Source organism: Rhamphochromis longiceps, linkage group LG7 (assembly GCF_057381845.1).
Source record: "Rhamphochromis longiceps isolate RC_006_pf linkage group LG7, R_longiceps_female_GT1.1, whole genome shotgun sequence".
NCBI lineage: Eukaryota > Metazoa > Chordata > Actinopteri > Cichliformes > Cichlidae > Rhamphochromis > Rhamphochromis longiceps.
In genome coordinates, this window is record NC_140563.1 from 36,535,396 (window position 1) to 36,823,753 (window position 288,358).

Below are 288,358 nucleotides of genomic sequence, written 5' to 3' on the forward strand. Positions count from 1 at the left end.
ACATGACAGTGAGTTTACAATACTTGAATGGCCTTCATAGTCATCAGACCTCAGTCCAGGAGAGCACCTTTGGGATGTGGCGCAATAGAAAAAAAGTGTAGCAACTGTGTGATAGTAACAATAAAATATGGATTGTGTTTCCTGCACATTGTTGAATCTATACCACAAAAATACACATAAGGTGTAACTCGTGAAGTGGACAGGTGACTGCATATATTCTAATAACCACTAGTTTATGTTGTCTATTACCAGTTCTGTGCTGTTTTGATACACATGTTTGCCCCAGTGTAGCCAAATTTAACACTGCAAACTGTCTGAAAGAAATGTCAATTGTTGTGTGTGTTTCCATCTGCTTCTGTTATCCAGATATTCTTAGGAAGGTGAAATGTAGCAGTCTGGCTGATTGCGTGCTGGGTGGACTTGAATCGATAAAAAATGAAGAAGACAAAATAATTTAAAAAAGCAGCATTAAGTGGTGCTTGTCCCAGATATTTGTTTGTGGAACACCATGTGCTTTTTTTGGCTTGTTTTCACGTCTTTATCACATACCATATTGTTTTTTAAATATATTTGCCAACTTTTTCTACCTTAGCCAAGTGTTAATAACTTACACTATTTCTTTCTTTGTTCTTTTTTCTTTTACATTTTTTTCCCGACATTCCAAACTCAGTTTTCTGTGCAAAATTGAAAATGCATATTTACATAATTGTGTGTGTATGTGTGTGTTTTATTGTTTCTGTAAGTAAAAAAACAGGGCAATCGACCGTTCATATTGGAATGGAGGAGTAATAGATTGCGGAGAGGTTTTACCTCAGTTCAGGTGAGACAGAGCTGAGCTAAGACTGGTTTGGAGAGAGGTGCCAACTGGAGTAACTGGTATACCAGTTGTGCATCTACTAATTAGCTTTTCATTCAGTGGTGGGCTGCAAGCTAGGAGACACGTAGAGAAGCACTCAGCTGCTGGTCCCTGCCAGTCTGCACAGGGAGCCTGGGATATTGTTTAGAGAGAGCTGTGCATGTTCAGTGGGCATTTATTTCATGTTACCTAAAGTGTGTGTCTTGGAAAATATAAAGTATGTGTACTGCCAAAGTTATGTACCGAGAGTGTTGAGGTGGACCCACGGAGAGTGGAATCTCGGACCTCATAAGTACTTTCTAACACAGAGCGATGGAAACAGACCTCTGTTATGAACATCTGTAGAACTGTTCTACCGATATTTCAGGAAACCTCTATGGGTTTTGAGTTGGGACACAACAATGTCCATCTCTGATGTACTGAGGCAGACAGCAACTATGTCCCAGAGCTATTGCTGACCTTAGTTTGTCGCAGCGTTTAAGGCCACCACCTCAAGCCTGCAAATCGAATCACATGAGTAGACCAAAAAGTAACGGCATAATCCATTTGAAAAGCGCAAGCACAGGATTTAGAAAAAAATACAGCATAGGTAGAAAACATAACAACAGAACGAGAGAGCCTCAGTAGTCTGAAATGCAGGCTCCACGTGTCTCCAGGGAGGCACTAAAAACTGATGCATACTGATATTGGCAAAGTGAATTGTTCGGTTCCTAACATCAAGCATAAATCAGTAGTTCTGGAGAATGAGCCTGCAGCCAGATGACATATTAAAGGAAAAACCTAAACAATTACGGGAAAAAGCACAACAAATCCGGTCGCTTTATCATCAGGCACACCGAGCTGCACAGCGAGGCAGTCAACATCCAACATGCTATGTGGCATTTATTAAAATTCTGAGCACGCCCAGCTGTTTCTGTGTCAAAATGGCAAGAGGGAAACGATCTAAGTGACTCTGAAAGGGAGTTCATTGTTGGGGCATGGATGATTGCTCAACTGACAGATGCAAGGAACAGTGACTAAAGTGACATCTGTGGTTATCGCTAACTGAAAAAGATCAGTGGCGGGGCTTGGAAATTGTGGTTGACAGCCCTTATTTGAGGGCTGTGATGCTTGTGCATTAGTGTGATAGGTAAGAAACGAGTCGTCCTCAGGTGCCTGAGAATGTCAGAGCAGGACGTGATGTGACTGTCAGTAAGAGCAGTCCACTGGTGAATACCTAGAGTGGGATATTATACTAGGGTTGCAGTGCATGAACCTGTTACAGGGATGAAAGCAGGGTGGAAGCTATAAATACTAATCTAGAGATAAAAAGGACATATATCAATATCAAAAGACCAGAAGAAAGGCTTAAGACTTGAACCCTACAGTGAGGGGCTCAGTGGACACATCTTTACCAATAAATGTGCAATATTTACCACAACAGCGTATCTTAAGTAAAATTAATAAATAGCTGTGTGCTGAAAATATCTCGATCTCAAAGTCTCCACTTTTTAGTTTACCTCTCCTAACCATCAACTGCATTACTTGACATGCAGCCAGAGCAGCAATCCTCTTTCTGACATATTGACATCCACTTGCTGTCATAAAATTCTTATGATGGATATGCATTTTCTGAACGCGCTGGGTGGTATGTGCTATCCACATGAGCCAGTGTGATTTGAGATGTCTCCACATGATTTCACATGCACCTCTGAAACATTTTGTGTGCTTTCAGCTGAGATTTGGATGTGATTTCTGTAAACAAGTCCTCCTTCTCCCATCTCCACCTGACCCGCCACTTAATGGGTCATAGTGCCTCTCCAAAGAAATGGAAATTACGACATGCACCAGTGTTTCTGCTGCTGGTACGAAAACCCAAAGGAAGCACATTACTCAACAGACAGTTTAATGAAAAGATGATTTTGAAGTGAACTCTACAGAGGGGCTGGTGTTTGGCATTAAACTTTACTTACTGTGCATGGGAAATAAGGGTGTCTGGCAGCTCATACCAACTCCTTTCACCAGCAAAAGAGAGGAAAATAGGTTAAATTATACATCATTAGCCTTCAATGAATATACAAAGAATCAAAATTACCAGTATTAGAAGAATAAAGAGAGAACAAGGAGTTTTCTGTACCACATTCTCATCATTTAGAGAAATATTTCAGCTGCCATTTGCTGCTCCCAACTTCTGGCTTCACAGAAACAGAAAGTTAATTTACGTATGAACCCCCAGCCCGAAAAAAAAAAAAAAATATATGGTTGTTCTTCACTGTAGGATTATCTTTTCATGCAACTCCTGATTGCTCCTTTCACTACTTGCACTTGCACATCTGTATCAAGCTCTAAACTCCTCCAGTGAGTCAAAAAAGTGAACCTTGGACCCTTATTTTCATTTTGAAGGTGAGGACTGAGTCACTGAGAGCTAAATGTAGCAAGCAGAGCATGCGGAAAGTGAATATTTTACTTGGTGTGACCAAAAATGTGTGCTGTGAGCAACTAAACAAGAGAACAATGGCAATGCTTCAATGCTTTGGCATCTTTTCTTTTTCTGCCAATTTATGGTGCATGTTTGAATGTCAGCAAATGATGAGCATGCACTTGGACACACTCCTGACTTTATGGACGATTTTCAGGCTTGTGTACTGTGGTGGTGATCCTTGACATGTGGCTTGGATCAGTTTAACACAGAAGTTCATGTTTGTTCCTACTTTGGCACAACAAAATTAGTTAAAATCAGTTAAAAAGAAGTCATGCATGAAGATTAGATGTGTTTCTGTTTGGATTAAGTTTGAAGGTTGGTGCGAGCACAGACAAGTTGAAATACTTCTTTTATGTTTAAAAGGAGAGGTCAGGATCATGAAGATTTTTAATATACCTATAATAACCCTTAAGCTACCTTTGTTTACTCTAAAAGAAAGAGAGTGAGAGACCACCTCAATTATCTGGCCAGCTGCTATGCAATCCTCCAACTCCAAGAAAAACATTAGCATCTGCTACAGGAAGAAACTTTAGCATAAGATTTGACTTTTGGCCAAAACCTAATAACATATAATTCAGGGAGCCATAAAATAAAACAACTTTGTCCAATTTAATATACCTTTAATAACCCTTACGCTACCTTTCTTTACTCTAAAAGAAAGAGAGTGAGAGACCACCTCACATACAGGCAACTTAAAACTTGATATTTCATTTGCTTCAGCATGAGTTTACATCCCATTAAATCACATTTTCTTTACATTTCAGCAAAATGGATCAGATGGCTGCTTGTTAAGGAATGCCCCGGTTGGGGGCTTGTTGGCTCTCAGGTGACTGTTTCCTCGCGGCTGCGTGCAGCGGGGCTAGGGGAGGGTCTGTGCTGACAGACGTGGGTTACTGACCTGGCAACCTGGCTGCCCCTGGGTGGGTCCGGGATGGGCGTGAGGTTCTGGGGGCGCTCCGTCTCTGGGCTGGGGCCCGGGCCGGGCCTCGGGGGCTTGGGTCCTGGTTGGTGTGTTGCCGGGGTTGTGGGTGGGTGGGTGCATGGGGGCCCGGCCCTGGAGCAGGGTGCCGCCGGTGCGTCGAGCCGCCTGGGGGGCTCTTCAACTGGTGGGGGGGATGGTCACATCCTGCAGGAGCTTTCTTCTCTTCAGGAACTCTCTGCAGGAGGGGGAGATACAGGAGAGGTGGAGGAAGATCTCAGCCTGGGCGTTTACCGTCTTATGTAGTCTGGAAGATGTGTGGATGGTGGGGTGGGTGCAGTTTTCTCTGTGGTGGGGTTGGGTGGACTGTCCAGGGCTCTGTGGAGCCGGGGGGCGCTACTGCACTGGGCCCCGGTCTGATGGGCCTGGGCCCCCCTTCCCTGGCGGGTCGCGGAGGGTGGGAGTGCCTACTGGGGTCAGCGGGGGAGCTGGCCCCAGGGAGGGGTTACCTGCCCCTCCCTTCCTTCCCTCCCCATCTCCAGCTGCCTCCCTCTTCCCGCTCCTCCACAACCACCCACACATGCAGGGCCTTGGAGTGGGGGTATGTCACCAGGGTGCAGAGGAGGCTACCCCCCCCCCCCCCCCCCCCCCCGTCCCCTTCTGGCTGCCTCTGCCTCAATTTTATCCCACAACTTAGACATTCACATTATTCACACTCTCATTACACATACATATAGGATCTTGGGGGTGGGCACAATCACGGAGTCCAAATCACCATCAGGGTGTATACCTCACCCCTGACGTCGTTGCCCACCTCTCAATTTTAAATACACGTAGACATTGAGGGCTAGCAGGAGGGACTATGCGCTTACCTGCTGCTCCTTGGCAGGTAGCTCCATGCCCTCCTGGGTTTTAATTGCACCTTAGAACACACATGCATCAACACTACAATGAGCGGGCGGAGGGAGGTTTGGAGTCTTCTCCCACCCCCATTCTCTGCGGCCTGCTGGAGCGGGAGGGCTAGTAGGAGGAGTTGGCCGTCCGACTGCGGTCTGGGGTGTGGGGCCTCCCTGCTGCTGCGGAGTCGGGGTGGTCTGCCTCTCCCCACCGCAGGGAAAAGGGTAACACCACCTGGGTCTGGGTGCAGTTCCCTCCTCCAGGAGCAAGGGTACCTAGACCCGGTTTGTAGAGTACGCTTGGGGAGTGTGATTGTGTGTACAGCGTCTCTTTATGTCTGTCTCCACGTTGGTTGAGTGTGGAGTGAGTGCATATGAGAGCATGAGGGTGGGAATGGATGTTTGTGTCTGTGTGTGCCTGTATGTCTGTGTCTATATGTCAGGTTGGGTATCAGACGCCACCTCTCTGGGGACACCTCAGGCCCTCCAAGGTTTGGAGGCCTATCTCCACCCACCACCACTTCCCCTGCCGGTGGCGGACTCCCTCAGGTGTCGGTGTGTTGGTGGTTCTTTGTGTCTGGGGGTGGGCGTCCGGGTACACACCGGCTCACTCCTTGGCGGCCGCTTGTCGGGGCCTGGGGCCTGGGGCTCGCTCGGGCCCCTTTGGAGGTATGGTGCCCCCGGCCTCTCGGCCTGGGGCTCGGTCACTCAGGCACAGCTGGGGGCCGGCGGAGCTCACGGGCGCGTCACTGCAACTCCCCCTGACTTCTGCTCCGCGGCTGCTGGGCGAGCCCTCATCTGGGACTCTCCTCGGCTCTTACTGGAACAGTGGCGCGGCTGCCCCTCTGTTGGTCTTCCATGGTCTCTTGTGTTCTGGGGGCCTCTGGATGTCTGGAGTTTTGATCTCCTCCATACCCGCTTCACACCCTGGAGGACGGGGCTGTGGCCCCCCCACACTCCCTAGCAGATCATTACATGGAGAAACCTTTGGAATGCAAGCGTGCTGATCCACACAGGTATGCACACATGGGTATTCACAGACGCGGACTAAAGCTTTCTTGGCTGCTGCCTCAAAGCACACTGTGCGCTGTCTATCTTGCGTGCTGCACAATATCGTTTATTATTTAGTAAATATTGATATCTATGACTAGCTAGTTTATTGTGATGGTGCTTTGTTTTCTCTATTATTATGTTGCTCTTTGTTGTTTGCTGTCTCCTCTGTTTGTTTTTTTTGTTTGTTTTTTTTTTTCTCCATACAGGTGACCCAGGAGTTCTTTTTTTTTTTCTCTCTCTTCCCCCCCCTTCTCACCGTCTCTTCTCCCCTTTGGTTTTCTTTCTTTCTCTCCCCCTCTTTCTCTCATTCATTCCCCCTGTCCTATTTATTAAAAAAAAAAAAAAAAAAAAAAAAAAATGACAAAGGATGAACTGAAGCTCTGCCATCACGTAATGTCGCATACTGCTGTTTCTGATGTCATTTAGGAAGAAAAAAAAAAAAAAAAAAAGGAATGCAAAGAGCACACAGACTGACAGACAGACGGGAGAATACATACAGAGATTCCATTATTATGATTATTATGATTGTGATGATGATTGTGATTATTATATGTTTCTGTAACTTTAAAAATCAAGAGATTAAATGATGTTACACAATATTCAGCAGGTGTTAGGTCCTTCATGCGCAGGTTGTCTGTAGAGCTTACAGTAAATCACACATTTGATGTAAAACTTTCTTCAGATCAACAATATTTATGTGGATTTTCAGCTATGTGTTGCTTGTTGATGTTCTCTCTGCATATACGTTAGTAACACTGTTAATAGGGTTAGGGTCACTCTGATGTGCTCACTTCTAATCAGTCCCTGTGAAAATCTTATCATCAGCTCTGCCTGCTGTGTTTTTGCCACCGCCAACATATCCAAAACATACATAGCAGGTCTAATTCCTATCTTTTAAACCTTCCCTTTCACTCTTGCTGCTATCCTTCTGTCACAAATCACCCCTGACACTCATCTCCACCTGCTCCACCCTCTTGTTCCCTGTCTGTTGGTTTTGATTGCTGACTTCAGATATTTAAACTCATCCACTTTCATTACGTCTCCTTCTTTCTTCACTGCTACACATGTCTCCCTCTCATTCATACACATGTATTCCATCTTGCTTCCACTGACTTTTTTTCCTCCCCAGAGCATACCTCCATCTCTCCCGGCTCTCTTCCACCTGCTCCCTACTCTCACTACAGATCACACTGTCATCTTGCAAACATATACTAGCAGAAAGTCCATGGAGACTTGTGACTGATCTCATTTGTGTACCACTGCAAACAAGAAGGGGCTCAGAGTCAGTCCCTGATGTAATCCCACATCCACTCTGAATCCATCTGCCCTTCCTATCATCCTTATACATGTCCCGCTCCACCCTCAAACACATACACATACACTCCTGACTTCCTCATGCAGTACCACAATAATATACTTTCTCTAGATCCACAAAGACACAATGCAGCGTCTTCTGAACTTCTTTGTACTTCTACATCAACACCCTCAAAGCAAACATTGCATCTGCAGTGCTCTTTCTCAGCAGGAAGCCATGCTGCTGCTCACTGATCGTCACCTCTCTTCTAACCTAGCTTCAACAGTTCTTTCCCAGAGCTTCATGGTATGGCTCATCTGCTTTATTCCTCCGTAGTTGCTATAGCTCTGGACATCAATGTCCTTCCTGATGCAACCCTCCCCATTTATCTGGGCTTGGGACCAATCATAGTTGTGATTTTGCTTTTGACAACAGGGGTGGCAATATATGTGCTAATGGTCAACTGGCTCTCAGGGCCTGTTCCTTTTGCAGTGTGTGCAAGTTTCCACTTCTACTGCAATGCTAGATAAATGATGAAAACACTCACTGACACATCTAGTTACTTTTTACACTGCAATTATTGAGTTTGGACTAATAGAGAAACTCCAAAACAAACTCACTGATGCATGGAAACAATGAGATATTAGCATTTATTTGGAGTTGCGCATGTGTTTACCTGATGAATGTATAATGTACAGCTGGTGACATCGTCTGGGCTCATGTGTCAAGTTTCCCTCACATCCACTTTGATTAATATTTTTCATGCTCTTAATTTTAATACTTGAACTAGAAAAAGTCTCTCGAAAATTGGATAGGATGGAAGGACATTACATTCCTTATGGCACAACAAATGAAGCTGCAGAGCAGTTCTCGTTCAATTATCTGGCCAGCTGCTATGCAATCCTCCAACTCCAAGAAAAACATTAGCATCTGCTACAGGAAGAAAATTTAGCATACGATTTGACTTTTGGCCAAAACCTAATAACATATAATTCAGGGAGCCATAAAATAAAACAACTCTGTCCAATTTAATTTCTGCTGGCAGGCAGAATTCGTCACCTCTCGTGTTGCAGAGTATCATCTAAGCGTTCAATGAGACAGAAAATGATTCAACTAAACAACACAGTGGGGAATTCTGGCAACTATAACAGCAAAACTTGTGCCAGTTATTGCATTTTTCAAGTAAGCTACTCATTTCCGCCCGCTTGCAGAGATATCAGTCTTGCACCTGAGTATATTTTGAATATGAGAGTTTCCATTTACTTGGATTTGGAGTTGTGCAAACTTTTCGCTCATGCTTTATAAGCTATGTATTCCATGGGAATGCTTTTGATATTCTAATGAAAATTACACATTTATGCTTGGTGACTTGGTGGAACCCCAGCTCGTGAACAGTTGCCTTTCAGAAGAAGTTTTTGCGAAGTCTTCTAACACAAACGACACTTTCCTCATTGAATTGAGGCTTCTTTAACTTCTCGAAGTTACAATTCTTGTCACCTGCTGTGCTTCACCGCTCAACATTATTAATCATGATCACACGGTGTAATGAAACATCACTTTGCTAAGTCAACTGATTAGGTTAAAGCTTGTCTTTTCCCCAATGGAAGCCTGGATCCATTTATCACAACACTGTTTGCTTAAATATGACAGCTGCTGCAACACTCTTTGAATCCTTTGCTCCTTTTTTGAAAACGAGAGGTGAATGCTTAATAGGAATCTGATGCATTTATTTCCATAAATAACATTGGAACCGATGGAAGCAGACGCAACACCACTCAGCTGCTCCTCGCACACACACACACACACACACACACACACACACACACACACACACACACACACACACACACACACACACACACACACACGCACATAAAAAACTGGTAGACACACACATGGATGGGCACAAATCACTTGGGCGTGGATGTGCGTTCACCCAGAAAGGAGCTGTGTGATGATTCTCCCTCTCCATGTACCCTGTCTTGCAGTGATATTGTGTTATGAGTATTAGATTATTCTGTTATTATATGTTACCTTATATATGTAATCAAAGTAGTTGAATTAGAATACTGCTGTAGATCACATTATACCCTTTAATATAGAGTGTGTGAGCTGTATGTAGTTTAGTTCTCATTATACTTTTGAGTTAACAGAACATATTCACATATTAGTTCATTAGATAAATGTGCATCACTCTGTATCCTTGATCTGCTGGGAATGTGTTACACTGTTTTCTTGACATGCTTAATTGTTGAATCATGAAGAGAAGGTTGTAAGCAGGAGACTCTGTGTCTAAAGACAGGGGAGATAGACAGACCACATTCCACACCCCCACCTTACAGAAAGCAGAGAAACAACTGCCGAGGTCATAACTTAGGCGCTGTAACAGAGAAAAAATGTGATGTTTTGGCTTTTACGACTAGCTGGGGGCCACTAGAGACTATAAAAAGCTGAGCAACCCGTCACCATTTTGAGACATGTGCCTGACCCTCTGGTAGCATCTCTCCCGTCCGGACGTTGTAATGCTCTTATTGTTGAATTGTATGGAAATAAATGATTGTTGATTGAGCATTTATACACCGAGTATTGTCCTTCCTTCAGCCCAAAGATTCAAAGAATTGGGAGAATTGAACAACTTGGTGCCGTGTGACCCGGATCTTTGGGGTGCTGAGGAGGTGTAGATTTGGCCTTTGGTGAGATCGTGGGGCAAAGTGAACAGAAGGCCGGCCTAAAACAGAAAGGTAAGCACAGCCTGTTGTATTATAAATACCAAATGTGCATATTGGGCTTTCCAAATTAATCTGTTCACTGAGTCACATGTATTTTCACAGTAAATTTGTCGGTGTCTGGTTTTTGGCGCAAGATACTAACAACATAAGTTGAGGCTGAATTCCAGTGTGTTAAATAAACTGCTTCTACCGAGAAACTAATAAGACACTACGTTGAGCTAGTTGCAGTAAACTGCTTCTACCGAGAAACTAATAAGATACTACGTTGAGCTAGTTGCAGCCACTTTACCTTCCACATTTAATTTTGTCTAATACTGGCTTCTGTAGCAATAATACGTTAGAATTTCTTCTGAAGACGCGGCCATTAGTCCAGTACATTGAAGTCGAGGTTTGTTTATTTTGTTTATGGTGTCAGTGACGTCCTGGCTTTTGCCGGCTATGAAATAGAAGTTGATTTAAGGAAAAGCAGATGCTGGCTTCACGGTGCAGTTGAACGCTGGCAACGCGAGAGCGAAACACGTCCGTAGGTTTGGTTTATGATACGGCGTGTTCCGGTGGTGCGGCCGTGAAGTGCAGTAGTGGTTGGTGCTAATTTTAGTACATTGGATAGAGGTTTTGACGGTGGTTTGTGGCGTCAGTCGAGTATAAAGGGCTGCGGTCATAATACAAAGTAAAAATTTAGTACATAGCAACACCTGGTTTATGATGTCAGGTATAACTTCGGGGATGCAAGCATCACTTTTATGATGCGACTTTGCCCCGTGGTGGCGGTCATAAGCGCAGAGAAAGGGGTATTTTGGTCTATGGTGCAGTGTGCTTTAAGAAGATCTAATAGTTGAGCTCAGAGGTTTCTGTGCAAATTTCTGCTGATGAGAGGCGCTCTCTGTGTGTCACACTGATGGTGTAACGCGCTGTGTGTGTAAGGCGCGCTCTGGCCGTGGGTGAGGCGCGCTCTGAGTGTGCTTTTTGTGTGTGTGAAGTCTGAACACAGTGACAGTGACGGTTGATGTGTTTGATTAGGAGGACATTAGAGCAAATACACATTTTAGGATCAAAGGTTGATGCCTAGTGTACCTGTGGAACATTTTGCCCTAGGAGTGGCGACCCTCCTGTCCGTGGACGCGTGGCCAGGACCGGCGTCGTCCGGGTGCCGAGGTGGTGACTTGGGGAGGTGAGGGCCCCCGCATAGCTACGGAAATAACACTGGAACGGCCGTGTAATCACGGGTTCACATTTATTCCGGACTAGAACAAGACACATTTTGCGAACAAACGTTGAGTCTAGATTAGTAAAGAAATATAAAAAGGTTGAATTCCTCGTTTCAGTGGTTGAAATTGTTGTGTGCCTGTCCCCTGACGAGTGTGAAATTAAAATAAAGAGGGAATTTGGAGCCACATGGAGATAGACGGGCATAATTGGGTGTATTACTCTGTGGTGTAATAAAAATAAAAAGGAGAGACAGTAAGAGGTGTGCAGTGGAGAATTATGGAGGAGTACAGAGAGGAATGTGTTGGGAGACTGGCGTACAGTTTACGCTGTCAAGGTAGGCGGGTTGCCTGCTTATCGGTTTAACAGTGATGAAAATGAAATTAAATAAATCTCTTAGTGTGTTAATACAGGAAGCTGCGGACCTGGACCAACTGCCCCCACAAGCACAGCGGCCGAAGCAAAATTATAGGTAATGGGAACCACACCCAGCACGAATCAGCAGCTGTGAAAAAGACAGCAGCGAGGAGAGAATTAGAGGAGAAATTAAGAGAAGTTTTAACACATAAAATTGGGGCCAACGGACTTGTGGAGGTTGGGAAGGCGTCCGGAGCATCACAACAAAAAGGTGAAACAAAAACACACACAAGCAGAGAAATCTGAGAGAAAGGCTCCTTTTAAGGTAACGCCTAGTTTGAGAAAAGATAAAATTAACCTGCTTTTATACAAATGCACATACACGCAATGAAGAAACAGCTTACACTCATGAACACGTGAAGATTTTCCAGCAAGGTTAAAGAAAAATTAACATACTTAAATGATGAAGTCTATACATTACTGACAAAGAAACCCTCTGGGTTGCAGGACAACAATTTAACTAAAAAAAAAAAAAAAAAAAAAAAAAAAAAAAGGAACACTGGTCTAACCAACCAGGCAAGACACAACAAATTTAGTGGTAAAAAGATTCAAATTGTGACATGTTTTCTGTTGATTGATTAATAAAAGTGATTACTGAATGAAAGAAAATTCCTTTTTTGGGTTTTTAAACATGATCTTAAGAATTTTAATATGTACTTGTGTTGTCCTGTCAACTTGGTGGGTTAGGAGTTGATTATATCGGGAGAGAAAAAACAAAAAAAAAAAAAGGGGGAGAGAAGGCTGACACAGGGCCTGGTCCCGGTGTGTCTCCCCTCTGAATAACACAGCGAACACAACATCATTTTCCTGTTCGTTTGTTTTTGTTTTGTTTTTGTTTTTTCTATACATATTTAATTACAGGCTGCTTTGCCGGCCCTGAAAGCCGAGGCTGACTGGACTCCTGCTCTCCCCCATACGTGACACTGACCAAATGCTGCAACAGCTGGACCCACAACAACGACCTGAGAATGTCAACAGACCTGCAGGAATGTGATCTCATGCAGCCGAGACGGAGAGCACTAAACCTAAGGCCCGTTTCACTACACGGGGGAAAATTCCCAGACTGCGTCAGCTGACAGAGCTGTGACGAGACGCCCGCCAAGCCCGAATGAAAAGTAAGGCCGAGCGAAAGAATGCTGACCTTGATAACTTTGCATTCACACTGTGCAGGACAGTGATGGACCAACACGGATGATCGGGTGGCGAAAAAGGGCGTGACCGAGACAAGAGGAGTAACTGAGGACAGAAGGCACCTCAGAATGGACAAAAACACAGAAGAAGATGCAGGTTTCACCTGCGGTGAACATCGACACTGGAGAAAGGACTGCCCCAATTGGGGTCAGAACCAGGACGGACTGAATTTTGAGCAGCAGCAGCAGCAATGGTCGCCAACAAACTGAAAAGGAGGGGGGGCAGGACCCCAGGGCATGCTTCAGGCCGTGGTTTACCCAGAACACCAGAACAGGAAAGTGATGAACACACACACACACACACACACACACACACACACACACACACACACACACACACACACACACACACACACGTCTCCAAACACACAGATTCAGAATGAAGTGAAATACACACATGAACACGTGCACTCGTTGAGTGAGTGAGAAATGACACACACACACACACACACACACACACACACACACACACACACACACACACACACACACACACACACACGGGAATGTTGATTCACTGAGAAGTGATGCACACACATACACATGCACACGCTTGTGCAATGAAGAGTGATCCACATACACACACACACACACACACACACACACACACACACACACACACACTGATGCAATGAAGAATGCTTTGCTTATGCTGATATGCAAAATGCTGCACACAAACATCCCAATGCATAATTTTTATGAGGAGCCATTGATTACCATTGATTACTTAGAATGTGTTATATGTCACCTAGAAGGCATTTATGTAGATTTTAGGAATAAGCTCTAAAATGGTTTGGTTATGAAAACAATGTCTGTGCGTGATGTCTGTTTATGGCTCAAGGCCTTGACTGAATTCTTTGCTGTGCTTCACACAGCCCTGATGAGGAACAGTGGCACAGAGTGAAATTGATGAATTAATAGTGTAAGTTTAGGTCGGAGTACGGCATTTTCTGTGATTGAGTTTTAATTCAAGGAGGAACAAAAGGTGTTACGGCACCTGAGGTTCTCATTCCCACACAATATTGTCCCAGCAGGAAGCAAAATGTTCCTGTGAATTTCTGGTTGATTGTTTGGTTTTGTTTAGCGCTAGCTTGATTTTATCAGTGAGCTTTGGCTTGTGTTCTTTCTCGTAAGCGAGAGAGGGATAGTTTTATGCTTGGACATGTCTGCAACGGGCCCTAGTTTGTGTTATTTTAGTAGTATTTTGTTGGTTATGTCTGTTTTCGTTTTGTTACAGTGCACTGGAGAAAAAACATCTGAGAGGTGTGATCCACCGGTGGTGATATGTTGATATTTTGTGAGTTCATGATTTAACAATCAGCTCTTTAAACAAGGCCTGAAAGATTGAAATTTAAAGCGCTATAAAATATTATTACTGTAAACAGTTGCAAAGTGTGCTTCTCCATGATTGTAATTGGCTTGGGAGAAATTCACTTATAGGGAACACTGATCTAAAAGGATTGCACCGAGTCAATCCGGCCCAAAAAACAACAAGGAATTGTTTTCCTTTAAAATGATGACGTCATCTTGCTGGTGATGAAGGCTCGAATAGGTTGCGCGGGAGACTCCATTATCAGCAACATCTGGTATGAATGTGTATGGAGGTATGCATGTGAATGGACTGTGATGGACTGACGACTAAAAGCTTTGACTGACTTGATACTGAGACAATGACTGCACCCACTTTAGGATTAGTAAATGCCAATAAACAATTCATAAACAATTCACCCAGCCGACAAGAGAAGGGTGGATGCTTCGCTTTGTTTTGTTTTGTTTTTTCAGGAGCAGGAGGATAAGAGAGACTGGAGGAGGAGACTCTAGCTTCACATAAGTATGAACTGCAGACTTAACACTGTGGTTGCTGATTTTGAGTTACTGATGTTTGCATTAAGAAAACTGTGCTATATTAGCTGTGTTTTGAGTAAGGTATCATGTTATATTATTGGGAATGCCAAATGCTACAGTGGAGAAGACTTTTGATACCACTCATGACTGGAATATGTTACTATTAACCACAGCAGGCCACTGTAAAAAGTCAATTAAATTTTATAGAGGAAAATCGCAAAAATTGAACAATACCTATGAATGACTGGCCACATTCAGAATAGAGATATGCAAGAATAAACATTGGTCCACATGATTTAGGTTCTCACTTGAAATAGTAAGTTATTAAATGTAGAATATAATCGACAGGGACATTTGATAGGATGTGGTACTGCAAAAGAACAAGAGCAAAGTAAATAAAGAAAATATTGTGTTTAGTTTGGATAAATTCAAATTAAAATGTACCATTACACTCAGAGGATCAATATGGAATAAAACATATGCAAAACTTGTAGGAAGTACATGACTGATAACTGTTCTGTCCTGAGCGTTTGTTTCCAGAGCACCCACTTGACCACATCAACAGTTTCTCGCCACCGAGGAGGGGTACTTGCAAAAAGAATAAAATAAAAATCTGAGTTTAACAAAACATTTTAAATGTAAATATCAAGCTTACCTTTCTTTTTCCATGAAATGTGCTTGTGGGCACGCCAGCCATTTTGAAAAGGTGGGCAAAGCAATTGGCAAGGCCACACCCCCACACATGTGATATAATTTTAAAGGTACTGTTGCCCTCTCTAAGAAACATCAGGAATTAGAGGAGTGGCAAGTAGAGTATGCGAGCTACAAGCAAAAACTAAAATGTGTACTACAGTGTGCAAAAATGAAATACTGGGTCATCAGGGGGACATGAGGGACATTTATAAAACTAAAAGTCCCACTAACCTTAAAGTGCACTTGAAAAGCTCACACAAGAAGGTTAACCTAGCTTACCTAGAAGACCTCATCAGGGGGAGCACACTCCCCCTCCTTGAAGAGCTCACCCACTCAACCCGCATCCCCAGAAAACAGCTAACCCCAGATAAGGCAGCGTGATGCATCCCGAGACAACAGGACTGGGACATCTAAATAAAGGTGTGAAACAATCGCCTTCAAAAGGTTATCAATTCACTTCAACCAAAATTAGGACCACACGGTGCGGCAAGAGTTAATAGTTATTAGTCTCAACACCCAAGGATAACCAGAAGAGCATGACTGATATGATGGAACTGGGATTTTGTTACACTTAATTTTTGCAAAACACAAATAAAACTAAATTGAAACTAAGGATTTTCAGAAAATAAAAACTACACTAAACTAGCAAAGAATTGGTAAAAACTGATTACAACTGGTAAAAATTGAAAATCTGGAGTCGAAACTAAATAAAAATAACAACTAATGGAAATGGCGAAAAGTTTAAAACCCTGGTGCAGAGATTGGCAAATCTGACCAGGAAACGTTATAAAATGGATTGTCAGGATAGTCAGCGTTAAAGCCACTTTTGACAGTCCATACTAGGATGGCATTGGACATCTTCGGGGCAGAAAAGGGTTGGTGTGACCAAGGTGTGGTTTGGCTTGTTGTATGTACATTTCAAAATGTTACAGCTCTGGATGGACCAGTTACCAGATATGATGTCACTAACCTTCTCTTTTAAGTGTCTAGCTCCAATGAATTGACACATGGGAGTGTGTCAAAAAGGGGGAGTTGAGTCCGAACATCAAACAATGGTGTTATGAACATTTTATGACTTTATTTGTGTGTTTAATAATTTAGCTATGGTAAAACTTAAGCTTATAATGTGTTAGACTTAGAAAGGGTTCACTAATTTTTGATTTCTTTTACACACACATAGATTATGATTAGAATAAGTCCTGAACATAATATTTTAAACCAAATTTGAATCATTAGAAGAACAATGGATAACAATATTAGATTATCAAGGCTAGGGAGAGAGGTGTTTTGGTTTTCTGTCTCTTGCAGAGAAAGGAACAGACACCAGACGGGGACCCGGAGATGTTAGGACCCTTCACAGCAGGGACAGATGTAGGGACTGCCGAGACAGCAACTGGGGTCAAGTGTCATGACGTTTGGGCTCCTGGAGAAGATGGATCCCACAAACACAGCAATAACCATGAAGGGGTTGGCGAAAACCAGGAACACCAGACCAACGAGGTTCAAGAGGCTCTTGGCAAAAAGGGGGACACGGCGGTGAACCCAAAACACACAGATCCTTGTTTGAAATCGGGGCAGAATAATCCCCAGAACTGTGCAATGACTAAAGGGTGGTCTAACCCCGGAGGTCGAAGAAAGAAGCTGAGAATCACCCAACTGGAAGACACTGGTAGCTGCAGCAATAAAAATAAAGGTTAAAAGCTCCTTAGACAGAGGTTCTAGTCTAAGTACATTTGAAAGGTATAAGGTGGCATTAAAATGGGAGTGGAAAACTGGAGCACCAAAATAAAGCTGTGGGAGAATTGGGGAGTGATGGGAGAGTCATCTGTAACTGCTGTTATGGTTGTAAATCTAACTTTGCTTGCATCTGAACTGCGTGAACACAGAGGTCATCCCACATATGGTCCACCCGTTAAAAGGGGACAGAGGGCCTCAGGATCAAGAAAACCTGGACCTTGCAACCCTGGAGTGCATGTTGTAAGTGATCTCTTTCAGAGATCAAAAGGGGGAATTATTAGATTATTCTGTTATTATATGTTACCTTATATATGTAATCAAAGTAGTTGAATTAGAATACTGCTGTAGATCACATTATACCCTTTAATATAGAGTGTGTGAGCTGTATGTAGTTTAGTTCTCATTATACTTTTGAGTTAACAGAACATATTCACATATTAGTTCATTAGATAAATGTGCATCACTCTGTATCCTTGATCTGCTGGGAATGTGTTACACTGTTTTCTTGACATGCTTAATTGTTGAATCATGAAGAGAAGGTTGTAAGCAGGAGACTCTGTGTCTAAAGACAGGGGAGATAGACAGACCACATTCCACACCCCCACCTTACAGAAAGCAGAGAAACAACTGCCGAGGTCATAACTTAGGCGCTGTAACAGAGAAAAAATGTGATGTTTTGGCTTTTACGACTAGCTGGGGGCCACTAGAGACTATAAAAAGCTGAGCAACCCGTCACCATTTTGAGACATGTGCCTGACCCTCTGGTAGCATCTCTCCCGTCCGGACGTTGTAATGCTCTTATTGTTGAATTGTATGGAAATAAATGATTGTTGATTGAGCATTTATACACAGAGTATTGTCCTTCCTTCAGCCCAAAGATTCAAAGAATTGGGAGAATTCAACTTCTCGAAGTTACAATTCTTGTCACCTGCTGTGCTTCACCGCTCAACATTATTAATCATGATCACACGGTGTAATGAAACATCACTTTGCTAAGTCAACTGATTAGGTTAAAGCTTGTCTTTTCCCCAATGGAAGCCTGGATCCATTTATCACAACACTGTTTGCTTAAATATGACAGCTGCTGCAACACTCTTTGAATCCTTTGCTCCTTTTTTGAAAACGAGAGGTGAATGCTTAATAGGAATCTGATGCATTTATTTCCATAAATAACATTGGAACCGATGGAAGCAGACGCAACACCACTCAGCTGCTCCTCGCACACACACACACACACACACACACACACACACACACACACACACACACACACACACACACACACACACACACACACACACACACGCACATAAAAAACTGGTAGACACACACATGGATGGGCACAAATCACTTGGGCGTGGATGTGCGTTCACCCAGAAAGGAGCTGTGTGATGATTCTCCCTCTCCATGTACCCTGTCTTGCAGTGATATTGTGTTATGAGTCATTAGTTTTCGAGGCTGTGCCCGCAGTCCAAAGATGTGAATTTAAACAAAACAGAGAAATGTGAGGACGGACTCTGTAGTTTGATTTCACAATGAAACATGAGTGAAGCCATGGAGATAAGAATACGTGTTCTATATTTATGCTGCTATTGAAAATTAGAGCTACTGGACAATAAACAAGAGACGTTACAGCAGAAATCCTTGAGAGCAAAGCAGGATGAAAGAAATTCCTCTTACAGACCTTAGGTTATTGTTAAATGACAAATCGCTTGTTTTCTGGGAATTCTTTCTACAGTCTGCGTTTTGCAGATAAGCTCATCTCAGGTATTCATCACTGCTACGATGTCTGTAGGGTAGAAGAACGCTTTTTAATCCGAATGCTGTGAAGAAAAACAACTTATAACTCAAGGAAGCAAAGGATTTATAGTTTAAAAAAAGACAAAAAAACATAACTTTTTAGAGAAGATAAGACACCCAAAGCACATTTTAAAGGTATGAATCAATGCTCACAACATGTTCTTTTTTGTTTTGTTTTTTTGAATGAAGAATTCAGCTTATCTTGACACAGGAATGTATTTTGTTTGTTTATAAACTGGTTTTTAGTTAATGAACAGATTTAAACTCAATTTCAATATAGACACAGAATGCTCATTTCAGAGCATTCATTTTTTTAGACTGTTATTTATTTCTGTATTTGTTTTCTGCTGCTTTTTACTTTCATGCAATGTAATTTAATTAAACTGCAGTACCGCTGTAAAGTTTTCAGTTATTGATGTGATACAAAATAATTCATTAACAGTTTCAAGTACTGATGACAGGATAATGTTGGCATTTCATAAACTTACAACATTAAAAAAGCATTTAATTGCAGAAGTGATTAAAGTAAACACTAGAGATGCACCGATCATTTGGCCAGGGTCACAAAATCACTTAAATCACCTTCACTGAGCTGAACTTAAAATGGACAGTCTGAAAAAGCCGAGAGAGGCAAAGTGGAAAAAGTTAAAGCCATACAGTCCCCAGAGCCAGCCACAAACCAAAAGCCTCAGTATGAGCAAAGGATCAAAGCTGTTACAAGAGAAATGAAAGAGAGGAAAAGGGTTGTTAGCTGCTGAATTTACAGTTGTGGTCAGAGGTTTAGATACACATGTCATAGACATCAATGCCATGATATTTCTATTTGTAATCATTTCTGAACTGTTCTCTTTTGACAGCACTCATTAGATTTATCAATAATCAGAACAAGTATGAGTTATTTTGTTGTGTCACCACTTATCTGAGGGCTGGAAGATGACCTAAACTGTCACTCTTAGAACCAACCCAGGAAGCACCAAGGCTCAGGAACCCCATCAGTTTAAATACACTCTACCAACTCTGCCAAGAAGATCAAATATCCAGCACAAATTATCCCAGACATTTGTTGATAGCTACCAAATGTGTCTGGCAGAGGTGCAACTTGCTAAGGGACAATTAACTAAACATTAGCAGGCATGGATGCATAATTTTGAGCCTGTGTGGATTAGAGAAAATCCACAACCGATTTTTGAAAGTCTTTAAAGATGTGTGCTGTACCATCATTTTACCCTGGAAAGAGAACAGCTTAAAGAAAGAGTTAAAAACAACTCAAATTACCATGGTACTCATCATGGTATTCATGCCCATGATGAGTATATTTAAACCTCTGATCACAATAAATAAGCCAGACAATTATATACGTACCTGACATTTGTTTTGTCATATAAATATAATGGTCATGTTTCTATTTCTTAAGGTAAAATGTGCCATACAACAGGGGCACAATTAATGATGCATACATTTTAAAAAGAGAAAATCATGAAACTTACTGTTCGATAAGCTACAACATTGGAATGCTCCAGGAGAATTTCAATCGGTGCATCTCTAGTAAAGGCCATGGGGGGTCATTCCAGGTAAACTGAATATTGACAGTCCTGAGTCAAACAAATGGAAATTCAGTGATAAGATTTTTCTGTCACAGGGTATTTTTAGGGGTGGGGTTAATTCACATAGAGATCTGGTATCCTGTCCTCTGACATTACCAGTTTAGAATTTTGTAAGTCGATTAATTAAAATGTGAAACCATTATGGCAGTGTCACTGGCAAACAGTGCATCTATAAGAGGGTCATTTTGGATTTAATGATAACAGCTTTCCTCCACTGCTGGAGATATAACATAGGTAATTTGATCAGTAAATAGCACATTCATTTGATTTGATTAGATTTTTTTTTACACAAGGAGTAAACTCTCCAATGTGTCCAAATGATTCCAGGCACATTGTTAAAGCACACTTCACAGCTGTGTTCTCCCACACACTTTTTCTTTGTATTTTCATACTCTGTCACACAGCTAACTTAATCACGACTGGTAACGTAACTGCCACTTATGTCTCAAATTACATCTGAGTTGAAGAAAATTGATTTCACTTAATTGTTGCACTAGGAACTGGAATGTAATTGGCTCACAAAGATTCAGTCTTCTTTTGGCTCATTGTTTTTGTTCTGGCCCTGCACCAAAGGCCAGGCTGATGGTATCTATTAAACAGGCATTTTAATTAGGATTTGTTAGACAGCAAAACGCAGCTAAAATGAGAGTTACTGTTAGACTTTCACTCATCAGGTGGACAGTAAAACACATTGTTAGAGGATGGTAAGGTTGCTCTGCTGGATGTGTAAGCAGAGAAATGCCTCTTATGTTAGCCATAGCTTCTTTTTAATGAGGTAATAATGCACATCAAGCCTGAGTTTTTGTCAGCTCATTTTAGAGTCCTTCTGCACAAAAAACCTTATGGATGCATCTTACAGATGAGAAGAACCATTGCAGTTTTGAATGCGCGTGCATCAGTTTTAATAACCAGAATAAAGCACAAGTCGTACACCAGCAGGAAGCCAGTATTCACACAAGCAATGCTGTAAAACACTGAAAGCTGATTTTTAACACAATTTCCAAAGAACCCAAACAAACAGCAAAGCAAAACTCTTCCACTTTAAATCTGTAAACTGTGCTGTGCTGTAAAAATGTCCTTTTTTTTTTACCCAGTACTCACCAAGGAATGCAATTTTCAACTTTTTCTTTTAGGAAATTGTTTCATCTCTTTAAAGCAAAGGTCACACATGCAACACACACCCTCCTCTATCTTACGCTTTCTCAAAGCTTTTGCTGAATACTAATTATTTCCATGACTTTTGAGTATCTCACCCTTAAGGGTTTTTGTGCAATCTGAAGAAATACCACTAATATTCAAAAAATATCATGTCTCCAGAGTTCTCTTACAATAGCGTTTCTATAAGTTTCTGTTATCTCGTTTATTCCTTGGCATTCAGGGATGGTTATACTTTCTATCCTAGACACTTGCCAAAAGGGCTTTTAACTTGCATTCTCAAACCAAAAGAGCTTTGCATCTGTTCCAAAATTCACTTGCTGGACAGTCACAGGCTCCTACTTGCTGGCAGCTGAAAAGCTCCTCTCGAAAATTTTGACATTTAATGCCCCGTTCAAGTGAAGCTCAGTAGTGGCTGTTGTGAGAATACAAGTATTACTTACTAGCTCTCCAAATGACGTGTCATGCGACGAGGCACCATCAAAAGCTCAAGCCATTATTGGCTAGACCTGCACTCTAATGTCTCTGTGAAATATAATTATATGTAAAAGTTTTACATAGATGTCGAAGTGAAAGCTGTCAAACAGCCTCTCCTGTAATGCCGAGGGAAAGGTGTAAGACCTTAGCAGATCTGTTGGAGGCCTTCTCTGGCACTGGAGTTTGACTTGCTGAGAAACACCATGCCTTCAGAAGACTCTTACTCTGGCCTTGTGCACTCTGAGATTGGTCTACACCATCAGCAGATGAGGATGAGGTCGACAGCACTCTACAGCAAGTCAGTGAAGAAAGGGTGACAGGTTCTTGCACTGGGCCTGGGTCGGAGGAGTGGGTGGTGATGTGTCCTAGGGTTTGAGAAGTAGTCGGCACAGCAGTTCTCAGGCACTGGCCACGCAGCACGCTGTGGAAGGCTTTCTTGAACTCCTGGCTAAAGCACGGGTAGATAATGGGGTTAATGCAGCTGTTGAGGTAACCCAGCCAGAAGGTTATTTTAAAGATGGTTTCAGGAGGCTTACAGGATGGGAAGATGGATCCTAGCAAAGATGCAGAAAGAACCTCAAATCAGAAAATGAATAAAAAAGCACACCAATGAGAGCAATAATACCTCAAGGTCCTAGATAAAGGCAGATATCGAAAGCCCATGGATCTGACAAGATTAAACCATTCTCTAATTTCACGTGGTTTCAATTTATTCATGTTTTTGTATAATTACAACTTTCTGGAAACAGATATTTTTATTTGTCAGCATGACAACGTCCCCGCACATTTCCAGCTTTATAAATAAAACATTTCCCAAGTGGATGATCTTGACTCGTCCCTTAACAAAAAAACAAAAAACAAATAATGAATAATTTAAAATGGCATCTTGGAAGAAAAAGGGCAAGTGTAATAACTGTACTGGCACTAAAAAGGCAGTAAATCTGTGAAATGGTTAGGCTTTTTTCCCTATTAATTTATTCTGGCATTTGCCAACATCGGGTGACTGAAAAAATTAGCATGCATGAGGGGAGCATACATTACAGCGGTGTAATCCTGCAGAGTAGATTCATTCTTTACCTGCTCCTTTAAGGCTTACATTTATTATACCATTTATTTATATTATTTTAAGTTGCTTTTTAGTTTCATTTTGTTGTGTGGTGCTATGTTTTTCTCTCAGTTATATTTAGGCCAAGTTCTGGAGCTCAAAAATGAAGCCAATGCCAATTTACCAAAAATTGCAGTGGCCACTTGAGGCTGGCTCCAAGAGCAAATCAATCCCCACAGAATCCCATTTTAAAAACATCAAACTTCAGAGCACATTACTCTATTATTGGATTTTGTTAATACCTTAATTTAGGAGCGTGGATGTTAGGCCTTACCTCGATGTAGCTGAATCATTAAACCTTGACCCTATTTGTACTGCTGGTGCCTTTTGGAGCATTTTTTAAACGAACTTATCTGACAAATACTGCGGTTTGCTGTGTGGTACACCCTGTCCACAAAGCTTTTGCTTGAGTTTTGTTGTGTTAAATTCCAGTTATTAACTTAGCAGTAACGAGGCATCTGTGATTTGTGTGCTTTGGGTCCACAGTTTCTTTTTTATAGATGTAGCTTTGAAACCAAGTGTTCTAGAAACTTCTGGCCAAAGAGTCTAGAGAGTAAATATTTATGCCCAGAACACTGACTTTGAGCATTTCAATTACATGTTAATTTACCATGTGTTTTTATTAGAGAAATACAGTTTAAATGGTTACATTTCATGGAATGTGGCCAAATCAAATTTACTTGACATCGACATAACTTTTGGTTGCAATCAGGCATCATTCAGGTTTAGAAACCAAAACTAATCTGTTAAGTTTTGGGAAACATCTTGGTTTCTCTCACAGTGTTCATGTAATTTTTCAGCTTTAATTGTAAAAATTCTAATGTACCTGTTACACAGACTGGGCTGGAAAAGGAAAGCAGCTGTCATAATGTGAACGTGCAAGTTTATATTTGATGTTGCCCCTCTGGTGTTGTATCACTCTGACCTTTGTGTTTGTATGATGTATGTTTGTATTACAAAAAATCCGACTATTGGCCTTAGCAAAGGTGAATGCTCCCCGAGTGCCCTTATAGTTGCTATTGAAGCAGCTGCTGTGAAAGGCTGGTGACCAAATGGTTTAGAAAAAAAAACCAAGCATTTGATCTGAGGGGCTCAGGACAATTCAAAATAAATAAAAAATATACTTGTGGTTTTTCAAACCCTCAGTCTGTGAATCTCAGAGCTTGAATGAACACTGTGCCTTGACGGACCGTCTCAGTTGAAATGCATAACTATCCTCCTGTGACTGGCTGCCTCAGGTGGGTACAGGGTGACTGAGGATGCCTCCTGGCATTACAGCCCATTAAGCCTCATGCTAGTTATTATCTATAATAGCTTTCATTGGGGAGGGAGTAGTAGTTTGCTTCTTTCCATTTCAGCTCACAGCTGAAGCCTTTTCTGCTCCAATATGGTGCTTTATTTGGTCTGTGTTGTTGCTTATAATTGAATTTCTTGATGTTCCTTTAAAGAAACTTGGCCAGTAGAATCAAGGCAGAGTAGAGAAGGAGAAAGAGCTTGCTTGACGTTGTTTTCATAGACCAAAACACCAACCAATTTTATGCAAACTATGGGTACTTTTACATTTTTTCACGTTGTATTTAGCAGTGACTCGAACAAAATTCAAACCTGGATACAAATTTTATGGACCGTGTACAATAAACGTGACACAAACGTAAATATAAAACATAACATGAAATGAACATAATATATATGAAAATTAAAAGAGCTGTAACAAATGTTTTTGAAAAACATGCAGTATAGATATTAATAATCGCTGTATGTTTGATGATGTGCAAAGTTTTGTTAAGATTAGCACACCGTTCAAGGATGCGATAAATATGCATGTGATCTTTATAATATGATGATTCAGCTGCTTTTTATGCAGACTTAATTATTGCATTGGAGTGGGACTGTGATGCACAGATTGCCGTTCCCAAAAGACTGTTGCTATTGTATCTAAAGGTAATATATTGGCAAATGTGAAAGAGCCACCATGAAAATTCCTACTGTCCCCCTGAAAATGACTGTCATAACTTCAGTGGACCTGAATTGACACCTTGCAGGGTTACCACACTACCACACAGACAAACTCCAAAGAGATTTTAACACCTGCCAAAGTATTTGTGGTAGTTCCCACTGCAGCAAGTGTCACGGGGATCACATTTTGCCATGTTGGCATGCATGCATGCACTTACACAAGATAAAAACAACATCAGTTGCAGCTGTTAAAGCTGCCCATCACAGTTTTATGGTCTTTTTTTGTTTGTTTAATCCAATAGTGCAGAGCCCTTTAATGTTACGTTCCCCCTATTATAAGCAGATGGGCAATAGCACTGTGCAAAAATCTGTCACAGTTTATTAGCTTTGAGAAACAAATGACTCATTAATAGCTGTTATTTCCTAACAGACATTTAACATAACAGACAGTCACTGCAGGAGCACACGTGTTCGTACTAACATTAATAGCTCTATTTTCGAACACCAGTAAGCCATAATAGCAAGTGCCTGAAAAGAAAACAGGTGAATGGAACTCAGCCATCATTATTTATTATTGATCATTTGCTTTTGTGAGAAAAGGCCTACTGACTAAATGTTTCAACATTAATGTTACAGGGCCCTAGAGTGCGGCACTCTAAAAATAAATATTTGGTCGCACCTGTGCGACCAGATGATCCGGTAACAAAAAAAAAATCTCTGCAACTCTCCGTGTGGTCAACAACAGACACACATTATGCCCCTATCGTGGACTAAACCAATCAGAGGTAGTCAGGGGCGGGACCTCTCTGATTGGCCGTGGTCCAGTTGAAAGTGCAGGTGGAAGAGAGAGGTGAGTAGCTTGAATAAAGCGATATCAATTCATTAACGGATTCCACACAAAGACCTAAACACAGAGCGGACCCGACGCATCAGAATCAGCTTCGTCTTTCTCGTCTTTCTCACCCGACGGCCCGAACACGGACACGCTGTCGGAGCTTAGCGATTCTGATGTGTCGGGTCCGCTCTGTGTTTACGTCTTTTTGCGCTGATTCTGAGCTGCAGGTTTTGTCTCTCTCCAACCAAAATTCGCCGAGCCAGCAGCAAAAGAAGCAGCAAACTGCGCTTCACATTTGATCAATGTCGTCATGAATTCCCTCTGACTTTTGCTGTTTTGCTTCCACCACAATAAAAATCACACTTCCTGCACAGCTCTCTCTCTCTCTGTACTTCAGGAACAGTTTCCCGTCTCAAATCTGTTTTCTGCATTATTCATTCGCTTATTACCCACCAGTCTACCATTGTTTACAGCGCTTTTTCTTTTTTCACTTAAATGACCTCGGACAAGAAAGCCTAATTTCTGCTGTTCAATACTGAAGAAATTTAAACTTCTTAAAATTATGCAAAATTGCAGAATATTTTTAAGGTTATCTGCTATAAAAAGCCAGACCAGGAAAATCTCCTTCATGTTTTCCTGTGTTTTATTCTCAGTTACTTTCACACAAAGGCATCTGCTGTGATGTTCACAATTCTGATGAAGTCAGTACTGATAAATGATCAGAATTATAATATTTCTGACTGTCTGAGGCTAAATTGAATCAAATCAGGGGCCCGTTCTTCGTACCTCGCTAAGTAGGTTAGCCGGATTAGATTGTTGACGATTTCGCGTGATCCTGGATCAGTCGGTTCCCCGAAGCTCATCCGGGACTTGCTGTCATAGCAACAGAGCCGTAAGCGTAAACCTGCTCGGGAGCAGGTTTACTTTATGTAAACAGGATTAGATCGCGGCCACGCAGGTATGTCCGCTTCATTTATACGAAAGCAACAGCGATAAATAAATAACATCAATGTAACTGAAGATAATGCAGCACTTGATCCTTTTATTGATGTCACATAGATACATACAGGTCATTTCCTAAAAAAGGGAAATGTACTATTAACATTCTATTACATGTATGTGATTATTACAGATGTAATTCATATTTCAGAGTAGTAATTGTAAATTACTTCGTGTAATCAAGATGAGAGACCACGGCTATAAAAGCCAAGGTGGATTTGGGAAGTCTGTCGCAGCCATGTCCTGTCCGTTTACGCGAGCAACCCATTGCGGAAGGTGCAAGATTGATAAGGAGAGTCCTCAGAATTCAGCGTATATTGCGGGACAGACAGGATCCTTTAGCTCAGCGCGACAGTGTGCTCATTGAGAGATATCGATTTTCCCGTGAGGATATTATTTACTTAACCAACTTGTTGACGAGGGGGTGCAGGACCACCACCTGTCTTTTTGTGCTCTGCCCTTTTCTTGGTTGCTGTTATAAACAAACAAACAGATTATTTCAGGCTCTCTTTCCAAGAGACGAAAAGCAATATAAGTGATAAATATTACCATTCTGTAGAATATTCTTATATTTCACTTTTACTTGTTCCCATGTTCTAGTGAATCAGAATCAGAATCAGAATCAGTGGGTCCTGTTGTGGCTCTAATGTGAAAGAGGATATAATATAACAATATAATATAATGTAATATAATATTGGATAATATAGTGTAATATAATAAATCTACCCTACCGCCTACTGGTGTTGGCCAGAGGGGCCGATGGCGCAATATGGCAGCCTCGCTTCTGTCAGTCTGCCCCAGGGCAGCTGTGGCTACAACCGTAGCTGCCTCCACCAGTGTGTGAATGTGAGAGTGAATGAATAGTGGCATTGTAAAGCGCTTTGGGTGCCTTGAAAAGCGCTATATAAATCCAATATATTATTATTATTATTATTAAATTACTTACGAGTTTAATTTGTCAGCAACTTCCTGCCAGCCCTCGCTCCTTGCTTTTGCAGCCTTTGCAGTGTTCCCTTGCGTTCTGATTAAACTCTGAAACTCCTGAAATCCCTCACTCAGGAGTTCTTGCTCTGCTGCCGAAAAATACCGAGCCGAGCGCGCTCCTTCGACATTTTCGCCGACCAATCAGAGGGTTGCCGATCAATGTTTCTACTATCGATGCGTAGCCCCTTTTATGACACCCAGTGATGTCACATTACTGCGTCCAGCTGTACTAATCGTCAACAGCAGGTGTGTTTGGGGAACCGGATTAGCGAGCTCACGGTTAGCGCGATGATTTGATCTTGGATGTGTCATTTGATCTTGGATGTAGTAAGCGACGTACGAAGAACGGGCCCCAGGACTTTGAGAACCGGAATCGAATGGATTATAGAAATCAGTGATGATACCCAGCCCTAGTGAGCAGCCTAGGCCTGAGAGAAGTGGATGTAGCTGTGGGTAATAAGAAAAGATGAAAAGAACTATTGACAACTTTTTTGTTAAGGCCTGATCTGCCTGAAATTCATAGCCAGTGCTCTGACACGGTGTCATCAACCTTTGAATGCTGAAAAAGCACAGTGTATCCAGAAAACACATTATATGCTGCAATAAATGCACTGCCCAAGTGTCCCCTCTCCCCACGGCCTTTCAGCAGCAGACAGCAGCAAACAGGTCGTCAGAGGAGGCCAAGATGATGATTAAGTTTAACATTTTCTACAATATTGACAAAGCACTTTAAGCACAAGTTTGTTAGTTAATAATTTAGAAATTAATATTGTCTGTATGGACTCCCCCCCCCCAAAGAAAGTGCACATGTAAAACTGCGGTGTTAAGCGATGCGGTTGAAAAATTTGAGTGCGCCTAACTTTTGTGCCGGTACGCCCAAGTTTTTAAAGTTAGGCGTACCGGTGCGCCCATGTCAAAAAGTTAGTCTAGAGCCCTGTGTTAAACAACAATGGCATAGAAATGATCATAAAAGTTGGAAAATAAGGGCAGTGAAAATAGTAAATCTTTGATATCATCTCTATCAACATGGAAAAACTAACTACGGTAGTTGACCTTGGCTTGGTATTGTTTTGTCATATTATGATAACTGGGGTACAGTTATTGTGATGTGTTAATCCCAGTATATAAAGACTTGATTGTTGACTAAACCGAGACATGAACATCTAGTCTTTAGAATAAAAGGCCTTTTGTTTGCACTTGGATTATACCTTGTGTCTGTTATATGGATAGTTATGAAAGTACACACTGCAAAGAAAAAACTGAAAACGATAACACGTATATTATTTGTCCAGATGATGTGTTTCATCCACGTCTCCTACGTCTCTTATCGTAGCTGGGTTCCGCCTTCAATAAGATTAGTATTTATGTAACCAAATAGATTTTTCAGCGTGAATCTCACCATCTGTGACCTGGGAGGTAAATACTGACTGACTGGTATTCTTAAAAACATGCCGGTCCACTCCAACGATCACTTATCTCAGTCAAGCTGTAAGAGTTATTTCAGAAGCAATTAAGATTTCTAGATAGAGCCTCACAACGGTTGGTCTCTGTCCTCTCTTACATCTGTGATAGCATCACTGCTGTCACCATCATTGACGAGAATGTAGGAAAAATTTCTTACACATAAAGCTGAGGATATCTGACTGAATGGACATTCACCTTTTATTGAGCTTCTTCACATTATCCTCAGCCCATATCTACAGATGGACACCAGCAGAATAATTCATGCTTGACAGATCTTTTCCATTCAATGGGGCTTCTGTGAAAATGCTAAAATTACAGTTATAGTCTTCTAAAAGGAAAAAAAAAATCAACATTGTTTGAATCACATTAAGTCTCCTGCTTGGAAATGTCAAGTTTTTCATTATCTTTGCAATCAAAATATTCCAAGAAACCTGCCAATCAAAAAAAAAAAAAAAAGTAATGCACTTACTGTCAGACTAAGGGAACTGAGGTGTAACTCTATTACAAGCAAATTAATTCCAAAAATAATTAATGATAAGCAGACTTTAGATTCTCCAAAACAAGTTATACTATATTTTTCCTCTTCTTTAAACCTGCCTTAAACCAACGTTACAAGTGTGGCATATAGGAGTAGGTTTCATTCTATTGCTACATTTACTAGTCTATTCTAGGGTTAACTATCTTCTGGGTAATAGGTGGATACTGCTAAAGTGTTATTTATTGAAGTGGGAGGGGTTATGAAGCCGCATGCTGCAGTGGCTGTACCCAAATACTAAATGGTGTGCATCCCCATTTAGCATAACCACTGCTGTAATGAAGTTTTCTCCAGTTCGATTATTTTATCTTTAGTCTGATTTCTTTTTCCTTTGTTGTACTAAAACCTTTAGCAGCAAAGAAAAAGAACACAGACTGTTGAACATTTTCAAGGCTCTTTCTTTGTGTTTTCACCACCCAGCCATCTGACACAGGTACATCCATACAAAACTTGTTTTACAAAGACAATTTCAACTCATCTGCATTTTTAACCTTCAGTGAGGTTGAAAATGCCGTGATAATATTATATAAATATTTGTGTATTTTTTTCATTTCAAAATACCATGTTTTCTCTTGTGTATATATTGATAAATAACTATTTTCTGCTCTCCAACTTTTTGATGCTATATGGAACATTTTTAGTAGCTAAAACAGCAGTAAATGTCCTTCAGTATGCAACAAAAGATGAATTTCTCTTTGAGAATAGCAGATGCTTAGGTGTGTGCCTTGAACCTAAAGAAGAACACGAGTGTTACAAAGTGAGGCTTTGTCAGCTTCAGTGCAGAGGAGGTAAGAAGGTACCTACCGATGGGCAAAACCAGGAAAAAAGGCAGCCAGCACATAATAAAGCATCCAACGACAATGCCAAGAGTCTTGGCTGCTTTTTCTTCTCTTGAGAACTTCAGCAGCCTTGGTAGGGAAAAGGAGGAGCGTTTATGCATTGCGGTCCCCTCGTCACCCTCCTGCTTCCCTATCTGAGCAGCGTTCCCTCTGTGTATCCTCAGCATCACCCCCTCCATCTCTACCCCCTTTCCTTTCCTCCCTTTCCTCAGGGTTTTGGTCTCTCTCTTCGCCACGGTATATACACGACAGTACATGGCCAGGATGATGACCAGTGGTATATAGAAAGATCCTAAGGCTGAGAACAAGGCGTAGCCAGGCTCCTCTGTAATTCGGCACACTGTCTCGTCCTCTGGGTCGGGCTCTTTCCAGCCGAATAGAGGGCCAACAGATATAGCTGCTGAGAGTCCCCAGAGAGCAGCCACCGCGGTCAGGCCTCGCCGTCCGGTAGCTATAGCGGGGTAACGCAGGGGGTAGCTGACAGCCAGGTAGCGGTCAATAGAAATCACACACAGGCTGAGGATAGAGGCAGTGCAGCAGAGGACATCCAGGGCGGCCCATACGCTGCAGAAGGACCGGCCAAACACCCACCTGCCGAGAGCCTCTGAGGTGGCGGAGAAGGGCAGGACAGCAGAGCTGAGCAGCAGGTCTGCTGCTGCCAGGTTGGCAATGAAGTAATGTGTCACAGAGCGCCAGTGGTGGTGGAACAGCACAGACAGGATGACCAAGATGTTTCCGAGGACCCCAAACACTACAAAGACCACCAGCACCATCCCCAGGACGACTGCCTTGGCTACATCCACCTCTGGGTGGGCGGAGGAGCTGCAGTTTGGACAAAGACCTGCTGCAGAATAAACACTCATGTTCTCTGCAGGAAACATTGTAATCTGCTGGTTGCATTAAGATGTAAAGTGTCTTGCAAATTGAGGACACTCATGCCACATCTGTTCTTTAATTACTTCAGCTCCAACCCTCTGCCGTCTTCCGCTCCTCCCAGCGCAGAGGATAAAAGCTTTTACAGCTGCATAAACTGCTCTTCCAGTTAATTTGTAGGTACAGTGGCTCTTGCCAGCACTCCAGTGATCATGTGGCCAGGGTTGCTTGGCAGAACGTCTTATGCTGGAAGAGTAACACTGCCACAGTTTGCCATATTTAGTCTGGAAAAGCTTAATAAAAATGACAAATGCTCAAGTGGCAGTCACAGATGGATTTGGGGTGTCATGTCTTGCCATAACGAAAAGGCTTTACCTGTTAAAACAAGAAAAGAGATAAAGGAAATTTATCAACACATTCATAATCCTAGACTTTTATAAATACCCAAAACGAGCTCATTACTGCTTTAAGTGCTATTCTTTCTCTGACAGCGTAGGAGCAAATCAAAACAGAGGATGCAAGACAGAGCACATTAAATGTAAAAAGTATAATCACCCGGCCATGATTAAAGGGTAAAAACATCATTTAATGGCCTCTTTCAGCCTCTTTGTGTGCAAATTCTTCTCCCTTTATTACAGCTGCAGTAGAGAAAAGAGAGCATGCTCCTGAGCCCAGCATTCCCAGTTTTCTTTTTCATTCAAAAAAAACCAAAACAAAAATCCCCCCCCCCCCCCAAGTGCGGTTTTCTTGTTTTGTTGGCTCTGCAAGAAAATACTGGTAAGATTAAAACATCCCATTATTTATACCTGATATTTGTTTAACCTTCATTTAAGCTGTCAGACTGATTAAAGCTAAACATGTCTTTACACAGGCGGTGTTCTTGAAAAGTAACTGTGGTAAGGATTATAATAGAAAAGAAAATATAAAGAAACAAGATATCATCCATTAAGAAAGAGGCAAACACAAGGACAACACAGCAGGAATATTATCCTTGGGGGGTGGGAATCATTTGTGGCATCATGAGAAATCCAGCCAAACATTCAGAGAGCTTAAAGATAAATTAAGACAGAGATCATTTTTTAAAGTCCCTCCCTCAGAGGTCTTGTGTCATTAATCAGGGTTTTAACTCATCTACCAGATGACAAGCCAAGAATTGAACCTTGAGGAGGGCACTATATTACCCCAGTGAAGGCTTCAGCCATCGATAGTCCCGCTCAGTACCACTCGCAGTGAGCGTGTTTTAGATCAGGGATGTCACTGAGCGCGATAAGCACCAGCGAAGCATAGAATAAAAGAAAGTGGCCATGATAAAGCCTTCAGAGAGAAGAGTCATGCTTGTCACATGTTCGTGCGGGATCAAAGGATTTCACTCGCCGCACGTCCCACTGCCAGGCGGAACGAAATTCACCCAAATAAACACTTGATGCTGGGATTTCCACATCAGTGGCCGGAGGGGGAATTGATAGGTGGTGAAAACATATCTTGGTCATATCTTAACATTTTTGGTTGTAATAAGATTTCTCAGTGTGGTGTCGCGCCTGCACGGAGAGATTGCTTTTTTTTGTTTTGTTTTCCTCAGCCCACCAGTGTTACTATGGAAGGATGTCAAACATATTTACATTGACCTGAGGCAGCAGTTGCAATTCTACATAGGTGAAACAAGATTACCAATATCTACAATGTGATGCAGTACTCCTACAACCACGCACAATGTTTTGTGTGCCTCAAGGCCACACAGTTGTCTTGATGTTAGCTGATAATGTAAAGCATGTATCAATAATAATAACAACGAGAAAAAGAATACTTTAATCATTGTTTTGGGAGCATTCATATTCATTTGATTATATCTAGTAAAAGGACTTTCTGCATCTCTCAATTTTATATTATTGCCAGTCGAATATCCTTTTTCCATTTAATAAACCACGAAAATATTGTAGAGATTAATAGACAGCGATAACCACAGCCTCAGCCCCCAAGGGCATTTTCCTTCAGTTGTCCAGCAGCAAGCAAAAACAAAGACTGAGACTGCACACGTCCATCATTCTCTGCAGATAAGATTTGATTAAAAGCTATCAGTGAACATCATTACAATCTAATTTACATCTGAATCCAAAGATGGCTCACTCAGGTTATTGCATTAGCAGAGCTCCTGGAAAGATTGTATGTTGTCCTTGAAGAAACTTTTTTGTTCCCCCTCCAGCTGGGCGGCCTTTGCCGAATGGAAACAAGTCAGCCAATTAAACCTAGAATTGGAATTATAATTAGGGTTTTGTTTTTTAAACAGATAGGATATTAGTGAGCATATTAACTGACTTAATGTAGCCTGACCATGGGTATATTAAATCAGAACAGCAGTTCCTAGCATGGGATGGTCTCATTATCACAAGGGTAACACAGACAATATCAACTTACTATTAACTGTCCTGATATTGTTTTGTGAATGCAGCAGATGAAGTCCCGTGAAAGCAATTGAGTTTGCTACACTTTGTAAAGTGCAAACATCTCTGCATCATGTCAAACACATTCCTACAGACTTATTAGATTTTGTTAGGCACTAATCATCAAGGATGCACTTTTTTCAACCTGCTTGCCTGTAACTAATTTATTGCTTTTCGGTGCATGATTTGCAGACTGATGAGAGTGTATTCAATGAACTTAATTTGGAAAATTTGTTACCACAAGCTCCCACAAGGACACATGAAAAAAATCACTTATGATGAAGTGAGAAAATGCTCACATTTGCACAAAGATCTAATTACTTTAGATCTGTTCTATGTCCAACAAACAAAGAAATGTAATATTTCTCCAGAACATCAGCTCTGAGAAAAGGGAGAAAAGAAAAATCAAGGATGTTAAATGCTTATCTTGAACATGTTTCCTCCAGGTCACCATATCACATAAAAGAAAAATGGAATTTATGACTGATTCAGATGCCTGTGAATGCCTCGGTAGAGTTCATATATCATTTCTGCAAACACTGTAACATAACTGCTTGTGTCAGGTCTCTGAAGGAGAGAGCACTACCGTGATGAATCACTGCACATTTGAAGTCAGTTTCTAAATTGCTATTTATTCTCTTGGGGGGGGGGGTTTCATAATTCAGTCCCCGATCATTACATTCCACTAGTCTTGAACATACACAGCCTTTCAGGGCGGATAATGTGAGTGCATCTCCTTTTCATCCACCTGAAGAAGTGATTTTTGTTAGTGTTTGTCATCATTTAATGGAAGATACATCCCTGAGGACCAAAGCTTTGAATTCTCCTAAGCTTTAAAGCACGTTCCTTATGCAGCTACAACCATTCATCATTTTCTTTGCATTATTAATATTCACTTCAATATTCCACATATTCTGAATGAATATGGCCTGTGCATGCCTTTTATTTGCGTTCATTTCTAATAATAAACCTTCGTTACATATTTTAAATGCACAGAAAACATAAACTCTCTAAAAGGTTGCCTGGATTATCATTACTAAACGGAAATAAAGCAGTTTTCTCAGTGTGCTTATATGTGGCCTGCCAGACAATAACCGCCTCCTTCACATGGTTAAAAATAATCACAAACAAGCACAATGATCCATTCTGATGACTGGAAGCCACTCAGTTTGTGAAGTACAGTAAGCAGGAGTATGGACAAGAAAAAGGAAGGGAGGGGGTGAAAGTCTTACCTTCATCCATGTGCGCAGATCTCACCGGAATTCAGCTAATTTTCTCTGAAAGCATGTCATTTGTCACAGTGTCAGCCGCAGACAGCACGGAAAGCAAAGTCAAGTGCTTCTCTCCCTCCTGCTGTCCTCCTGCTCTCTCTGGTGAAAAATAAAGTCACAGTGGACTACCCCACCTGATCCTCCCAGACCCCGCCCCCTCACCGAGCGGCTCACACCTTTTAATTGCCGTTCAATTTAAATTTAACGCTTATTCAGGTAACCGCGTTCACGTGCGTGTGGCCCGGTAAAAGCGAGCTAACTGAGCTGTGAAACTAATTACACGTCGTTTCAAAAGGTTCATTAGGCTTCAGAAAGCAAGATTTATAACTCTGTTATTTTTTACTGCATTTTTCTACTGTTAACAAGTAAAGTGATCCTAACAAAGACTATTTTGATATGTCTTATTCCGCTGTGCTTATAGCTATGCTGCTGTACAAACGCTACAGTACTGTGCAAAAGTCTTGAGCTTTTTAAATATTTATTTCACTGGATCTAAGAAAAATGCTAAAGAAAAGAGAGTTCAACAGACATAAGATAGCCTTGCTCTGGTGATTACCAGAGAGCCAAAACTTGCATTTTATATTTTATATCCCAGGATATAAAACAGGGAGAAAAGGACTTGTGTAACCAAGTTACACAAGGGCTGCACTGAACATCAGTGGCAACAGGTTTCATGAAGTGACGAGTCCACATTTGAATTTTTGTTTGTTTAAATCGGCATTAATTTATACCGAGAGGCGAAGCGGACCCCCCCCCCCCCCCCCCGGCCAAAAGCTTACAAAAGTTTGATAAAGGTGTCTGCATACTTTGTTTTTCTTATAGCTGCCTGAAACATTTGTGAAGGACTTTTGCCAGTGAGAAGATGATGGATTTCTGGTTCTCCAGAGACTGAAGGGACCGGCTTGATCCTGGTGGTGCTTGTCTTTTGCTTTGCAGAGATATACTAGATGTAGTGAGGCAGAATCCTTAGTGGGGGCAGGAGAGGTCCAGTGCATCAATAATACCTCAAGGATGACAAATAGGCTATTTCTTCTCTCAGATTATTGTTTCGGGTTGAGTTATTTATGGATTCTCCAATGGCTGAGCAGCTTGACCGCAGGTGTCTCAGATGTTGTTGAGGGCATAGGCAGCTCTGTTCACTTAGAGATTTTTTTTTCACAATCCTGTCCTGAATGCTGGGATGATGCATTCATCTTCACATGACAGAGTTGTCTCATATGTCTGTTGCCACTGTGTGTATTGATCTAGTGTATGGATCTTTCTTGCGTATGGGCTCGTTGCAGCTTTCAGCACACATTTGTTTTTGTTTTTTTTACACTGTCCTTAGACTGACCTCCATGGCTTGTTCCCTGCTCAATGACAACAAGTGATTTGTTGTTTGGAATTAGTGGGGTCTGTGCTGATTGAGCTCATCCAAAAACAACAGCAGTTGAAAGCCTTAAAAATGAGAACTTCTTCTTTTATTAGTCATTTAGTGTTATCCAAATTAAAAACAGAGAGTGTGGTTTTAGCAGCTACAATGTGTTGAGCTCCAGAGATTTAACTGTTCTTTGGCTCTGCAGTTATTTACACTATTTGTCCAAGTAAAAGATTGAAAATCTCTTTTTCAAAGGACACCTCAACATTTACATCGTAACCTGGTCTCATGCCGTAAGTGCTGGTCAATTAGTCCCACAAATTCAGTCTCTTTTATTGTGTACACAAAGTTGACCATCATTCTACAGGAGAAATTGGGAGAATACTTCATGATCCTGTTACTGTATATTTTTGAGTGCTCACCGAGTGCAGACCCAGCTAACCAAGAAAACAGAGCCTTGAACAAAGTGAAACCCACTTTACTTCAGTCTGATTAGTTTAGGTGCCTAAATATAACCGAGCATCAAATTAAAATGAAGAAAATGGACTTGAAACAAAACTTAAGTGAAAAAGTAACGGTTCTGCTGTAGGGCTTAAACAATGACTTTGGCCTCTGCCATTCCTTCAGCATCCAAACATGGACTTTTTCCATCCTCAAAACCTCTGTGTTGAAGGACACAATGCAACAGATCAGCAGAGGCCATGCTGATAAATAACTCATATTCCTGTAAAAAAAAAGAAAAGAAAAAGTTAGGGGTTGTATCGAGGGAAATGAATAATAGATTCAATTTTGTGAGCATTTCACGTACTGCTGTGAGATTGTGTTGCATGTGGAACCTAACAATCAGTAGATGAATATTGCAACCTGCTGTTAAAAAACTTTGATTGACCATAAAGCTATTTAATGGTTGTGTGATGACAAACTTCGTTTTACTAAATCAGGGCTCTGCACAGGCTTAAAATGAGCTTCAAATTTGCTGAGCACAGCACAACATGTTTTAATAATGAAACTAGGCTTGCAGTTGTTTCAGATCTTCTCAAAAAATTAGTTTCACTCAGCAGAGGTGTTGATGCCATCTGTGGGTTTAATATATAAATGTTAAAAGAGTGTCTTTAGGAATACAAAACCCATCTAAAGTATTAAAGATAGATAGACGTGGTTAGAGGCAGATTTTCCTGTGCAAACGTTATGGAAAAATGTGACTAGAAGTGAATTTTCCTTTCAAAAGACCATTGCTGACACAAATTATGTGCTTTAATGGAATGACTAGAGAATCAGCTAAACAACACTGAAAATGGAAAGGTTTTTTCACCTACACAAACCCAGATGAAATGCATGGACACTGAGTCCAGCTATAAAGCCTCTTCTGGTACAAGCATCTCTCAGTATAATACAAAATAGTTCAATGTCAAGATTTTGCTGTAGTACACAAAATGCAGGACACAGTCGAAAAGTAGTTTTCATAAACAGAATCTTCATGAAAACAGAGCAGACCATTATTAAGTATTAAAATGTTATTTTACAAAAGAATGACAACAATAAAAGAATGTAAACAAACATTTTTCATAAACAATGATAATCATATCTCATTTGAACTATTAAGGAACAATATAGGATCCATAAGCTTAATGCATGATTATAAATGAAATTTAGATATGTTTATTTTATATAATATTGCAAGAGCTTTGGGCATTTTATTTTTACATTGCTTATGCAGCAGTGGACATCACAGGCAGGTAACAGAAATTTTGATCAGGCAAGTATCTTTGGATTAGTCTCTTATTTCATTCACAGGCAGGAGCCGTACTAGGAAAGGCAACTTGAGCAGTCCGAACAGCTTGTCTCTGTCTCTGGGGCAGGGGGCTATATTCAGATAACTTTATTTGGGAGGAGAAACAGAGCTTCTCCTCTTTTTCTGCCAGTCTGAGCACCAATGCTCCGAGCAGGCAAGTAGTTATTGTGGGCAGGATGAGAGTGGGTCAGGGAGGTTAGAAAGAAAGTATTTTCTGCAGGCTCTTCAACAGGTTTCCTTGGCGGAGACAGACATGTAAGTACAAAGCAAATGTAGACTGAGTATAAATACTGCCTTGATTTGAGATGGAAGACAAGTGTGCCTGCCCTGGGTTAGACAGCACCCACCACTGAAAGAGTCTGATAAGTTTTCATTGACACATACATTCACACAGTCAGGGGAGAGATGAAGAGAAAGGCTGATGCCATCAGGACCTTCAATATCACTTTACCTCATTCTCTGTGTAGAAACTGTTGAATTAAACTGAAGTATTTGCTGTGTGTACCTGTCTGTAATAATGGGATGCAAACGAGAAAACGTTCCAGCTGAGACCTGGCCAGTCCATCCTTCTAGCTGCTCAGTGGATAACAGTTACACTGAACTTGCGGAGCTTTTGCACAGCTGAGCCACATGAAAGCATTTAATGCTGTGTTTCTACACTATGTTCAGGCACAAACACAATAAAACAGCTACTTTAAAGCTGAAAACTTGTTCCAGCTTTTTCATACAGGAAACGAATCAACAATCAATAAGGGAATCAATGAAGGACTCAACCAAAGCAAAAATAATAAAGCATATAAATAAATAATCATGTAACTTCTGACAAAGTCAGGGTTTCAGACAGTGTTTGGAAAATGTTGGCTGAATGATTGAGTGAAAAAAAGCAACAAACATATGGGCCCCTCCTGAAAAACCTTCTTAACACGTCTAAACCAGGATTGTCAAACTCAGTTTGGTTTATGGATCATATACACTGCTCAAAAAGAGATAAAGGAACACTTTGAAAACAAATCAGGAAAAAAACAAAACAAATAAACATGGCAGATATTTATCCTTATATGGACTGGGTAATGTGTTAGGAACTAACGGACAGATATGGGCTGTAACTGTTACTTGGAATGCGTTACTGTTATCCGATTACTTTTTTCAGGTAATGATAAAAGTAAGAGATTACTATTGCAAAAAAGTAATTCGATTACTGTTACTTTCCTGTAAGCACACAGCGTTATGGCGTTACTGTGTTACTAAACTGTGATTTTGTTTTTGAGAGTGTCTCATGACAATGACGTACGAGCGTGCGATGTCCGTGGCACCCTAACCTCCACCCACCCCACTCCTGCTAAACAGGTGAAAATAGATTTAAGAATCACAGAATCTTTGATTTTATTTATTTTTGCTGTGTTTTACTTGCCTCTTTTTGAAAGAGTGAGTGCAAACACAAAAAAATATTTTATTTAATATGCTGGAATATGCAGAAAATAGATTTACATGTTAAACAAATTTCTTCCACTTAAAGACTGTTGCATAGGATTTAATTTTTGCTTGATGTAATGTGCATAAAGTTAAAAGATTAAAACAAATAAAACTATTTTTAAAAGAGACTTTTTCATTTGATTACATTTTATATGATGGATTATACAATAAAAGTCCAATTGGGCTGAAAGGTCTATTGCTTTATAACGTGTTCAGGTTGTGTGTCATGTTTTTAAAAAGTAACTAAGTAATAAAGTAACTAATTGCTTTTGAAAATAAGTAATCAGTAAAGTAACAGTATTGCTTTCTTGGAGAAGTAATCAGTAATTAGTAAATAATTACTTTTTTCAAGTAAGTTGACCAACACTGCTAACGGATGCCACATTATTAGACAGAGATGAAAATGACCAACTCAAAATGAGACTCAGCAGTTTGTATAGCCCCCACCTACCTGACAGTGTTGAGGCATGCTTCTAACAGGACAAGGGGATCTCCTCCCAGATCTGTACCAGGGCACCGCTGAGCTTCTGGACAGTATATGGTTCATCCTGATCCTTGGTTGGACTCAATCATAATGTCCCAGAGATGGAATTAGATCAGGTGAGTATGGGGCCCAGTTAATGGTATCAATTTCTTCATTCTCCAACAACTGCTTGCATACTCTTAACACAGGGGGCCAAGCTTTGTTATGGCGCAGGAGGAACCCAGGGCCCCCTGCAGCAGCATAGGGTGTGACAGTGGATTCAGCAATTTTTATCCTGATATCCAATGGTAGTCAGGGTGCTGTTGCCTAGCCTACAGAGGTCTATGTGTTCCTCCATAGACATGCCTCCCCAGACCATCACTAAACCACCACCAAACTGGTCATGCTGAACAATGCTACAGGCAGTATAATATTCTTCACAGCTTCCTGAGACCCATTCATATCTGTCACATGTGCTCAGGGTAAACCTGCTCTCATTTGTTAAAAGCACAAGGCACCAGTGGTGGACCTCCCAATCGTGGTATTCTATGGTGCCGAGCAGTAAACACAGGACCCACTAGAGGACATCGGGACCCTCAGTTTCAGTCTGAGGCAAGTCTGTGTCTGATTGTTTGGTCAGAAACATTCACACTAGTGTCCCGCCAGTGCTCATCCTGTTTCTCCTTGCACAAAGGAGGAGATACTAGTCCCACTGATGGGTTAAGAACCATCTATGGCACTGTCCAGCTCTCCTAGAGTAGCTGCATGTCTGCTGTAATCTCTTGAGACTGTGTTGGGATACACAGCAAACCTTCTGGCATAGTATGTATTGATGTGCCATCCTGGAGGAGTTGGACTACCCTACCTGTCTGTAGGGTCCAGGTATTGCCTCATGCTTTCAGTGGCGACTCTGACAATTTGACTATTTCACTCTTAAATATCTTTATATCTTTAATCTAGAAAAGCATTTTGTACTTTTTCACTCCTGCATACTAATTCTGGCATCATCTTACCAGGAACAGCTCTGTACTTTGAACCTTTATTGACAAGTTGAAAATATTTGACTGCGGTTCAAACTATTTGTAGAGGGGGGCCAAACTGGACCCTTTGATAGGCTGGTTCTTGCTACACTTTTAAGACAAGATATTAACATCTGCATTTGCTCAAGCGATATTGTATGACTGCACAGGTGCCACTATATATGAAAACACACTTGATCTTAGGCTGCATGTCTTTAAAGTGTCAAGGTGCTTTGTGTGAAGATCTGAAAAGTGTAAACAATGAAAGGCCCAAGGCAGTTTTTTGGGAAGAAAAGTTTTTCTTAAGCTCTCTTTCTGACTACTTATTTTATATGTCATGCAGGTCTATCAGATGTTGACTATGACTTGTGTTGACAAATCCTGTGTTCCTGCCATGAAATGTCAACTTGAAGTTTTATTTTTCAAAGTTTAGAATGACTCAAGAGCTCCAGACGCTCTTTAGACATCAATCAGAAAAGTGTTTCTTCTTGTTCTTGTTGTTTCATTTTTTTTTTTTTTTATCTCTGCAGTTGTTGAAGTTTAGCTAGTCTACAAACTGGTATGGTTTTTTTCTGTTGGAAAAGGAATCTCAAGCTTGTTTAAAAAGAAAAGATTATTTGCTGCCCTGTCACGGATAAAACATTTACTCTCTGGTCAGTCGTTTTTGCTATGAGCTGGATATTTGTTGTATTCAGCTCCTGTCTGGAGATTTCTCGCTAAGGAAGAAATACTGAACTCCTTTACTTTAAAGGTCAGGTTCCTCATCTTCAGGCAGACAGACATCTTGGAGAGCCATTTCTGCACCGTAGTGCTCATAGCACCCTCTCACAGCTGATGTTCTCCCACATTCGCCACCTTTAGACATTTAAAGTGATTGCATTTGTAGGAAAAAACTCACTCCTTTTACTGCCAGGGGAATGCAAACACACACGGCGCCAGCCTCTGCTTGGCAGAGAGAAATACATTTTGTTGTTATCAGTTTCAGTTGGTTAAATGCTAAATTATTCATAGGAAGGTAAAGGCTTGCCCTCATGAGATTAGTGGGCCTAATTGTTCATCCAGTTTGCTGCTTGAATGCAACTTCGCTGGCTGAACACCAGCATCCTGGATGAATCTTTTTTTTTTTTTTTTGTAATGAGAAAAAGACATGGCAGTCACTATTTACAGAACCCCTCAAACTTTTAATATAACCAGCAAAGTAATAATGGGTATATACAAGTTTGCAGGATGTAAAAATTAAAAGGAAATTATATATTAAGTTTGGAAAAGGTGGATAATATTTAGTTTTGAGAGCATTTTACAAAGACAAAATCACAGAGTATGTTCACCCTAACGGCACTTTAATGACATTTAAGAAATTTAGAGAAAATTTAAGTAAATTGTTTTTAATTCTTATGAGATCTGTTCAGTTACTAATGAAACTTTCCCAGACCTGAAACCACACATCAGATGAGAATCTGGTTTCTTCTTTAGTGTCAAAAATCTGCATTATTTATACTGCTCAAGCTTTGTAAGTGATTGTTTAGTTACAGAATCATTCTTTTGTTTGTTTTACTTTATTGTTGCAAGAAGTGATGATGTGAAAAAAATGTGTTTTAGTTCTACACTTCCTGCTGTGCCTGGCAGGAGCTTTTATTTTGAAGATCCACAGGAAGTTGTGCGTTAACATGGCGTATTGTTACCAGTTACTCAATGAAAAAGAGAAAACCCAGAGCTATCTTGATTAGCAGCAGAAACTGCCTCGGTTACTGAAGCAAAGCTTCATAAAAGTTGTTTTTAAAGTGTTTCAAAAGTTATTGGCTAATATCTCAGTAGTGAGATGAATGTTGGGCAGAGCTGAGGTGGCAGCTAAGTTAATGGTGTTCCACGTGTCTCGGTCAGGTCTTTTATTGAGCTTTGAGCTCCACGAGGAAAGACCAGTGATTCCAATTGATCCAGATCTGCACAACCAGTCAGACGGCCAAAGATTGATCTGGTTTCTGGTAGGTCATCCCGACTGGCAACAGTCGACAGACAAAAAGAGTATAAATACACCACGCGTGAAAGTTCTCTAGACTTATGAGTTGCTGACTGACAGATGATTAAAGATCATTCCCTCACCTGATCTGTGTTTTGACTTGACTGACCCATGACTCTATAAAACTCTGAGGAACAACTGAAAGATAAGTTTGCAACCTAACAAAATACCTTTTAAAGGGACAGTTTAAATAATTGAGGACAACGCATTTTACTTTTATTTTATTTTGTAAAAGGCCCAGGTTGTAATCTCTGTTATGAAGCTGTTGCCTGTTGAAAACTAAAGTCACTGTTAACGAAAATTCCTGTGTGTACGATTATTCACACTCATATCCAGCTCCTCCCCGATTCATGGATTCATTTTCCAGTGTTCGTCTGTGAATCTAAAAGATATGCCACTGTAAACTTTACAGGGTGGATATTTTAAAGTCAACTGTCTTTACTTGCCCCCAAAAATCTCACTCACACACATAAGGTTGTTTTATGAATACAAAACTGGCTGCAACTGATGTTAAGCCCTCACATGCTTATTCATATTATAATTAGTTTGAACTAGTGGAAATAATGAGTTTATGGGTAATTTAAATACTGCTCACAGGAGCCTCATTCATTCAAAAAGAGAAGAAAAAAAACTACTTTTCAACACCTTTAAGTTATTTGCTTCGGTTTTTAAGACATGTACTGTTTGGTTCAGCAACTGTTTTTAACAAGCGGGCCAAGAACACTATTTTCTACTGCCTCAGATCCAAACATCAGGCAGACAAAGTTAGCAATTAACTGTGATAACAGAGTGGAACATCTGGCAGCTAAACAGCTACAGTGCTATGAAAAAGTATTTGCCCACTTCCTGATTTTTCGTTTGTTTTTTGCACATTTATCACATTGACATGTTTCAGATCATCAAACACAGTTTTATTTTAGACAAACATAACTGAAATAAATACAAAATAGAATTTTTAAATGACGATTTCATTTTTGTTTGGAAAAAAAACCTGTCCAGACCTGCCCGACCCTATGTGGTTGTGCTATCTTTCGCAACATGAAATGTATTCAAGCGTCTTTCGCATTACTGTGGAGGAGCTCTGGCCAAATCTTCTTTGCAAAATTGAACAGCTGCACATTGGAGGGTTTTCGAGTGAAAATGACCTGTTTAAAGTCATGCCAAAGCATGTCAATCGGATTTAAGTCTGGACTTTGATGAGACCTAAGAAACACCAAATTTTTTTTTCTTTTTCAGAGGTGGAAGAGCTTGTTCTTTTTGGTCAACGATGGTTTTCTCCTTTGAACTCTCCCGTGGATGCCATTTTTGTCGTCTGTTTCTTTTTGCCTTATTGTTGAATCATGAACTCTGATCTTAACTGAAGTAAGTGAGGCCTGCAGTTCTTTGAATGTTGCTCTGGGTTCTTTTGTGACTGTCATGGTCCCTGGGTCTTGGACCCAGGAATGACTTTAGAATTATAATTACAGCAGTTTCCCTTTTTGTATTTCCATCCTGTTCCCTCTCTGTTCCTTCCATCAGTCTTGTTTCTGTGCTGTTTTTTTCTTTCAATGTCCCCCTGTGTCAAGTTAGTCTTCTTCATTTTTTCAGCTCTATTCTGCTCCCTGATTTATTTATTTGACTGTTGTTCCTTATGTATTATGATGAGTGTAACTTCTCTCCTTTCGTATTATGCTGATTATCTTCAGCATGTTCCCCACTTTTTCCCTCTTCCCTCATTACCTCTTAACCCTACCTATACTGTCTCAGTGTCCTTTGTCCCCATCACATCAGCCATATTGCTGTGTGTTTGGCTTGCTCTGCTTTCTCTGCATTTGTTGACTTGGTTCCCTGTTATCTTTTGGATTTTGGACATGTGGTTTTTGATTTATCCAAGAAATATTAAAACATTGTTTAAAGTTTATTTTTGTCTCAAGAGTCTTGCATTTAGGTCCATAATAGCTGAATGAGTCACTGATGCACTATCTGATGACTTTTTGGCTGGTTGGCTACTCCTGGGAAGTTTCACTATTATACGAGTTCTCTCCATGTGTGGATCTCAGCATGTTTGGCTGGAGTCTCAAAGCCTTAGAAATGACTTTGTAAACCTTTCCAAACTGATAGATGTCAGAGACTTTGTTCCTCTTTCTTTGGTATAAAGTGGTGCTTTCTTGTTTTCTGAAATATTTTAGTCCATTTTATTTAGTCTGACAGGTTTTATTTAAATGATTTTTGATTTCAGATGATATTCTTGATTTAACAGGTCTGGCAGTAATCCAGCCTGTGTGCAGCTATAGTGAAACTGAACATGGCTTTTTAGATGGATTTAATAAGGAAGTGCAATTACTATTTCAGGTAGGTTTAGATATCCTTTTTTCATAAATAACACATTTAACAAAGACACATTTAAAAATGGTATTTGAATTAATTTGGTTATCTTTGTCTAATATTAAAATTTGATTTGGAACATAGGTGTGGTGACTATGAGAAAAACAAAGAAAATACTTCACACAGCTGTAGACATATCATTCAGCGCTTGGCACAAACCAAAGGAGAGTGCCCCCTAGTGAGCAAAACTCAATGCAGTTATAATATTTCATGTATTGAACTGCAAAAAGCTTTATATGAATATATGCAGTTTTCCACAAATGGTCTGACAGACAAAAAATCCACACTGTGGACCTGACATCATCATTTTCCCAGCAGCAGCCTGCTTAGTGTTCTGACTTGCTATCATATATGCAACAGATGCTGAGAGCAATGGAAGCTGCAGAAGGAAGTCTTCTCATACAGTTATTTATTTATTTATTTAGACTAATAGTATACTTAAAGCCAGCAGTGTGAGACATAGATAGCAAGGTATGTTTCAAAGAAACGGTGTGAACGCTAATTGCATTTCCAGGGCTGGGCAGAGTTCAGCAGAGATGCTAGTGGATTTTTACAACACCAAGGGACTTGTTGGGAGAAATTAGTGAATTGAGTTAATTGTGGAATGTGCTTAGAGATAGGCAAATGGAATTTGCCTATCACTTTTGTTTCATTAATGTGCAAAGCCTCTGGGGTCGACAATAGAACAGGATGTCTATATCAACATTTGTGGCAAAAGAAGGAAAAAAAAATAGTTGAATGAATGGGAAACCGTTCTGGGAGCCGACCTTGCGGACGGCGATGATGTCCAGCTGGTGGCCGGCGATTCCGAGGTGCAGAATGTGGATTGGGCAGAAGCAGGACCAGGCGAGGCAGCCGCGGAAGCTGAAGCTGGACCAGGCGAGGCAGAAGCTGAAGATGAAGTGGCATGAGGCTGGACGGGCTCCTCGGGCCCCCCAGCTGGAGCAGATGCAGGACCAGTAGGTGCAGAGACCACTTGCTGAACAGAAGGCTGAGCAGGTGGTGGAGCAGACGACTGAGCTGAACACTGGGGAGATGGCTGAGCTGCCCAGTGGGCTAAGGGCTGAGCTAACAGAACTATTGACTGGGCTGCTAACAGAGCTAATGACTGAGCTATAGACTGAAATGCATGCAGAAGCGATGGTGGTGATGATGGTTGTGGACTTAACTCTCCTGAGCCTCTGGAACACAGGGAGAACTGCTGGGCAGGCTTGCCTGAGCCTTCAGCAGAAACAAGAACGGGTGCAGGCACCTGCCGGACACAAGCTGCTCCCACCCGAGGAGTAGGTACGGGTGCGGAGACGGGCTGTATCCTGGCTGGCCTCACCCTGGGGACCGGCATGGGTGCAGGGATGGACTGGTTCACAGCCCCCGCTCACCCTGGAAGCTGGGACAGGCACCGGCAACGGCTGGGCAGCTGTTCTCACCTGAGGAGCTGGTATGGGTGCAGAAACTGACAGAGCCTCAGCCGGCCTGGAAACCAGAGCAGGGACCAACTGGGCCCCAGCCTCCCTCACCCAAGGAACTGATATGGGTGCAGGGGTACGCTGGGCCCGAGCTGCCCTGGGAGCAGGAACACAAGGAGGCAAAGCAGCGGGCTCAGAAAAAACAGTCTTAGAATGGGCAGGCTCAGGGTTAAAATGTACCGGGTCAACAAAAACAGACTTATCAAAAATGAATGAAATGATGATGTGAGTTTATTACTTTTAACGTCAGATGGGACGTGAGAATAAAAGTCATTGTCACTCACCACTGTGAGTTGCTCAGCAATGTCCAGTGTATGGCGGCGGGTGCGCCGCTTCCTTTGAACAGAGGAAGCTGGCGGAGCGAGCAACTGAGTCTCTGGTGCACAGAACGGTGACACTGAGGCTGGAGCGTGAGCACCTGAAGCCACACGGAGGACTCCCACTTGAAGCGGGCAAGGCTTGGATGCAGGCGGAGCAACAGGTGGGGACTTTCGGCAGCTCTTGGGACCTCCGAGAACCAGCCGAGTCCCACGGAAAATGCGCTCGTAGTCGGGAGCACGCCACGGCTTCCAGCGGAGCTCGCTCGTTGAGCTCGCGGTCTGCTGAGTCCATAATATGGTCAGGTCGCATACAGTCTGGCTGAGGCAGACTGTATGCGTTTGCAAGAGAGGACTCAAACGCAGACCAAAAACTGAACGTGATGTGGATTTAACAAAAAAACCAAGCCGTTTATTGAAGCTAGGAAACAAGGTACAAACAAAGGGCAGAGGTGAAACTAAATAATAACCTAAACTGGGTGACCTAAAACTAAACATGAAAAAACCTTAAGCATGGTGAACTGAAATGGATACCTGAAGTTGTGACGTGGATGAGCAGACGACCTGACAAATAATGACTGAAGACACACGGACTAAGTACACACAGGAGGATATATTATTAATCCTTTATTTATCCAGGTAAAAATCTCATTGAGATTAAAAATCTCATTTCCAAGAGAGACCTGGCATCATGGCAACAAAAGTCACATACCACATAGGTATATAACATTTAAAACAAATACAATATTCCATACAAACGTGTAAAATATACAATAACAGATCAAATTAAGAGTACATTAAAAACAATCACACTGAGTAAAAGAGCTGTTCTCTCGTTCCTTTAAGACAGACTTAAACTCTCCCAAGGTAACCAATTCTGATAATTTCAGTTCCTTCTGCAGATTATTCCAGGAAGCAGGGGCAGCGTATTTAAAAGCCCTTTTCCCCAATTCTGTTCTGATTTTTGGGACAATCAATTGTATGATTTTGTTCGAACGAAGGTTGTATTGGTTGTGGTTTTTACACATATAAACACATAAATAAGATGGAACCAGCCCAAGGAGAGATTTATAGATAAAGATCAACCAATGGGAGAGTCTACGAATATGCAAAGATAGACATTTAGCAGCAGCATACAAAGAACAATGATGTACATGATTTCCATAGCCAGTAATAAAACGTAAAGCACAATGGTACACAGTATCCAACCTCTTTAGGTAGTGGGCAGGTGCATTCATAAAAAGCAGGTCACCATAATCTAATAAAGGTAAAAAGGTTGCACGAATCAAATGTTTTCTCACTTGGAGGGAGAAACAGGATTGGTTTCTAAAAAAGTAACCTAGTTTTAGTTTTAACTTCGACACAAGCCTTTGAATGTGAGTCTTAAATGACAAATTCTGATCTATAATGATCCCTAGATACTTGTAAGATGTGACCATTTCAATTTCAGATCCTTGAATTGTTTTAATCTTAGGAGACGTAGCTAACAACTCTTTGCCATTTGAGAATAACATGAACTTGGATTTCTCTGGATATAACACCAACTTAAGTTGAATTAAATGGGACTGAACGACATCAAAGGCAGACTGCAGAAATTGCAGGGTTTGTGCTACTGAAGGGGATGAACAATAAATAATTGTATCATCTGCATAAAGATGAAATGCTGCATTTGACAAATTATCACAAAGGTTGTTTATGTAAAGAGAAAATAGCAATGGCCCTAATATGGAGCCCTGCGGAACTCCTTTGGATACTGGGAGAAAAGAAGAAGAAGACCCAGCAGCACGGACATAATAATGAGGGAAATGGAAACACATGGGGAAACAGCTGACACACATGAACATAATGAATTCACAAGGGGAGAGTAAAACTAAAAACATTGAACATAGGAACTGTAACGTCGGGTTGTGTTTAGTGGTTGAGAGGAGGGGGTAAAAACACTTAGTAGGATAGTCGAAAGAATACACACTCACACTGGCATTGGGAATTCCACAGCGTGTTCTTTAATATACCTTCTCTTCATCAACCATATAAGCCCAGTTGAACGGCTGCAGCTTAACAAACATAGCGCACAGTGTTTGTACAACCCATAACATTGCAAACAAAGGTGTCTGGAGAGGTAAAATATGAAATCCGTCCCTCCTCCTGCACTAGCGTGCAAGCACATGTCCACACAATCACAGAGAGGGCAGTGGCGCATACTGATGACAACATTAACCCTCGACTTGGGTTGTCTTAAAGACACACCACACCATTGTGACTGTTACAGAACACAGGACCCCTTCAAAATAAAACAGGAAACATAATGAGATGCAGACATGACAACCTGAACTTGACAACATAAGACACAGACATGAAGGGCAAGGGAGACTTAACAGGGGTTGGAAGACACAAGGGGAATCTAATAACAAATGAACTAGAAAAACTAATGAGCGTAACCATATACTATAAACATCAAAATAACTAAAACTCAAAACACTGGGTAATAAGACCCAGGATCGTGACATTTATTTACTTGATTCCTGTCATAATCAGGTTATAGCCAAGTAATAAACTGTGATTTTACATCTGCATGCTGGGACAGAAACACCAATATACAATGTGTAAACACATGTATTCATAAATTCACCAACTGAAACAGTACACATAGATTATTTACATTGTGAGTAATAATGCAACCAGCATTTTTGTATGAGCAGAGCAATGAATAAAGATACACATGACTCTATATACACACACAGTGCACATAGCTGTGGACACACTGATATACAATATAAACACATCGGCTCAGTTTAGCTGAAACTATCTAATTTAACAGCCATGCAACCATGCCTTTAGGTTTTTGCTCTTTAGACACGTGATGATTTAAATTCTTCAGTCAGTTTAGAAACTTCATTTGTATTATGCTGAGATTAGTTTTTACTATTTAATCTGCCATGTTTGCTATGAATAGGGTGGATTGCACAACTATATGCATGTCTTTACTTCTCTTTCTAGCCTTGCTAGAAGGGGAAAAATAAAACACTAAAGTCAGGGGATCAAACATCATCTCTAAAGTTATGGACTGTAACACTATATAAGCATAATACTGGAAAAAATGTGCTCAAATGTCATGGCTAAAAAACATACTATTACAAAAATGTAGGATATTTCCCATAGTCTGACTATTTCATAAGCGGTCCTTGCCTTTTATGGTAAATGTAGAAAACAAGCTCAAAGAGGCAGGACAAATGAGGAGTAGGCTAGTACACAGTTGGTGCATTATGGGCTTTCCCATGTGAACAAGGCGTCCTGCCAGCATCGCCAGGCGAGACACTGTGTTTTTCTTTATGATCCCTGTAGCAGCAGCAGGCGTCAACATCATGCTACAAGCCATGTAATATTTTCCATGGTACCAGGCTCACTTTGGCTTCAATAGTAATTTTCAGCAGCAACCTTTCACCACTTTCTGAAGACCAGCCTGAAACAAGTGTTTGTGCAATTAAAGTGCCCCAAGGTCTTTGCTAAACAGAGTACTGCACAAGCACTGTGTACCTCCAGACTATTTCTCATTTGATCGTATCTTTTTGATTAAATGAAAACACTCTGGTTAATAAATAATGGACACAAAAAAGTTTGTGACTTCCCTAAATTGGCTAGAAGCACAAGCCCAAAGAAAAGTGTTGTCCCTGAATTTAGCTTTACCTCAGACTTTAATACTGTTCGTAAATTCCTCAGTACTGCAGGGGTCTGGTGTGCCTTTTGATTTAACGCAGTAAGAAAGGAATGCTGCTGATATGCCCTTTTGAGTCTATAGTATTTCATAGAGTAATTGCTTAGATGATGGCAATAATATAACACTTTCAACATTGTTTCTTTCCTTGACACGCCAAGTTCTTTTCGTAGTTCTCACAACGATTGAAGTGGTGTATTCTTAACAGTGGTATCTTATTTATGATAGTAGGGAGTTCATGCTTGAGCACAATAAGTTCTCAGTGAAGGTCCCTGGTTTCCTGCCATCAGTAGAAAAAGGCAGCTGACTTCAGGCTCACACAGTTTGTTCCCTCCAGTTATATCCAGGTTCTCTGAATACTGCCTGCAGCTTCCCCAAATGGTGTTGCTGTTGTCTTTTGAAGTGGCATTTGGAGTTTTTCATGTAAATGAATGATGTTAATATTTAACTGAATTCATTGTCTGCACTGACCTGTTGCTGTGTTGTGGATTTTTGTGAAGCGGGATGACATACATGCAGTATTTCATTATTATTTTCAAAGGATACAGGTATTAAAGGGATATTAAAAGGATCTGTCACCTTATTCTTTTTAAATTATGAATGGATGGCAGCCTTTACCTCCTTTTCACCTATGAGGTGCTGGTGCCATTACAGGTGGGGAATCATCTTTGTCTTGGTGCCATTTGAGAAACAAGCACAGGTATGAGGAAGGGAACAATCCACAGTGTTACTTAGCACATTTGAGGTAAATGTTTTGGGAAGGGAAATGGAATGGATGTAATCTGTGGGCTACATCTGCAATCATCAGTTAATTTTCCTTTTGGTGACTCCTCATAAGCCCCTGGCATTAATAGTTCCAGCTTTCAGCACTGTAATTTTGTTCTGGTGTGCTGATGGTAACTTTTGGTACTGGCATCAGTATTTATTTATTTATTTATTTTTTGTGGTAATGTATGGAATAGGTTGGTAGAAAAGAAGTGTCTTTCTGTCAACCAGTTGATCCACAAGTTGGTCCAGACTCTCCATCAAACTATTGCCACTGCCATGAAATTCCATAGAAATGCTCATGGCCAGCAAAAGATAAATTCTAATGAATATGGATAAGCATTCATGGTTTCCAGTGGATGAACCCAACTAATTGCCTTAGCTGTCAGTTGGTTGAAGATTTTACCTATGCAAGGAAATCAGATTATTCCATATAAAATCAGCTAAACATGAGAAGAGTTCCCACTTGCCAAAGTAAATGTGTGAAATAAATGTTTCAGTGGCATACACTGAAATCTTTGAACGTTTTTTTGAAGCCATAAAAAAATGACCTTCAAGCAATGAAAACTGTCTAAAAAGACTTTTGGGTAAAGATTTTTTTATGCCCATGTGTGATCAGGTGACTGTTTGAAACTAGTTAGTGTATATGAAAGGTCTCCTGTTGATCTAAAATTTAATCCCAGGGTCATCTTCTAGTCATGATTCATGTGCCTAGCTCCTACTGAAGAACATCTGAGGGATCAAATTTCAAACTACCCTTATGTGCTTTGAGCACCTCGCCCTTCGTCCGTTTTCATAGTCTAAAGGTACAATTTTCTATCACTTCAATTGATATGCAGACATTATTGTACAAATATAGAAATAAATAAATACATTCTTAGGGGGTTGTTGGGAGGCACACACTGATTTTCCATGGAAAGACCCAGTATCTATTGGATGGATTAGTACAAAATTCAGCAGAGACATTCATGGACAAGCATAACAATAGAGTGTATAGTTTTGACCCAGTTTTTTTTAAACTAAAGTCTGCATGCAAAGTTCATCTTTGCTCTAAGGCCATATATGAAGGCATCTTCATCTTATATAATACATAAGTACCCAATATATGAGTGGAGCTAAGATGCTGAAGCTGGAGCTTAATATCTTGCCTTTAAAAGATAAATTCTATATAATTGCATCAGGAAATCCCAAACTGTGTGAACTCTCTTCCGCTTGTTATCTGATTCTGACTCCCACTGAGTGAAGAAATGCTGCCTGAAGGAAGGTGGCTGATGCTATTGATAGTCAGCAAGGGCAGTTAGGATTAGTTTAGCAGTGAAGTAATCATTAGTGATATATTTCAGTAGTAGAAAGTAGGTTGCATTTCTTCAGACTACACTGATAAATATTTATGAGCATGGTTGTATCTAAATTTCTATATCTAGCAATACAGATGACACACTATCAAGCAAGTGATGGCTGTTGTTTTGTGGAAACGTGGGGAAATATGGGTCTTAATCTTCTGGCTGTAATGGTAGGGACTTGTATGCAGCTCAAGAAGGATCTTATCCTTAAGCAGAGTGACATTTACTTTCAGCTTAACCAAAAGGACCCGTCCCATCCCGGCAACAAACGGCAGGTGGAATTGAGTTTACTGTGAAAGTGTGAGTATAAATCACAAATACAGTGACATAGAAATGTAACAAAAAGAGAAATAGCAGAGAGAAACTCAAGGATGATGTCTTTCTGAGGACTGCATGCCTGAAATTTTGAGAGGAAGGGGAAAATACCAACAGTTAGCCTTTCTTCAGATAGTCCGTATTTATATGCTTACATAAATCTTAACAGCAAAAAAATAGAATCATAAAAAGATAGTTCACAATCAATAGTTTCTAGATAGGGTATTATGAAAAAGCTGTAGTATATCCCAGGAAAAGGAGTAAAGGACCAAGGAGTGGACTGTTGCCAAAGTAAATGTATAAAAAGAAATGTTATGCAACTCAAATCTTTAGATATAGGTCCAAAGAAATCTTTGGAGATTGGTCCAAAGATTTATGGGTGACACATGGGGCCATACGCATGCATGCTATGGCTAAGGAGCTAGAGCAGGTTGTCAGCTAATCGAAAGGTTAGGTTTGATCCCTTGCTCCTCCAACCTGCATGTTGAAGAATTTGTGGGCTGGATGACAAACCCTGATCTGTCCCCAATGCAACCATGTGAGTGTTAGATTAAAAATGTACGAATGGGTGAATGAGGGTTTTAGTACGATATACAGTGATGTGAAAAAGTATTTGCTCTCTTCCTGATTCCATTTTTGTTTTGTATTTTTGTCATGGTTAAATGTGACAAATTTCAATATTAGACAAAATAACACAAGTCAAGACCAAATGCAGTTTCTAAGTGAAGGTATTTATTATTAAGGGGGAAGATAATTCAAACGTACACGGCCCTGCATGAAAAAATTAAATGGTAAAATGGTAAATGGTCTGTATTTGTATAGCGCTTTACTTGGTCCTAAGGACCCCAAAGCGCTTTACACTACACACAATCATCCACCCATTCACACACACATTCACACACTGGTGATGGCAAGCTACAAATTACAAATTTGTAAATTACTGCCCACATAAACAATAATAACTGGTTGGGCCATACTTAGCAGCAACAACTGCAATCAAGTGTTTGCTATAACTAGCAATGAGTCTGTTGCAGCCCTGTGGAGGAATTTTGGTCCTCTCATCTTTGCAGAATAGGGTTTTTCTAGCTTGAACCGTCTTTTTAAGGTAATATCACAGCATCTCAACCGGATTTAGGTCAGGACTTTGATTGACCCACTCCAAAGTCTTCCTTTTTTCCCCTTAAGTCATTCAGAGGTGGGTTTCCTCGTGTGTTTTCGATCATTGTCCTGTGGTAGAACCCAAGTCCGCGTCAGGACAGGTCATGAACAGATTACCCACAATTTTGGTAAATTGCGGTAAATTGATGCTTCCATTTTCTTCCAGGTCCTGAAACAGCAAAACAGCCCAAGACCATCACACTACCCCATCATATTTTACTGTTAGTATGATGTTCCAAACACTTTTTCACACCCTTAAAATAAACACCTTCATTTACAAACTGCATTTTGTTTCAGTTGTGTCATTGTCTTCTAATATTTAAATTTGTTTGATGATGTTTAACAACTAAGTGGGACAAGCATACAAAAAAATAGGAATGGGGAAACACTTTTTCACACCACTGTAATTACCAATCCATTTACATTACAGTGATCGCTTACAGGAAAGGGCTATTTATGCATTACTTTTGTAGTTTGTATGCAGCTAATTCACGGATTTACCTTGGAATCATTTGCAAAGGTATGCCCATTATAACCATATTTTTACTTACACTACAATTTGGAGAAAAACCTTTTAGCTCTGACTCGTCAGGGTATGGGCAGGATATCTGGTTCTCAGATTTTTAGTAACCTTTGTGTTTCATGATGGGGTCTCCATAGGTCAGGCTTGTTCTGATGACGATCCATCCAGAAAATTGAGCTCTGGGGAAGTGTTTGGGAAGAATTGAAGGCTTCAAGCCCTTTGAGTCGTGTTGTCCAATACACTGCCGAGCATGTTTTGTTGTGTTATGTGGTGGGGAGCGACAGCTAACATCAGTTTGTGCTGACTGCTCAAATAGAAAAGCGGTATATAAGCCATGTTACATGCTACGTCCATATGATCTTCTGCAGTCTTGATGTGGGTGGCATGGATACCAGGAACCAAGGTTTCCAAGCAAAACATTGTACACTAAAAAGGTGCCTAAAGTTACCCTTTATCTTTCAGTCATTTTAATCTTGTGGTTTTTTTATAGATCATAAAAAACACCATGACTTGCTTCACCTTTTAAATTGCTACTTATATAATAACGTATTCTCTTTTTACAACAATATTTCAATAATTATAACGCACCAACATAATAGGTAGTTTCAACACTTTAGCTGAGAAGGCTCTTTACTTTTATGGAGGTGGAATATCGAATGAAGGACTTTCTAAGTGCTGGTGCACTTTCTGTGTGGAGTTTACATGTTCTCTCTGTGCCTGAGTGGGCTTTCACTGATTTCCTCCCACAGTCCAAAGACATCCATATTAGGGTGATTCTAAATTGTCTGTAGGTTTGGATTTAAGTGGTAATTGTAGTCTGTCTGTGCGTACTGGCAGCCTGCAATACAACATGTCTATCTAGCAGACAATCATTGTCTCTCATGTTAACTGTTTATGCAGAGCCACTGTATTGTACTGTCCACTACATTTTATACTCTGTAATACTGAGACACTTTGTGGACATCTGATATCTGCTGCTCATTTATTTATTTTGACTGTATTTAGTAAATCATTTTTGCTCAGTTTTATTGTGAATTTTAGCTATTTTACTTAATAAATCCACTTTCTCCTTCTTTTGGTTGATCCCTTTGGGGGTCATCACAGATCATCTGCCTCCATTTTACCCTCTAACAGCCTTTTCTGTCACACTAAGTTCTGTATATCCTCCTTCACAATATCTTCTCTTGTACTCCTGCCTGGGAGCTTCATATTTCATATTGTTTGGCCAGTATATCCACTATCCCTCCTCTGCACATGTCCAAACCATCTGAGCCTCATCTGTCTAACTTTGTCTCTAAATATCACCTAAGCTATCTCTCTGATATGGTCATTTCTAATCCTGTTCATCCTGGTCACTCTCAACAAAAATAACCATCACTAGAAATACACTGAGTGAATTTATGAAGCCAGCTTTTAAAATAGTTTTTTAAAATACTGATGCATTGTATTTTATTATTTTCATTTATATTTTTACATATTGAGCACCTTTAATTAGCTTTTAGCATAACATTCTGTTGGATTTTATTAAGAATTTTGCATTTGGGCCACCTTCATTTTTTAAATGTTATTTTATGTGATTAATTGAGCTCATTTCTTTCTTGCATTTTATTGTTTCCACTTTATTGAAATATTTGTTTTGCTTTGTATTTCTTAGATATGTATTCATTCTGCCTTATTAAAGGTATTTTGTTTTAGGTTATGTTTAATGTCATGCTGACATTGCTCTTTGCTCATATGCTTTTAGTGCTATTTTTTGTTTTGGTTTTTTTTCTGTTCCTTTCTTTTCTCATTTCTTTTCATATTTCTCACCGTGTTCATTATCTAATAGTTTGCGTGTTGTTTAAATTAACTGATTAGAAAGTTAAAACGAGACATTTGTGTGCGCATGCGCCATGACGAAACCAAAAATAAGGAAGTTGATGTAGTTTATAATAGGTGTAAACAATGCTGTGTTTGTGGCGCCGCTGAGAGCATTCCGAGCTACATGGACACAAGTGTGCTGTTTGTACATACCTCAGATAATGGTGAGAGAAGGAAACGCGCATTATGTGTTCGCGACTGTCTGTTAATGTTTGCTAGCTTTTGATAGCATAACTTCTAAATGGCTAATGTTCTAGCTAATTAGGTAACCAAAGTTCGCTAGCATTAATGCGCACTGGTACACAGTAAAATAATGGCGATTTGCTACGGTAAGTCAGGGTTTGTGAATTTAAGTGATGCTAGTAACTCTGCTTTATGTCGTATTATCGTAGTTCAGTGAATAAGGGAAGTCAATATTGCACACGCACCCCTACCGTCTTATTAGTTACATATGTGTATATTATATTTCCTTTAATTTCTCACAGTGTTTTTTTTTAAAATCATTCCCCAAATTACTAAAGTTAATTTTTCTTCATTTAAAAAATAAATGAAGAAAAAAAAAGTCATCAAGATAAGTCCCCCTGAAAATAATTTTGTGATTCAATACGACATTATTGACATAACCCTGAGCTTTCCTGATCACAAATGGCTCTGTGTCGAATCGATGTGACAGCTGTCAGCAAAATAACAAGATGTTTCTGATTGCTCCTGTATACTGTGTTGATATAGCGTCCACAGTTTTTATTCACTGACTTAGTCTTCCTTTTTGGGATCCAAATTAAACACAACACAGGCCTTAAGAGAAATCAGATCACAGGAGTACTCAGATTTCTCTGAGTTCTTCTGGGGTAGGTCAGTGTTGCTGTATTTATTTTGGTTTTTATATTTTCTTTATTTTCTTGAATGGATGCTGCGTCATGTGAAGCAGAATAATCGGTTAAATTGTTTTTATTAACACTGACTTGCTTATTCGCGATGCATACGAGAAACTGTGTGTGGAATAGAAGCAGTGACCCTCACAAAATTCTCTTGAGTTGTTATCTGCAAGGATTTGTTACTGAAAAGATGGGGGCGGGGGAGTTCCCCTATTCCTTTTCACAAAATCTCTCTTCTATAATAAATACTTTAAATCAAGCTATTCCATGACCTTGCCTGATTTGAATGTTAACCGGTTTATCTGAGGAAGTTATCTGTTCACTGTTTACATGTTCAAGCAGAAGTGGAAATGAAAAGAGCAGATGAGTGTATCCCGGTCACTGGCCTCTCTGTCTTTTTACTGGGATTGCCATTTCAGCGGCATTTCATGGTTCCTATAAAACGTATCTGTGTTGAGAGCATGTATAAGTTTGACGACTGTGATGGATGTTGAGTAATCTTTTCTATTTCTAAATGCTTTGGGCAGTTTTATAAATCAGTGAGCAGAATCCTTTTTTTTTTCTTTCCCTATCAATGTTGAGCTTTAGTTGTCAGGTTGTTTTTCTCTGGATAGATCAAAAATAGACGGCTCTCCTTCAGCTCACGACACCGAACGAGATAAATGTAGCCATCTTGGATGATTACCTGTCTGTGCTTCTCTCTCCAAACAGCTTCTATGCCATAATGATGACAACTAGAAGCAACATGCTCACTGCTGGAATATCTAACAATAAGGTCAAATACTCACGGCTGGCTGCTGCTGATGATGGTTACATAGACTTACAGGTGAGAGACTTTGTAGATTGATGACAGAATGTTACTAAAACATTTCTCCACCACCAGCAGTGATTTGTTATGAATCGTTAAGTAATGATTCTGTGTAAAAGCTGAGGCCCTCTGTAATTAAAATGACTTTGCAAAAGTTTTAGGCATGATAAATGAAGCTGCTTTCAACAGTAATATCATGAGTAGGTCGTACATAGTTAACTTACAAACAAAGTGGAGTAAACGTGGAAGACAAATAATGAAATTACTGGGTAGTGTGATCACTGTTTGCATTTAAAAGAGTGCCAGTTCTCTTTGTTATATTGGCATTATTTCTAAATTACTTGCCAGGTAGGTTGTTCCAAGTATCTTGGAAAATGTTCACAGTACTTTGGATTTAGGCAATCCCAGCATCTTTCCATGTAATCTTAGGAAGAATTCATGATTTTGAGATTAGTACTATACAGAGGAGCTTTCCAATTGTCATGGGGCAAGAGATATTTCTTGTTGCTAAACATGGAAGCAAGCTGATCTGGAGATGGGGAAATTCTAATTGCATTAAAGTAGATTAGATTGAGTAGCTGCCTCATGAAATCATATGATATCAATATATTCTGATGTACAAAATTGAAAAGTAACTATATTTTTCCACAATTTCACTTTTCACAGTTCAAGAAACCCCCTCCAAAGATCCCATACAAGGCGATTGCACTGGCAATATTCCTGTTTCTGATTGGCTCTTTACTAATTATCTTTGGGGCCCTTCTTCTGGCAGAAATCATACCGGTTGAGGTGAGTTTGGTTAGTGTGTTTAATATCTGTTCAAAAAAATTTACATTGATGGAGCCTTTACACCAAAAATAATTTTACTGTAAAGAAATGAAGGACTTTGTCCTTAAACAGAAATGATGTGTGAATTCACAGAAAATGTCATATTGTGCACTTTGTGGAAAAAAAAGAAAAGAAAAAGAAACGTTGAATAAAAAAAATAGATACTAAAAATTGAAAAATAAAAGTGTATTTGTTACTTGCTCTGGTGAAATGCCATAGGTTATATATTTTGTTATTAAGAAGAGTAAAACTTATGAAAATACAGTTTCAAAGTTTAAGCCTTTAAAATGATCCGCATTTTCCAAAGCCATCCTGTGGGCCAGATTGGGACCCTCTGGTGGGCTTTTCCTGGCCCATGGGCCATACACTGACTTTTCAGTGAAACATGTCTACAGCCTTTAGGTTGAAAAACAATTTCCTTGTCTGCTGCCAAAAAACGGTTAGTGTTTACCAAGTCATTTTCTTTTGTTCCTCTTTTCTGAAATCCAACGGTAAGGCTTGTGTCAGGAATACAAGCCCCCAGAAATTCATTTGTGAAGGAACTCCTATCTGAGCCGCTCCTGTCTTCTTCTGTTTAAAACGTATTTAGAGCTACAGATGGGTGACAAATCAAAGGGAAAACAAAGATAAATGTTTAGCTTCCAAGACTTGGATTATGTCTCATCCTGGACTAACTACTATTTCTAATGGGGATTGTGATTAAATGTTCTTTTTAGTCTAGGACTATGCTCAAAATGATTATGAAGCAGGCTGAAAGTTAGGTTTTTCACTGCCACATGCTGCCAGAGCAGCTTCAGTGTGCTGTCATGTTATCACTGATATAACAACGCTATGCCTTATTTAGCATGTACAACAAAGACACAAGCCAAACATTTGTGAGAGCGCGAGCAGTGTGTCGGCCTGTGCTAAAAGGGTACTACTTCAGTAGTATTGGCTATAAGAGATCAGACCTTCAGATAAGCACAATACTTTATAAATATGCAAGAAAACATTTCCTGCTAAAATGTGGAAACAACAAGCTTGTTTCACCATTTCAGGAAAAAATGCAGTCGAGTGCACCCAGGCTATGAAAGCACGTGAGGAGGTGATGTGCAATCCAAAATTAAACAAATGACTCACCTGAGCATCACTGGAGCAATTAACTGCACTCATATGACTGGAAGAGTAATCACAATACAACACGACAGATAATAAAACTGAAAGATATTTTATATGTGACAACAATATACAGTTCCTTACAGAGTTGGACTGACAATCTGGTGTTATCTATACTTTTGTTGTTAAAATGTTATGTCTCAAACAAGTACTGAATGCTTTTTATATTTTTAGTAGTGTGTCACACAAACAGTAAATATTGTCAAAAAAATTAAGACGTCTTTGGGGGTGCTATGATTCATTTTGAGGTATACTTTTACCTCAAATTTCCAGGGAAAACTTTGCCAAAGCTACTTTTGTGATTACATTTGATTCATGCTGTGTCACTATTGTTGCAAAATAATGCTGCTGCTCCTGCTGGCACCTTGTGGCAAAAGATTCACACTTCAAATTAGGCAGTCTGTCAACATTGACCGGAACTCATTGGAAAAGAAGGCTGGAATATTCCCTTTACTTTGTATTCACTAATAAATGTTGCTGCCTGCGAGCTGCAATCACAGATACAATGTTCAGTACTTCTTCTATATCAAAAAAATGTAATTATTGCATAATTTCCATTGTGATATATTGCGTGTAATTGTAAGACTATGTTGCCCACCCCAAGATGGAATGCAAGTCAAATAGATATTGTCCTATTTGGGACTTTGATTAGTGTGGTGGGCACCTCTGTCTAACACAAGTTCAGTTTCTCAGAGGAATTCATTAAACCATGAATCGACCCCTTGTGCCCTGTGGATGGGGGCTTTGTTATACTTAAAGATGAGAGTAGGATAGAAATGTTTCTTCAAAGAATAACCATGATTACTGAGACCAGCTTTGTATCGATCCTTTGCGTGGAAATGCTAGAGAAATGCAACCGCATGCCCTCGCTGTAAGGGTCAAATCATCACCTCTCTCTGCATGTTACTTTATGTTCGTGTTTCTTCTGCAGCTTCCCTAAGATTTATGTATCCAGAAAATGTTTTCTACATCATTTGAAGGGCATCATCTATAATGCATTTCGGTGTTTGAAGAATAGTTTGTAGCAGTTTTGGAAATATGTGTTTCCTTTCTTACTGACAGTTGAAAAACTACCCCAATCTCATTTGAAGGTGGAGTCACCAGCTGGTTAGCTTTGTTTACCTGCTTAGTTGAACGATAACAGGGTGTGCTTGCCAAGATATGAAACTGATTAATGAGCATCTTAAATCCACACATAATCTGAAATGAATCAAAACCTAAAATGACAAGTTAGGATTTAATTGGGACTCACGTGCCACAGTATTTCTGTCTGTTTCTATGTTGTCTTTGGACAGAGCAAGAATCACTATTTGCCTGTTTTTTTTTTCTTTTTTTTTTTTATATAGCTGCTGTCTGTATTTATATGCTTAGCATACAGCCATTTGTGTGATATTATTCTAAAGATGTAACTCTGACAAAAGAGAACAAATAGTCTTAAACCACTCCTCATTTCTTTGTGTTTTGAGGGCAAAATGGGAAATGAGTATAGCGATTTATGGAAACGTACAGTATATAGGGCAGAAACAGTTGGTAGAATTGTATTGAGCTTGTAAGTCACTGTTTGGTATGACCACCTTTATTCTTCAACACAGCCCAAACCCTCTGAGGCAAGCTTTCTTGCAATTTCTTTAAGTAGTCTTCAGGAACAGTTCTTTAAGGACATTCAGAGCTCTTCTTTGGATGTTTGCTGCCTTTTGTTCCATTCTCTGTCAAGATGATCCCACACTGCAATGTTGAGGTGCAGGCTTTAGGGAGGCCAGTCAATGACTTTCAGTGTCACATTATGTGTTTTTCTGCCTCAGCCTTTTCTTCCTGTTTCCCTTCCTCAAGAATGGCTTCTTGACAGCTACCCTTGTACAGAGACCATTTCTGATGAAGCTTTGGTGAACAGGTGATGGATCAACTGAAAGGCCAGATGCATCTCTCAGGCCATGTGCCAGGTCTTTGCTGGACCCCCCCTATTTCTTAAGGACATAACGTTCAGAGACCGATCATCTGTTGTAGATGTTCTTTTGTTTGTTTGTTTTTGTCAGGCCTGTGCTGCTTTTGTCCTCGTCCTTGTCTAGTTTCTTCAAATGCCTTTATTAAGCACACACTGCATAGCATGTGGAGATACCCCAAGTTATTGGCTAGCTCTTTGGGAATAATATAAAATACTATTATACACTTTTAAAATGTGTTATCTTTGATATTTTTGACTCATATGAAGTAAGTTGCTAGGTACTAGTAACAAAGGACCTAAAGATACAGTTTGACTGGTTGTTTACGAAGTTGTCTGTTATGTGTAGCCTTTCCATTCCTTGAGTTAGATGTTATCTGCCTGACTACTTGTTAACAGAAATATCTCAAATATCTAATCAACTCAGTATATCTAAAGCAACTCAGTGCACTTAGCCTTCAACTTAGAGAATGGTCCAAAAAAGAGAGCATATCCAGTGAGCATCAGCTGATAAATTTGCAGCAACTGTGTGATGCTGGCATTGTCAGTATGGACCAAAATCTCTAGAAGTGTTCTAGAGACTAGACCACAGACTCCTGTACCTTGATGAATCCATGCCAAAAATAGATAAGACAGTTCTGAAGGCATAAAGGGTTCCAGCCTGATTTGCTGACAAGAATAAGTAAACAAGACGGTCAACAGGGGCGATTTTAGCCCATTTTGGGGGTGCTGAAGCACCCCCAAAATGGGTACAAGGTCAGGAAGAACCAGGTAAAAAAACAGACAGGGAATAGTGACAGGCAAAACAGAAACTGTTAAACTGCTTGAGAGAGTTGATCACCAAAAAGTGATAGACAGATTTGCCAACCTCAAGGTGAGGCGACATAGTTTAAAATAAAATAAAAAATCTGCAGAGCCATATTAGTGCAGTAAAGATCTTTTCATACATTGTATACATTGTACCATAGGCAAAGTTGCCTCCATTTTTATAATTTTATTTATCAATATTTTGTACATTTCAAGGACTCTATTTTTGGAGTGTATTTTTATATATCTGTATTATATTATACATACACATTAAAAGTGAATCTCTGTCCAAAAAATGCACTCGGTTAACTTCTTACTCACTATGATCATAATCATCATTTTCCCCCAGTAATTAAGGTTAGGATATGTATTTTTTTTTTATTCCAATCCATTCTTCATTTGCAGCATTTAAATAACCTTTATCTGATTTGATGGTTTTGTTACTGACTTTTCAAAATATGTGTTTTGCTTTTCTTTCACAAATGTGGGGATTAAATTGTTTTAAAATGTACAAAGCAGTAATGTCATGTTTTGTGACGAGGACCCAGGCACAGAGAGACTTAATGAATTTAAAAATCTTATGATTTAATAAAGAAATTTGCAGACTTACTCAGAGATGGTAAAATTATGATGACTGATAACGGAGACGAAGACAACAGACTATGAGGACAGGGAGGAACAGGGGTTTAAATGCACCAAGGAAACAGTCAGAGGGAACTTGGGACAACTGGAGACATTTAAGGATGCAGGAACTGACAGACATGGGGAGACGTCTCATCGTGACAAGTAAAGTTTATCTTGCCTGGCTGGGCAGCTCTCTGGGTGCTCAGCACCCCCAAAGCTCTGATCCTAGAATCGCCCCTGACGGTCAATCTGCCAGATATTCTTGTTATACATGACTGTTTTTGGTACTATAAAGACACTTCTGTCTGCACTAATAAAGCACTGTTGGTATTACCCAGCCCTACTTTTGACACACAGTTGGAGAGCCAACAAAAAATCCAAACTTTCATCCTGAGCAGCAATTAAAACACCCCTGCTGCTGTTACTCTTGTTCTTAAATAGCTATAATTGAACAGCTGTCCTGAGATTTTATAGTCCTGCTGTCAGATTTGTGCTATGCTCTTGCTTTTACTGGTCTCAGTGCTTTTATGTGTTTCTGAATATAACTAATGATTTTGATATTTTATAGCTTGGAGTTTAAACTTCAGTGGAACCCCTCCTTTGGGGTTTTTGCTTCCTAAATTCATGACACTGAGGAGATAACTCAGCCTACACATATTCGCATTATCAGTGGGAGGGTAATGTGAATTTTTTTTAACCTACTCTGCAGATGGTATTTGCAGAAAATTTGATCTGACGTGAAGGCAGCATCAGAGTATATGAGTCTGTTGTACTTGCCAGTTATCCCACACAAGTTAAAATGGCATATCTAATACTAGGAGATTATCCAAGGTTCAAGCGATAGATACTACAGCAATAGAAATCAGACAGGTTTGTTTGCAAGAGGCTGCATGGGTTTGGGGCTAAAATAATGTTTGATCTTTGTGTGTGTGTGTGTGTGTGTGTGTGTGTATTAGATAACAGTTGTTATACAACTGGAACCATGTCAAGGGCTTCAGTGAACATTGTGTTGGGAACCTTTGACTCAGCCTAGTCAACCATTGTAGTGGCAAAAACAAAGAAATTAACCAAGGGAAAAGAGGTTGAAGGAACGCAGCCAATTTAGGCAATAAATTCCTATTTATTTATTTTTGAAGAGTCAAGGGTCAGTTCACCCAAATTAATGCAAAGAGACTGAAATTAAAGATCTTTTTTTCACTTCCTGATCTTCTGGGACTTTTGTATTCTTTGCCTGTTCTTCCTTAATGATTGGAGCTTGCTCACTTCTCATGGTGGTGGCTCAGTTATCATGTGGCCTAAATATAGGGCCACTGTCATGCCAACTGAGCCATCTCGTTTGGCAGGTGAGGAGAAGTCGCCTGCTGACATCCATCAGAAAAGGTGCTGTAAGTGGACACTTTACAAGACAGATAAATAGAACATTTCAGAAGCTTAATACAGACAAATGATCGACATTACCGCAGCCCAGTCCCTGTCTTTAAAAAAAAAAAAAAAAAAAAAAAAAAAAGAAGAAGAAGAAAAAACTGGTTGAGGGTTACAGTGACTCTGAGCACAAGACTGCCATCTGGTGGTAAAATTAAACAAATTAAACACATGTCTTTGGTGTTGATGGCCTTTGCCTCCTGGTTGTTAGATGCCATGCATATGAAATGACTTATCATTTACATGAAATCTGATGTCAGACTATGAAGTCATTATGGCTGCATGCCTCATCAGCGTAGAGTGTGTTCATGTAATGCTGACAGGCAGTGTTGAGGTAAGTATGTTAAAGCATGATGGAGAACATTAGTCTTTAATGACTTCCTCTTGCATTCTACTACTAAATGCAATATTTGGTATTCAGTATGTATGAAGTCTATCTAAACTTGGTTACAGAATGTAATAATGTGAGCATTAACGAGTATTTATTTAGGTAACTAACTGAAATCATAGTGTGTAAATTCCTTCTGATTACCAGATTTTCTTTATTTTTTTCTTGATGTTTTTAGCATCCCGACCGCACTATTCCTGTCATCATCATAGGGATACTCGTTTTTCTTCCGGGATTTTACCATTTGAGAATCGCCTACTATGCTGCAAAGGGTTACCGGGGTTACTCCTATGATGACATCCCAGACTTTGGCGACTGAACCAAATACCATCCAATCATCCCCTATTTTTCCTCATTGTGTATCTTGGTGCCTGCTGTTTTCTGACTGAATGTATGTATCAAAGAGTAAAACCATATAATTTTAGGATAGATATCTGTATTTGTCTGGGTGGGCTTACTGAAAGATTTATGGTGTGTGTGTGTGTGTGTGTTTGTTTTGTTTTTTTTTTCTTCTCCTAACTTTCTTCCTAAAATGTGGCTTGTGTGTTCACATATCTGCCAAAGCTTTACAGAAGTTAGAGACTTTACATATATATGCAGCTTTATTAATATTAAAACACTCAGTGACTGGTGGATATCAGTCCATCTGCTTACCTGAAACAGCACATCAATGTTTTTGCTGTTACGCACCTCACTACATACATTAAGAAATGATCAGTGAGTATAGATTTTGACAGATGCCTTTAATTTACTATTCCTAGAGTGCACGACTGAGAATCGGTGTGATTATTGTATAGTACTTTAATGATGTACAAATAGGCATCTTGTATTTTAAATTTGTGGCTTCATAATGTGTTACATCGTAAAAGACGATGGGAACTTGCATGTCTCCTAAAGATTGTATTTGTATTGCTATCAAGATTTATTACTTTAATGATGTTAAGTATATTTTTTAACCAAAAAGTATCACTTCCCTTAAAAAGTATTGCCTTTTGTCTACATTTGCTTGGTTTTGAATATTTACCAAAATGTTATTTTGCATACACTTGCTGGAGTTAAAAATATTAACAACAATAAAAATGAGACTACAAATCTACAAAAAAGTTTGATGTTTTTTGTTTTTTTTTATCCTTTGTGATTGTTGGGTACAGCTGGATTACATCCTCTGCAAAGTCTTTTTTTTTTTTTTTTTTTATGCTTTTGATGTCAGACTGCATGAATCAAAACTTGAGTGTTTAGCAAAGAATCATGACTCACTTTAATAAATAATCTGTGTTAACATGTGTCTATATCAAAAAGCGAAAGACGGGGATCAAAAAAGCAATTTTAGGAAAAACTTTCACTAAGTTAAAAAAAAAAACAACCCCCAAACATCTGTCCTTTGTCTAAGAAGTACATCTGTTCTCCCCGTTTGGCCACCAACATCAGGTAAAGGACACCCTCTTGTGGTTACCGCTAAGCTGGATGCCATCAAGGGATTAAGGGCTAAAAAAAAATCTCCTTTCATCCTCTGCCTGCACAAACAAACACAGTTATTAAATCAGCATTGGCTCAAACATCCAGGGGCTTATAGGACTATGGTCTGTCAGTTTACTTTGTTTTGCTTTGAGCCATTTGAACATAACAAGGAAACAGGAGCAAGCAGCGGAGGGAGGAAGGAAAGAAGGGAGGGGGGAGGTTGGACTCGGGCAGGAAGAGCACAGTACGTCGATCCCTCGCTGTCACCTGTAAGTGAAATGAACACCTGTTGCCGGTGGGCTTTTAAAAGGAAAACGCTCAAATTTCAGGTAGTTTGCAACGCTACAAAGGAATAAGGCCCGTTTTTAATTTTTCAGCCACTGACCCGGTGTCTACAAACTCGGGCACAAGTTGGACTAATACTCGAGAAGGATGTGTTTTTAAAAGCAAAATCTGCCAGCGGCTAAAACGGAGCTACAGGTAAGAGAAGTAAGAAAAAATAGAAGATGTTAATGATTTTGAAAGTGTGTCCGACTTCCAGCAGCTTTAAAAGGATGAGAAATTAATGCTCGGAGCTCAAACTGTGGAGTGCCAAGTTCCCTCTCAATCCTCTGAACTGTGGCATGCATTTAAACGTCAGTAATGAAGTTTCTATGGGGGGATTTTCATTCTAATGCGCAATATGAAACTGACAGAAACTCAGGAACAGCCATTTGCCATGAGTAATTTAAACGTCCCAATGCAAACTTAAGTCTGTTTTCTATTGTTTACATTATTTATTTGTATGTTGTTTTTCCTTTATGGCTGTTGCTTTAATTGAGAATGACAACCTTTAGATTATTAAAGAATTTGGAGTCACGTTATTAGAGAAAAACAGGGCTAAGATATTGGCTGTTAGAGCGTGAGTAGATAAACACCGTACATTCACAAGGAGGGGATTTTATGCCGCATATGGATACAACTTTCACAAGCAGCAGTGCAATATGTAGAGCCAGAACCAGCATATAAGAGCTCATATTTTTCTGCTATTGTCTTTGTATTGAACCCACCGTCTATCTTTATTTCACCACTTATGGAAGAAATGGTCTCATAACTTTCCGAGACAAGCATCATTTAATGGTTTGAAATTCTATTCTTGGTTTGAATTGAGGTTGCTGATGTGCCAGATGGGTGCAGTTTCCCGTTATATATTATTTTCCATAAAGTTTATATCATCAGAGGGAGCAGAGTGGCAATTAATTCAGCAGGACTTGGTGGCACCTGAATAGTACATATGCAATAAACACTTCAGATCTGACACCTAAAGTGGATTGAAGTAGATCATTATCTACAAAACTATTTCATTCCCAGTGGGGTTTTTTTTTTTTTTAGCTTCTGCGTTCCAGTGAGCCCAGTACTGATACTGGAGAAAAACCGACAACAGTGTAAATAAAAAAAAGTCATTCTTTAGGTTGAATAACATACAAAACATCTATGCAAGGTGGTTTCTTCAGTGTAATACACCTGTGGAAACCATCAACTGCTCAGTGTTTGAAATTCTAGTTAAAAGTGCAATGCACCACAATACAATGGTCCTTTAAAAAAGGAAAACGTAATGTATTAGTGTATCCCTTTACAAAACAGACAGCTGGGACTACATGAACAAAAATCTAATCTACTATGTGTTTATGCATTTAAATTTTGTAAATACAATAGTGTTATGATTCAAATGTTGCTAAGTCATGATTGGTCCCTTATTGTCACCTGTTAACAAACTCAGCCCCTCCCACTTTAAACCACAGAGAAGAGCAAAGGCAGACAGAAAGAAAGGAAACGTACAAGCCCCTACTATGGTGAAATACCCAAAACGTGTGTAACTTTGGATGAAAATTGTGTACAATGTTTAGGATAAAGCTGAATTTAAAAAGAAAAAAAAGTGTTTCAGGAATTTAAAGCAGAGCTGTTGTGATCATTTCCAACTTGATATTTTTATTCTTGAGTCTGCTGAGTTTCTTTGCACGATTCTTGCTTCAAAGTACTAATTCACTGTGGGAAACAAGCAGTTTCAGTTCCTCTCCCTTTAAGGCCACTCTCCCTTAAAGCAAACAGTAGATTTTGAACAGAAGCATTTAGAGCAGTCTGAATCCTTAGATTTGGACTTACAAACATTTGTACATATGCTCACCTCATTTGAAACATTTGGCCTTGTATATTATGAGCAAACACTGCCCTAATGTTTGAATTTCATCTGATTTTAAACCTTGAGTTGAATGAAAGCAATGCTTTCATGTCTCTTTTTTTAGACATGAAGACCTTAACTTGACACCAATGATTTAGACTTTCATGCAGAGTTTATCCCTTTCATTTGGAATGACAACAGCCTCTCCAAGCCCAAAGATTAAACACTTTGTCATAAAATCTTTTCCCTAACAACCACAGAGCTTTGAATGATTTCAGCAGTGGCCAGTCATGTTGCACGAGCTTTGGAGAAAGGTGCATTTGACAGTGCAGAGCAGCAGACAGACAGCAGATGATACCTTGTGTTATTTGATTCAGATGTCAAGACTCTGTGGTTATCAACAAAACACAGACAGTAGCATGGATAACAGCAGAGAAATGACAAATACTTGCTCAAAATTGGACCATTAGTTTACAGAGAACTGCATTATCTGAAATGTTTGGTAGCATTGTTAATATAGATGGTAGTTGACAGTGAATTTGGATTTATAACAATTTATTTATGGCTTGAAAGACAACATTTATGACTTCAGCTTAACCTGGAACTTGCGGCTCTTGATTTGGGACTCAGCTCTGTAACCTTTATATGATGGATTAAATGAAGTAAAGATTGTGGCATTCACCTGGATTCACAAAACGGCTTCTGAGCAGAGAGATGCAATACCCACACTGCAAAAAAAAAACAAAAACTCTTTATTTTTCCAGTTTTCTCTCTCAATTCGAATGCCCTATTTTTGCTTAAGTGCACATCAAACCAAGCTACACAGAGAGGTTCCTATTGTGATGGAAAGTGTGTGTTTGACTTTGAAAATAGGCTTTTTCTAACCCATGTGCAAGCCATGAAAAAATACAATGTAGACTTACAGGGTGGGTTAGAGCAGGTTGATTGCCAATGCGCAGTATTTATGAACTCTGAGAGGGAGCTGACAGTCAGCACTCATGACATGACAGCTCACATTTGCAAAATTGTCAGTAATGAGATCAGCACATGGTCTTGGGATGGGTCCACGAGTCATGGGAGCTTCCTGTGGTGCCTGGCACCAGTGGATTGGCCGGAGTTCCCTAGGGCTTTTGTTGTCTGGCCACATCTGTGCTTAAGCCATGGGACCTTTGGGGCTAGTGGAGGGCACTGCTACCTGGGAAGCTGCGGAGACAAGGGTGTGTGGTTGGCTTGCATTAATGTTTTGGTGCATGCTACGTGTCAAAGAAGTATCCATGTGAATGCCAGTGCACAGGAATACCACTGCAGAATATTGCACTGTAACAAGATGATGTCATTTTAATGTTGTGGCTGATTTGTGTATATGCAAACTCAGTAGGAAGCCAGAACTGTGGGACTTCAAAAACCTACTTATTTTAGATCAAATGTTAAAAAGTACTTTTAACGTAAATCCGAACTCTTTTGGGAATAATTAAAGTTATATAGCTTTTTTAAAAGTTGTGTGAATACTATATATTTTTTTCAACTAGTTTGAGACCAAACCACGCAAAGTACTAAAAAAGAAATACTCTAGAGAGTTGGAAAATTTCGAGTCAGCGTTTCTTATTTCAGCCCACAAGTCTTTAAGGAGGGAAGTAAAAAATCTGGTTTTATAGTAGTCCACTACAAAGCAGGACCATCGGTTGACATTTTTGGCTTTTTAGTTTATTAAGCTAAGCTGCTATTGAATTGATGACTTTGGCAAAGTATGACTTTTCCTGTTCTGCCACCATATCAGGTTATCATAGTAGTACAGTACTTTGGTATAGGGGATGGCGTGTATGTATGTGTGTATATATATATATATACGTACGTACGTGTGTGTGTATATATGTATATATATATATATATATATATATATATATACATATATACATACATATATATATATATATATATATATATATATATATATATATATATATATGTGTGTATGTGTATGTGTGTATGTGTATATATATATATAATATATATGTATGTATATGTATATATATATATATATATATATATATATATATATATATATATATATATATATATATAAAACACCCAGCACGCCCCTGCGGGCGGTTTATCCTTCAAGCTCGGGTCCTCTACCAGAGGCCTGGGAGCTTGAGGGTCCTGCGCAGTATCTTAGCTGTTCCCAGGACTGCGCTCTTCTGGACAGAGATCTCCGATGTTATTCCCGGGATCTGCTGGAGCCACTCGCCTAGCTTGGGAGTCACCGCACCTAGTGCTCCGATTACCACGGGGACCACCGTTACCTTCACCCTCCACATACTCTCGAGCTCTTCTCTGAGCCCTTGGTATTTCTCCAGCTTCTCGTGTTCCTTCTTCCTGATATTGCTGTCATTCGGAACTGCTACATCGATCACTACGGCCGTCTTCTTCTGTTTGTCTACCACCACTATGTCCGGTTGGTTAGCCACCACCATTTTGTCCGTCTGTATCTGGAAGTCCCACAGGATCTTAGCTCGGTCATTCTCCACCACCCTTGGGGGCATCTCCCATTTTGACCTCGGGACTTCCAGGTTATACTCGGCACAGATGTTCCTGTACACTATGCCGGCCACTTGGTTATGGCGTTCCATGTATGCCTTGCCTGCTAGCATCTTGCACCCTGCTGTTATGTGCTGGATTGTTTCTGGGGCATCTTTACACAGCCTGCACCTGGGGTCTTGCCTGGTGTGATAGACCCCAGCCTCTATGGATCTTGTACTCAGAGCTTGTTCTTGTGCTGCCATGATTAGTGCCTCTGTGCTGTCTTTCAGTCCAGCTTTGTCCAGCCACTGGTAGGATTTCTGGATATCAGCCACCTCCTCTATCTGCCGGTGGTACATACCGTGCAGGGGCCTGTCCTTCCATGATGGTTCCTCGTCTCCCTCCTCTTTCTTGGGTTTCTGCTGCCTGAGGTATTCACTGAGCACTCGGTCAGTTGGGGCCATCTTCCCAATGTATTCTTGGATGTTCCTTGTCTCATCCTGGACTGTGGTGCTGACACTCACCAGTCCCCGGCCCCCTTCCTTCCGCTTAGCGTACAGCCTCAGGGTGCTGGACTTGGGGTGAAACCCTCCATGCATGGTAAGGAGCTTTCTTGTCTTTATGTCAGTGGCTTCTATCTCCTCCTTTGGCCAGCCTATTACCCCAGCAGGGTACCTGATCACGGGCAGGGCGTACGTGTTGATGGCCCGGATCTTGTTCTTACCATTCAGCTGACTCCTCAGGACTTGCCTGACCCTCTGCAGGTACTTGGTGGTTGCAGCTTTTCTAGCGGCCTCTTCATGGTTCCCATTTGCCTGCGGGATCCCCAGGTACTTGTAACTGTCCTCTATGTCTGCAATGTTGCCTTCTGGTAGTTCAATCCCCTCAGTTCTGACTACCTTCCCTCTCTTTGATACCATCCGACTACACTTCTCCAGTCCGAACGACATTCCAATGTCATTGCTGTATAGCCTGGTAGTATGGATCAGCGAATCGATGTCTCGTTCACTCTTGGCATACAGCTTGATGTCATCCATGTACAGGAGGTGGCTGACAACTGCTCCGTTCCGTAGTCGGTATCCGTAGCCAGTCTTGTTAATGATCACTGAGGGGGGTTCAGGCCTATGCAGAACAGCAGTGGGGACAGAGCATCTCCTTGGTAGATCCCGCACTTGATGGTGACTTGTGCTATGGGCTTGGAGTTGGCCTCTAGTGTTGTACGCCACATCCCCATTGAGTTCCTGATGAAGGCTCTTAGGGTCCCATTGATCTTGTACAATTCTAGGCATTCCAGTATCCAGCTGTGGGGCATTGAGTCATAGGCCTTCTTGTAATCAATCCAGGCAGTGCACAGGTTGGTCAGTCTGGTCTTGCAGTCTCGGCTGATTGTTCTGTCTACCAGTAGCTGGTGTTTTGCGCCTCTGGTATTCTTGCCAATTCCTTTCTGTGTCCCGCTCATGTATTGACCCATGTGCCTGTTCATCTTAGCCGATATGATGCCTGACAGGAGCTTCCATGTAGTACTGAGGCAGGTTATTGGTCGGTAGTTGGAGGGGACCGGTCCCTTCTTGGGGTCCTTGGGGATCAGGACCGTCCGGCCTTCAGTTAGCCATTCCGGGTGTCTCTCGTTAACTAGCAGCTGGTTCATTTGTGCTGCCAGACGCTCGTGGAGTGCAGTTAGCTTCTTCAGCCAGTAGGCGTGAACCATGTCGGGCCCTGGTGCTGTCCAACTCTTCATACTGGAGACCCTTTCTTGGATATCTGCCACTGTGATGGTTACTGGACCCTGTTCAGGGAGGTCGCTGTGGTCTGCCCTCAGATCCTCTAGCCACTGAGCATTGCCGTTATGGGTTGCATCCTTCTCCCATATGCTCTTCCAGTATTGCTCCGTCTCCAGCCTTGGTGGTGCTGTTCTCTTATTGTTCCCTTGCCACTGAGAGTACACCTTTGCTGGTTCTGTGGAGAACAGCTGGTTTATTCTCCTGCCTTCTATCTCTCTGGTGTACCTCCTCAAGCGGCTGGCCAAGGCTGTGAGTCTTTGCTTGGCAGTTTCCAAGGCCTCAGGTATGGACAGCTTGCTGTATTTCTTAGGCACCTTATTTGTCGCACCTTGCTGCAACTCCGTTAGTTGGCTAACCTCCCTCCGTGCTACTTTGATGTTGCCCTCTAGCCTCCTTCTCCATGGAGGGTTCTGCCCCTTGTCGCTGTTCAACTTGTAGCCAAGCATCTCACTGATCACTGCTGCCGTATTGTAGATCAGCTGGATGTTGGGTATCGAAGAATCCATAGGTCCCTCATCCTATTCATGTAGCCCCTTCCGCCGGGGTTACTTGCGTAGTAGCATTCCAACAACGCCCTGTTTTCGTCTCTTGCCCACCGATGCCTTCTTGTTCCAGTAGCCCACTTTTCGTCAGGGTGCCCTGGTTCCTCAACACCTGACGCGGACCTTGTTGATCCGGGCGACGTCCGAGCCGGCATGCCTTCATATTTATCTGTCTCGCTCATGTCTGCGGTAGGCTTGCTTAGCATAGGGGGTCTAGCCTTAGGACCCTTACTGGATACAGACGCCCCCAGGCAGGAATCGAACTTGCGATCCTCTGTTCCAAAGGTGTGTAGTCTAACCACTACGCCATCCAGCTGCTTTTATTTTTATTTTTTTATATATATATATATATATATATATATATATATATATATATATATATATATATATATATATATATATATATATATATATATATATATATATATATATATATATATATATATATATATATATATATATATATATATATATATATATATATATATATATATATATATATATATACACACACACACACACACACACACACACACATATTAGGGGTGCAACGATACACAAAATTCACGGTTCCATTTGGTTCGATACTTTGGTGTCACGGTTCGATATTTTTTTCGATACAAAAAAAATGTTCATGCTTTTTTAATTTGTCATTTATTAAAATCACAAATAAATATTTTAACTCAAAAGTGCAGTTTTTAAATTTAATCAACAAATGCTGAAGTAATAAAAAATAAATAAATCTATCTGATCGAGGAATCACTCATCTTTGGAAAAGAGAGTTTATTACAGAGAAATGGCTCTTTCCAAAATAAAAGCTATACTATACGCTTCTTCTGGGCTATATTCTCAGCAGCATATTAAACATATATAAGGAGAATCATGTGCTAACAGCTGTTTAAATGACTCGGGTAAAGTTTGTAGCATGCATGCTTGTTGTTTTTGTCTGCTTCCACTTGTCTTTGCACTAGGATGATGTCGGAGTAAATGTGCAGTCATATTCGTTGTGTTCCCACTAGTGCTGTCAGCGTTAATCTGAAATGACGTTAAGGCCACAACACGGCAAATCTCCGTTAACGAGCTACCGTGGATCTCCCAGTGCATGGGGCTGGACGGCCAACACCTTAACGAGCTAACTGCGCTAACACAGTAATTCCCACCCATGTAATTGAGCATTGCGTGGCACATCCGAGATACTGTTTTACTTTTGTCCATGACGCGCCTACCTTCAGGGTCATACTTCACATAAAGACCAAAATAGTTCCAAAGGCCAGATCTGAATGAGGGTGGGGGAGGTTCAATTTGCCATGTTGCAACGAGCTTAGCTTCTGTCTTGCTAGCTTGTGCTGCGCTCAGTGAATCTGCGCTAGACAGTGCAGTCTAGGCGGAGTAGTCGAACGCAGATCCACTGAGCTCTCAACACAGACAGCATCGTCAGAAGAAAAGTTGATAAAATAAATTAAAATTTTAGTATTGTTCGATACATATGCGTACCGAACTGAAAGCACTGTATCGACCGGTTCAATATCAATACCAGTATCGTATATATGTATGTATGTATGTATGTGTATGTGTATGATAGCTTTGCCATTGTGAGACTATGCCATCATGCTATTATTAATTAATGAACCGATGTACCTAACTGTTAGTATTACGATGACTACACATTCTTGGGCTTGCTCAGATTTAAATCCACATACACTCTACCATAACAGCAACCTTGGAAATTCTCTGCGTGTCACGCTGTGTGAGCACACTTTGAAAACTCTTCAAATATGTGATGAATACCTGATGTTAAAGTATGTGTTGTATTCATCTCAGTTGGAGGCTGTTCGGTGCCCTGAGCTTTAAAGTGTTGATGGACGTGTATCACATGTGATTCACAGCGCAAGCTTTGCTTTGGATTACTGTCTTCACTGTGTTTCCCTCACAGTTGCACTATAATCTGTTTAAATCCAAATCCAACCCCTATGGAGGCCTTTTAGTGTGATTCGGGACCATGCCTGAAGTTTGAGTTCTGCAGCGCTATAGGAATTTAATATTTATAGTCATGCCTTTGGATTAATGATTTTGTTTGTCCAAAGCTGAAGCACCATTTTCTGTTAAACGCTGTTGTTTACCTCTTTAGGTCACAGCAAATGAGCAATTTGACTTCTTTCCCCTTTCTACTTGCACTCTGGTCAGAGGCTAATGTCCAATTTACTGTAGCTTGCTGGCAGATACAAACAGCCTTGAACAGTTCTAACCCACAAAACAAATACCCTTGGTTTCATATTCTCTAACGGATGCAGCACCTGTTGTTTTCCAAATCGATACCAGTGCTATTGTAACAGACATATTTTGAAAATAGGCCCAAACAAGCAGGGACCACAGCAAAATGCATGGATGAGAAACAGAATGAAAACATTTATGCAAGAGGAGCTCCTTTATCTTTAAGTTTTAATTGTGGTAGGTAAAAGGAGAGCTGGCTGCTGATAAATCTGTGACTGTGCCCTCTGTGATGATTAATCAGCTGCTCCCCATTTCTTTCCTTATGTAGATTAAAATGGCAACAACGCAGAATTTCAGCAGCAGCATGCCTGTCACTGACTTTTCTATTTCTGCCAGCTGATAAATCTATGCGAGACAGGGCGCTTTCTTTTGTGAGCTACTGGCTCATTTAGTATAGCTTTATACATTTTCCAGAGTGCTGTGCTGTCACTGTGCTTGTGTTTATGTGCATCCTTTCAGTGTCAGAGGAAGGGATAATACGTCTGTGGGAAATGTCTAGAGACCATCTGTGTTACCATGGCTGAGAGCTTCACCTGTGCGGGCCGCTTTGTTTGGCATCTCTCTGAATTTTTGGTTCAAATTTAATGATGGAAAATGTCCTGCAGTTGATTTTTTGCCCCCCCCTCTTCTTGCTGTAGCCTCCCTTTCTTTTCCCTCTCTTTCAAAAATAATCTTTCTTTTAACTCATGTGGATCCACTTTATTGCCTTGCTATTTCACCATTCACATAAATAAGCCTTACCTTGTCAAGCAGTAAAACTATAAACATTTTTATTCAGCTGAAGCTTGCACGTATTTGCCAGATGCGGGGCAGAGGTCTGGTTATAATTCTTTAATCAGTGACTTGATGACTATCTGTACTCTGTGTTGAATCCTTATCATCTCCATTCTTATTAGTTAACAAGAGGCAAATAAGGGTGATAAATAATAAGTAGATGATGCTGAGCATCTGTTCATTAAGAGCCAAATGGGGAAGCTGAGTCATGGCAACAGGGAGTCTTCATTTGTATGTGTGTGCATGTTCTCACACTGTGTGAGGGAGAGAAGCAACAGATTCATAATGTTGAAGCTTTACCTTGGCTTGTCATACTCAGTCTCAGCAAACATGCAAGGCCTAAATCCAGCATAATAAGTTCAGGATAGACTCTGTTGTGTTGCTTTGCATGAAGCCATCTGGATGAAGGGCAGGAGCAGGGGAGTGTTCACTGTCAAACACTTTGCGATCAAATTTTTTATTTTTTTGCCTGACTTTCACTTTGATTTTGTGGAAAATCTGTGTGTGTTGTTCTGTTGCTGAAGTATGTGAATATGTTGGAACAAGCGCAGCAGCTATTGACAGCCTGTGTAATTATTTGTCTTGAGTTCAGACTTTGTCCTGGTCGTGAAATGAACAATCCAATAAAAGCCTTATGGTTATAGAGAGCTGATAAGGCCTTTGCTGCTCCTGCTACTGGGTCAAGGATAATAACATTGCTAATTATCAGGAAGTACAGAGATCACTCAAGATGAAATCATCTTCATGAATCTGTTACCTTTTAAAGTCAACACTGTGCTTACACCCAGTTTGTACAAACTACATAGTCATTATACATTAGAAACAACAAAGTTTCCATATATATTTGATAATATTCAGGTGATGTGATTCTATACTGATCATTTATTGTTGATACCTACAATTTTTAAAACTTTTGAAATGTGAAAAACAGATTTCCATCACAGGGGGTATTTGGGTCAGTACTGTATATCGGCAAGAAGAAATACAGTCTGAAAACTGTCAACGAAATGGTAATAAATTTGAAATCCTGTGAGTTTTTGACTCTCGTTTAGTCAAGAATTTCAAAAAAGAACAGGTTTAAAGTATATTTGGATTTCCATTTTATGCTTTTTCATAAATCACCTGTGACATTATGAGAGAAAGGACATTATTTTTTTTTTCACGTTTATCACTTTTGTCCCTTGCTCGGATGTTAAATAAGAGTTTAAATTTAGCCATTTACTGGTGTTATAATTAGATACTTTGATTCATCTTTGTAGTTTTCCCTCTGTACACCACAACAGTCGAACCACAATCAAACAATTGAGATGTGATTGAAATGCAAAGTTTCAGTTTTAGTTCAAGGGGTTTAACAAAAGCATAATAATAATAAATAAAGCAGATAAATATCTGAAGTTCATTCCAAAGTGTTGAACTTTTTGTTTTGTTTCACTGAAACACTCATTATATGATCCAAAGAGATTTTGATGCAAGCAAAGGAGGTCATCATCAGGCTGAAAACCAAAATAGATCTATCGAAGAAAAAGCAACAACTTTAAAGGTGGCCAACTCAACGTTCTGGTACTGTGTATGTTCTTAAAAATGAAAACTTCACTGGCCGGCTCAGCAACACCAAAAGGCCAGACCAGAGAAGATAAGTCAAGTTGATGATAGCAGAATTCTTTCTTTGGTTAGGGAAAGCCCTTTCACAACATTCAGCCAAGTCAAGAACTCTCTAAAGATTGTAGGTGTCCAAACTACTGGTTATACTTAAAAACAGGAAGGACATTCTTCCTAATACATTCTATCACTAACAGATGATTATAGTAAGAGGAAAAAGTATGAAGAAGGAAAGGAACAGCTCACAATCTGAAGCATGCCACATCATTTCTCAATGGCATGGGAATGGATGACTGCCAATGGACTCGGGTCACTGGTGTTTATGGATGAAGTATAAGGATGAATTCTGAAATGTACAGGGCTGTACTCTCTGCTCAGATTCAGCGAAATGCTGCAGAACTGCAAAAATGATTAGATGGAGCTTCACAAGGTGATGGATAGTCACCTGAAGTATACTGCAAAAGCAACACAAGAGAGTACATGGAAGGGAAACGAGGTCAGTTGGCGACCCTGTGTGTAGAAGCAGAGCAGAGAAAAGGCCCGGACATGACACAGGAGTTCAGAGCTTTGTCTTTCATCAGTTGATGGCATTGTTTTGCAATCTGCAACTAAGGAAATCAAAGGAATTGAAAAGCTTGGCAGAAAGCAATTCCAATTGATTGGACATTTTAACCTGAATCTTAGATCTGAATTGGGACAGTTCCAATGCCCTAGTCAGTAATGTGCTGTTGAATAATTTAGGCAGAGTTTTCATTGAGCAGCTTCCATGAAACTGAACTGACCTGAAAATGACCCATCATCTTGATTTCCTCACTCCTGTGTACATATTTGATCACATCTGAGCAGGGATTACTTTGACTGGATTGAATCAGCTGCTGCCTTTTGGCATTAAGTTGCACTCCGTAATGCTTAACTGTAGCCTGCGCTCCATCAGCTCAGCTCATCTCTGTCCTTGAGTGCTGAGTCTCCTGGCTGCTTCAGCCAAATGTCTTCATTGATGTGCTCTAAATAAAACACTTAGATGTCACTTTGCACGTGACTTGCAAAAGATTTATTTGACATTTATGACATTTACTTTCAGAAAACGATATAAGGCCGGGGAGCTTTCTGGCTGCAGAGGCCGCTCTGCCCATTTGTGTAATGATATGGGATGAATTCCAGTTATTGGAAAGCTGTATAAAAATCTGAATGCTCCTTTCCTCGTGTCTGTAAAATTATGACAGAAGTGGCAGCTCTGGTGTAGACTTTTTAGTTTGGAAATCTGTCACAGATGGCTGTCTTCTTGTGTGCAGCCAAGCAAGTAATTGTGATTGTGACAATTGTGTCTCTTTTGCCTACAGATTGAACATGCTGCAGGTTGTATGAGTGACAGATATGGGGTCGGCAAGATCTTATTTGCAGACTTTCACTGTGGCGGTGGTTATTTGCCAATTTCGTAAGTTTTTTTTCAAATATCATTTTGCATTCCAGTGTACTTTCTCCATTTGCTCACTGTTATCCTTTGCTTTGTGAACTAACTGAAGCATATTCTCTGATTTTGCTTACAACAAACCCAACAGTAACCACTGAAGGTTTGACCTCTGAGGTGCAGGCAAAGGCTGGAAGCTCCGTGGAGCTCGAGTGCAGACTTCCGTCATCAGACCCAGCAGTTGTGTCCTCTGCATCCCAGCACGTGGTTGAATGGATTCGACAGGGATTTGACATTCCTGTTCTGATTAAATTTGGATCTTATGCACCTCGGGTACATCCACAGTATGAGGGTAAGCATCTGTTACTACATGCATACACTGTTTGCTGTAGTTGATGCCATTGTCTCAAGTAGCTTATCTTCATACTGTACATACATGCTACTGATGTAAAGTATAATTATTGTATTTTTATTTTAGGATTTACTCTAGATATTGTATTGTAAGAATATTAGCTTAGCTGAATTAGCTTAAGAAGCTATTGGACAGACTGTAAGTGAATCACGTAGAGAAAGTTTGTTTCTCCTGTTAATGATGGCTGCTAAATTTGATGATCCCCTGCATGTTGGTACTGCTCTTATTTTTTTTTTTTTTACAGGTGTTATAGTTGTTTCTGTATGTGAATATGCTTTAGTAAGGAACTTAAAACAGTGAAGGATTCTTATTTGTTGCCATTGTCAGTACAAAAGACACTCAGTGAATTTAAGTTGAAAATATTAGAATGATGGCTGAATATGACATGGTTTGGTCCAAGTTTCTTTTAACTGAAAGAATGTAACCAATATCAGGTTCTCAGAATACACTCAGTACCACACCTTGATGTCCTTTTCAGACCAATGTTATATTTGGAGCTACTGTTAAAGGAGGTGAAACATTGCATCATCGCCTATTGTGCGCACTCTGCACACAGCACAGAGAACAAAGAGTCTACAGGGGGAAAGAGCCTCTATAGTCCAAGGATACCTTTGTGTGGCTCCTGTTATCCTTTAAAGTTGCAAACAATGGAACAAATGTGGAGAAAAAGAAGGCATGTCTGGGTTAGTCAGATCTTTCTTTTGTCAGGGGCATTGTTTTTCTTTTCTGCTGTGCTGCCTGAAGAAAAGTTCAACCTATGGACCTCTTCGGTGTTTTTGAATTTCTGCTTGAGAACAATGTCGTCATAGAAAGAAAAATGCCAAAGGAGGCATGATGATCCCACTTCAAAGAGTAAAATTAATTTAAACAGTTCAGCTGGTAGCACAAAGCAGACAGCTAACTAACACTGAGTTGTTACCTTGTCATTTATTTTCAGTGATGAGAATACCGATAGGGGGTAGATAGCAGCAATCAACATTTCATTTGTATAATTACTGCTATAGCAATCCTCTTCTGCAATATTCTTCAAAACCCTTCTTACCCACTGTTGCATCAGTCTCTATAAACTCATTCGATGTGACTAAAAACTGTTCATACCGACACGAATCATTTTAAAATTCTGGCAGAGCTTCCAAAGCCACCAGATATATCAGATTTTTTTTCTGAGGAATGTGTATTAAAGATGAGGAACAAAAAATGTAGACTGTTTTGATCCGGTGCAGTTTCAAATATTGCACTGACTTTAAAGGTGCATGCGAGGAACTAAAAGAAGAAGTGGAATCAGAACTAAATGAAGTATGCGAAAATATAGATCACTATCACTAAAACTTAATTACCGATCATTTTAAGTTTCTTTTTGTGTCATTTTCAATATGTGATATTCAATTCAATTTCAATTCAATTTAATTCAATTTTATTTATATAGCGCCAAATCACAACAACAGTCGCCTCAAGGTGCTTTATATTGTACAGTACATTGTACAATAATAGATACAGAGAAAAACCCAACAATCATATGACCCCCTATGAGCAAGCACTTTGGCGACAGTGGGAAGGAAAAACTCCCTTTTAACAGGAAGAAACCTCCAGCAGAACCAGGCTCAGGGAGGGGCGGGGCCATCTGCTGCGACCGGTTGGGGTGAGAGAAAGAAGACAGGATAAAGACATGCTGTGGAAGAGAGACAGAGGTTAATAACAGATATGATTCAATGCAGAGAGGTCTATTAACACATAGTGAATGAGAAAGGTGACTGAAAAGGAAAAACTCAATGCATCATGGGAATCCCCCAGCAGCCTATGTCTATTGCAGCATAACTACAGTAAGGGAGGATTCAGGGTCACCTGGTCCAGCCCTAACTATATGCTTTAGCAAAAAGGAAAGTTTTAAGCCTAATCTTGAAAGTAGAGATAGTGTCTGTCTCCCGAATCCAAACTGGAAGCTGGTTCCACAGAAGAGGGGCCTGAAAACTGAAGACTCTCCCTCCCATTCTACTTTTAAATACTCTAGGAACAACAAGTAGGCCTGCAGAGCGAGAGCGAAGTGCTCTAATAGGGTGATATGGTACTACAAGGTCATTAAGATAAGATGGGGCCTGATTATTTAAGACCTTGTGTGTAAGGAGCAGGATTTTGAATTCAATTCTGGATTTAACAGGAAGCCAATGAAGGGAAGCCAATACAGGAGAAATATGTTCTCTCTTTCTAGTCCCTGTCAGGACTCTTGCTGCAGCATTTTGGATTAACTGAAGGTTTTTCCGGGGGGTTTTAGGACATCCTGATAATAATGAATTACAGTAGTCCAGCCTGGTTGTCACAAAATTATAGATGTTAAAATGCATCTACAATTCCTGCTCCCTAAGGACTTTTCATTTATGTCAGTCTGTCAGTTTAGATTTCTTGCTTGAGCTCAGGGCAGTTAAAGAAATCAATGGATTAAAACGGGGCTGTCTGTTAGTCACAAACACAACAATGCTATTGGATACAGGTAATTGCTGATTCCTAAATGATTATTGCCTACAAATCCCATAAAAGATTAAAAACAACAATTTGTTGCCGAACTCACTAAATCAATACTTTTAGAAAAGTTGCTGGACACTGTAGTACCTTGCCAGGGGTAAATGGTGATTTGTTGAGGACTATTTTCACCTGTGGATTACACATTGTGTGCTGTGTTTGCACTTACAGCACCAGGGATGCTGTAATGCATTAAGAATTTACTCAAAATAAAATGCAGGGCTTGTGATCAGAACAAAAGGCCACCCAGTGCAATGCAAATACACGGTCGGATGATGAAACTCTATCACCCAGAGGAATGAGATAAACCAGTTTTTGGATGAATAAACAGTAACAGGCAGTTACATCAATTCATTGTTGGTGTCGGACTATTCATTTTTTAATATAGAATAATTCCAGCTTCATTTTTGAAGTCACTTTCCGTGTACAGTGTACCAATCTCTTTAGTGTCATGTCCATTGATTGCTCTAGGATACGGTAATGAGCTGCAAACACCGGCATTACGTGTTTCTTTGTCAAAGGATCAGAACCTACTTTCAGCTGAGTTAAGGCCTTTGTCATGCGAGCTGGATGCCACTCCCTTGCCCAACCCAGGCAGGAAATATGACACATACATTTACATAGTAATAAAGTCGGGGCAAACGTTAGCTGATGAATTATCGTAAGTGGGAGTGGGGCAGACTTTAATTCCAGCCCCGGCTCATAAAAAGCAGTAGCCTTTTGTCACTTACTCTCAAGACAATCCGTCAACGTGCAGCTCATTACACTGCATGTTAGTTTTCAGATGAAGGCTTCTAGTAAAAAGCCCAATAAAAATATGCCTGCCCTTCAACCCATAAATTACACTATTTGTACTCAACTCGACTCAACTACAAAGCTCTCTTCAAGGAAAAGCAGCAGCTTTAATAGACGGGTTTGCTAATCACATGCCTCTCAGGCGACAAACAAAAAGCTGCAGTTTTATACAGGTTTGAAAAAGATGCTTTGTCCCATCTGAGGCAAAGCTTTCTCACAGGTACCAGCCGGTGTGGGAGTAACAGGTGCAGCATGGGAAACCAACGCTTTAGAGATGGAACGACTGGTGTGTATTTCACCCCCTCGGGCCATGAATGTTCTCGGGTGTCTCAATAGTTTGGCTTCAGGACTCAGTCTCCAACTGTTGTTTAGCTGTTGTGATTCTAATGGAAGTTATCCAAGTGATTCACTCTGCTGAGGCTCATTTTTTTTCGTTCCATCATTCCTCCCTTTTCATCACCTTAAACTGATTAAACTTCTCTACATGTAGTCCACCTCTCCCATCAACATTCCTTGTCTTTTGGCCGTGTTTGTAGCTTTGCAAAGTGTGAGTTACTTTAGATTTTCATCTGATTGCTCCCCTGAGAGGGTTAAGGGCTAAAAAGGGCTTAAATAAATTTGTGTAATAGAGCTGTAAAGATCAAAGGATTAGCATCTTCTCTGTGGAAAGGACAGAAAGTCCCTCAACACCCATACAGCTGCTGACTATAAAAAAAGTAAATACAGCTGTATAAATGCACTGTTCGCAAGCTCTTCCTATTCAAATCCCATCATAATCAGCCTGTGTGCAGGAGCAACACATTACGCACAGCTGAAATGGCTAATACTTCCTTTTTCACATGGAAAAACATTAGAGCCTTCACTGGGATTACTCATGTTCGTTACAGCAGTGAGTAGACCTCAGCGTCTGACAGGGACAGAGACCTTCAATACCAAATTTAAAACCATGACACAGAAGAGCTTAACACACACAAAAAAAACAAAAAAACAAAAACGAGGAGTGAAACCTTATCGTTTTCTTTTCTCTAACCGAAACCAGAGTGCCTCTGCGAAGCTTGCCAAGAGCTGACGACATCTTATAGAGATGATGTGGGCTTGCTGCCCATGAGTATCACATTCTCAGGGTCATAAATGTCTGGGCTGCGCAAAATGGTATTGAATTTAAATAATTTTTCATACAAGCCCCTGTCACAGAAAACAAGACACTTTCCCCCTGAGATACGTCCCACCCAACCGAAGCCTTTCTTTAGAATTTGAAAACGTCATCTCCAAAATGTTACATATCCATTTTGGAAGAAAGAAAATCAATATCTCTGGTGCATCCTTCACTCTGAATAAAACTGGTAAAAATAAAAAGCACACTCCGCAGTCCTCCAAATGTCCCTTTTGTCAGTAAAGTGCCTGTTTTTTATTGAGCTCTATTAAGGACCTCAAACCTGTGGTCTTTTCATAAGAGTAGGTGTTTTTGTTTGGAATTTTAAAGCATTTTGGTACTGTGATCCCTGCCCTGATTTTCCTTTTTTTTTTAAAACATAAAATGTATAAAAAATTACGTGGTACTGTGGCTAAAATACAATAATGATGAGGCATAAACTCTTTAAGGTTCAATGTAAAAAAAAAAAGGTCTTGAGCTGATGTGATTTTTGTAAAAGATCTTACTTCGTCTTAGTCCATCTGAAATAAAACGATGCCTTTTAATTATCTCTACTGAAGGAAAAGAGGCTCCTTTCCCCCTCATAGAGTTACTGTCTTGAGAAAGACGATGACCATCACTTTTAATAATGTATTCTAGTAGACTTTTCATTTCAGACTTAATTCCTTCATTTGTAGAGAGTTGTATTTCTTCACAGCACTGAATGGTTTCATGTTTCCCTGTCACCTGAGAATGTATTCAGGAATAATGCCTTTAGGCGGCTTCACTTGGAGACACTATATTCACTATATTCAGCCATGTTTTTGTGTGTGGAGTATGTTGAATTGAGCTGAAAGGAGGATAGCTGAATGAGTCTCAGACCTGCAAAGCTGCTCTTTGGCTAATTTATAATGTTTTTAGTGTGTGGAGCAGTGAACATGACAAGGAAAAGTATTGAGTCTTGTTGGTGCAGGCTGGGTGTCTGTTTTTCCAATTTAGGTTCATCATCACATTTTTTTCCCGGTGAACACTGTTTCAAAGCAAGTTTTTTAGGGCAAGCTTTCAACAGTTTTTCTAAGGTACCTGTAAAGATCTGCTGCTATGCAGCCACACACTATTGGAGACTGCTGCATTTGAAAGTAGAATATGAATGCAAGAAAAAGAGGAGAACTTAAAATTCACTGCCTGTAATATAGACATCAGCATAGTCTGAGCATCAGAATCGGCAAAACAAACGAAAAATCTGTTAAAATCTCAATTATTCTATATGACTACAATTTTCCATTAAAAGCAGATACGCAATATCTGTTTTAAATTTGGATGATATCCTCTTTACCTCCTTATGAAACTCTGCGTTACTTCCAGCACTGCTGCTACGTGTGGCTCCTGTCTGGTCCTGTTCTGACCAGTTTTACGTGTGCATTTGCAATATGTGGATCTCTTCTCCTGTGTGAAATCAGCCGACCATCAGTTTGGATTTTCCTTATTTGATTTTGCGTAGATGGAAGGGGGGCAGGATTGCAGAGAGATAGTAGCACAGGTGGTAATGATTGCAAGATTCCATCATCTTCAGTGGTTGAAGCAGATCCTCATACAGTTCAGGTTGTTTGCACCTGATTTGTTCCTCAAACACTGAAGGATGTTACAGTGTATCTCTATATTTGCACAATTTTCATAGTACACAATCCAGTCACTAAAGACTGCTGTTTATTTTATGGGTCATAGGAGACCCAGCTCTCATCACCAGGGATGATCCTCAACATGCCAGTTTGACACTGAAGTTGATATTTGCGCTCTACCCAAACATCAGCATCCCAGCAGGGATGAGAGCACTGCAGCACTTTACAAGTAAACAACCTTCAATGAGATAGCGGCCAAATTTAAATCAGGTACGGTTTCTGCTTTTTATAGGCCGATTAGCAGATCCTTTTGATCCCACCTCGTATTTAACAGTTTATGGGTATAAATTATTCCATTAGATAGCCACTTATTATTTAACAATATAGTATCATAAATTATTCTGACTGATTAACACCCTATATTTAATAGTTGGTGTTATTTTTGATGGTCAGGAGTGAGTTTGGCTGAAGGACAAAAATGGAAATGCTGTTGTTATATTTACATCAACAATGCAAAGCCAGACTGCCTTCATTTTACTACACTCCTGATTTGTTGGCACACTTTACCTTTCGTTAAAACTTGATTCTCATGCATGCACACATTTTCAGACAGTGCCTCTCAGCACAAATAATCTATGTCTGACAGTCTGAGTCGTGCACACTGTCTAAAGTCTAAATTTCCTCTGTCTCTGCCTCTGTGTTGTATTGTTTCTGTGGCCTCACACTTAATTTACCTTGCATTCAAATCCTTTGCTATCACGCATTTTTCAAACAGCAGCAGTGATGGCAGTAGGCCATGCTCTTGTTTCCCCTCCACCCCTCTCTTCACTTTTATCTCATCACTCCCAGTTATGTTTCCTCAACATCCCTGCAGCACTACAACCCTTCCTCTTAAGGTGCAATAGTGACCCATATCAAACTGATCTAGTAAACAGGCAAGCAGTAGAAAAGGTGCCAGAGGTCAAAGGGTGGGATTTTAAAAAGTGTTAATCCCCTGAGTGTATGCTCATGTGTACTTTACTCTACCTTAACCCCCACCTCACTTTTCCCCTGTGGATTTTGTCCCCTTTGGCGGCTTGGAAAAGTAAATACACTGTGTTATCAGTGTCAGCATACCTAACTCCAACTTCCTGGTTCTTTTTGACTGTCAGGGCTTTCCCTCCCTGTCATAGTAAACAGAAATCAGAGCCTCTGTTAATAATTACCATCATAGCACAGGGATCCCAGTGGGTCTCAGGCTTCCACGGGGCAGTCTGCTTTCTGTTTACATGTCTTCATTTTGAGATGGTGCAGTGAGAGGCTGTGTGTTCTAACACAGTGCGTTCATTGACAGTTTCTCTTCGGCCATGCTTTCCCATGCTATTGGGTCACCGGACAATTGCGTGTCTGTTAAAGTGTGAAAAACTAGATGGACATGGAAAGATGTGGGCTGCAGACTGGAAAAGATAAAGGCTTGATGTTGCAAGCTACACTGGCTCCAGGGAGCCGTCACCTGGCAACAGGGAGATCAGATTTCTAAGTTTGTGCGTGCATGTGTGCTGCAGTTTGCGTGTTTGCTTGTGCATATGTTGCTGTGTGGTCATTTTAAGGCACCATTTGAGGACACTATTCATTTCCTGTGTGACAAAGCATCACAGACCAACAGATGCACACACCTGAGACCTGACAAGTGAAGTCACAATTGTCTGCGCTATTCCTCTGTCACGTTCCATGCACCTACCTTCTCACTTTTTTCCTGCACTCTGTTTCCGCAGGGCGAGTATCTCTGGTACGAATCACCACCCTCAGGCTGGAGGGCCTGCTGCTCGCTGACCAGGGCTTGTATGAGTGTCGAATCCTCTCACTGGATAAGCCAACAGATGAGCTGCAAAATGGCACCTGGACTGTACTTTCTGTTACTGGTGAGGTTAATGGAACAGCTTGTGTGTGTCATCATGGCTGCTCTCAAAGAAGAATTTAGTTGGCTTTTTTACAGTAAGCCAGAGATCAAAATGTAAATAAACGACAGGATTGAACCAGATTCGAACAGTAATTTCCATCTCAGCCCCCTGGACCAGTTTGTCACTCAAACCACTGAAAATGAGAAACGCTAACTTTTACTACAGCACAGGAAAGCCTGCCTGAGGCCTTGGTACTATTTTGTTACTAGCTGAAATGTTGCTCTTATGTCTTGTTTGCAATTTATTTGATGAGATTGATTTATTGCTATCATTACAACAGAAGCACACATCCAGCTTAGAAGTTATATTTTGGTCATGTTATACCAACAACTTTAGATTCTTTAGCAGCTCAATGGTGTATTTACCACATATACTGTATATAAAAGATGGACATAACGTCAGCCACTCAGCCATCCATTTGTTGTTTTATGTCTGCTTCTTCAACAGTAGTCTTTTTCGTTCCTCCTTGTTTAGTGAGGGTTTGATTTGACTAAAAAGACAAAAGGACACTGCTGATGCATATATTTGACTTAATAATCCTGGTCTAAATCCTGCCCTTTTTGTCATTTATTTTACTTTAAATAGGTTCTTAATTCACAAAATTACCATGTTCTATTAAATAAAAGAACATGTCTTTAAATTTGTTTTATCCTGTCTTATGTTTGCAGCCAGTGGAGTTGCCCCTTTCTGAGATTTCAAGGAATGCAGTTTTTAGGCACATTTTCTTTATGGCTTTACTTTTAAGACCCCTTTTTAAATCATTCACATGCATTTATTTATATATTATACAAATCAAGAAACAAAATGTAACATGAGCTATATGCCTCTATTATAGGCTCAGTTGTGATGTTAGCAAATAACCACGCTGATAAAACGTAAAACAAAGTAGTCAGTCCTGAAGTGCTGCTAGCAACATTGACCACACCACAGTTATTAGAGGAAATTAAAAAAGATAAATTGGTAAGAAAAACTCTTTTTAGGCAAGTGAAGTAAAAAGAAATGCTTGAGTATAGAAAAAAAATTACTAAATGAAGCAATATTATGTACTAACAATGCTAAAATAAAAATACTAATCTAATTTAGGCCTGTAGAGTCTGAGTTTAACCTCTTGGGTATTTTGTAATTTCTCTGAGCAATACACGATCTGACCTTTGGGTTAATTAGCTAGAATAGTCACTCCTGGGAACATTGTGGCATTTTGTCTACACACAAGTGAGGGTAGACTTTCTTTTTCACATGACTAAATGCGTGTTTTAAACTGAAAATATTTTGAGTGCTTCAAGCATAAAAATGGAAATGACTAGAAATGGAACCAAAAATGAGCATGCAGATAGATGTGTGTCATACAGCTTTTTTATCTACATTCAATTTTAAACCAATTACCAGGCAACAGCTAACCCCTCATGCTAGCAACAAATGAAACTATAATGCACTAATGCAGACTGCTCACTCTGCATTCCTGTAGCTTGGGATGTGGCAGTATTACATTCAGTGATGGGAGAAGGCGGGAGGAAAGGCGGTGCAGTCAGAATGGAAAGCAAGACCTGGGGTGTGGTTGAATAGTCAAATTTGCTTGGGAAGGTTCCCAACTAAGCCGAGTAAGCTGGGACTATCTGCGCGGCAACCATGATAAGAGCTTTTTTGCGTTCTCCACATACTAAGGAAAGGTGCTTCAGTGCTTCCTTTATTGCCACTTTTAGCCCAGGACCCACACGACCATCCTCAAGGAAAAGAGAAAAAGGTCATTCTATCCCAGAGTTCTGACCAGTTATGAAAACAACCAAGAAAAAGTGCTAAAGTGTGCAGATCATGTAAATGTTAATTATCAACATGTTTTCCATTTACAAAACTTGCTGATATGTTTTGATTTTTAAAGTAAAGATTATGAGTTATTTAGTTGTTAAATTGTATTGGTTTCCAAAGGAAGAAACATAGAAAACATGACTTAATTCCTTTATTTTTTTTAGGCTACATTCTATATAATATATATTAATACAGTATAAAGAAGTTTATATTATTCAAATGTGATCTTTTAGCTTACAGTCTACCGTATGAACTTCCACTCATCAGGTAACTGCTGTATATACTACATAAAAAATCACCTCTTAAACTGAAAGAAAACGAACATGATGTTAAAATAAGTTTTTTTTTTAATAGTGTCTAAACTTTTTTAACAGATCAGGTAATTTGGATAACTTCTGACTTCTTTTACCTGGATTTTGGAAAGAATAGTCATTGACTAGAGTTAGCGTCATACTTCTTGATAGGTGTAAATAATAAATCGTAATATGAAATATGCATCATTATTTTTGCCCTTTGAAGTTTATCTATATTTTCGAAAACCTTTGCTATGATTCCACACACAAACATACAGAACAAAGTAGGAGTGCGCCTCAGATCAAAGCGGCAGAAACAGTTTCACCGAGCTGGTCTGTGTGAGCATCAGGATAGGGGTGAGAATAGTAATAGATGATGACTGTGTACTTGAGGGCTTGGATGTTACTTTGCTGGCATGCCCTGCAAGTATGGGCTTTACCTATTGTTTGCACTCCCCTTCAATAATAATCTGTGCGACTGTCATGGGTTTGAATTGGCGAGATAAAAGAACATGCTTCTTTTTCTGTTTTATTAGTCAATAATATACTAAAGTTTATTTTCAGAGAGTAAGTAAAAAAAACTTAAATATTCTTCATATACAGCTACAGTAAGGATATAAGTTATGGTGGCTTTTTAACTCTGAAGTGTTTGCAGACAAAAAAGGAAGGCCTGATTGTCCTTTGATAAGATCTGAGATTTAAAGTGTCAGCAAGATGTTCTAAAGGCACATTTAAAAGGCTGCATTTGCAACTGACATTTTCAGTTAGGTATGTGAAATAATAATGTGTCTTTCAGGCTGCTGCTGTAACAAAGCAGGCTGTACTGCTGTCATGTTGTATATAAATGTATTGTCTGCTAATCCAGTTTTTCCTCTTTTGTATTTTTTCCCTTAATACTTCTGCTTTGAAGACAGAGCTTTCTTGCTTTTTACAGAAGGCTAAACAGCTCGAACAGCTTTAATGCTCCTTACCATTGACTCACCAAGTCTGTTGAAATGTACTGGGTGGATGAAACGCCATTCTTCCAAATGAATTTCCCCACATTTGGTGTTTTGATAGTGATATTGGAGATTGCTGTTTAACACATCGGTCCAAAATTTCCCACAGGTGTTCAGTTGTTGGAGCATGACATGTGATTCACATCATTTCAAAACTTATCAAACCAATCAGTGGCACCTTTATCCCTATGGAGACCATTTCCATCAGTAAAGAAATATTTCATCATATGAAAAAGTTGAAAATCTTTATATTAATTTGTTACACTTCCCACTCAGGGGACACAAACTATACCATCAGAATGTATGAACATGTATATTTGTTTATGGATGGTGTGAATAAGTATTCAATCGGAATTTGTTTTTCCATAAATGGCGGAATCTGTTTTTAAGTTTTTTAAATTTAGATGGTTTATGAGCATCTTCTTAAAGCTGTTTTTATATCCATAGCCCCACCCGCCTTCACTGAACCCCCACCTCCTGTCCTCGAGGCTTTGGTTGGAAGTCACATTTCTCTTTCCTGCATGACTAATGGCAACCCTACTCCAGCCATCACTTGGTTTAAAGACGGCATTGCCATTCAAAAAAATATTTCTGAGGTATGTATTTTTTAAGGGGTTTTAAACCTGCAATACAAGTATAGCGCTATAGTTGTTACATGCATGGGGTGAAATAAATAAACAAAATTTTCCTCGAAAATAATATATAGTAGTACTCTCTCTCTTTTTTTTTTCAACCCTCAGCAGTTGGCTGCACCTTTCTGAGCCTGGTTCTACTGGAGGTTTCTTCCTTTTTAAAAGGGAGTTTTTAAAAGGGAGCCATCTGATTATTCGGATTTTCTCTATATTATTGTAGGGTCTTTACCTTACTAGTGACTTGAGTTGATTGTTGTTGTGATAAATAAAAGTGCATTGAACTGTATAGTGTTCATGCACTGCAATACATACAAAGTTTGGGTAACACTGAGCAAATGTATCCAAGATACTTTAAAATCAGCCTCAGTTCAAATGCCCATCCATCCATCCATCCATCCAAGTTGACACAGTAGTGTTGATGCAAAGTGGCACACGAATAGGTTCTAGAAAAGTCCTTGGAAGGAAAACAAAGGTGCTTTGGACACAAGCACCAAATCTGTTATTACTCCTACCTGTTGAAATATTGTGGCACAGGAACCATTGTGTGGATACATGTGAAGTATGCACGTAGGAAGTGAAGATTCTACTATATTACTATTCTACTATCAGCTGGATGCAAATGTCATACAGTACTAAATACTGACATTATACTGTAGGATGCCAATGCTTTTGCACAGGCTACAATTGCTGCTACCTATTGTACTTTCTGTGTGTTTACCTGCCTGCTGCATTCAGCCACCTCTCCGTTTTTTTACTATGTCATATTTATCAGGATGGAGTTTTATCTCTGCGAGCAGTGAGTATACATTCAGCAGGACAGTACACTTGCCACGCCTCCAACTCTGAGGGGAACGTGACTTGCGTGACAAAAGTGAAGATCAAAGGTCAGTTGTTGCCTAACAGTCTGTCTGTCTGTCTTTCTGCCTGCCAATTCCTTTAGTTTCTGTGATGTCTGTGTGCCCAACTGGCTTGAAGCCACCATAATTTACATTTCTGTTTCTTGCCCTTGCATCATGCAACAGAGCAGTAAAAGAAGTTCAAACTGAACTTGACTGGTATTTAGCCACGCAGTGACTAAATAAGAGTCAATATCATGATGTGAGACAAGATATCATCTGGGACTTGCCGATGTTGCTTTATCGTGATAAAGCTTTGTGTTTTGCTCAGTGTGAAGGCTTCATTTTAGAGAAGTTGACGTAACTTAGTGAAAAGTTTATTGTCTGTGGTCATGAATATATATATATATATATATATATATATATATATATATATATATATATATATATATATATAAACACCCAGCACGCCCCTGCGGGCGGTTTATCCTTCAAGCTCGGGTCCTCTACCAGAGGCCTGGGAGCTTGAGGGTCCTGCGCAGTATCTTAGCTGTTCCCAGGACTGCGCTCTTCTGGACAGAGATCTCCGATGTTGTTCCCGGGATCTGCTGGAGCCACTCGCCTAGCTTGGGAGTCACCGAACCTAGTGCTCCGATTACCACGTGGACCGCCGTTACCTTTACCCTCCACATCCTCTCGAGCTCTTCTCTGAGCCCTTGGTATTTCTCCAGCTTCTCGTGTTCCTTCTTCCTGTTTTTTTGCTGTCATTCGGAACCGCTACATCGATCACTACGGCCGTCTTCTTCTGTTTGTCTACCACCACTATGTCCGGTTGGTTAGCCACCACCATTTTGTCCGTCTGTATCTGGAAGTCCCACAGGATCTTAGCTCGGTCATTCTCCACCACCCTTGGGGGCATCTCCCATTTTGATCTCGGGACTTCCAGCTTATACTCGGCACAGATGTTCCTGTACACTATGCCGGCCACTTGGTTATGGCGTTCCATGTATGCCTTGCCTGCTAGCATCTTGCACCCTGCTGTTATGTGCTGGATTGTCTCTGGGGCATCTTTACACAGCCTGCACCTGGGGTCTTGCCTGTTGTGATAGACCCCAGCCTCTATGGATCTTGTACTCAGAGCTTGTTCTTGTGCTGCCATGATTAGTGCCTCTGTGCTGTCTTTCAGTCCAGCTTTGTCCAGCCACTGGTAGGATTTCTGGATATCAGCCACCTCCTCTATCTGCCGGTGGTACATACCGTGCAGGGGCCTGTCCTTCCATGATGGTTCCTCGTCTCCCTCCTCTTTCTTGGGTTTCTGCTGCCTGAGGTATTCACTGAGCACTCGGTCAGTTGGGGCCATCTTCCCAATGTATTCTTGGATGTTCCTTGTCTCATCCTGGACTGTGGTGCTGACACTCACCAGTCCCCGGCCCCCTTCCTTCCGCTTAGCGTGCAGCCTCAGGGTGCTGGACTTGGGGTGAAACCCTCCATGCATGGTAAGGAGCTTTCTTGTCTTTATGTCAGTGGCTTCTATCTCCTCCTTTGGCTAACTTATTATACCAGCTGGGTACCTGATCGCAGGCAGGGTGTAGGTGTTGATAGCTCGGATCTTGTTCTTACCATTCAGCTGACTCCTCAGGACTTGCATGACACTCTGCAGGTACTTGGTGGTTGCAGCTTTCCTAGCGGCCTCTTCATGGTTCCCATTCGCCTACGGGATCCCCAGGTACTTGTAACTGTCCTCTATGTCTGGTTACTGGACCCTGTTCAGGGAGGTTGCTATGGTCTGCCCTCAGATCCACTAGCCACTGAGCATTGCCGTTATGGGTTACGTCCTTCTCCCATATGCTTTTCCAGTATTGCTCCGTCTCCAGCCTTGGTGGTGCTGTTCTCTTATTTTTCCCTTGCCACTGAGAGTACACCTTTGCTGGTTTCTGCGGAGAACAGCTGGTTTATTCTCCTGCCTTCTATCTCTCTGGTGTACCTCCTCAAGCAGCAGGCCAAGGCTGTGAGTCTTTGCTTGGCAGTTTCCATGGCCTCAGGTATGGACAGCTTGCTGTATTTTTTATGCACCTTCTTTGTCGCACCTTTCTGCAACTCCGTTAGTTGGCTAACCTCCCTCCGTGCTACTTTGATGTTGCCCTCTAGCCTGATTCTCCATGGAGGGTACTGCCCCTTGTGGCTGTTCTACTTATAGCCAAGCATCTCACTGATGCTGTATTGTAGATCAGCTTGTTAGTGTTGGTAATCGTGGTTGTAGGTATTGTCCGTAGTGCTGCATTAACATCATCTAGCAGCATCTAGCAGACCTTCTGCGGGTACTTCACGTAATCTTGGTAACCGGCTACGGGGGATCCAGGTTTCAAGCTTGGCCATGATCCTATTTTTCAGGTCAGTTCCTCTCGCACTCAACGATCCTTCTCCTATCGCACTTGGGGCTATGTACCCAATCTCGGGGGGTGATGATATCTCCCCCCTGACCTGGCGTCCTGACTCCCCCTTGCCGTAGCATTTGTGTTGTGTGTATATATATGTATATATATATATATATATATATATATATATATATATATATATATATATATATATATATATATATATATATATATATATATATATATATATATGTGTGTGTATATATATATATATATATGTGTGTGTATATATATATATATATATGTGTGTATATATATATATATATATATATATATATATATATATATATATATATATATATATATATATATATGTGTATATATATATATATGTGTATATATATATATATATATATATATATATATATATATATATATGTATATGTATTTTAATTTCTCTTTCTTTTATGAATAAAATGCATAATTAGTTCTTATTTTGAAAAAGAAACTTTTCTTTTGATAATAATTGTTTCTAATTGCTTGTAATACATGCAGGTGTTCACACACGTGAAAATTACAAAGATGTTTTCAAATCATAGCTCTACCGTCCAGTTTAGGGAGAAATGCATGTAAAATATGCAAATAGGTTACTGTATATCATTGGATTACACCAACACACCACTGCGTAATACACTGTGGAATATATTTCTGACTTCTTCTGTACTCCTACTCCAACTCCTACTGCTGATTTTCCTCTGGAGGACCAGGATTCATCTGTAGCATGGTGTATGGGGAAATAATTTTTGTTTTGGCAAAAAGTCTTGTTGAGGCTTCACTTAATTTTGGAATCTCACAGATGCAGTGGCCACATTTAAAATAATAATCATGAGCACGTACGGCTCTAAGTCACATTATCTGAGCTTTGGCTGCATTCCTCTGAAGCATTGCCACATGGATGGATTACTGACTAATAGCTGATCTGGATGGAATCAAACTAAAAGCCTTAAGTAACCTCTAAACACTCACTCTTGCATATATGTCATGCATTTATGATTATAAACTTGTTCAGTAATGAGCGCTGTAATGATTATGATCTTGTTTATATATGTATATAAGACATGTGGTGTTAGAACTTTTTTATTAGCTCTGTGCAAAGAGCACACATGTTAATACAAGTTTGGAGTGGCTCAGGGAAGAGATAAATGTAACATTGTAATGGTACTAAAATAGCTGCGTTTGACAAATTCCTTTCAGTTTCTTTGGTGTACACACTGTTTTTCTTTTTGACTTTTGGTTTGGTTTGTATTAGCACATTTGTCACCACAACTAAAGGCTTCAAAAGAGTCATTGTAGAAACCCTCATGTGTTAAAAGATCCAGTCAACCATTATAACCTTAGGAAGCTAGAGACTGACTGATTTATTGGTGTATATGGTGTCAGGTCACAGACTACAGATAAGTGATGGATGCAGCCTCTGTGAGGTCTCCCATTAGTTTGGAAAGTCACTCTTGAAGCTTTGAGTTAAACATTTAAGACATAAGATAGCTCAGATTTTTGAGGGCACTCTGTGCTCATACTTGTCAATCAAAACATAGACCTGCTCTAAAGTATACCAAACCTCATCTTCCTTTTACCACAAGTGGAACCATACTTTATATACTAAACAGCATTCACTCATCAGTGAAGTTACAGATTTAGTCAAATGTTGGCTAATTTTGTCATATATGAATTGCATATGATATATATATATACTGTATGACATCCTATTTATAAATTCTTTCTCCAGACAGAGGAGTCACTTCCTCCTTAGAAAGAACACTGGTTAAGGCAGTTTTGCATTGGCTCCACTTTTCAGAACCAGAAACGTTATGTATAGTTAATGTTTCCAGTGTGCAATGGCATGAAAACAGAACAAAACATATTACATATACATTAAAAGATGCTTGGGGTAACTCTGCAAAGATTTTTTTACATAGTTTGTCTAGTAGAGTGGTTCTGATTCATTCTTAAATAGTAAAGTAATGATACCTTAATTGTCTTTTGTCAGTAAAATTTTAATGTACTGCACTTACATACAGTGACTAACACTACCTATCATTAAAAACAAAAAAAAATGCAAATGTTTCAGAAAGCTGTAAAAAGCTCATTTAAAATTAAGAAACATATATATATTTTTATTTACTATACAAATAACAAACCAATTAAATCATGTTCTTAAACCCACATTTGAGCCAGCACACTGGACTTCTCTGACAAGTATATCATTCAACCACTAAAACTAATTTATCTATTCAGGAATGCAAGTAAATATCTGTAGTTTGCCATCTTAATCAAAAAATAATAATGTCCTTAACAATTTTTTTCTGCTTCTTTTGTAAAACAGTAAATTTGAAAATTAAGAGATAACAACAGTAATTAATTAAAATTATATTTTTAATGCTAAAATATGAAGTGCTTATGCATACTGATACATTAACCATCACAGAAAATATTCTAGTAATTGCCTATACTCTTAGTTTAGGGCATCTGTGCATCTATAGAGCACCCTTGTACTCTATATACTGTATATACTCTGCATGTATGGATTTTTGTCAGATATATTGATGTCATAATTTTTTACTTCACTAAAAATGTTTAAGCACTGGCCTCACATATGCACAATCTGAGCTGTGTTTACTATTTCTACAAAATAGTGTCTTGACAAATTAGTTACTAATAACAGGTGAAGTCTATACTCCAACTTATCACCTGTACGGCACATATTGAGAATATTAATTTTTAAGTAAGTACGTACTTTGGCTTCTGAACAAGGACCCAGCAGACCTTGGAGAGAGACAAAGGGCTGCTCATAAAGAATGTAAAAGATGTATAAATACAGTGTATGTGACATGTCTGGTCAAGCAAAGACATGATGGGGACCGCTGCAACATCGCAGAATGTTTTGTATATTTTAGTGTTACGGTTAAAAGAAATGTTTGAAAAGCCAATGGGGTATTAGGTTGGATTTTATTTTCATTTCTCAGTAAACATCTACTTCTTACAATTCAACTTTTGCTGTGTTGTATTTTGTTTCTTTTATTAGGTTTTAGCATCTATTTTTGTTGTTATTACGTTTCACCAATATACAACCTATTTAACCATTAAATATCCAGTTGTTTCCCACTTTATCTGTGGTTGTGTCTTTCGCTACCATGCATTTCATGAATAATTCATTCTGATATTTATTAGATTGATATTTTGCATCACAGACTATTTCATTTTTTTCTCTCCTATGAATAATACGATTTTTAAGGGAATGTAAGAAATTAGTAGATGTCTCAAGGAGGGTAAAACAGGTTTTGCTCTGAGACCAGCTAAAACAAAAGGAATACAACATACTATACTCCTCTACAAGAAGAATACTGTAGTCCAGCGTAATGTTAAAGGATAATACTGAGCTACTGATGTATTTATGTTGTACTGAAACATATAAGGCATCTTTTATATCACGCTTAAGTATTTTTTAATACTTGAGCAATATACTGTCTTTTGTTGCATCATAAAAAAGGTGTAAGATAGTGAAGGTTACAGTAAGTATAATTTAATTAAAAGAGAATGCAATATACTAGAATAGATGCAACAATCTATTTGAGTCTTTTATCATTATTTGATTATATTGCAGCTCTTTCCTAAGAGGTCCTTCCAATTCAGTTTTTTTTTGGCAAAATAGTCATTAAAGTAAAAGGAGAATACGACACCTAGTGTAGATAAGGGACATATTGTGAGGATGAGTATTGAGAAAGAGAAATCTGTTAAAACTGTTATTTGTATGAGGTGAATTTATTCATCTAGATACAAAGGAATTGTACTTGTGTAATTTATTAATTTTTTGTGTCCTCTGCCAAACTGACACTGTTTCTTAGATTTTTAGGTTATTTATTTAATAACTATAGAGACAAAAAAAAAGGAAATCTTTATTATTATACCCTGCACTCAGCCTTTTTGTATCCTGCATCTCCAGGTCCGCCTGTCATTGTCATACCTCCCAAAAACACCTCTCTGAATATGTCCCAAGATGCACATCTCCAGTGCCAGGCAGTGGCAGATCCCCCCAACATGACATACGTGTGGGAAAAAGGTGGAGAAAATGTCTATCACATAGAGTGAGTGAACTACCATTTTGATTATTATCCTTTTTTCTTTTCTTTTTTTTCCGAGAATGTTGGAAAAGCTTAGTGGTTGTTACGTAAATCGAATTTTGTGCTTTTTGTTCAAGATTGCCTTCATTATCTTTTGCATCATAAAAAAAGGAAAATCACAAAAAGCGGATTACTGAGATTTGTCACATTAAATCTTTAATTTAAATTTTTTTTAAAAAAGGAAAAAGAACCCAACATGTTGGGCAGGTTGTACAAGAGATGAGATTTACTTTATAGTGACTGTATTGAAAATTTACCAGAAGCTTAACCTCACCTCCTCCTATAGTATATCTTAGTAATAGGCATTATAGCACACAAAAGCCCAATTCTGTGGGTTTAACAAATCCAGAACATTCCTTAAAAGTATGTCTGACATCTACTTGTGTCAGTTCATTGAATACTTTCATGACAATAACTAACATGCAGTCTGCAGAGTGTCTTTATTAAACAGGCGCAGATCTTGTACGTGTTGGTATATACTGACATTTTGGTGAATGAGGGCGAGTCTTCAGACTCTGCATTAAATAAAGGGATACATGAGATCACAAAATGTGCTCATGAAATTTACAGCAAGATGTCATCAATTTTATATGTTTTATCATTCAATTATTTATAAGGCACTCAAACCCCCTGTCACTCAAGTTCAAAAATGTCAGGTAAACGTGGATCCATACGTTCTGTTGATCTGGAAACATGGATACATTCATGCAAAGATCACTTTATTATGAAACCCTCATTGATGCTGCATATAATGCATAGTAAATGCAATACATAGTATGGTTTCTTTGAGTTTAATAGCTAATGTTTGCATGCACTAAAATAGCAACAAATTTCCCAGGCAAATGTAAAATTGTTATAAAACTGCAACAGCACCAAGGAAAAATACACCCAATACAGCCTGTAGGGTTTTTTTTGTTATTCATAAAAACTGAGTATTTAGTGTCCCGTGGGAGTGTCTAAGGTGATCTGTGGTTTGTCTGCCAGAATATGCACATCACTGTGCTCAAGCTTTTTAGTGCCAAAAATAAGAAATGCTTTTAAAAATAACACCATGAATTGCTTTTATTTGTCAAGTTACTTCAGGGCACCTTTTCTAGCTGGAGATAGTCTTTCAGGCTATGCATTTGCAGTTGTTGTCATGCTTCAGAATTCATCATGGACCAATCACATGTCCCCACATACTGTTGAATAAGTATATAAGCACCTGACTTGACTTGTTGTTTTCTAGATACAAGTGAAACATCTAGACAGACCTGAATTAACGAAAATGAGCACTGAGTGATTTCTTTTCACTCTGAGGTAACATTGACTGCACAAACTGTTTTTACAGTCCTGTGGTGATCTAAGGGCCACGTTAAAGAACTCACAACTAAAAGGTTTCTTTGCTGGCCCAGAATTGAAAGCGCTTTGCAGTAATCAAGTCTGCTAGTGATGAAAGAATGCTTTATTCCTTCGGTATATGCCTAGGAGAGAGGGTGAGCTGTGCACCAGAAATATTCCTGAGATGATAGAAGGTGGATTTTTTTTTTTTTTGCTACTTCAGATGTGAAATTTAAATAAGGAAAAAAAGAAACACACACACACGCTGAGGTTACTTGTTTGGGGCTTGACATTTTGTGCGAAGGATTTTAAGTCAGAGACGAGCCTCTGTTTTCATATTTTACCTGCAGTTCTTCTTAACTAGTGTGGCTTGTCTATGTTTGTCCAGGTGTAGACAACAGGGTAACACCCATTAGCTGATATGAAAAACAACATTGTATCACATTGAAGTTTTCTAAATCAGTGTTTATTTTCTTATGAATTAATGCCTCATATGCACTGGGCATTAAATATTAATGAGCACAGTGATTAAAAGTAGGGAAAAAACATATATTGCACTGCACTGTCCTCAGTCTCCAATTCTCTTTCTAGTATCAGCTGGTCAAAAGGTATGAAGTTAAAAGTTAGCTGATAGATAATGAATCAGTGGAATCAGAAATGTATCTCGGCAGGTGTTAGATGCAGAAGGTTATTAGTTTGTAAATACTGGAAACAGCATATTTTGTGTGTTTGTAAATGTGCAATTTCACCACAATGTTATAAGACAAAAAATAGGCCAAAATACTTCATTTATCTCATGGTTTTTAACTTATTTTTTTACCCCCAAATTATGTAAAGGACAATAAAAGATAACATTATGTTGTAGTCTCCAAACACAAAGAAAAATACAGAAATAAAATAAAAATAGAAAAGAGAAGAAATTCTGATGTTGCAGTAGCATCAGTCGTGTCACTTTAAAAGAAGAAAAAAGATATTGCCCTGAAAACTGCAAAGCGCCAAATGAGCTTTTCTCTATGAGAGGTTTCATAAAAGCTCTGTTTTGTGCCAGAGAGAAGATGGAGTGAGCAGGGAATGGCTCATGATTGCCAGCATATCATGCACCAGACAATTGAACAGTCTCTTAAAAAACAGTGGCTGGGATAGGGTCAGTTGAGCAGGTTGGGGGCTTAATTTGCATTACTTCTCCCCTTGAGCATTTCTCTAAAACAGGTATTACTGTTCATTATACTCAGGTTAATACTCAACCAGATCTCGATTGGTGGGGGGGAGATTCAGAGAGGCTTTTTGGACCTGATATATATTGCTGTTAACAGCTGAGTAGAGCGTATGAGGATTATTCTGATTATCTATGACTAATGGTGGGAAATAAGCCTTTTTTTTCATTTCTTTGTTAAAAATAGTGAGGTGCTTTTTGACAGTGCCAAAATAGATTTCCTATATTCATTTCTCCATTTACACTCAGATTTCATGCTGTTGTTTGGGTTTAAGATGCAATCATGGCAAAAAAAAAATAAAAAAAATCAACACATCCCTTTGAATTTGTCATATTTTCAGTGTATTTTGACCTTTGTACCTTTTAAGAAAGACACTATTCTCAAACTAATTATTTCATGTTCACAGCATTAATTACAAAAAGTAAAGTCATTCATGTGGAAACAGTAAGTAAAGTAAAGTCGTACAGCTGTAACACCTTCAGATCCATAAATTTCGGATCAGGTGTTCCAGATTGGGTGCCAATGATTGGACACTCTTTAGAAGTGAGAGCTGGAACCTGTCTTATTTAAAAAGTATGACATCAAGAGTCTGGTGTTTTCTTTGCTATTGAAGTGTGTCCTCTCATGTCAAGATCTAAAGAACTCTGTAAGGGAATCAGAAAAAAAGTTTTGGGTGCCTATGAGTCTGGCAAGGGACTTAAAAAGATTTTGTACAAGAATGGCTGCCCCAGCAAATTTAGCCCAAGAGTAAAGTGTTTGATGGAAAAAGAAGTCTCCAAGAACCCCCTGGACTTTATTCCAGGACCTACAGGAAACTCTTGCTACTGTTCGTCTCAAAGTACATGTGCTGACCTGCAGATGAGATGTGCAAGGAAAAGACTTGGCTGCCTAAAAGTAACATTAGGCCAAAACCAAGACTCTTATGCCTGGCTTTTTGGGTTGCTGTGTTCCAGACTGGTAACTCAAATGTCGATTTGTCAAGTCACAAATGCTGTGACCATCACAAATGTGATGTGATGAGCATGTCACTTATGGACATTTGTGTGTAGTGTCATGATTTGGGGTCGCTGTGGACTGGGGAGTCTCTGAGTCCCAGTTATGAGCAGTTATTATCTTTGCTGTGTAAGATATTATGAATTTATTAAGTAGTTTAAAACTGAACCTGAAGGGTACCCTTTGATGGTATAATGGTTCCCATCAAATAAGCAAATCAGCCAAGGAATGGCTGCAAGAGAAGTGATGAAGAGTTATGAAAAGGCCTAGTCAGGTTAAAAGCTACGTTATCATCTTGTTGCCGTTCAGCAGAAATGATGTCACAAATAGAGCTGGCTATGTTTGTTTTACATTGTAGGAGGATTTAAATGGGCTGTACATGAAAAAAGCCCTCTATCATAATACAGTTGACTGAAATCTACATGTGGCAGTGGCAGAAAATTTTACAAGAGCCTGGTGGATAATTGTGCAAAAATACCTACAAGTTATTGATGCCAAACAGGGCAGTATTAGCTTAAGAGAGCAAGAGTAACGTGGATATTAAATGTGTTTGTTGAGTTATTAGAATAGAAACTGCTAATTAAAAATGCTAATTATTCCATGTATGAAAAAACAAACAAACAAAAAGCAAACAATTTATTTTTTTGAATGAGCCCTGTACATCTATCATTTTTCATAAGTAAATCACCTTAGGAAAACCTTTTTGTTTTTTTGTTTTTTCCACTTTATTGATTTATTTATTTATTTTTACCACAAGGGGAATCAGTAACTCCCTGAAAAATTATACCCATGCTAGCGAAATATGATACAAAAAGTGAGAAGGTAGTTTAGTGCTGAAGCCTTGGGCACAGTAGCACTTTTGTGCTATACCCTAACACATGCATGGCTTTCTGTCTACACCAATAATGCCAACATGCTGTTGCAGGTATTATCCTTGCCTTATTAGTTCAGCATGTTAGCTTGCAATTAGTTGCTAATTACTGCTTAAAAAAAGTAGAGCTGAAGCAAATGGTAATTTTATTAGGTGATTACAGGTATTTAATTATAATGTACTGGATAAACTAAAGCTGACACTTTTAACCTGGGAAAAAACGAATATAAGGAAATGTAAATATGTGGCTACATTCTCTATATGTCTATTTTCCATAGCAATTCATTCCATAGTTGATGGCATATTTTAGTTTTGACACTAGTGCTGCTGAATAAAATTGACGATAAAGAAATGTACGTCCAATAAACCTTTGACCTCTTGTTTTATTTTGTCCTGTAAGATGGTAAAAAACAACTTCTTACCATCTCCAGTTTTATTCTGCAGGTTGTCCTCTGTGTGTCTGCCTGTTCCTGAGGCAGTTAACATACCGAGGGTTTGATAGAGATTTGTTTGCTAAAGAAGCTGGCCCCCGCTGCAACTGACTGATACAGTAAATGCGCCGTAAAGCCTCATAATTGAGTTAAAAGAGCTTGAAAAGCTCTGTAGGCCTTCAGCATTGGCGATAAATCTTTGCGGTCACTGACAGTGACCCATATCACATTTTTCGATTGATTCTCTGTTAACATGAAACTGAAACAACTAAAATATTCAGTGGCACTGGCTATTTTTCTTCAATGCAAGAGGAAAACAGTAGTGCTAAGAAATATCCAAGTTTCTTATAGTACGTGAATGTGAATGTGGCTGAAGGTGGTCCCTTAAACATAACACCAAAGTCACAAGCCTGTTAGATGGATTTGTTTGTTTGTCTTTTTTTTCCTTTCTCTTTAAATATAAGGATGTATAACATGAGTGGGCACACTGCCTCTCACTCTAACTGAAATAAAATGAAATGTCCTTAACCTCCATCTGCACAGAACAGTGAATAACAATATTAATAATAACAAAAAAAAACCCCTCCTACACTTTTGATGTTCTGAAAATGTGCTAGAGAATATTTCCCTCTTATTCTAAAGTAGCTGGTTTGCTCTCATACTGATGTTTTTCTCAAGGTCTCTAAAGTCACGAGTGAAGATCATGGTAGATGGGACTCTACTTATCTCCAGGCTGATCCCAGAGGACTCTGGCAACTACACCTGTGTGCCAACCAATGGCCTGCTCATGCCGCCAACTGCCTCTGCCATCCTCACAGTGATGCGTACGTTTGTGTGTGGTCTGTGGCTAATATATAATAAGATGTCATAAGAAGAAATATTTACTGTGTACTTCATTTATCCCAGATTGGTCAATTCTTTTTAGCTACAACACACAACATCTTAAATAAGTTAAACATACACTAATTAATGTACTATATAGCAAGTAAAATATTTCAGTAACTCCAGCAGAAACAACATTTCAAATGGCTACAAAAGTGGTAAAGCAATTAATAGTAAAGCATTAATTGGCTCACAAGTGTCTGTTTTAACTAAGCTGAAATTAATTAAACATCAGGGTACAGATGACTGTCTGCTAGACAGATGTGTTGCATTATAGAGATATTGTATCAAGTATGAAACAATTTTCCGTGTCTGTCCTTGTGGCAGGGGAGCTGAATCAGTCTGTTAGAGAAAGTGCTTCAATGTTTGCTTAGTAACCTCTGCAGTACAGCATAAAAGTTGTCCAGTTTTCATCCAATCACAGAGCCACTATGAGTCCTTAAAAGACTATTTGTAATTTCCTTCAAATTTCATTTCTTTTCATTATTGTCTCTATTATTATGAATATTATTGTCATTAAGGCCTGAGCACTCACAGTGTAAAGGCCCCATTGTATCTGCTCAGTTTAATATTATTTCGACAAAATAATTGCCTGTTTGAGGGCCTAAATTGCATGAAAACTTGTGAAATCTGGCAGTAATTTGGCATTGATTAATTTTAGAAACAACTTCAATAGCAAGGTAAGAGTCCACATGGACTGCCTATGTAACATTTCTGGATTTTAAAACCTTGGTCACCTAGAATAATCAGGTCATTCCCAGTAACCCTCAAACCATTAAAACACACAAAGATGCAAAAAATATTATCAAAGATGTACTTCTATGGGGTGTGAGCATGACACATTAGATAGTGTTTCAGTGGATGGTGCTGACAGAAATCCATCAAGTGTTGGCATCACAGATGGCAGGAGGCTAACACACATAGCAGAGGAAGCTGACACACCTGTATGTAAGTCAGGCGTTGAGTAGCTTGGTCATCCAGAAAGAACCAGAGTCCATTTGCATCACAGTACAAATAAACTTTGACTTGTTCATCTTGTTTTAGTTCACTATGCTGCATTTTCAGCACTGATAACTTCTGAACAACTTTCCTCAGCACAGATAACCAAAGCTTTAGGATCAACTGTGCTGTGTGAATATAGAGTAAAGAAACTCAGCCTTTGCACAATCCTCCTTTTCATCTAAGTCCATTAAGGCAAGAACCAAGCTCCCCTATGCCTTGAAAATGTCTAGATTATTATTTTTTCTTTAGAGGCAAAAAAGAAAGTGGATTCTAAGAAACCAGCCGTGTCATATATTTTATATAGTTTATATATTGAAAGGGTGGTCTCCTTATTGAATGAAGGGTACATGTACATATAGAGGTTTTACAGTGTGTATACTTCTGTTATGTTTCTGGAGTGGAGATGATATATGTATTTTTGAAAACATATTTCTATTTTTATCTAGTATCTTTGATAGTCTTTAAAATACAAATATGTATCGAAATTAGGTTTTACTTGCCCATGGGCAAGATATGTTTAGTCCATGGTCCTGACAAAGATAAAAACAAAATTATAACTAAACTGGTGAATAGAATATTTAGGAAACCATAACATGATTAGTGTGAGTACATATATGATGGATTTATCTGCCAATGCCAATTAGGATTTACTACATATCTGACATGTTTTGCTTACTGTGGGTTGCTGATGACAAAGGGTCAATTAGTCTGAGCTTTCTTTCATATGTCGCATGTATTCCCTTCATGTGGAGTGGCAGTCTTCACTTTAGAAACATTGTAGCATCGTAAGGTAGACAAACACTGTGATGGACAGTCACAAACAATATTTTAAGCTTCATTTTAAGCACTAAGTCATAAAAAAACATGTCCTGATTAGTTTAATTACCACTAAGAAAGCCCCAGTCATATTTTATATATTGAAACAGTGATCTCAGAAAAAATATATAAAAGACAGTAGGAAAGTGAAAGTAACTGATAACTTTAATGCCAAGCGGCAAAGGATATCCGTACCTTCTTTCAACAGAGGTACAGTGGAAATTACAAAGTTCCTGGATGAGACTGATAACTAGTGTTTATTAAGGAAATCTATATAAATTAAATCAAAAAGATGAAAATAAGATTCCAGAGACATTAAATATGGTGTTTTATTGCACTGCTGTCAGCAGTAGAATTAGTTCTGAAATAAACTGTAATGAAAAAATGCACAGTTCCTAGAACTGATGTAGAAAACTAGACCATACATTCCCTTGAAACCCCAATTTTTGTCTTGTTTTTTCCGCTTATTGTATTTTTTATTTGTGAGGCTTCTTTAAGGTTTTGTAAACAGTTCCCTATTAACATTTTGCTCTTGCCTGTGAAATATATTATTCTGTCAGGCACTCAGTCAACTGCAAACTTCTTATACTGAATACACAGACTTGCAGAAAATGCACTACAACAAAACAATTGTTTTTCAAAATAAGTTATGGATCATGGCACAGTTCCTCTGCAGTGGTATGTGCAGTTTTCCTCAGTGTTGACACAGTAAAGTATTTGAATGCTTAACTATTACAAAAATAAATAATGTTTTATCTATATAACTGTTCTCAGACCCAGCCCAGGCACTAAAAATGCCCCAGGAAACATACCTCCCCACAGGTATGGATGGTGTGGTTTCCTGCCCAATGGTAGCTCAGCCCCCGCTGCTCCGTGTGGATTGGATGAAGGACGGAGAACCAGTCGACCTGTCTTTGGTAATAAGAATAATAATTTCCACATAACCGCACATTTTCCTTAATAATCAGCCTTTGCTGTGTCCTTAAAAAAATGCTATCCCCTGTTCTGTGCACCCAACACTAGACTATTGATTTATGATACTCACAAGGAATCACTGGCTGTTTTCTATTAGTACAGAATGCACAATTTGTCCAACATTGCTGTGAGCTTTATGACTCGATAGCTTTGAGCATTTACTATATTTATTTACTATTTATGTAGTTATTTAAACATTATAAATTCACATTTCCTGTGCTGACGCATCAAAATATGTTCTGTTTCCTAGGTCTAAGGCCATGCAATCACATACATTTTAATAGAGTGGCAGACTTTTTTCAGTCTTAAAAGCTATGAAAGCCATCCTTAAGGCATTCCTTACTGCCCCGTGTACTCCCATCTTTTTCTATTATTCTTCTGCTTTCACTTCAATCTACTGCTCATTTCATCTCATTGGATAAATGGGTGTAGGAACCATTACAGATGGGGGAGGGGAGTAGCTTTGTCCTTTCTTTAAAAAAAAAAATAGTTGCACACACACACACACATACATACATACATACATACATACATACATACATACATACATACATACATACATACATATATATATATATATATATATATATATATATATATATATATATATATATATATATATATACACACATACATATATATATATATACACATATATATATACACATACATATATATATATATATATATATATATATATATATACACATATATATATATATATATATATATATATATATATACACATATATATACACATACATATATATATATATATATATATATATATATATATATATATATATATATATATATATGAGGTGGTGCAACAATACTCGTATCGATATTGAACCGTTCGATACAGGATACAGTGCTTTCGGTTCGGTACGCATATGTATCGAACAATACAGAGGATCGCAAGTTCGATTCCTGCCTGGGGCGTCTGTATCCAGTAAGGGTCCTAAGGCTAGACCCCTTATGCTAAGCAAGCCTACTGCAGACATGAGCGAGACAGATAAATATGAAGGCATGCCGGCTCGGACGCCGCCCGGATCAACAAGGTCCGCGTCAGGTGTTGAGGAACCAGGGTACCCTGACGAAAAGTGGGCTACTGGAACAAGAAGGCATCGGTGGGCAAGAGACGAAAACAGGGCGTTGTTGGAATGCTACTACGCAAGTAACCCCGGCGGAAGGGGCTACATGAATAGGATGAGGGACCTATGGATTCTTCGATACCCAACATCCACAATGACGGCGAAAAGTGTTCCAACATTCGAAAGAAGGGACTGCTCTCACAGCTAGAGATTGACGAGGTACAACACAAATGCTACGGCAAGGGGGAATCAGGACGCCCGGTCAGGGGGGAGATATCATCACCCCCACCCGAGATTGGGTACATAGCCCCAAGTGCGATAGGAGAAGGATTGTTGAGTGCGAGAGGAACTGACCTGAAAAATAGGATCATGGCCAAGCTTGAAACCTGGATCCCCCGTAGCCGGTTACCAAGATTACGTGAAGTACCCTCAGAAGGTCTGCTAGATGATGTTAATGCAGCACTACGGACAATACCTACAACCACGATTACCAACACTAACAAGCTGATCTACAATACGGCAGCAGTGATCAGTGAGATGCTTGGCTATAAGTAGAACAGCCACAAGGAGCAGTACCCTCCATGGAGAATCAGGCTAGAGGGCAACATCAAAGTAGCACGGAGGGAGGTTAGCCAACTAACGGAGTTGCAGAAAGGTGCGACAAAGAAGGTGCATAAAAAATACAGCAAGCTGTCCATACCTGAGGCCATGGAAACTGCCAAGCAAAGACTCACAGCCTTGGCCTGCTGCTTGAGGAGGTACACCAGAGAGATAGAAGGCAGGAGAATAAACCAGCTGTTCTCCGCAGAAACCAGCAAAGGTGTACTCTCAGTGGCAAGGGAAAAATAAGAGAACAGCACCACCAAGGCTGGAGACGGAGCAATACTGGAAAAGCATATGGGAGAAGGACGCAACCCATAACGGCAATGCTCAGTGGCTAGTGGATCTGAGGGCAGACCATAGCAACCTCCCTGAACAGGGTCCAGTAACCAGACATAGAGGACAGTTACAAGTACCTGGGGATCCCGTAGGCGAATGGGAACCATGAAGAGGCCGCTAGGAAAGCTGCAACCACCAAGTACCCACAGAGTGTCATGCAAGTCCTGAGGAGTCAGCTGAATGGTAAGAACAAGATCCGAGCTATCAGCACCTACGCCCTGCCTGCGATCAGGTACCCAGCTGGTATAATAAGTTAGCCAAAGGAGGAGATAGAAGCCACTGACATAAAGACAAGAAAACTCCTTACCATGCATGGAGGGTTTCACCCTAAGTCCAGCACCCTGAGGCTGCACGCTAAGCGGAAGGAAGGGGGCCGGGGACTGGTGAGTGTCAGCACCACAGTCCAGGATGAGACAACGAACATCCAAGAATACATTGAGAAGATGGCCCCAACTGACCGAGTGCTCAGTGAATACCTCAGGCAGCAGAAACCCAAGAAAGAGGAGGGAGACGAGGAACCATCATGGAAGGACAGGCCCCTGCACAGTATGTACCACCGGCAGATAGAGGAGGTGGCTGATATCCAGAAATCCTACCAGTGGCTGGACAAAGCTGGACTGAAAGACAGCACAGAGGCACTAATCATGGCAGCACAAGAACAAGCTCTGAGTACAAGATCCATAGAGGCTGGGGTCTATCACACCAGGCAAGACCCCAGGTGCAGGCTGTGTAAAGATGCCCCAGAGACAATCCAGCACATAACAGCAGGGTGCAAGATGCTAGCAGGCAAGGCATACATGGAACGCCATAACCAAGTGGCCGGCATAGTGTACAGGAACATCTGTGCGGAGTATAACCTGGAAGCCCCGAGGTCAAAATGGGAGATGCCCCCAAGGGTGGTGGAGAATGACCGAGCTAAGATCCTGTGGGACTTCCAGATACAGACGGACAAAATGGTGGTGGCTAACCAACCGGACATAGTGGTGGTAGACAAACAGAAGAAGACGGCCGTAGTGATCGATGTAGCGGTTCCGAATGACAGCAATATCAGGAAGATGGAACACGAGAAGCTGGAGAAATACCAAGGGCTCAGAGAAGAGCTCGAGAGGATGTGGAGGGTGAAGGTAACGGTGGTCCCCGTGGTAATCGGAGCACTAGGTGCGGTGACTCCCAAGCTAGGCGAGTGGCTCCAGCAGATCCCGGGAACAACATCGGAGATCTCTGTCCAGAAGAGCGCAGTCCTGGGAACAGCTAAGATACTGCGCAGGACCCTCAAGCTCCCAGGCCTCTGGTAGAGGACCCGAGCTTGAAGGATAAACCGCCCGCAGGGGCGTGCTGGGTGTTTTTTATTTTTATTTTATATATATATATGCTGGGTGTAATATATATGCCTATATCTATTTATATCTATATTTATTTCTTTTACAATGTAAGACCTTGGGAAGCAGCTTTTAAAATTAAATCATTCCCTTAGTTTTGTGTGCAAAACAGCCACCCGCTTCCTTTCCCCCCTCATCTTTACACAGTGAGCTGACCCCCTCCTCAGTGCTTTATGTCTGAGCTGTGGACATGTCAGCAGATGAGATGCACCACAGGAAATGCGTTAGATTCCTGCAGTGTGGGACACAGGCGCTAGAGTCAGGCTGTTATTCTGCCAATTATTCCAATTCTACCATGGACGTCACAAGCTCTCATACCCACAGTAATACTTTCTTACTGCCTCATTCTGGGAGGGGGGGCATGATAGCAATTTTGACTTCATTATACTGAGTGGCAACCTTTTGCACAGTCAAAGCTAAACACAAGCCTTCCAGCTGTGACTTAATGGAACAAAAAAATGACTGAAAATTTACGGTTTTAAAAGCAAATGCTTGAAAGCTTTGCAGGCCATTTCTGTTATGTGTGTTTTGACTGACCTGACTGAGAAAAATAAAAAAATAAAAAATCTTTTCTAATCAGACAAAAATCACATCTTTTAACATTTATTGTAAATCTCTTCTTGCAAAAACGGTGCCATTTGGATGGAATCTGTGTAGCAGGGACTACAAATATCAAAAACTGTACTTACTATACAGTGAATCATTCATACATATCTGAAAAGCGCATATTTTGCTTGCTTGGTTACGGATTTCCTGCCATTTAGCTCTTTGAGCATTCTGCCTACTTCCTGTTTAAAATATGTTTTTTACATTTACTTGGTGTATTATTCAAAATTGTGTTTGCTAGTTCCTTTTAACCTCTTACTGTGAGAGGTGTATACAAATTGTGCATTTCTCTCAGTATCCAGGATGGACCTTAGCACCAGATGGTTCTTTGTTCATGGCAACTGTCAACGATGATGCAGCGGGCATGTACAGGTGTACTCCGTACAACAGCTATGGCACTATGGGCACATCTGGACCAACTAGTGTAATTCTACAGGTTAGTGTGCAGTCCAGGCCACCTGGGTCTCTCACCACAGGGATGCTGTGTATCACATGAAGCCACTGTAATGATGTACACAAGACAGATTACATTTCACGCACCACAAATACCGCCTTTGTGGTTTAGATGTGACCTAAAAGCTCATCGAATCTGCCTCCGAATCTGTCCTGTTCTTATGACTGAGCTGTCAATTGTGATAATTTTAATTAGCCACAACTGTATCTGTCACAGCGAATTAAAAACTTTAAGAGAAACGACATTTTATTGACCTTTTTACTCTGACGTGAGCCCTCTGACATTAATAGAAGTCAACTCAGAGTAACTACAATGGTGGCACTATTGGGGAGTTAATTGTGTGGCTAATCCTTTTGTTATTAAGATAATCTTGTCCAAAGCGGCAGTAATCCAGTCTTAAAATCCATTGTTGGGATTGCTGCGGACTCCTTAATTCAGCTATATTGTTTTGGCAATTCGCAGGATCCCCCTTCATTCAGCATCACTCCGGAGAAAGAGTATAAAGTGGAGGCTGGTAGAACCCTGCTTATCCCCTGTCAAGGAAATGTGGACCCAACAATTAAAGTGACCTGGAGCAAGGTAAATTACCCACTGTGGTTTATTTAAAAAGCAAGCTGTCCTGTTTTATTCATGTCAGTGCAAATGCTTACATGGATCTTCAATTTATATTGTTTACTCAGAAATCAGAATCAGACACATGAGTCAGTGCTTGCACAGGACATAGAGTACATATGATGCAGTCTGGGTGTATATAAACAGATACATTTCCAGTTATTGTTTTCCTGATGTACTTTTCTAAATGAGTAAAGACAATATTTTTCACTCTTCCACCCTGCATCCATTTGACTCATGATGACTCATCTTGCACTTAGGGATGTATACATAAATGTATCCAGTAAAACACGTTGAGGGGTGACTGCCTAACCCCTCCCATCGTATAAATCTGTACTTGACCTTAGCTTGTGGGTAGTAGTAGCTGGTGGAGCTGTATCATGTAGGAGGCGTGTGTTTTGATTGCAGTTGGCAAAAATTTTGTTTAGGCTTCCAAAGGACAGAGGTCTAATTTATTCATTTCTAGTTGATCCTCCTCCTCCTCATCTAAGAACATGGATAAAGGAGGTGTGGATGGATGCAAACAGTGCTGTACAGCTCTATGATGTGTTGTGCTGTAGGCACTTAACATGCCATCTTCTTAGTTATCTAAAGGATTTGAGCTCATCTCCTGTATAATAATATCCTACGCAGATTTTCCAGTTCACTTGAAAATAAGTCGCATTACAGAAATAAGAGATGCTCTTGCTGCCATTTGACTAGTCTAAGAAGTAACTAGACGAAATGATGATGAGTGCAGCCAGAAGCAAAATCAGTGCATCAGTGTCTTTCCTTGCGAGAGATTGAGACCAGTCAGCAGTTGAAAGAGCAACTTTATCACCACTTTTTATTATGAAATTGCCTACTTTTCAATTTAAAAAAAGGACTTTATATCCACACTCACAGAAATAAGGGCAAAAATCGGATGGTTGTATAACAAAATTGCTATGCATGCTGTAAACTTTACGACTCAAATTTAGCAGAAATCTGCTGTTTAACATCCTTTGTCATTACATCTCAAATCCAGTCACTTGGAGTATAGACAGTAGACTGTATATAATGTGGGTATAACCTTAGTACACTCACCCAGCAGATATTTGAAGTTTTCACTTAACCATTTTGGCTACTGCCATAATTTTTGAAAACCAGACACTGTGAATTGGACCTTTGTTCCATTCCTGGTCTCTGTTGTGGCTCTGTTTGCTATTCTAGCCCACTTATCAAACAATCGGCATACACAGCATTGTCCATGTTGAGTTGGGGTGCAACATGTTTGCAGGGTTTGAAGGCTCTCCACAATACCTCTTCAATGGACACAACAACAGTATCATAAATGAATCATGTGATGTTTCTACAGTCATTGGTGTACAATCAGACCTCTTTTCACAAACAGGGCCCCCAGTGGCTATTAGAAGAATTGCAGGTTTAAGGCAGTTCTGCATTAGCTTTTCAAACCTAGAGGACTACATTCAATTTTTCAATGGAGCCCAAACAAAATCAATCAATCAATCAATAAATAAGCTTATCAATAAATATATTTCCCAATATGTCTGGTCAGCAATGCATATTAAATTGCACAAGTTAAATTAACTCTTGACTTGTGTTTGATTTGTAATTTGTTTGTCCTAATATGTCCCAGCTATTTGTGAAAGTTATAAGATGTTTCATTCATGCTATAGGTACATCTGATTATGCCAACGCAGAGAGTTTTCTTCCACATGTGAATGGTTTGGTGTTTTTGATAGGTCGGCCTGGCTCGTAGCGTTTCCTACTCCGTAGAACCGGATGGTTCTTTGCTGCTGCAGCCTTTGACCAAGGACCACCAGGGGGTGTGGGAGTGCAGCGCTTCTAATCGTGTAGCCTCAGTAAAGACCAGTACACACGTATTTGTTCTGGGTGAGTCCTGTCTAACAATACCATAACCACACAGTGATTACATGAGCTGTGCACATTTTTAGTTTTTACTTTCCCAAATTATTTTCTGTATACCTGTGTAAACCTTTATTACACCCAGCACAGGCCAGATGCCTGTGCCTCCACTCCGCCTCCGATGGATAAATGTGGTACAGAGAGAGATGGCCTCTAAACTCCAGGTAGTTGAAGTGCTGGCCGATTTCCATCAACACCTCTCCATTCCCTCCATTACAGGAACCAGTCCCCATGCGGCTACCTCTCTGTCCGTGTCTCCAGGGGTGAAGCAGGCCAACATATCCTGGGAGGCAGGCTTTGATGGAGGATCAGCACAGACATTTTCAGTTTGGTGGGTGTAAAGCCACCCACTTTCTTTTCGGGCAGTAACCATGGCAGCCATCGACAGCAGTGGTATCACTCTATTGATCTCCCGAATGAGGAGTTCATTTATCTGTTATCACTTGTTGGCAGCTTCAATAAAAAAAAACGCTGCTACAGAGCATTACTTTATAATGCAGTGGCCATGCTAGCTACAATACAAGGTTACTGACAAAAGAGAGGATAATCTGCCTACTTTCTTTTCCTGTGAATCAGCACTTTTGTTCTGATGAATCATAGATGAATGGATTTTGTTTTAGATATGCTTGTGGTGTGGTGGAGAGAATAAAAGGAATCTTAAATTGGTGGAACTTGGTCAAAAACAACCAGAATTATGTGTGCACTGTTAAAAATAAAGTTTAGCATGAACACGAAGTGTATATTTTCTAATTAATTTCAAGAAATAAATAATAAACTATATTTAGATCACTATGTATTTTTTATGTCAGAGAATACTAGTACAGAGATACACAAAAGTTCTTCAAAGACCACACTGTAACCTGAGAGTGCTACATCAGATGAACATGAGATGAGCTGTCTTAATCCTTGAGAGGGAACTGGGTCAGTGCTACAGTAAGGAGCACATAAATAAATCTAAACGACTTCAAAAATACTAAAATAGATCAGCCATGAAGGATAAACAACCTCCCGAGTCTTGGCTGCAGCTTCCTTTGATAGCCTGTGGTCACAGCATGTGTTGCCGTGACCACAGGTTAAATGAAAATACTACAGTGAGAAAAGCAAGAGGATGATCGTCTTACTATAAGAAGTTCAGCATATAAGGATATTTGGGTATAATGTGAAAGTTATACCTATTGAAACTTTAATCACCATACGTTTCAGTTATGTTCACAAATGATTTTTAAAAAAAAACATGTTCTTGTTGCACTTTGTTGCGTCTAGCAGAAGAAATGTTAAAAATCATGCATATGTGTTATAGCTCTTTGGGCAGCTTTTTATTCCTCTTGAAAATGAAACAAGTCTCTGCTCTTGTAATTTTCCTAATAAAAGTGATTTGCTTGTTGCAGAACACAGTAAAATAAGGTCTCTGCACTGAATTCTTTGTACACTTGAATATCAAAAGAGAAAGTCAGCTTAACCATGTTAATGTTACCAGTAGCACTGATGGAGTCCAAGTCATCATTTAAAAACAAAAAAAACCTGCTTTTCTGAAACTGGTATTAATATTTCTTCTGCTGTTTTTGAATAGGTGAATAGGGTATTTTTTAGCCTTAAGGTCAGGTAATTTTCTCTGTAGAGAAAAGACGTGTAGAACCTCAGCTCTGGTAGAAACATGAAAATCACTATAATTGGAGTTGCAAGCTCTCTGTGCAATTTCACAGGATACATCAGTGCCGTCTCTGCCACACATTCTGGAGCTGATGACGAATATGAATGTTTAATGAAACCTACTTTTCTGTCATGTTTCATAAAATCACACTCCCAGAATTCCCTGCTCCTCTTTTGTTCTCACTCCTTTTCTCTTTGTCTCGCCTCCTCTGCAGGGTGAAAAAGATTTCAGCAAGTGATGATGATGGGAAGCAGGACTGGTTCTCTGTGCCTGTGCCCCCCTCCTCTGGCACTAGGCTGCAGGTGACAGGCCTGTCTCCTTCCACCGACTACCAGTTCAGTATCCTGTCTCAGAATAAAATGGGAACTGGCCCCTTCAGTGACATCGCCACTACACGGACTTTGGGTCAGTATCATCCCCTGGTTTTATCTAAATCTGTCTACGGAGCTGCAATTTCAAAGGATGATCTTATTTTGGCACAAAATGGAGATTTGCTGTCTGATTCACTCCAAAGCTCCAAAGCTAACACATCTATTATCAGATGTTTGTATTCCTCCTCACTCTCAGCTGCAGCTAATTAAGGTTAATTCTGCCCAAAGGCCAAAAGCAAACTTTAGCTGTTGTGTGATAAATACACGAGTCAGCTCTCAGTGACAATAATAATGTTCTTGCAGTACAACTAACTTTGTGACCAGTGTTGGTCAAATTACTTGAAAAAAGTAATCAGTAACTAATTACTGATTACTCCCCCAAAAAAGTAATCCCGTTACTTTACTGATTACTTATTTTCAAAAGTAATTAATTACTTAGTTACTTAGTTACTTAGTTACTTTTTAAAAACACGATTTACAACCTGAAGAGGTGATAAAGTGATAGATCTTTCAGCCCAATTCTACTTTTTCTACATAATCCATCATACAAAATGTAATCAAATGGAAAAGTCTCTTTTTTTAACTTGTTTTATCAGTTTTAATCTTTTAACTTTATGCATCAAGCAAAACAATTATATGCAACATTCTCTGACTTGAATAAATTAGTTTAACATTTAAACCTATTTTCTACACATTCCAGCACATAAAATAAAATATTTTTTGTGTTTTCACTCACTCTTTCAAACAGATGCAAGTAAAACACAGCAGAAAATAAATAAAGTCAAAGACTCAGCGGTCCTTTTGCTCTATTTTCACCTGTAAAGCAGGAGCAGGGTAGGCGGAGGGTTACCCTGGTGCAGGTGTGCTGCGGTCAGTTGAAGAATCCGCGCGAGTGTCTCTGTGAGTTTCCCATCACGTCGTAGCTACTCGGTGCTTGCTCGGAAGTTTAGGGGTTTTTTTCGCTGTAAAAAGAAGTTTTCTTCCCACGCACGATGGACGCTAATGTTTTTGTCACTTTTTATGGAATCAAACTCAAAGTAAGGTCAGTACTTCCACACTTTAAACGCTGCACGCTCATACTCTCTCCCGCACTCGATATATTATCCATTGTTGATCTGCACACAGCTGCTGTCACCAACGTCGCACTTGCTTACGTCACTGTCATGAGACATTCTCGCAAAAAAATCACGGTTTTAGTAACGCAGTAACGCAGCGTTCCTACGGGAAAGTAACGGTAATCTAATTACTGATTTTGCAATAGTAATCCCTTACTTTACTCGTTACTTGAAAAAAGTAATCAGATTACAGTAACGCGTTACAAGTAACGCGTTACTGCCCATCTCTGTTTGTGACTGAAGAAGTCTGTAAGTTATTTCATCAGTTGGTCTATTCCCCAGCACAAACCTAAACATCATTTTCAGTCATGATTTTCGGTGCCTAGAAGATGAAACCTAATGGGTTTATCTCATCTTTCACGTCTTTCACATTTCAGGCTCGGTCCGAAAATTGATTAACTGGTTCGCATACATGTGTTGTTTCTTATCTCACTATTGCTACTTTTAAATACAGACTTAAAATGCCAAATAAACACATAAAACAAAAGGTCTGCACACTCATTGCAACTCTTATAGCATTCTTTGATCCCATTTAAGTATTCCTGTAGTGACACAAACTGGAAACAAAATACAGTGCAGTGAAACAGGATTTCCTCTCTTCACGATTTCTTATTTTTCTTTTTTATGTTTGCTACACGTTTCAAATAAAAAAAAATTAATGTTAGACAAGGTCAACTAAATGAATAATATATGCAGTTTTTAAATGATGATATAATTTATTAAGGGGGTAATAAGCAAACCTGCCTGTGTGTGGAAAAAAAGTTGGCCCTAAATCTAATAACCTTCTTATCGCTGGGGAGCAATTTTGGCCCACTCTTCTTTGTAGAATTGTTTTAATCAGGCACGCTAGAGGGTTTTCAAGCATTAAAGGCCCGATTTAGGTCATGCAAAACCATCTCATTTGAATTTAATTCCAAACTTTGACTAGCTCACCTTTGTTTTGTCTGTTTGAACAATTCAGAGGTGGACTTGCTGGTGTGTTTCAGATCATTGTTCATAGGTTACTTTTTCACATAGGTTTGGATAGCTTTTTTTTAAAATTACATTTTGTATTCACTCAAGTGATCTTTGTCTAATATAAAGTTGTTTTTTTTTTTTACTTTAAACTAGCGATATCCCCATTAGCTTGCGCTAAATAATGCTAAGACACTAAACGGAGATAAAAACATATATAAAGCTTAGCATGTAAGCACTGTCAGAGCAGTATAAATAGAGAGAGCTGCCAGCATGCCTGTCACTCTTTTTCATGTTTAACTTTTTTTTTTTTTTCCAGCATTGGGCCCATATGTTCAAAGGTATTTTGTGTGATTTACAGCTCTCTGGTGTCATCAAAAAATTATCAAAATTTAGCTTAGGGCAAAAACCAACATTAAAATGCAATGTTTATACACCCAGTGGCACTACTCTTTTCTTCATAGATGAATGGATAGTACATTAAAATCCGTTTAGTCCTGTGCCTCAGACTCGTGAAGGCTGGAGTTGTGGCTGTTGCAGTCTGTGGAAATGTTGTTAAATGCAGATTTTTCTTTTCCTTGCTAGAAACATTTTTTTCATTCCAGTCAGAGAAAATATATCTGTGAGACATCTGAGAGATCATGGAAATTAATTTGAAGGTGAAATCCATTGGATAGGAAGTAAAAAGATAACATTTAGATTTTTATTTTTTAAGATATTTATGTTGGGAGCCAAAAAAAATAAAATAAAGGCTAGACTCAGGGGAAACAAACAACCTGATCACGTTAGTTTGTCTTTGTTAAACATTCATGGCAGCAGTTAATTATAATAATATGATAATCCTGAAAATAAGGAGTAAGCATGCTATATCAGTGGTTTCAGTTAGGAATTAGATAGATAAAATTGGATGGATGGATATGTTTTATCAAAAAGTCTTGAATTTACCAAACTGCATAAAGATGACTGTGTTTCTTGTTTGGTACACTGCAAAAGACTAATGTCAACCTCTCTCTTATTCCCCTCACATTCTGAAGATTGAGCATCAGTGGCTGTAGCAATTTCCTCTGGTGTAATTAAATTTTTCCGCCAGAACATATCAAGCTGATCGACTGAAGCTCTTTCTCATTCTCTCTGCATCAGATCCTCCACCAAGGAAAAATAAACTAAAGCCCCCTGCATTGCTGTCAGCTAATCGGAGTTCAGCAGGTGTTGTTCTGCAATGGTCCCTTTCTGAAGCACAGCACCCTCCCGTCACTGGCTTTGTTCTCCAATCCCGCACCGAGCAAGGGGAGTGGTTTAATTTGGACGAGGACATCAGTGCCAACAGTAGCGAGATAGTGGTTCCGGGTCTGCACAAGGTAACACGCCAGACACGCTGCTCCCTGCGAGACTAATCAGTCCATGCTCCCTGTTGAATGCCTTTGAGATTTTTATCTAAGCTTTCCTTCCGTGGTTTTACTTTTTCAGACTCTCAATTATACACACTTCATGGCAGTCATCACTTTTCTGTCATATTTCAATCTGCATGCGTTGCCTTTTTTTTTTTCTCCTCCAGTCTGTTTCATCCTTCCTCTTTCTCTCCTGTATAGGCCTACATGAATTCAAATGAACGTCATTAGCATTGCAAGCACAATCCGGTGTTGACAAAGTGTGGTTTCATCCTCTGTCCTCCCCACTGTGTGTGTGTGTTTGTGTGTGTGCGGATGCTGGTCTCAGGACTGTGTGTACGAGCTGCGACTTCTATCTCGACGTGGGGACTTGCTGAGCGAGCCCAGTCCATCAGTCAATGTCTCCACTGCAGGTAGGTTTGGTGAGCAACCTTGCTCACTTGACATTTGTTCCCCACCTTCTGTTTGAACCCATTCTACTTCCTCAGTCTCCTTGTCCTAACTCTTTCCCCCCTCTTTCTATATTTCTTATCCCATCCCTCTGTTCCCAGCGTTAGACTAAAATTAGAGCAGGGCCTCAGGGAAAGCTGTCCATTAGAAGCCTGAATGATTGAAATGGCTCCACTAATAACTTCTCAAAAGAGTTAGTGATTGAATTTGCACTTTTCTTATTATTATGTGAATATGGCATGAATGTTACATTAGCTAGAGTACAGAGATATTAAACAGAAATCTGCAACCCCTAATGGTGTAGGACCATCAGCACCAAAACAATATCCTGTTGATTAACACAGCTCTGCTGATAATCTCAGTTTTACATCTGACAGATTAAGTTATGCAAAATAATTAAGTTGCTGATTTGATGAACATTATTATTATCAGGGATGTAGACTGGAGATTAAATCTACCTAAAAACCTTTTAATCATGTAGAATGTAAATTCATTGTTTTAGTATTATTCTGTTGTTGCTATTGTTCTCAAGTTTGTGCTTTCCCCTTTAATCAAGTATATATTTAGGTAATCCTATAGTTCTATCCATCTATATCCTTCTCTCTCCATCTACACACACACACACACACACACACATATATATATATATATGCATATATACATATATATCTATATCATGTCACAGGTATGGAGATTTACCTGTCCACTTCCCGGCTCCTGGAGTTCGTCCCAGAGTCGTTACTGGCCGGTGTCCTGGGTGGGGTCGGCTTCATGTTGTTGGCCCTGGTCTTGCTGCTGGGGTCCGCCTGCATCATCAACCGCAAGAGGAACCAGCGCCGCAGAAAGAAGAGCGATGGTAAAATGCTCCTCACTCCAGAGACACAGCAGACACTCACTTTGATGAACTGCATCATGAATATAATCATTTATTCAATAAAATATTGAAAGCACTTTCAATCCATTATATAAATCATGGCCCACTGCATGGATTTGGCGCTCCTCTTGTCCACCCCCTTCGTCCATTCACTTGTAAAAGTTATTGATGTCATTTACATTACTTGCTAATTAGGGTAATTTCTCATTAGTGGCTGATAAATGTAAGTGTAATTAACTTTTTGGACAAGCCTGGGTGCCTCGGGACCTATAATGGGCTCTTATTACGGTTGATTATGTTTTTACGTCTTGGTCAGTGTGGTTGTATCCTACTGAGTCAGATACCATCTTGCCCCTCTCCCTTCCTTTCAGAGCCCCCAACTGCCATCTATAAATGCTCCCCATCAATGTAAGTACCCCTTTATCATTTCATTATAATACCTTCCATTCACCTTTCCCTCTGCCTTCCTTTAAGTGTGCTGAAAATGCCAGCACTTCAGTTATTTTCTATTGCATATCTTTGTTTCCTTCCTCATCCTCTGCTGCTGCTGCTGCTGCTGTTTTGGTCTCTCTCTATATATTTCTCCCGCCCCCTCTTTCACTTTTGCTCAGTCTTATTTTCTCTGCCTCTATTTCTCTTCCCCTCACACCTCCAGTTTTTCTTACAATTTTCTTCTGTCACCCCTCCCTTTCCCTCTTTTTCTCTCTCTCCCTCACAGAAAGACTTCAGGCACCAGCACTCCAGACAGTGTGCTGAAGAAAAGCCTGCTTCCAGCCAGCTCCCACTATCCCACATCTTCCTCTACCACCACCTCCTCTTCTTTGCAGACAGACTGTTCTTCATTTAGCACTGAGAATAATAATCGGAGGAAGCATCTTATGTCCAAGTACAGCAGAGACAGCCTCACTAAAACAACATCTCTAATTTCTCCTTCAATTGAGATGATCTCTAGAGGTCCAGATGGGCGATTCACACTCCCACCGTATGACACTGAGACTCTGAGTGTTCACAGCAAGAAAAGTGTAAGGTATGACCAACACTCTAAAGTTCGAAGGTCTGTGTCACTGCACTCGGAGAAGGAAGACAGGAAAGAGCGTCCATTTGTGCTTTCTGTTGATCTCCCGCCTTGCAAGAAGTCAAGTTATGATGGCTTTCCTGAACTCAGCAGCTTGTGCTCTGACAGTAGTTTGGCCACTATTCATCATCACGACAGAGAAATGACTCCCGTATTTCCAGTGCTTCCACATATCCGAGCTGGCCTTGGTCAGCCATCTACAACTGCAAGCGCTCTGGTGCTCCAAATGGAACATGAGAGGGAAAGGGGGAACCTGCACCGCTGCCTGAAGCTGGCTCAGGAGAGGGAGGAACTAGAGAGGGAGCTGCAGTGGTACACGTTAGAAAGAAACTCCACAAAGCACGAGCAGTCAGACTTAAAGAGGAGGGAGGATGGTGGCAATGAGCTTTTATGGGAATACAAGAGCAGCACCTTGCCACACAGATACTCCCTAGCCAGCAAGGAGAACCGTTGTTTCTCACCAAGCTTTTTATCATCATCTTCTTCCTACTGGGAAACGCATCCTCTTGTTTCTCCACCCACTTTGATTCAATCCAGGACCCATCTCAACGCATCATCAGCTGCAGCTCCCTCATATTTAAAGTCCAGCAATCGTCATTCTTCTCCGTTTTTGCCCAAACAGACTTCCTTTCAATCTGCGGAGGCAGGCAGTTTTTCGAAAGCCAGATTAACTCTCCCACATCTTTCCCTAGAGCACCAGAGACATGAAAGAGCAGGGGCAGCACCAGAAAGCTATAATGATTCACCACAATCCACAGGCCTAGATATGCAAACAAATGATTCATGTTCTGAGGCACAGAGACAGAACAATCTTAGTCATGGCAGCCTTTCAACATTGTCTTTCTACAGCAATAAATACACTGAAAGATCTAATTCAGCTCTTGATGCGTTGCCAGGCTCTTCAAATGTGGAGGTAGTGCTCCCCAAACCCACTGGTGAAGATTTGTGTGTTGAGATGAGTGTAGATGAGCCACACTTTGAGATGTGTCATGTGCGGCCTGCAAAGCCAATGTTGCACCAACGAATTGCATCTCATGTACAAGGGCACACACTGACCCGCAGAGGTCGGCATCATGATATGAGGAGGAGCACAAGCTTGAACTGCCGTGGCCCTGTTTCTGTGGATGATATATTCAGGGTCCCAGATTCTTCGCAACCTTTAGAACCACACATGTGGAAAGCTGCGAGCCAAGGCTCTAAAATATCACTCTCTAAGCAGCGAAGTCAGAGTCTAGACTTGAGAAGACGGAAGGAAAGCAATTTCCTGACTCCTGATGCATGGATAGACTCTCTTAGCCAAGAAAACTGCTCTGCTCCATCATCTTGTCCTCCAGACTCGCTGTTCTGGAAACCTCAAAGTGCTCCTCCTAGGAAGATTTCCAGCTCTCCTCCAAATGATCATGCAGATACCAAATATGCCACCTATTTAACTCCTGCTGCTGCTGACCCTCTATTTTCAATGAACCATCCAGAAAGGCCCACAATAAATCCTAATGTGCCTTGTCATTACGAACCAAGAAGAGAGACCTGTCTTGTACCCAGTGCTGCCACAATGCCAGGGGAATACCAGGAGGACATGGAACAGGAGGGAGGTTATTTGGAGGCCGTGAAAGGAGCCGCTATATGCTTACTGCCCAACACCGATGCTCATGAGGTACTGGAATTGGAGGCAGGAGGCTACGATGGAGTGCCAGAGTCTGGCAGCAGCTACAGCAGTTATGCCAGCAGTGGCCTAGGAAGCATGGAGCCCAGTAATGGGCGCCTTTCCATGTGTAACCTTTCTCCAACACTCATAAGCTCACCTGAGACTATAGAGGACACCCAGGGGAACACCCAGGACATACAAAATAACAAAATGGAATCAAGCCAAAGGTATTAAGCCATAATGAATAACGGAAATTATGTTGTATAGAACAAAATGTGTGGGATTACATTTGCAACTTGAATAAACCCTGTATGGTAAATACAAGGCTTTCAAGGTTAGCCTAATATACAATTTAATGTAATTATAGAAAGACATTGCACATTGTGTTTTCAGATTACAGTAATATGCTGTATACCCAATTTTAGAAAACCAAACTTTAGAGCAAGGTTATTCTTTAAAACATATCAAAAAGTTAAAAAGAAGTTTTTAAAAAAAGGAATTTAATCCTGCATTTTTGTATAAACTCTATCAAGATAGAAGAGCATCTGATGATGTTTGTGTGTTGTTATTTTTTGGAATACAGTGTGAACAACATCAAAATAATTTAATCCATTTGAATCAAAATCAACATCAAACACTGATATATTGCATAAAGCAAAATATATTTCATAACTGAGAATGAGATGGAGATTATAGAGTTTCTTTGTTCTACAGGAAAGCATTTAATAACTGTTTAAAAAAATGATGATAATATTAAAGATTTCTGAATATTTGCAAGCACACCTTCAGCATTCTGCTCCGTCTGACAAACTATGAAGCAAAAAACATGAAATAGTTTATTCTTTGCTGGGAGAACTCAAAGTGTGGCTCATAGTACTTTTCCATTTGTAGACAGTCATGAGTGTGTGTGAGCGTGCATTAAACATGCCTTGTTTTATGTCCTCTCTAGGAGAAAGGTCTCTGTCGATGAGAACTACGAGTGGGATGCTACTGATTTCTGCTCACAACCTGCTGACGTTCACAGTAAGCATTTTTATATTCTTGTTATATTCTTATATGGCTTATGCTTGGGTACAGACAAGGTGGAAAGCTGTATAAATCTGCTGAAACTCACTGAGCAATTTATGTGATTGTTGTGTGGTTTATGATCCTCAAATCAATAGAAAAATCCACACCATTTAACCTGTTGGAATGTAATACTCCTCATGGATGGGGACACTGAATAAGGGCAGAGACATTATGCAAATTGTTTCTGTTTAAATGTGTAACGACAATGGAACATTAGCTCTCCAGCATTTCAGACTGTGAGCTGTATAACTGAACTAAAAATACAAATGACAATCACTTGTTCTAATGACTCTTTAATGTGCATCTTCCTCTTGAATGTGCATATATCTCGGATCCAGCACACACAGGTGCAAGATGCTAACAAGATGCATGTATTTTAGCTTGAATTAATTATTATATTACATTAATTATTCTTTATATGGAATACTTAGCAAACTCGTATTTGATCTGGGGATGTTTGTGACTACATATTGCAAGCACAAATTAAGAGAAACTTCAGATGTTTTCACTATTTAGCTCCAGTGAATTGACTTGAAAGTTAACCTGCTGTCAGAAGCCAATATTTAATTTCCAACCTGTAGCCTATGAGGGTTTCACATCTTTGGGTGTTTAAGATATAAGGGACAAAAGCCTACAGGGTGCACAATTTTAATGAAGTGAAATCTGCTGTAAAATATCAGGAAACTCACAGATACCACAATTTCACAAGTTTCTTTTTACCTACAGGCCTGTTTCCTTCGTTGAATCTGCTGAAGCCTGATCCGTGCCGCAGCCTACCCAGCATGCAGCGCTCCACTAAGGCACTGAAAAATTGCAGTCAGATTTCTCGGCTCCCAGAGCATCAAAGCAGCTGCTCTGCTGAGCTAGAACCAGACACTGTGCTGTTCTGACACTGCCAGCCTTTGGCTCGTCTCACCTGGTGTGTCCTTTCACTTACTGACTCGCATCAATGTCGACAAAAAAGTGCATGCGGCAGAATATGAGCCTTTGTGTGATCAATTTTAGTTCCCCTTTCAATCAAAAAAAAAAGGGAAAAAACAGAGCGAGGCCAGTACAGAACTGCCTTTTTTACTAGACTATTCTCTTTGCTAAGCTCAACTGAAAAGAATAATTTTCAACACATGTAGGTCCCAGTAAAAGTAGTAGAGGCATAAAACCATCTCTGTCTTTATGCAATGCTTTTAAACTTTGTTTCCCTTTGTGACCCATAACTATCATGCTTTCGACATTTTCTTTTGAGACTGTCTGCCAATCTGCGAATATCAAATCTGGTCACCGTGTTTTCTTGTGCACTTTGATATGCATTCATCATCCAGGGATGACTCAGTAACCAAACAAAAGACAAAACGATCACAGTCATTATCAAGTTACTGGTCTATGCTGGGATAGAGCTTTCAATATTATCTATCATCTTTGAGTTTAACAGCAGATATGTTAATGAAATGTCATCCAATAATGAAGATGACTAAAATACAGAAGGTCATTCAGCTGCACTGTTGCACAATTTGTGTAACCATCTTTCTAGAAGTATAATTTCCCAGCAGAGATTGAACTTTTTTTTTTTTTTTAGAATCCCAACATCTACTCAGTGTAATGAAAGGCTTCCTCACCATGCTGTCTCCTTGTTCAGTGCAGCAAGACCATTAATTATGTTCAGCAATTGAAGAGGGTCATGTTAGCTAAGATCATATTTCTTCTTGTTTATTTTTTTATGGTCATAAAGGGAAATTAGCCTTATTAAATTGTGTTGCCTAATTTGGCAAGGGTCAGCTCTGACTAATCAATGCTTTTTTTCCTCCTAGCAACACGTGCGTAAAAAACACTTGGGAGATAAGAGTGCTGCTGAAAAGTGGCCCCAGTTAAATGCTTTGCTTGTCAGAGTGTATTTTCACACATCCAGTCAAATAGTATATTAATACCATGGTGCAAAACGCACTTCTATGTTTTCAATGTCGAAAAACCAAAATCCAAAACAAAAACTCAGAGATCATTATAATTTACCTTTATAGAAGGAAACTAAAATTGTGCAGTGCTTTATGCGGTTCTTATTACACGGTGATTGTAGTTTTTAATAAGTAAGAAAAGAAGGTTTAATTAAGAGTATGAAGTCGTGAGAAAGTTGTATTTTTCTTAAAAGTTGCAAGAGATCAGACTGGTGTAATGTAAGTCTGAAAAGCACTAAAACACATGAAGTTTTATTCAAGCCAAAGTTTTATTATTTAAGCCAAACTCTTTTTGGATATTGTGCTTTTATCAGTGGATACTAGTCATACTTCTGAGCTGTAGGACTGCAAATTCTGTTGTATGAAGGTCTTTTTCCCCCGTTCCCACTGCATGTTGCTTTTTGTTTAAGTTTAGACTCTCTTCTACACTGACTCACACATTTGCACCGCTGGTGACCATTATGCCCAGAGACATTTTTAGCCGTGTGGTGGGTAAGCTAAAGGATGCTGCAGAGCATAGAGAAGAAGAACAACACTGAAATCCAGATACTGAAAGAAATTTGCAGGCTGAATGTGTACAAGGACACTCATCTAGGGACTGATGTGCACTTTTATATCGATGACTTCTATGTTGGTCATTTGTTTAGCCCAGGAAGAATGACACACGTGTACCAGGCTTCAGTAACATGAGTATCAGATATTATTTTGATTAACAAAAAGAACAAAATGTTATTAAAGCCAGTGGTTGTGAGCAATGCAAGGTTAAGGTTTGCTTTTATCTTTTAATATGCCTTTCAATGGCACACTATTTTGTGGAAAAAGAAGCAATGCCAGCTTTCGGCGTGCTGGTGTGATTAGGTACTAAGAAGTTTAAAGAGTTTGCTTTGTTTTAACGCGTAGTGGAACAAATTCATAACATAAAAAATCAGTTTTAATTAATGTGTGGAATAATTCCCATATCAAATTGTAAAAACTGATTTTTTCCAACCTCCTTTTCCTACTGCAGATTGTTTTTTTCCCCTGGAGGATCAAACCAAGCACAAATGTTTCACTGTTTCCGTAAACCTACTGAGAAAAAGAAATGCACCCATGCGCCACGCTCTTTTCTTCACGAACAATGGAGGAAAGGAAAAGAAAAAAATGGTTTTGGTTGCTGAACCTCTATCTTAAGGCCTGCACATTAGTCAAGCAAATAATTAACTCAGAACTCTGCAGTGTACCAAAGCATTGTGGGGTATCCATCCTATAATTGAAATTCACTCATAACAGCTACATTTACTGCAAATCAGTGTTTCACTTCTGTAGAACATTTTCATTTTCTGGTGTGCGTATTGTACCTCAAGTCGGGAAATGATAAAATCCTAAGTGCTTTGCAGACAATTTGTATTCAGCACCAGCTTTTTCTGTTTGTTTGGGTTTTTTCGCCCTACCTTTACAAGTATAACTAGTGCAAAATAGGTGGTAATATGTAACATATATATATACATTAGAAAATGGAAAACACAACACTGAAAAGTGGTAATGAAGCATAATAATACACTTTTAAGGAAACCTGTTCACAAAGAGTTGTGGATAATAGCAAAGGCTCATAAAGCTGATTGTTATACTGCTACCTTTTTCAGTTATTGTGTGTACTTAGGAGGATTAGCTTCAATGCGAGCTCTCGTTTATTATGGCCATTAAGAAGTGATTGAATTATTTGCAAATGCCAGGAAGTGACTCTCCAAGCTAGAAACTAATGAAGGTCTCACTGAAAGGAGATGTCATACACAGACCAGAAAAAGGTGCTTACATCCCCTCTATAAAGTTGAGATAGCTGGAAAGTAACTGGAGACTTCATGTTTATTGAATATCAAAGTTAAACTTACAATCTGTGTGATTATACAGTGAATGAATACTGAAATGGCAAAGATTTGTAGAAAAATAAGTGGGGTTTTTTTTTGCCTGTCCCGTTTGGCTCTTTTGCCATCAGAATTGTTGTCTAAAGGCAAAGAAAGATGCCCAACGGATTTACTTTACCAAACTGACCATCCCAGCCTTGCCGTAATGGTCCATTTGATTCACCTTTTATTGTTTATTTTATTTTCACTTGCTGAATACGGGACAGACTTGACTGGGGGAAAGAAGGGGAGAAAGAAAGAGGGAAAGAGAAACAGCTGAGAAGAGGGACGGGGGAGAAGGGCAAAAAACAAAAACCAACAGAACGGGCAGAAAAAAAATGCATATATCAATCACCTGGATCACCTGCTGAGAAAGAAAAAAGAAAGCAAGCAGAAGAGAACAAGAGTAATAGAATAAACAACATCACAATGATATATGAGAATATGACAGTAAATACTAAATATTAAACATTATTGTGCAGCACATAAGATCAACAGAACACAGTGTGCTTTGAGGTAGGAGCCAAAAAGGGTGTAGTTTGTGGGTGTGATCACCCGTGTGTACACCTGTGAGCATGGACGCGCTTGTTTTTTTAAAAGGTTCCTTCATGTAATGATCTGCTAGAGGGTAAAGAGAAAAAATAATAAGAGGGTAGAGAAAAATAAGTTAAGTTCAGCCCATTTTGCATTTTGGCTTGTAGTCTAAGAAACACTACATATATTTATGGCTTTAAGGGCTATTGTCGTAACATTTTCACATGTTTAATTGAGTTCCATTTAGATTCAAGTTTGCCAAAACACATTTGTCATCTTTTTTGCTGTAACAAGTCATAGAAAATAGTCTTTTGTACAGCACTAAAAGCTTAAAATATACATTATGCAAAGCCCAGATAAAAATGGAGAGAAAATGCAAATAAGCTCCTGATTATGAACCAGTGTCCTTCTAATGATCAGAAACACCTCAAACTCTTAAAGAAGAAAAAGTTGGCAAAAACTCTGAATTAATCAATTCTTCAGGTTTTACAAAGCCCCTGAAAACGTGGCATCAAATCCTAGATATTGTTCTATAAAAAGAAAGACTGAATAGCAAAAGCCATGCTAGACTACATACCACCGGCAAACCCCCCCAAACCCCTCTTCATAAATCCATGAACTACGTCCTTAGATGGAAAAAGGATATCTGATCTAGTTTGCAGTTTTAATTTTCCTGAGAAAACATAATGAATTCCAATTCTGTTATTAAATTTTTTACATACATTTGTGAGTATATGTGCAGTGTTCACTGTTGCCCTTCCTTGCCATGGTAAAGTTAATCCCTTCTTAGGTCCCTGCCTTAAGCTTGGTTAAAAACTACCAGGCAAGCTGACAACATAATATCTTACCTTTACCATTAGCATAATCAGTTATGAAAACGATGATAGGTTTTGTTACTGAACAACAGCATAAATCAGCTATACTAAATAGACCTTAAAATTTAGTATATATATTGCTTTTCACAGAGATTAAGGAGTAAAATTTTCTTCTCACTCTACTTCATTTGCACAATGTAAACTGTAGAAGCAATCTGTGATGACGTACAAATATTGAGTTCCATTCTGCTCGTTTGACACTGAGTGGGCAACTGACTTCACTGACTGATAAAGTGCTTGTATTACATATGAACCAGCTTCCAATTATACTAATGGTATTAGTACCGCAGCACCAGACAACCTCCATCCTGAGAAAACGATCTGAGGTAATGTCACAGTCATCTTTTTTAATCCTCGGCAATTCCATTTATTTAGACTTTTATATCTCTTTGACATCAGAGATTATGGGGTGGGACAAACACGTATTTCTTGGCTGCGGAGTAAAGATTTGACAATGCAAAGAGCAAACACTGAAAACATTAATGAGTGTGTACAAGTGCAGCCTGTGCACAGGTAGTTCAACAGCTTCTTCTAACAGAAAACACGTGTAGCATTCAAATGACAAGAACTTGACATAATTTTACCAGAGTGGTGTGAATTAATCATTTGCAGTCTCTGACTTTAGGTAAGAAAGGAATTGTTCGACAATGTAAAGACTGGGCTATTGATTGGATACTAAATGTGCTTTATAACTTAAAATTCTTTGTATAAATTAACCTCCTCTGATGGGCTGATTAGTTACATATCCTTGTAATTAACATAATATTAATTAATTATCTTTTAATTAATAACCTTATAGTATCATTACAGAGTTCTCTATTCTTAAATTGACTTCTGACTTGATTAGAAACAGAATTTCCTGGTTAATTTTGCCAGTAACTGTCATTTTAGGTGATAACAGCAAGCGTTGTATTGCACTTGATGTATTATACTACAATTCCAAGGCTAGCCACTGTGCCGTATCATAGTAGCAAAACATGTTGATTTAACAAAATCTCTGATTTATTTTAGCAGTAGTTGGCCTTCTTGTTTTGTTATTCCCTACAATATTTCTACCTTTAATAGTGGTAATTCTTAATTTAGTTTCACTAGTTTAATACTTTTGTTGTGTAGTAGTGGCAGCTGTCATGAACTTATGAAAAATAATGTCTTATTTTGTAGCCATCTTAACCTTGTTATGACAGTATTTTTGGAAACTTGGACGCAAGAAGCAAATAATACAACTAGCTATGAGTAGCCTCTCTTACTTTGCCACACAGGTGTCAGTCATTTAACTTAATATAATTTCATTGTGGGTGCAAAGTTATTGATTGCAGCAACTTTCCAAAAAGACTAATTTCATGTGGAATCTATTTTTTTCTCCATCATCTTAAGTGGCTCACTCATGCCCATCTCAAAGCGCAATTACTGAAGGGGCCTAAGAGTGATCTTCAGTTGTTTTACCTGGAGGCTCAATTAAAAGTTGGCAGTGTGTACTTTTTAAATCGCTAGAGGAAACATGGGTTTTCAACTATGATTAGATATATAATTAAAATAAACAAACAGGTCACCCTGAGATTAAAGTTCATTATATCACAACTCCTGTCAGTTAACAAGTCATTTAACAAGCAGAAAAGCCAAAAAAATGACTGGTTTCTCCTTTTCAAGTGTTGACATGTTTATTTTGTAGTGTTACACTGCTATAAATCTGGGCTTAAGCAAGCTGGATAAAACAAGCATATATAATATCTATATATTTCGTGCATGTGTGTATGTATTCTATATTTAACATGACACTGGGGGAAAAAAAAAAACACTTGATAGATAATATCTAGTTATCTTCATTACTATTATGTTATAGAGCTACAAAATAAAACAAACGTCCCATGTAAAATGCAGGTTAATACTTTCTAGCTTCAGTGTTCTAGCATTTTCATGCTACGACATCCAGGTTTTTAGATGTGCAGACAGTCGTAATTATTTTTTTGTGCTTTTTCATCCTTAAGCAAACTACAGCAGGTATTTTATTTTGCATCGCAGAAAGAATGAGGATGGCAATTAATGCTTGTTGTTGAGGATAAGCTGTGGCTATTATCTCCTGCCAAGTGTAAAATTAGTGCGATTATCAGCAATATTACCATGGAAATATGGTTGGACGTGGATAATTTAAAGATGGAAACCTAAATGGGACTTTTTCAATCAGTCTATCTACACATCCAGCATTCAGCCTAAGAGGCAAGAATTCACAACATGTCAGCAAAGTTAATTACCTCTCTGAATGCCTCCCAGCAGAGAGTGGAATAATAGCATCAGGGGAGAGAATGACTTTTCTCCTGTTGTATTGCTTTTATTGTACAGCACAATCTTTCTTAACCCCTATTTCACTTTAATTAGGCATTTACCCAAGAGACAGAGGTTTTGAAAAACATCTGTGTTCTTGCTATCCCAAGGGCAATAACCTTGCAGTGGGTGTTTCTTATTCTCTCATTGATTACAAAGCGTGTTCATCCAGAATTGATGACCTTATTATATGGGGTGGTTTATTGTGTCCTTGAGAAGAAACATTTACCATGAAGATAAGTAAGCCTAATTTTCCACAGCCACTATTGATGTGATATAGCACTTTTTAGGGCTTTGAAATATGACAGTTATATTTGACTGATATTTAATGGATTTCTTTTCATTAACTGAATTAACTGTATGCGAGACTTCTGAAGCTAAGACTCGAAAAATGGAGACTTATTTTTTTATCATGAGGAAAATATATGCATCTATATTATTAAAAGCACAATATATGGATTTATATGGTTGAATTTATTTTCATTTCAACAATTATGACTTATATGAACCTTGTGATATGTGACATGAAGCTTATTAAACATGTTGTCAAAGTTGCAAAAGTGACTGTAACTACTTAACAGAGTTCATCTTGATGTTTAAATAATAGCTGAAGATTTCTTGTTTATTTTCTCATGAAAAAATATGATCTATAGTTATTTGCTCAGTTTTGAAAGTTGTATTTTATGTCAGACATTCAGATTTCTGTGTAAATATTTCATTATAATAATGTGTTATCATATTGTGATTTTGTTAGTTCACTTTTTTTTTTTAATGTTATAGCCATTTGTGTGCAAATGAATACTATGTTGAGGTCCTTGCCTCATCGGTCATATTTTAACAAACAATCCTGAACCATTTCACTGTTTGCCATTTACTGGACAAAAGGTGTTCACACACATTGAATAGACTCTCCCACAGCAGGAGAGTAAAAGTGAATTCTTAAACTGATTTGCATTCTCTTTTGCTCATTTTGAATGATTTGTATGCATAAATGCTTTCAAAATCAATTGAACTTTGTTGATCCAAACCTTTTGAAGAATTTGGCTTTCTGGGAGAACTATGACTGGCATAGAAATTAAACCCAAAGTATATTCCCAAACTATAAAACAAGTGCAAGTACTTGTTGAGAAAGTTGAGCTTTTTAGTTTAACTTTTGGAATTTTAGTGTTTAAAGTTTAGAGCTTTCGGTTTGTAAGCCTCAGATGACATGACTCATGTTTTCATCTGCTTCTTTCCATCTCATCTGGAGTTGATCATCATAGATCACTAATGAAGACGATCTAAAGTCAAAATACCTATACATATCTTACTCTATCTATAAATAAAGCACATAAAAAATTTGCAGATACCTTTCGACTGAACTTCGTTTCAGTTACAATTTAAGAAATATTGTTATTTTCATCTACAGTCATTTATATTTATTGGTATGACTCTGTACTGGGACCACCCTATCATGCTTTATGGTTTCTTCAGGTAAAGGTTAAAATAAATAAATAAAAGATGGTAATCTGTTGCAAAGTGTTCCCTGTTTTTAAAGCAACCATTTCAAAGGCAACACGATCATTACACATGGTCCCAATCATTTTGCTCATGACGATGGTTTTCCATGAATTGAAAATTGGTAAAATATTTCCTCTATTAATTTCTCTCTCTCTCTCGATTATTTAAACTAGATATGATAAAGTACAGTTCCCGAATCCCCGTGCGGACTGATTCCCACACTAATAGATAACTTTAGGAAAAAAATGTCGTAGGCAAATTGTGATATATTTCCTGTCGTGTGCACTCTGGCAATGCAGCTACATAACACATTTGTCCATTGTATTTTGACATTTAACCTTTCTCAATTCTGGCTGTCAAGAATGAAAAAAGTGCAATGGAAAAAAAAACATGCAAAACACAGTCTTTCAGAAATTCTCAGGTCTGTTTCCTGTTTAAGGTGTTACTGTGATATTTTATGATTTGTCACTGTCATGCCGGTTTGCCCTCAATCAAATAAGACGGATGCTGCCTGCAGCTGTTCATTTTGATCGGAGCAGCTGCACATCACATGTCCCCACAATCTCCATATTGCACCTGTTGATTTGTTTTGTCTTCTTGATCCCCTAAAAACGTCCCAAATAGCAGACAGGAACCACCAGTGAAAAGATTGTCCTTGACATGTTTTTTGACTTTGCCTGTGATGTGTATACAGTATGATGAAATGGAATCTGTTGATTGCTAGCAGCTTTGCACAACAGACAGACCTCTTCAAAGACTAGAATGCCTGATGCAAACTAAGTGATGCCAATGTGACAGAAAAATAGCAGTGCACTGGTGTCAGTGTGAGCTGTCATACACTGACGACAAGCAAAATGTCCTGCAGGAATGCACAAAGGCACAGCTTGGTTGTTGCCTCATACTTCATAATCACTAGTCAGGGATGAGAATGTGATAAAACCAAATGTTTTCTGTTTCTTTTAATGCATAGCCCATGGCTTGAGGTATGAAGTACAGTGATTACACCGTGAATGGTCTCTTTTCACCTCTAAATACAGGCCATCAATAGGCTTACACAATGAATGTTTACTGTTTCAGACAAATAGATTATTCCATTAGTCTAATTGATTAGAAACAGGTTAGTGGGGCCAAATGTGTTGGCCAAAAAAAATAAATGAGATTAAAGCGTGTGGTGTCAGTCTGGTGTGTTAAGGTCAATGGCGTTTTCTTGCTTGTTATACAATTTCAGCTGCTCAACTATTCAGGCCCTGTTTTTGTTGTAAGTGATTATTTCTTAATGTTATAAATGTATTCAGTGAATGGCAGCTCTGGGCTGCAGGCAGATGAGTTTAGTGCCTGGACTTATAAAAGATCACTGATGTAATTTTGTGTAGAAAAATATGGTGACTTCACAAATGTGCAATGTTACCCATGCTACTCACCTATGCAGTTGTATATCATCACTAATGAACTATCCATTGATATGTAGCCAGGCTGTCAGTTTTATATGGTTATTTCAAAACCGCCATTTTTTTTCCTCCTCAGTTCTTAAATGCTTAATAGTGGTAAAAACAACAACAACAACAAAAACAAACAAACAAACACACAAACAAAACGGTGACACAATATAGTGGGAATATGTCTGTGAAGGTTCTCAGTCATCCAGGTCATTGTAGTCAAAGGAGCTTGCAAAGAAAAGACGCTTTTCTTTGCAAGCTCCTTTGACAACATAGTGGGAAACATTTCTCCCTTTGTTTTTTGGTCTTGAGCAATAGTTCTACAGGAATTCTGAAGGTCTTTCACTTTTTTTTGTTGTTTTTGTTTCTTGACTGCTTTTTCACTCATGTTCACTCCAGTCATTAATTTTCAGAAGAACATTTTTATTCTTTGTTACACCACTTAACACTGACCAGTATATAAGCAAACAAAGTCAAGTCCTTAAAAATCATAACGAAATATTCCAGCAAAGACCTGACACAAGACCTGAGAGAAGAATCTGCCCTTTCAGTTGATCCATCTACTATTTACTGAAGCCTTGTCAAAAATGGCAGAAGGTTGTCTGTCAAGAAGCCATTCTTAATAAAGGGATGCAAAGAGAAAGTGGTGGTCATTCAAGCATGTTGTGTTCCTCTTGACAGAACAGAACGAAAGGCAAGAAACACCCAACAAAGAGTTTTGTAGTGTCCTCCAAGAAGCACTGAGAGCTATTCCTGAAACTATTTACAGAAATTCTTAAAGAAATCACCTAAGAGAGTTTAATTTTACAGACTCTGTTTTCAACTTATATCCTCTATTTCCATTTATATTTTTACGTATTTCAATAAATTTGCTGTATTTTTATTTCTAGTTTCTTCCTTTACATTTGTGTAGGCGTTGTTGCATAGTGGTTTAATGATAACTGACACCTGTGGTTTGCACATCCTATAATGTTCCCAGGTGTTTATCGTACCAGCTGTTTGAGTTTGCCTTTCAAGTCTTTACATAACTTCTTATGTGTGTTTCTTACTTTCTTGCCATTTGGCTTTTTCAAGATTTATGTCATAATTTTTAACATTTGACCTTCCCTATCTTCAATCCACCAAGAAAGACGCTACAATTAGGGCATCAGACAGATGTTGATAGGAGTGCATCCAATTTATTCTCAAATTAGAATATAAAACTCTTTTTTGATTAAACTATAGTGATGTAAGGAAACCAAAATGCTGATGTAGATGCAACAGTATGCCATAGTTTGTAAAATCTCTTCTAGTAAAAGTTTCCTATGGTTGTCCTTATCTGCACTGTAGCTGGCAGTGCTCTGCTGGCTGAAACGGGGACAAAAGCAATTTGGCACCACTGGCAGATAATTCATATGGTGCAGTGCTACAGGATTAAACCAGGAACCACTAATGAAATTGAGCACAAGGCTTCTTCAAGGCTATTTTCAAAATGTCCTTGAGCAATCACAGTCACGTTTATGATGTGATGGAGGGAACGCTCAGTTTGTGGAAACATTAAATGTTTTTATCACTGCTTTCCACGTCCTTTAAACTTTCAGTGTATTGTAAAACAGAGACCAATGCCACGCTTAACAATTCAACATTCATTTTATGAGAGTTTGCAAGTATACGGCACATTGGATAACAGGAAACAAGGAAGTCAACAACCTTCCAGTTTCCTTTTAGATTCAGTCTGACATCATCAATTTGTTCATTTAAATTTTCATGCACAAAAGTGGAAAATTATAGGGTTGGGTTGTCTTTTTTTCACAGGTCACATACTGTACACATGCAGCTGATCTCAACAGATCACTCCATTTTTCTGTCAGTAAAGGCCAATCCTATGTCTTGGCTCTAATTAACAGTTCAGACACCCACTCATGAATCCTAAAGACTTCCAGCACAGTTCTTCTTTGTGTGAAATACAGTGAAAAGTCACAAATTTCTGCTCTTTTCCTTTTCGACTTTTTGACTCTTCAAAGCCAGACTGGATCCTTTGGTGGACCAACTCTAGCCTGTTTTACACCCCTGTTGTTAACAGTAAATCTAAAAAAAACAAAAACAAACCCCAAAACATCCACATATGTGATTTCTTGATATCGTACAGATTGTAACAAACTAAAAAAAAAGTCTTTCGTATTGGACAAGTAAGTCAGCTCATGCTAATGTGGCTGATAAAATTACAATCCTCTTGTTATGACTCATTATGCTTTGATGCTGTCATCTTTCCTCACCTCTACACTGTGTCATTAACTGTAATGTGTTACCTTAGCAACTCTAGCGCCAAAGTGTCCCAAGCATCCCAGATGCAGCGACCGTGTCACCACAAGCTTTGACACGCTGTTCAGCAGAACCTCTAGAGCATTTCAGCTGCTTAAAATTTAATAGAGGCTTGTTGTGGTCATTTGTGATGAAGATAAATGTCGTTATAAATCCCACCCCCTCCATTTGAGGGTATTGCAGCACAGTATTGGCAGTACCAGGCCTATTCAAACAGCTAGACATACAGTAAATGTAATCTCATAGAGGTTTGGTGTGGTTTTTATTCATAGTTATTTGATATCATTGCTTCATATACTTTGTGATTTATCACATTACTCAATGTAATAAATATATACAAGTTTGGATTTCTGGGCTCAACATGGTCCAAATAAGAAATAAGTGAAAACATGCTTTTTGTTCTTATGAAATAACATTTTGTTTTAAAGTTGGTTAGCATGTCATAATAAAAGCACCCATGGACCAGCTAAAAGCCTTCAAGATCTGACTCCATTAAAACTTGGCCTTTAGTTTCTAGCTTGGCCTTTTGAGTCTTGTTAAGGTTCAAAATTGAGGAAGGAGAGTACAAACTACTCTTGGTCCAGAGGATCTTGGTCCAACAATGATTTTAATGAACACACGTGTGGGAAGACACTCTGTACGCAGACAGCCAGTAGTCCTCGACTTAATTAAAGCATGAACAGATATTTTATAGCATCAGGGTTTGATTTACTGACGCCCCTTCATGCGTCACAGATACATTTTATACATAGATCAGACTTTTAACCCAGAAGATCATCTTCTATTTTCATGGCTAGCCCTTCCTGTCTACCTTTCAGTTCTTGTCTTGTTCCTCTTTCTTGCCGAGACAACAAGGACGGTTCCTCTTTTACCGAGACACTTTTGCAGTTACAACCAGACATGACTAATCTCTCCTCTAAATAAATTTAACTCTATGTGTGTGTGTCACGACCTCACATGCTCTTTGTGTCACCTCTTCACCTACTGTCTGTGTCTCGTCCTCAAATGCTCTTTCTCAATTCACCTGTTGCACTTCTGACCTTTTACCAGACCAGAAGCTCACTGAGACTATGTGTATGTCTTCTACTAAATAAATGTTTTAACCAAGAACCTCTACTAAAACCTTAATATAAAATGATCTGATATATAAGTGTTTTGTAAGCATGTATTGCAATTCCTTCTATGTTCTAGTTTTCCCTCAGCATGGATCATCTAGACACTCTCACTAGATGAAGCTTAAGACCTTTAAAGAACCTGAACATCAACTCAAATAAGCACAGATATGCAATATGTATAAAATAGTTATAACTGCACCTGGAATACAAAGTTAATTTAATACCTGTATGCATAAAACCTTAAAGCCTTCTTAAAGCTATCTGTTACATTGTTAAAGCCTCGTCTTAGCCTGCTGCTCAAAATAACTTCCTGCTTTCACTTCTGCATACAACTTCCTGTCAGCCTGCAACTCAGTCTTTCTGAAAGAGACACTGTTTAACCCCTGAATGCAATATAAACTCCAGATTATATTATTAATGCAATGGTAATGATGACAATTATTTAACAATAGCAGTAAAATAATTTCCCTGCTCCACACTCCCTCTCTCGACCTCTGGAACACCAGAGGTCGCAATACATTGTGTCCTCGCTCAGACCCTCTCTAGCCGTCCTCTGGCTCAACCAGCTCCCATTCGAGAACACTCCATGTGTAAGCTAAGGTTTTCTCGGTCCCTCTCTGGTGGTTTAGCAGGCCTCGAGATCTCCAGGATCCTCGCCCCTCCTGTGGTCGCTGAGATCTTCTGCAAAGGAAACAAAACACCTTTTCTTGCATCTCCCTAACTTATCCTTTTTGGGACTCTTTAATCAAAAGCATGATCCTAATTATGCTCTTAACTTATTGACTTGTATTTATGTATATTCTTCAACGTTCCTCATCCCTTTAAAACTCTTCAAGCCCTGCTTTCACGTCCGGTTGCTCGCTCTATTTTTCCCTTATCTGATCATCAACATCCTGTGCACAAATTGTCGCTGCTGCAAGTTCCTCTACTCTAAAAGATCCAAAAGAAAACAACCATTCTAATCAATTAAGTTTAAGCATATAAGCAATTACTCCTGTATACATTTCATCATAGCTAAATGCTGCCTTGAAACAACTCCTATGTGTTAACTTCATTTTAACCTCACATTTCCTATTACACACACACAGCACGCAGCTGCTCTGCTGTTTCTCCAGGCTAATCAAACTTATTTTGTATTTACAATCTACAAACCCTCTGTAATTCTACTAACTTTTGATCTAAAATGTAGCATCATTCACACAATGATTTCATAATCCTCTCACACACACCTTTTAAATAAACTAAACTCTTATAACATCACTCATGCATCTCTTAAATTAAAAACACTTTCAAACTTTAAAACATCCCACTTTACATCACCAAAGAAATACCTCTCACACCTTTATTCATCATTCAAAACCTTCTAGTCACCGCATTCACACAAGAAATTGAAAAAATAAAACACACCAGCAACTATTGCTGGAGAGAAGTTACTACTGAAAGTAATATGTTAATCTTAAGTATACACAGTGCACTCAATATATTTATATATCTACATCCAACTTCAGTCAATTACTATACATCCCCTACGGCAACTCAAAACTTTATTTATAGTCCTCTAATAAACATAAATGGCATTTTAAACACACACTCAACAATGTTTGCAGCAGTATTTGTAAAACCAACTGTGGCTTAAACAGTTCACTGCTTACTAATTTGCATTAGTAAGCATGTTCTGATTTTATCTGTTTTGATTGTTTGTTTGTTTGTTTGTTTGTTTGTTTGTTTATTTGCTTGTTTTAATCAATTTTAAATCATGCTTTTTATTTGTTCTTGTTTCTAATGTCTCTGTAAAGCACTTTCAATCACCTTATTGTTCAATTGTGCTATACAAATAAACTTGCCTTGCCTTGCCTTGCCTTGCATTTTCACACTCACACACACACATCTAAAAATAGCAGCAGGCAGTCAGTGCATTACTGACTCGACACACAGAGATCTCTCACACCAAATTTTCTTATTCTATATTACAACGACGTCTTATATTTACAACCACTGTCAGATCTGTCAGCTTTAGCGCCTACACAATTTTAGACAAATTTAAAATAACCGCCCAGCGGATAAACTCCCTGAGTTTTTTGCGACCAATTAACCAGTATCAAGACTTTAACTGTTTCTGGCCTCATTTCTAAAATCCCTAACTCAATTTAAAAGCGTCAACCAACCCAAACTTTGAAGTTTTAGGTTAAAGTTACACGCCCGAAGTCCAACTTCTTCTGACCAAAAAAGCGCAGACTACCGTTCCAAACGGTAAGGAGACTCTAACTCCTAGCTATTTTGGAGGTTCCCAAGTTCTCCCCGGTTGCCAACCGTACTAACCCTATTCGCCGATAGGTCAGGGCCAAGCGTCCTTGGCCGGGAGGGAGCATTACCTCCGAGAACTGCGCTTCCTAGCAGACTCGAACTGCCGTTCTAGAATAATTTATAATACTTTGAAACAACAATCAACACCCGAAACAAGTGTATAACTGAGGCAGGTGCAACCTAGTGGTCAATGGAGACTCCAACTCACAAAATGACCACTCAGGTCCACTCTTATGACCAAATTTGGACTCTAACCAACACAATAACCAATTCCCTACCAAACTACTTGAGACTCTAACTCAATTTCTTTGGGACTTCAACCCAGTATTTAAACTTTTCCTGGCAGACTCTAACTGCTTTAGCAGACTTTACTGCTTTCATTTCTTCTTAGCAGAACTCTAACTGCATCAACTCATGAGATTTTCATCAAAATCAAAACAGACATCCACCAGTAACTTCAGTGAGTAGACTTAAATTTTATCATATCCAATTTGGCACACTTTGGAAATAATTCAACAGGTAGTGCCTTACCTTTTTGGATAAGCCGGCTTATGCCCACTCACTTCGACCACTGGAATTCATGTCTGCCCGTCAGACCACCTCAGAGACCACCAAATTTCTCCATCTAAACCTCCAATCCTCCCTCCTCAACCACCGGACGAAGCCCCCAAATGTTAAGGTTCAAAATTGAGGAAGGAGAGTACAAACTACTCTTGGTCCAGAGGATCTTGGTCCAACAATGATTTTAATGAACACACGTGTGGGAAGACACTCTGTACGCAGACAGCCAGTAGTCCTCGACTTAATTAAAGCATGAACAGATATTTTATAGCATCAGGGTTTGATTTACTGACGCCCCTTCATGCGTCACAGATACATTTTATACATAGATCAGACTTTTAACCCAGAAGATCATCTTCTATTTTCATGGCTAGCCCTTCCTGTCTACCTTTCAGTTCTTGTCTTGTTCCTCTTTCTTGCCGAGACAACAAGGAACGGTTCCTCTTTTACCGAGACACTTTTGCAGTTACAACCAGACATGAGTAATCTCTCCTCTAAATAAATTTAACTCTATGTGTGTGTGTCACGACCTCACATGCTCTTTGTGTCACCTCTTCACCTACTGTCTGTGTCTCGTCCTCAAATGCTCTTTCTCAATTCACCTGTTGCACTTCTGACCTTTTACCAGACCAGAAGCTCACTGAGACTATGTGTATGTCTTCTACTAAATAAATGTTTTAACCAAGAACCTCTACTAAAACCTTAATATAAAATGATCTGATATATAAGTGTTTTGTAAGCATGTATTGCAATTCCTTCTATGTTCTAGTTTTCCCTCAGCATGGATCATCTAGACACTCTCACTAGATGAAGCTTAAGACCTTTAAAGAACCTGAACATCAACTCAAATAAGCACAGATATGCAATATGTATAAAATAGTTATAACTGCACCTGGAATACAAAGTTAATTTAATACCTGTATGCATAAAACCTTAAAGCCTTCTTAAAGCTATCTGTTACATTGTTAAAGCCTCGTCTTAGCCTGCTGCTCAAAATAACTTCCTGCTTTCACTTCTGCATACAACTTCCTGTCAGCCTGCAACTCAGTCTTTCTGAAAGAGACACTGTTTAACCCCTGAATGCAATATAAACTCCAGATTATATTATTAATGCAATGGTAATGATGACAATTATTTAACAATAGCAGTAAAATAATTTCCCTGCTCCACAGTCTTCACAGTCATTAAATAAAGTCTAGAAATAACTTTCCTTCTTTGTGCAGTTATTTCTGTCAAGCACAATGTAGTAACAGCCTCTTTGGGAATTTCGCTAGCATTTTAAAAAATGTATGTATTTATTATTTTTCGGCTTCTATAAGAAGTATAAGGAGATATAAAGCAGAACATAAACACCTGTTCTTCTACTGTGTGGCACTGTTATTATTCAGCAGGAAGGTCTTGGGCACAGCTGCTGTGTTTGAGGGGGCTTGCGATGGCCCTCCGGAGATGGAAGACAGGGACGTCTGCTGTTGTCAGCTGTGAGTGGACAGACTTATTTACGTCATAGAGATCCTTAAAATCTCAGTGCACTAAACTCAGATCTCCGGAGGTAAAGAAATCAGGCGCTTTAGAGCTTGTTGATGGCACTCTGAGGTTATGACAGGCTTAAGCTGAGTCTTGAGACATTTTTTTTTCTTCTGTGCCAACATAGTTTTAGAGTGCGAAAGGTTGAATAGTACTGCCTAGGCTCAGGGGAGCTTCAGTGAATGAGGTATCCATTTCAAGCTGCAGCATGTCTTGATGTCCTGCTTTTTCTTTCCTAGATGGAGCTTTTAGTGATACTTCAAGCCAGCAGTAGCAGCAAGAACACTCATACACTTGTGGCCTTCCTTGGTGCAGAGGGGACTTCTTTTCCTTTGCTTGTGGAAGAAAAAAAGTAGTATATGCTATGAATCACTGGCTTGTCACAGTACCTCTACATTCAGCGAGCAGATAACAACAAAAGGCTCTATGTTTTACTATTAAGCTGACCTTGAAAGTTGTTTGACAGCACCTTTGTAATGCTTGGGAGGTGGGAGGGCATTTTGGGCCCAGCTTCAAATACCTCGGAGTTCACATCACGCAGGACCTGTCATGGTCCTGTCACATCAACACCGTGGTGAAAAAGGCCCGACAGCATCTCTACCACCTCAGACGCTTGAGAGACTTCCAACTGCCCTCCAAGGTGCTCAGGAACTTTTACTCGTGCACCATAGAGAGCATCCTGACGGGAAACATCTTAACCTGGTTCGGGAACAGCACCATGCAGGACAGACGAGCTCTACAGAGGGTTGTGCGGTCAGCTGAGCGCACCATCCGCTCCGAGCTCCCTGACCTGCACTCAATCTACAGCAGGCGGTGCTGGACCAAGGCCAGGAAGATCGTGAAGGACCTCAGCCATCCCAACAACAGACTGTTCTCTCTGTTGAGGTCAGGAAAGCGATTCTGCTCCCTGAAGACCAACACAGAGAGACTGAGGAGGAGCTTCTTCCCGCAGGCGATACGGTCTCTCAATCACACCACCACACAGTACTGACCCACACATACAGTTCTTACACATTACACACATTACACAGATCTTATTGTTCTATATTTCTTCATACATTCTTATATAGTTCTATACTGTGTATTTTGTTGTACAGTTATCTTATTTTAAACTTTAATTTATATATTTTATCTTATTCTTTCCCAGTTAAATTTACCCTTCATTCTAATTTGTTGTTGTACAGTTATTTCATTTTTAACCTTAATTTTTATATTTTATTTTATTCCTTCCTAGTTAAATTTACCCTTTTAATTTTTATATTTATTTCCTATCTTATTCATAGTCTTTTTTTCTTAGGTCACGAGCAGTTGTCTAAGCATTTCACTGCATATCGTACTGTGCATGACTGTGTATGTTTTGCAAATTATTTAGAATTTAATTAGAATTTAATTATTCTGGAAGAAGAACTTTTAAAAATAATAAATCATTGTGGAAAATGAGTGGTATTAGTTAAACTAAAATAAAAGATGGTATAAAAAACCCCAGAAAAAACAAAAAACCAGAGCGCTCACTGTGACACAGACTGAACTGCCTGCATTGCCTGCATTTTAAAATTGATATCACAGCTGGCTACAACAAAACAAGAAATGCATTTTAATAAATTAATCATAATAAGAGTAGTCATAAGATTAATTACACAGGCAGAACAAAGAATGTTTATCATCTTGTCCACAGCTGCTTCTGCTTCACCAGCCTCGCAGCCTTTCTCATTCAGTCTACTGTGCTTCACCTCAGTCTGTAGCCCTCCTCAGCTCTGCTCCTCAGATCTGAAACCCTTCTCATTAGGCTGCTCTGCTCCAGATTTCCCTCTATATTTGCTCAGATTACTCGTCCACACTCTGGGCCCTCAGGTCAGCCACAGTCCCTCTGCTGACCTGCAAAGCCAGCAACTTATTCGGTCTATAGTAATTATTCATCTTCATTATTCATCAATTGCTGTCCCCTATATATGTAACTCTATCAAACTGATCTAGCTAGCTCTGGCTCATATGATAGCAGCCTTCAAAATGTGTTCCTAGGCAACCAGGCAAGACCCAAAGGCTGAGTGCACCGCTTTGCGGTCAGTTCTATGAGGTCAATATGATGTCCTTGGAGTTATTCTTCTTATAAATGGTCGCCCCAAAATTCACTTTATGAGGGATAAATCAATTTCAGCAAATGTCAGGAAATATGACGTGATGGTTTTTATTTTAAGAGTTGCACTAATTTAAAAATGCCAAGGAGTCAAAATTACCTTCATGTTGCAGATCTAGTGTTGTTTACTTTTATACTGGCTTCCCTTTTCATGTCATGAGGCTACGTCCATCTTTTAAATACAGTCTGTGATGGAAGCAAAGAATTTGAAAGAGTGGCACTGTGTTGCAGTATTTAAATTGTGGCATTTAGAGTTTTTGGTACCGAAAAGTTTGAATATATTCACCTCTGCCACTTTCAGTTTTACCTCAAATCTGTCTCATGCGAGTGCATACAGAGATAGAAGCGCAATTCCAAATTTCCCTTTTCAAGGTGAAATTAAAAAAAAAATATTGTGATTTTTAAAACTTAAAACAGTTTTAGAGGCCTTGCTTCAAGGGAAACTGAGCATTCGGGGTGCATCTTGGTAGTGGTTGTGTACGGATTTGAATGATAAAGGGACAAAATATATGAATAAAGAAGGAAAATAAATATTGTGAAGAGCGCTCAGTAGTTACTGAACTTTGCACTGAGGTTAAAATTAATTGCTAAAAGAGAGACAGACAGAGTTAAATTTGTACCACCACAGTGCCCTTTGCAGATCCAGAAAAACTCCTTTGGTGACAGTTCACGCTTCGTTTTCTTGCTGTCTTTTCCCCACGTTGCTATAGAGAAGGACTGTAAACCCACACCAATTAACTCCCTCCAAGAACAACTCCAAATATCTGACAACTGGGCTGGAAGGAAAGCCACCATTCCCGCATCTCATATCAATGTGGTTTGCATCACACCTATCAGCACCTTCCCACCGCACACTCAATCCAGTGTGCAGAGCAGAAGTGTGCTCGCTTAGTTTGCTCTGTGTGACAGCTTGTAACCATCACATGAATATTTGAGTTCAGTCTCACATTTGAGTTGTTTCAAAATGCAAGAAACAAGGATAACTTAGCACAGAAGAATTTGGCAAAGGGAGTATTTACTTTACTTTTACTAGACTACACTAAGTCACAGCTACAGGCATGAGCAGCAAAAATAAACAGTGGTGATAACATGGATGACAAAGAGCTGCAGTAATAATTCTATTTTAGTCATTGGTCTTTTTCACAATTTAATTACTTGCAAATGAGCTGCAATTTGCTTCATTAAAACACAGTGTTACATTAAATCCTCCAGTGCTAGCTATCTTTAAATGCAACTGTATAGAACACAGTTTCAACCAGTATTAAAATTGGCCTGTGTCTGTTTTGAATAAAGATCTTAAAATCTGATCGGCTGGTCAAATGTCAAGCTTTTAGCTTTAAGTGTTTTTATTTAGCTGTCTATATTCTGACCCCTGACATTGCTTCAATACCTAATTTTCAGTCCAGTATTTTTAGTGACTCCATTACTTCACTTTTGAGCTCTTTAGTTTAACTGAATGTCAAAACACCTAAAGAGTGAAGTTTGGCAGCTATGTGTTAAAAGGTGCTCACATAATGCACTTTTACTTTCAGCATTGATCAGCTCACCTCAAGCAACCTTTTTAAACACAAAGACTGGCTGAGCTAAACTGCCTCACAAACTGCTCCATTTACCTTTTGAGTTGGAGAAATTATTTTCAGGGGTTTTAATGGATAATCAGAGAAATGTGCAGCCTTTTAGAAGAACATTGTTTCAAAATGAAATGTCTCTTTGAAATATAGAAAGTGACTTTTAGAGTGTTGATAAGTTAAAGAAAAAAAAATCCTTAAATGTTTTATCCCTAAAATGAGGAAATCCAGTGGCTATTTTTCTGACACTACATCATTGAAAATCAATGCAAATTTGTTGTGAGTGATCACTTCAATCCTCTGATGAAACCTGCAGGACTAAAAATAGCTATCCTACTTGGGGACCATTATCTAAATTAGCTTTAATTTCACTGGTCACTGGGACAATGATTGCATATATAGTATAGTATATAAGTATTTTTTGAATGCCATCTCTACTCCTTATGCAGTGTCTCTGGTTAGACAGTTTTCCACCGAAATCATAAACAGGCGCAGTGTGACTAATTGGGTGGAGAGTCAGGTGGTTTTCCGGTGGGGTGGTTCCTGCTCACCTGTCTTTTGGGCTGGTTGGGTGAAGAAAAATAATTTTAACAATTACTTTATTCATCTAACAGCACAGATTCTGCATCACAGTAAACAGCTGTTCTACCATCTTACTGTAACTTCGGCATGCGTGTCCTTTTCACGCTTTGGAGAGGCAAAGCGTGAAATGAACATGATGGGCTGGCGTGTCTGTTGCACATTTTTCTGTGATACTGGGTTGAATAAAGGCGTATGGTTTAAATAAGGAAAGATCATTTGGAGGAACTGAAAATGATTTATAGATAGAAAAAAGAAAGATCAACTCAGTGATTAGACTCCAATTACTCATCATGGCAGAAGTGTTAAGATTTAGGACAGAATCCCAGAGTCTAGATGGTGGAGGTAGTGGGGATGAAAATGGAGGCTTTGGTGGAAGTGGAGTGTCTCAGGTGAAGCTGAGATGGGGAGGAGACGGTTTGCATGTATAAGGATCTGAAAGGGAGAATGACAAAAGAGCACTGAGATTGAAAGCATACAGAGTGGAGGCTGATTGGCTGAAAGAAGACATGCAAGAGGATGACTGAACTGTTATAATGATGTCAGTATTGAGTTTGACAGCGTGGGAAAGTGGACGTGATCTAAAGAAGAGGTTAGCAGTCGAACATCTGTAAAAGCAGGCAGATGAGTGATTACAGATCACTTACGCATGAGCCTCATTAGGAAGAATGGTGCTTCTTCACATCCATATAGTTGTAGAATCCATGATAAAGGTGCACTAAAGCTGTTTTGGCAGCATGTGGTGGTCCAGTACTTTGCTAAATTCTTCTTAATATTTTGCCATGCTAGAGGCAAGTCAGCATCTGTCAAAATTTCTTTTTAAAGTAGCCAGAAAATGAAATTACTATCACTAGGACTTTTTAAGTGTAGTGCCACTGTGAGCTTGACATTTGGCTTTGACTAAAATGTCTCAACTTATATTTGTTGGATTAAATATGACATTTGGTGTACACAGTTTTGTTGCTCTGAGGTTGAACACTAAAAACATGGATGGTCCCTTTTTAGTGTTTATATTGCACTATTAAGTGTCATGTGTAGAGTGTGTCAGTTTCTGGACCCAAATACAGAGTTTAAAAAACAAAAAAATGAACCTTTATTTTGTCTAGCTGGGCCCTGTTTCAGGAAGCCGGTTTAGTGGAAAAACTGAGTAAGTATACCCTGAGTTAACGAAAACTCTGGGTTTTCGGTTTCACAAAGCGAGTTCAGCTGAAGCCTGAGTGAGTCACTATGACGACACACGCCGTGAAGCTAACCTGCCCCCTAGCAGGTTTACTACAACTAACCCTGACTGTCTCCGCCCCTTTGTCGGAAACCTGACAGTAGGAAGTGTCGGACATGGCGTGTCCCTTCCTTGAAGAGCCAGTAGATGTTGAAGCCCAAATTCTCCGCAGAGCTCTCCGCCGGGAGAGAGTGATCAGAGCGCGTTTGGACATTTTATCATTTCCTGATGATTTTCTGTGCGAACGTTACCGTTTCTCAGCACAATCTATAAGTTATTTGAATAACATCCTCAGGCCATATATTACGCATGTGACACATCGCGGACATGCTCTCAGTTCTGTACATATTATTTGTATTGCACTTCGTTTTTTTGCAAACGGGAGCTTTCTGTATAATATTGGTGACGCTGAGCACGTTTCCAAGGCTACCGTCTGTCGGGCAGTCAGGAATGTTACAGTTGCACTGAAACGTCTCCTGTACTGGTTTGTGGTGTTCCCCGGTCATAGACCCACAAGATTTATCAAAGAGGGATGCCACAAAATTGCAGGTATCAGGATGAACAAAACTTAATTTATGATGTGGTGATACTTGGACTACTACTTAAATTTTACATTTATTTCCAGGGTTCCCAGGCGTGATTGGCTGTACAGATGGCACTCACATTCCAATCATTGCTCCTTCAGTAAATGAAGGAGACTATGTGAACAGGAAGTCTTTCCACAGCATTAATGTACAGGTACATAGTTCCCTGTAGCATTTCAAACTAACAAATTATTTCATTATAGTAATGGATGCTAATTTGTGTTCTCTGCACTGTGAAGATCATATGTGATGCTGCCAACATTATCACAAATGTGGAAGCCAAGTGGCCAGGCTCTGTCCATGACTCACAAATATTCCGTGAATGTACACTGAGCACAAAATTTGGACATGGTGAGTTGAGAATACTTTAAAATATATAAAGACCAATTGCTTCAGGGACATTTGAACTGAAGTGTATCCTTCTGTCTTAGGAGAGTTCACTGGCTACTTGCTTGGTGATAGGGGGTATCCATGTTTACCCTATTTGCTTACCCCTTACCCTGACCCTGAACCGGGCCCACAGCAGCGATATAATCTGGCTAATTGCAGGACAAGAGCCAGAATTGAAATGACTATCGGAATGCTTAAGGCCCGGTTCCAGTGCCTGCAAAGACTCAGGGTCACCCCAGAAAGGGCATGTGACATTATTGTGGCATGTGTGATTCTTCACAACATTGCCACAATTAGAGGAGAACACTGTCCTTCTGAACCAAACATCAGCAGTGATCCAAACCATGAACATCCTGACCCTCCCACGGACATACAAGATGGAAGAGCAGTCAGAGACACCATATGTCACAATCATTTCTTTTGACCCATCACCTCAACATGTTGAAAGAAGAATAAACAGATTTTTTGTTCAACTGGCTTTATTGGTCGCCTGTATTTCCTGTACACAAAGTATTACAAGATGTAAACCTCATAAAGTGTCTCTGTTGCTTCCTCCTCTGTAACAGCTGTCAATGTTTCTTCATTATTTTCCTGTAGTAAAGAAATAAACAACATTGCTGTTCTACTGTACACTCATATAATCTGTGGAGTATTACTCACAACTGCATGTTGGTCTGGCTCAACAGGAGGCTGCACCAGATGCAGTACACCACCACCATCAACTGATAGAATATGAGGTTTATACAGGTCACTTATAACTTACAAGGGACCAAATGGCAATTAACAAACATACCAATCACCTTACACTTCATTGTCATTATGCTCTCAAAGACAACCAAGGCTGAGGGAAGGCAAAATCAGTAGGAAAATAACTTCACTACAAAATAATCCATTATGGTAAAGAGTTTATCAAATGAATGAGTAGCACTGCAAAGGTGACTGTGAAGAAAGGATGTATGCACATCATGTATTATTTTGGATTTACCCCCTATGTAGGCACTTGTGTCTTGCGGGGTTATTGACTCAGAGGATGTCCCCGCAGAGATGCCTTCGGCCACAGGGCGCCCACTGTTTTGGCTGAGGGCCAACTGCTCAGCCTCTGTGAGTGGTGGTGGTGGAGGACCCCCACCTGTTTTTCGGGCCTCCGCTTTTTTTCTGTTGGCTATAACGGGCCACATTTGAGCATACAGAGTAAGCAAATATGTACTTGTAATGTGCTCAGATAATTTCAATAAGTGCTTACAGAAAGAAAATTAATGTAGCCTCTAACTGCAATTGATTTACATGGGACAAACAGACCAAGCACTATGGCTCATAATACAATTACACCTTACCTGTTTGGACTATATTTTTATATTTCATTTTTACTTGCTGCCAGGCACGTTTGGGGCCTGTTGGGTTGCACCTGCGCTCACATCACATCACAAAATAAAATGTATAAAATAACAAATAAAATAACATATGATAAAATAACGTGTTAAATGGGTGGAAATCCCTCGATCAATGTTTAAATTAACACTCACGCATTGACTCTGTCGGCTATGTTTTGCCATGCATGCTCCCTGTCTTTCGCAGCTGTGGCTGTGTTACTTTTTTCCGCGGAATTTGCGTGTTATCGGCATATGCTGCCATCAGAATTTCGGCCTCAAGCGCTGTAAAATACATTGACCACGCCTTCTTTCCCTCCGTCTCCATGGTGACTCGCTTAATCTGTGCTCCGCTTATCAGGGCTTTATGTATCCTCGTCCGCGCGCTTCACTTGGGGTTAAAGCAACTCCGCGTTGACTGAACTAATTGTTATCAGCCTTTCTGAAACCGAATATTCCGAGTTGGACAGTTCGGGGTTACTCAACCCTGAGTATCGTTTTTCACTCTGAGTTTTCTAAACCGGCTTCCTGAAACAGGGCCCTGGGGCCCGTTCTTCGTACGTCGCTCACTACATCCAAGATCAAATGACACATCCAAGATCAAACCATCGCGCTAACCGTGAGCTCGCTAATCCGGTTCTCCGAACACACCTTCCGTTGACGATTAGTACAGCTGGACGCAGTAATGTGACATCACTGGGTGTCGTAAAAGGGGCTACGCATCGATAGTAGAAACATTGATCGGCAACCCTCTGATTGGTCGGCGAAAATGTCGAAGGAGTGCGCTCGGCTCGGTATTTTTCGGCAGCAGAGCAAGAACTCCTGAGTGAGGGATTTCAGGAGTTTCAGAGTTTAATCAGAACGCAAGGGAACACTGCAAAGGCTGCAAAAGCAAGGAGAGAGGGCTGGCAGAAAGTTGCTGACAAATTAAACTCGTAAGTAATTTAATAATAATAATAATAATATATTGGATTTATATAGCGCTTTTCAAGGCACCCAAAGCGCTTTACAATGCCACTATTCATTCACTCTCACATTCACACACTGGTGGAGGCAGCTACGGTTGTAGCCACAGCTGCCCTGGGGCAGACTGACAGAAGCGAGGCTGCCATATCGCGCCATCGGCCCCTCTGGCCAACACCAGTAGGCAGTAGGGTAGATTTATTATATTACACTATATTATCCAATATTATATTACATTATATTATATTGTTATATTATATCCTCTTTCACATTAGAGCCACAACAGGACCCACTAGAACATGGGAACAAGTAAAAGTGAAATATAAGAATATTCTATAGAATGGTAATATTTATCACTTATATTGCTTTTCGTCTCTTGGAAAGAGACCCTGAAATAATCTGTTTGTTTGTTTATAACAGCAACCAAGAAAAGGGCAGAGCAAAAAAAGACAGGTGGTGGTCCTGCACCCCCTCGTCAACAAGTTGGTTAAGTAAATAATATCCTCACGGGAAAATCGATATCTCTCAATGAGCACACTGTCGCGCTGAGCTAAAGGATCCTGTCTGTCCCGCAATATATGCTGAATTCTGAGGACTCTCCTTATCAATCTTGCACCTTCCGCAATGGGTTGCTCGCGTAAACGGACAGGACATGGCTGCGACAGACTTCCCAAATCCACCTTGGCTTTTATAGCCGTGGTCTCTCATCTTGATTACACGAAGTAATTTACAATTACTACTCTGAAATATGAATTACATCTGTAATAATCACATACATGTAATAGAATGTTAATAGTACATTTCCCTTTTTTAGGAAATGACCTGTATGTATCTGTGTGACATCAATAAAAGGATCAAGTGCTGCATTATCTTCAGTTACATTGATGTTATTTATTTATCGCTGTTGCTTTCGTATAAATGAAGCGGACATACCTGCGTGGCCGCGATCTAATCCTGTTTACATAAAGTAAACCTGCTCCCGAGCAGGTTTACGCTTACGGCTCTGTTGCTATGACAGCAAGTCCCGGATGAGCTTCGGGGAACCGAACGATCCAAGATCACGCGAAATCGTCAACAATCTAATCCAGCTAACTTACTTAGCGAGGTACGAAGAACAGGCCCCTGATGTTCAACAATTTGATACATCCAAATAGGATGAGCACAAAGGGAAAACCTCACAGGCTGACAAAACAGTCAGTATGACACAACAAAGATCACAAGCAGTCTGATTAAGTACGTAAGAGATGATGGGGGCAGAGTGGAAGCACCTGGGAACTACACACAGCAGAACTAAATCTGTTAATGAGACATGAGCAAGTAAACTAAAAACAAGGCAATAAGGAATAAGGAAAACAATAAATCTCAAACTATAACCAAAAACTAGAATTATGAAGTCTGACTCAAAATATTAAACATGAATTTAGCTGTCCACAACTCAAAACACTGGTCAAAGACCAGGACCTCAGCTAATTACACTTCCATGAGCTCCAGCTGTACTTTGAACTAAAAAGTAATGCGATGTTAAGAAAGTTCACACTATTTATCTGGTTCACCATCTTAAACATGTAAACATTTGCTGATGCAAAGTGCCCAAACTGTTTTACTTCTTGACAGTAGAAAACCAAGACCATCAAAAATTTCCAGTTTAAGTGAAAATTGCACACACACACAACTACAGTACAAATTTCAAATCAATCTTAAATTTCTCCAAATTGTTTTTTTTCTCTGTGATTATGTATAATTATGTGTAATTATAATTAATCTTATTTTGCATAAACACTAAGAAGTCTAACAAATGAAAAAAATATACCTAATCAGAAGAAATAGCAAATGTAATTAGAAATTAAATCTGCAAGAGATTTTACAAACACACACACACTCTCACTCTCTCTGTCTCTCTCACACACACACTCACACACGCACACCTGTCACATATACACACTCCCACTTCTCTCTGTCTCACTGGTTTTCCTGCCACCCTGGAGAGTTCACTGCTCTTGCTGTTTTAACCTCCAGCCTGGGTTGTCCATGCTGCGTACACTGTGTGTCACTCAGTGAACTATTTGTTTGCCACTCATTGCTCACTGCCCTGCTCCTGTCCACACATGGCTCCCTGCAGGCAACAAACCACTGGAGAGATTTCACATCACAAGACCCGTGTGCACAAGCAACTTCCCCTCCTAGCAGCTGGTAATTTGCTCCAGACAAGGCACCTCTGCTCCCATCAGTGAGATAACTCTTTATTCTTTTTTCTCACCCCCACCCTTCCTTCTTCTCACTCCCTTTCCCTTCTTTCAACAGCTCCACATGCTCTGCATGCAGTATGACTCACCACACAAGGTGCTTTCAGTGATAATACTGCAGCAAATAAAGGCATCTATTTACACTTTACAAGCAGATTGTAATTAAAAGTCAACATCAGGAATAGCGTGCTTCCCTACCACTATATCAAACTTTCATAAAGATGATGACAGCACACGTGGATTTGCAATTTTGTAATTATCAGTACTTTACTTTGAGGGGTTGTTTCACATTTTCCAACAAAACCTGTAGCAGAGTTGTTTTTTCTCAAGCTAAATGCCAGTGCTGGGAAACTGCAGTATTTACTATGACCAATGGAAAGCTGAAGCCAGTGTGATTTGTTTTGCAGGTATCTGCTCATGATTTAAATCTTTACTGAAATACGCAACCAAGTCACGTGTGCAAACGGTGTCCTTTAGGTAACCTTTAGAAAACTTTTCAGGACTATTTGAATTCATGTCTATACCAGATGTTTAGTACACAGCTCTATTTTTTTTTTTTTACTACAGTATCAGGTTCTTCACTAAATTCAAGGGCACTCAATTCAAAGGTCTCCCCCCCCAAAAAAAAACAAAAACAAAAAACACAAACAGTATTGGCCAATCAACATGTAGTTCACAAGTGGCCCTTTCTATAGCACTGTGATCATAAAAGCACATGAACACAACCACCAATGATGGCTCAGATAAAAAAAATATCTTAGAAAAACATAAAAAGTTAAGCTCAGAAATTGAATTTTAACTGATGCAAATGAAACCTGCATGCAAAAGTAAAACAAGATTTTATTTGTTGATGGGTAAATACTAGCTTCTGATGCCAATATTGTACTTGCTTTTTCACAGAAGAAGAATACATTTACTGATTAATCATTGTGTCAAATAAGTAATTTTTATGTTTAAAAGTATGAAAAAAAAAACCCAATCATTTCTATGGGAGGTACTTACATATAAACGTCAAATACTTTTGAATTAAATAACTTTAAACTTTTACAGACTCCTGACTTCCCTGCTTTCCAAGTAGACAGAGCCATACAGTCTTCACTGTCACCACACATGATTTATAATGTATTTTGTCATCCATGTACTGTATATTCTTCACTGTCATCAGTCTTTTAGAAATATTTCCACAAGGAAAGCAATTAAAAATATTCCTCAAGCTGCCACGGTAAAGCACTGGGGTCTTTATTATTCAAGGGGGAGAAGCCCAATCCTAATGGTTGTGCATGCTAATTGTATCAAGGTTACTTATAGTTCCACTGCATGATTAAACTCTCACTTTGTGTTATTTCAGGTGGATCAGTGACGCAAAAACCTCCCTCTCATCTAAACAGTGCTTCTAGGACAATGCGTTACATCAAGGCCAAAAATGTCAATTATTTAAAAGCCCAATTATATTCTCATTAATACCTCTTTTTGTTTAATTTAAGCCTGAAAGAATTCTTTTTGACTGAACAAAGACTGATTAACAATTTCACTGACCCCAAAGGAAAACTGCATGATACAGTAAACTGCATTTCATTTATATAGTTACTGGGTGTACCAAGTATGACCAATAAAGTAATGGACTGCAGAATACTTCCTGAAAGTCATACTTTTGGAAAATAACGAGTAGTTCTAACCTTTTTTTTCCACATATTAACTTGGTGAAAATGGGAGAATCAGAATGTTCTTCCATTGAAACACATCAAAAGAGTGCTCTAGTCAGCTGTCTCCTCACTACTGAACATACTTTGTGATACAGCCAGGATGCTGCTTAAGTACAGTTTACAGGAAGTGAGACAGGAGATGATCACTCACTAGCTCTGTATTTGCCAGGCTGTTGCCAGTAATATTTTCACATCTGCATAATCAGACATCACTGGAACCTTCTACTAGGAAGTAGAGATGAAATGTGGTCTCATTCAACTGTAATGCAATATCTAGAAAAGCTCAAGGATCCATTGTATCCACGTGCAGAACCTGTTAACATGCAAAGCCATTAGTAAACATGGACATAATATGTTTTAGATTTTTTACCTCTTGCTGTGTTTTTTCCTAAAAGCCACGTTCCTCTATTCAAGCCATAGTTATCCAACGTATACATATGCTGATGCATGCATTGGTGGACATTTGGGGTTAAATATCTTGCAAAGGACACTCAAAGCTGCAGGCAAGTGAAGTTGAGCATAAGTTGAGCTCTTTTGATTATTCAGACAACAGATTTTCTAGGTTCTGCACCATAGCCTGCCCTTAACGGTACTGCTGCCATGTAAGGTGCTCGAATGCCATCTGGAACAACTTTGGGTTCAGTCTAACCCACAGACACTTGGAGAGGAGGAGCAAAATACTGACTCATCAACCTTGTGACAAGTGTACAACCCACTCTACCACCTGTGCCACAGTAAATGAGCACTGATGAAAACATACACTGACTTCAGCTGAACAGATTTGACAATGATGATCCATTAGGAATCCTTCGTCATGCTATAACTTACTGCAGATGGCATTACATCAAGCCAGATTCTGGCTTCCTTCCATTGACTCACTGTGTGGTTTAGTATTGATGTTTAGATTCTACTGATCACTTTAAAAGCGCGTCTGGTAATGCCCCCCAAACAAGAAATGGTGATCCCACATTTGCCATTATGCAGCCTTGGATACTCAGGTGGTACGCTAATGGCCACAGCAGCTCCAAAGCTCAAGATTCAGATGAAAGATGAGTGTATTTCTCCCTTCAGAAATCCCTTGATTCAGAGATTTTACAATAATGTGGTGTCAATATATTTGATGTCAATTTTTATGTATTTTTTATAGCCTTTTATTGTCTGGTTATGATCATTCAATTGTCTTGTTTATTATTTCTCTCCCCCACTTTTATCTTTTAATTGTTATTATTCTCATTATTGCTTAAAATAAGTTTTCCTTTTTTTAACTTCCAGTTTTTCTTTATTTTGTTTCTTTCTTTGTAAACTCATCTTTTTAAATTGCTTTATACATTTGAAATTATTTTTCTACACCCCTTTTTTCTACCTTCTTCTTCTTGTCATTATTATTATAACAGCTGTACTCATTTTTTAGCCTTCCTGGTATGTTATATATTTTAAAAAATGCAGTGTGCAAAAGCTCCTCGTGCCACCCACAGCAAGCAGTCCAAAAATATACTACAGAATTACCACAGGGTCCCTGCGGTAATTCTAACCTACAGATGAGCAGAGTGAGGTGATAACATGCACTCATGCTCATATCGTGTGTGTGTGTTGTTGTTGTTTTTTTTTTGAAGAGTGTAACTCTGTTAAACATGTTTAATTTTTATCATATTTAATTGCTACATGAACAGCAATAATAATTATATATGGAACCCCATGGAATTAAAAAGAAAATCTTTTTTCTTTATTCTGCATTTAGAATTGAGGCAAATGATCCATCAAGGTTAAAAAGTCAGGGTATATAAGCTCTTCTTATAAAAGTGCCATCGTAAATAATATGATACCTGCCAATTTCTATCAGTCCCATGCAAGTTAAGTGGCCAGACCAACAGAAAAACCATGCAATCCCTAAAGCATTATCACAGGTAATATTGAACATATTACCATATTACTTGTGACACTATCAAGAAATAGTGCACCACAACTCATGCCCCAGGAATCAAACAGTCCTTTCTCTACCCAAGTGTGAATTCAGTCTGACCTTTTTAGAGCCAGTTTTTAAGCCTATAAGGGTGAGTGTTTGATACTTACATATAGATTCTTCAGTGGAGTTTCCTTTATAACATTTTCTAACTTCAGGAGGTCAAAAACTCTATTTCATGCAGTCTTTAAAGGCCACCCAAAAGCCTGCCTTTAAACAAACAGTGACACAGACCAAAATGTGTCCTTAGGTGGTTTCTGAGTGTATGTGTGAGTGTGCACTTGTTTGTGTGTGTGTGTGTGTGTGTGTGTGTGTGTGTGTGTGTGTGTGTGTGTGTGTGTGTGTGTGTGTGTGTGTGTGTGTGTGTGTGTGAGTGAAGTGGGCAGCATGACAGCTTGGACATTTGAGAGGTCACTGGCTGACCTTGAAATCTGTCTCTTCCAACAAGGTAAGAGTGTGGACGGGAGCCACAGAGAAGAGGAGCACTTGGTCTGGCTTATCCTCTGCTCTGTGATGTCTGCTGTTTAATGACCAGTTTGCAGGGATTTATGCCCTCGCCTACATCAGCCTTTAGCCAGACAGGGTGACAGCTCTGCATCAAAGGTTTTAATCATCACAGTCATTGCAGACAGGTAGCTTGATATTTCCCCTTTGTGACCCTGGCAGCATCATTAAGCAGAAAACCCTTGAGCAATAAACATATTTTGATAGCTCATGTCTGGAGGCATATTCATAATGCTACTTGAATAATGTTATCCACACTAACCTCTTCTTCTGTCTGACGTAGCTGGTTTTTGACCAGGTTTAATGCAGAAGCAATGCTGTTATACGTGGATGGTTAATATTTTTGTTATTATTTTAACAAAAGAACCAATTTGTCACTATATTGAACAAAACCAGCAACTAATAAAACATGGTGAAAATTACCTTTGGGTACATAGATTTTATTAAATGGAGACAAAAATATCTTGGTGTTTTGATTCTTTTATTCTCTCAAGGGGTCTTGAATTTACGGAGTAATTAGTTGAGTAGAATCTAATTTTCCCCCAGCCCATCCTGCACTCCTCTGCAGGGAAGTTTACATTTGGTAATGAATTAAGAGCCTTGCGCTATTAAAGGGGGGTTTTGCTGACATCTCTATAAGCTTAAGATAAGCTGGGCCTAAATCAAGAAAAATGCAGACCAAGCACATTGCAGTCCAAGGAAATCTTAGCGAGAAAAGCTTTCAGCAGAAGATAACAGTAGGTGTATTAGCCTTTGCATTACCCATAAAACATCCTGGTTTGCCTTACTTTGAAAATGCTTTTATAGGGAGTCCTATAAAATTAGGAGATCTGAATGGTTTTATGTTACTGCTTTATAAAAGAAAAAAAAACATTTTAAATTCAATTTAGTTGCAGGATTCAAATTTCCAAGACTTTTGCAACAAACTGATTATTTTTCATAGGTTATGTTGATACTATAGTTAAAGTTAATTCAAAAATGAACCAGGACAACGATTTCCAGTACAGTTCTGCAGCTATAGTGCAGTCAGTGTTATATAACTAGAAACTGTTTCTGCCTCTCTTTTTTCCTTGCTACCAATACTATATATACCCTGGAGATGGAAGGTCACAACAACAAAGTGTAAATTATATTTTGTATCCTTTTGTGTAAGTCCAAGTTATTTTGCTCTCCAGGCTTGGTCCCCGATGTTACTATCTTCCCCAGTCATTACATGAACTGTATACAGTGACTTTACACCGCCTGTAGGCTTGTATATTGACAGGCAGTGTGTGCCTATGTACTGCAGAGAAGCAAACTTTGATGTACAAGCTGACATCCAATGTATGCTGGCAGCTATAATTTTCCATCTTTATCACACCTCTCCCTAGCAGTTACATCATCCACACAGCAGCCAGCATTAGGAAAGTGTTCATCAAAACAAATGAGGGCAAGATGAATTTGAATTAGCTCCACTGTAGGGGTCAATAGTGTTAATTATGCAGGAAACTAGCAGTAATAGAAGCGTTATCGTAAGACTCAATTTACCTTGTAGCCAAAACAATTAGTGTTGAGAAGCTGTTTCCTTCCAAGTCACAGGTGTGATCCACACAATAATCAATCTGCCTATAGATCCTTGTTAAAGTGTCTTTGAGCAAGACACTCAACCCTCATTTGTTAACAAGGGCTCTCTCTTCTGGTGTGCATGTCAAAGAGAAATGTAATTTATACCTATGATTGTGTTGTATCTACAATAGATAGATATTTGCTGTGCAGATGTTATGTCCAGTGGCGTGTCCAGCGGGGTGGCCTGGGGGGGCACAGGCCACCCCCCCAACCAGACTGGCCACCCCAGGTGCCACCCCAAAGGCAAAACAATAAAATTCAATCAAATATCAAATGTCCGATTATGTTTTCACGGTGAAGCTCAGATATCCGAGTGTAAGTGAATGCAGCATCGGCTTCTGCGCTATGTGCATCACGTTAGCAAAGGTAGGAGAGCCAAGCACGAAAGACGGCACTGCAGGAAACAATTTTTCGGTGAAAGAAAATGAGGACAGAATAAATGTCCCGGTAAGTAATATTAAGTTTGTTGAGTTTAGTAAACTTCGGTGAAATTAGAATACCAAGGAAAAAATAACACTTAAAGAATTATTGCAGCCGTGGAATATATCAGACAGTATGCTACTGAGGGGAGCTAACATAAGAGTTATGAGTTATAAGATATAATCTAAGTCGTAACATTGCTGTATGGAGCTGCAGATTTGGTTGCAGGTTAACATAGCTGGACTGGCCATCGGGCATACTGGGCATATGCCCGGTGACTTATTTTTTTTTCTTTTTTCTTTTGTAACGGCATGAACAATGAGAGGTGGTGGATTGGCCAGATGCAGGTCGATGTGTAAAAATAACTCAGTTTTTTGGTGGTGGCTATGACGGAGCTTCCACAGAGGCCAGCAGGTGGATGAGGGAAGGGGAGGCAGGAGAGCCCCGAGGCGGCCACCAGTCCGAGTGTCAGGTGAACTGAACTTCAGGTAAGAAGTTATGACCTGCAGTCTATCTGGGTCAGATATAAACCAAGTTTAGGTGGAGTTTATTTTTGTTGTGCTGACTTTTTACCCTCAGTTGCAATAACTCGTACTGCATTCTAGCCAGCTTGACAGAGTTTATATACAGCTGGGTGGGTGCTATGATGTTACTGATAGTGAACTTTATTTTATTCATAAAGTTAGTAGAGTTGCCAACGGCTCCTTAAAAAAAATGGAATGGTCCCTCATTCAGAGAAAATATTACACGTTTCGTATTGAGCTGAGAAGAGACGCAGTTTGTCCCGAACTTTAGCTAGAATGGAAAAAAGACACAAAGCTGGAGTTATTCTGTCATTACGCTGCACAGCTGCCTCTTCTTCTCTCATTCTCTCCCCCTGCCTCTCCTGTTGCTACTTCAATCATGAAACTGATCAATGATCAGCTGATCGGCTTTTCTCTCTTGTTTATTTATCGCCCACTTTGGGCCAGAAAGAGGAAACCAGCAGATGTCGTGCTAAACAACAGCAGCACATTTAAGCTTGATCAGCTGTTGTTAGAATTTATTTAATATTAATTTCTAATATCAGCTGATGTTTGCTGGAGCCACAGCTGTAAACCTGCTGGTCATGATGTCGGTTTGGATGTGTGATGAGAGGGAAACGTGAAGATGAAACCAGGAGATGTCCTTACTGAATCATCAGAGCTGTGATGGAGAAACAGGTTTACCTTTTAGGTGACATGAATGAGTTGAAGGGAAGTTATGAACTGTTTCTGAGAGATAAATAGCACCAGGATCCTTTTTCTACGTAGCTGACAGCTGGTAACTGTGCAGGGGTGGATCTAGGAAAGTGTTGCCAGGGGGCCAGGTAGGGCATTAACAGGGAAAGGGGGGCACAAAGAAATACTTTTCTTTCTTATTCTCATTTAAGATATCTAGCTTTTAAAAAATAATTATCTAAATCTTACAACCAAAGTTTTTATCTGACGTAAAATGTATAGAAATCATACATATACCAACAAGACTGTACATCACTGTCACAACAGCATTTGTTTTCATTCAAAGGCTTTATGGCTTTAATACCTGGTGGGCCGGTCTGTAGTCAAAATGCCCAATTTTCTTTCCCAGTCCAGTCCTGCAGGTTAATACTGGCAGTGTCACCATGCCAGCTGACTGTATTTCATCATCAGCCAGTGTTGTTCTTTATACATCAATATTACCAAAGTTTACCATAAGGCAGCATAGAAAGTATTTACTTGCTTTCAGGTTTCATTCAAATGTTAGTCTTTTCATTTGTTTCCCCACTTTTTTCTTTTGTTTCAAAATCAAACACCAGTTTGTGAGAAGAGTATCTTCTTTTTTTAACAGGCAGATAAAGTTTTACATTGGAATTGGCTAATTTGTCAATTGTTTGTTACAAATGTTCGTATTTTAATATTCAAAAATGTTTTTGCCCAAAACATATGTGCACTACATGTCAGTAAAAATACTATGCAAATATTGATGTCCTTGAATGCTGAGTAAACACTGACTGATTGTATCTCTTCTACTTCATCAACGCAGTATCTAAAAACTTTGCACCGTAGTGGTTAAAATCTCATTCTAATAAGAGTTAAAAGCGCATTCGGTTATTAGGTTTATAGGGTTATTGAATTATGGTTAACGGTTGGTAGAATTTTTTTTAAACATTATCTGCCAATTACATCTGCCACCCTTCTCCAAATCTGTGCCCCTACCTGGCCCCCCCAACAAAAAATTTCTAGACACGCCACTGGTTATGTCTCAACACTACTGTTATTTTGTTATTTTCTTAATTAGTGTATTTCAAATCTAAAGATGCCATGCCAATGGTTGCCTATCAAGCTGCTACCTTAAAGCACCACTGCCAATTAAATCTGAAAATGAGGGAAAGCAAAATGTTATTTTGAAGATTATTTTTTAAGATGCCCCAGCAGCTGTACCTTTTTTGCATGTGTGCCCATTTATGTTTGACGATAAGGGAATAATTTAAAAAGGTTAGCGGCATGTTCTGAAATGAGGTGAAATCAACATTTATATTGATCCTCTCCTTGTTTAGGAAGTAACAAATCTAACGGAACTATTTGATCTGCTACGTAAAACATCTGCACTCTAAAAAGTAATTCATCAGGCCTTTTACCACCACTTGATTAAATCCATGGCTGCAACATAAAAATTCTAATTTATTATTTTATATGTAATTTGAAATTAAATCCCAATGTTAGTGGGTTCAAAATAAAATTCAAGTTGTAATTACTTAAAGAAATTGAATAGATAACTTGTTTTTTTTTCCACTGTAACTTTTTTTCCACTGTAACTTCTGATTTCAAATTCCCTTCATTCCCTCAGACTTGGTTACATTTTTTGTAACTGTTACATTTCAGTAATGTAATGATTAAAGATAGGGAAAGATATTTATTGGCTTAAAAGTGTGCACTGACTGCACAACTTCTGGCCATTACCAGTCTGGCTTTTTCAAAACAGATCTCAAAATCTAGATGCGGATCTGTGGAAATGTATGTCAGTCATAAAGAAGTCTCTATGTGGGACTGAAGTTTGAAAAAATGAACAAATTAGTGTGGATTAAAGAATGGTTAAAAATAACGTTAGGAGAGAAAATGAGCAATAGGATAATTTGTAGAACATAGGTGTCAAACTCTGGTCCGCGGGCCAAATTTGGCCCGCAGCCTAATTACATTTGGCCCGCGAAGCCATACCATATTATTATTAGAGCTGGCCTACTGGTATTATACAGCTAATATATATATTGTTTAGTATTAAGCTTTGCTTGTTCCATATTCAGTTTTTTAAGCAAAACTTGTTTGAGTCCATAAGAAAAGATTCATTCTCATATCTGGAGGAATATTTTTTTTTCCAATAAATATTAATGTTAGCCCGCGACTTTGTTCCAGATTTGAATTTTGGCCCACTGTGTATTTGACTTTGACACCCCTGTTGTAGACAGAGGAATTGCCACCTGTTGGTGGCATGTTTAAGTCTTTGTGCTTATAAAATAAAAGCAAAAAGAAATTCAAAGTGCTGATTACATTTGTGAAACTTTTCAGGCTTTGCGTCTGAAATGTTTCACAATTTCCAGATTGTGTTTGTAAAAACTTTGCCCTCTCAAAACACATTTTACACTAGGATGCCTCTGAACACAAGCAGATGCATTCAAGTAAAATGTATTTTAAGACCTTTTTCTCCCCATTCTCACTAGCTGTTTTTTAAATAAAAATGTATACAGCAGCATGGATTAGGTATGGCACTAGCTGACGAGCACAGCGGAACATTTAGCAGCTAATGACCACGGGATGTCCTTCACTGCAGACTAAACTGAAGCTAAAAAGGGAACGAATTTAGCTTCAGTTTAGCTTTAATTAGCAAATTCATATTTGCCAGATGGTCAAAAACACTCCAAATGGGTGTTAATTTGCTTGGTATCTGCTCAATGTTTAAATTTTGCCAATAGGTTTGTTATATCAGCTTAAAAGTTTATATTAGTGTTGTGTTCACAGCTTCTGTTCAGTGCCTCGAGGCTGGCAAAAGCAAAAAAAAAAAAATGTCCTACTGAATGTCACCACATATTTAATTTACTTTTTTGTATTAACAGGCAGCAGGAAAACTTTGAAGAGTCCCTGAACTCCAACAGATTCTGGCAGTACTGACCGATCTGTGGAGGGGCAAGCGATAGAAGGATTTCTAGAGCTCAACAGAGGATCACATCATCCTAAGACAGTTCTGATAAGGTTTCATGCTCAAATGCAGCTCTTTCAGTCTACTGATGTAACACAGTTTACTCACCTGGCGAAAAGTGGAAAGAGTGTAAAATTGTACTATTTTTTTTCCTAATCCCTGAAGTTCTGGATCAGTTTAATGCAAAACACAGTACTGTTTGCTAAATTAAGATACATCATGTAGGAGATTCCCCTCCTTTTTCTTAACTGCTCAAGCATTTAAGGATTGCAGAAGGCGCTGGAGCCTATCCCAGCCATCATGATACAAAAGTCAGGGTATACACAAGTTGCCACTTCATCACAAGACTATAACATGTGGAGACAATCATTCACACTTACAGTATAGCCAGTTTTGATTAACCTTAGATTAATCTAGCAAGCATGTCTTCATACTGTGGGAGGAAGCCAGAGTCCTTAGATGGGGAACATTCAAACTCTAGAAAGGCTCCAGCTGCCCAGCACTAGGAACTAGGAAACTTCTTGCTGTGAGGTGATAGTGCTAACTGCTGCATCAACCACTGTTTGATGTATTTGTTATAACTCACTTATTCAATTTAGTAATAATAAAGCTTAACAGAAAATTTTGATAAACTGTTGTTTTTCTATACGTATGCCATAAAGTGTGCATTATTAATCAGAAGCACTGATCTGATGGTTACTAGCTGCTCTGGCGTGTAGGCATTGAGCTTAGAACTGGGTTGAATTCACCTAAAAAGACACATGTAAGGCCATTTCAACATGATTTTGTTAACCATAAGTGGTGACAATATGAATAAAATATAAATAAAATCAGTTTTTAAAATATTTATGCGCTGTCCTTTACACTGCAATAAAAAGACCACAAGTACTGCTCTGTAGGAGTGGGCTGATTTCTAGTATTTGCTCTATCATAAGGTAATTACCCAAAGGATTACATAGAAGATTAAAACGAATGTCTACATTGCTAGATAAGTCTGCAAACAGTATCGATTCGAGATAAAAGGTACATTTTGCTGTTATTAAAAGGTGTTTCGATTGAGTTTAGATTGAATCCTGTTTTCAGAGGGCAGAACTATAGTGTGTAATCAAGTGTCATCAAGGGAAGAGTGTCGTATATTACTTACACTGTGTTTGCCGTGTACTGAGCTGTAATTTCTCTGTGGAATCAGGTAGTGAAAAGAGCTCAGAGATAACACATCATAATATTCCTCAAGATCAGTAAGAGTTGATTTTGCAGAGGCAGTTCATGTTTCATGTTTCAGTCAGCTTCATAACCGGAGTGATATGTGATCAGGAGAGCTCTGAGTAGGTGCGAGAAAGTAGCTGATGCCTACTGAAATTGTGACTAGATTTGTTGCTTGGCCCTTGTTTGATGTTCAGTCACTAAAAGGTTCCCAGAAAGTTGCCAAATCTGGAGAAAAAGTTGCAACGTTGGCAACAGCTGTGCTTGGCAAGCAAGCAGTTGATTTAAAAAAATCCGAGCAATGATGGGTGGATCCAGTTTTGTTTATGGCCCTTTGAGCATGATGCTCCTGCCTCGACATAATACCATTTTTTTTCTCTTTTGTTTTTCATTTTTTCCTGCCAGGCACAGCAGAGTGTATCACTGTGTGAATAACAAAATGTTGTTGTCAGGGTGGAAATGGCATACTGAGCTTGAAAAATAGAGGACACTGCTTTCCATTGTAAATAATTTACTGTCATTACAATTTCATTTTTTCAAATTTACTTACCCGTCATTGTAAAACCATCAATAACATCTTGTCTAAGTATTCCTTTTCCAAACAAATAAAGACATATACGGAATGTGGAGCTATTTTGCATTTACTGAGTTCAATGCCATTTTCATTGTTTCTTTTTGATATTTGTGAAAGCTGAAAGTATGAATATGGTAATCATATATTTTTTAAAACAGTATCTGTTTACAGCTACGTATTAAAACACTGGAAATTAGATGTTGATAAAAAAAAAAGAAGAAAGTTCACCCAGATGACTTTTGTTTAAAAGAAAATGTAGTGTTTTCTGTCTAATGGACAATTTTAATCACAGAGCCTTCCGAGTCCTTATCTTTGTTGAGTTTCAGTACTTGCTATATTCTTTCTGTTCATGCTCCTGTTTTTTTATTTTTTAATTATTATTGAGGTTTTGATGTTTTCATCCCTGCTTGGATTAAGTTAATGCTCCAATGTTTAAGTGTGACCTTTGGCTCCCATTTTAATTGTTCCTTCTTTTGGTTCCCTCAGCATTTCCCTGCCAGCTACATGTTTGTATCCTCTCTTTTATTATATTTTGTCTCTACGTGTTGAGGCCTTTACACGCCTTTACATGCTTTTATATAATTTGTACACACAAAAAAAGGTGATAAACTGAAGTCAATATCAAACAACGATGATGTTTCTAAAGAAAAATGGAGGAAACAGAGTTCTGGGTTCTTCCATTTCTCAAGTCATGGTTTGATCCAGGAGCTGTATCACGACTGCTTTCGCTCATATTACAGGATGGGAGTCGGGCAGTTTGAGCTCTTGTTGGCAGAGTTGGGACCATATCTGAGGAGGCGGAGAAATCGTTTCCGAGAGCCGACTGACCCAGAGCAGTGTCTAACTGTGTGTGTAAAATAGTATAATTTTACTATTTCCATATATTCAGTGGGTGTTTTGAGCTACAAGTGCACTTTTTGCCAAATCCAGTGGTCTCATTGGTTAGATCTGCTTATTTGCATGTGAAAATCTAATAAATAGAATTTGATCTGAAAAAGTAAATATGGAAAAACCTTCAACAAAATCATGTGGTTGATGTGAATAGCCGAATGAAGAACAGGTGAGTTAGAAAAATCGTTTTAACGGACAAAAGATTTGCGCAAATTTTATGTGTCTGGTATGTGTAAATGCCTTTAGTTGTGTTTTGCTTATTTAAAGGTTAGATTTCTTTACTGTCATGTTGGTTGCCTTTCCTTCTTTTGTGATTGCCCTTTCCCTACGCTGAATGTCTACCCCTGCCCTCTGCTCCCAGATTTGCCTTGGCTTGTAATCACTTCCCTCTTTGTCCTTGTCACATGGTCTGGTTATGATCCTTGGTTTAGCTAACTGTTTTTCTAGCTAATGCCCTGTGTTTTTCTCCAGTTTGTTTCTTTGTGTTTTATTTCAATCTTTCATTTTTTTGGATGACTCTGTTCTATCTCCATTTCTTGTCTTGTCTTGTAATAAAGTTCCCTTTTTTTGCAATAAATCTTCAGCATTATGCATTTGGGTTCTTTCTCCTCTGACACACTATAGGGAGTTGTTTTTCAGGTTTTTGAATGATAGTACAGTTCATTGACATATAATCAAAAGCAGTGGGAAAGAATTATTCAGCAATAGCTGTCTCTTGTCTTCTAATTGTTCTCTAAAAAAAAATCTGAAAAACAAGATGATAAATAGGTATTTCCTGTTTTTAAATGACCCAGACTTTACAAAAACTTTTATCTCTATCAGATTTAATATTCAGAATATTACAAAAAAGCCTCTTTACGATAAAAACTTTTTCATTTTTTCACTTTTAATTTGGTGTCACTGTTCCTCTGTTATTTATGTCACTTTTGATGTGATTTACTGTACTCTTTGTTCTCTTGTTTGCTTCCTTTAAAACATGCAAGCCTGAGAAGCTTTTTATCAAAGTGTTTTTCTTTTTACAAATCCCTTGTTTTTGTGTTTCTAAAGTACGCAGAATAAATTGCAGGACTTCACAAACTAAAGTGCTTACTACATATTGGATCAAATAGAATAGAAAAGCAAGGATTTCTAATTACTGAGTAGGGAAAATGCTTTGTTTCTGTTTTCTTTCCTACCTCCGGTTATACATTTCAGTATACAAAATCCTATTGCTCTACTGCTTTTGTGCACTGTCTTAAAGTTTCACAAACTCATTTACATAAACATGTGATAATAAGGTCTGCAATTGTCCACACCTTATTTGTTTGTCCTTTGTTTGCATCATTATTTCCATTTAATGCACAGATGGATGCATTAAAATTAAATTAGTATGCCCTCAGACAGCACAAGCTAAAACAACAGCTCCCACATTCTCCTGAAGCTTATTATTGCAAGCTGTCAGGCACTGTGTTGTTGGGAAACTGTAAAATTGTTTTTTCTAAGGGAAACGCTTTCAATTATAGAAACATTTATGTAATGCTTGTTTCATTTGCATATGACCATGTCCACTTTGTGGGGAAAGCAATGAAATCACTATGAGATTATTGTGTGCTTCCCTCAGACGGATTTATAGCTCAACTGCAGCTCTGCACCAGCCCTTCAACTACACAGATTGTATGGCATTATTTTTGTGCCACTATTCTGAGCGCACATAAAAAAAATTGCAGGTGCAAGTGTTGCATTTTGAGAAGAAATTTATTTTGAGCAAAGAAAAGCTAAATTTGAGTGAACAAAATTCATTGCTGTGTGCAAAAAATGTATTTCAGTGTTTGCTATTATTCACACACACACACAACAGCAGCCCCTCTCGCTCAGTTTTTGTAATTGCGCTCACTCGCAATGTGTTGCTCGCGCTCTCAACATTTCTGCCCGTGCGCGCTCAACTCTTTCTCTACACTGTTATATTTGTGCCACAAAACCAGCCAATCACAGACTTGGATGCAAAAAATCTGATTGGCTGTTTTGGTCTCTAATCAGCTTGAAATGACGAAATGCAATATCCCAGAATGCATTTCGTCCAAAACTCAAACGAGGCAGTGGCGGAGGAACCAACAAAATCCAACAAAAAAGCCATGACACCTACGTTGACAATGAACTATTAACTTTGGTGAAAATATGAAATGTATTCAAAAAATTTTCTGCTCAGCTCACTCTGCTGAAACCAAGAATATGGAGATATATCTTGCAGCATATCATTAGTCCATGAATAAGTGTACAGGTTTTTGCTAATGGCAGTCAAAGCAAAGCCTTGAGCCTAGCTCGCTGTCACCCACTTCAAGATGTGTTGGCTCAGCTTCTTTTGTGTGTGTGTGTGAGGGTGTGTATTTTCTTCAGGTACAGAGGACTGGAGCGAACTCACTCTTTCTCTACTCTAACAGAAGATTAAGAACATGGAAGACATAGCATTTGTACACTTTGCAGTTTTGGGTAGCCTTTTATTGGTAGTCTTTTTACCCATATTATGGCAGACCCTTTAAAGAGGCCTTCAATGAAAATAAAATGACTCTTTAAGAATGTTCTCTAGACACAGTAGATGATTTGTGCCTTGTTAATCTTACTATAATGATCATAGCAAATGTATGTATATATGTCTTTATGTATCGTATTTCTTCCTTAGTGTCTATTGTGGCTCTAACCCAAAATTTTGTGTCATCACGCTGAAAAATGAGTCAGTTTGAGGTTTGTTGGTTGTGGGACTCTGGAATCAGCTGACAGTTACCAACAGGCTAAGCCAGGCTTCCAGTTGTAACTTCTTCTACTCTTATATTAATACTTCTGTCCCGGTACTTTCTGAGTGTTGACTCCTATCATTCAGAATACTGCAGCTGCTTCCTGCTCCTTAATTATACAGTGGAACCCCGACTTACGAAATTAATTTGTTCCCGAGGGTCTTTCGTAAGTTGAAAATTTTTGTAAGTTGAAGCACCCATCGCGCCTTTTGAGTGAACAATAGGCTATAGGCTAATTGCTAACTGCAACAACAATACGTCGTTCAAGTGGAACAGCGAAGCGCAAGTACAAAAGCCAAGGCGGTTGTCACATAATTCAGAAGGAATTGTGGGCATTGTAGGCATTCTGGGATCAGCCAATCAGAGCCAGCGGATTTCGTTACTCGGGCATTTTGCCGTAACACGGGCAGAAATATTGCCGTTAAGTGCCTTCGTAACTTGAATTTTCCGTTAAATGGGGTATTCGTAAGTCGGGGTTCCACTGTATATAAATAGTGACTATGAGACGATGTTGCGGCAGCAAGCTAAGCAACCATTATGGTTGGTATAGTGGGGGTTGATCTATGAGCCTCAAGCTCTGGGTGGTGACCGAAAGAATGAGATCTCAAATTCAAGTGAAGGGAAATAAGCTATGCCCAAAGGGTGGCTGGGCTGTCTGTTGGAGATGAGGTGAGGAGCTCAGTCATTCGGGACGGACTCAGAGTACAGCTGCTACTCCTCCACATCGAAAGGACGCCTCCTTAGGTGAGGTATTTCAGGAATGTCCCATGGGGACAAGGTCCTGGGGGAGGCCCAGGACATGCTAGAGGAGTTATGCCTCTCTGCTGGCTTGGGAATGCTTTGGTGTGCCCTCAGATGAGCTGGAGGAGGTGGCCAGGGTGGGTGTCACTACTTAGACTTGGCAACCTGAAATCAGAATGGATGGCTGGAAGAATGGGTGGAGGGTTGGATGGATGGTTTATTTATGTGTAGTGAGCCATTCAAATTATCACAGACAATGTAGCAGTTTGATTCACTGTACCAGATGTTTTTCTTTTGTTTTTTTACTTTTACCTCTTACTCCACACATTATGCATAATTTTTACATTTAGTGTTGCAAGAAAATTGCATTTCTAATATAATTAGATTTAATTTTTGCAGAGCTAAGAGTTGATCTTTTTACATTAAGAAAACATACATTCACATCCCCACAGCATCTGCTCAGAAAGTGCATTTCATTATATCTTACAACAGAAAAATGAAAAGTGAACTGTATTCTTTCTTCTTTTCTGGCCAGATTTGTCTTCAGGTTAGGATGACTTAGAAGTGTGTCCCTGACTCATATCTTCTTTTGTTAAATCTATTCTTGAAATTCTATTGCTGTTGCTTCTATCTAGTGTGCGTAAGGCATTGGTACAAGACTATCAAGAGTGCACTCAAGAGAAACAATAATCCTTTTTTTCCCTTTTTTTGCCTACAACCTAAACTAACATATGCCGACCTTCAAGGAACAAAGACCTCCATTCAAATGATGTTAACACAGCATAACAAAACAAGGACTTTATCCATGACTGCCGTCATTACCTTAACTCTAATTATGAAATTAGAAAGAGACAGATATTGATTTTGTTGATAGATTCTACCTCCATCAGGAGACCCTCGGGAACAAATTAATTTTGTAAGTCGGGGTTCCACTGTACCTGAAATATTAGAATATAATATAGGAAGACATTTTTTACATGTTAATGTACATAATGTATTATTATAGTGTTTATGTTAAACTGGTCTGTCATAAAGTACAACTAAGTGTTCTTTTTTTAATGTAAGAAGGACTTCTGTGCACCTACTTAGCAAGAAGTGTCTCACGTGTTGAGGGTTATTAGAGTGAAAGCAGTGATTCCTTAGATTTCAGCTTCATGTATTTATAATAATGTGTCAAAAAAAACACCCACAACTTCAGTTTTTTAGCATCTGCCTTTTCTCAGAAGCTGTGCAGTGACATGAACCAACCACATGGCAGGTTTCCATTCATAGGTATTTTTATGTGTTGCTATTGCCTTCAGAGAAACAGCACGATAGGTGTTCTCATTTTGATTCAATGAGCACTGATTAACACCTACAGTATTAGCTATCCACCAGGGCCGTTGCTAGCCATTTGGGTGCCCTAAGCACAAATGCTTTATGGTGCCCCCCCCCCCCGCCACTGAAAAAAAAAACAAAAAACATTAATACTTTTGAATTTCTCAGTGGAATTTGTTTAATTAAATAACAACAAACATGACAGTTAAACAAATAAATAAGGTTAAAGGAGGTTAAAAATACTGTTACAAATAAATACTGAAACAAAAATTGAACATTGGAACAAGAACAAAGAGCCTGGCAATAATGTGTAATTTTTTTTATAAAAAAATAATATATATAATATAATAGTATTATTATTAATATATTTACAAATAGTTTCACAATAGAATTTAAATAAGAAACTTAAATAAGAAAAATAAGAATTTGAACACAAAAGCCACATTCCTTAAGTAACTATGTTAAACATTTTTACAATTCGTTGTCAGAGTATGCCCTAGACTCTAGGGCATACTCTGACAACCAGAAAATGCAGGCGTGGTGTGCCTCTCTAGGGCCTAGAGAGGCACACGCCTGCATTTTCTGGTTGCAAAATCAGCTATAAGGTCATCATATGATAGCTTCTGAGCCACGTCACCATTGATGCTGATAACAGCCAGACCACTTAAACGTTCCTGCCCCATTGATGAACGCAGGTACGTTTTAATGAGTTTGAGCTTTGAAAAGCTTCGCTCAGCAGAGGCAACTGTGACAGGCAGGGTCAGTGCAATACGCAGAGCAATCCACAGATTGGGATATACCTCTTGAAGCTGATTGTCATGTAAAAATGACAGCATTTCCAAAGCAGACGTCTGTGGTGGCAGCTGAGGAAGGTTGATGATTTCCTGCATCATCTCAGGTCCATCAATGTCAGCTACTCCCTTATCTGTCAGTGTCTTCTGTACTTCAGTGCAGTGTTTTTTTAAATCCTCCTTGGACATCCCATTCACTTTGCTGAAATCAAGCAGCACTCCATATTTCTCCTTCACTTGATTCATGGTCTCAAACCTCTCCTGTAGGGAGATTAAAGCAGAGTCCACAACACAATTGAAAAATGTGACCTCAAGCTTTTTAAGGGCATCATGGAGGGGCTCATCAACAGCTTCATATGCAAACTGCCTTTTTGTGCTCCTGAGCCTTTTCTCCTTCAACTGTGGTTCTATGTTCAGGGCCTCACAGAGTTCTTTGGCAGCTGACACAGCCTCATCAAACCCAGACTGTCTGTATTTAGAGAGGTTACTTTTGGCAGTGTCAATGAGCCTGACAGCAACATCGAGCTGCATGGAGCTGGACTGTAGTAACTTGTTCACCTGGTTTGTGATTGTAAGAAGTTCACACCACACGATGGAGCAAATCAAAAATCGAAATGAGGCTACTTCCTCAGCAAGCACTTGAGCCTCCACCTTTGCGACTGCATCACTTACAGCTTCTCTGGCCTCCAGGAGAGCATCCCTCACTTCTTTTGTCTGACTCCGGACAGCAGTTACACTTTGAAGCCTGCTTTCCCATCTAACGTCACTCCAAGATTTAAGTGTCAATTTCACATGTTTTGTTAAAATGGCCCATCGCTGGGTGGCACTGGAAAAGAAATTGAACAACTTCTGCAAATACCCAAAGTAGCCAGTTGCATCTGGAGAGGACTTGGCAGCATCAGCTATGACCAGATTCATCATGTGAGCTCCACAAGGCACAAACAATGCTCTCGGGTTTAATTGTAGCAGTCTGGCCTGAACACCTTGCTTCTTCCCCTTCATGTTGGCCCCATTGTCATAGGCCTGTCCTCGACAGTTTTCAAATGGAATGCCAAGCTCCTTCAACTTGTCAAGGACAACATTGGACAGGTTAAGGCCAGTTGTTTGCTCCACATTTATATAGCCAAGAAAGTATTCTTTAATATCTGGTTGTGCTTGGAAACAAACAATGCGTACTATGACTGACATTTGTTCAGTGTGACTCACATCTGGAGTACAGTCAAGAATGATGGAGAAGTATTTTGCCAACTGGATTTGCTTCACAATGGCGCGGAATGTTTCTGAAGAGGTAATCTGAATTAGTTCGTTCTGTGTCTCAGGGCTGAGGTAATGTGTGTGGGAACCTTCATCTTTTATGTTGGCCAAGTGATTTGCCATTACAAGGTCATATGTTGCCATAAGCTCTACTTCCTTCAAGAAGTTGCCATTGTCCGGCTCATAAAGACAGTCAGAAGAGCCCCTAAAAGACAAATTTCTGGAAGCCAGTGAGAGAGTTATTGAGAGAGTAATCGTTTGAGAATCTCTCGCCACTTTTTCCTTTCTGCCTCTAGTAAGGTCAACTCCTGTTGATCTATTGCCATGCTTTTCTTTAGCCGTGTGTCCAGTTCTCTCCACTTAAGCATGCACTGTATGTGGTCTTGGCTACACTCATGACCCCTCAAACGGATGTTGATGTTCGACCAGTCACTGAAGCCCTCTGTACTCAGCTTTATATCCTTCACACTGAAAAGCTTACATGCAAAGCAGAACACAGCATTGTTCTGCGGTGAGTACACTAACCAGCTCCGGTGAACCTTTTCTCCATTGGGAAGAATTTTGAACTTAAGGCTAGTGTGAAATGCTCTTCCATCAGGCCCCTTTGGAAAATTAAAATCAGAGCTGACATTAAAAGGACCTCTCCGCACAATTTCAACACGATCAGCATCTACAATGTGAGCTGGCCAAAGAGCAGGATCGGTTGAAGGGGGCACACATGTCTCCACAGTGTCACTTTCTGATAGTCTCTCAGTGACAGGACTCTCAGTGGTACTTGTGTATGGAACTGTACCTGAACTGGTGGTTGATGGTTCTTGTTCTTCTTGGCTAGGGATTGTTGCAGGGTCTACAATGGCTGGTGGTTGATGTCCAGGGATGGCACTACTACTGGATGGTTCATCCTGTCCTTGAGATCCTCCTTGAACATATTTAAGCATTGACCCTGCATACAAGAGAAAATATTCAGGGATTTTACAGAAATACAATTTTGAATCTACAGTAGGCCTACGAAAGATTGCATTATAAGACTAATAAATTAAGTAAGTCACTGGTACATTTAAAAATTACTAACTATATTTTACATGTATAGATTTTCATAATGGCAAATGGCAATATAAACATGCTGTACATAATTTGATATAAATGCGCAAGTAGGAAATCTATATTACTGGAAGATATAGGTTTCATATTACAGTTTCACCAACAGATGTCGCCCTTGATCTATGAACCTAAAGAAAGACGAGAACTATTTATGTGTTCAGACGTCAATGGCATAAATAAGATATGCGTCTTTATAGATATCCTGAAATGCAGCAACATACAAAGTAATCTTGTCTAATCTGATAATAATACTTGACTGCATCACTGACCTATCCCAAAGTTAAGGTTAATCAGTAGCATGCATGACGTTAGCCAGCTAGCAACCTGAGGAGGGAAATGCTAGTCTCACGAATCACGATAACGTTAGCAATCGTGAGTCACGATTGCTAACGTTATCTGAAAACCGTCAATTGAGTGACCATGATGAGTTGCTTTTAGTAGTCCATTCTATATTCATATCCACAACGTAAACAAACTACCCAACATCAATCATTTGCAACATTTGTTAACACAGTATGAACACTGCTAACAGGAGCTATCACAGAGTTGACGGACATGAGCGTGCAAGCAAGGGCTACAATAATGAACTTTTTTTATTATTATTATTTAAACATTGCCTTACCGGCAAGCGACGCCTGAGTTTCATCACGCTTCCTCTTCTTCTTTCTTTTCTCCGCTCCCGACTCCTGTTGCCGTTTCGAGGCCATGTTCAAACAGGTGTTTACCAATTATAGAACAGACCACTGGGAGTGGGGGGGCACCAGGAGGAGACTGGAGACAGGGCACAAAGCAGATTCACCCCTTTTCTCGGGAAAATTGTTTTATGTTGCTTTTGTATTGTTTAACCATATTAATGCATATGATATTTATAGTATTAATATGGTTTACTTTTTTTTTTACGACCCTGATTTTTTTGGTGCCCTACCGGCCATTTGGTGCCCTACGCAGTGTGCGTTATGTGCGTTTGCGGAGCTACGGCACTGCTATCCACTCTTGGCTGAGATAGCAGGATGAATGGAAAGGACATTGCTATATGTGTTAACGTGTAATAGACACACCAGTCCAAAACACATGCAGAAGTTGCAGTAATCTGCAGTAACAGCAGAGGGAGATGTTGGTTTTATTTCAAGCCAACATAAAAAAAAATCACGGGAAAGACATTATTAACACATTTCTATGTAAATCCATAAGAGTGTTTCTGACAATTAAGAACCCTGAAATGTACTTTATAGCCCCCCGCCCCGCCGCCACTGATTTCTTGGATTTAAATATATTATCTCCCCCTGCTGGTAACGCAACTTCAGCATGCGTGTCCATTTGAAGGGGCAAAGCATGACATGGACCAGAGGCGGAGCCAGACATTTGAAACACCCGGGGCTTAGCCCAAAGAGTAGTATGCATGTGGGATTTTTTTTTTTTTTTTTTTGGGGGGGGGGGGGGGGGGGGGGGTGTAGAAATGACTGAAAGATTAATAGGCTCTGTTCAAAAAAGAATGACTTCATATAGGGAAAAATATATATCACATGTGCAGGACACCTTAAACTAGTTTTTTAATTAAGCAGCAAGGCAGAACAAGGTCAGGGCTGCATCAAGACACGAGGACTAAACCCCAATTCAACCAGACCCAGAACTGATCCAGAATTAAAACAGGACTACAACAGTTCAAAATCAGGACTACTGAGGACTTAACCAAGACAGAACCAGAATCAGAACTAGATGATAGCACTAAAAATCATCATAGACCTGCACTACACTTATTTTTTAATTCTACCAAAGTCCACTATTTAGATTGAGAAAAGTTTATATAATTATTTAGCCTTGTTGTGCAAACAAGCCTGCAGAACTTAATAAATACAGAATTTGAAAAATAACAAACCTAAAAAGAAACACTAGGTACGAGATACATGAGGACCTGTCTGTCCTCGTTCTCCTCTCTCTCCCTCTTTGTGCTGACAATCATCAAATATACAGTTGAAACCAGATATTTACTCTTCAGATAAAAACACTTTTTTAATTGTAACATCAAATCAGACTAAATGTTTATTTCTTTAGATTGATAAATATAAAAACATATTTGTTAACTTTAAGAGTAAAGAGAGAAACTATCTGTATTTCTTAATTGCAAATGGCACCAAATTGTATTCAAACTTGAGCCACACTTATGGAGCTCCACAGTTCTTTTCCTGGTGTTTTGGTTGATATCTCTTGATTTTCCCATGTCAAAGAAACAGGCTCTGTGTTTTGCCTTATATGCATCCACAGCTGTGCCACCAGTTTACTCACATGGACTCTACTAACCTATCAGAAGCTTCTTCAGCTCAGAATGGAATCGTCTGGAGTTTTCTTATTAATTAACAATAAATTTAGTGTACATGTACTCCTAAATTTGATGAAAGTGATAAAAATAGCTCTGTCTCTCTTTATTCTGAAATTTAACTAATTCAAAATATATTTCAATATTTATCTAAAACAAAAATTTACTCTGTTGTACAGTAAAAATGTTTTGTTTTCTCCCTAAAGTGTATGTAAATATCTGGTTACAAATGTGAATATCCTGCTGTGTACTGAAATCCCTCTTGTTTTGCATAGAAATATACTGAACAACATACAAAGCATAATATATAAAATAACATTTACCTGAGTTTTTTCTTTGAAAGAACCCTCGAATGTCCATTCTTATGTTTCAGTACATAACTGAAACCGATTTAGTCGGGAGGGTAAGAACTGAGAATATGAAATAAACACACGTAAGCTAAGACTCTAAAAAAAATAGCATTTGTTCGGCTTTTCATTTTGCCATTTGTTGATTCACTTGAAGAGCGAGTAACGTAATATTGGTCAAGTGATCAGTTTGATATCAATCTTTCGTGATGCACCGTCATATTTACATTATTTGTACGGTACGAATGATTTGCTTTGGTACCTGGTCAAACTTAAGCTCTCCTTAGTATGGCTGGCTCCGTCTCTCCAACAGCGCACTCACGGGCAGCAGCTGCCCCGCCCCCTCGCTCAGTCGCTTAGTGCCTGAGCTTGGATCATACCAATATCAGGGGGGGATTCACGCACAGTCGTAAATTCCCACAGTGTGCACTATGTGCTTCGAATATTGTGTGTACTTTTTGTTTTATACAGTTGTCAGCCAGGCATCTAACTATGAAAAAATTACACTCCAAAATACCCCGGGCTTCTGACAAAACAACCCGGGCTTAAGCCCCGTAAGCCACCCCCCCGCTCCGCCCCTGACATGGACACAGTGGACAATTACACATTTTGCCGTGAGACTGGGTTGTGCTGTGGCTACGTTTACCACATTTCAACTGAGGAAAGCAGATGTCACAGCATTTAGTCATAGATTTTTTCTTTCTTTAATCTTCCAAGAAAAAACATGAACTCATGGGGTCTTTTTTTTTCATCCAGGTCACATTGGAACAAAGTTGTGGCTCCAGATGCAATATTAGGTGACAAATTACCTTAAAATTTGTTAAGCAAACATTGTTCAATTTGCCTAATCTTAAAGTAATCAACTTTGGGATTTTTTTTTATGTTTTGCATAAAAACAATGTTATGTCTGAAACATACACTACTATAGACAGTATAGGCAGTAAAAAATATCTTAAGAGCAAAGTTCATGTATTACAAATTGGTTTACATTAACACGAAGACTAATAAATAAAATAATCTAAAATCAGACAGTACACTAAATCAAGCATTGAAATTTTAATCAACAAATAAATTTAAAAAGACTTGAAAAATTGACCCATTCATTACAAATCAATTCAATAAATGATTTATAGTCAGGGCACAAAAAATGCTCGTGGTCTGTTTGATATCTGCTGGTAGGCAGACATAGACACAGGCTAGCTGCATCTTCAATATTATCATAAGAGAGGGTCTTGATATTTCAGGACCTTCTGCTTGAGTTAAAGGTTTAAGCAATTTGAATAATTGCAAACCAACAAAAACAAAGCTTATTCTAAAATGTTTCTAAAACACCCAGATGTGGTCTCTCTTTATTTCAGCTCAAAAGTCTAGCAGCAGAGTTCTGAGTTCATGTGTAACTTGTTAATTGAGGTGTTAGGAAGGGTTACCAAAAGGCTGAACTGTTCTTTTTTGATATATGGCCCAAGAGTAAAAATGAGCTTTTTCAAATCTTAATAACTGAAACTTCCAAATGAACAAGATGGGTGACAGACAGAGAGAGTGAGAGCCAGAGCGAAACAGCTGGTTCAGTCTAGGTGTCTTTATATACACTGGGACTGGCCTTCTCAGGTGTGCTGCATCTATAATTGGGTCAGCTCCACCTACCTGCAAGAAACAGGTAACAGAAAAAGCAAAACACAAGGCCAGCCCACTGGCCGTCACAGTACCTAGGAAAATGCATTTCTTAATGACAAGTGTACACTGTATTTGATAACTCAGTTGATCCAGTTAATGAATGGGAGATGTACTGCACACTGTGGTGGTCAGTGTACCGTTCTTGAATAATAATTCCCAAGAAGGAGCATATATAACATCTAATGTCTTTTAAATAAGACCGATATAGAATTGATCAGACTAACACAGATTTTGATGCTGCTGACCAAAACTAGCCTGGAACCCTTCCCCCCCAAAAAACCTTTATTTGTTCATTTGTTCTTCTTCTTTTTTTTTCTTTCTTTTTTTTCAATTAACAAAAGCAAAATGACACAGGTTTTGGTACCATTTGTGCTTCTGTCATTGAGAAATGGCACTGAAGAGATAAAGATTCACAATGAAAAGAGGAGAGAGAAAATATTTAAAACATCTGTCGCTCCGTGCTCCCGCCCAGCACATCTGCTGTGCATTCTAGTGGGGCACCAGTCACCAATGCAGACTTACTGCACAAACAGGGTCTACATGGAAAAATGATCAGAAGGAAACAAGTCACTTCATCACATACTCCAAAGCTGAAATATGCAGAGCAACAATCGGATATGGCATTGTCATTTCAGATAAAAGAGTTGTTTACAGTCAAAGATAAAGACGGGAAATGCTGTGGATTGGAAAATTGTACAAATTCTTGTTCCAAATTGCACACATTTGATGTAGAACTGCACGTTGAACATCAGTGAAAATCTGTTCGTAGATCTTCAGCATGGTGTGCAGCTTGAAAATAATTGTAAGTAATATGCAGGGAGGTATGGGCCAAATCATCAATATCAAGAGTTGAAACACTTTAACTGCAGATAAATGATTTCCACAACAGGAACGATTATGAAGTAGTACAAAGATTTTTTTTCTTTCTTTCTTTTTTTTCCATTTTGTCTGTTTATTGTGTCTTTTCAGAAATCATCCAACTACAAAATGTGCCCAGGGTTGCACAAGAAATTGGAAGTGACAGTTTGGTAGGCACTAAAACCTGGCTTAGTATGTTTATGTAACTCATCTCCTTTGATTTATTCATTTGATTGATTCATTCAGGTAATTATTTAAGAAGTCTCTGTACAGATATAGTTTCTTGAATGTGGGCCTCATGGTTCTGGATCAAAGACATCATCATTGTAACTTTGGGATTTCCAAGAACTTTTTGTAGGATTCAGCTGCACATTGTAAGAAAACAACTGTGATCTTTCCAATTAACAGCAGGGTAGAAAAGTCATATGGTCACATAAATCAGAAAGTTTACGTTTTTGCAAAAACCAGGTCAATCAAAAGCATGACGAGGAATACCAGATCCATGAGAAGATCGACACATTAAGCTTTGTTTACTAAAAAAGGCAAAAAAAAACAAACAAAAACAAAACAACAACAACAAAAAAGCAAATAGATTTACTAAAAATGTTTACTAAAGAAAGCTCGACTCAAATTAGCAAAAGTGTGTAGAAGGTGTAGTTTCCACGGAGGACAAATAGTAGCCCAGTTTCCAGGATAATAAACAAGGACAAAGGCAGCGTTTCACAATGGGTGGCAGGATAAAGCCTCTAATACAGCAGTGTATTAAACTCACAGTGAAACATAGAGGAGAAATATTCAAGCCTTGGGGTATTTGGCCATTGGAACGGGACACATCAATTCCTCCCTGACCATGAAGAGGCACTCCATTTTTATTTATTTTTTTTGACATGCTATGTGACATTGCTCACCCTCAGTTTTATTTTGTGGAGTAGAATTCATCTTACAGATGGATTCATAACTCAAAGAACACCAAAGTGTTTGTCTGAGTAATAAATGAAGTGTTCATCTACAGTTGAAGTTTACAAACCTGATGACAAAACTAATACGATCTAAGAATACAAATATAAATTGAGCGATCACAACTAAAATAACCAAAACAAGGAAAAGAATCTTGTTAAGGTTCAGAATATTGGGATGGACACCAGAGGAAAAAACCCACAATAACAACACTGGTCCGGTCGGGTTGAGTCAAACGATGATTTAATGATCACACACACGTGGGAGATGGACACTGTATGCAGACAGTCTCAGATCTCATCTCAAAAAACACATCACCATAGTTTTATGAAATCAGGGTATTAGAACGCCCCCTCATGCGTAGTGACAGGTGTAATACAATCAAGGTTGACAATTTTATTTAACACAAAGAATAACATTGTCTCCTTCCCGAGGGCAGACGCTGACTGCCCCCGTCTCCTGGAACCGTCTGTACCCTGCTAAGACACAACATGGCAGCTACAAGGACTCTTTCATTTGTTAAGACCATCAGTGTGTATTGCTCTAAATCAAGTATATAATATTAAATGAATATTGCTGGATCAGCTACTTCTACTTAAAACATATTAAAACATGACTAAGCACAAAATCACCAAGAATAACATCTTATAAGTGCTGTGTAAGCGCGTGCGGCCTTCCAAGCTCAAAGCCTTTGCCCTCCATAGATCAGCCAGACTCGCGCTGGCTGTAGCTTTTAACCTTTAATTACCTTGAGCACAACTCTAGAATAAGCAACAAACTGCAATGTGTATGGAATGATCATGGTTACATCTGCAATGGAAAATCATGTTATTATTCTGGTACCTGTAAGAAAAGATCAAACTAAAGTTATCACCATCACTGTAATGCAAAGAATAATGTAAGATCAAAAACTTCAATTCATGCTTAATGCAAAGCTGGTTATATACTTCTAATGAACTAATAATGCCATATTAAAATATTAAATGATAATGAGAAAAACATCCCCTCCTTATTTTACAATTCCCTCTGTTGACCTCTGGAGAATCCAGAGGTCACAAACAGTTGTGTCCCTCCTTGGCCTACACATTCAGTTCCACATGCATCATTGGCATCATGGACATTGGAGTAATGACTCCAGGGTCCACTGCCCTCACAGACATACTTTTGAACATTCTTCTGGCACAAGGGATGAGACAACAACAAATAACCATAATACCCACCACAACAGACAAAGAAAACATGACCGAAGTGATGACCCCCTTCCACCGTCCGAACACTCAGGTCAGCCAGCCTTCCAACGGATTACCAACACCGGAGTGATCATGCATAGTTTCAGAAAGGCTCTTTAGGCCCTTCAGAGCCTTGGTTACCGACACATTTGGAGCAGTCTTGTTTGAAATAAAATTACAACACTGATCGGCCAATATAGGACAAACGCCCCCTTTTTGTCCGCTAACGACATGTCAAGGGCCATTCTATTCTGCGCTCCCATTAACGAGGTCGGACCCACCTGCTCCGCCAACCCCTCCATGCCGTCTCTGGTGAGGTTAGAGAGCCTCAGTACATTATAGTGAACCTAATTAATCCTATCTACATTCTTGTGTTCTTAACCCTTTTGGATCAACCCCCGCTATTTCCACCCCCAGAACCAAATACATAGATTGTTTGCGATGCCAATTCCCCAATGATAAAGTTAACGCGTTTCCAGAGGGGCTAAAATCCCTCTGTAGTTTAAGCCCGTTTTCTGATCCTAGTTCTAACAGTTCCCAATTTTGCCCAGTGTAACCCCTTACCTGGTCCCAATTACGGCACCAGCTGTCATAAGGACGATTTCCCCTCTCGCAGTGCGTACTCACTGAATAATCCCAACAGACCCACACATTGTATCCCCTCCAGGCACTGCCGACGTCCCTACAATTAACAACATCACACAGATCAAACGTAAAGGAAGTTGTGGCGCCAATAACATAATCTAATTCTAAACCACCATATGTGCTGAGACACTCATCCTTTTTACCAGAGACCTCGCGCTTCACTCTTGCCCGCAGCTTTAAATCACTATAGATCACGCGTGATGTAATTGGTGTATCAAACAACGCCGGACTGGCATGGCCTCCGTGCTCAGACTGGTTTCCCGGGTCGGTCTGCAACAAACAAATCAAAAAACAAATAGCCATGATTAGCAACATAGTTAACATCAAACTCATAATAATTTTGAACATTGTGATGGCCTTTGAAACTCTTCTTTCATCCCCAGTGTCTAATTGTTGTGATGGCATGGTGGTATGTGAATGTTATGGTGTAGTAAAAAGTTCAAAGCCCTTTATCAGAGCCTCTCTCTTGTTTTAGGTGTTCAGTGTGGTACCGCTCCTTTTCGTTGGCGCGGCGATCTCCTCCTTGGCTGCTCTTCTTTCTTCGACCTTCCGGGTAGACCACCGGTCGGCCCGTTACACAGGTGTGAGGGATTATTCTGCCGCTCAATTTCACCTGCGTTGGGTTGAGATTGATCCTTCCCCACCAAGCCCTCGTGCGCGGCTGCGCACTGCGTCCAGTGATACCAGGTGTCGCCTTTCCCCTTCAGTTGGACCGCTGTCGCCGTCCGAGCCGATACCTCATATGGACCAGTCCAGCGGGGCTCCTTCCACTTTCGTTTGATGACTCTCAGCCACACCGTTTTCGCGTCCGGGACCTCTCCTTCTCCTGTGGGCCCTTTACAAGCCGCCTGTTTCGTGAAACTGGACACTAGCGCCTTTAGCTCGTTCCAGTAGTCTGCGTGGGACCGGTTCCCCTTTTCGTCCCGTTCAACCGAGGCCACCGTCCAAGGTGCCGGAAACTATCTCCCGGTTTGCAGCTCCTATCATGTAAAACCTGTGGATTGATTAGCAGAACATCTTATGGTCATCAACGCAACCGGCTGGGCTGCGACCCAATTTAGCCCTGTTTGCGCGCAGATTTTTGCCAATTTGTTTTTCAAATTTAGGTTCATTCTTTCTACTTTCCCCTGAGACTGAGGATGATAGACCGTTCCAAATTTATGCTGGACGCCCAACATTTTTCTACTTTTTCCAAATCTTGATTTTTAAAATGGGTTCCATTATCTGATCTAATTCTTTTCGGGAACCCATGACGGGGAATGTAATGATTGATTAAACACTTAACGACAGTCTTAACATCCTCCTTTTTTGTAGCCCAGGCCTCTGGCCAGCCGGTCAGAGCGTCAATACACACTAACAAATATCTTACACCGCCCGGCCCGGAATCAATCATATCAGTGAAATCAATAACAATCTCCTCCCCCGGCCTCTCAGGGGGCCGAAACTTACCCACTTCCGGTTTTACTGCTGGCTTACGTGGCTTACGCTGGCTTATTTTACAATCTTAACCTCTATTTAAAAAAGCACATAATCAAAAGTCCAAACACAAAAACGCTGGGTGACAGACGCAGGACCATGACACACACTCATGACGAGAGTACGTAAACTTCTGACCACATCTTTATGTTTAGGTTGGTTTGTTATTTAAATTATAAAAAGCCTAAAGTAAAATGCTAACTAGAGTTTGTGTGTGCATTTGTTAAAATTGTTCAAGTGATTTAGGCTGTTTATTCCCCCCCTGCTTTGTACAGTTACAGCACTTAATTGTATGTTTGTGCTCCAAGTAAGGTGAGTACAGTACAAACATATTTTGAATTACCATGACATTCACAACCATGATGAGTGTATGTAAACATCTGACCACATTTAGGCTGATTGGGTATTTCGGTCATAGAAACCTAAAATAAGATGTATAACAGATTTTTTTAAAATTGTGTTAAATTGTTTCAGTGATTTGAACTGTTTAATTTGCATTTTTTTTCTTTTTATAGTTTTTCTTTAATTGTATGTTAGTATTGTTTGTGTCCCAAAACATTTCTATCTGCAGTATCTTTCATTCAATAAAGAGCTAATTAAAATGCAATTGTGTTGCAGGTGGTAGAGGAGGAACGTCAGTGGCACCTCCAGTTTGCATGTTGAAGTATACGTAGCCAAGATTCTGAACCCCAAATTGCCTCATTCATTCGATGGCGTATGAACATACGTATGATAGGTTAAAAAAAAGAAGTATACAAAGGTATACAATGTACCAATGCAATGCTGTACAAATATATGTGTGAACAGATGAATGCTATCTGTCATCTAAAAAGCACTTTGCACAGTACGAAAAGAAATGCACTATATAAAAACCAGTCCTTTTTAATATCTTCACATCACAAGAAACTCTTTGAAACATTGTTAGATCATGCTGGTATAAGATGGTTTATCTGATTTCCCACAAAACTTGGGATTCCTTGCAGCTTAAATGCAGCTGTCATTAAAGGAAAAAGCAGGGCAAACAGACTAAGATATTCATAAAATCATGTTCCTTTTTCAGAGATTCAACTTCTCAGTATCAAACCTCCCACACAAAATAAATGGGAACCTAATTTTGGCTCCCACAATTTATATATAAAAAAGCTCTTATTTGTAAGCAATCTGGTGTTTAATAATCCAGTTGTAAAGTGTTGAGATGGCAGAGAAGTAGCTTGAGGAGAAATGTCCCCTATGTTAGTCTTAATGACTGTCTTTAGAGTACAACTGTTCTTGGAACCCACACAGCAGTTGTGTTGTGACGTGGGTCCATACCAAATGAAGGAGAAGTGCTTGTAGAGAGACAGAGACCCTCCGGGCATTACACTGTGACTTTAGTTCTCATGAGTTTTAGCAGAGGTTTTTTTTTCCCATCTGTTAGGCTTCTCCTGAGGGCAAGATGTCGAATTAGAGAGACGGAAGGGAGGCAGCATGGGTAACAGGCAGTGGAACTGGAGACTGCTTTCTGCTTCATTTGTGCATTTGTAATTGGAAGTATGGGAGAAATGAGCTGGGTCATGATAGGTGGGTTTTGGAAGGGGTGGAGGGGTTAGCATTTGCATTAACCCCTCTACCATTAGCATTGGGGATTTTCGCAAAGGCCAATGTCAGCAAAGTTTTCTTTTTACTTTTTTTTCCTTCACATTCTCAGTGTAGAGTGGCTCTCCAAACATGCCATGCCTCCTTTATTACATGCGCACCTGGAATATGACAAGTTCAGCTATTTTGTGCAGGCTTTTCTGACGTGGCCTAGGACAACATTAGTTATCCACGGGGAAGGTTGTTTTTCAATTTAGCACCTCTATAATAAGCAAAAGCAGTTCATTATGGGTCAATAGCTTTTATTATTACTACTGCACAACAGGGTGCTAGAAGCACTCTGACTTGTAAAGGACCAGTCAAAAGAAACCTTAGGCCACTCTCAAAATACACAATTCAGAAATCAGAAGGACTATTCATGGCAGAGTTCATGGCAGAGCTCTTTATAACAAAGTTGTTGTTTTTTTAAATGAAAATGTGTAATTTTTTTTCCCTGTCTTGCACTCAGAAGTTAAAGCAGGGTACACAACACTCTGGTCAACAAGCTTTGCATGGATTTTTAGTGTCTTTGAACTTTTCTAATATCAAAGCAAAGACTCCCATCTTGTTTATTGCTTTTATCTAACCTGGCAGGTAAATCTACACAATTACTATTTTTAAATGAACCAAACACAAATCTAAATCTAAATCAGTTTCCAGTCTGTTCCAGTGTTTTCCCCACATCCAAAAATGCTGTTAATAAGAACAGCTGTAATCACTGAATTATATTGGTGCTGGACCTAGAGAGGTAGTCACACATTACAGGAAAGTCTCTCAAACTTTCCTAAAGAGTGATGCAATCTTTTCTTCAAGGGTAAAATTATGCTCCAATGTAATTCATCCTAAAATGAGCGATTTATTTATGACACATGTCAGCTTCAGCTTTTCAAGCCGGTTACAAAAAAAGAGAGATCAAAACATGAAATGCTTCCTGCTGTGTCGCTTAGCTTGAAATACACTGCTATTTTGGCAGAAAGCAGTCATCCTCAGCCAAGAAATCCACTGTGTTAAGCCGTGCCCACCATCTCCTTCAGACTCCCGGGAGTTTCTCTGTCCCTTGTTAGTTTTAAGGAAAAAAGGAAAAACAAAAACACAGTAAGTGCATGGGCTTGTGCTTTGTTTTGACGAAGTATTTGCCTGTGTGTCATCACAAATGTTGTTGTGTGCCTCTATCATTCTGCCTATATTCATAATTTGTGGGCTTTGTACAGATATGATTTCTGAATGCCAAAAGGCTCTTGCCTTTGTTTTGTTTCTAACGCTGGCATGACCCTCTGAAGTGCAGGTTAGTAAGCCTAATGTTTATACAGCAACAAAATCCAAAAGAACAAAGCACTCCTGGAGGCTGCTGTCTGTTTCCTGGCCAATCAGAGATGACAGCCAGAAACCAGTTCAAAATGCGTTTTGTGGCCCACAAAAGTCAGCATTTATTTTCCAGGGAGAATTCTGATTTTCATTGTATGCGTGTAGGTGTATGTACTGTATAGACATGTAAAACTCTGAATGTAAAAAGCTAGGATATTCATGCAAACAAAAACAAATACACTACAAAGACACTAAAAGGATTATTTGAACTAGTGATCCTTTTTTATGCCACTATTGCATGTTACTATTATGTGACACTATGTACACTTTTTCTGTTTTTCCCTACCTTCTGTTTACCTCTCTGTGCACCTCATTTCTGTATTTTACTCCCTCACATCCTAATGCGATCGCAGTAGATAATAATAATGGATTGCATTTATATAGCGCTTTTCCAGGCACCCAAAGTGCTTTACAATTCCACTATTCATTCACTCTCACATTCACACACTGGTGGAGGCAAACCACAGTTGTAGCCACAGCTGCCCTGCGGCAGACTGACAGAAGCGAGGCTGCCATATCGCGCCATCGGCCCCTCTGGCCAACACCAGTAGGGTAAAGTGTCTTGCCCAAGGACACAACGACCAGGACAGAGAGAGAGAGCTGGGGGATCGAACCGTTACAGATGAGCTACCCAACCCCCTGAACCACGGTCGCCCATGATACTGGCTGTTCATAAGGGATATTCAGGTAATCAGGATTCTCTCTCTCATTAGTATTGTAAGGTCTTTTTCTTATACACATTTCTTGCTGAATATTTATCACACTTATATGTTTCAGATCATAAAAAAATAATATTACACAACGATATCTCAAGTAACTACAAAATGCAGTTTTTAAATGATAATTTATTAAGGGAAAACAGCTGTCCAAACCTCACTGGTCCTTTTTGAAAAAAAAGTAATTGCCTCCCCTGTTAAATCACAAATTAAATGTGATTTCAATTTTTTTTAAAAGCTGAGTACAATTTCACGAGTCACATCCAGGCCTGATTGCTACCAGACCTGGTGAAAGAAGAAATCATTTAAATAGGACTTGTCTGACAATACGAAGCAGACTAAAGGATCTTAAAATTCAATACACGATGCCATGATCAAAAGAAACTAAAGATCAGATGTGAAATGAAGTCGTATGCCAGTCTGGAAAGGGGTTTTAGTTCAGTGTTTATGATTCAAAAATAATAAAGCAAAAATGACACTGAGAGAGTTCTAATGCAACAACTGCTGACCAAAAAGAACATAAATGCTTGTCTCACATTTGACCAAAAACCTCTTAATGATCCCTGAGATTTTTGGGAAAATATTCTGTGGACTGATGATACAAATATGGTGGTCTAGGGCTACTTTGGTACTTCAAGATCTGAAGAAAAAACTGGAAATCTGCTCTCTGAAAAGAAAAACACAAAAAACAAAGGAGAATGTCTGGCTATCATTTCATGTCCTAAAGCTTGGGCTCACTATGTAGCAGGACAATGATCCAACACATATCTGCAAGTCCACCTCAGCATGGCTCAAATTTTTTAAAAAAAGAAAAAAGAAAAGGAAAGGGCTTGAAGCAGTCTACCCAAAGTCTGGATTTAATCCATTAAATCCAGGTGAGATGTTTCACCATATCCTTAAACAGGTCATTCATGATTAGCAACCCTCCAATATCGCTGACGTAAAACAATTCTGCAAAGACGAGTGGACAAAAATTCCTCCACAGTGATGTAAAAGACTCATTGCCAGTTATCACAACTGCAGTTCCTGCTGCCAAGGTATGTTTGAATGTTTTTTTTTTCATTAATAAATGAAACCATCATTTAAAAACTGCATTTTTTACTTGGGTTATCTTTGTCCTTTGTCTTTTATATTAAAGTTGATTGATAATCTAAAATATGTAAGTGTGAAAAAGATGCAAAAAACAAAATTATGAAAGAGGCATTTTTGATAGCGCCGTATGTAACTGAATTTCTTGTATCAAGTTATGGAACAGGCCATTTCCCACTGAAAACACGAATACATAATCAAAAACAGGGTTTTCTCATTACCTAAATAGATGTATAAATCTCAAGGAATCCAAATTAGGAGGCTTATACTACTTCAGGTTGTTGTTGTTGAGCTGTGGCTCATTGTGTTTCGCAAATTATTATCAAGACTGATAAACAATCATATAATGAGTGTGTTTTGCTGTAAAGGTTTTCTCCTTTTGTACTGACATTACCTAAATGTACAATACTTGACACCAGCTTTTAATGACACACTAACTTGTATAACTTTAATATACTATTCACTGCTTGATTATGGTTATGGCTTTGATTTAAAAAGGTAGTGCAACAGGGAGCACGAGAGAAGAGGAAGTATGAATGATAAATCTTTGTATGGGGATTAGGTGCATACATTAAACAAAAGTAGTTGTATATTCTGTCAACATGTGATTGTTGTTGTTGATGATGATGCTTGGGGGAAATAAACAAGGGAGCAAACTTATTCCAAATGAAGGTTTAAAAGCACTGATTTATCAAAAGCACGACAGGACAATGCACTCAAGCTTCATTACTTTTTGAGAAGCTGTAACATCCTGCTCTCTCACACAGAGCCAAAGTGCAGGAGAGATAGTGATGCATTTTCTAAAGTTATGCTTCAACTTTAAGCATTTTTTAAAACAAAAAACCAACAAACAAACAAAAAAGACAAACTGTGGTGTGTTGACTCAATCAGTAGTTTTACAAGATATACATCCCATGTTTCATTAGCTGCTTTTTGAACTAGTAATAATAATCAGTGGACTTAAGAAAATTCTAGAGCTGCCTTTAGACTGTAAAGCTCTGCTATTGCAGAGCAGAAAGCTAAAATGTGGAAATCACAACACTGATTCAATGATAGCTTCCTATATTTTTAACTGCTACCTTAAATGAGGAGGTGGGAAGTAACAAAATACAAATACTTCATTACTGTACTCAAGTAGAATTTTTAGATAACTGTATTTAATTTTCTGACAACTTTTTGCTTTTACTCCTGTACTTTCTGCTTCTTACATTTTTAAAAGCAGACTTGTTACTCTTTGTTCATTTATAGCGTTTATACTCGCCAGCTGGAAGGAGTGCTGGTGTCTGTACGTTGTGTTTGCAGTAATTTAGAATCTAGCTAGCGCTACAGAAAAGGAGCAAGCAAGTAGACAGTGACATTTTGTGTAGTGGCAGGTAACTTGAAATTCAAATTCAATAGCTAAAAGTCCAGCTGCTGTATTTCACAGGTAGAGACAAGAGTGAGAGCTTCACTCAGAGATGGAGAAAGATGTGGGAGACCAGACAGGACAGGAGAGGAAGAAGAAAGGCTAGATTTAAATGTAATGGCTGCTCAGTGACACTTGATAAAATGCAGATTTAAAGCTTACATGTGATGTCATTATTTTAAAATTTAATTACACAAAGATAACCTACTGATTCTTATATTAAAGACCTGCAAGTCCACCTCAGTATGGCTGAGCTTGTGAATTGGGATTCTTTTCTCTATGCTGAGCCACTACATAGATGTCAGGGCTCTCCGCCTAAATGTTGTCTGAGTAAAGAAAGTCTGTTTATTTGCCACCTCTGCTAAAATGGAAATAGTTTAAAGAGTGTTTGCAACTGGTCAGTGTTGCATATTTGTGGGCAAACTTACTTTGGCGCTACATGCAAATCCGAATGTAGGCACAACCGAACCCTAAGACATATCAGTTACTCCTTTCAATTATCACACTGTCACCAGTCCTGCACTCCCAGTGGTAGTGACCTCAGTAACATAGCTTCAGTGTTTTTCTGTTTTTGTTTTGTTTGTTTTTTAACTGGGAACTAAGCCAATTTGTATCACCAGTGGCTACTTTGCATGCCATCATTGCAAGTTGCCAAAATTGACATACCATGGTATCTGATCAGCTCATCGCTCCTAGTCTTTTCCAGCCCTCCAAAGCTGAAATAATAACTTAAGGATTTTCAATACTTTGAGTAAACAGATAACTGCGGCTCTAATGAGTTGCAACAACTGATAAAATATTTGCCATCTCCACTACGTCATGTGGTGAGGTAAGGATGTGTTTGTGAATGAATAACTTTAAATTAAAAAGGGGGAAAATGAGAAAAGTCAGTCAGTCTGTAATTACTTGTTTTGTTAGAGTTAGAAATAACAAGAGGAGGTAGTTAACCTAGGTTTGTAACCTACTGTTTTCAAGGCTGATTGAGAAAGGCTGATTGTCTGTGATTATCACTGTGGCCATGGGATGATGCTGTCACAGCAAGGGTGACTGGAGCCATGGCTTTGCTTAGCTTCTGGCTGTCACACCTGTTATGAGCTAATGTGTCACACATTAGCTCATAACAGGTGTAATGCTAGCTAGATGCAGCAGTTGTGTGTGTGCATAGTGGCCTGGCGTGGTTGTTCTGACTGAGTGAATGTTGAACAGAAGCAACAGTAATCCCGTACTCCTGTGGTGAGTCTGTAACACATCTGTCATATCTGATAAAACCACTCCGGGCTCAAATCCTGTGTTCGGATGCAGTCGAATCAACCACAAATGCAGCCAAAGTCCTGGCAGTAACCATACCCAGCGTCAGAGCCTCAGCCGGCACAGTTCAAAGCAGCTGCAGCTGTCCTCCCAGCTTGTCGCTGTATTTTCACAGCCTGGCCTTTTGAATGGAAAAATAAGCAATTAATTTCAAATGTCACCAAGGGTCACACCAGCATGGTGAATGCAAAAAAACTTAAGGAGGAAATAGGGAAGAAATGGTTAGCAATCTTCAAGGTTACAAAAGTAGTTAGTATTGCAATTTAAATGTTTATCATTAAAACCTTGCTGACTATGGTGTGGATTGTAACAGGCAACACATGAAAAACTCCTACATGTATGCAAGTCTCTTTTGATAGTTTGAAGCTGGAAATGCTGTGTAGTTAATCAGTCATGCCTTTCAGTATAAGATGTTCAACATGGAATGGGAGGAGCATTGTTTTTGACGTTAAGCCAGCAGCAGAAGTAGTCACAGAGTCGAATTGTGTGTTACGCGTGTTACCCACCTATGGGGGGATTTCACAATCTCAGAGGAAACATTGAACACTGACCTGCACCTAACAAGACACACAAATCTTAATATGCATGCACATGTCGTTGTGCTTGAATGTTGTTTTCTGAAACTGTTCTAAACACGGATGGGTGAAATTCTCTCCAAAGTGAGTGGTAACTGCATTCACTGTTATCTTGTGATTACTAATTTTCTCATTTTCACAAGTTTTGTTTTATTTTGTCCATATGCAGTAAGTCAAACCCCTGTTATGATGATCATGCTTCAACATACTCCTTTATGTCACAAACAAATCCAGTTCCCTAGGTATATTATGGCGTAAATCAGATAGTATCCAAATCAACTGCCAGAAGCTTTCAGCAAGTAGACAGTGCTATATCAAGCATCAAATAGAAGAGCCTATGCTCATCCACACATCTCCCTGTGCCTGTTTTCCTGCCTTGACAGCATCTAACACTGACATCTGAGATTAGAGCTGTTTCTCATACACTGAGCCATCCTTGGAAATGTGCCGTGTTTATGTTTCTCTCCTTTTATCCTTTACTTCTACCCTGCACTGGGAATATTCTGATGCACAAAACCATCATCATCATCATCATCTTCCATCCCTCACAGGATGCTACTTAACATTACATTGCATTAAATATTTTATTGTAAGTTGTACTGTCATTGACACTGAGTTATGGCTTTGTCTCAGAAAGATTTTGAGACAGCGCTTCATGCCTGACTGGTTGTTCGATATTCTGCAATTTGATTCAGTGTTCTCGGATCGATTACATTTTGTTGTGTTAACACTGGGATTTCCAGGCTTCTACCGTTCTACCTTTAAAAGCCGGAGAGCAGTCAAATGCTGGAAGTGGAAGCTAAATTGGCTAGTCATTCATATGTATATTAGGTCGTTACCTAGGAATTCTGGAGGGAGGGGAGTGGGGGTGAGTGATTGAGGGGGTGGGGGAGTGGAGTGTTTCAGTTTGCCATCTTAGTACTGTGAGCGCAAGATCCTGTGTGGAAAGAAGGTAATGTGGCAGACTAAAACCAAAAATCAATTAGCTATTTTCAGTAAGTCCAATTTTCATGTCCATGTCAAGGTAAAATGAATATTTGATGTTTTATGATCTCAGAGGATTGCTTCTGTGAGGCTCAACTTGTTCTTAAGGTACTGTGGCATAGCAATATTTAAAGTTAAATGTAATGTTGCTATGTTAACCACAAATTGTATATAAAAAGTGAATGTAGTTGTTTCACTAATTGGCTAATATAAATGTCTTTAAGGGTAAATAAAGAACTAATGAAATTTCCATCGGCTCTAATTTTGTGTATATGCTAACAAACTGAACCAAGATGGTAAATATTATACACTATACCTGTGTTATACCTGTGTTAGTGGATTCAAATTGTCATGGTGAGTAATTGAGCATGCTGACATCATCATGATAAGACTAGGTTTAGCTGTGCCACTAGCATAGTGGATGACACCCATCCTTGCTTGTCACTACTCATCACCAGTGTTGGTCAAGTTACTTGACTTACTGATTACTTCCCCCAAAAAGTAATCCGGTTACTTTACTGATTACTTATTTTCAAAAGTAATTAGTTACTTACTGTGGTTACTTTTTAAAAAAATGATTTACAACCTGAATAGGTAATAGATCTTTCAGCCCAATTCTATTTTTTCTGCATAATCCATCATATAAAATGTAATCAAATGAAAAAGTCTCTTTTTGAAACTAGTTTTATCAGTTTTAATCCTTTAACTTTATGCATCAAGCAAACATTAAATTATATGCAACATTCTCTGACTGGAAGAAATTTGTTTAACATTTAAACTATTTTCTGCATATTAAATATATGCACATAAAATAAAACATTTTTTGTGTTTACACTCAGTCTTTCAAATAAAATGCACGTAAAACACAGCAGAAAATAAATACAATCAAAGACTCAGCAGTCCTGTTGCTCTATTTTCACCTGTATAGCAGGAGTGGGGCAGGCGGAGGTTTGCCCTGGTGCAGGTGTGTCGTAGGTCAGTGCAAGGATCTGGGAGTTTCACATTGCCGTGGCAGTGTACTGTCGGTGCTTGCTCGGAAGTTTAGGGGTTTTTTTCGCTGTAAAAAGAAGTTTTCTTCCCACGCAGTGAACAGCGGACACTAATGTTTTTGTCACTTTTTATGGAATCAAACTCAAAGTAAGGTCAATACTTCCATGCTTTAAACGCTGCACGCTCATACTCTCTGCCGCACTCGATGTTGGGCTGTATCCCAATTCAGGGTCTGCAGCCTGAAAGTACGCAGCCTCAATGGTCCTCAAGGGCCGCGTACTCAAAGACCGCTAAGGCCGGAAGTGCGAGGCTTGTGAAATGGGACGGTCTAGCCTCTGTCGCGCTGCCCGGGTTGCCTAGCAACCATGATAGCTGGAAACACTATAGATCAACTTACCTCAGAATATATAAAGCATATAAACAATTACAGCAATATGATGCAACAAACACAGCAGTGCTACTAATCCAAAATACTCAAAGCTTCATAGAACTGGAACAAACATTTATTTTTAGCTCCATTCTGCTGCTGATACATACTTTAGGTTTCTGAATGTTAAACTTGTTGCTGCCTTTCATAGTGTGTAACTTGAAGGCCCTGAGTACTTTCTCCCACACTGAAAACACTGGAATGATCAAATTATTTGAACATTACCTAATAAGACTGATTCAGGACAGACAATTAGTTATGTTAAACTTTCCTAGCAGTCCTTCACAAACAGGGAACAGTCTGTCTATTCTCTCCATCTGTCAGCTGCTGCTGGCTCTTCCTCCTCCTCTTCCTCACACACTGCTGAGTTTGTCCTGGTGGATCATCAGGGGTGCAAAGCCTCACAGATGATGTGCAGCAGTGGGTCCCTCAGTCTGTCCTCACTCTGGACACTTGCAGTTGTCACACATGGAAATCAAATGTGTGATAAGCTGCAGGATTCAAACACAAGTGTAACTTATAAATACATGTTCATACTTTTATTACACTGTGACAAAGTGGGTGAGAAGACCATTTGTCTACATTCTTAGTTAACATTCTTGTTTTGATTTAACCATATTTCACATGTAATCTGCAATAGGCAAACATCTACTATCCCGGGTTTGTTTATGTTCTGCACTTTTACAGATTATATAATATAACATCTTGGTTTAAATCAATTCATACAAGTTTGTTAAGTTAACATGTTATTTATTTCAACTGTTAATTTGTATTGTTTGAACTTACCTTTACCTACCTGTCTTCCAGAAGCAAAAGGAGGAAATGTAGTTCTACTTCCTGCTTTATACCTTCTGGGTTCATCTGAGGTCACAGGAAGAGACCAAGGGCAGGAGGGGAAGAATTCTTATAATTTAATAAAGTTGATTTTAAAGGGTTTATAAAGAAATAGATTTAATGTTGTGATATGTATTGATTACACCAGAGTTTATGTTGCCAGTCAAGAGGAGTAGTAGAGGATGAATATAATCATGTTCATCTCACCTACCTACTGAATGGAATAGTCCAGAGGAGAAAGTGTTTGATTAAGGGGACTATTTAAGCAGACGAACTCAGGTGTTTCAGAAGAAGGGTTCAGGTCAGTGTAGCTGTGTGCAGTTTGACCTTAATTTCCGTTGATTTAAGTTCAGTTATGTTTATTTGAATTGAGTTTATTATAGAGTTGAGTTTCTTATTTGTTTCTTTGTAAATATTCTTGGGCCACAGAATGGTGAATAAATCACTTGCTACACTGGACAGCATCAGTCTCCTGCACTTCTTTGACCGCTTAAGTCGAGTCCTACCACATACACAATCAGAGAGAAAGAAACAGAGAGAGAGTGCAGGACAGACACACAGGTGGCAGTCTCAGGTGTATACACTGCTACAAAACAGCACAAGAGGAGGACGATTTAGTGTTTGTGATATTACGAAACAAGAAGAGTTCCCAGATGGTACAGTGAGCACATGTGTGACTCATGTGATTAAAGCATCTTTCTTTCAGCTTAACGAGTTAACCGTCAGCTCGTTCAAACACATGTTAAAGTCCGTTTGGCTCGACACCACCGAACAGAGGCAGCAATATAACATAGCTAACATTAACAGTGCAGTGAATCCTGCTTGTGCCGTGATATTCAGGACTGCAAACCGAGCAGCATCACTGACTTTCAGCTTGTTGTGTTTGTGGATATATGACTGACTTTAATTATCCATAAAATCATCACATTCCCTGTAAGATTAAGGTCAGCTTTAGAGGCTTTAAAACCAAGTACACTGTAAAATGTAATTCTAGATGTTTGTTATTTCAACATATTATTCTAGATCAGTTTGACGATAGATGACTGAAGTTGTTGTTAAAACATAAAATTACAAGTTAAAAATGTCCCAATTACACCAAAAAAAGCTAACTTGAAAACTCATGTCCAGCTAAATCAGCAACTTATGTGAACTTGACAATGTGGGGAAGTTGAGCACAGCAGGATTCAAAACTGTCCCACGTGACTGCTATCGAAGTGCATCATGGGGAATTGGCGGTTAACAACATGCTCACTTTACTTGGACGTTTTTTAATTGTCTTCTTTGGAATATGCTTTCAAGGTGAGTAACATTGGTTATAACTATAAGGAAAGAGAGCTACAAAAGTTGGAACATGTTTTGAATTTATGGCATGACGTGGGTTTTCTCTTTTACCGAAATGTTTGCTTTAGCTAATGTAACTTTTGCTGACAAGGTCCAGCTTGTGTGTCATGACCAAATTTGACCTAATAAACTGACATATGGTCTTTTTTATGGGTTTAATGTGGCACTGACCAAATCACAAGTATTGTGCTGCTAGGTTTAAGGTTGTGCACTCAACCACTGTTGCGATATTAGCAAGCTAACTCAGCTAATTAATAAAGCTTATTTCATATTGTCTCTGTACTTGTAAATTTCTTTCAAGTTCAGAGGCTGTTGTATTTTGGTGGAAGTTCATTTTGGCAATATTTCCAATAACTGGCTGGGTTCAAAAAGAACTTTTTGGCAGGACTCCGATGCTTGTCATCTGTTTACCCCTATGTAATCACTTAAGTTGTTATTTACTGCTGCATGCTAAGCTGCAAGAGTGCACTGAGGATTGAGAAAAAATATGGTCTACAAACCAGCATTATATTAGTTTTTATCAGATAGTCCTCCAGTGTGTTTATTTTTTGCTTTAATTATATTGTGCAGTTATTTGTTACCCTGAAATGCTTTATGCTTAACAACAGCTCACTATTTTAACTTATTTTTGAACTCTTGTGATCAGTATGACTAGATTGTGTGAGTTTCCATACTAAAAGAGCTGTAGTGATAAAATAATTGGCATAAGAGACACTGATTTTTGGCATGGTATACTGCAGAAGTTTGTTTGTTTGTTTTGTTTTTTTTCATAATTTACCTTTTAATTAAACTGAATTCCCTGTATTGTAACAAAACTAACATTGTTCATATGTCAGAAATTTAGCAAACATGAATAAATGGCCAAAACAAAATAATTATAAAATATATATTTTTATTTTACTTGTTTTAGGTCTGTGAAGCCAAACTTGATGCTGGGGATTTATTTTTGTCAGTGGAGTCAAATGGTAAGTCACAATTTGTGCATTTTGTCATACTGGAAACAGTGGCGTGTCTAGAAAATTTTTCAGTTTCATGATTGAAGTAGCAACAGGAGAGGGAGGGAGAGAGAATGAGAGAAGAAGAGGCAGCTGTGCAGCGTAACGACAGAATAAATCCAGCTTTGTGTCTTTTTTTCATTATAGTACGGGACAAACTGCATCTCTTCTCAGCTCAATACGAAACGCGTATTGGCAGATAATTGGCAGATAATATTTTAAAAAATTCTACCAACCGTTAACCATAATTCAATAACCCTATAAACCTAACAACCGAATGCACTTTTAACTCTTATTAGAATGAGATTTTAACCACTACGGTGCAAAGTTTTTAGATACTGTGTTGATAAAGTACAAGAGATACAATCAGTCAGTGTTTATTCAGCAGTCAAGGACATCAATATTTGCATAGTATTTTTACTGACATGTAGTGCACATATGTTTTGGGCAAAAACATTTTTGAATATTAAAATACGAACATTTGTAACAAACAATTGACAAATTAGCCAATTCCAATGTAAAACTTTATGTGCCTGTTAAAAAAAAAGAAGATACTCTTCTCACAAACTGGTGTTTGATTTTGAAACAGGAAAAAAGTGGGGAAACAAATGAAAAGACTAACATTTGAATAAAACCTGAAAGCAAGTAAATACTTTCTATGCTGCCTTATGGTAAACTTTGGTAATATTGATGTATAAAGAACAACACTGGCTGATGATGAAATACAGTCAGCTGGCATGGTGACACTGCCAGTATTAACCTGCAGGGCTGGACTGGGACAGAAAATCGGGCATTTTGACTACAGACCGGCCCACCAGGTATTAAAGCCATAAAGCCTTTGACTGAAAACAAACCCTGTTGTGACAGTGATGTACACTGTCTTGTTGGTATATGTATGATTTCTATACATTTTACGTCAGATAAAAACTTTGTTCGCAAGATTCAGATAATTATTTAATAAAAGCTAAATATTTGAATTGAGAATAAAAAAAAAGTATTTCTTTGTGCCCCCCTCTCCCTGTTAATGCCCTACCTGCCCCCCTGGCAAAACTTTGCTAGACCCGCCCCTGCACAGCTATCAGCTGTCAGCTACTTAGAAAAGGATCCTGGTGTTATTTGTCTCTCAGAAACAGTTCATAACTTCCCTTCAACTTATCCATGTCACCTAAAAGGTAAACTTGTTTCTCCATCACAGCTCTGATGATTCAGTAAGGACATCTCCTGGTTTCATCTTCATGTTTCCCTCTCACCACATATCCAAACCGACATCATGACCAGCAGCTTTACAGCTGTGGCTCCAGCAAACATCAGCTGATACTAGAAATTAATATTAAATAAATTCTAACAACAGCTGATCAAGCTTAAACGTGCAGCTGTTGTTTAGCGCGACATCTGCTGGTTTCCTCTTTCTGGCGCAAAGTGGGCGATAAACAAACAAGAGAGAAAAGCCGATCAGCTGATCATTGATCAGTTTCATGATTGAAGTAGCAACAGGAGAGAATGAGAGAAGAAGAGGCAGCTGTGCAGCGTAACGATAGAATAACTCCAGCTTTGTGTCTTTTTTTCATTATAGCGAAAGTACGGGACAAACTGCGTCTCTTCTCAGCTCAATACGAAACGTGTAATATTTTCTCTGAATGAGGGACCATTCCATTTTTTTAAGGAGCCGTTGGCAACTCTACTAACTAACCTTATGAATAAAATAAAGTTCACTATCAGTAACATCATAGCACCCACCCAGCTGTATAGAAACTCCGTCAAGCTGGCTAGAACGCAGTACGAGTTATTGCAACTGACGGTAAAAAGTCAGCACAACGAAAATAAACTCCACCTAAACTTGGTTTATATCTGACCCAGATAGACTGCAGGTCATAACTTCTTACCTGAAGTTCAGTTCACCTGACACTCGGACCGGCGGCTGCCTCTCTCCTCCTGCCTCCCCTTCCCTCATCCACCTGCTGGCCTCTGTGGAAGCTCTGCCATAGCCACCACCAAACAACTGAGTTATTTTTACACCTCGACCTGCATCTGGCCAATCCACCACCTTTCATTGTTCATGCCATTACAAAAAAAATAAAAAATAAGTCACCGGGCATATGCCCAGTATGCCCGATGGCCAGTCCAGCTATGTTAACCTGCAACCAAATCTGCAGCTCCATACAGCAATGTTACGACTTAGATTATATCTTATAACTCATAACTCTTATGTTAGCTCCCCTCAGTAGCATACTGTCTGATATATTCCACGGCTGCAATAATTCTTTAAGTGTTATTTTTTCCTTGGTATTCTAATTTCACCGAAGTTTACTAAACTCAACAAACTTAATATTACTTACCGGGACATTTATTCTGTCCTCATTTTCTTTCACCGAAAAATTGTTTCCTGCAGTGCCGTCTTTCGTGCTTGGCTCTCCTACCTTTGCTAACGTGATGCACATAGCGCAGAAGCCGATGCTACATTCACTTACACTCGGATATCTGAGCTTCACCGTTAAAACATAATTGTACATTTGATATTTGATTGAATTTTATTGTTTTGCCTTTGGGGTGGCACCTGGGGTGGCCAGTCTGGTTGGGGGGGTGGCCTGTGCCCCCCCAGGCCACCCCGCTGGACATGCCACTGACTGGAAACACCACAGATTATATTGTAACTTAATAGCTCTGTAGAACAAATGATATAAAGATTGTAGTGTCAGGGTACTTCTTAAGAAGTAATTGTAACCCGGGTTAAAAAGATGCATAAATAGTAAAAGATAAGTGAAATCTGAGAATATAAATATCAAAGAGTTCATTTATTTAAATTTTCTTGTATATTTAAAAAGGTAAAAGTTCATGTAAAATGATTAAAAACATGTTTGCATTGTTTAAAACAAGTTATCTTTCTTTTCTTGTGAATTGTTTGTGAGAACTGTAATTTCCTACGGGGATAAGGTCTGTGAAGGTAACACAGGGTGGAGAAGGAAAAGGGAAAAAGAGACGAGAGCGCGAGAAGAGAGGGCGGTGGTGCGTGAGTTACACGGAGCATCCGGAGAAGTTAGCTTGTTTTTATGTACTAAGAGTAAGTGTGTTTTGACTTTTCGGAGAGATAAGTCACAGTGTCGGTAAGCTAGTGACATAACACGTAAAGTTTCAGCGTGAGTCTGCTGGACTGTGTGCTTTGTTTCTTGTGGCTGTGCACGCATTAAGTTAAAGTGAGGCTAACCCAGCCGTTCGCTAATAAGGACTACTGTAGGCTGCCGTTTCGCTATAGTTGTGGAACGTAACAAGCTGCAGAGGATCGTTACCGAACTGGATAACGACGGACACACCCCAGATAGTCACTCTGAGTGCCCGCGTCACTCAGAGTACCTCTGGCAACGTGGGAAGCTAAAACAGGTAGCTTGTGGAGCACGTGGAGATCACGGACCTTCCTCATCTTTGTGCTACTGCATTCAGAGCGGAGTGTTTCTGAAGGAGCTGAGGACAACTTGTTGCCTGGATTAAGCTGGTGGGGATTGCACGTTTCACAAGGTACTGAGTTTATTTATTTATTTTTTGCTCGTTGAGTGAAGAACTTCCGGTTGGGAGATCGTTTTGGATTTATACTGGATCAATACAGGCCTGCAACGTAGGGTTTATCTCTGCCGGCTTTAGGTTTAGTTTGGGGACTATAATTGTTTTATCACTGGTGGTTTACACTGTATGTGTGGAGATTCTGTGTACAGTGGGTAAATTGCTGTGTGTGTTTGTTGGTTTGCCTGAATACTGAAATCTGCCATTTTATTATTTTCTTGTTTTCATTGTTTGGTAAATTAAAGGAGGGTTGCAATGCTCTACTTTACATGGTGTATGACATGATTTACTGCACTATAGACACTAGTGTTAATTTTTGCGTGTAGTGCTACTGTTAAGGAATAAGCTTCATTGATCCCAGAAACAAAAGAGAAGTTAACTTAAAAATATCGTACGAGAGTACACTAGAAAAAGAACCCAAAGCCCATTTATTTAATGGTATTGAGTAAATGAGGGCTACATAATATTGCACTATTGATGATCGCATGCAGGTGGCATAAACTAAATAGTGTTCTTTTAATCGCACGTTTACTAAGGTTTTACATCACATAAGTAATTTTCACAATCATTCTACTTTAAAAGATTTCAAGACAGAGCTTATTGTTCTCTGAACTTCCTTGTTTGCTGAACGGCAGGTAAAGTGCATCTTTTTGTTTGTTTGCTTTTGTGTGTTTGTGTTTTCTCTAATGGACCTCAGATGACGGTTTGCTTAAATTTGGGTCTCAAAGAATCTTTTCTGTCTGTACTCCCCACCCCTCTTCTTCTATTGCTCAGGTTGAAGCAGAATTTGCCCGTCTTACATCTGTTGACCTGAAAGGGTTCCTTTTTGCTGTGCTTGACCATTATGGAGAGGTTCGTGGAGCTGTACAAAATCAAGAGTGGCATAGGAGGGCTATAGGCTCATAAAATGCTTCGGTGATGATGTAAGTGTTCAACTGCGAAATCTAATCCTTTGTTTAAGTTTTAGGTTATCCAGTTCAACTGATGAACTCATTGAAAGAAAGCTGATAAGTAAAGTCTGTCATCATATTTCACAACTGGACATTTAGTGTGGTAACTTTTACAGAATCTGTGTGTATTGGTGGTAGGTTGGATATCATATTCTACTTGAATGTCCTGATAAGCCTGATTCAAAATCTCCAATGATAATCATATATTGATGGAATTATGTATCAAAAAGCTGTGAATTTGGAGCTGTCTACATGCTTCATAAACACTGTTTAAAAAGTGTTTTTGTTTTCTTTTTGACTTTGACCAGAGCCCTACACAAAGGAAGAGGACAGAGGACCTCATTTTCTAAAGGAAGATCCCTCACACACTTTCAAGACTGTGAAGGTTAGCATTGTTTCTTTTAGTAAATTTAATAATGACAGCACCACAGTGGATTTTAAATTAAACACGTGGCATCTATAAAACAATAGATGCCACATGATAACATGTGTACTTCTTCCTCACCAAATGTATTATTACAAGATCTTTGACACTGGAGATGGTCTGGGTTTCAGAGAAACTAACTGGCAAACTAGCATTGATATTATTACTGTCTTGTGTTTATTCATGTCTTCACCAGGGTCTTTGACATTTCGCTGCTGTACTGTTCACTTCAGCTTTACGTTTGATTTCTCACATTGTAAATGGTAAATGGCCTGTATTTATATAGCGCTTTACTAGTCCCTAAGGACCCCAAAGCGCTTTACATATCCAGTCATCCACCAATTCACACACACATTCACACACTGGTGATGGCAAGCTACATTGTAGCCACAGCCACCCTGGGGCGCACTGACAGAGGCGAGGCTGCCAGACACTGGCGCCACCGCCACCTCTGACCACCACCAGTAGGCAACGGGTGAAGTGTCTTGCCCAAGGACACAATGACTGAAACTGTCGGAGCCGGGGCTCGAACCGACAACCTTCCGATTATAAGACGAACTGTCAACTCTTGAGCCATGATTCAGTCATCCACCCATGTGTGTGAATGACTGAATGTGTAAAGTGCTTTGGATTTTGTTTGAAGACATGCTCAGTTATTTATGAACATGGTCTTTGTTTAAAGCAAGAAATTGATCTGTAACATGGGGGTGCATATCTCATTCTGAAAAAACTAATAATTAACCAAAACAACTAATAAGTGTTACCCAAAGCCAATCACCATCATCCAAGGCATCAGTATGGCTCTTCTTTGGAAAGACATGAATTCTTAAGCACAAGGGATATTGTGTAATTGTAATTGTGTAATTTTATTTTATTTTTTGTCTTTGAACCCTTTTATAGCCGACAGTTATTGAAGACACGTTTTCTAAAAGGATGAAAGTTGGCATTGTGATGGTGAAAGAAGAAGACATCTTCGATGTGTTGGTTGTCCTTGAGGCAGCAGTAATCCTGTCTAATCTGAGGGATGTCTCAAGTGCCATTTCCATGCTGATGGGCCTTCTTTTTGCCCTCAACATAGACTATCCAAAGGAACTTAAGGGCATCTTTGAAGTCATTCAGAATGTCCTAATGAACATTGGTGGAAGGCAGTGCATCTCAGTAGTGCATGGTCTAAGAAACAGACTCTTGGGTAGTGACACCGCCACAGCCTTAAAATTCAGGGAAATGAAGGAGGCATTTGAGGGCCGCATTTCGAGCAGCCTGTCACTACCCGATCCGTACCGGAAACCCGATCGGCACCCCGCATACGCGAAAGGTGTCTACTTCCGGTCAAAGCATTTTACGATAGCTACAGGTATCTGTTAAGATGTTAAGAATAACAAGTATCTCTTAAAATGTTTCCGATAATGAAACATTTAATATAATGTAGACAAAAACAAAAAAATAAAAAGATAGTGACAGATCGGGACTCCCGATCCTTACTGCGCATGTGCAAAGTCGGACCGTACAAATCGGGCCTACCCGATCCGTACCGCGCATGTGCAAGGGTTTTCTTCTTCTTCTGTTCGTTTAATGGCAGTGTACTCCCCAGTGTACGAGGATACCGCCACCTGCTGACTGAGCGAATGAACCCTATTGTAAACTGAATTAGCGTCATTACAAACGTGTGTTAAATTTGATTTAGTGATAATCGAGTGTGTTTACAGTGGGGCAAAAAAGTATTTAGTCAGCCACCGATTGTGCAAGTTCCCCCACCTAAAATGATGACAGAGGTCAGTAATTTGCACCAGAGGTACACTTCAACTGTGAGAGACAGAATGTGGAAAAAAAAAAAATCCATGAATTCACATGGTAGGATTTGTAAAGAATTTATTCGTAAATCAGGGTGGAACATAAGTATTTGGTCAATAACAAAAATACAACTCAATACTTTGTAACATAACCTTTGTTGGCAATAACAGAGGTCAAACGTTTACTATAGGTCTTTACCAGGGCCCTATTTCAGGAAGCCGGTTTAGAAAACTCAGAGTGAAAAACGATACTCAGGGTTGAGTAACCCCGAACTGTCCAACTCGGAATATTCGGTTTCAGAAAGGCTGATAACAATTAGTTCAGTCAACGCGGAGTTGCTTTAACACCAAGTTAAGCGCGCGCACGAGGATACATAAAGCCCTGATTAGTGGAGCACAGATTAAGCGAGTCACCATGGAGACGGAGGGAAAGAAGGCGCGGTCAATGTATTTTACAGCGCTTGAGGCCGAAATTCTGATGGCAGCATATGCCGATAACATGCAAATTGCGCGGAAAAAAAGTAACACAGCCTCAGCTGCAAAAGAAAGGGAGCATGCATGGCAAAACAAAGCCGACAGAGTCAATGCGTGAGTGTTAATTTAAACATTGATCTAGGGATTTCCACCCATTTAACGCGTTATTTTATTTTATTTTATTTTATTTTGTATTTCATACATTTTATTTCGTGATGTGATGTGAGCGCAGGTGCAACCCAACAGGCCCCAAACGTTCCTGGCAGCAAGTAAAAATGAAATATAAAAATATAGTCCAAACAGGTAAGGTGTAATTGTATCATGAGCCATAGTGCTTGGTCTGTTTGTCCGATGTAAATCAATTGCAGTTAGAGGCTACATTAATTTTCTTTCTGTAAGCACTTATTGAAATTATCTGAGCACATTACAAGTACATATTTGCTTACTCTGTATGCTCAAATGTGACCCGTTATAGCCAACAGAAAAAAAAGGCCCGAAAAACAGGTGGGGGTCCTCCACCACCACCACTCACAGAGGCTGAGCAGTTGGCTTCCACATTTGTGATAATGTTGGCAGCATCACATATGATCTTCACAGTGCAGAGAACACAAATTAGCATCCATTACTATAATGAAATAATTTGTTAGTTTGAAATGCTACAGGGAACCATGTACCTGTACGTTAATGCTGTGGAAAGACTTCCTGTTCACATAGTCTCCTTCATTTACTGAAGGAGCAATGATTGGAATGTGAGTGCCATCTATACAGCCAATCACGCCTGGGAACCGTGAATATAAATGTAAGATTTAAGTAGTAGTTCAAGTATCACCACATCATGAATTAAGTTTTGTTCATCCTGATACCTGCAATTTTGTGGAATCCCTCTTTGATAAATCTTGTGGGTCTATGACCGGGGAACACCACAAACGAGTACAGGAGACGTTTCAGTGCAACTGTAACATTCCTGACTGCCCGACAGACGGTAGCCTTGGAAACGTGCTCAGCGTCATCAATATTATACAGAAAGCTCCCGTTTGCAAAAAACCGAAGTGCAATACAAATAATATGTACAGAACTGAGAGAATGTCCGCGATGTGTCACATGAGCAATATCAGGCCTGAGGATGTTATTCAAATAAATTATAGATTGTGCTGAAAAACGGTAACATTCACACAGGAAATCATCAGGAAATGATAAAATGTCCAAACGCGCTCTAATCACTCTCTCCCGGCGGAGAGCTCTGCGGAGAATTTGGGCTTCAACATCTACTGGCTCTTCAAGGAAGGGACACGCCATGTCTGACACTTCCTACAGTCAGGTTTCCGACAAAGAGGCGGAGAACGTCAGGGTTAGTTGAAGTAAACCTGCTAGGGGGCAGGTTAGCTTCACGGAGTGTGTCGTCATAGTAACTCACTCAGAATTAATCTAAACTCGCTTTGTGAAACCGAAAACCCAGAGTTTTCGTTAACTCAGGGTATACTTACTCAGAGTTTGCACTAAACTGGCTTCCTGAAATAGGGCCCAGGTTTGCACACACAGTAGCTGGTATTTTGGCCCATTCCTCCATGCAGATCTTCTCGAGAGCAGTGATGTTTTGGGGCTGTCGCCGAGCAACACGGACTTTCAACTCCCGCCACAGATTTTCTATGGGGTTGAAGTCTGGAGACTGGCTAGGCCACTCCAGGACTTTCAAATGCTTCTTACGGAGCCACTCCTTTGTTGCCCGGGCGGTGTGTTTTGGATCATTGTCATGTTGGAAGACCCAGCCTGGTTTCATCTTCAAAGTTCTCACTGATGGAAGGAGGTTTTGGCTCAAAATCTCACGATACATGGCCCCATTCATTCTGTCCTTAACACGGATCAGTCGTCCTGTCCCCTTGGCAGAAAAACAGCCCCATAGCATGATGTTTCCACCCCCATGCTTCACAGTAGGTATGGTGTTCTTGGGATGCAACTCAGTATTCTTCTTCCTCCAAACATGACGAGTTGAGTTTATACCAAAAAGTTCTACTTTGGTTTCATCTGACCACATGACATTCTCCCAATCCTCTGCTGTATCATCCATGTGCTCTCTGGCAAACTTCAGACGGGCCTGGACATGCACTGGCTTCAGCAGCGGAACACGTCTGGCACTGCGGGATTTGATTCCCTGCCGTTGTAGTGTGTTACTGATGGTGACCTTTGTTACTTTGGTCCCAGCTCTCTGCAGGTCATTCACCAGGTCCCCCCGTGTGGTTCTGGGATCTTTGCTCACCGTTCTCATGATCATTTTGACCCCACGGGATGAGATCTTGCGTGGAGCCCCAGATCGAGGGAGATTATCAGTGGTCTTGTATGTCTTCCATTTTCTGATGATTGCTCCCACAGTTGATTTTTTTCACACCAAGCTGCTTGCCTATTGTAGATTCACTCTTCCCAGTCTGGTGCAGGTCTACAATACTTTTCCTGGTGTCCTTCGAAAGCTCTTTGGTCTTGGCCATGGCGGAGTTTGGAGTCTGACTGTTTGAGGCTGTGGACAGGTGTCTTTTATACAGATGATGAGTTCAAACAGGTGCCATTCATACAGGTAACGAGTGGGGGACAGAAAAGCTTCTTCCAGAAGACGTTACAGGTCTGTGAGAGCCAGAGATTTTCCTTGTTTGAGGTGACCAAATACTTATTTTCCACCCTAATTACGAATAAATTCTTTACAAATCCTACCATGTGGATTCATGGATTTTTTTTTTTTTTCACATTCTGTCTCTCACAGTTGAAGTGTACCTCTGGTGCAAATTACTGACCTCTGTCATCATTTTAAGTGGGGGAACTTGCACAGTCGGTGGCTGACTAAATACTTTTTTGCCCCACTGTATGTAGAGGCTCTGAAACAACAAACATCACTAATGTCACACAGTTTTGCCGACATGTGGCCAACAGCAATGTTTTAATGTTCTTCGTTATTAAACATTCGCACATAAATAAGTGACATCATATTCAGTACTTACTTTTGACAGTTCACTCTTTGGCCGCTCCCTTCTGCCGTATTTTGCGGCAAAATTATCCACTCCCACCGCCACACTATGAATTGTGGTATATATGGGACCACGAAGCGTGCACCGGACCACGCTTGATATTTGGGGAAATCGACGGCGCATTTGGAGTACGCATTTGAAGTACACTTCGAATTGGGACAGCCATCGTCGCGTGGCAGTGACGTAATCGCACTTAAAATGCGTACTTCAAGCGTGCAGACCCTGAATTGGGACACAGCCAGTATCTGCACACAGCTGTTGCCACGAACGTCGCACTCGCTTACGTCATTGTCATGAGACACTCTCGCAAAAAAATCACGGTTTTAGTAATGCAGTAACGCAGCGTGCTTACGGGAAAGTAACAGTAATCTAATTACCTTTTTTACAATAGTAATCCCTTACTTTACTCGTTACTTGAAAAAAGTTACTGCCCATCTCTGCTCATTACTGTAACCCTATTTTGGAGGCAATAAGAAAGAAAATGTCAAGTGTGATCAAAAGCTATTAATATACATATTAATGGTACAAATTTGTCATATTCTGAATGTTATACAATTTTTTTTTTTTTTTAATGAACCTCAAATCTATTTTCTGCTGCTGAGGTTAATTCAGAAGGACCCTACTGTGTGCCATTCTTTGATGGCTGCTTTTACCAAAAGACATTAATAAGGACTAACTGCATTATTCGAGCTCTAAATCTTTATGTGTGCCTTGGCTGCAGGACCTGACAGCATATTTGGTTTATCTGACTACAGTAGTAGCAGGGTTTGATAAACTGCTACTGACAGCAGCACTGGATTCTTCTTCCCAAAATCCTGTCACTTCAAAGCACACTCCTGTTCGGGGACTGCAGTATTCACGCGACTCTGACTACAGCCGCCATCCACTTATCCATCTTGTCATATTACTCAGACTAACTGAATTTGCTCCCAAATTGTGAGTCAATAGAGATTGTTTAGATGGCACTGTGGGAAGATTATTCACTTTGGTTCTGTCAACGGGTTCTCCTAAGAAGCATGATCAAACCATAAAATTACAACCATATGTCACAATTTCTCTCAGATTGTGACTGTAAAATCCTCATTCCCCTACTCTCAACACACTCATCCCCACAAACACACACAATGCATACATGCACTTCTGTTATTTTCCTCTCTTTATATTTTCATAAATATCAAATTTTGACTAGTCTTCTGCCAAGGCCACTGCTCTGTTTCTTATAGAACATGATCTGGATCATCACCAGGATTTTCTTTGCTCGTGCTCCACTTTTTCACCAAATCTTGTGAAATCTTGTGATTTTGTGGCTTTTGTGTACTCTTGCTGACAGACACACAAACAAACTGACAAAAAAAAGAAGGAAAAGGAAAACAAAAGAAAAAAAATCCCCCAAAATAAAATAAAATCAATAAAAAATACCACCCTGGCAGAGAAGTAAACAGATGACAAGCAAGCTTGAAGTCACACAATCGAGACATCATGATGATGAGGGTTTGAGATCATTATCTTTACTTGCAGTTTTTCTGCTTTTGGAATGCTAAGTGAAATTTAAAAAATAACATGTAAAATCTTTCCAAATGATCTCTTAAATCTACATTTCAGAAATACCATTTCTCATTAGGGCATTTAGACTGAAGACTTATGCGTGACTCCTGATAGTTTGAGTAAATGTTGGTTTCACATGTCTTTGTGATCAAAATATATTTATTTATGAACTGAGCTCTTAAAATATTCTAGATTTATATATTATTTTCTGAGTCTTTACACGTATAATAGTCAGTCTGATTATGGACAAAGGATTGAAGCGACATGAGTTATGAGGTTAGTGAGAAGGAACAGGTTCAACACAAGGTTCAGTGATTTCCAGTTTAATCTCTATGATATGTTATCATGTTATCACACACAGATAGTTTGGTACTGATGTCTCATCTTGTTTTCTTTGTCATTTTTAGAATATTCTTTTTCAATTACTGTAACAGAACTTCAATATACTGTGTAACCACAGTATGAAAAATCTCCCCCTCCCCCACCCCTCTCTCCACCCCTCAAAACTTATTCAATAATAACATTTTTTTTTTGTTTTTGTTTTTCAGAAAGGAAAACCGTAAAACTTTCTGCAGCAGAAGGTTTTACGTTTTCCTTTCCTTTTACGTTTTCTTTTCCTTTTCCTAGGGCTGGGTGATATATCGAGTTTTTAAAACATATCGATATATTTTTATACGAGATATAAGATGTGACAATATCCTTTATATCGATATAGATTCTTCTTCCGGCGCCCCCCGTGTGCGGCAGCCTGTTACAGCAGCTCTGCTCATTCTGAGTTTCTTTCTTTCTTATCTTTTCTTCTCGTAATTTTTTATAACTAACGTATCAGTAATTAGACTCTGCAACCATGTTCTACCGTTTTGTGCTAGTTCTGGTCGTTTTTCTTAGTTTATTTCTACTTTTTTCACGCGTGTCTGGGGACCCAGAGCAGGGATCCTTTGTTTACAGTAAGGATCAGCTGTTAGCGCTGCGTCCCGCAGCGGTACTGCCGGCGGACAGACCCGACATTCCCAGCGAGCTGAGGAGGAAAAGACGGGGGTGTCGTGCTGGGAAGGAGCGCCGTCGCCCGAGAAGGAGACGTTATCGACCATCTCTTCCTTCTGTAATCATTGGAAACGTAAGATCTTTGCCCAATAAGATGGATGAGCTCACGTCGCTAACCTGGTCACAGAGGGAGTACCGGCAATGTAGCATCATGATGCTAACGGAGTCGTGGCTAACATCGCTAACTCCGGACACAAGCGTGACACTACCGGGATTTCAGATGCTGCGAGCGGACAGGACGAGAGAGAGCGGTAAGAGGAAAGGAGGGGGACTGGCAGTTTTTGTGAACGACAGATGGTGTAACCCTGGGCACATCACTGTGAAAGAACAACTCTGCAGCAGAGACATTGAGCTGTTAGCCGTTAGCATGCGTCCGTACTATCTGCCCCGGGAATTCTCGCATGTTATCGCAATAACAGCGTATGTCCCTCCCCTCGGCCAACGCGGATGCAGCCTGTGACACTCTCCACTCAGTGGTCAGCAGACTGCAAACACAATCTCCGAGAGCCCTTCTCATAATATCAGGGGACTTCAATCATGCCTCTTTGGACTCCACACTGCCCACCTTCACCCAGTATGTGACCTGCTCAACCAGAGACAATAAAACACTGGACTTACTGTATGCCAATGCTGAAGAGGCATACAGTTCATCACCTCTCCCTCCACTGGGCAAATCTGACCACAACCTGGTGCACCTTGTTCCTGTGTATGAGCCCTTAGTGCGCAGGGTGCCACCAGCCACCCGCACAGTGCAGAGATGGTCAGAGGAGAGCGAGGAGGCTCTTAAGGACTGTTTTGAGTCGACTGTGTGGGAGGTGATCTGTGACGACCATGGAGAGGACATCGACAGCCTTACTACATGCATTACTGACTATATTAATTTCTGTGTGGATAACACCGTACCTACCAGGACTGTACGGTGTTTCTCCAACAACAAACCTTGGATTACCCCAGAAATTAAAGCTGTCCTCAAGCAGAAGAGGAGGGCCTTCAAATCCAAAGACAAAGAGGAGTTGAAAAGGGTGCAGAGAGAGTTGAGGGGACTGATAAGGAATGGGAAGGACAGCTACAGGCAGAAGATGGAGAACCAGCTTCAGCAAAACAACGTTGGTGAAGTCTGGAGAGGCCTCAGAACCATCTCAGGCCACAAACAGCAGAACTCTCTGCCTGGGAGGGATGTGAGGTGGGCAAATGAACTGAATCATTTCTTCAACAGATTTGATTCAACCATGAGACAGTCTACAACATCGGCTGCAGACTCACCCACCCCCACTGCTGCTGTTCCACCTCAGACACTTCACACCTCCTCTATTCACCCTGCTCACTCCTCCCCACCCCCAACAACAGCATCCAATACACACTCAACACAAGGCTCCAGCCTGTCTCTCTCAACCACCCAGGTTAGGAGGGAACTGAGGAGGATTAATGGCAAGAAGGCAGCGGGCCCAGATGGCATCAGCTCGAGGGTCGTCAGGTCCTGCGCGGACCAACTGTGTGGGGTGATGGAGCACCTCTTCAACCTGAGCCTGAGGTTGGGAAGAGTCCCACAGCTCTGGAAATCCTCCTGTGTTGTACCAGTGCCAAAGACTTCACGCCCCAAGGACCTCAACAGCTACAGGCCGGTGGCTCTGACATCCCACCTGATGAAAACCCTGGAGCGGTTGGTCCTGGCTCAGCTTCGGCGCCTAACAAGCTCATCACTGGACCCACTTCAGTTTGCCTACCAGCCTGGCATTGGAGCGGATGATGCCGTCATTCACCTCCTACATCGTTCCCTCGCTCACCTGGAGACCGCTGGAAGCACTGTGAGAATCATGTTCTTTGATTTCTCCAGTGCCTTCAACACTATTCTTCCCTCGGTTCTGAAGGACAAGCTGGAGAACTCTGGAGTGGACCATCACCTCACTACCTGGATTTTGGACTACCTCACCGACCGACCACAGTATGTGAGGACTCAGGGCTGTGTGTCGGACAGGGTCGTCTGCAGTACGGGGGCCCCACAGGGAACGGTTCTGGCTCCGTTCCTCTTCACCATCTACACTGCAGACTTCTCCCACAATTCCACCCAGTGCTTCCTGCAGAAGTTCTCTGATGACTCTGCAATAGTCGGCCTCATCACTGATGGGGACGACAAGGAGTACAGAGGACTGACTCAAGACTTTGTGGACTGGTGCCAGCTGAACTACCTCCAGATCAACGCCAGTAAAACCAAGGAGCTGGTGGTAGACTTCCGCAGGCACAAGCATTCTCCACTGCAACCACTGAACATCCAGGGTATGGACATTGAGGCTGTGGACAGCTACAGGTACCTTGGTGTTCATCTGAACAACAGACTGGACTGGACTCATAACTCAGACGCCCTCTACAGGAAAGGGCAGAGCAGGTTGTACCTGCTGCGGAGACTCAGGTCGTTTGGGGTGGAGGGCCCACTCCTGAAGACCTTCTATGACTCTGTGGTGGCTTCTGCTATCTTTTATGGTGTGGTCTGCTGGGGCGGCAGCATCTCTGCTGGGGACAGGAAGAGACTGAACAGGGTGATCCGAAGGGCCAGCTCTGTTCTAGGATGCCCTCTGGACCCAGTGGAGGTGGTGAGTGACAGGAGAATGGCGGCTAAGCTGTCATCCCTGTTGGACAACGTCTCCCACCCCATGAAGCAGACTGTGACAGCACTGAGCAGCTCCTTCAGTGGGAGACTGCGGCACCCACGGTGTGGGACGGAGAGATTTCGCAGGTCTTTCCTCCCCACTGCTGTCAGACTCCACAACAAAGACTTTAACTGAACAAACACACACATCCACACATGTGCAATAACACTAAGTGCAATAATCCTTTCTGGCATCGTTGTATTTTTACTCAGTTGTATATAGCATTCGTATTCTATTTTTATCTTATTGTATATTTTTATTCTATTTTATTCTACTGTATATAGTATATTATTTTATTCTATTCTGTACAGCTGTGTACTGTATTTATTCTTATTGTATTCTAATTTTTGCGTCATAACTTTTGCACTGTCCACTTCCTGCTGTGACAAAACAAATTTCCCACGTGTGGGACTAATAAAGGTTATCTTATCTTATCTTAGTCTATGTTACGTTACAATTATAGTTGTGGAGCCACAAGTTTGCCTTTTTTTCATCCACTTTTGTCTCTACGTAACGTTACTCCGCCTCGCCTCTCTCCTTCACTGAACACAACTCCCCCTCCTCCCGCATTGCTTCACCTGCAGGCAGCAACAAGATGGACACAGCAAATCTCCGTTAACGAGTTACTGCGCATCGCCCCGTGCGTGGGGCTGGACGGCGTCAACGTGTTAACAAGCTAACCGCGCTAACGCTATGCAGCCCGGAGGGGCTGCACAGCCTAAAATCCTTTCATTCTCTCAAACGTTGACAGCGCGCCTTATGTATGAATTCTGGTTGTGCTTGATGGCCGTGAACCGCTTTTATGTGGAACACGGCGCTCAGCAATCTGTCAAAAATGTTGGAGTACGACTTTGGTCAGCTACGGAGCTGCACCGCTTGATAGATTGTTGGCGCATTACGGCTACCGAGGAGCCTCGCGGAGTGATACGTACTGTGCTTCAACGTAATATTACCGTATTGTGTGTGTGTATAAGGACCATAAATGGCACCTGTTAAGAGACGTGGTTATGAAGCGGATTTCAAACTCCAGGCTGTCAGTCACGCAGTAAAACTTGGGAATAGAGCTGCTGTGACATCTGTCTCTTTGTTACTATGCTCAGCGTCTTTTAGTTTACATTTTGACTGCACAATTGTGAGCTCTATGTTATGCACAAAAACAACATTGTTTTCTTTTATTTATGGAGCATTATTATTTAATGAATGCTCATAATTTATTTTTGAGTAATTTTTTATGTGCATCTGTGTTAATAAAAGTGCCTGTGTGACATCTGGGACACAGCTTTAACTAAGAACTCTCTTTTTGTTCTTACTTTATGGCGTTGGTACTTCCTGCCTTGTGTAGCCACCAGGTAACAAAAGCTCAACATTGCCCCTAACATCCTGGAGCACTTCCATTGTGTTTTGGAGGTTTCACGTGCTTTGGAATTTGTACGTGTTTTGGAATTTGTACGTGTTTTGCAGTTTGTACGTGTTTTGTCTCTAGTGGCCACCGTAAATAAACTTTTATTTATTCACGCCACATAAAATGTAATAAATAAATTATAAAATACAAAAAACAACTATTTACATTTCAACTTTAAACTATTTACATTTTCTGCTTTTTCCTTTTAAACAAATTTAAAGTGAAACAACACAAAACACTAGAATCCACAACACAATAAAATATAACTTAAAATATGCAAAACAAAAGGAAGATGCTCATTCTCTGTCATATAGGCCTGGGAGGATTTTTTGGGAGAGTATTTTCCTGCTTGGAATTGCATACATAGGATTAACTGCATGAATAAACTTTCTGAATCCTTTATTATCTGCAACTGCAAATAGTTGTGGATGATTACTATTCCTTTCTAATGTGATGATGTCTCTTGTTGTTGTCTCTGGCTCTCTTTCTCTCTCTTTCCCTCCCGCTCTGTCGGAGTGAAGCGAAAAAAAGTGCAAGAGAGACAGAGAGAGAGAGGGTGAGAGAAAGAAGAAAAAAAAATGGCTCGCGTCGTTCACTTCAAAGAGGCGGTACTGAGAGCCATTTCGTTTGCGACCCACACATCACTATTACTCTGACAAAGCATCGATAGATTGTGAACACCCTGGTTTTCACAGTGTCAAAGGAATCTGTCATTTGGTGGCAATGAAATACTTATTGAAGAAAAAATAATAATTCTGACAACTGAATTAATTTTTTTTTACCCAAACTGATACTGTAGGTGTATCTATTAGAAATCTCTGATAAATTTGAATCTCAGTGATCTTGGCCTCAAGGTCAGGGGTCAGAGGTGTGTGTGAGTTCTTGTTTTTTTTCAGGGTATGGGCTACATCTATGGTTAAGGATAATGGACTTAATTGTTGTAGTGCTTCAATGAAAGCAATATAGTAGTAGTATATAGTAGTAGTGTAGTAGTAGTATATACCGACGCTATTGACGGCTTTAGTACCATTTTTCAATTCAGACAAAGCAAAATTTTATTCCTCACCTATTTTTCATTTTAGTATTTTCAATATTTATATTTTCTTTAACTTTAGTGTAATATCAATATCTTTTTATCATTTCATGTCCTTTGGTTTCATTTGTTTTGCCAGCTGTAATGTAAAATTCTATCAGTGCTGCTGCCCACTTTGGTGCATCCTGTGTGAAAATATGACATATAAATACAACTGACTTGAGTCATCTAAACTTAGTTCATAAAACTTTTGTTTGGGTGTTTGAAAAAACACACAGCTTGACCCAGTTCAGAGGAGAAGTTACCCTATATCTGGTTCTGTAAAGTGCATCAATATTCACGGAAGCAGTAAATATAATATTTAGCAGTTTTACATATCTTTTGAATCTAATGATTTTATGTCTTTCATTTCTTTTAATTTTTGGTTCTTATCTAAATCAAACCTTTGCTAGCTTTAAAAGCATTTTATTTCATGTAGCCTTTTCATTTCCAACAAATATGTCCTGTGGCACTGAATGTGCTCACGTAGACCTGCTCTGAATAGTGGCAGCTGCATAAAAGTTTATTCAACTTGACATAATGGATCATCATAAATCCCATTCTATAGTATTTCATTTCAACAAAAGCTGACCTTGCAGAAAGCAGAACAGCAACAACAACTGATAAAAAGACTTACAAGGGACTTTCTGGAAAAATGGACATTCTAGCTAAGTTTACCACTCCGCCTCGCATTTGGCAACAACTGATCACATTGGTGTTGGCAGCGGTGCCAGGCCCAAGGAGCCTACTGACTGAGCTGCTTGTTTGATGGTAAGAGAAGAGCGCAGGAGTGAAAGCAGCAAGGAGGGAGAGGGGGAGAACCAAAGGAGATTTAAAGCATACCCTCCATTTATCTGGATGAGAAAAGTGAGATCACTACCAAAAAAAGATTGATGAGCTCCTCGACTTGGCCAGGACCCAGAGGAGATCTCATGAACGCAGAGTTATGCACTTCAGAGGGTTTTTGCTGTTAGGGGAGACACCAGACGAGTGATGACTTGCTTAATTTCTTACTATAGAGGATCAATTACTACATCAAAGGTTTATTGTACCGTATCCTCTCAACAGACAACTATGTGAAATGCTAGAGCAAGGTGAGAAGTTAAGCATTCATAAAGCTTGATTAGTAATGGATCTTTAGTCACTGAGATTAGCAGCATCTGTACTGACTGGTTAGATGTTAATTAAACATTGCTGCTCTACCTGACTAAAATACAAAGGTGTAAAAACAGAGAGGCTGTATTGTTTACATTGTTATACAAGTAAAATTCAAATAACAGCAGCGCTCTGCTTTTTTAATTTGACAGACTCATATAGAATGTATAATATAATCTGCATATGGATGCTGTTTATCACTCACTGCACACATTACTTTTTAGCCATGTAACAACTCAGCCATTAATGGATCGGAATGGAACAGACCAGTAACGGACTACTAAGTACAGCCTTGGATTAGTTTCACAACAGGTCTTTTGAGGTGAGAAAGGGTCATTCAGATAATATCTTCTAAGAATGTACGCTGGTATAATATTTTCTTTGCATGTCAGTATCGCTTACATACATTCCTCCATCAGAAAATGTGTCTTTAAATATAAGTAGAATTTATGCTGACAAGGCTAAAGCTAGCTGACAAAGGGTCTAAAGCACAGAAAGAGCAGCTGCAAAGTGCCGACTGACAGCGCACATAGCTGTAAATTGAAGGAAAGGAGAATCAAAAGAGTCTGTGCCCACTGTCACCCAGATTATCAACTCCATCATTTCTGTCACACCAGGGGTCAAAGCCACAATGCTGTTCACTGCATTAGGCTTTTAGAAATCCCTGCCCTAGTCTGTTCCTCTCTTGTTGCTGCTACTCCAGTGTGACAGGAGTTGGACAGCTTTGCAGAGGCAAGAAAGCCGGCAAAGGGATACTAGAATGAAAACACCCACATCTCTGCTCAGGGGGGGATCACCAATCATTGCTGTCAACATCAGGTATTAATCTCTTTAGAATTAAAAAAAAAAGATGCCTATTTAATAGCTGTAAAGCTACAGAAATGTTGAGTTATGGCATAATCTTATTATTTTATAGGCCTGTCTTATAATCTTATCAAAGTTTTTTAATTCTTCTAAATGGTCTTGGCGCATGTCTTGCAACATTTTTGAAGCTCTCAGCTTTGCAGATGCATTTCACAAAATAGCATATGTCCTACAAAATAATATACTAGCAGACCTTAAACAGGTGCTAACACTTTTTCCCTTTTTTTAGATTAACAGCGAGTGTCTACAAGCACATTCGCCATCTCCTAAATTCATAATATTCTTGTCTTACAAGCTCTCATCGACGCTGAACGGATAAGTAGCACTGACTGCAGTTTTTCATTGTGTATTCAAATTAAGCACAAGATTTTACATTTGCGAAGAAAAACATTTGCATGTGTTGTGAGAGAAAGAATATTTTTTCCCCTTTTGTTGCAAAAAAAGAATGAATAAAGCTGTGTGCTCTTTAAACCATCATCAAGAGAAGATTCCCAATATGATACACACTAAGTTATTGTTAGAATTCATAATAGTAGGATACTGAAAACATTCCCTGTCAGAGAAAATATGCAGGACAAAACTTTTTAAAATAAAAGACGTACTAATCCAGTTCTACAAATGTTGGCATACTGTGTAAAATGTAAATAAAGACAGAATGAAATTATTTGCTGATCTCATAAACCCTTATTTATATAGAAATTTAAGAAAAATAATGTCTCATTTGGAATTTGATGGCATCAACAGTCTTTTCAGATGTACAAGATGATGGTTCAATAATAAGCAAAAGTGCACCGTCATATAATCAGAACTGCAAGCTGGACGTTCCCTGTCGTCTTTAGTCCTGAGGATGCGCTGTCTGTGTTTTCCAAAAGAGAATGTCAAATTTTGGTTTGTGTGACCACGGGACAGTTTTGTGCTATCCCTCAGTCCATTTAAAATGAGCTTTGGCCCAGAGAAGGTGGTCGGTGTTTCTAGATTATGTTCACATTTGGCTTTAACCTGCATTTATGGCACGGTCAACTGTGTTCACAGATTATGATTTGAGGAAGTGCTCCTGTGCCCATGCAGTGATTTCCATGACAGAATCAGTCTGTTTCAGTGCAGTGTTGCCTGAACACCTGAAGATCATCCAGTATTCATGTCTTGCACATGGTAATTTCTCCAGATTCGCTGAATCTTTTAGATATTAAGAAAGTCTTTCCAGTTTTACAGTTTACAGTTTAAGTGTTAAACAACATTATTCTGAAACTGATCCACAATTTGTATATGCAGATTTTTATTTTTGAGAAACTCTGCCACCTGTAAATTCTCTTTCTGCAGTAGTGTTACTGACCTGTTGCCAGTGAAGCTAAATAGTTGCAAATTATTGTTTTGTTCCCCCATCCCAACATTTGGGAGCTAATATTTTTCTTAAAATTGTACATTTTTTGCAGTATAAAAAATTTACATATCTTGTTCAATTGTGAATAAAATACAGCTTTATTATATTTGCAAATCATCAATCAAGGCAATCCAGGTTCAATTCAAAGACATAAATGTTACTTTGGTAATTGATCAAAACTCTGTTTTGGATGATGAGTGTGAATGACTGTCATTCTCTTGGTGTTGTTCTTGGTTAACCAGAAAACTTTATTTGGAGTTAAAAAAGTGGCAGTCATTCATTGATTGACACAAAAAACATAATTTTGACACATTAATTACTGGGTTTGGAAAAGCAGATTATTTATGGGGTTTTGCTAGATTGTATGAACAATTTTGGGAAATGTTCAAATCTGTACAGTTGAGAACTTAATGTAGTTCAATCACTTCAACTTTGTGACCAACGAATAAAAACCTTTCACCGGTGTTTTAAGGTCAATAAGAAGAGATTGCTTGGAAGAACTGAACATGATTTGTGTAGATAGAGACATTGATCTAGTCTAGTTGCTGGTGGTTGTAAAAATGAAGACAGAGCTTTGACTGAGGTTTCTGTGAGATGGAGGGAGGAGAGGAAATGAGAGTCTGAAAGGAAGAATGACAGTGAGCACAGATTTAAACCTCGCAGAGTGGAGGCTGATTGGCGCAACGAAGCGGGCAAGAAGACGATTGGACTAAAGTGAGGATGTCAGTATTAAGACTGACAGCGTGGAGACGTGGCACTGACAAAAGAACAGAAAAGCAGACTGATGAGTAAGTACAGGTCTTCCTTATTGAACTTGCGCATATTCTTCATAATTAGACAAAAAATGGTTTTAGCTAAACTTCACTGATTTTGTAAGAGTACCACAAAAAGTGTGGCCTAATGTACAATAAAAAGTATTTAGACACAAAGGTGAAATCTGAAAGTTTCTTTTTAAAAAAATAAAAACTTTACAAAATATAATTACTGAAGTCAGGAAAACTAAAATCTTTTTCTTTTCCATCTTCTTTACGTGGCTGTTTCCTTTAGGGGTCACCACAGCAGATCATGTGCCTCCATTTCATTCCACCCTTAACATCCTCCTCTGTCACACCAACCGTCTGAATGCTTCCATCACAACGTCCATGAATCTTTTCTGTGTTTTCCTCTCGCTGACAGCTTCATCTTCAACATCCTTTGTCCAATAGATCCATTATCCCTCCTCCTCCTTTGCCTTCCTTACCTTTGTCTTTAAACAATTCAGTCTGAGCTGTCCCTCTGACAAACTCATTAGTAATCCTGTCCCTGCTGGTCAATCCCAGTGAAAACCTTAGCATCCTTTCCTACCTCTAGCTCTGCAGCTTGTCTTTTTGTCAATGCCAGCGTTTCCAAACCATACATCACACCAGGTCTCACTACTCTCTTGTTCGCTTGCCTTTCACTTTTGCTGCTATCCTTTTGTCACAAATCACCCCTGAAAATTTGTGAATCAGAAAGCCCACAACAAGAAAATATTTAAACTTCGGAAACTGATAATTTACATAGTTACATAATTTACAAAAAGAAAAACACAAACACCCCCTCAAAACAAAAAAACGTTTCTTCCCCCGAAACACCTACTACAGTAAAATACAGTAAAATCACACTACATCATAGAATAGTATATTCTTTTGTGTAAAAAGCAGTGATGTGTAGTGCGCCTTTGAAACAAACATATGTCTTTATTTGCTTTCAAATGGAGGGCAACTTTAACTGCTACCACTGACTGAAAACACTAAGGCAATCCCAAAGCATATTTTGGATAGTTAGAGATGTTTAGTTTTGTGTGACAAAAGTATAGATTGCTTTGATGAGTTGTTAGAATCAGATGAGAAACCCAACCCAATGAGTGTCTTTAGTAGCAAAGTATGTATAAAAAACAGCACTGTGTTCAAACACAATGAGAAAGGCTAATGTAGGTGGGAAATGTGTTCTGATTTGAGAAATGCATTAACAGTGGTGAGAATGACCAGGGACTGAGAAACAGTGTAATTAGATGGACAAGTCTGCATGTTATGACTTACACAGGGATTATTATGAAAGCAAAGTTTGTGATACAAGCTATAATAAAAGTTTATAACAACAACAAAAACAACAACAACAATAATAATAATAATTAGAATGCTAACAAAGAATGAGAAATATTTGTTTTGTTCTGCACCAGAATTATTATAATTATTCATTTTCTTTCATTAGCTTCAATTAGTTTTCAAGGCAAGGCAAGTTTATTTGTATAGCACAATTCAACAACAAGGTGATTCTAAGTGCTTTACAGAGACATTAGAAACAAAAACAAATAAAAAGCATGATTTAAAATTGATTAAAACAAGCAAACAAACTAACTAATTAACAAACAGTCAAAGGAGCTTGCAAAGAAAAACGCGTCTGGACTTCTTTAAGTTACTTGAAGACGTTTCACCTCTCATCCGAGAAGCTTCTTCAGTTCTAAGGTCAAATGGTGGAGAGTCCCAGATATAAACCTAGTGGGAGTATCCCCCCACAGAGGGACAAAAGGACCCCCTGATGATCCTCTAATCGCCTGAGTCAAGGTGTGAAACTGGGTGTGGGTCCCAATCAGCCAGAGTTTCGGGTGAGCTCATTGTGAAACCTGGCCCCACCTTATCATGCGAATTCCTGAGGTCAGATGGCCCAGGATGTGAGTGGGCGTTAAGGCATCTGGGAAGGGATCTCAAAACTGGATTATAGATGGCAGACAGTTGGTGTCGTAAACCCCCGCCTCTGTTCAAAGATGGTCGCTCACAGTGGACATAGATGGCTTCTTTCACTCCTCTTTCAGACCATCTGTCCTCTCTGTCCAAAATGTGAACATTGGCATCCTCCAAAGAGTGTCCTTTATCCTTAAGATGCAGATGGACTGCTGAGTCTTGTCCTGTGGAGGTGGCTCTTCTGTGTTGTGCCATGCGCTTGTGAAGTGGCTGTTTGGTCTCTCCAATGTAGAGGTCTGGGCATTCCTCGCTGCACTGTACAGCATACGCCACATTGTTAAGTCTGTGTTTTGGCGTTTTGTCTTTCGGGTGAACCAGTTTTTGTCTGAGCGTGTTGCTGGGTCTGAAATACACTGGGATGTCGTGCTTGGAGAAAACTCTCCTGAGTTTTTCTGATACACCGGCTACATAGGGGATGACAATGTTGTTGCGTCTGTCCTTCTTATCCTCCCTCGCTGGTGTCTGATCTTCTTTTCTGTGCCTCTTTGCTGACTTTAAGAACGCCCATTTAGGATAGCCGCACGTTTTGAGTGCTTCCTTTACATGTGTGTGTTCCTTCTTTTTTCCTTCAGGCTTAGAGGGAACATGTTCTGCCCGGTGGTGTAGGGTCCTAATTACTCCAAGTTTGTGTTCCAGAGGGTGATGGGAGTCAAACAGGAGGTACTGGTAATTAACAAACAAACAAACAAACAAACAAACAAACAAACAAACAAACAAACAAACAAACAAACAAACAAACAAACAAAACAGTATATAAAATCAAAACAGATAAAATCAGAACAGTAGATAAAATCAGTAGTTAAATGTAAGTTTTGAAATTTAAGCTTAAAAGTGTGGATTTGGTGCTTTATTCAAATGCAGCTGAGAATAGGTGAGTCTTCAACCTGGATTTAAATAAACTGAGTGTTTCAGCTGATCTGAGGCTTTCTGGGAGTTTGTTCCAGATATAAGGAGCATAAAAGCTGAATGCAGCTTCTCCGTGTCTGGTTCTGACTCTGGGAACTGATAAAAGACCGGATCCAGATGACCTGAGGCATCTGGAAGGTTCATACTGGGTCAGGAGGTCGCTGATGTATTTTGGTCCTAAACCATTCAGAGCTTTATAGACCAGCATCAGAACTTTAAAGTCTATCCTCTGACGGACAGGCAGCCAGTGTAAAGACCTCAGAGCTGGACTGATGTGGTCCACTTTTTTGGTCTTAGTGAGGACTCGAGCAGCAGAGTTCTGAATGAGCTGTAGTTGTCTGACTGATTTTTTAGGTAGACCTGTAAAGATGCTGTTACAGTAATCAAGCCTACTAAAGATGAATGCATGGACTAGTTTTTCCAGGTCCTGTTGAGACATCACATCTTTTATCCTTGAAATATTCTTGAGGTGATAGTAAGCTGACTTTGTTATTGTCTTAATGTGTTTTTCTAAGTTTAGGTCTGCATCCATCACTACACCCAAATTTCTCGCCTGGTTTGTGGTTTTTAGATGTATAGATTGAAGTTCTTTGGTGACCTGTAATCGTTTTTCTTTGGCGCCAAAGACTATTACCTCAGTTTTGTTTTTGTTTAGCTGGAGAAAATTGTGGCACAACCAGTCATTAATTTCCTCAATGCATTTACCAAGAGCCTGTACAGGGCCTCGGTCTCCTGGTGACATTGTGATATATATTTGTGTGTCATCTGCATAGCTATGATAGTTTATTTTGTTGTTCTTTATAATCTGTGCCAGTGGGAGCATGTAAATGTTAAACAGAAGCGATCTTTGTCCTTTTCAGTTTTGTTTTGTATGGGTTTGTTTTTCTTCTTTTAGTTTGTTAATTTTGTCTTTTTGTTGTTATAAACAAACAGACATTGACATTGGTCAGAGGTAAGATTAAGAAAAATCATAATACACTTTTTGAATACAGCTGACTTAAAGATATGCAGACATTGAAAGTCTTAATAGCCAGGTCTGTCAAACCATAGTCAGTCAAGTTGTGATTACTATTTATTTTATTTATTTTTTAAAATAATTATGAAAGTTGGTTTTCCAAGTTCAGAAAAACCTTTCAGTTCATCTGGATTCTTTTTCAAAAAATATTGTTTTTATTTCAATTAACTAAAAGTGAGTTGCAATCATCACAGAACAAAATGTGTATGGGGAAATATGATAATTTACATAGTACTGTGCTTTTGAGCAGAAGCTATTTAACCCTCTTTTTTCATTTCACTCATTCACTCTTTCATGAGCAGGCTGTTACCCCTGTCAAAAAACCAAGCAGTGTTTATTTGAGCAGAAGCCTCCGTGCTCACAAATTGTTGTAACTTTGTTGCCCTCGAGTTCAAAATGCTTTAACAATAGGCACACTCCTGATTTACAACCATGGCAAAGGCAGATTTTGACAACAAAATGGAATATTCTGCACGGGATGCTTAGACACTTGAGAAGAAACAAACAGTTTTGATCACAAAGACATGTACAACCAATAATTGTTCAAATTATAGAAAATTGTGGTGAATCATTGCCCAGATATGCTAAAACATTTCTAAACACTAACAAAGAATCACAAATGTCAAATGTGAACGATTTCAGATAATGCTTTGACAAATTCTACTGAATCAAAGAAACTGACAAATACAGTCCAGGAAATAAAACTGCTAGCTGAGTAATGTTGTTCTGAGTGGACATTCAGATTTAACTATTTATTCAATAATGACACACTACATTTGGGTTTTGGTGTGTCTCTGCTTGCATTATGCTCTGGGGCCTTCTGGGCAAGCAAGACACATACAAATACTGATACCCTCCTGACAGGCCACCCAAAAAGAGTCTAATATTTACAATAGTTAACTCTTCTCAGATTTAACTATTTAAAATTATTCTGTTTGTGATTTTAAAATGACACATCTTCTTAGTTTAAACAATTCATAGTCATACACATTTCATACTGTAGTTGTACTCATGGTTGTTTGGATTCATAAGACATAGTTTACATTCATATATTACTCAAATACTCTGGACAACTACAGGTCCATGACTATGAGTTCCAAAAAAGGGAACTATTGAAAAATGCAAACCCCTAAGCCTAACGCCTATGAAATTAGTCAGTAGTTGCAGCACTATGGTAACAGGAGGAGTTGTTTAGAGCTTACAAGAGAGATCACAGATTTGGGGTTTGCTAAGCCTGTGAAGCCACGGTGACCAAGGGCTTAACTAATCTTCATGGTTCACCTCCGCAGTTTCATGGATGGATTCAGAAGAAAGGAATGCAGTCCAATTTTTAGCAAAGGCTAAAAGCAGAATTTTTAGGAGGAACTTAAATAATTTGTTGCAGAGATATTTTACCCTTTTTTCCTACCTCTCTCAGAAGGACCTTATCTCATGCATCAGAATTTGTTGATCAGATTTTAAATTAAGGCATGATGTGGTTTTTGGAAAACCATATGATGCTGCTTTAGTCATAGAAGCAAGGCTAAAACAGGAAAAATATCCTTTATTAAATAGGATGATAAATAAAATACAGAACAGTAGTCTGGGTCCTTCATTGTCTAAGAGAGGTCTTGGAACTGTACAGGAAAGGATGATTCATTAATTATCTTTACCAAAACATGAGGCCTATGGCAAGGACACACATACTTTAAGTGGATGTCTCTGAAAAAATATACAAGCAAGTAGAAAATTGCATTTCAGAAATCTGCAAATGTTTTTGTTTGAGGTGTTTGCTTGAGGCCTGGGACTGATAATAGGACTGAGAGGATAGTTTACAACCTTTACCTGAAATAGCAGGATGACCATGAAACACTGTTTACGAATACTAATTTAGCAGCAAAAAAGTCTTGTCACTGGTTGAAAGAAGTTGGCTGTTTTAGTGAAGCATTTGTAACAGCCATAGAAGCCAGTACAGCCATAGTACATGGGCAGACTACAAATTACAGTAGAGTAGGTGTCGTGCTAAATGTAAATCAGTACCACATAATGTCTAAGATTATAATCATAAACTTAAACAAGAGATTCACTCACAGCTTTGAATTAGTATCCTTGATTCACTCACGGTTTTTCTCGATCACTTTGGTGCAATTCACACATAGCAAACGTCATTCTCACTACAACTACAAGAGTCTTGGAACTGAAGAAGCTTCTCAGATGAGAGGTGAAAACGTCTCTCTTTAAGAAACTTAAAGAAGTCCAGTCGCTTTTCCTTCCAAACTCCTTAGATTACCTCTCAAAGGTGCTCTACTGGACTGAGGTCTGATGACTGTTGAGGGCATTTGAGTACAGTGCTTTTCCAATCATCCATTGTCCAATTTTAGTAAGTCAAATTGTATTTTTAGTTTCCTGATTTTAGCTGACGGGAGTGCCATCCAGTGTTGTTTTTTGACACTATAACCCATCTTCTTTAAAGTGCAATTATTGTGCATGAGAACTGCCAGTCATTAGATATTTTCTCCTTTTCAGGCCATTTTTCTGTAAACTGTAGAAAGTTATGTTGAAAAATTCCAGTAGATCAACACTTTCTGAGAGATTCACACCAGTCAGCAGCATTAATAACTGTAACATGTTCAAAGTTACTGATATCACCTTTCGTCCCCATTGAAATGCTCAGTTTGAACTTCAGCGGGATTTCTTGATCATGTCTACATGCCTAAATACTTTGAGTTGATGTAATTGGACAGGCATACCTAATAAAGTGGCTATATATATATATATATATATATATATATATATATATATATATATATATATATATATATATATATATATATTAGGGGTGCAACGATACACAAAATTCACGGTTCGGTTCGGTTCGATACTTTGGTGTCACGGTTCGATATTTTTTCGATACAAAAAAATGTTCATGCCTTTTTAATTTGTCATTTATTAAAATTATAAATATATATTTTAACTCAAAAGTACAGTTTTTAAATTTAACCCTAACCCTTGTGTGTGTTTTTTATTTTGACAGCGAATGCGCACCTGCGGACCACTTATGTGCAGCCCTGGTTATTTAGCTCGTCATATTGCAGCCACAGAAATTATTTTGTCCATGAAACCATAAAGCTGCACTTTCTTTTTGCCTTATAGTCTGATTTGTCGTAACTTCTCCTTTTTTTAGTAAGCTTTTCTTTGGCTGTCACTTCTTCACCCTGACCTGTCTTATTTGGCTCAGCAGAACTAAAATAAATATCCTGCTCCTTTTACACACGGACTCACATAAGCTCAGCGATTCTCTGCGCGATCAACCTCTCACATGTTTAAGCTGCGGGAGATTTCACTTGTCATGTTTGCATAGTAAGCTAACGATTAATAAGACGATGTCAGAGGAATTGGTGCACAAATTATCATCACTCACAGATCAGTGCTGTCGCTCTCTATACACAGTTCGTACGCTTGCAAAGTGAAAGCAAAAAAACAAGCGCAAATTCAAACGCGATTTCAATATGTCACATATTGACAGTGGCTCACCGATGCCAATGACATAATTACCCAGCTACATTTCCGAAAGAATGCAAAAGCATTGACATATATTTTTCCTTCCTACAATAGCCCGACGGGCAGGGAAGAGATAGATTTTGGTAGCCCGACTGAGAAAATCGCTAGCCCCAGGACGTCGGGCTAGCGATATTGCAAGCCCTGTATCTGATTGAGGAATCACTCATCTTTGGAAAAGAGTTTATTACAGAGAAATGTCTCTTTCCAAAATAAAAGCTATACTATCCGCTTCTTCTGGGCTATATTCTCAGCAGCATATTAAACATATCAGGTCCCCATAAGGAGAATCATGTGCTAACAGCTGTCTAAATGACTCGGCTAAAGTTTGTAGCATGCTTGTTGTTTTTGTCTTTGCACTAGGATGATGTCGGCGTAAATGTGCAGTCATATTCGTTGTGTTCCCACTAGTGCTTTCAGGTTAATCTCGTTGAAATAATCTTAACGCCACAACACGGCAAATCTCCGTTAACGAGCTACCGCCGATCGCCCCGTGCATGGGGCTAGACGGCCAACACGTTAACGAGCTAACTGCGCTAACACACTAGCTCCCACCCATGTAATTGAGCATTGCATGGCACATCCAACATACTGTTTTACTTTAGTCCATGACTCGCTTACCTTCAGGGTCATACGTCACATGAAAACCAAAATAATTCCAAAGGCCAGATCTGAATGAGGGTGGGGGAGGTCCATGTTGCAAGGAGAGCTTAACTTCTGTCTTGCTAGCTTGCCCTGCGCTCTTCCTTCTGACTATGCTGTCTGTGTTGAGCGCTCAGTGGATCTGCGCTCGACAGTGCAGCCTAGGCGGAGTAGTCGAACGCAGATTCACTGAGCGCTCAACACAGACAGCATCGTCAGAAGGAAAGTTGATAAAATAAATTACAAATGTTGTATTGTTCGATACATATGCGTACCGAACCGAAAGCACTGTATCGAATGGTTCAATATCGATATGAATATCGTTGCACCCCTAATATATATATATATATATATATATATATATATATATATATATAAAAAACCACCCAGCACGCCCCTGTGGGCGGTTTATCCTTCAAGCTCAGGTCCTCTACCAGAGGCCTGGGAGCTTGAGGGTCCTGCGCAGTATCTTAGCTGTTCCCAGGACTGCGCTCTTCTGGACAGAGATCTCCGATGTTATTCCCGGGATCTGCTGGAGCCACTCGCCTAGCTTGGGAGTCACCGCACCTAGTGCTCCGATTACCACGGGGACCACCGTTACCTTCACCCTCCACATCCTCTCGAGCTCTTCTCTGAGCCCTTGGTATTTCTCCAGCTTCTCGTGTTCCTTCTTCCTGATATTGCTGTCATTCGGAACCGCTACATCGATCACTACGGCCGTCTTCTTCTGTTTGTCTACCACCACTATGTCCGGTTGGTTAGCCACCACCATTTTGTCCGTCTGTATCTGGAAGTCCCACAGGATCTTAGCTCGGTCATTCTCCACCACCCTTGGGGGCATCTCCCATTTTGACCTCGGGACTTCCAGCTTATACTCGGCACAGATGTTCCTGTACACTATGCCGGCCACTTGGTTATGGCGTTCCATGTATGCCTTGCCTGCTAGCATCTTGCACCCTGCTGTTATGTGCTGGATTGTCTCTGGGGCATCCTTACACAGCCTGCACCTGGGGTCTTGCCTGGTGTGATAGACCCCAGCCTCTATGGATCTTGTACTCAGAGCTTGTTCTTGTGCTGCCATGATTAGTGCCTCTGTGCTGTCTTTCAGTCCAGCTTTGTCCAGCCACTGGTAGGATTTCTGGATATCAGCCACCTCCTCTATCTGCTGGTGTTACATACCGTGCAGGGGCCTGTCCTTCCATGATGGTTCCTTGTCTCCCTCCTCTTTCTTGGGTTTCTGCTGCCTGAGGTATTCACTGAGCACTCGGTCAGTTGGGGCCATCTACCCAATGTATTCTTGGATGTTCGTTGTCTCATCCTGGAGTGTGGTGCTGACACTCACCAGTCCCCGGCCCCCTTCCTTCCGCTTAGCATACAGCCTCAGGGTGCTGGACTTGGGGTGAAACCCTCCATGCATGGTAAGGAGCTTTCTTGTCTTTATGTCAGTGGCTTCTATCTCCTCCTTTGGCCAGCCTATTACCCCAGCAGGGTACCTGATCACGGGCAGGGCGTACGTGTTGATAGCCCGGATCTTGTTCTTACCATTCAGCTGACTCCTCAGGACTTGCCTGACCCTCTGCAGGTACTTGGTGGTTGCAGCTTTTCTAGCGGACTCTTCATGGTTCCCATTCACCTGCGGGATCCCCAGGTTCAATCCCCTCAGTTCTGACTACCTTCCCTCTCTTTCTCCGACTACACTTCTCCAGTCCGAACGACATTCCAATGTCATTGCTGTATAGCCTGGTAGTGTGGATCATATATATATATATATGTGTGTGTATGTGTATATATATATATATATATATATATATATATTTATATTAGGGGTGCAACGATACACAAAATTCACGGTTCGGTTCGGTTCGATACTTTGGTGTCACGGTTCGATATTTTTTCGATACAAAAAAAATGTTCATGCCTTTTTAATTTGTCATTTATTAAAATTATAAATATATATTTTAACTCAAAAGTACAGTTTTTAAATTTAACCCTAACCCTTGTGCGTGTTTTTTATTTTGACAGCGAATGCGCACCTGCGGACCACTTATGTGCAGCCCTGGTTATATAGCTCGTCATATTGCAGCCACAGAAATTATTTTGTCCATGAAACCATAAAGCTGCACTTTCTTTTTGCCTTATAGTCTGATTTGTCATAACTTCTCCATTTTGTGGTAAGCTTTTCTTTGGCTGTCACTTCTTCACCCTGACCTGTCTTATTTGGCTCAGCAGAACTGAAATGCTTTTACACACGGACTCACATAAGCTCAGCGATTCTCTGCGCGATCAACCTCTCACATGTTTAAGCTGCGGGAGATTTCACTTGTCATGTTTGCATAGTAAGCTAACGATTAATAAGACGATGTCAGAGGAATTGGTGCACAAATTATCATCACTCACAGATCAGTGCTGTCGCTCTCTATACACAGTTCGCGCGATTGCAAAGTGAAAGCAAAAAAACAAGCGCAAATTCAAACGCGATTTCAATATGTCACATATTGACAGTGGCTCACAGATGCCAATGACATAATTACCCAGCTACATTTCTGAAAGAATGCAAAAGCATTGACATATATTTTTCCTTCCTACAATAGCCCGACGGGCAGGGAAGAGATAGATTTTGGTAGCCCGACTGAAAAAAATCGCTAGCTCCAGGACGTCGGGCTAGCGATATTGCAAGCCCTGTATCTGATTGAGGAATCACTCATCTTTGGAAAAGAGAGTTTATTACAGAGAAATGTCGCTTTCCAAAATAAAAGCTATACTATCCGCTTCTTCTGGGCTATATTCTCAGCAGCATAAGGAGAATCATGTGCTAACAGCTGTCTAAATGACTTGGCTAAAGTTAGTAGCATGCTTGTTGTTTTGGTCTTTGCACTAGGATGATGTCTGCGTAAATGTGCAGTCATATTCGTTGTGTTCCCACTAGTGCTTTCAGGTTAATCTCGTTGAAATGACCTTAACGCCACAACACGGCAAATCTCCGTTAACGAGCTACCGCCGATCGCCCCGTGTGTGGGGCTAGACGGCCAACACGTTAACAAGCTAACTGCGCTAACACACTAGTTCCCACCCATGTAATTGAGCATTGCATGGCACATCCAACATACTGTTTTACTTTAGTCCATGACTCGCTTACCTTCAGGGTCATACGTCACATGAAAACCAAAATAATTCCAAACGCCAGATCTGAATGAGGGTGGGGGAGGTCCATGTGTCTTGCTAGCTTGCCCTGCGCTCTTCCTTCTGACTATGCTGTCTGTGTTGAGTGCTCAGTGGATCTGCGCTCGACAGTGCAGCCTAGGCGGAGTAGTCGAACGCAGATTCACTGAGCGCTCAACACAGACAGCATCGTCGGAAGGAAAGTTGATAAAATAAATTACAAATGTTGTATTGTTCGATACATATGCGTATATATATATATATATATATATATATATATATATATATATATATATATATATATATATGTATATATATATATATATATATATATATATATATATGTATATATATATTAGGGGTGCAACGATATTCGTATCGATATTGAACCGTTCGATACAGTGCTTTCGGTTCGGTACGCATATGTATCGAACAATACAATTTTTTTCAAATTTTTTTTTTTCAAATTTTTTTTTTTTTTTTTTTTTTGTGTCCCGTTTGGATCTATAGCCATCAGAATTGTTGTCTTGAGGCCAAGAAAGATGCCAAGAGGATTTATTTTACCAAGTGGATCATCATATTGGTCCATTTGATTGACCTTTATTATAATTATGAATTTATTTTATTTTCAGTTGCAAACGGGACAGACATGACTGTGGGATAGGACAGGGGGAAAGAATGAAAGAAAGAGGGGGAGAGAAAGAAAGAAAACCAAAGGGGAGAAAAAAAAAAGAACAATACAAAATTTGTAATTTATTTTATCAACTTTCCTTCTGACAATGCTGTCTGTGTTGAGCGCTCAGTGAATCTGCATTTGACTACTCCGCCTAGGCTCGAGAGTGCAGCCTAGGCGGAGTAGTCGAACGCAGATTCACTGAGCACTCAACACAGACAGCATGGTCAGAAGGAAGAGCGCAGGGCAAGCTAGCGAGACAGAAGTGGACCTCCCCACCATCATTCAGATCTGGCGTTTGGAATTATTTTGGTTTTCATGTGACGTATGACCCTGAAGGTAAGCGAGTCATGAACTAAAGTAAAACAGTATGTTGGATGTGCCATGCAATGCTCAATTACATGGGTGGGAGCTAGTGTGTTAGCGCAGTTAGCTCGTTAACGTGTTGGCCGTCTAGCCCCATGCACGGGGCGATTGGCGGTAGCTCGTTAACGGAGATTTGCCGTGTTGTGGCGTTAAGGTCATTTCAACGAGATTAACCTGAAAGCACTAGTGGGAACACAACGAATATGACTGCACATTTACGCCGACATCATCCTAGTGCAAAGACAAAAACAACAAGCATGCATGCTACAGACTTTAGCCGAGTCATTTAGACAGCTGTTAGCACAGGATTCTCCTTATGGAGACCTGATATGTTTAATATGCTGCTGAGAATAGAGCCCAGAAGAAGCGGATAGTATAGCTTTTATTTTGGAAAGAGACATTTCTCTTTAATAAACTCTCTTTTCCAAAGATGAGTGATTCCTCAATCAGATACAGGGCTCGCAATATCGCTAGCCCGACGTCCCGGGGCTATCTCTGCCCTGCCTGTCGGGCTATTGTAGGAAGGAAAAATATATGTCAATGCTTTTGCATTCTTTCAGAAATGTAGCTGGGTAATTATGTCATTGGGTGAGCCACTGTCAATATGTGACATATTGAAATCGTGTTTGAATTTGCGCTTGTTTTTTTGCTTTCACTTTGCAATCGCGCGAACTGTGTATAGAGAGCGACAGCACTGATCTGTGAGTGATGATAATTTGCGCACCAATTCCTCTGACATCGTCTTATTAATTGTTAGCTTACTATGCAAACATGACAAGTGAAATCTCCCGCAGCTTAAACATGTGAGAGGTTGATCGCGCAGAGAATCGCTGAGCTTATGTGAGTGCGGCAGGATATATATTTCACTACGATGACCTGGATGATTGAGAACCTTCACAGACAGATATATATTTTAGTTCTGCTGAGCCAAATAAGACAGGTCAGGGTGAAGAAGTGACAGCCAAAGAAAAGCTTACCACAAAACGGAGAAGTTATGACAAATCAGACTATAAGGCAAAAAGAAAGTGCAGCTTTATGGTTTCATGGACAAAATAATTTCTGTGGCTGCAATATGACGAGCTAAATAACCAGGGCTGCACATAAGTGGTCCACAGGTGCGCATTCGCTGTCAAAATAAAAAACACGCACAAGGGTTAGGGTTAAGTTTAAAAACTGTACTTTTGTGTTAAAATATATATTTATAATTTTAATAAATGACAAATTAAAAAGGCATGAACATTTTTTTTGTATCGAAAAAATATCGAACCGTGACACCAAAGTATCGAACCAAACCGAACCGTGAATTTTGTGTATCGTTGCACCCCTAATATATATATATATATATATATATATATATATATATATATATATATATATATATGTGTGTGTGTGTGTATATATGTATATATATATATATATATATATATATATATATCCCATATATGACGGATTAAAGATATTTCTTACTGAACTTATAAATAAGCTTCATATTAATTTCAAACTTCTAGGTGACTTCAACCTGAGATCAAGGTGATTGGGATTCAAGCTAGTCTGCGATTTTTAGTACATGGTACTGATACCGATGGTATCAGTTTCAAAATTGCCTTGTCCTTGAGTTATCACATTCACAAATTTGGGTGTTCATACTGCCCGCTTGGTGGGCTGTTAGCAATACGCCACGAGCCTTTTAAGGCTGATGGGTAAAAACCATTTGGTGTCTGAAAGGTGGTGAAGGGGTTTTATTTATTGGTCACAGAGTTGAAGTGATTGACTGACTTTGCATGTTTTGACACATGTGAAAAAGGTTTTGAATGTTTTATTGTCTTTAGCACAGGTGAAGTATGATATGAATTAAATGTTTCAAGAACTCCTTGAAAAGTAGTGAGAATGACATTCCTGATGTGAAAATTATACCAAAACAATCGAGAATAACTGTGAAAGTACCCTTATTTAACAGCAAGATTTTGACTCACTAAATGTATCTTTGATGAATGCATCTTTGATAACTACATCAACTACTTGGATGCAATTCTTACATCAAGGATGTCATGCTTACCACTCTTTATGCAGTTCTCAATTCAGGAATGCATTTGTTCACCCCCACATTAGTCTTGCCAATTGTGTTTGTACACACTGCTATTGTTTTCATACATACTTCACAACTAAAGATGTTTTGTCATTGCATTTTTTGTATTTCTCATCTAAATCTCACAACTTATCAAAACAGTTAGTAGTTTTGTTAATCCGAACTACAGAGCTCAAACTTTCCTGAATACTGTCATGTATTGCTTGAGAGTTCTTACTCAAATCATTTCAAATCATTTTTTCAAATATGTATGAAAAAGCAAGGCCAGTAACACACTGTCAGTTGAAATCAGATAGAAACACATAGTCTTAGGCTTGTGTCACAGGTACGTGTCTTTAAGTACGCCTTCCTAGTACTGGTTTGGGCTTTTTTATGACTTTCGGACTGCCTTAATTCTTCTTGACATAGATTCAACATGGTGCTGGAAACACTCCTCAGAGATTTTGGTTCATATTGACATGATAGCATCAGACAGTTGCTGCAGATTTGTCAACTATTCATCTGAATTTTCTCTTATACCACATCCCCAAGGTGCTCTATGGTTTGAGGTCTGGCGACTGTGGAGGTCGTTTGAGTACAGTGTCATGTTCACGAAACCAGGATGAGATGATTTGAGATTTGTGACATAGTGTATTATCCTGCTGGAAGCATCCATCAAAACATGGGTACACTGTGGCCAAGAAGGGATTTACATTGTCAGCAACTATACTCAGTTAGTCTGTGGTGTTTAAACAATGCTCAGTTGGTATTAAGGGGTCCAAAAGGTGCCAAGAAAACATTCCCCATGACATTACACACCCACGACGAGCCGATCGTCGCGGGTGTGTAATGGATTTTGCCGAAATCATGTCTCAAACCAGGAAAAGTTTTTCTAATATCCTGTTCCTCAGTTTTGGCAAGCCCTCGTGAACTGTAGCCTTAGTTTCCTGTTTTTAGCTGATAGGAAGAACACACAGTGTGGTCTTCTGCTGCCTTAACTCAACTGCCTTGATGTCCGATGTGTTGTGCATAAAGAGATGCTCTTCTGCATCCCTCGGTGGTAACGAGTGGTCAGTGACTTTATGTCACACTATCTGCATTTTCATGTTTTTGTATGTTGCTTTTATCAATTTCAGCAGTTATATTGTTTGAAGTTTCAAATAAATTTTTCAGATTTCCTTTTTCTCGTAACGTTTTTTTACTTTTCATTAGGTGTACATTATTGCAGGATTCTTTCCCAAGTCTAATCCTAAAAAATAGTGGTGAAAGGTTTTAATTGTTATAGTGTCTTTCCCATAGTTTTATGAGAAATACCTTCACTGTCACGGTTCTGGGTCCGTTGGACCCAGTATTTTGAGTTTATTATGTTTTGGTGTAATTTTGCATCAGGGATTGTTTTCTTGTTCTCTTGTTGTGTTAATGATGATGATGATTATGATGTTTATTATTAGAGTTTCATGTCTGTGTTTAGGATTGTTCTTCGGTTGGGTCTGCTTAGTATATGTCTAGTTCCATGTGTCATTCTCTGTCTGTCTCTCAATGTAAAGTCTGCATGCTTGTTTGGTAATTCATGTTTCCTGTTTTATTGTGAAGGTCTTTGTCTTATGTTAGTGTGTGCAGCTTGGTTCCCCCCGTCTCGTTAACCCTGATCTCTCCCAGCTGTGTCTCCCTCCTGTTGCCCATTCGCTGATTACCACCCTGTGTATATTAGCCCTGTGTTTTCCTGTGCTCAGTCTGTGTTCCTGCTTGGTTTCATGGTTTGGTTTGGGTTTTTGTTTCATGCCAGCAATAAAAGCTTTCGTTTTAGTTACATTTTGTCTCGGAGTCCTGCATTTGGATCCACATTTCCACCTGCCCGCACACAGAGCCCTGACATTAACTGCTTTGAGAACTGCATTAGGAGTGTTAGGGGAAAATGTCCAGCTGCATTAAGAATAATAAGAATGACTTCACTGTGATTGAGAAAAACTGTCTTTCAGGCTCTGGCTGTGAAGATGAGGAGATTAGGCGCCATCAGTAGATGGCTCTGCAAATGCAGTAACACGGGTTGTGTTGTGAGTTGTGCACCTACTGTGATGTCAGCAGTTGGTCAGGGGAAACTAGGAAATTTACCTGGGCTTATATCTAAAGTTTGAGAATGACTGAATATTGCTGGTGAACAGAGTTGACATGTTGAAAAGACACAGCAGCGAGAGGCTCACATTAAAAGGCCTTGTCAGAGCAACAAGTGGGATTTGACTTGTTTTTTTTTTTTTTTTAGATTTTAGCCAGAGGGAAGGAAATTAAGCCCAGTGGACCATTGAGATGGGTAGGGAGAGGCATATTGATCATTTCCAGATGCAGATTGGAGGTTTAAGAGCTGTTTCAAATTTCGGGAATTGGCTAGGATCGGATGGAAGAAGGAGAACAAAGGAGGAGGCAGCCCTCCTTTGAGGATGGATCTGGATGCACTACAAAACCACAACGAAGTCTTTCTTGTACCACACTAAATGACTTTGAAAGGGTTTGCATTGTCTCACAGCTTGAAATGCAGCTGCCCATAAATGCAGCTAAGCCTTCTAAACATGCAGATGTAAGCTGATTTATCTATTTGACATATCTGCAGAAAAAAAACATGATCTAAAACACTTTTCTAGAACTATAATTGAAGTGATTTAAACTGCTTCATCGTGAACATAAGAAAGTTAGTATCAGTCAGGATAATCAATCAGTTTCTGATACGTTCAGATCAAACAGCTCAGACATTAGAAAGACTTTTCAAATATCTTTTAATGTCAAAAATATGCTGAAGATGATAGAGACATACATACACAGAGAAAGAGAGATTTTGATGATCTGTAATCCTTAACTTTTGGTTTCCTTATTAGTCTTCCTTTAATTTGCTCCTTGCATCAGTGTCTTCTCTATATATCTTCTCCCCTTTGCTGTTGGGGTTTGTCTTCATCTTTGGACACCCCTAGCCCAACAAGCAGTGCTTTTTGTTATATTATTGAGATTAATTAAACTACTATTTTCTCTTACCTCCCTGCCAGTCTGTCTCTGTTTGAGTGGAGTTGGGTCCACTTTATCTGATGATTTGCATATGTGATACTATGGGTTTATGCATTTACTGAGGAGCTGCACCATATCACATTTGTCCCCTCCAGATAGCAGTGCTATTTTACATTTTCAACATTTTTTTTCTCTATGCATTAAGCTATGTGTAAAGACTTGAACAATTAAACTCGACATAGGCCAGGAGCATGAGTAACACAGTGAACTGCCAAATTAGGCCATTTCTGGGAAAATAGCAATATATGGCATGCTTGGGTGAAACATGCAATTACCATGGCCCTAGAAATAAAGGGAGTGAAAGACAGCTTTGGGTTCAAAAGGTTACTAGGAGTCATTCATAGATTTCTGGAGTGCTATGACACCAGTGTTGAAGCAGTGTGAATGGAAAGTGTTAAAGTGCCATTTGGTGGTGAGCCTTCTTGCTCTTCTACAGTACATCTCACACACTGTTGTGGAGGTGGACAAAATGATCGCCATGCAGGGTGATGAGGTCCAACTAGGTGCTAGAATATGAAAAGAAAAAACCCACCGGAGTCCTGTGCAAACATGTTGTCACTTGGGAAGAATTTATACAAATTTATATGCATATATATTTACATTTTTTATTAATCTGTTTTTGTTAGTTAACAATGTGCTGCAGTGCACAAGTAAGACACAAAAGGACGGGATGAAAAAACAAAACAGCATTGAGAAAAAAGCCCGGCATTGACTGTGTAGCCAACATCCTGGGAGCACACAGTGATTCATTTGATTCATGATATCAACAAGGAGTCTATACCTGGGACTAGACTAGAAGCTTTTAGAAAATAGCTTGTCTGTCAAGAAAACTATCACAGATTTTCATAACTCTTATTATACCTTTACTATCTACTGTATCAGTAGTATTGCTGTTGAAACTGTCAGCATCTGTGAATGTTGTAAGATTTCTTCATATATTTGACATGCCACCAGCAGTCATAACAAAAGCTCTTCTTGTATGGAAGAAGAGAATAAGAGATTACTTATTCTCTTCTTGTCTATTAGAGAATAAGTAATCCACAAAGATCTTGGATTTTTCATATTGTAGGACACAACAACAGACAGAAATGTTTACCAAATATTTAATAATTCCATGTGCCACCATATCCTTTAAAAACAAAAGGTTCTTTTTTTGATTGGTGATCTGTTCAGTATTCTAACATAGTCACTATTATAGTCCAAAGATATACTGCAGGAACAGTTTCATTATCAAAGATTATCATCCAAGTCATCATCTACTTACTACTTTGCTAACATGTAAGGGTTTTTAGCACACTATCGTGTCTCACGCTGTAGGAAGAGCTTTTATTCACAGGTGGTGAGACTCAACAACCAGCCTACAGGGTCATGGATGAGAGGAAGATACTTTATACTGATTATTCATAGAAATAATTATTTGTCCATGCTAATTCTGAACTGTGCAGTTTAAAAAGTTTGAGCCACAACTTTTTAGATGGTTTTCATATATTCATGGTTATATGGTTATAAAGAACCAACATGCCTAATAGCCAATTTATAGTGACATAAGTGCTGGAACACTATATGTGTAAATGTAGTAGTTAGCTTGACTTGCACAGTTGTAAGCTGTGCAGAGGGGCAGGGCTGTCGCCCACCAAAAACATTTTCTTGCATTGGAAAGATGTTAACTCAACTGAAACTCTGGACACCAGCAACTGTGATTCGAACTGAATGCGTCTGTAGCTCGGCCTCTCTTTTCTTAACCCAGTAAATACTGTGTGTTAGCTATAAATCAGTAACTTCTTGAACACAATGACTAATTATCTACATGTAAGATTCACACATATAGACAGGTAGTCAAACAGAAAAGAAACAGAACAGCGGATGTTTCTTTTAAAAAATAATCTCTCAATGTAGTGAGCCTACAGACACAGAGAATGAGTCCGGCATGGTCCAAGTCCAACTACAGCAACTGAGAAGGTAGGTTTTAAGAAGGCACAATGAAATGAAGTGGTGATGCATTCAAAAGAGACAATCTGCAGAGTCTATAAAGTGTAGCAAAGCATCTCCTGACATTTGTTGATTAGTTATAAGCAAGTAGGAAGTATATTTTGTTTAGGAAACTTTTTCCTACAATCAAAGTACCATCGAAAGTATACAGTACAAAAAAGCCTTATTTCAAAACAGTACATGAGAAGCTGATGAATGTTTGGAGAAGTAAAAATGAAAGAAATGAATAATATGGCTTGTTTTCCAAAGATATATAGAACATTTATAACTAACATCTTAGTTGTTATGAATGATTATGAATCAATTTAGATGATCAGTTTAGAGAAAGTTTTCAAATATTTGCAAGTTCCAGCTACCCAAATCTTTGTATTATATGCCAAAGCAGAAGATCACGACTCTCTATGCTGAATCTAATCACCTAATTCACCTTATTCAGAGAATTATAGTCAGTGGCCTTGCAATTCATTACTTCTTTTCCCATTAAGTTAGGCCGCCGCAACCCCCATTAAATGTCATCTGGACAATATTGGCCAGATTTACTGCTCTAATGCTGCAATTGCAAAACAACACCAATAGAAGTGGGAAACTATAGATAATCTACTCATAGTAGTTCCTTTATATAGTCATAGCCAGTTCATTTTGACAATAGCAGCCTAGCAAGAGCACCACATATTAAATAAGAGTAGCTCCAATAAGTCGGTGAGTAACCTGTTAACCAAAAGAATTCATCTCTGAAAATAGCTTACCATTTCAGATCCAGCAAAGCAAAAATAATGTTGCCAAATTCCAGATACCCAAATCAATAGATTAGAGACTATTTCAGGAATTGCCATAAGACAATGATGGCATGTCTACTAAAGCACCCAAATGTCAGCTGTTGTCATTGAGAAAAACTGCTTTATATGTTGACTGAGCTTTATGTTCCATTAAGGTACAAAACTCAATTAAATAAGCAATATTTACAAGATTATTGTTGTCACATTATGATGGTTACAATGATTTTGTCTTTTAATATGCTTGAAATGAAGCAGTTTTCACTACGTTTTTGACTGCTGGGACTGAACAAAGCACTTGGACACACTGGGTTACAAATTATCCTATGAATAATTGGAAACTAACAAATACTAAACAAAACAGTTTTTTTGCCCATGACATTTTTAGTATAGTAGCACATGAATGGTGCAGACACTATATATGCTAACATAAAAATGTTCTTGTATATGTACATGATCACTGTTTGATTGTGTCTTTTGGTTTGCAACATTTTACTCATTTGTTGTAATGATTCAGCTTTTCAGTGTGAAGGATCTGTCCAAAAAATATACACACCCACAAAAGCTAAAAGTGTTCAAGAAGATAATGAGATTTCTAAAAGTGTGCACAAACACGCCTGAAATTAGGGTTTAAAAAAACAACAACCCACAGTCAGCTTGGAAATGTGCACGCATGGGATTATATCCTGACCTCTGCACACCCACATTCAATGGCCAATGCAAAGCACTTCATGAATGTTAATGCATAGAAAGCAGGCTGCTGATCAAGGGAAAAAATCTTCAGATGCAGAAGTCAAATCCAACTCCATAAGTATTTGGACAGAGACACTTTTTTATGCTTTTCTACGACACAACATTGGATTTGAAAACAAAATAATCAAGGTGTGATTGAAGTGCAGATTTTCAGCTTCAGGACAGGGCTTTCAACAAAAGCTGAAAGTCTGTACTTCAATTACATTTGGTTTGCTTGATTTAGAATTCAGTGTTGTGTTGTACAGAGGCAAAATTATCTATCCACAAGTATCATTTAAGTACTAGTATATGTTTACAGTGGTTAGACTGATTGATTTACACTTTGCCACAACTGTATTCACAACAGCCAGGTTTAGCATTCATAAACCTGGCTTGAATTATCATTAAGACTCATAATGAGTGTATGAAGAGCATTGCCTCAGCAAGAGCTGTCTCTGCCTTTATTTTCAGGCTGCAAATTTGTACAGCCCTTATATGCAGGTTCTGAAGACGTGCTTGGTGTGCGTGGTAGCTTCTGTGATGTCTGCAGCTCCCTCTGAGTGCCTGAAGGTGCACATTTAAATTATGAAAACTAAAATCCTTCTTGGTGATAAACGCACAGAATTAGTGGATATTACTGAAAACTGCTAAAGCTTTTTTATATTATGTTGGATTTTTCAAACCGATGATGATAATTTTATCAGTTTGCCTAATTAACATGGCTGAGGTTAAAAAAAAATATTCTGAGGGGATATATGAGGGGAAAGGAAAAGCCAAACCTTCTGGCATCATCCTGCATTTTAACAGCCAGAGTGCACTACACATCAAACTACGAGTATCAGTGGCATGCAGTCCCCCCCCCCCCCCTAATTTTTGCATAGTGAATGTGATGGTGAGACTGCTGAGCCAAATTTTAAATTTGAGGCTGGAGGTGTGATGGTGGAGTGAATGAATTCATCACTTACAACAGAGACCACAGTTTAAGTTGTGCATTTGACAGATTTTTACACTTAATTTCTATTACATTTAATACATAATTATTTTAAAACACTGTAAAGACTATCAATAACATGATTTCAGTTTGGGCTTTAAAAACTGGGTAGGGTTACAATATAAAAAACAAATTTCATAGGTTTAAGTACAATAAGCTATGGTTACGTGTAGACATGGAAAAACAGCTTAGCAGGTCTAGAAAAAAGACCTTGGTTAGGTTTGCCTTTGCAGATCCCAACTAGAACTTTCTTGATATAATTGTTTTACTGCAAGATTTCTGAGAAAAAACACACAAAAAGACACAATAAAATCTTGCATGCAAAATTTTGCATGGGACGCCACATGTTTAAGTCTCTGGTTTTGCTCATACAAAGTTTAAAAATGAAGTCCCAGATTTCAATTCCCCTGCAAGTTAGGCGTAAGAAAACAGCATCATGCTTTCACATTTAATTTATGCAAACAGCTAATCGTCATGCATAATGCAACAAGGCAAGTGTTGAAACAAGCTCACAGGCTTTGGGTAATGCTAATTGAATTTGAAGATGAAGTATCTCATAGACAAATTGTTTGTGACTTCATCCTGTGCTATAATTACTCATGTTAAATGAGGGTGAAAACATGAACAATGTTAAAAATGCATTCCTCCTACAAACAAATATGATGCTTTCATTTTCATATGCCTCCTTCCCATCAAATACTGTACACAATGCACGCTTTGCATGCTGTTTCTATCGTGTCTTGATTAATTTAAATCAAAAGAAATTGTATATTTTGAACACACGGTATTATCGTGGGATTTTATTTTTCATTCTTCTTATTTTCAGAACATTTCTTTATCGTTTCTGAACATTTCTTTACACATTTTGTGTTAGAATGGCAATTATCCACCAAATATTTACCTCCAAACCGTAGTGATTTCAGATCAGTGACTCAATTCCACCATTAAATCAGTGAAAATCAGCTGCATGCAGTGTACAGTGAACTACTCTCACAAAAAAGGCCTCATGTATTATGAACATGCCATATAATTCCATTAAACTAGAGTATCTTTTTGCACAGCCTTCTCATGTCACCCAAAAACCAGGCATTGAGTTAATACTATTACCCCATTCATGTAACAAGCAAACACATATAATACCAGAGAATATGAAGCACGCTGTCAAGATTAATAAGACTTCTTAACTGCTCCAACTCGAGTGGTTTTAAACAAGAAAACACATACACACATTCAGACCATTGCATCTCCACGAGGTTCCTGTTAAAACGGATTGTGTAGCTGACTGGTCCAGTGAACCAAAAAAGATTAAGCAACAGTAAGCTGCAAACACATAAACATTCAATAAACAATTGGCTCCTGGTGTCACAGCAGCCGTTTGGTGAGCATTTTCTTTAAACTCATAAATGACTACGGATCGACCTGAAACGTCAGTTGGAATTTCTGCAATTACAAACACAAAAATTAGTTAAAGAAACAAGCAAGCAAATGTTTAATTGATCTTAACCACAAATTCTAAACCAACCCTTGAACCTACTGATGCTTACGCACAGTGATGCTAACACTGACACCTCCTCTGGTTGAGTGGGTAGAAAGGCAGCTTTGGAGCTTTTGCACTGTCATCTGCTCAGCTGGCTTTTACTTTTTTAGCCCAAGTTCCCTGATAGGACTTATTTCATGGATTGCCCATAATACCTGGCTGTGAGCCACTCTGTGGCTTATTTATGTATAAGTGTCTTTCTGCAATGGTAAAACTGTCTCCGTATTACTGAAGTTTATACATCCATCCCCATGTGAATAATTTTTTTTAAATAATTGAATTTTATATTGATTTTCTTAATCAAAAATGCCCTGTGGAGCTTTGTTGTTTTATTTATTTTAAGTTTTTGGTATTCATTGTCTTTCACAAAAAAGCTTTGCCTGTGTTGTTAGGCTTTTAGGATCTGAATGCTAAATGTGTTTCACTTCTTACAAAACATTCGAGACAGACAGACAGACCTCAAGGAAGGCCCATATTGAAATTTAACTGACATAAAAGCACAAATCTAGGAAAAGTGCCAGTCCCGTATGATAAACAAATTTTATAGCGAAGACTGGAGACAACAGTGGAAAAGACAACGCGTAATGCCCCAGCTGTGTAAAGAACACACAAATAGATTACTTTAAGAGCGTCTGAGAGTTACATGTGTAGTGCTTATGTGATCTGCCAAAAGGCCCCTTTTTCAGAATTCAGCCACAGCTGGTGGAAATGCAACAACCCACTGGTGTAAAACCTAAGATGTTTGATGCATTCTTTCAGAATATGCAGAATATGTGTTTGTTGGAGATAAAATGACAGCTGAGCTAATGAACCATCAAAACCTCGTCTGATACATTCTTTCTCAACATCTACCATGGAGAAGCATTAATTTGTTTATTACATGGCTGTTTTCATCATACTGGAAGCAATTCTAAAGATGACAAGAGTTAATAGTGAATTCAGTGCCTACCCCTGTAGAAATATAGAGAAATTGATCTCAGAGTCTGTGAGAGCACAGCTCCAGGTTGGTTTTGTACAGACTTGTAAACACAGACTTCAGCACAAATAGTTCTGAGTTCTTAATGTTATTTATTATCTTATTTGTTTTATCAACTTCATTTAACCTTACAAGTACGTGTGTTATTTTAAATCGCTCTGTGTGTGCTTCTCAATCTTCTCAATCTCAATCTCAACCTTCAATCTATACATCTAAAAACCACAAACCAGGCGAGAAATTTGGGTGTAGTGATGGATGCAGACCTAAACTTAGAAAAACACATTAAGACAATAACAAAGTCAGCTTACTATCACCTCAAGAATATATCAAGGATAAAAGATCTGATGTCTCAACAGGACCTGGAAAAACTAGTCCATGCATTCATCTTTAGTAGGCTTGATTACTGTAACAGCATCTTTACAGGTCTACCTAAAAAATCAGTCAGACAACTACAGCTCATTCAGAACTCTGCTGCTCGAGTCCTCACTAAGACCAAAAAAGTGGACCACATCAGTCCAGCTCTGAGGTCCTTACACTGGCTGCCTGTCCGTCAGAGGATAGACTTTAAAGTTCTGATGCTGGCCTATAAAGCTCTGAATGGTTTAGGACCAAAATACATCAATGACCTCCTGACCCAGTATGAACCATCCAGATCCCTCAGGTCATCTGGATCCGGTCTTTTATCAGTTCCCAGAGTCAGAACCAGACACGGAGAAGCTGCATTCAGCTTTTATGCTCCTTATATCTGGAACAAACTCCCAGAAAGCCTCAGATCAGCTGAAACACTCAGGTTATTTAAATCCAGGTTGAAGACTCACCTGTTCTCAGCTGCATTTGAATAAAGCACCAAATCCACACTTTAAGCTTAAATTTCAAAACTTACATTTAACTACTGATTTTATCTACTGTTCTGATTTTATCTGTTTTGATTTTATATACTGTTGTTTGTTTGTTTGTTAATTAGTTAGTTAGTTTATTTGCTTGTTTTAATCAATTTTAAATCATGCTTTTTATTTGTTCTTGTTTCTAATGTCTCTGTAAAGCACTTTGAATCACCTTGTTGTTGAATTGTGCTATACAAATAAACTTGCCTTGCCTTGCCTTGCCTTCTCAAACGACATCTCTCACAGCTGCAGTCTTCTGCTCTTTGTCATCCACCACTATGTGTCGTTGGTTGGTCAGCAGCTGTTTGTCTGTTTGGAACTTGAAGTTTGACAGGATCTTAGCCCTGCTGTTCACAACTGCCTTTGGTGGCATCTCCCATTGGGACTTGGGAACTTTGAGTCCATATGCGACACAGATGTTCGTTTACACTATCCCAGCCACTTGGTTGTGACTCTATTGTATGCAGCCCCAGCGTACATCTTACATCCTGTTACTATGTGTTAGAGATTCTCAGGGGAGCTCCTTCGCACAGTATGCAACTCGGGGCTTGTTGGCTGTCGTAGTGGATTTGGTCACAGTGGATTTGACCATTAAGGCTTGTTCTTGTGCTGCTGTGATCAGAGCCTCTGTGCTGTCCGTTAGGCTGACTGTCGCTAGCCACTGATAGGATTTCTTGATGTCTGCTTCTTCCTTTATCTGTCAGTGGTTTGGTCGTACATAGTTTATCTTCCTGTTCCTCACTACCATCTGTCTTCAGCTGCATGAGTTATTCTTGGATCAGGTCATCTTGGGGGGGATCTATTAAATATAACGGATTTCTATGTCAAGTTCTGCCTAAAAAGCCATATTACAGTTGATATGATTAAAAATGATTAGTAACTGTAAACCAGATTTTTAACAAGGGCTTTTCTTATGGGCAGCATATCATTTTTCATATTATTTCATATTAAATGTTAATAGAATTACATGATAACAACTAAATAATAAGTACAATCTTCTGCAATTTTAAGCCTGCTTATTTGTTTTACAGCAACATTTGTAGGTAGATAATTTCATAGTCTTTACACATACAAATGTTATTTAACATATCCCCCCAGCTATACTATCATACACTGTAACATTAAATTTACACACTTTTTTTAGGGAACATTAGGGAACATTTCTGTATTTTTGAAGTCAGATAATTTTTGGTTATTTTAAGGTATTTATTTTGTTTTTTTAAAACCATGCTATGTACATATAAAACACAGAGAGAAAACTTTGTAAAGTTAAAACAGTTTACTATGCTAATAATATATCCACAAGATAACCAATGGAAGCACTTAACTTTTTCACACGGTAAATGGCTGAATTGGTCCAAGTCAAGTGACCGGCACCATCAGAAGGCAGACGTTTTCCATGAATGATTTTCATTTCCATGGCTGACGACACCGGCACAGGCTGGATGACAGCAGAATTATTTCTGCTGCAGCCACTAAATCCATTAGAAAGGCCATCTGATAAAGATGAGCACATCCTATAAGCAGATGACAAACCTCTCACCATACACAAGACGTTATTGATGCTGCAGCCAATCCCACAGTGTGTTACAGTGTTACAGGGGGGAATCAGCACAATGTGCTCACCACTGTCTCCATGCTCTCTGTGTCAGCAGCCAAGTACAAAAGAGGATTCAGTGCCACAAGCCATATTCTCACAGATGGCAGAAACAGAATGCACATCTCCATGCTGAACAGTCTGCTGTTAATCTCACTAAATGGACCAGGGGTTGCCTCCTTCGTTGCCGGAGATTTTCAGAGATGTGGGTGAAAGCGTGGCAGTATGCCATGGATGATATCTTGAAATGAAAGCAGTAAAAGAAGTCAGAAGTACATCATGAAAGTCTTTTTTCTTCGCCTGACAAGTAGACATATAGTGCAGTCTGTGTATTTCTATATTGACATGTTGCCTGATGAAATTGTGTGGTTAATTTGCAAATTTAGAAACAAGGAATTTGTTTGGCCATGTAAACTATTTCATTCACTGGCATGTTAGCTTAACATTTAACCTGTTCTTTTGTTAGTTATATTGCTGTATGTCAGCAGAAGGGCAAGGCATGAAAATGAAAATACTTATTGCACTAGTTGATTATTTAAATTCTAGAAAATGGATTGCAATATTTCTCCGGATTTAGTATTTATGCTCCAAATTAATAAACGTCATACTTTTTCATAAATGCTTAGGAGTCTGTATAAGCCAACTGTGGTATGCAAATTATTTTCATAACGTTCGTAATATTTTCATAAAACCATCTCAATCCCACCAATATACTTCATTGGCAAGCTGCAACTGTAACGGCCGTGGGTGAAGAACTATAAACCATAAAGTGCAGTAGTTAGAGGTTGGAAATTACCTATAGAGACTATAAGTCTTTTACAGGATCTGGCTGTACACATGTTTATTTTCAAAGCAGACGCTGGAGATTTTAACATGGAAATCTATGAGAACTGACTTACTTTTGGAGGCAGAGTTTCAAACTCAAGAACACAAATGCTGACCTGCCTCTGTCTCCAATGGAAGCAGATCAGCAACAGATTTCAGGCAGGATTTCAGGTCCAGCTTGTGGACTTTCATAACAGGCAGGTGCTGAGAAAGGCAACCTCTGTCATGTTATGTTCAGACCATCCTCTTTTTAGAGATTTTCAGCTGCTTCCCTCAGGTCATCGGTGTAAAATGCCTGCAGTGAAGACCAAGAGATTAAGCTTGATAAAACTTGGGCTATTCTTTTTATCTTTTTTAATGTATGTGTTGTTTGATGTGTGGACAATCTGCAAATCCATTTCCCGTTGGGGATAATAAAGTTACCATCGACCATCAAACCTTACACTAAGGAAGGGTCAACAAATGATAAGCAGACTCCAAGGCCTGGGTTGGAGTGGAGAGAGTGTAATGAAAGTTTAAAGGAGAAGTTTAGGTCAGAATCAAAAACCACGCATGGACCTTTATTCTCAGAGTCCAAGTTCAAAGTGACAGAAGCCTCCTTTATGCACTCCCTGTGGCCAGAGACTATCATTTAAATTTTGTCTGCATTATTAATAGTTACTGTGCACTGAGCCAGTGTGAAAGATGTGACAGAGAGATCTGATGGATTTATTTACTGGAATCTCTGAATAATATCTCAATATAAGATGGCCATAATAGCGAAAAGAAGTAGAAAAGCAGCAATTAAACAATAACAGGTCAAGAATACCTCTTGCAGACATTACATTTCATGCTAACCCTTCACATTCCTTACAAAAATAGAAAGTTCTGTCCTTTTGGTAAGACTTGAATGACTCTAGAAGTTTCTGTCAAATTCACCCATTTTTCTAGTTAATTGATACTTTGGGAAATGAACAACATGATTAGAAGCAGCTAAAAGGTCTAAAAATAATAAAACAGTATAATCTTCCTAAGAACGTCTTTTGTTGCTGCGATTGATTCCTGACTGGAATCTTTTAAAAAGTGCTCACTTAAAAAGGAGTCTGAGCTTTTTGTAGGCAAAGTTCATTTGTTACAAAATCAATGCTTATTAAGGAGTTGTCAATAGATTAAACTATAGGAAAAAAACATAACAGAAAGGCATCCAAGTGATGTCAAGTCACCCAATAGATTTGTTCAAAGCAGTAGGGGTTTTTGCTCTATTGTGATGAGAATTTTTATACAATACTCATTTTCTCTTGGTAAGGTCCCAAATGAGTCAGACCTCAGCTCTGTGACATGAGTACTGGCCTTGAAGGCTTTCTCTGGTGCTTGTCTCCCTTGGCGGCTTTGATATTGTTCTCTAGTGTTTGTCTTATTATGCTTACTTGTGTCTTCAGCTAAGTGAGGTTCAGAAAGCTGAGCTGTAAATAGGAGTGCCTCATCTGAACGAAGGAGTAAACATAATATTTGTCTAAAGAACAAAAATGCTCACAGAGGATGCATACCCTCAGACTGATTTATAAATGACTTCTAAATATGTTGGGTTGCCCTGTCATTGGTATAATTTCCATAATTTTGTTGTACATGTACAATGACAATAAAGGGCTATCTATTCTATCCCATTGGTACCGGGCAGATCACAGAAAAATAATGCTGAGTCGTCAGAAGTATTCTTTGCACTGAAGAAACATGTTCTCATCAAAATTCCACATGCTATTCAATTTTTTCTTTAGAATATACACATGCACACAACATAAAGGAGAACTGCAACAAATTAGCTGAAGACTTAAATGCAAAACTTAAAAGTAGCAGAAATTCTACCTTGTGATTCTTCATCTTTGTTTCCAGATACCCAGACACCTTCAAAACCTAATTCCAGCCAAGTGTAATTTTTTGTTTATTTATTTTTTACTTTAATTATGTTATACTAGTTAGATTAAGCTAAAAATCTATGTGGCAAGAGTGTCCTGGGCAAACCTAGGCAGCATTAAGTTTTACATCTGTATTTCTCTCACTTTTCCCTCATCTCCAACCACTGCACATCGATGTCCCACTCTGAGTCTGGTTCTGCCGGATGTCTCTTCCTGTTAAAAGGATTTTATTCATTCCTATTGTCACCAAGTGCTTTCTTATATGAAATTTGTTTGGGGTTTTCTCCAAACCCTGTGAGGGTCTCAGCCTCACAGTTTTAAGCAGTTTGCGATGACTGTTGCTGTGAATTGGTGCTATATATTGTTAATAAAACTATAATTAAATGCCAAATAAAACTGAATTTACTTGACATGTTTTTCAATGATGGAACAAAGAAGAGCTCCCCAAAAAAAGCTCTAATTTGTTCCATCAAAGCAGAACCAGGTTTGAACCCAGGACCCTCTTGCTGCTGAGCCAGCTACCAATATGAATGCTTTCTGCAAGTATTGCTTGTTTTTGCTGGCCACTAACTAAATTGTAAATCGGTAATTGAGGGCTGGGATCAGGGATGCACTAATTAATTAGGATCTCCAGCCAGAGCTTCTTGTTTAGCTCTACATCTTGACTGCAGATCCAATCAACCCATTGAGTTCAAACTCCATCATGTTCTCACTGGTTAACAAGACCACAGGACACCTTACTTGGAGCAAGATATTTGTGCATCACTTTCTTTTATCTCACACTTTTTTAACACATCTGCACACAGCCTCCACCTCACAATGCATGTTTTCCTACTTATGATAGCCATTTTTTTGACCCTTAAGTGCTGTATTAATCTTTCCTTAAAATACACGATTTAATTAATGGGTGGTACAATGAATGAGCCCGAATTTGTATCTTGTCTACCCTTTGGCTATTTGTTTTCCACATTTTTAACTTGTACCTCCCATTAATTGGGTTTGAAGTACATTAATTCCTCAGAGATAGCTTTTTAGTGCTCTATATTCAGTGGTGGGTATTTGAGAGCCAGCAGCAGCACCTTGCCTCCTCCTCTGAAATGGTTAGAAACACTGGGTGCTTTCTCCAGAGAACAGACAGCAGTATTCATTAGGATATTCATGGGTGCAGAGGGATGACTGAGAGCAGCTCAGCGGCATACAGTATGCAGAGCAACAGTTTAACCAAAAGGTTTTGTGCTTGAGCAATGACTGAAACACTACATCACACAGAATAACTGAAACACTTGAATTTATCAAACATGCATGCGCTTTGCAGGTAGATCTGTTTGTGCTATGTCTTTTTTCCCCTCTCTTTTCCCCTTACTTAAGCATCATGCAACCATTCTTTTATCCACTATACAAGTTGTAGGTTTGAGGCTTTCATTCTATATAGGTACATACATCCTTATCAAAGCCATTAACTTACTTGCTTTGCTGTTACTATGGCATCCCATCTAACCTTCATAGAACTCAACAAATTGAGTTTGGAAAAAAAATCTTTCAAGGCTGCATGTTCTCTTACCTGCCAAAGAAAAAATTTGGTATCGATAGAGTTTCCATGGCTGCATTCTGTAGCATTTGGCTGATGCACAGCAGCAACAGCCTGAAATACAGCATTGCCAAAACAAAAAAAGACGCTGCACTGACACGCTGCCTGTCAGTGGCTTTCACCAGCTTAGCCTCTTAATGTGGATGTTGTTTCTTTGTGTTTGCACGTATGTGTGGTTGTGCGTGCATGTGTGTGTTGGCGTTTGGATGAATCTGGATTGAGGACATCTCCTCAGCCCTCAGAAATATGGGAAATTAATGCATGTAAGCGCACATACACCCACAGGCAAACAATCACCCTCCTACGTGCCCTCCCCACACAAAAAGTGCCATTGTGGAGTTTGAGCTGCAGTGTGAATTAAATTGAAGTGGTGAATATAGCACACTGTTCACTAAAAGTCACAAGCAGCCTGGTGTGGAGGGAAAACAGTGGTGACAGTGATGACTTTGCGTGTACCTCTGCAGCGGGAAAGCGAGTGGAAGGGTGATTGCCATCACTCGCAACAACAGTGGGAGAATTAAAAGCAGAAACATGAAACAAGAAGATACAAAGAGACAAAGCACAGAGAAACAAAAAAAGGAAGGGGGATGAGGTGAGCCCCTTGTTTCAAAACATAAGGAAAGTTTTCCGATTCTTGAAAAGGTGTTTGAGCCAGTAAACATGCACGTCAGCTGACATACTGGCAGTTCAGGCTCACGTTTTGTTATTTGTACCTATAAGTAGATTTGGTCTGCAGCAGGTGGGTCATCCATCCTCAGCTCCACATTTTCAAAAAGAACACAGACAACAGATGAGCATAATACAATATAATGAAGAAATCAAGAAGCAGAAAAACAAAACAAAAATACAAAAAATACAAAACAAAACTACATTCATACTGTGTTGCTCTGCATTACAATAAAATGACACTCACTAGGATGCGAGTTGCTGGTTAAAACGGAACTAACCAACCAATTCTTTTCTTGTATAGAAAAAGAATTGAAATATAAGTATGTAACTAAGAAATTGATAAAGAACATAACACACCCATGGGAAGTTCCATCTTCTGTACCACAACATATTTGTTCTTGTCCGAAGGCACAACAAAATTATGTTTTTTTTTTATTTTGTTTTTTTTGTTTTAGATAGCACCTGCTGTCCTTTTGCATTGGCGCCTTGATACATGGGCCACAGTCATATTGGCTTTCTGGGAGATAACATCCCCATTTCAGACCTATAATGTCAAAACTGCCAACAACTGTCAATTGGCAGACTATAAAATTGCTGATGAAATGTATATAGTGTTGCCAGGTTGTTCACTGTGTTCACTCATAAACACATTTTTCTGTAGAGCAACAATTGGTCAAAAGGTTCACAGGGTACCTTGGTAAACAGCAATGCCTAAATGGTAACATGTTAAGATGCTGACAATTGCAATTGATGCAGATGTTTGGCAGTTCTAATAAGTTGTTAAAGATTATGAAATTTCCTTAAAATGGGTTTTGGAATTCAATCAAAAAAGAATTTTCTACGTCCTCTAAATACAGTCCTGTTGGTGTTTTCTACCATCTGTAAAACCCTTTAGCAGGCATTCCCACTTAAAGAACAGACAGTCCATGTTGGAAGGTAGTCTAGGTAAAACAGACAAAAACATAACTGACTTTTAATCAAGTGTTATAATGGATTCATTCAATGAACTACATTTTAGATTTAGGATTTAGATCTATGCTTTGTAAAGACCATTCAATAGTCCTCAGTTTTTCAAAGCCATTTATTATGTAACACAGTGGTTCCCCAGCTTTCAGGATAAATAAAGCGTCTCTTATCTTATCTTCTTCATCTTGCTTGGTGGATTTACTTGGGATCATTGGCCTGTTGAAAATTAAAGTTCTGGTTCAACTTTTGTTTTTGTACAGATCCTCAAACACTTTCTAATATAATTCAGATTTCACAGTGGATTTAAGACTGCAAGCTACCCACTCCCTGAGGCAGTCAACCAGCACGAATGAGGACTGTCTCAAAAGCTGCCACTGGTCTGCACGAAACATATCTGCTGTTACTAACAGCTCTATGATCTTTGAGTCATCTGTCCAGAGCACATTAGTCAAAATGTTCACTGTCAAACTGTTGTTTTGCAGTTTAAGTTTGTGCAGTTTATTTCTGATGTAGATGCACTCAAACAGCCTACTTTAGCTCTTAATTTGGCAGCCAGTGTTGGATAGGTTAACAATAAAAACCATTAGAGAAACAAATACTCATAACCACCCTCAGAAGTATCATTATGTACAGCTACTTTCAGTATTATTGATATTTATTTTGGACTCTTTCTCTCTGATTGATCTTTTTGAGTTAACTTTAATAATTACTTCCTCCAGACCATCAACTTGTATATTAGACTTGATTCCTAAAAGACCAAGTCCATTTAAAGTGGTAGGATTTAAACCATTACTTAAAAAGCAACCCCTTGACTGAATTCTTGAAAGAGTATTTGTAAAACAGCTAACTGATCACCTGCAGAGGAATGGTTTATTTGAAAAGTCTCAGTCAGGATTCAGGATTTATCACAGTACAGAAACAGCATTAGTAACAGCTACAAATGATCACTGTATGACTTCTGATAGTGGACTCATGTGCTTGGACCAATTTTGTTTACATTGTACATGCTCTCCTTGGCGTAATAATATGGTATACGCGTTATCTGCTACACAGATGACACCTTTACCTGTCCATGAAACCTGATAGCACACCCCGATTAGTTAAACTGAAACAATGTTCTAAAGACATAAAGACCTGGACAACCTCTCCTTTCCTGCTTATGAATTCAGATAAAAAAGGATTATTGCACTTGGCCTGCAGTAGAAACATGTTGTCTAACCAGACACTTAATCTGGGTGACATTACCTTGGTCTCTAGTACCACTGCAAGGAATCTTGGACTTGTTTTTGAACAGGGTATGTCCTTCAAGGTGCACATTAAATAAATAAGTACTACTTTCTTGCATTTCAGCAATATTTCTAAAAATGAGAAAACATCCTGCTCAGAGTGATGCTGAAAAACTAGTTCATTCATTTATTATGCCTAGGATGAACTACTATAATTCATTATTGTTTGATTATTGTAAAGACTCCCTGAAAAGCCTTTAGTTGATTCAAAGTGCTGCAGGGAGAGTACTGACAATGAGTAGAAAAAGAAAGCATATTTATACCAGATTGGATTTTCTTTATTGGCTCTCTGTTAAATCCAGAATCAAATTTAAAATCCTTTTCGTACAAGGTCATTATAACCAGTCCCCATCTTATCTTAAAGAACTCAGTACCATATCAATAGAGCATTTCACTCTCAGACTGTGGGCTTACTTGTGATTCGTTGGGTATTTAAAATAGAATGGGAGGAGGAGCCTTCAGCTTTCAAGCCCCTCTTCTGTGGAAGCAGCTCCCACATTGAATTCAGGAGAAAGACACCCCCTTTACTTTTAAGATTAGACTTAAAACGTTTTTTGATAAAGAGTTGAATCAGGTGACCCTGAACCTTCCCCTAGGTAAGCTGCAATAGGCCTAGGCTGCTCGGGAGCTTCCCATGATGCGGTGAGTGTTTCTTCATCACCCACCTTTTTTCACTCACTGTGTTCATACACAACTCTGCATTTAATCATTAGTTATTCATAATCTCTGCCTATATCTGCCGGAGAGGTTTCTTCCTTTTAAAAGGTTTTTTTTTTTCTTCTTTCTACGGTTGCCAAGCTTGCTCATAGTGGGACATCTGATTGTTGGGGTTTTCTCTGGGTCAGGGTCTTTACATGGTCGTTACAAAGTCGAAAAGTACCTTGGGCAACTGTGATTTGGCATTATAGGAATAAAATAAAACTGAATTAAATTCAGGGAATCTGCATGTATGTCTATTCTTTGTCAACTTAAAAACTGTTCATCTTATTTACATCAGACCTCAGTTAAAGGTGCTCCCATGTTTTGTGCCTTCTATGTGTGTGTTTTCTTTCTTTTGATTGGCCACATGAACAAGGCACTCTGACATGACGTGGGACCTCATGTCACTAGTTCAGATAATATAAACTTTCACTTCCTGTGACTTTAACTTTAGTGACGCTAACATGCTTGACAGTGGGCACTGTGCTAGTTTAAATGAATTCATAGATCTTTTTAAATCCCTTACCAGACTCATAAGCATCCACAACCTTTTTTCTAAAGGCCTTAGTTTGTGTGTGACTGGATCAGTGTTTCCAACTGCTGTATTATCAATGGCAGGTTGATCTCCTGTCTCATTAGGTGGAATGAGAACAGCTCTGTCACTCTCACCCCCATGCTTTCTCTCAGCCCCATTGCACATACTATTCTTAGACATCGGATGAAAGGTTGGACACCACTGACATATCATTATCACACATTAATGAGATGAAACACCTGAACTTGTGCCAGTAACATGTATGCTATGATTTGATCAGTGTCTGTGTGTATGGTGTGGGGTGACATATGTTGGTTCTATCTCCGAGAAATGTTAATAACTGAAATTTAAATGTCTTTTCACAGTTTGACGTTTGTGATAAGCTTCTAGACTCAATGTGTTTCAAAATCAGATGTAAAACAACTAGTGAAAAATATATCGATGCTTTTGTGCTAAATGTGTGAAGAGATTTTATCTCAACAATGAACAAAATATTTTTTACCTCCTGCATTTCATTGACATTTTCATTTCTGCAAGCACAGGAAATCAAATCTGTTTCGACTGTAAATCTCAGCCTCTTCTAAAGCTTTCTTCTGCTCCTATTTTGACAATTTCTTTAGGTGACGTTAGAGAAAAATAATCGGAAACATAATTTACCTGTTTTTTTAAATTTCATTTCTGACATATTTAATAATAGGTGGAATATATTAAATATGTATATATATATATGTATGCTTGTATTGTGAGGTGCTGACAGAAAAACAAAGCAAACACATTCATTCTCTTCAGCAAACGGTAAAAAAGAATCTGCATCAAAGAGTGTGAACACGACTACATAGTCTGGAATCAAGCGGCGTATTTTCACTTATTTATGTGGTTATTTCACTTTATTGCTTCTTGGGTTTATGGTGAGGTAGAACATACGTTTCTGAGATCCAGAGGGAACAAGAGAAAGAAAATTAAGGGGGAAACACCAACACATGGAGAAAGTCCTCTCAAAGACTGAAAATGGAGATCACGTATTCTGCATAAACTGGTGTCAGTTGTGAAATAATAATTGGAGTAATAAAATATTTATAGGAGTATGTGGCAGCTCTCTGATACATTTTACAAATATTAATGCAGATTCAGATTAAAATCCTCCCATTTAACAATGATGGCTTTGTCCAGCAGGGTAAAACTCAGCAGTTTTTTTACCAAACCTGAAAAAGCCTTTAACCTTAAAAGTTGGAGACAAATGTAATTTTATTAGCAAAAGAATTAAAAAAACAGCACTTTCAGTCTTCAGCCATGCTAGCAGTATTTTGCGACTACACACACTCAGCAGCATCAGCACACTATCATGCTCATAATGGCAATGCTAATAAGATAATTATAGCACTTGCTGTGATTTCCATCTTGGTGAGAGATGCAGAAAACATCTTAGATGGATATCATTAGTTTTGCAAAAAGGTTCGTCAAATAAATACATGTAAATAACTGACCACTGATAGTGCCACTAAATGAAAAAAACAAACAAATATGAAGCAGGATTGTTGAAGGTCTGCACTAAATTTTGCAGCAATCCACTCAATAGTTTTTGGGATAATCCCCTCAAAACAACCAATATTGACCTCACTATGGTACTCAAAGGAAGGTCTGGAAACAATAAATGTTTTTATTAAAGGTCACAGTAATCCATTCAATAGTCACAGAGATATTTCATGAGATATATAGACCAATCAAAAGGGCACAGAATCTGAACAATTTTGTTTGAGATAACAAATATGATCAGTAACTGATCGAGCTAACTGGCGCTGATATCTGCATTTCATTTACTGGTAGCAACAGTCGTCACTATAAGGCTACGTTCACACTGCAGGCGAAAGCGCATCAAATCCGATTTTTTTGACCCTATGCGACCCATATCCGATCATGCTATGACAGTGTGAACGGCGCAAATCCGATATTTTCAAATCCGATCTGGGTCACTTTCGTATGTGGTACTGAATCCGATACATATCCGATGTTTTAGAAAGCGACTGCTGTTTGAACGGTCAAGTCGCATTAAATCCGCCTTTTACGTCACCGACACAAGACTGAAGCCAATTATCAGCGCCCGAGAAGACATCGCGAACGCTTCCTGGCCATCCAGTGTAGATGTCAGTGAAACTGTTGGGAAGACAACGTAAACATTTTATTTGTACTGTATAATCTGCAGATTCTGACAGAAATCTGCAGCTATCCTTTGAAGCACCGCTCCTCTCTTAAACAGCAATAAGGATCATTATTAGGTTATTTACATTATTATGTAAATAACAAAATAACTTAAAGCAAAAATTGGGAAACGTAAAGTCCGAAGTCTTTATATTAACGGCCATCAGTCAAACTGTTTGTTCTTGGTCTAAACAGAGCGCGTTGTGTGTGACATCTTCTTTTGCGCATGCGGGCCGCTTTGAGCGTTCACACTAGAGCGCGTTTGCTGTCGCATTTTATTTGTAGTGTGAACGAGGAGACAAAAAAATCGGATTTGATCAAAAAATCGGAATTGAGCATTAAGACCTGCAGTGTGAACGTAGCCTTAGTCATCTTTGATTTGACGAGACATTTTCAAGAATTTTGAAAAGCTAATGTAGCTGCCATTCACAATCTGCTCAGTTTTTCAGATCACAAACAATGTCGCAGATGGTAGGATTGTGACTGTTCCTCTTTTATGCTAATACAGTTTTAAATGCAGTGTGTCATGGCTGCATAGATGGGCAGAGGAAAGCAACAGCTTTAGTCACATGATAGCAGATGGACTTTAAATGACTTGAAGTTTCGTACTCAGATCATAAGATCAGCCCTAAGCATTATCCATGCTGTAAAGGTGAAAAAATCATCAAGAAAAAAGAAAAAAAAACTGCTTAGACCACCTCCCAATATAAGGTTTATTCCACAGCTCCCATTAATTAACATCATTGGTAATTACCAAAATATATATTTCTATTGTTTCTGTAATGGTAAATCTCATTGTATGCACAAGCTCTTTAATCAAAATGATATTTTTCACACTACAGTATAATTATTGCTAATACCAATTTTAAAATGTATTGTTTTGTTAAAATCTGAAAAAAAAAAAAAAACAGAAAACACATTATTATATTTATTTTATTACATACTGAAGTGCATTATTTGGATTTCTGAACAGAAAGAAATACCTGTAGTGGCTTAATGTTATGCTTCACAAAGAAGTCCACATTTGGAAATATGTAATTTTAATGTTTTTTTTGTTGTTGTTGTTTTTTATTATGGGTGGTCAGATAAGATTATATATCTGAATATCTGTTTCAGAAACAAACAAATTTAATTTCAGTTTGATGACAGAGTAGAGAAACCTGTGAGCATCATTAAATTATTACAGCTACTCAGACCCTGCGGGTTGTTTGATAATTGCTGGATTATTTTATTTATTTATTTATTTTTTAAGTGTGCATATATGCTGAACAGAAATCCATAATAATGCATTCCAGAACCTTTACTTTGGTGAACATTACTCACGCGCTGTTTCTTCTCTTCTATTCTTTTTATTACCAGAAGACACAAATACATAAGGTTGTGAAGTGAATGAAGGGCAAGGAGGTGCAGGCAGGGAATAAATGCTGATTTGGCAAGGAAAGAAGATCCTCAGGGAAATGCAGTGACAGCAAACGCACATACTGTTCATGCACAACCCTCTACAAACAAAATTGTTTTGAGGCATTTGATGCTAACTGTTGTACCTTTATTACTAAAAGTATTAAAGTTATAGAAAGATTAATGCTGGGCTTTGAAGCTTGGCAGTTAGTAAGCTCTACAAAGGTAAAAAGGTGTTTGTCTTTTCCCAATCAACAGGGTGCTACAGTGTATTTTATCTGCAATAGATCTCGTGTAATACTAGAAACATGAATAAATGTCCAATAATTTTCAGAAGAAGTCACAAAAAACACTAGAAGAACAAAAAATGAACAAAAGAAATAAATTTTGGGCTTGAATACGTGAACAAGACAGCAAGGTCACAACACAGACAATGGAGGGACAGGATGTTGTCTTTATAGTTGGATCTCTTTTTTCTTTTTACAGCACAACAGAATAAAATTTAACAACTCCCGTGCTATGTTTACAAAAAGTCTTATTTAAAGAGTGAAATGTTGATGACACAAATGTGTTGTGAGTCTGCGTTGTCAGTAGGATGAGAATAAAAAAGAAATGGGGGTAGAAAAAATCTCCACCACCTTCTGTTACCCAACTGTAGGAGAGCTGGCCCCGTATCTGTGCAGCTGTTCACTAGATTTCCTGTTTGCACTTTGAAAGTGAATTTTTTATCAGCCCAATGGCCCAGGGATCTGTCTCAGCAGACAAGTTGAATATCAGGCCATCATCTATAGTTGTCTTGAAAAATGTAAACAATGGCAAACTCACTAGCAGGACTCACAGGTGGTAGTAAACAATTTAATCGAGCATTGACAGATTGAAAGCAGAATGCTGAGGCTCATCAAATTATAATTTGATTAGCTGTTTCACAGGAAATTAATCATTTAAACATTTTGAACATTTTGAAATGTGTTCATTTGCTGCCATTGCCCTTTTTTTGGTTTAAATAACTTTGTATCTTGAACTGTTGGCTGCACAAAACAAGCATTTTAAAATAACAGTTTCTGCTGATTAAAAAAAAATCAACAAAAAATTACTAAACAATAAAAAAATATCTAACAAAAACAGTAATGACTGCATCTCCGTAGAAAGAAATTTTGCCATAATATTACAGATCTGGTATGCATAAGAAAAATGTGGACGTAATGAAGCAATGAGAGCTGTATACTAAATATTTGTGGTGTTGTGGTAACACATGCCGCATACAGTTTCAGGAGACTATGTAGATTGCATGAGCAGATATAGGAGAACGTGATGAGTAAGTATGTAATAAGTATGTAATGACTCAGCAGCAAAGCAACACAAAACTGTTACTGCAGCTCCAGCTGAGATGCAAGCATAAGGGAAAAATAGATAAAAAATATCAAGCATTTAAATGTGTAAACAAGCTTATCGCTCGTTAGGTGGAAAAACTACCCACCAATACAATGCAGTGTCACAGTGAGTCTGGAAGAAGATCTCTTATTCATGTAGTGCTCTGTAGGACTGCGATGAGGGGGATATGGGCACAATGTGCAGCATCAATCACCGCGGGGAACCCAGTAATGAAACTTCAGTGCATTAATATACAACAGAAAATGTCATCCATGATTGATAACAATATTCAGGCTACCTGAGAATCCTGGAAATATGGCAAACATTTCTGATGTAGTACCTATCGCACTTTCAATCATTATGTAGTATAAATGAGCACAGAGTTTTAATGGCCTTCTGAAGGACCTCTGAGTAGTGCTCATTGGGACCATGCTCATTTGCAATAAAGGCCAAATAAATTATGTTCAAGTCAGGTTTGATTGGTGAGAATAAAACCTGGCTTTTTTTTTCAAAACACTGAGACCAAATTCAAATTTATTTCTATTAATTTGAATGCAGAGTAAGTATGGTATCAAAAAATGTGCTAATTTTTGTTTTCTCTTAAGGGCACACGGTGAGCCTTTTTCTTTTTCAGTGTATTTTCTTAGCTGCTTGTGGTGCTCAGAGCTCTCTATTGTTCAGGCCAGTTCTAGTGTTGAAAGAATTGGCCTTTTATTTAAGAAATACTGTTAGCATAAAACTGCATGGCAAATTGCTGGAGGCACATGGAAGAGAAAGCACACAGCCTTGCTGTTGTGAGGGAAATGTCATGAAAAATAATAGTAATGACAATTTCAGCATATAATTTTATCAGTGTTGCATTTGTAAAATAAAAAAACAACAAAAAAAAAATTTATCTGTTGCACTGGCTGCAGTATTCTATAAAGAGTCCAAGCCATGGCTTGTTGCACCTATACTACATTGTAAACATTGGAAGAAAACATTTTTGGAAGCCTGGGTCTCAGCAAATGTTTTAACATAATCATTCTCTGATGATCAGGTCAGTTTATTTTTCTCTCTGTCTTCAATTGGATCAGAGTTATTTTCCACAGTTATGCAGATGATATGTAACTTTATGTTCCACTGACAGATTGTAACATAAATGCAAAGTCAAATCTTGTGTCTTATCTCTCTTATATCAAATGCTGGCTGTCGTACCTCACAGCAAGAAGGTCCTGAGTTCAAAGTGGCCGCAGCCTTTCTGTGTGGAGTTTGCATACTCTGCCTGTGTTTGCATGGGTTCTCTCTGGGTACTCTGGCTTCCCACAATTCAAAGACATGCAGTTAGTGGGGTTTGGTTAATTGGTAATTCTAAATTGTTTATAGGTGTGAAAGATTGTCTTTGTTAACCCTACGATAGGCTGGTGATCTCTCCAGGGTGTACCCTGCCATATTCTAGCCCTGCCCTCTGCCAAGGATGAGTAGAAAAGGATAGATGGATGCAGGTTCTTCTATTCAGCCCCCTAACCTGAGAAAACCATTGGGGGGAGAAGTATCTGAGATTCCAAGCTTTGCTTTAACCTATATAGCAAATTAATAGATTATCTTCTGTGTTATTATCATTATCATTATTATTGTTATTATTATTATTATTATTATTATTATTATTATTATTAGTAGTAGTAGTAGTAATGTTAGTAGTAGTAGTAGTACCAACCTGCATCATTATAAAGGAAAGTGGGGGTATTCTGTTAGAGCCTCACAGATGTGAAGAATAGGGGACTCACAATCTGCTCTCACCTAACTTTTTGCAATAAAACAGTTTTCATTCCACTTCTACTATTTATTTATTTATTTATTTATTTATTTATTTATTTATTTATCTTCATTATTAACAAATCTATTTATTTCTATTTTATTTATTTGTCTCACCTGTGATATTATTTTCACTGTTTTAGTTTTACAGTATGCCTCATTTTTATTTCTTGTTGGTATTTTAACTGTGTGTACTTCTCTTTTTGAATTGAGATTTTGATCTTTTGTAGCACTCTGTAAAGGATTTTGTAAGTATGTTCTGAAAAGTACAAAACAGCTTTGGTGTCGTTATTGTCGTTATCATTGTCGTTTTTGTCGCCACTACCACCTCCGCTGTCGCCACCACCTTTGTTCTGCAGTTTAGATGGGTAATTGATCTGCTTTTTACACTGTGAGAGTGCTGTAGTCACAATGTGTTAATGAAGACACCTGCGTGAACAATTCTAAGTGAATCACAATGAGGCAGACAACTTTAATTGTTTCATTCTTTTCTAAAAAAATTTGATAGCTCCTGTAATGTGTTTTGTAGTGACTGAAGAAGTAATGATTCTTAAAAAATCAATTAATAGCATTTCCTGGTGCTTTCCTACAGAAATAAACCAAAAATCTGTCAAATAGTTCAGAATTACAGCTATTGTGGATGATAAACAGAAAGGCAATTGTAAAAAATTCTCACAGAAATGATGCTAAACACAGATTCTATCTATATATCTATCTATCTATGAATTAAATACAAAACAATTCATTTTCAGAATCTTCCAAAGCAAGCAGCCAAGCTGCAAGATATTCCACTAATATATATTATAATTCTTGGTGGCTGTAGCTCAGGTGGCAGAGCAGGTCAGCCACTAATCAGAAGGTCGGTGGTTCGATCCCAGGCTGCATCCTTGCTGCAAGCCAAATATCCTTGGGCAAGATACTAACCCCATGTTTGCCTACTGGTGGTGGTCAGAGGGCCCGGTAGCACCAGTGTCCGGCAGCCTCGCCTCTGTCAGTGCGCCCCTGGGCAGCTGTGGCTGCAATGTAGCTTGCCATCACCAGTGTGTGAATGTATGGGTGAATGACTGAATGTAGTGTAAAGCGCTTTGGGGTCCTATGGACTAGAAAAGCGCTATACAAATGCAGGCCATTTACCATAATATATGCTCTATGAGTGTACCATTGCTTAAGTTAGCCTTCTTTGCATATGTCACAGTCTAAAAAATGGAAAGGGTTAATATGTACTGTGCTGCTTAAGGGTCTAGGCCACTGTATTTCTTCTTTGAGCCTTTGCAGACCAATGAGAATCCTCCAGAGCTAATACAAACTGTTTGAAGTTTTGCCTTTAACCATTTTAATTTACTTTTTCAAGACCTCTCTGTTAGGTTTTGGTTCATGATATGTTGTCTTCTTGTTTTGCCTTTAGTTTTAGTCATCCTTTGTTTTATTTTTTTGGTGTTACTTTTGTTTGAGAAAACTTCCATTGGAGATCTACCGTTTTACATTGATACCACTATTTTTTGCTGATTTTCCTTGAGATGGTAAAAAGTTGAGTTACATGTTTGCGACTGGTGGTGGGTGTTTTTGTTTTAAGTTAAAACTGTTTTGTTGGCCTTAACTCTCCCTGATGTTAATTGATGCTTCCCACAAAACAACTGTTTGATTCAGTTTGAAATACATTTCAATCAGAACCAAACAGTTCCTCATAATTCTCCACCCTGTGCACCGTTACTTTCTTATCTCTAGGCCAGCGCAGGGACATATAACACCAACTAGAGTCACTGAACTTGCCAACACTCTCCTATTTTATTTTACCAAAATTGATCTTATATGCTGATAATTTTTCACAATTAACAAACACAAACTGTATATAAATGATGGCTATAGCCACAGACATCACTTATTGATGAGTGAAGCCTCTTTTTAAAGCACTGAGATGAACATTTTGCCAAGCTCTGTCTTAGTGTTTTGAAACTTTGTTTAACAAAAAATTAGTGCATCTGACTAAGAAACATAGAGGGAAATATATATTTGTAACTTGTGAGTTACAAAATGTGTCCACCCTAATGTATGCCCTGATTTAGCATCTATTTGACTGTTTTTTTAATGACATCTAGTAAGAGTTAAGATGACGCCAGTGAGCACGGCCTGCCGTCTAACTCCGCTACTACTGGTGATGTTGTTTGCTCTACCTGATTTAAAGGATGCTAACTCTCTGCGTGTATATGATCGCAAAACGCTTCTGGCCGTAAGATCCTCTTATTCCAAATTTTTTTTATTGTAATTATGGAAACCAGAGATCTTTCTCTCCACCGTTCCTGCCTGGCGTTCCTGTTTCAGCCTGCCTCTGTTGTGCCTCGGCGCTTCCCCAATTGAGGAGACGTCGCAGACGCCACGGAAAGGGCAGTGGTCTACTGGTGAGAATGAAGGCAGCCTTTACACATATTGGAAAAGAACCCCATCTTACTGCGACTGGATTCGACCATGTCAACTACGAGCCCTTCCTGGGCTCGACTTACACCTGCCTGACACCTGTCGTTGGGATAATTAAAACAACCCCACGTCTGTGAGTTTTTAGTTTGTTTGATTCCTTCAGCTTCACCCAGCATGGATCCAACCCATAAACAGGGCCACATGTTGGATCTTGTGCTGTCTTTAGGACTACCAATCTCCAACCTGGAAATATGTGACGCGTTTTTTTCTGACCACTGTCCTCTTGTGTTTGACATACTTTTATCTCACTGCCATTTTAAGTCTACTATTCCAAAACGCTGCTGTCACGTTTTTAAACCAACTTCAACAGAGCAATTCTCTATTGCTTTAAAAAACTGTTGACACCCTCCCTTGGCAACGGCACCGGGAAGATGGTTATGAACTTTTATGATAAGTGTAAAACTATTCTTGATGAGATTGCCCGCTTTAAAACTATGAGACAGAAAATACAAACAGACCCATGGATAAATGAGGCCACTCGTTCAGCCAGACGACGGTGTGGATCTGTATATCTCCGGCTAAAGAGTAACACCTCCGCTTCGCTGGAATCCTTATTTAAGTGTCTCTGCGAAGTTAAGACCTGGATGGCCTCAAATTTTCTTAATTTTAATGAGGAAAAAACTGAAGTGAGCATCTATGGACCAAGCTGCAATCCTAGTACCCCAGATCTTGAACTGCGCAGTTTAGCACCTTTTGTTAAACCGCATGCAAAAAATTGGGGGGTTATACTAGATAGTAAGTTTACCTTTGAGAAACAAATTAACTCTGTTGTACAGCGGCCCTTTTTTTAAATTGAGGCTCTTATCCAAGGTGAAATCCTTTTTATCTCTTAAAAACCTAGAACAGGCAATTCACGATTTTATCTTATCTCAGCTGGACTACTGTAATTCTCTATATGTCGGTGTTAGCCAGGCTTGTCTAGCACGGCTCCAGCTGGTCCAGAATGCTGCAGCTCGTCTCCTGACACGTTCAAAGAGACACGAGGATATTTCCCCGGTGCTCACCTCACTTCACTGCCTCCCAGTCCGCTTTAGAATTAAATACAAAATTTTGTTGTTGACTTAAAAAGCACTGAAATGCCTCCAGAATATCTGTCTGATTTACTGCAGCCATAAATACCCCCTAGAGATCAAGTGATCTCTCGCTCTTGGCCACTTCTAAATCCACAGAGGTAACCAGGCATTTGTAGTTGTGGCGCCGAAAATGTGGAATGATTTACCTCTCTACATTAGAAAGGCCCTGACCATCAGTCTTTTCAAATCCCATCTTAAAACACATTTATTGTCATTGGCTTTCAACACCACATGAGAGTTACCTATCTGTCGATGTAGTCATCTTTTATCAGGTATTTGTTATTGATGTTATTTGTTACTGTGTAATTTTCTTTCTTTTTTTTCTCTTCTTTGTACAGCACTTTGGCCAACATTTTGTTATTATATTTATCTATATAGATAAATAAATAATATAAATAATATGAATTCAGCATTCAATTGATTCAGTAGATTAGCTGGGGAAAGTTTTTACTGAGGTCATAGACAAAGTGATCAGTCAGTTCACTTTCTGAAAGGAAGCCTGTATAGTCAGACTCTTGCTCCTTATTAGCCATCAAAGAGAATGCAGTTTTGAGCATAGACACGACATAAAAGATAGATGTGGCCTTTGAAAAGTAAATTCAGTGACTGAAGTGACTTAGATTAATGAAGGCATTAAAACCTCAGGAGTAACAAATTTACATTAACTTAAAAAAACAAACACCATTATTGCATCCGAATGGGATTTCATATAACTTCTGCTCTACTCCAGGGCACTGAATATTATTTTCCTTTTATAAACAGTTACACTTGGGTGAAAAGGTTAACCCCTCCAAGAGATTATATGCAGAATTCCTCCAGGGAACAGTTTACATATGAGTCACTGGACCTCTCAGGCAAACAAGCAGCAAATATGTCACCTCACCTCATTTCTAAGTAAAGGCCAACCATTGCAGAGAACCTCTATAGATATTGTTTTCACCTCTGCTGTGGTATAGTTTTCCAGATATTACGTTAAAAGGTCCTGGAAAATGAGACATTTCTCTTCTGCTGGATCACTGGATCCCTCTGAAGGCATACTATGCAGAATATGTTACTCCAGCAGGGCTTACTATTGTGCTATTATAGACTGCTGGTCTAGTTTGAACTTTTTTAGCCCACTATTATTTATTTTGGCTGCTACATAATAAAAATCATGTAAAAATCAAAATCTAGGTTTTGTGTTGGGCTATGAATCAGTGAACACCCTTGCAAAGATCTTATTCTGTGCATAAGCATTACAAGCATTACAATTCATTTCATCATTTCATGATTTGTGTCATAATTTGAATTTGATATGCCGCAGCTGAATTTGATACAGTACATAATTTCTTTTCAGTTTCAGCTCTTCCACCTCTTCCACCTTATCCAGTTTGTAGTCAGATATTCTTCTTCATCTTCTTTTGGCTGGTCCATTCAGAGGTTGTTATAGCAGATCATCTGTCCCCATCTGTCCTCTTTCACACATGTACTCTTCCACTATATCCACGAACCTTATCTGTGATCGTTCCCTTTTCCTCCTGCCTGTCAGCTCCATATTCAGCAATGTATCCATTGCCCCTCCTTTTACTATGCCCAAACCATCACAGCCTTATCTCTGACTTTGTCACTGTTTCCAGACCTACATGGCAGGTCTCACTACTGTCATATAAACCTTCCATTTCACTCTTGCTGCTATCTTTCTGTCAGAAATCACCCCTGACAATCGTCTCCACCCACCCCAGCTTGCTTACACTCTCTTCTTCACATCTCTCTTCATTCTATTCAATGGTTTACCTGAAGCTTTTAAAATCATCCACCTTCACAACCTCTGCTCTTTCCACTTTCACTGTTACATCTGTTTCCCTCTCATTCATGCATTCTGTGATCATATACTGGCTCGATAACTTGTCACTCAGTCATCAAAACTTTAGGAAACCTTATTCAGACAGAATTAAAAAAAAACTCCATGGGCAGCGTCTCTCTGGCAATGTTGAGTGCAAAATAGAGGCTGAACAAATTTATTATCCTAGCGTTGGGTTACAAAATGATCCATCACACGTGTATGGTAAGTGATAGCTGGTTAGCAGTTACTTCAGTAGATATGACTCAGTAGATATGATATAACACATTTATAATTTCATTGCTTTTAATTTATTGCATTGCAGTTTTACATTTTACTTACAAATATGCATAACTAACATTCTTACGAGTTAATTTTCTTTTGATTTGTCCATATTTCTGAAGTTCTTTCCAGCTCTGTTCATAAATCGTAGGGAGGACTTTCTCCCGCATAGCAAAATTGGTATGGCCCATATCTGGCCCATACAATGTGCTTATACATGGCCCAAATACTACAAAGAATGACGGCCCTTTGGTGGACTAGATCTGGTTTGCCAGAGGTGGCCCACACATGGGCCAGCACAAGGCCAGTTGCAGACGCACTGCTGGCCCTGTGCTGACCCAGAACAATTTCAGCTCTGGCCCCAGATGTCAGCCTAATGTGTACCCTAATCAAGCCATGTAATAATAACATGTGCTGGAACATAATAGTGCAAAAGTAACATGACAAAACTCTGTTCAGGCAGTGAATGGACTGATTCTTATATAGCACTTTTCTACTCGCGCAGATTAATCAAAATGCTCTATACAACATGCCACCTAATCACGAACGTTCTTTAAACTGAGTGCTTTCTAACTACATTCACACCCTTGACATGCAGACTGGAGGAGCCGGGGATCGAACCACTAATTTTCCGATCAGTAGATGCCCCACTCTACCGCCTGAGCTACAGCCAGCCAGTGGTAAACATGAGTAAACCCTCACTAGGTTTTGGAGAAAGTGTACACTCACAAATCTGTCAAACCTGCATTTGAAATGTTGGCTACCATAGCAGTATAGTATTGCAACATGGCAATGGGTGTTCTAACTAAAATAGGAAAATATGAACATAAATAGTGCCATCATTGCCAGACTTGGCCCACATCTGGTTGACATACACCCTGCCATGACACCAGTCTTCTCTATGAGCCTAGGCCACATAAACCAAACCACAATCGGGCCAGATATGGCATGCCATCACATAAACAGTGCCATCTACGCCAGGCCTGGCCCATACCTGGATTACATACCATACCATGCCAGAAGTCAGCCAGCAGTGCCGGCTTGACACCAGATCCGGGCCAGACCTGCCTGCTATGTGGGTTTCTAATCTAATCTTTTTAATTTTGCGAAGTCATTTTTGACTTTTGAGATTACTTTTATATTTTTGAAATAGAGCTTTAAAAAAATTAACCATGCTTTCAAAAGTTGTGCATTCATAAAACATATGAAATATTGCATATTAGTGGCTCTCAAGAATACCAGTTGCCAGTGTAAATCAATAATTTCATTCAAATGTATATAAAATGAGAAGATGCATGCAGTTTTTTTTCTTTTAGTTGAGGTCATTGTGTTCATTTCGGAAAAGTTTTCACCTCACAATTTTCATGCGAGCAGTGCACTGCCAACATTCTGTGCAAATACAGAAAGTAGTAATTTACTGTGTGGGAAGATGAAAAAATAAGAGTGTGGAGGTCAGAGTGGTGGATGATTTAAGTTCTGTAAACAGGAATAATGCTTAAGTTCAGATACAGAAAAATGAATAAATTGTGCCCTTTTAATAACAATAACCTCCATAGTATTTATATTTAGAGTTGTGGTTTCTTAAATACACTCACTATGGGCATGAACGCCATGGTAGTTTTGGGCTTTTCATCATCATCATCATCATCATCATCATCATCATCATCATCATCTTTAAAAACAACCACAGCTGACACAAAGTGCTGTACATTAAAACTAACTGGCTTTTAATTATTTCTTTAAACTATTCTTTTTCCACAGTGAAATTATTGCACAGCACACATTTTGATGATTTTAATCCAAAATGAGTGTGGCAAGCGATAAGTACGCCCCCACTAATGCTGACATTTTTGGCTTTGGGAAGGTTCCAAACCAGTGTTGATATCTGTTTGGGAAAACTGTCTGTTGGAACACCCAACCAAGTTTCAACTATCTAACCACTGAATTAGTTAGATTTACTTCTCCTTCTTCATTCACTTCATTCACTAAAGCACTAATACCATGGGCAGCAAAACACCACACAAGCATAATTCTACCCCCACCATGCTTGACAGTTGGTAAAGTGTTATTACAGTGTTCTCTGAAAGCCTCAACTTTACACCTCCAAACATATGTATTTTCATTGTGGCCAAAAAGTTCAATCTTTGTCTTATCTGACCAAAGAAAATTCCCCCAAAAATATTTGGCTTGTCCATATGGACAGCTGCAAATTTCAGCTCTAAGGTTTGAACATGTTCAATATGGAGCAGCTGTTTTCATTGGCACTGTTTTGGTCCATAGCCATTAAAAACTCTCTTCACCGTGATGCTGGTGTTCCAGCATTTTTCAGGTCATTTTTCCTTGGTGGTTTTCTGAACATCCTACTTTCCTCTCATCTAAGAGTGACAGTTTAGGTGTTCTTCCAGATCTTGGCAAATTGGTGACACATCTGAGTAACACGCACTTACATACAAGTGTATGAACTGATGATCTTGGAATCTGCAGTTCTTTAAGAACTTCAAGAGCTTCAAGAGGTCTTTTCATTTTGGTTACATCTACAGTTTTCCTTGTTAGATCTTGCTCCTTGGATTTCCCAAATATTCGGAATGGGTATGCCCTGTATTGGTTAATCCAATGACTACTGTCAAACAAATCCTTTTTATGCTAGCAAACAGACTACCAGTTGTAGGTAATCATCATCATCACCAACAAGAAGTTAAGAGGCCTTGGCCTTGTCAAGTTAAAATACATTGTAGAACCTTCAGCCCCACTTATAAAAGATTTAACTCAGTGTATTTGAGCCCGTTGTGACGGTCGTGTGGCCAAATAACTAAGATGGACTCAAAGCAGAACCAAACAAGACGCAGGATAAATGTTTCTAAATCTTTGTTTGACTGCAGCAGGGGCAGGTTAACGAAAGTAGGAGCGAAAGACCACTCAGGGAGGTTTCCTTCCAGGGCCAAAAAGGGAAAGCTCCTGATGGGAAATTTTGTTAAACCATATCTCAACTTAAGTCTGCAGGAGAGCAGTTAATTATTGGGGTACTTGGAAGGGGATTTGTGAAACAGGAAACCGAAATGAAAGCAGAATAGCTGGGGTAATAAAGATAAGACCACCGGTCTTAGCATGTCAGCATGGGCAGTGGAAAGTTTCATACATTAAGTACTTGTAAAACTCAGAATGAACCCCACTATAAATAAAGGTTAGACTTTGCATGCTGTAGTCCTACTCTATACACTGCAGTACTCTGTATGACTCCTTGCTGCAAGTACATTTATTGAAAACACGATTCTGAGACTCTGTGGTCTTAAATGTTTTGTTAAAGATTCTTCTGACACTTCCCTGAAAAATGGAGTTCCACCATTGAGACTAGAGAAGAGTTAGCACCGAACATCTTCAGACTCTTCAGCCGACAGGGGGAGAACTAGGAACAAAGGAAAAACATGTAAGCACAGGGAAACACATCAACGCTCACAGAGAACAGATTTTGGCCTGTTTCCACTAATGACAGGCATGCTATCTGGTGGAGGCTGGATGGTTATGCTGGTCCCTTTATACTGATGCTGATGAAGGAGACAATGATCAGGTGTGTCTGGTTAAAGAGCGAGAAGTCCCAAGGCTCTGGCCACATGGGAGGAGAGTGCCTGGCGGAAGAATAATGTGGAACAGAGAGAAACCATCCCAAGCAATGCCCCTTTGGCAGCTGTAATTACCTGTAGGTTTTTGGAACTGATTAAATGTGACTGCAGTATAATCACAACAGTTCTACCCTGAAAAAACAAAAGTTCAACTAAATCATTAAAAGTCCCAAATTACCATGACATTCATGCCAGTGTTGAGTGTATGTAAACGTCTGACCATGACGGCATCTAACCGTATCCTGGTGTTTAGTTTTGTAATTGGCTAAAGTATCTCAGTTTGATTGTTTTTGTTTTCAGTGTATTTTGTCAATTCATCAATGTTATTTATACAGCACCAAATCACAACAACAGTCGCCTCAAGGTGCTTTATTTTGTTAGGTAGACCCTACAATAATACATACAGAGAAAACCCAATAATCATATGAACCCCCATTATGTCCATGTTAAAGGTTTGTCGAGTTACATAAGGCCAAATTCCAGGCAACTGGGAGTTATATTTCTCACAGAAAGTGCTGGCACACCCTCAAAATGGAAGGAAAAGCTGCATCAACTAAATCCACATGCAGCCTCACAGCCCACCATTGCTCACTGTAAAAATGCCTCTGGTCTGAGCAATGCACCACAAATGCTTTGTTGTTGGCTGTTGTTGGCTAAGAGTGAACTGAAGGGTCTTCACGCACACTCAGCATCTAAGTAACTGAAGGACCCTGCGGATTACTTACCTTTACGTATTCTCAGTGCTCATGTGTGCTAGATTTTATTCAGAGTAATTCCCATAACGCTGTTCTCATTTACATTTTTTTCTATTTATCTTGTCAGACAATGAGCAAAAATGAAACAAAACAAACAAAGCCGTTTTAGATTAATGTGCTGCCTCATATTTTGCATTCCGATCGACCAACCAGAGCACGCTGAGCTTTCCAGGATTGGGGCCTTAATAAACACACATGAGACAAAATTACATTAACATTAAAGCATATACACCTATTGTGGAACCCCTAAAATGAAATTCATGATACCGTACATGACAGGCATTTAAAAATTGACCAAAATCAAAACTTGAAAATTTAGCTCATTGGGTCTGTAATCTGTAAGGACATGACAGAGCCTTTAGCCTTAGACCTTTATCCTTGTGCTTAATAACTGTTGCCATTTAACATAATCACAGTCTTTCCTTGACCTTAACCAAGCTGTTTGAATCGTCTACTTTTCTTTTTATTGGGTACCAGATGATGTGAGAATGTTGTCATTGTATCTCAAATGCTTCAAGTCATGTATGAATTTGTAACTTTGATTCAGTGAAGATTTGGAAACTCCTCCACTAGTCTCTGTTCTCATTTTTTTAACAAGGAATTCTGTTTCAAAGTTACTGGAAAGACCCGAGTCTGCACTTAGATTGCATTTCCCTTCTAATGTTGCTGTCCAGAGTACACCATGCATTTGAGTGTTTTTAACAGTTATGATAAATAAGTGAGCTTTGTTAGGTGTTTCAAGCATGCAATGGAAACGTATGTGGTGTAGTAAGAAAGTTATTAATGAAACTTGTCACATCTGCGCTAACACATTTTCGCTATGAAGAACTGGGCTGACATGAATGTCGTCTTAGTTCACCAGCAAGGTTGCTAAATTTTCTGACTTTTACAATAACTTTGCCTTAATTGCACTTGTCAGATGAAAGATAATTTACTTAACAGCAAAAGGAGCAAAAAAATTAATAACTTGTAACAATGTCACACAGACATGTCATATGATATCAAAGAAAGGTTTCATTTAATTAAAATGTGTTTTGAAGTCTAATCACTAAGAATAATTTGTTTATTGTTTTACACAGAAATAGAGTCAAAGTGTTGTATATGAATAATGCTGAGAGATTAAACTTACATCACCAAAACTGTTTGGATAGTTTTCTTGGTGGTGTTTTGAAACAGTAGCGCTGAAGTACCAGAAAGCATGTATAATCAGAATTAGAAGCAGTAAGAGCCAAGAATATCCCTGATATGAAAAAGTGATTTAAATATCTAATTTTGTTAAACAGCTATAGGCTGTTATTCAGACTGTATAATAGGCAGAGCAGGAGATAAAAATCTTCAGAATATCAAAATTATGAAAATCCTTTTGTGTGTTCTTTTCAGACACACTTGGGTACTGCAATGAGAAACAGGAAAAACATGCAAGCTTATCAACACTGCAAGGCAGCCAGGCTTTTGAAGAGATAAGATTTTTTAAGAACATGGTCATGTCGCAATGTAATTCCCCCCCCCATCAGCTTTATAGAGAAAGCAGTTAATTTTCTAAACTAAAAGTTCAAAATCAAGTTTTAGAAAACTATGAAAAGTAATACTAGAATATGGGATCATAATGGTTATGTTATCAAAGTTACATTTTGAGCTGAACATAGAGTAAAGGCTGGAGGGTCATGCTCTCTTGAGAGTCATATATATAATAGAAGTAAAACATGGTAGTGACTAGAAGCTGCATAAATACCCCCACCAAGCAGGCAGCATCCTCTATACAACACTGCTGCTGAAAAGCCAAGCTGCCAGGGACACAAATATTCCTTCATGGCATGGTAAATATGTCAGTGTGTATCCCGAGATGCAGTGGTGGAAGCTGCTCAACTAAAACATTTAATTAGAAATCAAGCCACTAGTCTTCTGATGTGTTCAGATCCGAAGGCAATCACTTGAATACCATCAGCATTCATGTCTTTATCTTAACCTGCTTGGAGCGCTAGGGATCGGTAATGACACATAGTGTTTATTTTTTGCATAACGTTTATACTCCCAGTATAATCACCAATGCTGCTTTCACAAAGAATTAAAACTTTGCAAAGGTAAGTTATCTCTTTGAGCCCATATAAGCAGTGCTGTAATCAACAGTGATAACATTAGGATTATTTATTCACCAGTAGTATTCCATAGTAATATGCATACTGTATTCAATATTTAATGCTGTGAATAATAATGAATCACTGATGCAGTATGGGCATTATGAAGAATGCATACATGGAAGCAGAGTATGGTTGGAACTCAGTTAAAGAGGGAGATGTAGAGGGAGTAATTCAGACAACTAGGCCAGACAGAGGGAGTTAAATGGGCACAGGTGTTTTATGTTGCTTGAGTACTCACTTTTCTTTATTAGCTGTGGTGTACTGGAAGTCATGCCCCTAGGAGGAGACGCAAAATAAAGAGCAGGAGTGTGTACCATGTCTTTGTGTTCTGCTGATTGTTGTTTAAAGGTGGGGTCACACTAGGTGATCCATACCAAGCACTCTGACTTCTAAAGTGTAATTTGTTTAAGTAGAGTGATCGCTACACATCTTCCCGAGATCCTTAAGTTTCTATTTTTTAAAAATAGAGTAATATTATTCAACATCAGCATTTGAATTACTCGTGCAAATATGCCAGATTTTGCCATACAGACTAATTTTCATCTGCAGTCTCTGCAGTTGATCACATTTATAGATAATCACAAAAAAAAAAAACATACAAAAAAATCTGAATATAGATAAAAGGTAGAAACATATGTGAGGTATAGAAAAAAATACCCATATTTCATATTAGATATCAAAGATTAAATTAGTGAGGTCAGAGACTTACAATGACACTTCTTCAGCTTATGACAAGTTTGATTATCCAATAACCATTTTTTCTTTGTTTGTGTGTTGTTTGTTTGGTCTGTAATTCTATGTAAGTACAAGTATGCATCACTCAATAAGAAAGAATAAAAGCCATACTATTAAAACGTGTATGCACAATATGATTAAGTGTGCCCTGCTCAAGTAAGCTTGGAGAGCTGGGCCTGACTTTAGGTGGAATCTCTCATACCCGGGCATAAAAGTCCAACTCTTCCTCAATGACAGCTGCCCGTGTGAAGGTTTCCATGTTAAAGTATTAAATAATCTATCAAAGATGCGAGTAGATGATGTGTAGCCACTTCTCAAAAATACCCTAAGCAATAGCCCCCCCCCCCCCACACACACACACACACACACACAAAATACAACCATGAACCTCATTGTGCCCACAAGAGAGCTATGTCTGTCTGTGTAAAAGAGAGAGCATGAAAGAGAGTAGTTCAGCTGCCGAGACAAACTGAAGTGTGCTTGGGCCCAGGTCGTTAAACACAATATGGGTGAAAGTAGGCATAGGAGTGAGCAGGGGGGGGGCAAGGCACCCAAGCAATCCTAAAATGAGGTTGTAGCTCCTCTGACCAGTAGGTCATTGGAAGTAGTGCACAGCATGTGGGGAGGGGGTTTGTTTGTTTTTTTATTTTTGTCTTAGAGTGTAAAAGTAAACACAAGCAACAAAAAATGTGTTAAAGGCACAAACCTTATGGATGCTACTAAAGCAACAGAAGCAGCTCTTATGCAAAGGTTGCAAACATTTTTAAAAAGTGGAAAACTAAATAGCTACAGTAACTGGCAAGATTGTGTCGTGAAGTCAATTTTGTTCAGAGCAGTACGGTGGCCCCTAGAGACAAAGCACGTACAAACTCCAAAACACTTGCAAACCCCAAAACACAACGGAAGTGCTCCAGGACGCTAGGGGCAGTGTTGAGCTCGATTTGCAAAATAAACGACAAGTTTGTCTGTATGGGACGGTCTAGTCTTCGTCGCGCTTCCCAGGTTGCCTAGCAACCATGATACTAACCGCTGGAAACGTGTCATACAACTTGGTTTGACAGAAATGAAGGAGAACATATTTTGTTCATTTGTTTGTTTGTTTCTACAAGAGCTTTGTGTGATTTGATAAGTATCTGAGGCTGAGACCACAGGACAGTAAAACATGATTTTTGGGCTTCATTTCTGTACTGAACAGTTATTTCAAGATTAGTTAGTAAATAAGAATTAGCTGATGTTGTTCATGAGACTAAAGTCATATCACTTTGGTAATGCAAATATAATATGGCCAATATTATAGTTATTATCCATCCATCCATCCATCCATCCATCTTCATCCGCTTTGTCCGGGGCCGGGTCGCGGGGGCAGCAGCCTAAGCAAAGAGGCCCAGACCTCCCTCTCCCCAGCCACCTCCTCCAGCTTGTCCGGGGGAATACCAAGGCGTTCCCAGGCCAGCCGAGAGATATAATCTCTCCAGCGTGTCCTGGGTCTGCCCCGGGGCCTCCTCCCGGTGGGACATGCCTGGAACACCTCACCCAGGAGGCGCCCGGGGGGCATCCTTGTCAGATGCCCGAACCACCTCAGCTGGCTCCTTTCGATGTGGAGCAGCAGCTGCTCTACTCTGAGCCCCTCCCGGATGGCCAAACTTCTCACCCTATCTCTAAGGGAGAGGCCAGCCACCCTTCGGAGGAAGCTCATTTCCGCCGCTTGTATCCGCGATCTCGTTCTTTCGGTCACTACCCACAGCTCGTGGCCATAGGTGAGGGTAGGGACGTAGATCGACCGGTAAATTGAGAGCTTCGCTTTTACACTCAGCTCCCTCTTCACCACGACGGACCGGTGCAGCGTCCGCATTACTGCAGCTGCAGCCCCAATCCGTCTGTCGATCTCCGGCTCCCTTCTCCCATCACTCGCGAACAAGACCCCGAGATACTTGAACTCCTCCACTTGTGGCAGGAACTCATCCCCGACCCGGAGTGGGCACTCCACCTTTTTCCGGCTGAGAACCATGGCCTCAGATTTGGAGGTGCTGATCCTCATTCCCGCTGCTTCACACTCGGCTGCGAACCGTTCCAGTGCGAGCTGGAGGCCTTCACCCGATGAAGCCAACAGAACCACATCATCTGCAAAAATCAGAGATGAGATTCTGAGGCCACCAAAGCGAAAGCCCTCCGCCACTTGGCTGCGCCTAGAAATCCTGTCCATAAAAATTATGAACAGAACCGGAGACAAAGGGCAGCCCTGGCGAAGCCCATCACCCACCGGGAATGAGTCCGACTTATTGCCGGCAATGCGAACCAAGCTCTTGCAACGGTTGTATAGGGATCGAATGGCCCATAGCAATGGGCCAGACACCCCATATTCCCGCAACACCTCCCACAGGACACCCCGAGGGACACGGTCGAATGCCTTCTCCAAGTCCACAAAACACATGTAGACTGGTTGGGCAAACTCCCATGCACCCTCAAGTATCCTGGAGAGGATAAAGAGCTGGTCCAGTGTTCCGCGACCAGGACGAAAACCGCATTGTTCCTCCTGTATCCGAGGTTCGACTAACGGACGAACTCTCCTTTCCAGCACCCTGGCATAGACTTTCCCAGGGAGGCTGAGGAGTGTGATCCCCCTGTAGTTGGAACACACCCTCCGGTCCCCTTTCTTAAAGATGGGGACCACCACCCCGGTCTGCCAGTCCACAGGTACTGCCCCTGATCTCCACGCAACATTGCAGAGGCGTGTCAACCAGGACAGCCCTACAACGTCCAGAGCCTTCAGGAACTCGGGGCGGACCTCATCAACACCAGGGGCTCTGCCACCAAGGAGTTGTTTAACTGCCTCAGTGACCTCGCCCCCGGAAATTGGCGGGCCATTCCCCTCATCCCCAGACTCTGCTTCCTCCTCGGAAGACGTGTCGGTGGGATTAAGGAGGTCCTCGAAGTATTCCTTCCACCGCCTGACAATTTTCTCAGTCGACGTCAGCAGCGCTCCGCCAGCACTATACACAGTGCAGGTAGAGCACCGCTTTCCCCTCCTGAGACGTCTGACGGTTTGCCAGAATCTCTTCGAGGCAGTCCGAAAGTCTTTTTCCATGGCCTCTCCGAACTCCTCCCACACCCGAGTTTTTGCTTCAGCCACTGCCCGAGCCGCATTCCGCTTGGCCTGTCGATACCTGTCGGCTGCCTCCGGAGTCCCACAGGCTAACCAAGCCCGATAGGACTCCTTCTTCAGCCTGGTGGCTCCCTTCACCTCTGGTGTCCACCATTTGGTTCGGGGATTACCACCACGGCAGGCACCCACCACCTTGCGGCCGCAGCTCAATGCAGCAGCTTCGGCAATGGAGACTCTGAACATGGTCCATTCGGACTCAATGTCCCCAGTCTCCCTCGGAATGCTGTCGAAGCTCTGCCGGAGGTGTGCGTTGAAGATCTCGCAGATCAGGGAGGCCGTTCCTCCCAATCACGCCCCTCCAGGTCTCGCTGTCGTTACCCACGTGAGCATTGAAGTCTCCCAGCAGGACAACAGAGTCTCCAGGTGGAGCACCCTCCAGCACCCCCCCCCCCCCCCCCCAGGGACTCTAAGAAGGCTGGGTACTCTGAACTGCCACTCGGCGCATAAGCGCAGATGACAGTCAGGACCCGTTCCCCGACCCTAAGGCGCAGGGAACAAACCCTCTCGTCCACCGGGAAAAACCCCAACGTACCGGCAGCAAGCCGAGGGGATATTAGGATACCCACCCCAGCCCGCCGCCTCTCACCAGGGGCAACTCCAGACTGAGACAGAGTCCAGCCCCTCTCCAGGAGACTGGTTCCAGAGCCCAAGCCATGTGTAGAGGTGAGCCCGACTATATCTAGCCGGTACCTCTCAACCTCACGCACTAACTCAGGCTCCTTCCCCACCAGAGAGGTGACATTCCATGTCCCTATTGCCAGTCTTGGCAGCCGGGGGTCATTCCGCCAGGGCCTCCGCTCCTGGCCGCCACCCGGCACACAATGCACCCGACCCCTATGGCGCCTCCTGCGGGTGGTGGGCCTGCGGGAGGATGGGCCCATGTCTCCTCTTCGGGCTGTGGGACCATCTGGGAACTCTTCTTGCCACCAGACGCTCGCCCTCAGGCACCCTCCCTGGGCCTGGCTCCAGGGCGGGGCCCCGGTAACCCTATCCCGGGCAGGGTAAACTGTTCCCTCGGTGTCCTTTTCATAAGGGTCTTATGAATCGCTCTTTGTCTGGTCCCTCACCCAGGGCCAACTTGCCATGGGAGACCCTACCAGGGGGCAAAAGCCCCCAGACAACATAGCCCCTGGGATCCCTGGGACACACAAACCCCTCCACCACGATAAGGTAGGTATAGTTATTATATTAATCATTATTAGCTATTACAGTAGTGAACATGAACTCTGTGTCAAATACTGAGCTTCAGTACAGATTCAAGTTGCAGTTATTTATATGTCTTATCACCTTAAATCTTCACTCAAAGACAAGTATCTTTGACAGTGCATATATAGGTGTATCATATATAAGAGACAAATGTTGTTCCTTCAGTATGTTGGCATTACTAAATTTGGCTCATTGCTTACATATATTTATAAAAAGAAAATGTACGAGCTGTGATAACTGTTTCTGATAAAATGAAGAGTAGACTGATATATGAAATATTCCTTTATTGGGTGAGAAAATCAGACCATGTCATAACTGCTTTAAGTCATACAGAATAGATATCAGAGCCTTAAACAGGCTGACTTCTGCTAAATGGGTCAAACTGGGCAGAAAGTATACAAACACATAACATCCTTATAGAATATGTAACACTATAGATCAACTTACCTCAGAATATATAAAGCATATAAACAATTACAGCAATATGATGCAACAAACACAGCAGTGCTACTAATCCAAAATACTCAAAGCTTCATAGAACTGAAACAAACATTTATTTTTAGCTCCATTCTGCTGCTGATACATACTTTAGGTTTCTGAATATTACACTTGTTGCTGCCTTTCATAGTGTGTAACTTGAAGGCCCTGAGTACTTTCTCCCACACTGAAAACACTGGAATGATAACATTATTTGAACATTACCTAATAAGACTGATTCAGGACAGACAATTAGTTATTTTAAACTTTTCTAGCAGTCCTTCACAAACAGGGAACAGTCTGTCTATTCTCTCCATCTGTCAGCTGCTGCTGGCTCTTCCTCCTCCTCTTCCTCACACACTGCTGAGTTTGTCCTGGTGGATCATCAGGGGTGCAAAGCCTCACAGATGATGTGCAGCAGTGGGTCCCTCAGTCTGTCCTCACTCTGGACACTTGCAGTTGTCACACTTGGAAATCAAATGTGTGATAAGCTGCAGGATTCAAACACAAGTGTAAGTTATAAATACATGTTCATACTTTTATTACACAATCAGAGAGAAAGAAACAGAGAGAGAGTGCAGGACAGACAGACAGGTGGCAGTCTCGGGTGTATACACTGCTACAAAACAGCACAAGAGAAGGAGGATTCAGTGTTTGTGATATTACGAAACAAGAAGAGTTCCCAGATGGTACAGTGAACACATGTGTGACTCCTGTGATTAAAGCATCTTTCTTTCAGCTTAACGAGTGAACCGTCAGCTCGTTCAAACACACGTTAAAGTCCGTTTGGCTCGACACCACCGAACAGAGGCAGCAATATAACATAGCTAACATTAACAGTGCAGTGAATCCTGCTTGTGCCGTGATATTCAGGACTGCAAACCGAGCAGCATCACTGACTTTCAGCTTGTTGTGTTTGTGGATATATGACTGACTTTAATTATCCATAAAATCATCACACTCTCTGTAAGATTAAAGTCAACTATTGAACGGCGTATATTTTGAAGTAAAGGCTTTAAAACCAAGTTAGTACAAACATCGCTAATGTCACATAACTTTCCCGACATGTTGCCAACAGTAATGTTTTAATGTTCTTCATTATAAAAACATTTGCGCATAAATAAGTGACATAATATTCAGTACTTACTTCTGAAAGTTTATTCTTTGGCGTCTCCGCTTCCGCCGTTTTTTTCGGCAAAATTATCCACACCACCGCCGCGCTATGAAATCTGGGATATGTTGGGCCATGAAGGCTACACTGACCCATCCTTAAAATTCAGGGAAATTAAGGACGCATTTGAGGGCCGCATTTAGAGCAGCCTTTGAATTTGGACAGCCTTCGTCGTGTCGCTGTGACGTAATCGGCCTTAAAATGCGGCCTTTAAGGCTGTCACTACCCGATCCGTACCGGAAAACCCGCATGCGCAAATCTTACATCACTTCCTCTCTTTGCCAACATTGCGACATTCAATATATTTGAATGATACGGTTAGCGCCCAGTTAGCTCCTAGCATTTCTCAACAGCTCTCCCTCCTTTTCGACTACCGTGACATTTAAACAATGGATAATCCGTATACAAAGAAATTCATGCTTTTCTCCTCAACAGAGAGCGTCCCCCGATTGAGCAACAGTGCTGTAAAATAAGAAGAATGGCGCCTAATTACAGAGTTAATAATGCAGACTTTGTAATATCTCACGTGTAGATTCATCAGCCAGATGAAGTGTTTACTGACAATTGACAGTGATAGCGCACATCATCATCACTATTCCAACAATCCTTTCCTCACAGACAAGCATAAACACACTCGACTATCACTAAATCAAATTTAACACACGTTTGTAATGACGATAATTCAGTTTATAATAGGGTTTATTTGCTCGGTCAGCAGGTGGCGCTATCCTCGTACACTGGGGAGTAAACTGCCATTAAACGAACAGAAGAAGAAAAAAAACATCTGCACATGCGCGGTACGGATCGGGTAGACACGATTTGTACGGTCAGACTTTACACATGCGCAGTAAGGATCGGAGAGTCCTGATCCGTAACTTTCTTTTTATTTTTCGTTTTTGTCTACATTGTACTGAAATGCTTCATTATTGCAAACATTTTAAGATATACTTGTTATTCTTAACATCTTAACAGATACTCTGACCCATAACTATCGTAAAACGCTACGACCGGAAGTAGAAACCTTTCGCGCATGCGGGGTACCGATCGGGTTTCCGGTACGGATCGGGTAGTGACAAAGGCTGCAGACCCTGAATTGGGATACAGCCCAAATCCGGTCATTGGTACTTCCTGGCTTGTGTAGTTACTTGGTAACAAAAGCTCAACACTGCCCCTAGCGTCCTGGAGCACTTCCGTTGTGTTTTGGAGTTTGCATGTGTTTTGGAATTTGCAATTGTTTTGGAGTTTGTATGTGCTTTGTCTCTAGGGGCTACCGTAGAGCAGTGCTGGAAGTAACATATTACTCTGCTGTAATTACAATACATTTTCAATAATGCAATAAAGCAATTTATTACTGTACATTCCGCAATTACAGTTCAAAAACAATTATGTAATTATTTGGGTTACAAAGGTTTTTCAGTGATCTGCAGTTGGGGTGGACAGAAAAAAAAAGACAATCAAACAAACATGTTTTTGTTTTTTTTCCTGCACTTGCTACAGCTGATTCCAGTTTACAGTGGCTTGCAAAAGTATTCGGCCCCCTTGAACCTTTCCACATTTTGTCACATTACAGCCACAAACATGAATCAATTTTATTGGAATTCCACGTGAAAGACCGATACAAAGTGGTGTACACGTGAGAAGTGGAACGAAAATCATACATGATTCCAAACACTTTTTACAAATAAATAACTGAAAAGTGGGGTGTGCGTAATTATTCACTTGGAGATCATGTGAGGAGCTCAGTCATTCGAAACAGACTCAGAGTAGAGCAGCTGCTCCTCCACATTGAAAGGAGATATAGCAGAGGTGGTTCAGTCATGTGACTAGGATGCCCCCCTCCCCAAGAGGTCCCCAGAGTGAGGAAAGTCTGTACTTCTCTACTCAGACTGCTGCCCCCATGACCCGAACCCAAATAAGTGGAACAAAAAGCATGGATGAGTTGTTCTAAAGAGGTCATTGAACTTGAGATTATCAACTTGCAACAAGTCACTTCATAAAATTCATGATATTCCACAATCAGCTGTAAGTGATCTTTTAGAAAAAAAGGGAAGTGATTGGGAAATGCTGTAAATCATTGAATGAGTGGTAGATGACATAAGGTTACAGAGCAAGCAGCTCTAAGAGGGCTTTGGAGTTGACGTCACGCCGCAATGCATTGTGGGAGCGCGGCACCATTTTCGGGGTCTACGAATCAAAACAAACACACTGTGTTGGGACGACGATTACAAGATGCTAAAAGCAGCTCAAAAGAGAATGGACTGTATAGAGACCGATTTCGTTCAGAGGCGAAGCAGCGGTACTTGTGGACCTGTACGAAATACGGCCGTGGAGGATGATGTGTTGGTTGTTGTGAGGGCGCTGAGTCAGCGCGTACAAGTCGTCATTCAAGTCAGCTCGAGTACTGCGAGTGAAATGTGTTTGATTTCCCTGCAAACATTCAGGTTGGTGCAGCATAAATTCATTCCTAAGGGGGGAAATTACAGTGAGAACATGTGGAGGCTGTTAGGTGGATAACATAGTGAGTTCAGTGCATTGATGTGACATTGTCCTGAAGGATTTAGTTATTCTTTATGGTTAAAGAAATTGCAATGATTTATTCATATTTATTATAAATAATTCTAATTATACATCTTGCTTCAATATTTGTATCTTGTGTCACTAAAAATACATTTTATTTTAATTTTATACATTAATGACCTGCAGAATCTCCTTATCATATTAAGTGATTCATAATTGTGCAATGGATATGTTGTCCAGTACTTTCGCCCATTTGGTGTATTGATTTGCACATATTCCCATTTTTGCACATATTCCCAATTTGTAATAAGCTCAGCATGAGAAACGAAATGGTTTCCATTAAATTTATCTCAATGTTTTGGCATTTGATAATGTTTTAAATTCACTGGTTGCAATATCCTTGTTCCATGACTGTGAGGTCAGATAGAGACATTTTACCTCAGTCTAACTTTTACTGACAAAACACTGACTTGCCAAGGCTAATTCATAGTATAGTGATATACTATGAATGTTCTGGTCTCCTTGATGCCAGTGTTTGAAAAATGTCCACGATTTTCCTTTTGCTTCATTCTGTCTTTGTTAAGAAGAAAAGACTAAACTCTAAAAATTGGCTCACAATGCCTTCCATGAAATGCTAAAGAAGTCCTTAAGAGACCCGTTGATCAACAAAGTTGCTGCCAAGAGCTGTGTTTTTGTTTAAGAGAAATAAACATAAAACAGATATTCTGTTTTAGAAACATCACTAAATGCACTGTAAGTATATCTATCTATTTTCTTGCAAGAAAAATGAAAACAACAACAACAAACAAACCCATAAACCACCATAGCTGCACTATGAATAAATTAGTATATTTCATGAAATTACAGTGTCTCTAATCTCCTGCATTGCTTGTACTTTCATCCTCAGGAATAGCAGTAGATGAATCGTGTCTATAAAAATGTGTGATTACCAAAAGAGATTATATCAATCTTGCTTTTGGCAGTGTAGGTGTGTCTTATGAATTTATGGATAAAATATAAAAGCAAACCTTAAATTTTGAAAATTTGGATTGAAAAGGAGAGTATTTGACAAAAATGGACAGGGAGCACCAGCTGAATAATGCATATGTAAAGCAGTTTCTTTGAAGTTTTATACAAATCACAGCAAGAACATAGGTTTAGGCTCAGAATTGGTGCCCACATATTTCCCACATACATCCAAAATAATGGTAACTGGGCTGTGGGATTTGGCAGGTGGTTGGCAGTCCCATTATAGCAATACAGTGCAGGGAAATGACCCACTTAGAAATAAATCACTGAGCCGGTACATACATGAGCTGGGCGCTCATGTATGTACCGGCTCACTCCTGGTGGCCGATTGGCGGGGCCGGGCGCCTGTGGCCCGGCTGAGCTCCTTCCGGGGGTGGGATGCCCTCAGGCCTCTGGGCCTGAAGCTCGGTCCTCTCTGGCACAGCTGCCTGCCGGCAGAGCCCGCGGGCACGCCACTGCAACCCCCTCTGGCATCTGCTCCGTGGGGCTCTACTCAGCTCTTCCCAGGAGGGTGGCACGGTTCCCCCCCTTTTGGTGGTCCTCCTCGGGTCCTCGTACTCTGGGGCCTCTGGATGTCTGGGGCCTGGATCTCCTCCATACCTGCTTCATACCCTGGAGGACGGGGCTATGGCTCCCCACACTCCCTAGCAGATCGTTACATGGAGAAACCTTTGGAATACAAGCATGCTGATCCACACAGGTGTGCACACAGGTGTACACACGGGTGTTCACAGACGCGGACTACAGCTTTCTTGGCTGCTGCTTCAAAGCACGTTGTGCGCTGTCTATCTTGCGTGCTGCACAATATCGTTTATTATTTACTATCTACTGATATCTACTGCTAGCTAGTTTATTGTGATGGTGCTGTTTTTTTTATTATGTCGCTCTTTGTTGTTTGCTTTCTCTTCTGTTTTTTTTCTCCATACAGGTGATCCAGGTGTTTTGTTTGTTTTTCTTTTTTCTTTTTTTTTCTTCCCCCCCCCCCCTCTCACCGTCTCCTCTCCCCTTTGGTTTTCTTTCTCTCCCTCTCTTTCTTTCATTCTTTCTCCCTGTCCTATCCCCCATTCATGTCTGTCCCGTTTGTAGCAACTGAAAATAAAATAAATTCATAATTACTGTATAATAAAGGTCAATCAAATGGACCAATATGGCAAGGCCATGATGATCCACTTGGTAAAATAAATCCGCTTGGCATCTTTCTTGGCCTTAAGACAACAATTCTGATGGCTAAAGATCCAAACGGGACACAAAAAAAGAAGAAGAAAGAAATCACATAATAATTTCTCTTGCTAGCTGAAGTAGATTTGTTTTCTTTATAGACATGCTGTGGTAAGCTGACTTGTCCTGCTGCTTCTGCTCCAAGGTTTACTGCTCTTTTGATTTAGCCAATAATGTTCTGAAGTGTATAAATCCATGCTCCACACTCTAAGAAATGAAACATGGGCTTTTTAAAAATTAATTCTTAGTTTTATGTTCAATATACTTAAAATTGTTAATCTTATGGGTGTAATTAATATTTTTAAATTTGATTTAATTAATTCTATACCGTTTTAATGTTAAATAATATTGATATTTCCAATTTATTGAACACATTTAATTAAATCCAAAGAGCCCTTTCCACATCCTTTCTGAGCATGCGCAGAGAATGAAAAAAAAATCTTCGCGCATAC

The 288,358-nt window shown here is 39.5% G+C and overlaps 3 protein-coding genes and 1 long non-coding RNA gene across 4 annotated transcripts; 3 read left to right on the forward strand and 1 right to left on the reverse strand.

The window, feature by feature from the left end:
- The first annotated feature begins 9,492 nt into the window (after window positions 1–9,492).
- Window positions 9,493–13,392, forward strand: LOC146665785 (uncharacterized). The gene is made up of 2 exons (XR_014912665.1): window positions 9,493–10,220; window positions 11,815–13,392. It is a non-coding gene; the product is annotated as an uncharacterized LOC146665785 (long non-coding RNA).
- Window positions 13,393–22,434: 9,042 nt separating this feature from the next.
- On the reverse strand, window positions 22,435–31,930 carry adra1ab (adrenoceptor alpha 1Ab). Its single transcript, XM_085411213.1, has 2 exons — window positions 31,015–31,930; window positions 22,435–22,886 (listed from the first exon to the last, which is right to left on the reverse strand). Exons 1-2 carry the CDS (start codon window positions 31,928–31,930, stop codon window positions 22,435–22,437), a joined length of 1,368 nt encoding a protein of 455 aa, XP_085267339.1.
- A 25,679-nt stretch (window positions 31,931–57,609) lies between these two features.
- LOC146665787 (transmembrane protein 230-like) lies at window positions 57,610–67,508 on the forward strand. Its single transcript, XM_085413540.1, has 4 exons — window positions 57,610–57,739; window positions 59,162–59,276; window positions 59,925–60,047; window positions 66,600–67,508. The coding sequence occupies exons 2-4, from the start codon at window positions 59,175–59,177 to the stop codon at window positions 66,738–66,740; spliced, it is 366 nt and encodes a 121-aa protein (XP_085269666.1). The 5' UTR covers window positions 57,610–57,739; window positions 59,162–59,174; the 3' UTR covers window positions 66,741–67,508.
- Window positions 67,509–68,133: 625 nt separating this feature from the next.
- igsf9a (immunoglobulin superfamily, member 9a) lies at window positions 68,134–135,602 on the forward strand. Its single transcript, XM_085413541.1, has 21 exons — window positions 68,134–68,359; window positions 80,865–80,959; window positions 81,084–81,284; window positions 89,159–89,305; window positions 92,886–93,034; window positions 93,843–93,954; window positions 100,282–100,423; window positions 105,967–106,112; window positions 108,763–108,905; window positions 113,277–113,417; window positions 113,898–114,014; window positions 115,772–115,922; window positions 116,175–116,286; window positions 117,821–118,011; window positions 121,187–121,404; window positions 121,763–121,847; window positions 122,570–122,740; window positions 123,130–123,166; window positions 123,477–125,705; window positions 126,428–126,501; window positions 127,273–135,602. Exons 2-21 carry the CDS (start codon window positions 80,899–80,901, stop codon window positions 127,434–127,436), a joined length of 4,791 nt encoding a protein of 1,596 aa, XP_085269667.1. The 5' UTR covers window positions 68,134–68,359; window positions 80,865–80,898; the 3' UTR covers window positions 127,437–135,602.
- Window positions 135,603–288,358: the final 152,756 nt, after the last annotated feature.

What these genes read in the sequence shown, in the direction of transcription:
- adra1ab (XM_085411213.1), bottom strand. Translation starts at nt 31,930, where the DNA reads ATGTTTCCTGCAGAGAACATGAGTGTTTATTCTGCAGCAGGTCTTTGT. An exon ending in TTTCCTGGTTTTGCCCATCG is followed by an intron (nt 22,887 to 31,014) that starts GTAGGTACCTTC and finishes CATCTTTGCTAG; the next exon opens with GATCCATCTTCCCATCCTGT.
- igsf9a (XM_085413541.1), top strand. Translation starts at nt 80,899, where the DNA reads ATGGGGTCGGCAAGATCTTATTTGCAGACTTTCACTGTGGCGGTGGTT. An exon ending in CAACTAGTGTAATTCTACAG is followed by an intron (nt 113,418 to 113,897) that starts GTTAGTGTGCAG and finishes GGCAATTCGCAG; the next exon opens with GATCCCCCTTCATTCAGCAT. An exon ending in ACAACCTGCTGACGTTCACA is followed by an intron (nt 126,502 to 127,272) that starts GTAAGCATTTTT and finishes TTTTACCTACAG; the next exon opens with GCCTGTTTCCTTCGTTGAAT.
- LOC146665787 (XM_085413540.1), top strand. Translation starts at nt 59,175, where the DNA reads ATGATGACAACTAGAAGCAACATGCTCACTGCTGGAATATCTAACAAT. An exon ending in ATGGTTACATAGACTTACAG is followed by an intron (nt 59,277 to 59,924) that starts GTGAGAGACTTT and finishes CACTTTTCACAG; the next exon opens with TTCAAGAAACCCCCTCCAAA. An exon ending in CAGAAATCATACCGGTTGAG is followed by an intron (nt 60,048 to 66,599) that starts GTGAGTTTGGTT and finishes TGATGTTTTTAG; the next exon opens with CATCCCGACCGCACTATTCC.